The 262097-nt window shown below is 37.0% G+C and overlaps 6 protein-coding genes and 1 long non-coding RNA gene across 24 annotated transcripts; 3 read left to right on the top strand and 4 right to left on the bottom strand.

The window, feature by feature from the left end:
- Positions 1-3273: 3273 nt before the first annotated feature.
- Positions 3274-4665, bottom strand: LOC311088873. Its single transcript, XR_014607571.1, has 2 exons — positions 4341-4665; positions 3274-3425 (listed from the first exon to the last, which is right to left on the bottom strand). It is a non-coding gene; the product is annotated as an uncharacterized lncRNA (long non-coding RNA).
- A 56801-nt stretch (positions 4666-61466) lies between these two features.
- On the top strand, positions 61467-68606 carry gtpbp8 (GTP binding protein 8). The gene is made up of 6 exons (XM_084122835.1): positions 61467-62374; positions 62906-63004; positions 63090-63220; positions 63782-63881; positions 64660-64778; positions 68161-68606. The coding sequence occupies exons 1-6, from the start codon at positions 62051-62053 to the stop codon at positions 68246-68248; spliced, it is 861 nt and encodes a 286-aa protein (XP_083978961.1). The 5' UTR covers positions 61467-62050; the 3' UTR covers positions 68249-68606.
- A 127-nt stretch (positions 68607-68733) lies between these two features.
- slc10a2 (solute carrier family 10 member 2) lies at positions 68734-73574 on the top strand. Of its 3 annotated transcripts, none has more exons than XM_084122833.1 (7): positions 68734-70506; positions 70618-71180; positions 71709-71827; positions 71913-72001; positions 72086-72261; positions 72415-72572; positions 72701-73574. In XM_084122833.1, the coding sequence occupies exons 2-7, from the start codon at positions 70789-70791 to the stop codon at positions 72871-72873; spliced, it is 1107 nt and encodes a 368-aa protein (XP_083978959.1). In that variant the 5' UTR covers positions 68734-70506; positions 70618-70788; the 3' UTR covers positions 72874-73574. The 3 variants fall into 3 exon arrangements, with proteins under 3 accessions (XP_083978959.1, XP_083978960.1, XP_083978958.1); XM_084122834.1 differs by having other exon boundaries at positions 70814-71180; XM_084122832.1 differs by having other exon boundaries at positions 68734-71180.
- Positions 73575-74311: 737 nt separating this feature from the next.
- Positions 74312-77462, top strand: LOC311088700 (uncharacterized protein). The gene has a single exon (XM_084122956.1). It carries the CDS (start codon positions 74428-74430, stop codon positions 77260-77262), a length of 2835 nt encoding a protein of 944 aa, XP_083979082.1. The 5' UTR covers positions 74312-74427; the 3' UTR covers positions 77263-77462.
- A 1344-nt stretch (positions 77463-78806) lies between these two features.
- On the bottom strand, positions 78807-85688 carry rmp64 (ribonuclease MRP subunit p64). The gene is made up of 14 exons (XM_084121335.1): positions 85553-85688; positions 85178-85414; positions 84981-85032; positions 84537-84745; positions 83922-84074; positions 82552-82666; positions 82123-82277; positions 81928-82016; positions 81439-81567; positions 81256-81333; positions 80099-80463; positions 79927-79991; positions 79452-79684; positions 78807-79358 (listed from the first exon to the last, which is right to left on the bottom strand). The coding sequence occupies exons 1-14, from the start codon at positions 85565-85567 to the stop codon at positions 78974-78976; spliced, it is 2280 nt and encodes a 759-aa protein (XP_083977461.1). The 5' UTR covers positions 85568-85688; the 3' UTR covers positions 78807-78973.
- Positions 85689-86157: 469 nt separating this feature from the next.
- poglut2 (protein O-glucosyltransferase 2) lies at positions 86158-95249 on the bottom strand. Of its 5 annotated transcripts, none has more exons than XR_014607605.1 (11): positions 94842-95249; positions 93071-93276; positions 92799-93004; positions 92584-92661; positions 91792-91964; positions 91162-91399; positions 90848-91057; positions 90624-90664; positions 90175-90264; positions 87918-88022; positions 86158-86330 (listed from the first exon to the last, which is right to left on the bottom strand). XR_014607605.1 is itself a non-coding variant. In XM_084123417.1 (11 exons), the coding sequence occupies exons 3-11, from the start codon at positions 93150-93152 to the stop codon at positions 86313-86315; spliced, it is 1200 nt and encodes a 399-aa protein (XP_083979543.1). In that variant the 5' UTR covers positions 93153-93276; positions 94842-94964; positions 95163-95238; the 3' UTR covers positions 86158-86312. The 5 variants fall into 5 exon arrangements, 3 of the variants coding, with proteins under 3 accessions (XP_083979543.1, XP_083979541.1, XP_083979542.1); XM_084123417.1 differs by lacking the exon at positions 90624-90664 and having other exon boundaries at positions 94842-94964; positions 95163-95238; XM_084123415.1 differs by lacking the exon at positions 90624-90664.
- Positions 95250-98401: 3152 nt separating this feature from the next.
- stxbp5l (syntaxin binding protein 5L) lies at positions 98402-243216 on the bottom strand. Of its 12 annotated transcripts, XM_084123105.1 has the most exons (30): positions 242381-243216; positions 223202-223299; positions 186789-186870; positions 181063-181163; positions 172881-173015; positions 157341-157404; positions 155809-155892; positions 153704-153827; positions 152426-152501; positions 150445-150602; positions 142158-142230; positions 140939-141086; positions 140763-140830; positions 138707-138747; positions 136792-137009; positions 136312-136478; positions 136012-136137; positions 133237-133388; positions 130457-130525; positions 129275-129340; positions 121812-121916; positions 117984-118037; positions 114719-114901; positions 107643-107741; positions 105232-105471; positions 103980-104343; positions 102725-102890; positions 101294-101405; positions 100980-101200; positions 98402-100878 (listed from the first exon to the last, which is right to left on the bottom strand). In XM_084123105.1, exons 1-30 carry the CDS (start codon positions 242546-242548, stop codon positions 100837-100839), a joined length of 3804 nt encoding a protein of 1267 aa, XP_083979231.1. In that variant the 5' UTR covers positions 242549-243216; the 3' UTR covers positions 98402-100836. The 12 variants fall into 12 exon arrangements, with proteins under 12 accessions (XP_083979231.1, XP_083979236.1, XP_083979235.1 ...); XM_084123110.1 differs by lacking the exon at positions 130457-130525; XM_084123109.1 differs by lacking the exon at positions 117984-118037.
- Positions 243217-262097: the final 18881 nt, after the last annotated feature.

Consider the following 262097-nt stretch of genomic DNA (forward strand, 5'->3'; position numbering starts at 1 on the left):
CTGTGTATCGTAACACATGGAATGAAAATGGTGCTTTATTTGCAAATGTTTTGTGCAATATTCCAATTTTACACACAAGTTAAATTCGCAGCTTTAGATATAAACATAGCTTATTTATTTTCTATTATTTCTTTTCTAGTGTAAAGATTGTCTTCACTAAATGAGAATGAAAGTTCAAGATTAGAGATACACCCAGAGGCTCATGCTCATCTCCGAGTCACTCCACTGAGATTCAGAGCTCTCTCTTTCTCACCTTCTCAGTGTGAGCTCACAAATGCACTGCGTCGCTCTTCGATTACAGGTCTGCTGTCATCTTTCTTGCTGCTGTGTCGGGAATACCATGTATTTAGATGCCACTGTCAGACAAGCATATGCGAAAAAAGCAGCAGTTTAATCTACCCCACAAGTGACTGTCAGCAACATCATTCAAATTTTGTGAAATGTTATGAGATGGTACAGCGGTTTTGGGAATTGGAAGTGTTGATTGGTGTACTGAAAGGAAACACAGCAATGTGGCTGTTTTCACACCTGAGAGCTTGCGAGGAATAGAAAACAGTTCGAAATTCATCCACTGGTGTGACTTTGTACATTTCTTTGAGTCAGCTGAATTTATTTCTGACAACGTGACCAAAATTACCAACTATAAGTGTAGAGGGAAAAACTAGGAGACAGGAAAGGTTGAAGCAGAGTTTTAAAAGCCCAGAGCAAATATACTTCAAAGGTTACTGAGATTGTGTCAAGTGGGACATTTGACAACACATTTTTCATCAACATCATTTGTTGTTTCTTTGTTGGATCTTTTCAGGTAGCCTACAAACAATATTCCTGTCAAACAAATATAACCCAAACCCCAGGGTGCAAATTATTGTGGGGGTTGGGGGTGGGCTGACCCTCGAAATCTGAAACTAATTATAGCATTTCTTTTACATATAATTATATGTACACACATTTTACCGATGTTTTCAAATGCTAAGAGTCAGAGTGCACTAATAAGAAGTTTGCGTTTAAATGCAACAGTAACCATAGTAAAACCAAGTTATAACAGACATTTACACCATGAGTGTAATCCACATAAATTGCCAAACCTAAAGGCTTGTTCACACCAACACAAATGTTCTAGATGAAAATCCGGTACGATTTTCTCATGCGATTAGTCTGTTTATAGCAATGTGGCTGGCTTAATGAAAATGCAAATGCACTCTCTCACAGTGGGTGGCGCTTATAGAAAAGCAGGAATACCCTGGTTATTCCGGTACACAAAACGTTAGTTACCTAAAACTAAAACCATAAAAAACATTTTCATTACTTAAAATAAACGATAAATGGAAAAAATATATTAAAAAAATTCCCGTAAAAAAACTGTAATATTCCGGCAGCTGGGGTGCCAGAAATTACAGAAATTTACATGACATTTACATGTTTTTCATGTAATTTTACACAGGAAATGTACATTTGCAGTCTATTTCTGTAATTTGACAGGGTTTTTTTTACCACATTTCAAAAATACATGAAAAATCTGTAAAATAAAACAGTAAAATTCCGTAAAACTACAGTTTTTAATTACTTATATTATTTCCGCTAGCTGTTAAGGCAACATTTCTCATTTATTTAGTTTTACTTGATTTACTAAAAAAACTAAATCTGAATTAATAAAAGCTATAATAGCATCTCATTGATTCTAAAATTAGACTACTCTGACACCCCTCTTGTCAATGAGTGGAAATGAAGACAAAAACAGCTCTGTTTTTGTATTCACATGGTGTTTATCAGACAACACCAAATACAAGAATACAAGAAAGACAGTATTCTTCTTCTGCTATTCACTGTCATTTAGCTAAATAGTCTGTTCGTGAACATCTCCAAGTTATAGTTTTTTATAACAAAACAGCTCTGGGAATGTGACCAAAAGCTTGAATCGTATTGGTTCAGCAGTTTTCTTCGTAGTGCGATGGAAAAGACATTGGATACTGTGAATGTTCATGTCCGTCTTGGGCAGAATGTTTACCTCACCAAATTATTGCATTCATCTTGATGTGAACAGGCCTTAATAATTACATGGGCCTTTTATTTAAATGCGTTGAGACATTAAAAAATTAAAATAACTGACAAAAATTATGTTGTAAAGTCACCCTGAAAGTCAGTGAATAATTCACACACCTCCCAGTCCTAACCATTAAGTTCCTCTGATAACAGATGCTACATTGATAAGACCTAACCTTGTTGGGTTGATGTTGACCCAGAAGCATGTCCAATGTGACAAATTCATAGTAAGCCTAGAAATACATCCATGGGCAGGTACATATTGAAGAGAAACCCCAACCTTTATTTTGCATTTATCACCTCCACACATCCCTGTCAATGTCATCAAATGACCACAGCATTACACATTAAACCCCAATGGCACACCAAAAAAATAGCTCTTCAAAGGCTCTGCGCACATCATACTTGATAAATGAATCTATTTTGTCTTAATGGTGAATGGTGCACTAATGTTGGGAGTGCGTTTGGGTTATTACCCACAATTAGGACATAAAGGCATTTGAGCTTAAATGAGGTAGAAACTATTAAAGCAGAGACGACAGAGTGCTGTAGAGGACAAGTGAGCATTTAATGCAATCATGACGGCACAGCCTGTCTGGAACGAAACAGGTTCATAGAACAATGTCTAACCTCTTCATGACACACACACACCTCAAGAGAGGTATAAAAAACTATTACTTATTGCCACTCTTCCTGTGACATGTGGTAAATGTCTTTGCTCTGGCGCTGCATGGATGCCCGTTCAGTTACGCTTACAGTTATTGCTGGAGTCATTAGGCCCGGGGGAAAATAAACTGACTTCAAGCAAAGCACAGAGATAGTATCGCTCACCGATGGAGTTAAGCACTTGAAGGACAAACTGCTGTCTGGGGGCAAATATATTGAGCTGAATTTAAAGGTCCACACTGAGAAAAACAATAAGTAGAATTTACTCAATTTTAATAAGGCAAGTTTTTGCACGAATTTTTTTCAAGTAAATTTCACATTGATGGAAATTAAGTAAATCTACTTAACTAAGCCGAGTAAAATTCACAAAGTGAATAAGTACATATAACTTGGCCTGTTAAATTATATTGAGTAATTTTTACTTACAAATATGATATAATTAATATAATTAAGTAAAACCACTTGATATTTTAAATACATTTTACTTGTTTTATGCAGTGCTGGTAATTATTTTAAATTAAATTAAATGTTACTCTTATAATGTGACAAAATAATACTGTGACAATGTGCAGTTAAGAGTAATTTATTAAGAAATAAGCATATACAGAAACCTATAATGACAATAATAACAATTCAGTGTGTTCGGTCTCTCTCTTTGTCCCTCTCAACCGGTTTACAGCAACAGAGGCACAAAGGGCTGAATGCATTTGAGAAATATCCTGAAATTAAGAAAAGAGAGAGAGAAAAAAACAATAATCAGTAAACAGCAAATACTTTTAAATTAAAAGTTAATTAATTTGCATTCACATTATTCATTTCATTTAAACCAAATCATTAAAAACATCCTGCATGACCTTACTCTCATAGTCAATTTACACACATTAATGCTAACATGTGACACACAGCAGATATCAAGGCTACGAATTAGGCATTTGGGAGTACGAATTATTGTCATTTACAACGTGGGCACGATTTAGTAAAAGCACCATTTAATAGATAGTATGCACGATTTAGCAAATGAATGAGGAAATGAATTATATTGTGCACGATGAGGGAACGAGAACCTTCTCACTTAGGCCTATTGTTAATTTGTGGCCAATATTTGTCATCTATAAAGAAAATTGCACACAAAATAACAAATATTAAACAAAAAGATCATGATTTAAGTGACATATTCATGGTTTTTAGGCGTAATTACTGATAAATCGTGTAAAACGTAAAGTTTAAAACAAAAATATGGCTAACGTCTAAACTAACTCGTCATTATATTAACCCTCTTTGAGTCGGCAAAAGTGCCCGCGCGTTTTGCTCGATTTTTTTTCACATAGCAGCAAATTAGACTTATACTCCGTCATTTTTGGTCATAAAGATTACAGACTTAAGAAATATGAAAAAATAAACTGTTAAATGTCTACTTTTTCCACTTTCAATCGAAATAAAACATTGTGCTTTTGTAAAATAAACAGGGTGCTTTCCTCTGCCTCTCTCTGAACTTTTTTCTGGAGCACGTCTCTAAACTTAAGAACACTAAACTTTTCAAATGTATAGCATGAAGTGATGACAAGACAATCGTTGAATTAATCAAAAAATCATTATAAATCTGTAATATAATGCAGTTTTTTACTGTTGCTTACCTGTCGAGAGCCGTTGGAGTGGAGATTCGAAATCCCTCAATCATCGCGTGTGTTCTTCTTTCTGCGCATGCGCAGATTCCTTTCTTCAAGGACTAAATTTTACTTGATTTTTTAAAATTTGCTTCAAGTACTTAATTAATGTATGTAAATATGCCAGAGAGTCAGAAGTCAATTTCACTTGTCTGTTGGATGTCTAATATTTACAAGTAAAAAATGAGTATATAATTAGGATTTACTTAATATACTAAAGTTTTCATTTTTACAAAATTATTCTTAGCAAAAGATACATGATTTTTTCTGTTTTATTTACTTTGACATAAAATCATTTTTTACAGTGCAAGTCGGACAATTTGGCAAATGCTTCCTTAACTGCAGTCCACACTTAGTAGAGACCTGTATTTGATTTCATTTTGTTTAAAGAGAACCTCAAGAACACTCCACATCTACTAAACGCCCTCAAAAACAGTGAATCCCAACCAGCTGTTCATGTATCACAAGGGGGAAGAAAAAAAAAAAATAGGTAAATATGTAAATTAAAATAATTCAATATGATTAACCTCATGTATGTATATTCTGCATAAATTCTATTTCAAATCAAATCTTTTGAACTTTCTATTCATCGAAGAATCCTGAAAAAAAGTATTTTCCACAAAAATATTAAGAAGCTCAACTGTTTTCAACATTGATGATAATAAGACATGTTTCTCAAGCACCGAATCAGCATATTGACACTGAAGACTGTGTAATGGCTGCTGAAAATTCAGCTTTGCCATCACAGAAATACATTTTAAATACATTATATGAAATATTTTAAAATAGAAAACTATATTATTATATTATTGTAAAATATTGTTACAATGTAAAACATATATTTTCTATTTACAAAAACAAGCACATTTCTATAGAAACTATAGTTTGGTGTCAGTGAGGGATATTTGAGCACTGGCATGGCTATGGGGATACAAAAGAGGTTGGAAAACACTGCCCAAAAAGTTCGCCTGACATCTGACATCTACCTGATTCCTGGACAGTCCATGAAATACAGTCGATGTCTGAGGCAGAACAGGAAGAAGTAAAACATATCTGCCGACTCTTATGTGTGCTTTGACATTCTGTAACCAGATCGGCTGTTTGTACAGGACTAACGGCAGCCACGGGAATCAGGGGCCCTGAGATTTAATTGAGTGGGAATGTGTAGAGCGGGAGAAAAGTGGGAACAGAGTAAGAAATAGGAAAGGAGAAGAGAGAAAAAAACTGAGAACAAAATTTAAGCAGGAGATGTTTGAGTAGCAGAGGTCTATACAACTAGATAGAGTTAGTGGTATTTATTCAGTGTCCTGAAGAGGGATATTATGTTTTATGATAAACTATTATTCCAACCTTTGCTGGGATTAATCATGTTTTACAATATTCACCAGTTTATTATTTACACCAGTGATTTCAGGGTTCTGCATGTTTTTTATGACCAACAGTAACACTGGTTTCCCCCTTAGAATTATTACTATAATAAATACTGCAATATGATAATAACTGATGATGTTAAAAAAAAAGATTATTCATAACCATTTAAAGGTGCACTCAATAACTTTTTGCCAATGCAGAAACGAGGAAAAGGAAAAGGATGAAAAGTGTCTAAAAACAAAGATGTCATGTGATATTTTATTATCGGCTACTATTATGACTCTTGTGTTAGATATAAGTCATGTCTTTATTGTTTAAATTCTTGAAAATGAAGAAAAAAATATTGAATGCACATTTAAAGCTTTCAATACTGCCTCTGATGTTGACTTTTTGTCATATCTGACTGTCCAATCATCCTGTATATACAGTGGTTAAACTGGCTTTTGTAGGGAGGGGGCTAATGTCGCTAAGTTGGCAACACTGTGTATCTCCATTTCTCCAACTAGGGGTTTGGCCACGGGTCAAACAGAAAATACGCGCTGCGTTAATCGCCCGTTAAAAAAATTTGTGCCGTTAATATGATTTTGCGTTAACGCGTTATTAACACGCTAACTTTGACAGCACTAATAATAACACAATATATTATTACACTGTAATGAATGTATAAGTACACAATGTATTATTACACTGTAATAAAGCTATAATTACACAATGCATTATTACACTGAAATAAATGCATTTAAAACACTGTAATAAAGGTATACTTGCACAATGTATTATTACACTGTAATAAAGGTATACTAACACTGCAATAAAGGTATAATTACACATGTATTATTACATTGTAATAAAGGTATAATAACACAATGTATTATTGCACTGTAATAAAGGTATAATGACACATTTATTATTACATTGTAATAAAGGTATAATTTCACAATTATTACATTGTAATAAAGGTATAAAACACAATGTATTATTATACTGTAATAAAGGTATAATTACACATTTATTATTACATTGTAATAAAGGTATAATTACACAATGTATTATTACACTGTAGGGGAGAGCCGGGACAGTTGAAACACTTTTCAGATAAATGTCGTTTTCTAAGATAAGGTTACAGATAGATTTTTTATTTTTTTGTGATTAACATCTCACATATGTGTTCTCTTAGTATCATGTGTTATTCGGTACAAATATAGAATGATTTAAGTAAAATTTGACTTTGAACGGGAGTTGTGCTTTGTTTCAAACACAGGGGTGGGATGGATGAAACATAACAGTTTAAATGGCAACTATTCATCTAATGCTTATTTTTGTGAACAATATCTGACAAGTAACTTATGTACATATTGTTACAAACATATTTTGTAATTTATTTTAATTTAAAGGTTCATATTAACCATTTTTGTTCTGGCGCCCAATAAATAATCGGCGATAAGCCTATGCGCATTTTGTAATCTTTCTAATAGGCTATTTTGACGAAGATAAACAAATCCGTTTACAATTAATTTCCTTACATTTCTTCCTTGAGTCATATTGAGTGTTTGCTAGTTGAATAGCCTGTTATTATGAAGAAAACGAGGTCAACCAGAAGACCATAAATTAAATTTATTGAAGATTGAAGATTGGACAATTGATGATTATTACAGAGATAGCATGTGTTTTGTAATTGAAAATTAATTTGCATTAAAAGAAACACAAGTCTAGAAACAGTATATGAATCTATGAACAGTATAGGCTATGACCAGGTTTAACGTGCAGGACGCGGTGTCGGGACGGTTTAAACACTGTTTCAACCGTCCCGACAGCGCCTCCTGTCATTTAAACCTCTTTTGCCCTTAAACTAAAAAACTCTGATATTGCACACTTAAGGGTGTGTTGCAGTACTAATACACCTGCCGTATTATCATTACAATTGCACATGAAACAATAAATCCAACTTGTCAGTCAAAAAAAAGTACCGCAAGAAAGAATTCACTTACAGCACTCAAAAACAGCTTTGCGGCTTTAACTCCAAAACGGCACGACGTAAAGAAGAAATGTTTTCGCGGGTATGGTAGGCATTGCGTGCTTTACGTGCTGACGAAATTTGACGTACATGACGTGAGTGGTTTTCAAGGAAATCTCAGTGTTTCATCCGTCCCGCGTTTCAATCGTCCCGCCTCTCCCCTACTAAAGCTATAATAACTCAATGTATTATTATACTGTAATAAAGGTATAATTACACAATGTATTATTATACTGTAATAAAGGCATAATTACACATTTATTATTACATTGTAATAAATGTATAATAACACAATGTATTATTACATTGTAATAAAGGTATAATTACACAATGTATTATTACACTGTAATAAAGGTATAATAACTCAATATTTTATTACACTGTAATAAAGGTATAATAACTCAATGTATTATTACACTGTAATAAAGGTATAATAACTCAATGTTTTATTATACTGTAATAAATGTATAATAACACAATGTATTATTATACTTTATACTACAGGGCCGTTGAATGCTTGAATCTGATTGGTTGACGAACGTTCTAAGGTGTGCATTATTTTCAGGGAAACGCACAGCTAAAGTAGTTCCAGGCAGGTCTTGACCGCATTACAGTTCCATATCACTTCGCGTAGTCAACTGAAATAACGGAAAATAGGATACAATTCATAACAAGAAAAAACATTTAGCCCCATGCGCTTGATCTGCAATTTTCAATGTCTAGCTTCACAATCAATGGAAACATGCAGTTTAATTTTAATAAATAAAGTATATAGTGCTATAATATCAATAGAAAATTAAACTGAATATAGGCTAAATAAATGGATAGTCCTGCAGCACGGATTTTTATTGCAGATAATTTAACAAATAAATAATTATTGATTGGCCTACTTGTTAAAAGGGCTTTGTGTTTCATTTATTTGGCTAGTCTACTGTCATCTGTCAATAATAGAAACAAAAGAATGAACGAATTAATTAAAATGAATTGAATTAATAAATAAATAATAATATTGACGCACATGCTTTTCTGTCTCATTATTGCACATCTCGCTCTAATAACTGCATTAATAACTGCATAAAGCCGGGGACACACTTTAAGGCCGGTTATGAATGTTATTTGATTCTTATGACTGATCATGTCCAAACGCGTGTTCAGCGCATTCAGTCTGTGTTCAAAGTCGGTGTTTAAAATCTGCTGCGATGAAAACAGTCAGAGAATGTGTCAGCTAGTCGTGTGTCCCCAGCATTAGTCTGCTATCAGTGGCTCAAACCTCCGTTACTAACTCTAAAATGACGTTTTGGAATTAGCAACGGAGGCATGGGATTAGATGCGTAAGAAATTAGTCCTACATACAAGAGCGTTTTAATGACAAAAACTTTACAAACGTCTTGAAATACATAATCTGAACAATGTTTCGAGGTGTGGTAACTGTAGTATAAGCGGAATAATTGACTTCAGGCCGTTGAATTATTAGAAAAATAATGCACACCCGAGGTGAACGGCCACTCCGCTTCGCGTCGTGACCGCATTACCACCTCGGGTGTGCATTTTTTTCTAATAATTCAACGGCCTGACGTCAATTATTCCTTACGTAATAAATGTATAATAACACAATGTTTTATTACACTGTAATAAATGTATAATAACACAATGTTTTATTACACTGTAATAAATGTATAATAACACAATGTATTATTATACTGTAATAAATGTATAATTACACAATGTATTATTACACTGTAATAAATGTATAATAACACAATGTATTATTATACTGTAATAAATGTATAATTACACAATGTATTATTACACTGTAATAAATGTATAATAACACAATGTATTATTATACTGTAATAAATGTATAATTACACAATGTATTATTACACTGTAATAAAGGTATAATAACACAATGTATTATTATACTGTAATAAATGTATAATAACAATGTATTATTACACTGTAATAAAGGTATAAATACACATTTATTATTACATTGTAATAAAGGTATAATAACACAATTTATTATTATACTGTAATAAAGGTATAATAACTCAATGTATTATTATACTGTAATAAATGTATAATTACACAATGTATTATTACACTGTAATAAAGGTATAATAACACAATGTATTATTACACTGTAATAAAGGTATAATAAAACAATGTATTATTATACTGTAATAAATGTATAATAACAATGTATTATTACACTGTAATAAATGTATAAATACACATTTATTATTACATTGTAATAAAGGTGTAATAACACAATGTATTATTATACTGTAATAAAAATGATAATGACACAATGTTTTATTACACTGTAATAAATGTATAATAACACAATGTATTATTACACTGTCATAAATGTATAATAACACAATGTATTATTACACTGTAATAAATGTATAATAACACAATGTATTATTACACTGTAATAAAGGTATAATAACACAATGTATTATTATACTGTAATAAATGTATAATAACACAATGTATTATTACACTGTAATAAAGGCATAAATACACATTTATTATTACATTGTAATAAAGGTAACACAATGTATTATTACACTGTAATAAAGGTATAATAACACAATGTATTATTACACTGTAATAAATGTATAATAACACAATGTATTATTACATTGTAATAAATGTATAATAACACATTGTATTATTACACTGTAATAATGTATAATAACGCAATGTATTATTACACTGTAATAAATGTATAATAACACAATGTATTATTATACTGTAATAAATGTATAATAACACAATGTTTTATTACACTGTAATAAATGTATAATAACACAATGTATTATTACACTGTAATAAATGTATAATAACACAATGTATTATTACACTGTAATAAATGTATAATAACACAATGTATTATTACACTGTAATAAATGTATAATAACACAATGTATTATTACACTGTAATAAATGTATAATAACACAATGTATTATTACACTGTAATAAATGTATAATAACACAATGTATTATTATACTGTAATGTATAATAACACATTTATTATTACATTGTAATAAAGGTATAATGACACAATGTATTATTATACTGTAATGTAGAATAACACAATGTATTATTATACTGTAATAAAGGTATAAATACACATTTATTATTACATTGTAATAAAGCTATAATAACACAATGTATTATTATACTGTAATAAAAATGATAATAACAATGTTTTATTATACTGTAATAAAGGTATAAATACACATTTATTATTACATTGTAATAAAGGTATAATGACACAATGTATTATTATACTGTAATAAATGTATAATAACACAATGTATTATTACACTGTAATAAATGTATAATAACACATTTATTATTACATTGTAATAAAGCTATAATAACACAATGTATTATTATACTGTAATAAAAATGATAATAACACAATGTTTTATTATACTGTAATAAAGGTATAATAACTCAATGTATTATTATACTGTAATAAATGTATAATAACACAATGTTTTATTATACTGTAATAAATGTATAATAACACAATGTATTATTATACTGTAATAAATGTATAATAACACAATGTATTATTATACTGTAATAAATGTATAATAAATCAATGTATTATTATACTGTAATAAAAATGATAATAACAATGTTTTATTATACTGTAATAAAGGTATAAATACACATTTATTATTACATTGTAATAAAGGTATAATGACACAATGTATTATTATACTGTAATAAATGTATAATAACACAATGTATTATTACACTGTAATAAATGTATAATAACACATTTATTATTACATTGTAATAAAGCTATAATAACACAATGTATTATTATACTGTAATAAAAATGATAATAACACAATGTTTTATTATACTGTAATAAAGGTATAATAACTCAATGTATTATTATACTGTAATAAATGTATAATAACACAATGTTTTATTATACTGTAATAAATGTATAATAACACAATGTATTATTATACTGTAATAAATGTATAATAACACAATGTATTATTATACTGTAATAAATGTATAATAACACAATGTATTATTATACTGTAATAAATGTATAATAACACAATGTATTATTACACTGTAATAAAGGCATAAATACACATTTATTATTACATTGTAATAAAGGTAACACAATGTATTATTACACTGTAATAAAGGTATAATAACACAATGTATTATTACATTGTAATAAATGTATAATAACACAATGTATTATTACATTGTAATAAATGTATAATAACACATTGTATTATTACACTGTAATAATGTATAATAACACAATGTATTATTATACTGTAATAAATGTATAATAAATCAATGTATTATTATACTGTAATAAATGTATAATAACACAATGTATTATTACACTGTAATAAAGGTATAATAACACAATGTATTATTATACTGTAATAAATGTATAATACAATGTATTATTACACTGTAATAAAGGTATAATTACACAATGTATTATTACGTTGTAATAAATGTATAACACAATGTATTATTACACTGTAATAAAGGTATAATAACACAATGTATTATTATACTGTAATAAATGTATAATACAATGTATTATTACACTGTAATAAAGGTATAATTACACAATGTATTATTACTGTAATAAAGGTATAATTACACATTTATTATTACATTGTAATTAAGGTATAATTTCACAATGTATTATTACATTGTAATAAAGGTATAATAACACAATGTATTATTACACTGTAATAAAGGTATAATTACACAATGTATTATTACACTGTAATAAAGGTATAATTACACAATGTATTATTAAGGCCCTTGCACACTGAGTCCGAAATTATCGCATGCGTTTTTTCGCTTTCGTGATTCGGTGGCTCTGAATTGTCAAAACACCATTCAAAATGCTTGTTGTAAATAAAAAATGTGTTGTTTATGTGCCTAATGACTGTCATAGTCTCACAGACTGCTTATTTTTTAAACAGATCAGTAAAATTTTAGTGCTTCAGCCCTGACAGTTGTACCTAACACTGCATAGATAACGTTACGCATCACTGACAAGCCTACATTTACCGAAAAAAGTTTTTCATGACCATTAGCTGTAACATCAATATGTCAATGAACTAACGTATACATCAGTAAACACATAGCGTTGGTATCTCACTACTCTACCCTGCCAGTACACAGATAGATCAAAGTGACATTACCTTAACCAACCATTCAGAAACGTCCTGTTTTCCGACTCCAGTTCAAATTGATACGGTTGCACAGTGTCCTCAGAGACTCCCGCTGCCATTCTTCAAAATATACCCTCAACTGATGTCAAGGCAACACTCCACGTGTGTTGTTGTGGCAAAATGCCCCACAGAACAGAGGGGCGGGGTGAGCGAAGCTCATTATCATTTAAAGACACATGCACTTAAACGGCGTGCTGAAAACAGAGCTGTTTTTGACCAGGTAAAATTTGTATTTTCTTACAATACTAGTGAGAATTTGTAAATAAAGTATATTAAAATCCTTTAATTTAGACCCTAAAGAATCATATTAGCTTGTACAAAAATGGCATTATATGACCCCTTTAAACTGTAATGAAGGTATAATAACACAATGTATTTTTGCACTGTAATACATCTATAATTACACTGTAATAAAGGTATAATCACACATTTATTAAATTGTAATAAAGGTATAATTACACAATGTATTATTACTCTGTAATAAATGTATAATTACACTCTAATCAGAGGTTAAATTAGGCCAGGTCCACAGGTCCACAACACACCCTGCCGGAGCTCAGCTCCGTCTCGTTCAGCACCAAATATTTTTATTCCACTTGAATTATTTTTCATCTCCTGGCAACTACATGGCATATGATATTGAATAATTAGCAAGACTACACAGAGACACCCAGGCTACATGGAATTATCAGACGTCATAATGCATTAATCTCTGCGTTCTCTGGTTCAGCACCCCGCCCACAGTCATTAAGGGAAAACTGTCAAAATTCTAAGTGTAACAGCGACGTTACCAAGGAAACCCGCAAAGAGCTAGAGCGATCGAGTCGCTACCACTGAAGTCCTCTGTTTACAGTCTTGAATCTTTGATTTTTATTTATTTTTATTATTTTTTTTGCCATTTTCAAAAGTTTTTTGGGGGGCCGAATCAAATGTTTTATGGTCAAGATTCATCTCGTAGCTGGCTGCCTTGGTTTCAGACATAAAACTCTTTATATCAGCAGTTTAATGAAACGTCAATGGAGATATTTAACGGGGAAAACACTTCGGAAAAAAGAACCGTTAAAAAATGGACATCACTCTTGAAATCTAAGTTAGGTCAAATGAAAGCGAAGCTCGTTCTTCTTTGAAGTATGCATCTACTGGACAGATGGCGCCTCCCCATTGCTCCGGTAAGTGATAACAATAAAAGAAAACAATAAAGTCAAACAATAAAAATAGGTAAAAAAAAGTTTGAGCTGAAAGAATTGTTAGCTGTCTGTATGTTTAACCATTCAACTGAGCTAACGTTAATGTTAGCGAGCTCAGTAACATAAGCTATGTTAGTTGACATTGCTCAGGCCCAATTTAAACTCTGATTACAGTTCATACCTTTATTACAGAGTAATAATACATTGTGTAATTATACATTTATTAAAATGTAACAATAAATGTTTAATTATAACTTTATTACAGCGTGATAATACATTGTGTAATTATACCTTTATTACAGTCTAATAATAAAGTTATTACAGTGTAATAATAAATGTGTGATTATAACTTTATTACAGTGTAATTATGCATGTATTACAGTGTAATAATAAATGTGTGATTATAACTTTATTACAGTGTAATTATATATGTATTACAGTGTAATAATGCATTGTGTAATTATACCTTTATTACAATTTTATAATAAATGTCTAATTATACCTTTATTACAGTGTAATAATACATTGTGTAATTATACCTTTATTACAGTGTAATAATAAATGTGTAATTATACCTTTATTGCAATGTAATTATACCTTTATTGCAGTGTATATTGTTTAATACCTTTATTCCGTCCTTCGGATGAGATGTTAAACCGAGGTCCTGACTCTCTGTGGTCATTAAAAATCCCAGGATGTCCTTCGAAAAAGAGTAGGGGTGTAACCCCGGCATCCTGGCCAAATTTGTCCCTTGGCCTCTGTCCATCATGGCCTCCTAATCATCCCCATACAGTATACTGATTGGCTTTATCACTGTCTCCTCTCTACCAGTAAGCTGGTGTGTGGTGGGCGTTCTGGCGCAATATGGCTGCCGTCGCATCATCCAGGTGGATGCTGCACATTGGTGGTGGTTGAGGAGATTCCCCCTTCCATGTAAAGCACTTTGAGTACCTAGAAAAGCGCTATACAAATGTAACAAACGATTATTATTATTATTATTATTATTATGAGCTTTTTATAAATGAGCTTTCATTTGACCCAGATATCAATTTTGTCGCTATTACGCTTACAATTGTGACAGTTTTCCTTTGATGACTGTGGGCGGGGTGCTGAACCAGAGAACGCAGAGATTAATGCATTATGACGTCTGATAATTCCATGTAGCCTGGTTGTCTCTGTGTAGTCTTGCTAATTATGCAGTCTCATATGCCATGTATTTGCCAGGAGATGAAAAATAATTCAAGTGGAAAAACAATATTTGGTGCTGAAGGAGACGGAGCTGAGCTCCGGCAGGGTGTGTTGTGGACCTGACGAGGCGGAGCTGCGCTCCGGTGCGCTCCTGCCCAATTTAACCTCTGTGTATATATGGTCTGTGTAACATTATGTCTTTCTTTTAGCCCTGCTATATCAGATCAGCTCACGGTGAGCTTAGTCTTTGTCTTTGAACACTCATGACAGTTGACTGTGTATGTACATAGACAGGTTCAATTTAGACTGTCCCATCCACTTGTTCAGGCCAAGATTCGACCCTCACTTATCCGTGGATGGTGGCAGTCTCTCCCTTACTCCAAACACAGCATCGATTCAATCTCAAAGCATGCAATTAAGGCTACATCGGCGATATGGGCAAAGTGTCAGCCTCAATGAGGCCCAGTGCATGTCAACATGAGGGCCTTTTCAACTACCCTCTAATGTACCTTTCAAAAGAACTGTGAAATATAAAAGAAAGGCTAAGGGAGAAAAGGCAAAGAAAAAGACAGATAAATGAGCTCCTTGAGTGGAGGAGAGAGAAGGAGAGGCCAGTAGGCTGAGAAAAGATGGTGTTGCACATCAATTGAGAGCAAATTGTGCAGAAAGGAGGACAGAAATGCATTAATCTTTTTCCTATAGGCCTCCATGGGAGAGCTTTAGCCGGTTTGGGAAACACTTTCCAAGGTCTTTCTAGCTGATTCCAAGAATCATTATAGAGTTGGACTTAGAGAAGGTGCCTATTTCACACTTGATCTGACATTTCTTGAATGGTTTGTATTCAAGTGTAGATGTGCTTGGTGTGAATCATAATAGTCTGAATGGATTGTACTCTGTTTCTCATTATTTGAGATCATTAATGGGACATTGCAAGAAGTTTTGGCTTTCTCAGGTAGCCTACAAAGTTGGCCCACCACGTTTATAGTTGTTTTACTAAAACATTATTACTGATTTGTATACTAGTTATTGCAGAAGTGTTGTAGTTTAGATGGCCTTTGGCAGTTGGTTTATACACACTATAATATACATGATTTGTTACATGCATGCACTCCTTTTTAAAATAATAGTTGTAGGTGTTGTCTGGAGGGATCTTCATAATTCAGGCCTATATAGTTTAACTGGCAAGGGAGAAGATGACCAAGAGACTAATCTCTCCAAATGACACAACAATTGGTAGACAAGAGAGGTAAAGTGAAGATAGATAATGGTGAAAGTAAGGCAAAATGCAGATGATGACAGCCTAGGTTGCAGGTTTGAAACCTACTGAAGGAATAGTTGTTTACCCATTCTCATGTGATTCTAAAACCATACCGACCATACATAGGTTTATTATTATTATTATTATTATTTAAATGGTCAGCAAACATAACAACAACTATATATGTAATTTAAATATGTCAACAGAGGTTAAAGGTGCCCTAGAATGTGAAATTGAATTTATCTTGGCATAGTCAAATAACAAGAGTTCAGTACATGGACATGACATACAGTGAGTCTCAAACACCATAGTTTTCTCTTTCTTATTTAAATCTCGTTTTTGAAAAACACCCCTGAAAAACAGGCGAATCTCCACATAACACCAACTGTGACGCAACAGTTGGGATCATTAATATGTACGCCTCTAAAAATTTGCATATGCCAGCCCATGCTCAGTGCCAGGCGGAACTGCGCAGCCGAATCATCAGAAGTTCTGCAGGTGAAGAAACAAGCGAGGATCATAGGGAAAATGGCAGATCTATCTATAATCTATCTATAATCGGATACCGCTACAGTTTAATTCGAAGAAAGTTGCTCTGCCCATTTCACCACGGACTGTTTTTCTAACCTGGAACAATATCAAGCAGCCAGGCTTCTCTCGGCGTCTCAAACGGACGAAGGGGGCAATTTCAACTAACGTTATATTCCCGCAAGCGGTAAGAAGTGATTTTATTAACGATAATTTACACTGTGTTATCTAGATCCAGCGCGATATTTTTTTTTTTCCTCGAGAGACATCGTGGCTTGCAAACGAGCGAACGAAGCATGGCAGTTGCTCAGTTTGGATGTAACTACAAATGAACACAAAAATATTTTTTTAGCTCCTTCATCCGAGCCTCTGAAGAACCAGTGGGTTATGTGAATTTCTGATGTGTAATTGTTCAAGTTCAGACAGATAATCTTTCTCTCAAAGTCGTTCAACACTGTTTATGCATCAGTAAATCGCATTGCAGTGATAAGATCTTCATTCACGCGATCAACAGGCTGTCATCTGCTCAATGCTGGAATAGATCTAAATACTTAAAAAACTTCTCATGATTCGTTAATCCCGATAGCTGTAATAGTAAAAACGTATAATAGCTGTAATAGTAAAAGTTTTCCAGATAGGTCCACATGTAATGCCAGATATTTCATATGCAAGCATGTCAGCCAATCACAGCAGTGGGCAACAACACTGAAGTCTCACAGCAGACACGCCCCTTCAAACAGAGTGTTCAAACCAGGTGATGAAATCAGGCTAGGAAATATGCCTTTTATTTCTAAATTATAACAAATTTTGATCTAAAAAACATACTAACATTATAAGGGCACCCCAGGAAACATAATAAAATAATAAAATAATCCATTCTACGGCACCTTTAAGAGAAAAAAAGGCTACCAGTGGGAGAAACGGTAGAATAAAAATATTCTTCATAAATATTACATGCCGTTCAAGTCAATGCCAGTGCTACAGGGGCGAGTTGCATAAACATAGCCATTATGTTAAGACAGTGTCTTAAGTTCTAGTGTGACCCACAGTTAGTCAAGGGGCAGTCAGTCTTAGTTTTCAGAATCAAATTAGGCCAATCTACGTTTTTATGTAACTGATTTAAAAAAGCTATGTCTTAAAGAACAGTCGTAAAGAAAAAAATAATAATAATTATGTCTAACTTGTAAGACTTGTCTTAGCAGTTTATGCAACTGGCCCCAGGTGTTGGAACTCCAGAAGACATGATGGACGGTGATATTACAGACGCTTGTCTGTTTGGAATCAGAACCACTGAATTGAATGAAAAAATGAAAGCTTTGCCATTTTTGCATGAAATATCCTTTTAATGTTGCAGAAGTAGTGTCTGACAAAAAAAGAGTCTGCCTTACAAGTGAACAAAGGATAAAGATGAACAGCAGCTTATTGAACATCCTTGAGTGACTCATTCTCTTGTAGAATAGAAGGCAAAGAGATATGATTTGGACAGCAGAAAAGACATCTCTGTGGATAGCAGTAGTGAAAATATGTCTGCTATTGGCCATCAGAAATTCCCTGCTACAAAACTAACTCCTTTCCCATTTCATATTTATCCCTCTCTCTTTCTTGCTCTCCCACTCTCTGTTGGCAGCAGCACTGGCAGGAGTTATTACTGTGAGAAATGATGGGGCGGGTGCTGCCAGACCCTCTTGTTCACTCAGAAGTCATCTACGATTGCACACAAGCACCTTTTTGTGCCTGAGCACTCTCAGAACCACTCACATTCATGTTCAGCATCACGTGCATACACACACACATACCTGCTTAACACACATCTGCCAGGACAGCACATGGCCTCTCGACTTCTCATGGTCTCACTCTATTTCTCTTTCTCTCTCTGGACTGGGGTCTGCTCACCTGCAGGTGTCAGTGTGATTGCCTGCAGAGGGGAGGAAAAGCTTGACCTTTCCGCTCCCATTCTTTGTATGTCCCTCCTTGTGCTTTACTCTCTCCATCTCTCGCAGCACAGAGGAATGTAGAGGGAAACCGCCTGACAAAGGCGGAAAGCATTCAGCACGTCTCTAAATTATGATAAATTACCCCTCTCTGGCAAGAACACAGGATAAAAGAAAGAAAAAGTAAAAAGCAGCGACTTAAATCGACTCTGACAACTGTCTTTGCACGTGAATAAAAAATTGTGTTTTTACAGAGGTGTGCCAGGCCTTTTGGCAAATGATGACCCTTTCTTTCCTCTTCCCTTGTCTCCTTTCCATAAAAGGTTAGAAGAATGTGCAGCCTTTATTTAAAACGATAGTTGGCCATTTTGGCGAACTCATTGCTCTATTCTGAAATAAAGGCTTAGCGCTGACTAATCGACGTAAAGCACTTCCCTTTTCTCTGGTACTTAACCTGAATCACACGCTTCTTTAGAGCGTTTACTCTGAATGAGCAGAGATAGACAAATACTGTATGTCAGTGCAAAGAGTCCTTCTAAGAAAATGTCCTGTTCTTTAGTCCTGACAGGACTCTTGGTGAAAATGATTCAGCCTAATTTGGGGATCATTTTATCCTAATAAAATAATACATTTTCTTTTGAAATGCTGATTACAAAGTCATTTTACTTATCTTGTTTTAATGTGCAAGGCAAAAAGTTTGTAAGACATTTCTACTTTATGTTCTGAAGAGTGTAAATATTTTTGACTCTATGGCACTTTTAGAACAATGCCGTTTGTCAGAGATGTCAAATTTAGTCAATGGTGTGAGTTTGTGGATGGATTTTCTGTTTGTCTATGTGTCATTGTTTTGGAAACTTGTTTGGAAACAGCCATTATTTCATCCATTATGTGTGTTCATGCATTTTGATTTTTCTGTTATCACCTGCGTTTTGATTAAAGACTTTTATCAGCCCTTCCTTGTGTGTAGTGTGAATAGAACACACCAGGGGCCTCATTTATGACCGTTGCGTACGCACAAAGACAGGCCATGAAAGAGGCGTACGCCGCTTCCTACGCATAAGTTGTGATTTTTAAAAACTTGACGGGAAAATTTGCACACCTGCACGCAAACTCTGACACATGCGTACGAACGTTTTGGAGACGGAACAGTTTGGCGACACCGATGGTGAGCTGAAGTTAAATGTCTTATGGAGCTAAATCAATTAGAAATACTATTTGGTCGGTGGAAAAGATTGAGAAAAACTTTCTCTGTTATGTATTTTATACTATTTGATTTATTTATTCAAAAATGAGGCGAGGATAGACTACTAAATGATTTTTATCAATGTAATGTGACGGCACATCCATATCTCATATTTTCCTAATGTCTTGTACCGTTAAACGTGTTATCACGTGGATATGCAAAATAGGCAGATGAGGATATGCATAGTAAAACTAGGCGTTGTAATCCCCACATATGGTCGTTTTGGGGAGGAGACGGGGTGGAGACGCATGTACGCACAGTCTTCAGCTGACTGGGATTTATAAAGGGAATTTTGCGCAGGTTCTGGCGTACACACGGTTTTATAAGTTTGAATATTTTTTGGCGTACGCCATTTTTGGCTTTCAGGCAGAAGTACACTTTTAGTAAGGATCCTACGCAAAGTTTTATAAATGAGACCCCAGAACCCTGACAGTTACAGCCTTGGTGACAAGCGAGTATTTTTTCCTGTTATAAGTGAACCTCTGAATCATTAATTCAACTGATAAGTTACAAAACACAGGGTTGGCAGAAAAATTTGCACGTGTATTTTAATTATATGTTCAGAAAATTCGGTTGGTTTACAAAGAGTTTATGTTCTGACTCGAACAGCGATTCATTCAAAGAAGGAGCATATTTATTCAGTAGGTCCATCCAATCAAAATGCTATTTTACAGTCCCCACACAAATGTTATGCATCCGTGATATAGTCATTCTTCGAAGGCAGTTGCTAACATAAAATATTTGTTTAATTTCAAAATACATGTTTGGGTTTTTTTATGTAAAGAGAGCATCGTGCCATATTTACTGTATACAGCACATGTGTATGTGTAGGGGAGGACTGCTGTCAGCTGTGTCAAACTCCACATCTGGGGTCTTTTCGGGTTCATGCAGATGGTGCTTCTCTCTAGGCCACATTGGCCCTCAGGGCCCCTGCCAGAGTACAAGAGCGAAGGGTCGTCATCAAACCTGCTGCATCCCCCTCTGTTCTCTCCACCTCAGACAGATCCAGCTGTGATCAACGGGTAGAGCTCTGTCCCTCATCCATCTTGCTCTCACCTCCTTTCCTTCTGTTTTTATGGCTCTGTGTCTTACCCTATCCTCTCCCTGACACAGGAAACTTACTTCTTTCACTCATTCTTCTGTGGCTGAAGAAGGAAAATGTGTGACAGAGATCTGTTCTGTTTCAGTTTAACAATATCACACAAGGAAGAGTGCTGTTGTTAAATATCAGCATGTCTCAGATTTAACTGTAGACCAACCACATGATTGCAAGTGTGATTTTGCTTTTATAGTTCAAAAAACTGGATGTTAACATAAGGTACTTCACAAGGGGTGGATCTGTTATGCTTTGTAGTTGCGTAGCTGCCACTGGCACAGAAAATATTGTGCAGGTAGAGGAAAGAATGTAAGGCCACATTTACATTACATGGTTCAAGTGACCCAATTCCTATTTTTTTCTTTCCATGTGGCACAGATTGGATATGACCAACAAAGGTATATGCAGGGAAAAAAACACATCCGATATTCTCAGATCGGTTTCAGGCCTCATTCATATGTGGAAATATGGATATGAATCGGATACATGCATTTGCGTCTGCCATGTAAGGCCAAATGGCACACTTCACATTCACGTTCAGTCTTGTGGACTTACAATGGCTGCCGTGTGCGCCTGTCCGCTAAGTCCATGAGACCGTAGGGTGTCCCATTTGTCATTTTAGGTTGCTTGCGAGCGCCCCCTTTGCGGTCGATATGCACCCTTGATGATTGATGAGCGATTACAGCAGTGATCATTGCTACATTTACCCAGGCTGCAACAAGGGTTCTCCTCTTTATTCTCTGCCTTAAGAGACCAATGTGTTGCTGACCTTTAAAGATGGTGCGGAAAGCAAAAGCTTCTATTATAATTTTGTCTGAGTCTATTACAAATCACACAGTTTTTACTTCCTTTTCAGCCTAATCTTTTCCGGTTCAGTACGTTGACTACGTTAGCAAGGCTGTCAATTCGGTAACACTTTACTTGAAGGGGTGTTCATAAGACTGACATGACACCTTCATAATCATGACATGGCAGATGTCATAAATATGAAGGAGGTCTTATGCATGTTTATGACAACTGTCATTAAGTGTCATTCACTCAATTATGACATTTTTAATGCAAATATGACATTGTTTGAGATGTCTTTGTTATGACAACTTGACATAAACCAATACATCATAACCTGTCAGTGTCTTTGTCATGACAACTTGACATTACCAAGACAACATAAATTGTCATAAATATGTCATAAACATGACCTAGCAGATTAATTATCAAACGTAAAAAAACACTTAGCTTTATGGGTTAACATTTCATTAAACTGTCAGGTGGTTGGTTTTGACATTGGCTGTCATGAAGCCATTATAACTGTGTCATGAATGTTTTTCTTGACCTCAACTACAGTGGTACAAATTTAATTTGTCATTAAAATGTTATAATGGCTTCATGACAGCCAATGTCAAAACCAACCACATGACAGTTTAATGAAATGTTAACCCATAAAGGTAAGTGGTTTCTTAAGTTTGATAATTAATCTGCTATGTCATGTTTATGACATATTTATGACAGAGGTTGTGTTGTCTTAGTAAAGTCAAGTTGCCATAACAAAGACATCTCATACAATGTCATATTTGCATTAAAAATGTCATAACTGAGCGAATGACACTTAATGACATTTGTCATAAACATGCATAAGACCTCCTTCATATTCATGATTATGAAGGTGGGAGGACCTACATGATTATGAAGGTGTCATGTCAGTCTTATGCACACCCCTTCAAGTAAAGTGTTACCGTCAATTCTAAAAAGATTTTAGAGAAGGACATCATTGCAATGGACGAGACTGCAGTTTGGTTTGATATGGTGTCTACCTTGGGTTGTTTCGCCATGTGTATAGTGTAAAATTGGATATACCGTAATTCCTCAAATAAAAACTGGTAGTCAAATAAACGCCGGGCCTCTGATAGTGGCCGGGGGCGTGGTCAACACGGACAAATAAAGGCCGGTCTTAAATCAAGGTCGGGGAAAAATTGGTGTGGATAATCTCCTAAATGCCTTTCATATAATGTGCATTCAAGTTCACCGTAATGTACAGGTGCCAATAGATGGCAGTAGCTACACTGGATGTAACATGGGTCTCATTTAGTGCTAGTGACGAACTTTTCAACAACTTTATTGAAAACGAACTTGAGGAGCATGGCACCCAGATGAAAATTTTATTTAAAATTCAAACAAAGAGTTTTAAAGTATGCAGAGGAAAACTCGGGTGAAAAAGCTGCGAGACATTCCGACATTGACCCCAGGAGAATCCGATACTGGAAGAAACAGAAGGATGAGCTGACAAGATTAGCCAACAAGAGCAGAGCACGGCTAGCTGGAGGTGGGAGGAAAAAAGTTAGCCTGGAGCTAGAAACAAAGCTGCCTGACTGGATCTACTCCATGCAGGACAAACACAACCGAGTTTCAAGAAAAATAAAAAATAAAAATAAAAAATAAAGTGTTGGAGATCTACAACTCCGTGAGTGATGAAGGAGATTTGTTTGTGGCTAGCAGGGGTTGGCTACAAAGATTTCAACAGCGCAATGGTTTCTCACTTCGACGTCGCACCACCATGGCCCAGAAAGACCCAGATCTACTAACTGAGAAACTTGTTTCGTACGTTGACTACGTTAGCAAGGCTGTCAATTCTAAAAAGATTTTAGAGAAGGACATCATTGCAATGGACGAGACTGCAGTTTGGTTTGATATGGTGTCTCCCTCATGGTGACACATGAGGAGCAAAGAGTGTGGCTCTAAAAATCACAGGACACGAGAAAAGCCATCTTACCGTTGTCCTTGCTGGCAAGGCCGACGGCACCAAACTGAAGCCTTATATCATTTTTAAAGGGGCTATTCGTGAAGTGAAGGCGATGCAGCAGCAGATCTCCAGCGCAGTAATCGCCACTTCCATGAATGGCTGGATGAATGACGCTCTCACGGCTGAATGGCTGAAGTCTGTGGTGGGAAAATTCAACTTCACCCCGCGGCTGCTGGCGTGGGACTCATACCGCTGCCACATCAGTGCCGCCACCAAAGAGGTACTAAAATGTGGCTACAATATCACAACAGCGGTGATCCCGGGAGGCTGCACTAAATATATCCAAGCCCCCGATGTGATGTGGAACCAACCATTCAAGGTGAGCCTGCACGATGCCTACGATCAGTGGATGGCAGGGGATGCAGATAAGGAGCACACAGCCGGAGGTAACTTAAAAGCCGATGCCTGCTTTTGGACTGGGTGGTCGCCGCCTGGGACAAACTGGATGTGGATATGATCAAAAAGTCTTTCAAAGTTTGTGGCCTGTCTGTGAATACTTTCATTTCATTTTATTTATCAAGGTAAGCTGCGACGATGTTATTTTTAAGCAATTTTGTTCGGATTTTGCTTGCAGCTGAATGTTATCAGCAGTTGACTGTGCTGTCAGGAATGTCTTCTGACTTTAATGTTACGGTATCCGGAGTAGCGTTACTTCAGATTTGTTGTTGTTGTTTTTAGTATGTTTTGACACTGGATGCCATGATGTGACATAGGCTTACTACACACACGTGTAATTTAGCATACCGGTATGTGTAGCTCTGAGGAAACATTGATTTTTTTTTGTTATGTTCATGCTGGTTATAGCTACCGTCTGTAATGTTAATCAGATACTGGTGTGCTGCAAACCAGCAAAGTGTTTTACATAGCTACCGTATGCACTTATTGTAATCTACCAGCAATACCGTGGTACCTGTATTTGAAATAAACACCCGGTACATTTACAGGGTTCAAACTGACACAATGGTGGTGTTTGATTACCGTAATTCTGACCCAAATTGCTTTGTCGCCCTTCTGGCTGTTGTTGTATATGGTGATATTTTTGCAAATGTTTCTTAAAAAATGAATGATCTCTGTCCACTGGAACGCTATCGCTTTTAATTTAAAATGGTTTATTTAAAACAATCATTTATCAAACAGATGGAATTAGAAATAAAGGCCTGCCTCTAACAAAAGCCTGCTTCAAATAAAAGCCTGTTTCCTTCTGCAGTTCAGGTAAATAAAGGCCCCGGTTTTTATTTGACGAATTACGGTAGTCAACATTACGGAGTTGGGCATCAAGACATGCAGTATAAATGCAGCCTAAGAGCCTTAAAAATCAAGCATAAACTACTTCAAGAATTGAATGATTTAGATATTTGAACTATCTTTACAGTGCCCCTGCCCAGGTTATAATTTGGAATATCTCTGGATAGATCTCAAACATGCAGTGTGTGAGACAATCAAATAATATTTTATGAACTATAATACTGTAAAGAAACATAGCAAAAACAGAAAGCTGGCTACAAGAAGCCTTTGGAGACTGAGTTTTGCAAATATTTTCCATTTACTGACTTTTGCACACTATTTATTTATCCATCAATCCATCCATCCAAAATTGTCCTTCTTTAAAATTGACTGCCTGTTTCTTTGACCAGCAGGTTTATTAAAGCTGCAGTCCATAGCTTTTTTGGGTTAAAAATTATCCAAAATAATTTTTGAGCAAGTACATAACCAGCCAGTGTTCAAAACTATCTGCTTGCCGTAGCTCGATTCAAAATGGTAAGCTTGTAATAATGTTTTTAATTCCAGTGGTACTGGTGGATTTCCGCGGGAAATTCGAGCATGTCTTTGCATCATTACGTCACATCTGTACACATAAAGAAGGAGTCTTAGCTAGTAGGCTATATTGCGTGTGAGGTGGAGATTTATAGCCTTTTCTCACAGCACTTGATATAATTAAACATCAATTTGATGGCGGATCCAGAAAGGTTGAAACGACAATCACCAGTGACAACTGGAGATTCACCCGTTGTAAAACGCAAAATACTTCGAACTTTGGAGTGACTACAGAAATAAAGACACTGCAACCGGCCCATGCGAAAACAAGGACAAATATCAAAAGGGCATTAAATGTAGTCACGCAATGCTGATGTTGTTAACATTAACAATTTGAGAACAAAGTATAATTTGCACGGTTTGACGTGATATGATAAGCGATCGTTAGATTTAATCGGCACGATTTACTGCAATGCTTTTTTCCCCTTAGTTGGTCAGAACAAAAGTGTATGTTACTTACTTGTTTAGACGACATTTTCCGGTGAAAATTCTTGTTGTTCATATTTCCAAAAAGTAGGATCTGTGATTGCGAATGACAGTATCAACACCACCAGCGCGGTGATTGACAGCCGCACATTCTCCTCAAAACATTGGATTCATCCGCGCTGTGCCATGCCGAAGCACAACCCACGTAAAGTTGATCATTCCGCGAATAACTGCAATTGCAGATTTCGAACAGAGATGGCGACAAAGAGGAAAAACTGCAGACTGCAGCTTTAAGTAACCACTGGACTTTTACTAACTTCAAACGAACTAAATTAAGTTGAGCAGAAAGATATTTCTTAGACTTGATTTTCTAATGTACAGTATGTATTCAGTGGGGTAGGTGGTAGACTCCAGCTACATCAGTGCATGATTCAAGAGGTTTGGAATGAGAAAATGTCTTAACTCTCTATGACTGAGTCAGATTCATTCATGTCCACCTTCAACAGATGCACACACAATCTGTCTCTCCATCCCATAATTATATCTTCCTCACTGCTTTTATATGATTACATGCAGATATGTTATGTTTTGATTATATAATTCCATTATCAATCACTGTATAAATAGTGTTTTATTTGGATTTAGTTTTTATGTGTGTATGGGCAGAAATAATGAGGATGCATTATACTGAACGCTGTGCAGTACTTTTCGAAAATGTGAAAATGCGATACTTTGCTGCCTCCCATAATGTAGCTTACGAGTCTAGGGTGAGTCTAACATTTATTATCAAAACATCCAGAAAGAGCTATGGAAAGAAAGAAAATAAATATGTCAGTAAATGTTCATTAAATATGCAACATTTCAAATTTAAATTGCCTGTCATAAAGACTAGACAGGTAAAGAGAGAGAACACTGTAGCATTTCATGTAATTTAAATTAACATTAGTTTCTCATTCTCCTTCCATGTGACATCAATATTATAATAGACATATGAAAACATAAAAGTTCCAGCCCTTTTATTGTCAATTATTTCAACACTATTATCTTCTTATTTTTTTTTTTTTTTTTTTTTTTTTTTAAGCCTGCACTTTTGTGGTTGGCTTTGAAACATTTCCTCAAGCCATTGATGTGTGTCAATTGAATTTCCAGCATGTGTTGTTGGCGATCTGTTTTTGTGTCTATCAGTTCTGTTTTCCTCACAGATCTCTCACATACAGGACATGCTCAGCCTTGTCATTCTGTCAATAACAAATCCAACCAGGAGAGTTTCTATGGTAACCGCAGCATGACATGTGCGGGGCGATATAGTCGAGACACTGGATTCTGGAAAGAGTGGCAAAACTTGCCCACCATCAAAGGTCTGTTCACTCTATTTCTCTCTCTGAGAGCTTTGAGACCAGTTATTACTGACCCAAGACACACACACACACACACTAACACATCAACTATGTTCTTTGAAAGAGAAAATACAGAAGAATAGACAGAGTTTAACAGAGAGAAAGCAGGAGAGGGAAATTAAAGTTTTCATTAAGAAGGCATCCTTTAATATCCCGGTGCTTTCTTCATAATCCATGCCTTTCATCTGTTGAATGCATTTAAAGAGGGTTTATCTGCTCTTTGCATTAGCAATTAATTAGTAGAGAGGAACATCATACGACACAGAGCGAGAGAGAGCGAAAACCAGCAAAAAAGCTCTGCCGTCCTTTGTTTGCAGCTCAGCTGGGGTAACTCAGAGAGCTCTAAAGAACCTTTCAAATTTCCCTTCTCATCTCCCATACAGAGAGGATGGCATTACCCATCATTCTTAGTCTAGCACAGTCTCAGGGCAAAATATAAACATAAGACAGTTCTATGTTAAAGGAATATTTCATCCGAACATGAACATTCTGTACTTCCTGTTATTTGTGAATAAACTAAATGTGTATTTCATTCATGAATGAAATAAACAAATCAGGCATCTTGTTTGTGAAAGAGTATCTGCTGATCAAGTGGATGAAAGGGGTTACATTACCATTTAAAGGTTTTAAGACAGTAATCTTATTTCATTTATTTAGTTATTTGTTTGTTTATTTATTGGAAAGAAATGAATACACTGATTTAGCAGGGATGTATTAGATCGATCAAGAGTGACTGTAAGACATTTATAATATCAAACAATATTTCTATTTCAAATAAATGCTGTTCTTTTCATCAAAGGATCATGCAATTAAATCTATTAAGGTTTCCACTAAAATATTAAGCAGCAAAATAGTTTTTATCACTGATAATAAAAATATTTTTTTCTTGAGCAATAAATCAGCGTATTAGAAGGATTTCTGAAGGATCATACTGACGACTGGAGTAATGATGCTGAAAATTATTTTAAATTGTAATGATATTTCACGATATTACTTCGTGATATTATTAATTTTTTACTGTATTTTCAGTCAAATAAATGGAGCCTTTGTGAACATTAAAAACTTCTTTCAAAAACCATAACAAATCGTATAGACCCCAAAATTTGGATAGTAATGTCGACAGCTCGAATCAGACATTCTCATTCACAACAATGACAGAATGACTAATTAAAATATGGGTTTCACTTTATTTTGATGGTCCCTTTAACACATTCTGTTGACTATAAGTAACATTGTACCTACATGTCTAGGAGTATTAGTAGATTGGTAGGGTTAGAGTTAGGGTTAGAATAAGTTGGCATGTACTTGCAAAGTCAGTAGAATGTCTGCTGGAGGACCAACACAATAAAGAGTTAGCAGATATTAAGCAGACAGTCTACTCATACTCTAATGAGAGTTAGTTGACATGTAGTTGCAAAGATACTTACAGTCAACAGAATGTTCAAAAATACATTTGACTGCACTGATTACAGATGAAAACGTCAACCAAATGTCAAATATCTTTTATTTTTCTCATTGGCATACAATTTGAGATTTGAGCACCTCTGACTTTCATCATGAACAAGCATTGTGGTGTGTTAGCATAAAAGCAGCATTATACCTTCTCCAACAAAATTGCTAGTTTGGATGCAGTAATCTTGTTTGTCTTTACTTTCTGTGCAGCAGTTTCGTCTACGGAAGACATTACACTCAGCTTGTGCTAATGTATGGCATTAGCAGCATGTTTCTGGTGTGATCTGAGGGTATATGCAGGACAAAATCCTACCTCGCAACCTCTGACAGCACCATACATTATCATTTCTGTGCATAAAAAGTCCCAATGCTTTAAACAAAGTTAGTGTTGCCCCATCAATGTGTAATTCTTTTTTTATTGTTGTTGTTGTTGTTGGTGTATGCAATCATACACTATGGGAGTGGTGAAAAGCACATTTTTCTGAAGGTGTGCCTTTAAGCCTTGTTGTACCCTATGCTAGTGGATATTTGACATTGTATAATTTAAGCTAAATGCCAACGCTTACATGCAAATGCAAACAGGTAATGTTAAAGGGGTCTGTAGGATTGGCTTTCTTTGTATTATGTGAATTGGGATCCAGCCTCAGACTTTAGTATAGTGAAAGAGAGAGACAAAAAACAGAATGTGTGTTAATGTGCGCAGTCACCTGAGGCCTGACGGAGGACAGGTAATTTCAGGCTAGTGATTACAGCAGCCTGACTCTGATAAAGTGAGTGTTGTTTTACGCCAGCGCTATCACAGGGAGCCGTACCGCTGTCTCAGTCTAACAAAGCGAAGAAATTAGAGCCCCGAATCGGCCCCTACGCAAAATAACAACCACACAACAAGAGACCTGTAGTACAACACTGACCCAGGTTAGAATGTATAGACATGGGAATTGTTTACTAGGGAAAAACAACAGAAAAACAAGACAGCTAGAGACTCAAGCTGTAGAAAAACAATGAAGATAAATGCATGCTTGCTACCTCGGGTGGTTTGAGGGGGTTTCAGACTAACAAGTATGCACCAGGCATCATGGGTATTTAATGTTTCTTACCTTTTTTTAATTACTCCATGTTTTCCCCAATGTTTGGTCTCACTTCCTGATCTGGAAACAGATTTACTTTTGTCACATTCTACTGAGGGAAACTTTCATAGACTGAATTTTTGGGATGGGAGTCTATCCAGGGAAATAAACACTCCTTTAATAGCAAAAAACCTGTAGCTTACCTCCCGCTGCTGTTTCATTAACTTCAAGACTTAACTCTAAAAACAATGGTGTGTGTGTGTGTGTGTGTGTGTGTGTGTGTGTGTGTGTGTGTGTGTGTGTGTGTGTGTGTGTGTGTTTTAAAGACGCTGGGAGAGAAAGAGTGAAACAAGGAAGTTCAATTTGCATCTCTGATAAAAGTAAATAGCCAAGGGCATCCCTGGGTAGAGATTAAAACATCAAAACTAAACACCCTCGCTATCTAACTTCAGCATATTTCTGCTTCAAAACATGAAATTTTTTGCAACATTTATCCTGCCAATTTCTTTATTTTGTAGTGGAAAGACTGAGGCCAGTTGTGACTTAAGGAAGTTGTTACAAGGGTTATATACAGTATCAGTAACCATTACGCCTATGGAAAGTTCTCATAATAATAGAAATGTGTGTTTGTGTGTGCGTGCTGTGTGGTTTTATGTAAAATTGATGGTTAAATGTGTTAAATGTAAAATGCAGAATGTTTTCTGTTTCCTAGAAAGTAATGTTTGTACAGTACAAAAATCATTATGTCTATGGAGAGTCCTCATAAAACACAAAAACTCAATGTGTATGGGTGCTGTGTGTTTGAGAAATGAGGAAAGGGTGAGGGGTGAATATTTGTATATAACAACTATTCAAGTGGGGGTGTTTAAGAAAGGGGTGTTTTGCTGATGGACACGCAGGTGTGCATCCATTCCTATCCATGCATCCTAACACATCAGGCGGCCATCATGCTCTGATCGGCCCTCCAGGGGCCGATATATCAGACAAAACACAACATGGCTCTGGAAGAGTTCAGCATTCTAGAAACCTCTACTGTAGAGTAGTTTAGAGCAGAATGATGCTGCGATCAAAACATTTTATTTTAATGCTACTTATTAATAATCAGCATTCAGGTGGCTTATTTATATTTGAGCGGGTTTTGTCTAGTAGCATATACTAGATGGAGCACCAAAAAAGCGGGTTTTGTCTAGTAGCATATACTAGATGGAGCACCGAGACTGAAGTGTTGACAGTGGGTTGTGCATTGTTGACGAAAAGCGTGCAGCGCACCAAATCGCATTTGTAAAACAGGACCTACCACAGTCAAGACCGTAAGCGTTTAACCTGTCTCCCTAAGACATCTCTCCTGAAAGCCAACTCAGTTCACACCTGCATCTAATCACATGTGCAAGCACATATGCTCACAATCCCACAGTTCACTGCTGATTGGAGGGTGTGTAGCTGTCAAATTGTACGTCTGTGAAGCTCTCGGCACCTGCTGTGTTTGCCTGGGGTTCACTGGGACAAACTGAGATACAGAGAGCTTACATTAACATAAATAAACATAATGCAAGTACATTTACATTAATTGATCTCTTATGCCTGTGCTTCATTAGCCATCACAGCCATAGTTGTTTAAACTTGGAATTCTGTAAACAAGTTATAGGTTTGTTCTTCAGGATGTCATAATTTATGTCACAGGTATCTAGCACACTATTTAAACAACTGTGCAACATTACAACATGCACAATAATCAGCAACTTTAATTTCCTTTTGTTCTCGGGAAGTTTAGAGCTCTATAGTATTTACTTTAATTTATGGCCACAGATGCTTGTGGTTGATTTTAGAGATATTAATTAAAACTAAACATAGTTTTAGTATTTTATTTTCGATATATTTATTTTTATGAAATTTTATTTATTTAAAGTGCCCCTATTATTATGCTTTTTTGTTTTTCGAATATTACCTTTTATGCAGTGTGTAATATAGCTGTTTGTGAATGTAAAAGGTCTGCAAAGGTTTAAAGATCTAAGTGCACAACAAAAAAGTTATTGTCTCCTAAAAGAACGAATCGATTCTAAATTGCTGAAACGAGTCGTCAACAATTCCAGTCTCACTTCCTGTTATACCTATGTAACAATGTAACAAATTGACTTGATGCCAGGTTTTCATTGTCTGCCCGCAAACAACGTCTACTTTGACCCGGCCTCAAACACTGTAGTTGTAGCTGAGGCATGAAAGAGTTTGGTTTGTGTTGTTCACCACTTTGCATGCTCAAATTGATACGGAAAAACCGACGCCATCGCTACTGTTTGTATCACTGTGTATCAAGCGCTGAAACACAGCCTTCAGAACTGAAATTCAGATATTGTAATAGGCATTTCATTTCCAATGCACGCTGAAACCAATCACAACAGACTGGGCCATCTGACCAAACAGAGCAGAGTAGTCTCTCGGAAAGGGTTTAGAGAGATTAAATCTTAGAACAAACCATTTTCAGGCTTTTTAGAGAAATTAGGTGACGTACAATGCATATTATTGTACATGAATAAAAAATAAAACTTTTACCTTGGATCGATGTAAAGCTATTGTAGGAGACCTCCAAAACTAAATTAGGAACCTTTAAAATAGCATAATACGGGCATACAAAATGGAATTTTAATATAAACCATTTAACAGTTATCTGCCATAACATAAAAAAATAATAATTGGCTTATCGATACCGTCAGGAATTTAAAAATCAGTGCATCCCTAATTATAACAAACTGAATTTGGCTGTGGGGGTAAATGTGTCATTCAAAATGCATAATCACTAGCACCAGGACAATTAGTAATACTATTTGAAAATTCAGGATCAGATAACACTTTTCCAGGAGTAGGACATCAATCTGTCAAATAAACGTGTTCTTTGTTTCCATTTACAGCAAGTTTGACAGGACTTATCAAAACATTTCCACAATTAGCCCCAATTCTTTTCACAATAGCATAATGGAACAATGGTAAAAAAATCTCTCTCTCTCTGTCTTGTACTCCTTATTTTCCTCCGACTGTTTTCATAGTCAGTAAATTAATGGTTTTCTAGGTTGTCAGACTCTTATTAATTATAAACTGTACCAATGTGAAAATAAATGATCGTCCAGACTCAGTCGGAAGCCAAACTAACGTGCCAGCCCTCGAGACTAAGGCTCTGCCGATACTCTTTTGACTAATAATTGCTGTTATGGCAGTCTGATTTATTTACTTTCCTGTGTCAGAGAGACAAAATGACAAATAAATAATAAACACTGCGAGAGAAAGAGACATACAAGCACGCCACAGGATGGTGAGAAGGTACTAGAAATCCCTTGCGGCTTTGCGTTTGTGTTTTTGGCGGCTTTCAATGTACTGAAACCCAAAATGAAAACTGAAAGGTCTTCTTTCTTTCATGAGGAAAAAATAAGGTTAGAAAGGAGGGGGTGAAAAAAATGTGTTCAACACACAAAACAAGAGTGCATTTAATTTAGCTGTTAATTACTCTAATGGAGTCTTTTTGTTGGTTGCGGTGATGGCAGCATGTGGGGAAGAGAACGAATAGAAGGGAAGCAGAAGTTTCCATTGTGTCCCATGAGCACCAGGCTTAGAGAAGCAGGGCTGGTAATTAGTTTAGCCCTCTTCGTTTCACTTTGCACCAGGAGAGGGTCTTTAGTCGAGACAAAAGCACTGCCTTTACGTAGTTCTCATGCCACTGGTGGGGGAGGCTGCATTGAGTCTCTGCTGGTAAAAGCCAAGGTAGTAGCTATGGAATCAGTTCCAAAGCCTTTGAGATAGGTTAGGAGGCAAGAACTTACCACCACCCCTCATGACATGAAGGGGTTGATGAAAGAAATGACTGAATTAGATGCTTAAAGAGATGAGAAAGAGCACTGTTTTATGTGAACAATAGAAGAGAGTAAAGCCTTTCTAGAAATACTGAATGTAATTTATGTGGTGTGAATCTGATTATATGAGTGCCATCTTACTGCAGAGAGTATACTTGTTACCGACAGAGAAGATATGGCCACAGGGAAAATCAAAAATGGGAACAGAGAGAGAAAGGAATTCCTTTACATTACAGAGAATGGGTGCCTGAGGAAGTTTCTGATATGTATCTGATCATAGTGGGCAGAATGAGTTGCTAAGGCAAAAGGTCAGTGAGAATGTATTACTTTCTCAGGACTGAATGATTCCAGAAGACTTGTAATAACACGCTCAAATCATATGGACTACTGTACTTTTATATGCTTAAGTTTGCAATGCTCTCATTTTTTTCACAAATGAAAATATCATACAAATTTAAACAAGGGTGAAAATTACAGGATTTTTATTTTGAGCTAATATTCATATTGCTCCCGCATCAGTATCACTTTTCATTTAGGCTATCCGTTTATTTTGGGATATTGTAAGAGCATATTTTATATACACAAATATTTTGTTATATGAACAATGTAGCCCTACAACATTCAGGTTATTTTTACCTATTTTACAGTTTAGTTTTTGCATTAAAAAATTCAAAGCAGTTTTCAATAGGAACTTACCTGGTAATGGCTCCTTTTGTAACCATACAGTAGTAACCATACTAGAACAGCCGATGATACAGTAGTACTAACATTGATGACGCAATGATTAGGTAGGTAGGGATTTGACACTCAGAAGTCAATGAGCTGTCCCTCAAAATAAGCAGAACACATTCTCACACAGAGACACATTTTATTTGGTGAACTCCTTCTGAAAAGACCGTCTATCCACTTTGAGTAGCACTAACCATCTTTTTCTTTTCTTGTCTCTTAATCCATGTCAGAGTTCCTCACAGGTTTTCTTCTCAATCACCGCTTGTTCTTTATTGTGGTTCTTGAGAGGTGGTCGTTTACACCTCGCTGAGCAAGCTCAATGCCTTTCGCCCCCATGGCTGCCATTTTGTTCGACCCATAGACCTGTGTGAATGAACTCCCTTCTCCTCTTGCCCTGTGAAAGAGAGCACTAAATCTCTCTCGTCTAATCACGGTGCTGCAGCGCGGATGGATGAAACTGAGGCCGTCCTCGTCTTTGTTTGTGCCCCTGACCATCTTGATATGGCTGGCATTTTCTGGCACCGTTTAAAGCCCAGAGGCTTTTTAATTTGCTCTCTATTGACTCTCGCTTAATTGGGTTTGTTGGCGGCATCCAGGATTCGCTCCTAAGTTCAGAGATGTTAAACCCAAATTGTATTCGCAGACATACACAAAAGTACGTCGCCACCCCAACCAGGCAAAGCCTAAAAGCCCCCTGGGAGAAATGCTAACGGAAAGGAATGGGGAGGAATAGTGATAAAAAGAGATGGCGAAAGGGGGAAATTGAGGAGATGTGGGTCTTTGAGGAATTTAAAGCAATTAACTGACTCGCTCAGAAATTGATTTTATGTGTTGTGTTTTTGTGTGGCTTTTTTCTTGTCCTTGGATGCCTTTTGCTACTTTTGTATGTTTTCACATGCACATTTGTGGTTTTCGTGCAAATTAGGGCATCACAATTATGACTAAATTGTCAATTATTCTGTGATTTGTTGAAGAAACATTTATTTTTATTATCAATTAAATTGCTTAATATTTTTTGTGCAAACTGTGATATGTTTTTCATGATTCTTGAATGAATTAAATGAAGTTCAAAAGAACACCATTTATTTAAAATAGAAATAATTTGTAACATTATAAATGTCTTTACTGTCACTTTTGATTAATTTAATTCGTCCTTGCTGAATAAAAGTGTTCATTTCATTTTCTTTTCTTTTTATAGACTTTTGAATGGTAGTATAAATGCCTCTGATTTGCCACTGCAGTCATATGCAAAACAGAAAGGTCTGTGATTGTTTATAATGCTCAACTAGTTCAAAAAACACATCCACAGAGTTATGCAGTAATCAACACTTAGTTAACAGCAGCACAAAAAAAAAATAATTAATTGAATAAATAAGTGTAATCTTGATTTCTGATTATTTGTGCAGCTCTAGTGAACATTTGAATATGAAAGTCTGACAAAAATGACCCAAATTATTGGTAGTAGCAGTGTCAAATGAAGTACATATTCTCTTCCAATGCAGGAACGCAGATGTGAACGTCCCTCTGTCTGTGTGAACATGGATGAAAACGAAGCCACTCTACATGAGGACATTTTAAAGTGAAAATCTGAAAAGAAAAAGTCTTAATTCTCAAAATATCTTCCTCTGTCCTGCTATCAACACATTTGATTGAGCCAGTTTTGACATCTACACTAAAAGTGATACATTTATATGCCAAAAGCCCCACAAACATCCAAGGTCTAGAAGTGTTTCCTTCATCTCTGCGTATGTGTGAATGAGATGTCCTGCTCTTTATGCTGGCCTTAGCGACTGCAATAGCTCCTCTGCAGCATCGATTTCTCATACACGCACACACAGCCACACATAGTCCAGATAATTCTGCAAATCCGGCCAATGCAGGCGGTATATTGGGAATCTGATTAAATGGTGCTATGCGCATCAGTGCCGCTGTCTAAGCTACACGTTAAAAGTGCTCACAAAATGTGTGTCTTTCATGCTATGGTGCATCTGCCTGGATAACACTATTGGCTTCACATCAGCACAAGAGCAGGAGGAGAACAGTGGATTAGCTCACAAAGCAAGCCTTTTCTATTACTGTCCCTTTTTCCCCACAATCTATCTCTCTCACCCACCTATTTCATACACCCTTTTCTCTCTACAAAATGTTACACCTATTTTTCTGCTTGTTGCATTCCTCTTTTTTATCTAGTTCCCTGTTTCTTTCTCTCTCTGGCCCAGCAATTATGCCCTAAACTCGCCTCACCCAGGCGGTCAGGATGAAATTGATTTGCCATTATGTTCAAGTTTGGGTACCTCTGGCGGTCCTGCAGCATGGCTGTGGTGGTTGAGAGTAGTTAGCGTGAATATGCCCTAGGCTGTTTTCTCAGACTAAGCTAGCACCTTCTCAAATTTGGATGAGGAAATAACCAACAATACAAAAATAAAATGAAATATTATGTGATGTGAGATTAAAAAGCAGTGTTTCTTTTACCTGCCTTGAGCTCATGTTGACTTCCTCTGAAAAGTGGTTTATATATGATATTTTTTCATAATGTTTCAGTTTTGTACCGTCAGTTTCAACCCAGGCTCATTGGAAAAATGTGCCTATGGTGACATTTCTGCTAAATTATTTTATGTTGTGTCTTGCGATACTTTCAAATTGAAATGTCCAGTGAATGGTGCTAAAAGCATTTTATCTGAAACAGTTTGGATGCTATATGTATCACAGCAGTTCGGAAATGAAATGTCTGTCACCTTTCCGGTAACAGTTCGTAAAAGAAACATTATTCTTGGAACTTTTTAATAATCTAAAGAACCCTTTTTAAGTTATTTTATTTAGGTGGATTAATTCTTCTTTTTTTTTCAATTAACTCCTTGGAGAAAAACTCTCTTGCAGAGACCATAGAATTTCCTGTGAACCCTCCCACAAGTGATGATGTCATAAGTGAACATTTGTAGTAGGGTGTAATATTATTGCTGATGAAAACAGGCAGTGGTGCCATTTGGGGAAAATTTTCCTATTTGTCATGAATGAATGATCAAATAAATTTAAAATTTACCTATCTCAAAAATGTTTATATCATGCCAAACATATTGACGAAAAGCGGCAATCTGCTTATGCATTAAGTATATCTGGTTAGCTGATAGCGTGTTGCTAAATACTCAAGTTTGAGTCTAGTATTGTGCTTGAAACCTCCACCATGGACAGCAAGCTAAATCTGTTTAATTTCATTCCACTTAATGATTAACCTGCAAAACAAATATTGGATAAAATAGTAAATATTAGATCTTTAATTGATAATATTGCTATATAGAATTGAATATATTTAAAAGCAGCATTTATATCTCTACCATATTGGGAGTTTGTTTCAGAAACCATTAGAACGGAGCAATATTATCCAGTAATATGCTAGGAACTTCGCTCTTATTCCCAAAAGTTGTCTGTTGGACACCTTTTTTGCAATTTATTGATTGGCAGACAGTTGTAATTGGTCAAAAGTAAACAGTAAGACAGTACCAGAGGTCAGAGGTCCTATAGCTTGCAGCAGTGACAACACAGACATCTCAGAATGAATTCTGGTCTGATTACAGAAATGAAAAACAAACAGGCTGTACTGTAAATAGAGAAACTGAGGCACTGACATTTTGCCCTCTCTCAATCTCTCTCTTTCTGCCAGCTACTTTTACACAAACATGTACACTTGTATAACATAAAAAAACATATCATAAAAACCCATGTGTGTGTATGATTTTTCCATAAAAAAAAAAAAAAAAAGAGCAGGATATTTTGTTACTCTGTCCAGATTCTCTGGAGAAAGTTGACTGAATACCTTCAGGCCCAGTCAGAGAATAATCATGATGTTGCACCAGAGGGCACCACAAGTCAAAGGTCAAACTAATGGATATGACCTTCACTAGAAACGTATACAGCCAAAGGCTTCTGCCCACACAATCGGATAAGAGTCCTGTAATCTTTATCATTAACCATATATATGAATATTCAGTGTTTATCATAACAAATATATACTGTAAACTAACGGGCTATAGAGAAACATGTTCTTTTTGTCTGAAGCCAATGAGACAGTCATAGAAAGGCAATTCTGCAAGACCCTCTCAAACACATGCATACACACACCTGGTTTCCATCACTTTACCTGTCAGCCTCTTCAAGCTCAGCCTCAGGTCTTAGATAGTGATTTCAGGAACTCATTAACACTCTGGTGTGTTTGCGAACAAGAGTCTCTTTCCAATGTGAGATGTTGCTAGAGGCAAATAAAACAAGGTGAGATACTTAGTTGGAGTCACTGAACACTAAACTATGAGCATGACTGGGAAAATTATACCATGTAGAATTGCTTACTGATGTTTGCCATTTATCTAAAAATGAAGAATACATTTTCAGGCAGACAATAAACTTATAAAGATGGCAGCTGTGTCAAGCCCACATTGATTTAAAGAATACATTGTGGAAATATGTGATTAAACTTTTTTTCTTACATGGAACTGCACTCAAGATAATTCAGCAACACTCAATGTGTGTAGTTGTGCTCAGTGTTACTGGCTTTTTTTTATAATTATTATTATTTAAAAAAATTTTAAATACCTTTGAGGAACAGAACGTTATTACCTTTGGTTTTGTGTCTATATATAAGGGATAATGTACATCCATCCAGTTGTTCTCTCAAAATAAACCCCCGACAGGGTGAATGAGGACCCCGACACGAAGCGGAGGGGTCTTCCATCAGCCTGAAGGGGATTATTTTGAGAGAACAATCGACTGGATGTACATAATCCTGCTTATTACACGGCTACTTCCCACATAAGTAAATAATCAGACACGAAATATTGATCTTGATTATTGAGTTGAAATATTTTATTAGGTCTTTAAATGCAAATTTTCTGCGGAGAGAAGTAAGTTGCTTCCGGGGCAAGTTCAAACTAGATGTACATTTAAGAGATACGGTATACAGTCATACCGTATACCGTACGGTATACAGATTAAACTGTTTTAAAATCATACCTGTTTGTATTTTATAATCCAACAGTGTACAAAACAATAGTCACAAAATGGCAGCAGCTGCGTTTGTATAAAATAAGAGAGAGCCCATTATACTGGATGGCATAATTAAATAACTGTACACAAAATATTGATTCGACTGAGTTTTAATATTTTATTAGCTCACCAAACACAAAACGTCCACGAAGAAAAACCATTCCTAGCAAGCGTATAACCCTGCTGACTTCAGTAACCCGGATGAGCCTGTGTTATCTGTTTTCAGCGGTTGTTATCTTGGAATAACATACCGCTGGATGGCGCGATTGACCAATCAGAAGTACAAGTATTCCAGAGAGCCGTGTAATAAATATTATATATATACCAAAACATTACAAAATTTAGTTAGATTTGTGCTAAAAATGAGCAGAAACAATTTGCCAATGGATGAGAATAATAATGTTCATTCGAGAAGTATATACTAATACGAGTAAATAATAAAACAATTAATAATAAGTAAATAATAATACGATATTGCCAACTCTTTCCAAGGATTGCTTTGGCATTCATTGATCTGATGGACTGAGAGGTACTTTGAGTGAAATAATCTGCACAAATCTTCCTGACCACAATCATTACTTTATCCCTGTCTGACTGTATAGGGTCTGCAGCTCCAATCGCCCTAGTTTCCTCCACACAGGGTGCCAAGCCGCAATAGTATGAGATACCACCTAGAATACAAGCCTGCCTTTTCAGAGGGCACAAATCAATACACCCACAGTCTGGCCGATGAGAAAAGAAGTGAGAGGAAGGCAGAGGTGGATCGGTAAACCGGTTTTGTGCCTGTATCCGTTTCATTTCATTTGAGATGAGGTGCCAATTTTTCATCGCCCCATTAAATTTCTTCGATTTCCAAATGAGGAAGTCTCAAGATTTTTCCCCCACGGTCCCAAGTGATAACCAATGTAACGTGACGTAGGAAGTCGACACAGCTCAGTTGAGACCACTAATGGGGTTGGTTTGAGTCAAACCACGTTAAAGCCAACAAAAAAAACTCTGTCCCAGAGTGGTTTCGCTTGGCCATTTTGATTTTGGCGTTGGGCACTGCAGCGTTTACTTGAGTGACCACTTTTTCCAAGAACTCTAGAATGCTAAAAATAGCACAAAGAGCCACTTAAGGTCCAGTCGCAATTTTAGGGTTGCAATTTCATGCTGATGGCAGTGACTTTCTTTTATTTCAGAGTTATTACTCTTCAGAATCAATCTAATGAATGTTCTGTGCATTGATTGTTTCTGACGATGCGTTAAATGTCAGCCGATGTTTCCTTTGGGATCTGTGTAAAAAAATGATTAAGCACAAACACGCAAGCATATTTTTGGATGTTGTGAGCCAGCGAGGTGTCTCATGCTCACTGGGCCAGTTTTGAAGGACTTGGCTGGATTTCTCCTGGCGCTGTTATCTGTAGCTCTGTCCTTATTCTCCTTCACACAGTCAGGGTATCTAATGAGAGCCAAAACTTGGCCTCAGTCTTGTTTTAAAAGCACAAATATAACCTTATTAGTATTTTGAGGTATGCTGCCGTTGTTTCTCTCTGGAAATGTCTAGACTGTAAGAGCGTGTAATTGTGTGTCTCTCCGTACCCTATCTTATCCTGTCACATGCCAACACTCTCTGTATTAATCAGGGTGTATGTTTATGTAGAGTGATCTTGCGATTCGTTTTGACTAATGAGTCACAGATGCGAGCCCATTCAGTGTAGTTGGGTGATATTTGCAATAACAGCATGACCCACTGAAATACATCTTCCCATGAGGGGAGGTAACACTTTAGGATAATTTGGCTCTGTGCTTTTATAATGGCTGGGGTTAAAGCTAGGGTTAAAACACTAATGAAATAAGAAAGACAAATGACCTAAAGCCTCAAAGTTATTTTTGTCTTTTCTTCCTTATTTTGTCTCTTAAATGGACTGTCATGTCATTCCAGCTGGGGTGCGTTTCCCAAAAGCATCTTTAGCCAACTATGTTCGCAAGTTCCGTCGTTATCAGCATAGTTCAACGAGTCAGTGTTTCCCGAAAACATCGTTCTAACGAACATTCGCAAACAGCATCGCAAATTTGTGTGGTTGGAACGACAGCTCTCGACCTGTGGTTAGAAGCAGAGTTTCTAGTTTGCATGACGTGGACTTAATAAATCCTTATCTTGAGCAAAATAAGCAAGCTGACATTCAGTACAACCTGTGTCTTTTATTTAGAATACATACAAATGTCATTTACGTCTTTTAGTTTGTCAAGAGATTTAAAGCACCGTTTTTGAAGAGTGCACATGTGCGAACGTGCTCTACTATGTAAGAATGAGCCTATGACTGAATCTGAAAATAAAGCAAAATAACTGAGAAAAATGAGAAATAGTCCTCAGATGTCATGTCTGTAATTTATAGCAAAACATCTAGCGTTAATTCGATCTCAAACAGATTAATTACGTGTGTGACGTCATTAACCAATGTGGTTGAACGACCACTTTGCGACAATACAGTTTCAGGAAACAGTCGTGACTAGGTAGTTGATTTCTTCAACGATGCAACGTACTATGGTAGTTAAGCAGCGAGTTACGTCGTTGTTTGGGAAACGCACGCCGTATGATTTTCTTTCTGTTATTTGTTTGAATACGAAATAAACTATTCTGGAGAAATTTTCAGCTGTTTTTGTACATAAATGAAAGTCAGTGTGGTCCAAAACAACCCTAGTGGACCCCATTGACTTTCGGTGTATGGACTAAATAAAAACACTGACACACTTATCATAATATCTTCTTTTGTGTTTCACACAAAATTAAGGTTACCAAAGGTTTTTTTTTTTTTTTCAGGGGTGTCCAATCCTGCTCCTGGGGGGCCACTGTCCTTCAAGCTCCAACCCCAATTAAACACACCTGAACCAGCTAATAAAGATCTTACTAGGCATACTAGAAACTTCCAGACAGGTGTGTTGAGGCAAGTGTGTTGAGGCAAGAGATAAACTCTGCAGGACAGTGGCCCTCCAGGACCGAGTTTGGACACCCCTGCATTAGAAGAACCATTTTGGGGTGTAGAGCTCTTAAGAACAGTTCATGTATGAATGTTTCCCCAATCATTATTACATATTTGGGTCTTCAGCGACCCGGATCTATATCTAACACAGATGGATCTCTACCTGTCGTGATAATATAAATATCTTCTGAAATTAGAGTAACAATTCCAGAAGAATAAAATAAAGCAAATTTTGTTACCTTTTGGAGCTTGGAATGGTTCAGTTTGAGCAGATGTTTTATACCATCATCACTGTCCTCGTCAGAGCTAATTTCTTAGTACATTAAGCATCTGGCTCATATTCGCGATCTCAAACATATTCTCAAAACGTCAAAATCATTTTCAACATCTTCAAAATCAATACTTTGATCACTGAGAGCTTCTTCACCAGCTCCAACATCAAGTGACAGTGACACTAATTTTTGACTGCGTTCAGTGCTTGCTCTGCAGTAAATCTCTGAGCCATTTCAAGTTTTGCTGATGATACTTTCTATTCATTTGTTTTCTGCCTGTGGTAACAATGAGTGAAGCGTCACTTCATCATTTTGTATCAGACATTGTCACCTTGTGGAATAAAGGTGAATTACACTTATTCAGTCATCAAAGATTTAATTGTTGTGCGGAAAAAATATACTTGTATATGTTGTTACACACCTCGGGTCATAAGCGACCCTATACAATTTTTACAAAAAAATAATGGGAGACCAGGCATTCTTTTATATATATTTTTCTTGTTATATTGTTTATAATGAATTTATTGAGGAATACTAAGAAGGTTGATGTCTAACTTTAAAAATTGAATGAGGAGGAGGGTAGTGAATGACGTCCCGGGTCACTGATGACCTGAGGTATGCGTTTAAGGGTTAAAATAACCTTCTTTTTTTTTTTTCATGGTGTGAAGAGCATTTTATAATCTAAAGAACTTTTCTCCAGTTCGTGAGCTTAGAATTATAAGGTTCTATCTCCGTTTAGGGTAGTTCTGAGATATTGAGCATCAAAGTTTTTTACATCCCAGCTGGCAATGGAGAGATGGAACCTTTTTATTTGATTAATAACTACTAACAAAATATTTTTTTACAAAAATAACACCACATAGGCATTAATAAACACCTAATGGATCAGATTATGTCAAAAACTCAATTTCGACCAAAAGTGGAGATAGAACCTTAGAATTCTAAGCTCATGAGTATAAAGAACCTTCATTTGTGCACAGAAATAATAAATTACAGGTACAGGTTTATACAGGTTTGGAACAACATGAAGATGAGTAAATGATGACACTTTTTGTTTGACATGCTAGGACATTGATAGGACAATGCTTGAGGTAAATAGCCTCATAGGTGGATGTAAGAGATCAAAATTGTATTGCTCCTGCTAAAGAAATGAAAAGGACGCAAGGGAAATGAGCACTAACCTCCATCAGTTGTCATCTCTGACAAGCAGATTTAAATGAAGGCAATGCCAGAAGGAATCTTTATCCTCTCACTAGTGTTTCCCCTCCTTCATGTGGCCTTAAAGACAGCTGGCCAGGCACGGTCTCATTTCACGAGCGCTGTGGAGATAACTACCTGATGCGTGACGCGGAGAAGTCAGCTACTGACCGTGCAAGACAACCTGCGGCTCGGCTGGTTACCGACTGTCCGCCGGCCGCTCGCTGGCCAAAACGGATGGTTTGAGTTCTAGCCAAGCGCACAAGCTGTGAACAGGTCCTGCAGCCTCTTGCATTCAGACAATATTACAATTGTTACATAGCCATTTTTCCACTGCCCCACCATCTGTTTTCCTAATGGAGCTGTCCAGGGCTTGTCATTCACTCATGACTGAGCTTCCCCTAGAGCAAACCACTCACAACTCCAACCTTGGAGGGAAGGTAAACCTTTAAAGAACTATTTTTTCGTCAACCTCAATTTTGAATTGTGTGTTAACTGATTTTCTCATATGGCTTTCAATAGTGTCACTATATTGTGATAAAAGTAAACAGAGACAGATCTACAGGGAATGTGGGAAAACGTTTATAGACAAAGAAATATGTAACTCTCAGAAAATGTCATGAATAATATTAACAAAGGAGGGAGTGATGACACGCTCCGCCTTCATTATCATCACAATGACACTGGGTGGATCAAAAGTTCCCAGTTTCCCTGATGATGTCACAGACATCGGTCACATGGCAGAATGGAATCATAATGCAGCTTTTGAACCCTGGCCAGAATGATAGTAAAAGGAATATTCTGAATAAATGTTCAGATAAAGATGGGTTTAAACACAGTTTCTGGAATTGTTGTCATTTATCAGACCTAATTCTACCTCCATGATTATCATGTATTACTTAAACTATAAGGTTTGAGAATATAGACACACTTAAGGGTGGAGAGCTTGCAATCCCTTCAGCCATGATTATATTTACTATCACTGATTCATTCTTTTCAGTATATTGTTTTTTGTTTTGTTTATTTTATTTTCCAAGAAGATATGTTGGGGTTGCACAAAAGTAATACATAGTGCTGTTGGCATTGTGAAATTCCTATAATTGTGAATCCATACCTGGAATTTGTTTGCATCTTTCTGCTGCTTCTGCAGATGTAAAATCATTTCAACAGGATCCCTCTCTATTGCTACCCAATTGAGATCTGTGTCAGTTTTGCACCGGTATCTGGAAAGTTGACCATTTTAAAAACAAATACCTCCTTCTCTCTCTCTCTCTCTCTCTCTCTCTCTCTCTCTCTCAAGGAAATCATTTAATTTGAATTCATTCTTGGTATTTTCTTTTCCCAGAGAATAAGCTCCTTTCTCCCAAATAAGCTCATTATACTGTTTGGTGGGATGGACAGTGGTAGTATCATGTATATATATAAAAACTTCCACTACAAAGTAGGCTGATGTTTTTTTTATTTCATCTTTTAAAATTAGTTTTATAAAAGAAAGAGAACAAATTAAGAACAATTATCTGGGCATATTCTTCTAAGTATTTCATCTCATTAAGAATCTGTTTAAAATTGAACTGCTTCACCATATTTAGGGTTCCTCTTGAGATTAGATAGCTTTTGACAATTATTTGTATAGCCTTATACAATATAGGCTATAGCTCTGAGATTCATAATCTACTGGCTCCAGAAAGTATTTGACCACTTAAGTCAGTCTTATAAATGACATTCAGAAAGTGTCCATTAATTTTAAACAGTATATTTATTGTTTCAAATGAAATCTAGCAAACTTAATTTTATGAAATGTTTTGTCTGAATCTGTATTTCTTTAAAATAAATGCCATTAGCAACATTCATTGATGCTTTGTTGAAGTAATGAAATATTGTTTGCATACAACATTGTCTTGTGTTCCGTGTCCTGCCCTATACATCAGTTCATCTAGGGTTAGTATTAAAGTCGAAAGCAAAAGACTCAAGCACAATGATGAAAATGTCCAGCCCTGCTTTGATCCGTGTGTCAGTGCAATATGGTGATATAAGACCATTGGTTATTACTGCTGCTGTTGGATTAGCATACTTTATAACCTTTATGAAATGGGCCCAAAACCAGATTAAGTCAATAATGCAGCCTAAAAACCGATGAAAATCCTTCTCAGCATCAAGGGATATAGCTGTGAACGGAACACCCTCTGTGTGACTGAACCATGTACCCTTTGCAAATCCTGTTTAATCCATATGCTTAATGCTTGAAATAACTTTGCATAAATGTTTTCACGATAAAGTACTATTTTTATTAAGTGCCTTATTTTATTGAGCAAATTCATCAAGTGCCACTAGATAGTCCTTGGCATGTTAACTAAGGTTATTTGGCCTCTATGGGTGCTGTGGTGTGATATTTTAACACAGGTGGTGTTCAGCATCCAGAACCACTGTTTAATACAGTAATATAAAGATATCTGTATAAAACAAATTTGAAAATTGTTGATAAGATGATAGATAAGTATAGAGTTAATAAACTAATCTGATTATGAAAATGTGTAGTTTGAGAATGAATCTGCAAAAAAGTTTGAAACAAACCTGGAGGGTTAAAATTCAATGAGGAGAAGACTATGGTAATGAGCAGATGTATGCACCATATAATGGATTTTATTTCATCATTTCAAGATCTATGGAGTGCTGAGTTTTAACAACACCACCGGCCAGCATTTCTTAGTAAGTCTCTAGTGTTTCTTCCAAATAATCATTTCAGATCATGGGTCTCTAGTGGCCACAAAACCGCAACTTAATTTTCCGCTTCCAAATTTTACACTAGAAGAGAACAAGTCTGTCATGTCATTGTCTTGGCTAGCTGACCAAAAAAAAACATACAAATCGAGTTGGCTATGTTTTCAAAGGATTTGTTTTCTTCTTGAAAGCATAGGAGGCTTGAGAAGGGTTTAGCTCTTTCCACTGGCTTGAATTCTGAAGGCCTGCTTGAGAACTTTGCCAGCCATGTGAGTCAACTCCCCATTGGAGCTGCCAGGGAACCACCTAGCACCCTTGCTTCCAAGTCCTAAAAGCATGGCTTCAAAATCCAGATGTAGTACTGGAGAGTGTTTTATCTGGGCCAGGGTTCAAAGACCACAGCAGCCACACTTGGGGAAACCTGCAGTGACGTTTTTGGCAGATTTGCTGCAATATTGCCTCGGTTAATGTTAAATTTTATGACCTGGGTTTTTGGGATGAAGGACAGAGTTCATTTTATGATTTAGCATTCAAAAATGTTAATTTAGCGTTCAAAAGCGATTTGACCACTTACCCGAGGTGTCAGTTTGGAGTTTACTGCTTCAATCCCACACACAGAACCCTATCTATTCTCTTCCTGTAATTCCCAGTTGGCACGTCTGTTTTGGAAACAAAAGTGTTACTAATCCATTAAATATGTAATGTAAAAAATCTTTCTTTCACAGGATATGACTACAACAGTCTATACAGTAGGTCAAAATGTTGGAGACTATTATTGTTGTTGTTGGTTTGCAATCATCAAAATTAACACAAAGTCATATTTTACCTGGCTGAGTTACCTGAGAATATGCAGTCTTAACTGAATGTGATAAAATAAAAAGATGTTAAATAATGGCAAGAAATTAGTTTTAATGGTGAGTTGTCACCTCAACTGCACTTGAATCAACAATATACCACGCTTCCTTAATGTCACAAACAAATTACTCTTATGATAATCATAAAAATGTTTACTAGGAACCTTTGCCTACAGTACATTACAGCTTTGAACACTCTTGGCTTTCTCTTAACCAACTTCATGAGGAGCCACTTGGGAGGCTTTTCGTCTTGGATGGAGATTTCATGTCCTCTTGCACTTGTTGGCTGCTTTTCTTTCACTCCCTTGTAAAGCTTTTTCATTAAAAATAATAATAACAATGATTCAAATTTTAGCTTTGTGTAAAAAACCTAGCATACGTGCAATGTATTTAGCCACATAAAATAATTTCAAGCATTTAAGCTTAAGCCTTTAGAAAGGTCTTTAAGATCATGAGAAACACAGTCTAAAAAATGTTTAATTTTAAAATGTTGCTAATTTGAGATAGCTCTACTGGATTCATTTAGACAAGATTCATTGATGCAGAGGCACTGTACAAAGTGTGTGTGTGTGTGTGTGTGCGTGTGCGTGCGTGTGTGTGTGTCTGTGTGTGTGTGTTCTGGGTAATACTCTGTAAGATACACTATCCATCAGCTCTGCCTCATGTTCACTGTTCTCACATCAGCTGGGTCTCGCTCATGCCAGACTGATCTGAATTCAGAGCAAAGAACCAACTAATCTACCTCACCCTCTCTAAGTCTCCCGATTCCCTCTCTCTCTCTCTCTTATAAGAGCCCCACCACCCCTCCTCTCTTCTTTCTTCTCTTTCTCTCTCTCACTTCCATTCCTGTTAGTCTTCACTCTCTTGTGGCATCTGAAACCTCTAAACTCAAGAGATGGTTGTAGCTACACACAGCCCTTGGATCAGGGCAGATTTGCTCCGGTATGGCTGTGCCTCCCATGGGCTGGAATTCTGTTCTCTCACCCCCCCACCCCTCCTCAACCCCAAGAGCTAAGGAGGACAAAGTATAGGACAGACCCAGGTAAACCAGATCTGCCTAGATCTCTAGCACAGGCTATCCCACTTAACATCCACGTCATTTCCCCTGGGACGCAGTGTGGAACTCCCTCACAAGCATCTACCCTGACCTGATCTCCTTTCAGAGGCGCTCTGACTCCTCGACTCCAGAGAGGCAGTGTTTAATAGCCCTCTCATCCATTCCCATCAGTATTTCACCGCTCTCGCCACGATCTCATTAATCAAAACGCTGCCTCACATTTTCCATTCTCTTGAGACACTTTCACAGTGTATAAAGATTCTGCAGCAGCCAGCTGCAGTTTCTGGAATGTATCTATATTCATTTTTGATATATCGAACTCAAGCCGCAGTCACACTAGCCTTTCCGCTCCATTGTCTTCCATTCATAAGCCTTCAAAATGCTGTGTTTGGGAATGATGACCTGCAAATTCATATGATGAGATGTGTGACTTAGATTTGAACATTAAAATAACTACAAATCCTATGAAGTATTGTGAATGACATAATCAAATTAAATTGATAGAGAAATCTAAAAGCATTGATTTAAAGATTTAGATTTTATATGTAGGATGTTGATTATATGTACATACAGCATGTTTTGTTTATTGTAAAATAGGATTATTCATACAAATATGTAAGTACGTTGAAAGCTTGAGTCTGACTATATATGACTAATATGCTAAACAATTATGTCACAATGTTATGATTGGTATAGATATCTTTGAAAGAATCATGGGTAATGTAGTTTTTCCACCACTGTTAAACATGATTATTTACATAAAAAAGGTGAAATAATGTGAGCTGATGGCTTCAACAAAAGCACATGCCATGATTAACAACCTTGTAGCTCACAGCAGGTCTGCCTTTGTTTATAAAATAGTGTTGATTCCTATGGAGAAAATTCATAGGATTTTTACTTCTGGAACCCGACTATTGCACTCTAAACAGTAGTTAGTGCCAGTCCTCTAATATGATTGGTCGAGCTGCATTTTACAATGTTGCTAGTTCAACAATCCTGGGACGGTGTACTGTTTGTATTGCTCCGCATTTCTAGGCTTGTGGATTCCCAGACCAGTCTTTGTGAGGGTGATTGCCTACATGAAGAGTTTCTGTGGGGTCTTTTTTTTTTTTTTTTTTTTTTGGCAACACTTTAAATTAAGATTCAATGTGTTAACTTTAGTAAAATAACTAACAATGAACAAAACTTTTACAGCCTTTATTATCCAGGTAAATGTTTAATTGTTCTTTCTTGTGTGATATTTCTTAACTCAATAAGTGGCACACGAATCAGTGTTTAGATAGTAGCTGAATGCAAAAACTGTTTCTCACCAGCCGCCTTCTGCTCCAGATGTTTGGCGTTCACTCATCCATGACTTTTATACATGACTCTGACTTTACTGGACCTACACTGCACAAATATCAGATGCTCTTTGAATAACATCAAATTATATTCCCATGTTTCTCTCATCCAGTGCCGCCCACCGTGTCTTTCCTGGAAGACGGCCATTTCGTGAAATCCTTTCCATTCATTGTTTTAGGGAAATATGTTCTGTCTGTCCCCACGTTGGCCCTCTGACATTCAGACAGCGCCCTACTCTACAGTGAAAGGTTAGCTTAGTTCCACTCTCCCACACGTTCGGTGTATGGCATTCTCTCAAATTGGAAAAGCAAGGCCTTGTTCTGGGAGCATGCTGGGGTTAAGGAGGGATACAGAGACATGATTTAAGAGGCGGCTTTAGAGGCTCAAGTCTCCGAGGACCTCATGCAGCGCGGCCAAAACTCAGCTTGGGTGACTGTGGAAACTGTGCATCCCAGGAGATTCGTGGAACTCTACTGCCCCCTGCTGGGAGTGTCCTCATAGACACATCATAGGTGTGGTAATGTGAAGTGTTGGCTTGGGAAATGCCTTTGGTAATCTCCTGGGTTGACTTGAGGTGTGGGGGATGGAGATGTTTGGAGTGCTTATGAAGAGATCTACTGCCTCCTGCTGGATATGAAAATACAAGGTAATGGGAGCAGTCCATTTTTATATTCATTAGGCTTATACTATATTTATAGCACTGCTGTTTTGCTAATCACATGAATTTGCATAATTGTAAATCACTTACATAATTTATACAACCAATATCTCAGGAGGAAATTAATTTGACTTGCAGTCTGAATTAAAAGAGTAAGTTAGTCAGAAACAAAACTTAATAAACTAAGTTATTTCCTTGTAACTTCCGTTTAAAACATGTCTTGAAAACTTGAAAAATGGATGATCCTGATATTCTTGATGTTCCTTTTTCTCACTAAATAACATCATAATTTAAGTACTAATTTGAATTAGATTTGATGTTTATATTTTCAGTTTTCTGTTTGTAATAGTTGTTGTTTTTTACACAGGCAATTCAATATATATATATATATATATATATATATATATATATATATATATATATATAGGCTATATATATATATATATATATATTTATTTTTTTTATTTTTTTTTAAGCATTTTAAGCATTTTAAGTCTCTCTCATAAACCCCTAAGCAAAGAACTAATTCACACTATTGAGACATACATACCAAAACTTGCAGATGGAGGGTACACACAAATCATGAGACCTTGACTTGTTGTGCAGGGGGTATTATGAACAAAAAATTAGCCCTATCATAACTCAAGAGATGAATGACCCTCCTACACGCAGAGCAAACAAGAGAAATGGGGTGAGAATAGAAGACGACGGTGGGCAGATGGGTCGGGAAGTGAAAATGTGTGAGGAAAGGTGCTGATGGGGGGACGGCTTGCTCTGCACTGCCAGATCGCCTTAATCAATCAGAGCTCTTAACAAGACAGAGGCCACAGGGAGCATCCCATCATGTCTGGGACAGACGTGGAGACAAGAGGGACAGAATGAACACCCTAGGGTATATTCATGCACTGCTTTGGATGCTTTCTTGCAAGTGGGGAATCACAGGATCTCAAGGGAAAAGCATTAAGATGAAGGTTTACAAAACCAGAAACAAGTGGTTAAATCAGACAAGCACATAAACACTGGATATTGTTATTAACAATATAATTTTTCTATTAATATTAGAGATGTGCCAATATTAAAATTGTGGCCAATAAAGATAAACTGATAGCTATTTTCAATAAATGACAGATGTTAAATCCATAAAATTTTGTTTAAGTTAAAAATAAAACACTAAAAAATAATTATTATTATTATTATTTTTAAATAGCTTGGCCTACATGTGAATTTAAGCATCACAACATTATAGAGATTTTGTTGACATTTTGAGATTTGCTTAAAATTACATTTGTCAATGTTATTTAAAAAATTGTGCTTAGATTATGGCGAAGGTAATCTAAACTTAAAAAATAAATGAATGCACAATTAAATTTCATTAAAGTATCCTGATTTTTTTTAACAATGCTAATAATAAGACATGTTCTTGAGTGCCAACTCAGCAATGATTCAGCAAAGGATAATGTGACACTGAGGACTGGAGTAATGATGCTGCAAATTCAGCTTTGCATCAAAGGAATAAATAACATTTTAAAATAAATAAAAATATTAAAATACAAAACTGTTATTTTAAATTGTAGTGCTTCGTAATGTTAATGTTTTTACTGTATTTTTATTAAATTAAAATATTAAAATACAAAACCGTTATCTGAAACCATAGTACTTCATAATGTAAATGTTTTAACTGTATTATTGACACAGCTTTGGATCATAAAAGACTTTTCAAAAACACTGAAAAACCTTACCAACCCTAAACTAATATCAGTCTGTAACAGATATAACAGATAATTTTCAATATTCTTTGCCTCCTGTCATGTTTTTAGTTTTTTAAGTTTGTAAAGTTTGTAAAGTCGATAGAGACAACAAATAATTGCAAAGAATAATTTTCCAAGTGTTCCCACCACATTTTCCATCTGCCCCCATTCAATACTGAACAAATTGCTCCAAACTGGACCAAAAGTTGACATGTCGTATAACTAATAAACAGAAAAACTGTATATGTTTTTGTATGATTTTCAAAAGATTGCCTTAACACACATTTACTTACACTTTTGACTTCAGACTTTTACTCTCAGTTCAAGACACACAAAACACTTTTTCTTTTTTTTGGAGTCCAGATGACTTAGCCCACACACATGCCCTAATACCCCGTCCTCCACACAAAAGCCCCACGCTGACACCTGCAGCAGGGGTGAAACACCACATGTTCATGTGTCCATTGAACACATTGTTAGTATTCAGTGTGCTGTCAGGGCCCAGGGCAGCACAGTGGACAGCAGTTTGGGTTCACATCGCCTCATTTATCGTCACCTCCAAAATCTCTGAAAGTAGCCGGGCCCACTCAAAGTATTAGAAATAGAGATGGGTGTTGATGCGGCAGGGCTTTTGTCCTTCCGGGTGCCCTTGCCGTGTATGTTTGTGTGGGAAAACAATTGTAGGCCTGGCGTAGCTACTCCCTCAAACTCAGGACAAGTCTTGAGACTAAAACAAAGGACACATACACCAACCCCTTTCTGTCTCTCTCAACCTCCATCACTCACCGTGTGTGTGTGTGTGTGTGTGTGTGTGTGTGTGTGTGTGTGTGTGTGTGTGTGTGTGTGTGTGTGTGTGTGTGTGTGTGTGTGTGTGTGTGTGTGTGTGTGTTGTTAAAGCAGGGTGACTTTGGCTTCGGTACAGTCATTTGTGACTGCAGGGTGTTCTCTGACAGCAGTAATTACAGGTTCTCTATCAGACTGAGCTTTGACTTGGGCTCCTTCCAGTCCTCTCTCTCTCTCTCTCTCTCTCTCTCTCTCTCTCAACCTTTCCTTTAACAGCATCTCACATCTCTACAGCACGTCCTCTCACAGAATCAACAGACTAGTAATTAACAAATTATTAATCTCTATATTATAATGTTGTGATGCCTTACTTCACATTTAAAAAACGATTAACTTTATTTTTTAGTGTTTGATTTATTTAGACAAATAGTATAAACTGTACATATTTTAATATTGGTCATTTATCTGTGATTTATGGGCCAATAATCAGCTTATCAGTTATCAGTAATAAATTATATATTAAAATCATAGCAGATACTGATAAGCTGATTGTATATATTCCATCACTACTCCGGAGGTCTGAACTCCAGTTTCTCTGCAAATGTGTGTAGAAATGTGTATGAACCAGAAATCTCCTGCTGTGTCCTTTGGTGCAACTGTATATGACAGAGGCGGTTTATTTGTGATGTTCTTGCACTGGACTTTGTGAGGACTAGAACTCCAGACGAGGATAAACATTCTTTCAAACCCGTCCCTGAGGGATGCACGATATTGTAACTCAGAGGAGGCCAATTCGACCCTGACCTGGAAATGGATGGAAACTCACACCACAACAACCTGGATTGGCCTGAACTTCATTTCTGGAGGTACTGAAACATTTAGGGGCAATTCATACTTCAGCATGTGGTAGGCTATTTCCATGCAGAAACCATTCACAAACTACCTATACTGTCCAATTTAACCAAGATCTATGTGATGATATAGTGTTGCATCATGTTTATGCGCAAACATGACTTTTTTAATACAAATGAAAATCATTATATAATACTCCATATTCACAACTGTCAGCATTATATGCCTGATGCAATTAACACTGTGTTATTACCACCCACAGAAAGCTATAGATAGGATGTTTGTGCACATTTTCTAGTGATAATGGCAAATGATAGAGTGATTATAACCGGGCACATATCCAGGCACACAGTCAAGCGCACTTTCAGCATTTTGTGATGCCGTACAGTCCCAGATCGGTAGTCTGCAGTATTTTCCAAAGGCTACTTTTCAAAATCTGCTTGCAGAAGAATTGCCCTGTTCAAATTGCAATCAGCACTAATTTTGAGGAAACAGATCATTTCATCACAATACCATTACATCATTTATTTTGTAATGCCGTAGATGCAACAAAAAGCTATTGCATGTGTTAAGGATTGTTACCGGTACTTTTAATACCTTTAAAAGGTAACACTATGAATTTAACCTAAACTATTTACAATCCATTGTTACTTCTTAAGGACTTTACTTCTGCTTCAGTTGTTACTTCCAAAAAATAATGATTTGACACTTGTCCAAATAAATCACATACAAAGGTTAGAATTCTTGTCTTAGCTTCTAGTATGTATTAGTGGGACAGGCTTAGTGTTCCTGGGTACCACCAAATTTGTTTTCTCGAGCATTTCCTTCCTGCAGTTTATTTATCAAGTCACCTTCCTGCTTCAAGGTCATTCTTTCTGTCTCTCTCTACAGATCCTGGCACACATATCCCAATCGATATCCCAAACACTGAGCTTTAATACCCTCTAAACACCACCTGCCAAAATATGTATGCTACCATGTCTCAAAAAGACAATGAGGGAGAGAGTGATACACCTTCATTTTGTAGCTATTTTGCTGATGTTTTAAACGTACAGTATGGAATTTTTCTCCACTAGGGGTCGCTAACCTATTTACAATAACAAAGGCGTAGTTTGATGACGCAACACATGCTAAGAATTATGGATGTTGTCGTCAACGTCAAGCCGGCCGATCTAATAATGCTTTGCGACTGTGATATGAAGCAGTTCGGGATTGCTAAGAGACAGCTATCAGCTCCACACGCGACGCGAGCTCCCGCGGATATAAAAGGAATACGGACATTTCATTCTACCGAACTACACGCAGAATTACTACTCACAGGTCAGTTTATTAGACAAATTAAACTTGTGAGGTAACGCAGCGCTGTTTCACCTGGTCTAACATTACATTAGCACACTAAACTGCATTTGAATGTGTTGAAAAGTATGTGTTAGTTTGTCTGTATGAGACTAGCAGTAAGCTAGATCAACATGAGAATAACATACAGATCATATTCTAACATTTTATCATTGTTGAACTATATAACATTGATTAGTTTTATGTAAATGTGCTCACCTGTTTAATAAAGTACATGTAGAAGCGGTCGAAGTCTTGGACGTGGAGCTCTCGTTTATATACTGTCTATGGGAGCTCTAGGCATCTCGAAAACACCGCGCTGATATTGATTCTCGTTTTAGTTCTCCTTTTTTATCCAAAGTCTGCTTGCCATGGTCCGTAATGTTTGAACGAAACAACAACAGCGTGCAAATAGACATTGCGAACTCCACAGTTGTCTGTGTCTGTCGCTTTGGTTAATCAGAGGGCTCTGCTCATAGCTCTGGTTACCATGGCAGTACGAGCGGAAACCAGGGACAACGCGGATATGACGCCATTGACTGCGACAAAACGGAAATAAAGAAACGTGCCGTGTCTAAAAATTAAATAAAAATTTCTCCTGGTTTGAAAGTTGTTGGAAACAGTCGGGATAATGTAAGTACACAACTAAAAAAAATATATAACGTAGATATAGTGATTTTTGCTAATTTTAAAGCAAAAATGTTACATATTGTGCCTTTAAATTGTTCTATACTTTCTCTACCCTTTTCATTTCCTTTTTTTTCATTTACAGACACAGATCATAGAACAGAGGATACATTCAGTATAGCATTTTAGCATACTTGTCTTACTATTTCTGCAGTATAACATATAGGCCTGTAATATACAGCTTGTGAATTGCCTGTATTAACTAAAAGTACATAAAAAAACTAAATTTTTGATAATTGAAATAATAATGAAAATAAAATATTACATATTTACAAAAAAAGTAAAATATTGCCTTGTTAAATAACTTAAATAGGTTTAAGTTGAAGTACTAAAATGACTAACTCAAAACTAAAACTATAAAATAAAACTTAATTAAAACTATTTAGAAATATTTAAATAAAAACTAATAAAAATTACAAAAGCATTTGTAATAGAGCATTAAATATAAAATACAAGAGCATTTGTAATATACAAGAGCATATTACAAAAAAAATACGGAAAACATTTTAAATTTACTAAACTAAATGAAAAAAATAACTATACAGTATATATTATTTTTTTATTTTTTTAATAAAAATATAATTCAAAACATTTTACTAAAACTATACTAAAATTATTAACTATAAATGATGCTGTCACTAAAAGTCTAGTGTGACTAATGAAACAAAAGTAATCACTGCTGAAAAGCCTAAGCTGGTTTGCTGGTCTTAGTTGGTCTGGTCAGGCTGATCTATTGGTAGGCAGACTGGGCACCTTTCTGCTGGTCAGACTGGGAAACCATCTCAAACCAGTTAAAGCCTTGCTAATAAGCAAGCTAACATTAGCAAACTTTAGGCAGAATTACTTTTTTTATTTTTATTTTTTATAAAACTACATTTAAAAATAACATATTTGTGGTGCCTAGGATCATAAATAGACAGAATTTCCTGCATTAAACATACCTAGTGATGTCATGTGACCACATGACATACGGCTGTGTGAAAGTGTGAAATGTTTATAAATACATGTGTGTTGGCACAGTATTCATCCATTCTGAGCACTTCCAGACTGTGGTAAAAATCTGAACACCTTGTAATTATATCAGTAAGATGTTTCCCTCCAATATATTCCTCCATGTTCCCTCCCCTCTTATAAAACACACAAAGAGGATGCAGACACCGCCCAGGGTGTCCAGCTGGAGCAGAAGTTCTTTTGTGAGGTTGTGTTATAGGTGTGTTCATCGCGTTGACCGAGTCATTGTCTTGAGTGCCACTGTGTCATTTTTACTGCCAATGGGTGTCTGTGTGTCAGATATAAGTTACATTCCTTCAGTCTATTAAGCTCTTTGAACGATTGACCCTTCTGATTTGTGTGAAGTCATCTGAGATGAACTGCGTATGGATTCATTCTTAAGAGACGGAGCAGAAAAGAGGCGTTAAGGGTGGCAGACGTCCCTTTGTGTGTCGGTCACAATGCTGAAGTGAAAGGAGGCAGGATGCTTAACATGCAAATGAAACGAGAGAGAAGGAGAGGTCAGGGTGGACATCACTCAATGTCACATTAACAAGCGCTCGTCCCATGATGGGGTATTAAACGCTGAGTGTGAGAGTACGGCAGCTGCCTTTCGTTGGCACTTTTCTATTGCATTTAAAAGCAAAAAAAAAAAAAAAAGATCTCTGCCAATCTGGACTGATCCCAAAGAGATTCATTCAGAGAAAAAAAGAAGGATGGATGCACCTTATTCTATGTGTAATGATTATTCTATCTCATACATGACATCTGATCATCCATCAACTGTTTGACCTTGTGCATCTAAATGAACCATAACGATAACCAGAACCATAACTTCACTTCCCTATTTGTAAAATACTCCATCGCACAATGCTGTATTCTTAATTTTACCTGTATTGTCCAGTGTGATGAATGAACTGGAATATAAGCAGCAATTTAAAACATCTCTTTCTTGAATCATTGTCTGAATTGTGAATAGCAGCTGACATTACTTCCAGTACATTTGTCACAATGAAAACGAAAGGTCAAATCATTATGTTAAATCAGCCAGCCTTTATTTAATTCGTATTTTTTTCCAATATGGTGTTCGGGCGCCACTCACTGAATTACCTGTAACAATGAGGTCATGTGACAACATTATAGCTGTTTGAAACATTTATGGTTGCTGACTGCACTATTTCACATAGTAGCCTTTTTAAAGCAACAATTGGCAGTATATACTGCACTGTATTCAGTAAGCAGTATGCTAGTATTCCATTTTTAAAAAGTATTGGCTGTTCCGGGAATCTGTTTTTACTTCACTGGATCTCCATCTTAATATTTGCATCCATCTAATTCTTTCCAGCTTTCCATTTAGTACCATTATTCATTATTATGCTCAATTCCAAACTCTGACTATTTGTCATTTCTTCTCCTATTAGACTTCCCATCTAAAAATGTTCCCCATCTCTCTCTTCATCACTGTGTGTCTGTCCATTAGGTTTAATGTTAAAGCCAATGAGAGAGGAAATTTAATTTGTGCCTTCATAAGAAATGGCTAAGTTTAGGTCATCATTCTTTCTTCAATAAATAACTAAATAAATAAATACTGATTTAAAGGCCATTACAGCTCACATTCTTACCAAGGTATAAATTCCCAACAGTACCTATTCATTTTCTGGCTGTCATTTTCCGTTTTCTGGGCAGGGTGAGTTCTGGAGAAGTTGATAAATAAATAGACCTATGCTATTTGAATGTAATCATGCACTGCAGATGCATGCATAAACAACTGAGTTATACACAATATGACTCAAGATATTATATTATTAAGTTATATATGTTATATTATATATTAATATTATATGAATATTATTAAGAAGTATTTGTTTAAGATGTGTAACAGAATGCAAGAAGAAGAACTGAAATTTCAAAAAGTGCTGAGATTATATAGAGGAACTCTGATCCTGTTTTATATAATTGTTGGACATTACTGCCCCCTAATGGTCGGATGTATGTCACTACGGGTACTGGTTTGTCAGCTCTAAGAAATCTATATAGAATGAAAATACTATTTTTTATCAAATAAACGAATGTTGTTAAAACATTTGATTACCATTGCAGATTTTGGTACTCTAAGAATATGGTCATATATATATATATATATATATATATATATATATATATATATATATATATATATATATATATAAATATATAGCTATTAATAGGCCTATAACTTTTGAACTAACTTGTTTATCACATTGAATTGAATAGGATACTTTTGTACCATACTGGTTGATATAAATATACAAAGAGATAGAAAATATATTCCATTATTTCTTATCAACAATATGAAGTGCATTAGGCATTGTTTCCCAAACAGTGGTTCATGAAGGAAAAGCATATCTTAAAGGGGTCCTTGATTAAGATTTCACTTTTCTAACTTTAGTTTGTGTGTTGCTGTTTGAGCATAAACAACATCTGCAAAGTTACAACGCTCAAAGTTCAAAGCAAATGAAGATATTGTTTAAGGACTACAACAAACGACGGGTCGGTAGGGTCAAACATTCCTCCCGGGTTAGTGACATCACTAATCCTAAAATTTACATAAACCCTGCCCCTGGGAACACGCAATCCATGTTGAGAAGAGGAAGAGTTGTTGTTGCACATTTTTGAGTTTGGTCAAGCTGTCGCATCCGTCTTTTCACATGCAATACAGTACGCAACACAAATGCAATAGCATGTCACTCTGTAGGCATCTTACAACAGTTCCTACACCAGCGATTTTATAGATTATCATGATAGAATATGCTAATTGAAGATAGTTAACTCCACATCAGCAACATAAATTCATCAACTAACCATTCAGAAACGTCACGTGTTGTCACTTCTTCTGGAGTCTCTCCATCATTATCCGACTCCAGTTTAAACATAAAAGGCAAAACAGTTTCTGACATTTTAGTGCTTGTCTGCGTAATCGGTGCTGCTAACACACACACACACACACACACACACACACACACACAGACAGGAGCTCTTGAAGCTCCGCCCTCTGTGCCGGTGTTGCAGCAGCTCATTTGCATTAAAAGGACACACACACACAAAACAACGCGTTTTTACTGACCGTTTTTACTGGTTTTTAAAGGGACAATTTTAACATGCTGTAAAAAATGATATGTGGGGTATTTTGAGCTAAAACTTCACATACACACTCTAGGGACAACAGATACTTATTTTACATATTTTAAAAAGGGGGCATTATACCACCCCTTTAAATAAATCATAAAAAAAATCAAATAAAATAAATAATTTTAAAACAATAAAAATGCTATATTTGAAATGCAAACTCAGAATATTACACAAACCAGTATTAATTATTTTAAATGACACAAATATACTATATTTATTTAATCTCACTTTATTAACCAATGTCTTTGCCTTTGACGATGATCGAATTCAACCACATGAATAAGCAAAAATGACTTTAGATAAACATTACATTTGTGTTTAATTTTGTTGTTTTTATTGCTGAAGTAAGAGTGTTTAACTTCTCCCGCATCCTATTCTTCTGCAATCCAGAATATCTCATTTGTTTGAGCTGCGCCCTCTACTGTACAAGTGTGAATTTGCATTTCCTTCAGCTTGAGGAAATATAACTGTGTTTTCTCTTTATTTTACTTAATATTTATTTTCTGTAGGGTTTGCAGTTTTTACAACACAGTAACACAATTTTTGTCTAAATACAGTGTTAAGCCCAGATTTGTGTGATTTCTTTCTAGCGATATTAATTAAATAAACATCGAAATTAAATGGGGAAAAATATGCTTAAATTAAGCTTAGAGGTTTTGTAAAAAAAAAAAAAAAAAAAAAATATATATATATATATATATATATATATATATATATATGATATGATAGATATATATATTTCTTTCTCTTTTTTCTTTTCTTTTTCATGCACGCGTTCACTTTTCACCTTTTTACAGCATGCTTTTCACACGCAGTCTTTCAGGGTGGAACCTTTGTTCATTTGTTTGTTTCTTCCGGATTGGTTCTGATGTAGCACGCGCAAGTACACAAATACGACACATTTATCATCAATTCATTGTTTTTCACTCTGTACATAGCAGTTGACATAGACATATTCTTGAATTAATATAATAGCATTTCGAAATGTGTTTTTGAATGAGTTTTGGATTAGTTTTTTTATATTTTACAGCCTAGTGAATTTAAGATGTTATCGGGTTTGCAGTAAGATGTGAGTTTCACTGCTGTGTATAAGTTCTTGAAACTTTTTAAAAGGCAGCACGTGCATGGCATATGTCTATTTGTAAAAATGATTTAAATGCGGATAATATTTGTGAATTTGTGAATATCACATATACAGAGAATGACTGTATATATAAACACGTGGATGGATATGGACCATAATATACAATTTAGTAAATCTTAGTGGAAAGATTTAAATTTCAGAAAACATCAAGCAAGCCTTCTTCAACTCAAAGTACCAATGAATGTATATGACACACATTATAATACATGAAGCAGATGGCAGTGCATCCTAAAACTGACATCATCAAGCAATAATTGTCACACTGAGTGAAGTGATCATCTAACACAATGCTGAGGATAAAGGCACAGCCTCTACTGCAGACACACAGATCATGTTGGCCTTTGGTCCTTCAGAGAGGTCATCGGCAGGCCTCCATTAAACATGTGTGTCTGCTCTCTGAGAGGAGGCGTCAGGGTCTTCTGTACCCCTTCAGCGGTCTGGTGGAGCACCTGTCCTCACAGGACAATCAGGCAGAATTCAACATCTTCCATCCCAGCTTGGAGGAGCTCCGTCAGGCAGAGACACTGTTCACTCCCTCCTCTAAACATGTTATCGACTACTCAACCTCTGCGGTCCGGATGGACCATGTACCTATTCTTAAACAGCCAGAGGTGAGAGAAAATTTTCATTAATTGTCATCACTTGATCAAATGACAAAGTACTTGAATAAAAAAAAAAAAAGGGTTAGTTAAGTGCCAGAAAAAAAGTGATTGTTTGTTTGCAGATGACACTTTTACATAATTAATTTAATTTTAATAATCCAATACAATGAAATTCTGACTTTTTTTTTTAGAAGTGGCTATATAATATAGTATAATAACAGAACTATAATATACTTATTTTATATAAAAAAACACAATTTATTTTGTGATTCCAAAAGTTTCAAGAACTCTGTTCTTCAATAAAAACAATAATTATAGAAGGTAAAAAAAGAAAAGAAATATGATTTCTGTTTCATCTGCATTGAATGTTTTTCTTCCATTTTAATTAAGTTTGTTGTAATATATTAATATAATATTTGTAATAACAATTGTAATCATTTTAAGTCATCCTGCAGCCCCTTGCAAGTTCAGTAACCCTCTGTTTGCACGACATTTCAAACTGTGCATCATTTTTGCTCTGTGTGCTTGTGTGTATTACAGGTGTGTTTTATGGGCAGGAGTAATGTGGGGAAGTCATCTCTCATCCGTGCCTTGTTCTCTCTTGCACCAGAGGTAGATGTGCGAGTCTCTAAAACTCCGGTGAGTGTATATGTTATGAATGTTCTCCACCGTTCACTCCTTTGTGCTTCGAAGTTGCTTCTTCTCAATCTTTATTTTGACACAGGGTCACACCAAAAAGCTTAATTTCTTCACTGTGGGAAAGGCGTTTACTCTTGTAGACATGCCTGGGTATGGACACATGGCCCCTCGGGACTTTGTAGAGATGGTTGAACCATACCTTCAAGAGCGTCAAAAGTAGGTTGATGTTGTTTTAAGGATACTCCTTCTTGTGTGCTTGTGTTGAGTTTAATAAGTAGTAGATGATAAAATTCATGTCAGTTATGACATATATATATATATATATACTGTATATACATAAATACTGTAGATTTTATTTATCAATTAACTTCTATTAACTAAATTAAATAAATATTTGGTGTGACCACCCTTTGCTTTTAAAACAGCTTTTATCCTAGGTACACCTGCACATAGGTTTTCAGGTAGCTTTGCAGGAAGGTTTCTTCAAGCGTCTTGGAGACGTTACCACAGTTCTTCTGGATTTATTCGGTCTCAGTTTTTTTTCTGTTTCTTCATGTAATCCCAGACGGACTCGATGATGGTGAGGTCAGATCTCCTTGTGGAGAATACCAGCTGTTGTCAGACTCCTTGTGCATACAAAAATCTCACTGGATTATTACAATTAGTGGCAAAAGGAACACAATACAGCAACATATATAAATAACTGTCTTAAAACAATATATGGAAGTCTTAGTTATCCTTTTTTTTTTTTTTCCTTACTTATGTGTCTCTATCTAGTTTGGTGAGGACGTTCTTGCTGGTGGATGGAGGTGCAGGTCTGCAGAAGGCAGATTTAGTTGCTGTGGAGATGTGTGAGGAGTTCAATTTGCCTTTTGTGGTGAGTGTTTATCGCTCATGCTTTTACCATGACAGTGCAGCAGGGGTCGTTAGAGTACTATACACTTTTAGCAACATCTCAGCCTAGATCAGTGGTTCTCCTCCACCAGGGCCTCTGCAAACTTCCAAGGGGCCATCAAGATGGTTTAAAATAAACTAAAATTACCACATCTTTTCTTTTTCTTTTTTCTTAAAGAACCCAGGTTACCACTGTGTAGAAAACCCTGGATATATGAGGTAGCCTAATTTTTAAAGTGTGATTTCTAGACCTGGAAAAGTCTTTTTACACATTTTATGACTATGAATTTTCTATTATATTCTATTAATGCCAAGCTCTAATATTTTTATCGGGTAGAAATTGTGTAAAAAAATTTATTAAAAAAATTATAATCTTATTCAGAAAATCACAAACAACTGGAAAAGTTAAGTTAAGTGGGGCTTCCTAATAATGTTGACGAAAATGGGGTGCCATGGAGTCAGAAAGGTTGAGAATGACTGATCTACATTGATCAACTTATTCTAAGGCTTTGTTCAGATGGGAAGCAGTGTTCCCCCTCTTTTTTTGTAGTAAATAACAGAAAAAATGCTTTAAATAATTTTAATACACAAGCTCGATCCAAACAACATAAGTGATTTGATATCCATGCTGAGTGTCAGTCCTAAAGATTGGGTTAAAAATACTAATAAGAATTGATTATAGTGTGAACAAGTACAAAATACTTCTTCAGCTCAAAGGTTTATAAGGTTTTAACCAGTTTTCTCTCTGTGTCATGTTTTAGCTGGTTGTAACAAAAATAGACAGAACTCGACAGGGCGCTTTGTTGGGTCTTCTTCTACAGCTTCGGGACTTTATAAAAAATCAAACCAGCACATGTTTCCCACAACCATTTCTTGTGAGGTGAGATATATAGACACACATCATAATAATGCCAATCATTTTGCATCCAGAATGGTTTACACACATACAGGGTTCAACAATGAGACATTTTTTTATTTATTTTTTATTATATAGATATTATTTAAATCCATAAATTCATAAACACTTTTGTTGGAAGACTATCACAAGTCAGTTTTGACAAAACCTTGTTTATGTTCGCCAGCAAGATAACAATATATATGTCAAATCAGCAGATGTTGCGACAACAATGTAGAAAATATCACAGAAAACCAAACCCTGGACTGAAGTCTCAAATGCTGACCAAAGTCCATCCTTATTGTTGAGCCCTGAAAGAATATATATACAGTGGGCTCCACAAATATTAGCACCCTTGGTAAATATGAGCCGAACTGACTGTGAAAATCTGTTTTTGCAATTTCTCCTCTTGGTCTTTCATTTTTAATTAAACTCAAATAGTTGAAAAAAAATATTATCATAATTATTTTTCTCTGAAATACAGTATTCCACAATTATTGGCACCCCTTCATTTAATTACTTAATGTAACCTCCATTTGCCAAAATAACAGCTCTGAGACCATTCCTCCATACAGAATCTCTCCAGATCCTTCAGATTCAGAGGTCCAAAGATATATATATATATATATATATATATATATATACACACACATATATATATATATATATATATATACACACACATATATATATATATATATATATATATATATATATATATATATGACTAGGAATTTAGCCTGTGTGTCACTTCATATTTAGAGCCCAGTGAAACAGGATGTCATGACTTTTCTCTTAAGTGTTCCTGATAAGTAAGGTGGAATAAAAAATATGCCATGTAAATTGGAATGTACTTTAGTTAGATTTTTACTCATTAAAATGAGTAGGGGTGGCAATAATTTTGGCACACATATTTTGGAGAAAAACATATTTCATTTATTACACAAATAATTTTTTGTGAATATTTTGAATGGAAGACTAAGAGAAGAAATGGCAAAAACTAATTTTCACAGTCAGTTTTGCTCATTTTTACCAAGGGTGCCAATATTTGTGGAGCCCACTGTGTGTGTGTAAGTACTGTGCAAAAGTCTTAGGCACGTTTGTATTTTTATGAAAATACTAACGTGCCTAAGACTTTTGCACAGTGCTGTCATGTGAGAAAGAAAGTACACCCTCTTTAAATTTTTGGTTTTACGTATCAGGACATAATAAAAAATAATCTGGTCCTTAGCAGGTCTAAAATTTAGGTAAATACAACCTCAGATGAACAACAATACATTACATATTACACTGTGTCATTATTTATTTACCAAAAATAAAGCCAAACTGGAGAAGCCATGTGTGAAAAACTAAGTACACCCCATGATTTAATAGTTTGTAGAACCACCTGTACCAGCAGTAACTTGAAGTAAAAAAAATTCTGTTTTGACCTTATCAGTCTCTCACGTCATTATGGAGGAATTTTTCGCCACTCTTCTTTACAACGTTGCAGCTCATTGAGGTTTGCGGGCATTTGTTTATGCACAGCTTTCTAAATGTTGGGTTGAGATCTGGACTTTGACTCACCCTGGCCATTGTAACACCTTGATTGTCGGAAAGATGGCTTTACATTTGACTCTAGAATACTTTGGTATACCGAGGAGTTCATGGTCGACTCAATGACTAAAAGGTCATGTGGCTCAAAACAAGCTCAAATCATCAGCCTTCCACCAGCGTACTTGACAGTTGGGAAGAGGTGTTTGTGCTGATATGCTGTGTTTAGTTTTCGCCAAACATGACACTGTGCATTATGACCAAACATCTCCACTTTGGTCTCGTCTGACCAAATGACATTGTTCCAGAAGTCTTGAGGTTTGTTCAGATGGAACTTTGCAAACCTAAGCAGTGCTGCCATGTTCTTTTAGAGAGAAGAGACTTTCTCCTGGCAACCCTTCCAAACATGCCATATATGCCATCCAGTCTTTTTTCTAATTGTACTGTCATAAACTTTTAACATTTAACATGTTAACTGAGGCCTGTAGAGTCTGAGCTGTAGTTCCTGAGTTTTTTGCAGTTTCTATGAGCCGTGCACGGTCTGACTCTTGGGAAGATTGGCAACCGTCTTGATTGTTTTCCACTTGTGAATAATCTTCCTCACTGTAGAATGATGGAAATGGCATTATTACTCTTCCCAGATTCCATTATAACCAATCCCTTAGATCATTGCTAATGTCTTTCCTCTTTGGCATTGTTTTAACACACACCTGAATGCTCCAGACCAGCAAACTGTCAAAACTTCTGCTTTTATCTTTATATTCACCCTTGCTGATGATCAATTAATCAAAGGCATTTGATTAGCAGTGCTTGACTGCTACTTACCCTGTTAATTCCTATGGAAGCAGTAAGGGTGTCCTTAGTTTTTCACACATAGCTTCTCCATTTTGGCCTATTTTTTGTTTTTTATATAAATAAGGACATGCTGTAATATGTAATGTGTTGTTGTTCATCTGGGTTGTATTTACCTAATTTTAAGACCTGCCGAGATGATTCTTATTATTTCCTGATATGTAAAACCATAGAATGCAAAGAGGGTGCACTTACTTTTTCACATGACTATGCACACACTACCATCAGTTTGGGGTACTTTTTTTTAAATTAATACTTTTATTCAACTGGGACATATTAAATTTGTCAAAAGTGACAGACTTTACAATGCTAAAATGTTTTAATATTTTCAACATAATAAGGAATTTCACTTGAGCACCAAATCAGCATATTAGACTGATTTCTGAAGGATCATATGACACTGAAGACTGTAGTAATGGCTGTTGAGAATTCAACTTTGACATCAAAGTAATAAATTATATTATAGAAAAAAAAATCAAGTGTGATATTTCACTGTATTACTATTATACTTCTTTCAAAATCTTTCCAACCCCAAACTTTTGAATGGTAGTATATGTGTGTGAGTGTGTGATAATCTGCATTTATCGCCCACGTTAAGGTCATTTCCTAATCTATCAGCAAGTGTCATCTTGCTGATGCATGTTTGAGCAGTGATGAGTTTATAATGCACACTCATTCTTAATCACTTCTTTTGCTTTTATGTCAGTGTGCATCTGTCAGAGGTTCCCTTGATCGCCAGCAACTAGATAAATCTTGTTATACTGTATCTTCTGACCTGTAGTTTTATAAGAGCGAGGAATATGTTAATGTGGTCAGATGGTTATCAACCTGATGATAAGATAAGGCTAGGAGTTCTGGAAACAGTTGCATTGGCTTTGTTGTGTCAATACAGGAAGTCAGTTTTTCACCGATAAGGTGATAAGTAACATACATTGTAACATAACATACATTTCTATCCCCCCCTCCCTCCTATGACCTGCAGTTCAGTCCAGTTCTCTGGGATTTACCTGCTCAGGTGTTTCATAGCCCACGTAACAGGAAATGTACAGCTTACCACTAAACAGTTGTGATTGTACTGCACTGCCTCACCATGTCACATATCGCGGATGAATCTGAGGCCTGGCTGCAATGTTATCTGGGATGGTGTGAACTGTGAATTAAACCACTTTGATAATGATTAATGAATGATTAAATACTTGCTGAATCTATGTATTATTTTTAAATGCAAAGGCAGGAATCACATTGTTACTGGTTTCAGGATTCATGCAGCTCCTGTATAAACTCACTGAATGATCCAGGAATCTATGGTGTAATTTTACAACATGCATATTTGAGTCATATCATATTTGACTCATTCCTGTCTGTTGCTGTATATTCAACTAGAATATTTGTTCTTCCTAATAAAATGACAGTAAATGTTGCATTAAATCTGTTCAACTTTAAATTCTGCCCTTGCTTTCTGAGCTTAAACCAAAACTTATCAACATGATATGATGAAAAGCTCAAGTTTCAGATCAGTTGTTCTTCTAAAACTGTGGGCTTTTTGTAGAATTAATTAATTATGAACCTAAATCCCAGCAAATGGTTTAAACCCAGTGAATGGATGACAACTGGACTTCTTACTCATGAAATTGATCTTCCAGGCTTATTATAATCATTATGTGTTTTGGTCCTTGTTACACACTTTTTGGACATTACTTAGACTACGTCTACATCAATCCGGATAGATTTGAAAACTGAGTTTTCGTTTCAAAACGCTCTCCGTGCACACTAGCATTTTCAAGTGTTTTCCAAAAGTTTCTCATCCACACTGAAACGTCGGAAAACGTTAAATTCACCTTACAAGGCATGCGCAAACAAGTTATCACACAATTCTTCTGGTAGGGTTATTTTATTTAGCTAAATAACTCACCATTCACTGATGCGTCCGGGTAGCACTCACTTGTATGTTTGGTCTAAAACGTTTTGCTGCAGGACATCAAATACGAGTGAATTTTCTGTCATCTTTGCAGGACTGTGATATGAAGCAACTGTGTGATAGTGAATAGCACATAACAGGCACAATACACATGAATGTGTCAATATGTGTCACAGGACTAAACTTGCGTCATCGTTTTTTTAAATACCTCCGTTTTCATAAGTAACATACATTATAACATAACATACATTTCTATCCCCCCTATCCCTCCTATGACCTGCAGTTCAGTCCAGTTCTCTGGGATTCACACTACAACACGAAAACTGCGTTTTCAAATGTATTCACCTTGGAGAGCATTTTCAAAAAGCTTTGTTTTTGCTGCTAAATACGTTGTCTCAGTGTGGACGGAAGGCCAAAACTGAGAGAAAAAGATGTGTTTTCAAACAAAAACGTATTATTGTGGACAAGACCTTAATTTTGGTAACCAAGTCAGGTTAACATTCTTATTTGTATATTACAAAGTTATCGTCTTTGGACGAGTACAGCATTTGACAAGTGTACAACTTGTAATTGCATAGACACTTAAATCCATTAAATCTGCCAAATATTATAAACAATATTCAGGAAATATTTTTTCACACTTGTAGATTTAAAAATGTTACTCTGAAAACCCTCATTGTGATAGTAAGTCATGGTGATATCAGTCTCATAGTGTAATGAATGCTTATTGTAAACAAAAGCCATGCTAACCCTGGAACAGGGCTTCATAACCCAGAGTTAAAAGCTGCACTAAACTTTTTAAAATTATGAGTGGGAAATTATGCTTAACAATAACAACTGAAAGGGACCTTGAACAGAGAGTAAAAAGCATTAAGCTAATTTTTATGTTTTTATTTTTTTACATACCCTTAGAGAACAGTATGCACCAATTCCATCAATGAACTTTGCACTGAAGTGTCCTTACAGAAGGCATAGGGTTAAATCAGTTATATAAACATATACAGTTTCATTTTTTAAAGTTTAAGTGTGTGCCCAAAGGTATATGTGTGCGCATTTTGTATTGAAAGGAGAGTGAGTGAGTGAGGCACCATACATTTCTTTAGTCATATCTCTAATGTGTCCTTTAAAAAATAATACTACAGGCATTTTTTAATCCATGATCTTTGATGCACGTACACCATTGTTTGAGGTAGGCATTATGTCTTCTCTACAACAGCAGGGGTGGTGATGGTGCAGGGCTGTACCTGGAGAAAAACAATAAAATTTAAGTGCCACAATGTTATAAAATTGCAAGAGGGTGCAATTGCATTTATTGTGCCTAAACTTAACCTTGACAATGATATTCTTTTTTTCGTCCTCTCTCTTTTTTATGTGTTGGCATTTGGACACTGACCCCATAAAACATTTGCAGTAAGTTAATTATTTTTCAAAATTTTTTTCCTCTGAATTTTATATAACCCAGGCATATATTAAAGCTCTAAGGGACAAGTAAAAGTTCACTTTTTGTTACCCGGGATGCAGGAAAGAGGGAACTGAGGCTGAAAAGGTGTTTAAGAAAATGTCTAGAAACACTCTGGAATTTTAGCTCACTTTCTGCAAGAAGCTTCATCCCCGCAACCTCTCCATTGGAATCTATATGCCATTGACCCTATAGGATTCTACTTTTAATTCTTCACCACTTCATTCAAAATCATGTTTTTCAACATGTGCACACCAGAGCTCACATGCCCTGAAAATGCCACCATCTGCTCGGGCACATCCTGCCTGGTGCCGCGAGATCCGTTCAATGACATTCTCAACGTGGTGATGAGTACCACGCTTACCGTCATGCTTGCCTTGGTCATGTTTTCAATGGGCTGCACCGTCGAGGCAAGAAAGCTCTGGGTACACATCCGCAGGCCATGGGGCATTTTTATCGGTTTCCTGTGCCAGTTTGGCATCATGCCTTTCACAGCCTTTGTGCTTTCACTGATTTTCAACGTGCTTCCAGTCCAGGCTGTAGTTATCATAGTTATGGGCTGTTGCCCTGGAGGTTCCAGCTCCAATGTTTTCTGCTACTGGCTTGACGGAGACATGGACCTGAGGTGAGACTGTCAATCTGTTGACTTTTTCATTATCATTATTGTTATATTGCTTGTAACAGTGAAGACATTAGTTCCCAGAAATGAGCTGTGTAAACATAGGCTCTGTTTATTTTTTATTTTTTTAATGCAGCAGTGTCATTTGTAGGTTTGCTTTCATTGTTCACATAAAATGTCTACTAGGCTAAACTAGATATTTTGATATTTTAACCTTTTACTCAATTATATTTATAGATAAAATTATAGTTTCTAAAATTATTTAGAATTGTAGAATGATAGTATTTGATTTATTTTATAAACTGTTATTTTAGAATAAGGATGATGATATAATAAGTATAGTAATAAAATAATATTATATTATAGAACATGATTAAATATATTGTAGAAAATTCTTATTGTTCTGGATTTCCTTCACATTAGACCTAAAATGTTTAAACTGCACGAGGAACAACATATTCTAAGTTTGTGGACAGAAAGTCATTATTTATAGCACTACTGTATAACAAATACACTGATTTCTCCTGCCTATAGCATCAGCATGACGGCATGTTCTTCAATCCTGGCTCTGGGAATGATGCCTCTTTGTCTGTTCATCTACACCACAGTCTGGACTTCAGGCGATGCTATCCAGATCCCTTACGACAGCATCGGTAAAACGGCCTCAAATGACTTAAGATTTTCCATTTTATGTATTTGTTTGATCTTGTATCTTAATTGGACTTATGTTCTTTCCAGGGATCACGTTAGTGAGTTTGCTTGTGCCTGTCGGTCTTGGGATATACACAAAACATAGATGGCCCAATGCAGCCCAAAAGATCCTCAAGGTGTGTTTTTGTTTCTGCATTTAATGTTGTAAATTCTTATGCATGCCATGCTGCTTCACTTGTGTTATGTATTTGTATGTATAGGTGGGATCCGTGGTGGGAATCTTCCTAATCATCATCATTGCAGTCATCGGTGGTGTGCTGTATCAGTCCTCATGGACCATTTCTCCTTCGCTTTGGATCATCGGTACCATTTATCCATTTATCGGCTTTGGGTTGGGCTTTCTCCTGGCACGCTTTGTGGGACAACCTTGGCACAGGTAAAAATCTTTGTTTTCCCATAAAGCATTAGCTGGTTTGTTCGGAGCAGTTAGCACACATGTTCTAAGGCATCAATAAAAGTGGCATAATGTCTGACACAAGCACATGTGCTGTTTTCTCTGATGGTTTATTTCTCGTGAACATGATTGCAGGTGCCGCACCATCGCATTAGAAACCGGCATGCAGAACGCCCAGCTGGCAAGTACTATTACCCAGCTGTCCTTCACCCCTGCAGAGCTTGAGGTCATGTTCGCTTTCCCCTTAATCTACAGTATCTTCCAACTGGTTGTGGCTGGGTTTGCAGTGGGAAGTAAGATGAAACTCTTGTTCACTTTGCATTTAAGCATTACCAATATGAGAGGGGACTGTGGGGATAAGCATGTTATGATTTTGAAGAGTTGATAATTCCATATCATAAACCTCTGTATGTATTTTCAGTCCATTACTCAATGAAGCGCTGTAGGCAGAAGATATCGGCGGACGAGGATGGGGAAGGCACACATAGGACCGTTGAGGATCAGAATAAGCAGAATTACGCCTTGGAGAATGGTGGCTTTCACTGTGATGAGAATGGCAACTCTCAGGATAAGGACAAAGGTACAAAGTTGTGAGCTAAACATCTTTCTGCTAGCCTGACTGGTCAACGCTGATCTTCTGGAGACATGAACTGTAAACAAGCTATTCAAGAGAGTGAAGAGTTAAAGTCGACCCCAGTCAACACAACTGGATGCACTTTCCTACATTATATATATATATAAACCTTATATAAACCTTCAAAGATGTTTTTATAATGAGTCTATCCACAGGTCTGTGTATTTGGGTTTGTCTTTGGTCAGCAACATTCAGTTAATACATTGTAGAAATTCACTTACTTGTCTTGCCTTTAAAAAAATGCAAGTATTCCACCGGTGTAAAAAAGAAGATAAATGTTTAATAATTTAAGATAACATACAGTACATATATCCAGTACGTTGAATGTAAGCTAATTTTTTTAATGTTACTTTGTATACACATAATTGTAATAGACCTTTAAGAAATGTTTTGCTTTTTAGAATATTTATGTATGATACAGACTTTTTTTTTTTTTTTTACCATGTTCGAGTAATGGGACATTTCCACTTATATGGTAACAAAAGCAATGGGACTTTTCTTTCTTTTTTTCTTTTAAAAAAAAAAAAAGCATTTCATTGCTTTAATTGACTTTCAACATTTAAACATTTACTGCTTAACATATATCAAATGTTTTAGATGTTGTCGTTTCAAACAATATGTTTTACTTTTTAATATGTTTGTGATATTTATATGCAGAAGAAAACACCTTAAATAAATTAATATTTAAATGTGTTGTCAGATTTTTATCCTAGCAGACTTCAAGTTTTTATTATTCTGTAAAATTTTACAATTGCACTTAACCATAGCTTGATTATATTGGGTGTGTATTAAACCCCTTCATGAGGGTCATTGTTGTAAAATAGCCCTTAGTTGTTGTGAATTGCTCTGAAAATATTGCATCTGTCACAATGCACTTTCTCAGAAATAGCAGGAAATTTGATGAAATTCCTCAGCTGAATAATAATCAGTTTAGACTGAAGTCTTTCAGAAATATAAACTTAAAGGGATAATTCACCCAAAATGAAAATTCTGTTATCATTTTCTCCTTAATGTTGTTCCAAACCTGTATGACATTCTGGTCACACTTTATTTCGATGGTCCACTTTAGACATTATAACAATAAGTAACTTTGCAACTACATGCCAACTAACTCTCATTAGAGTGTTAGGATAGAGTTAGCAGAATAAGTTGACATAGTTGAAAAGTTACTTATAGTCAGTCAGACGAATGTCTGTTGGGACCATCAGCAGATTTTAAGCAGACGGTCTACTATAATGAGAGTTAGTTTATGAGAATAAAAAAAGTCCTACAGATTTGGAAGGACATGACTGATGATGACTGAATTTTTATTTTTTGGTGAACTGTCCCTTTAAGCTCTCATACATGTGTTAAAACCACAGAGAAATAAGGCAACTGACTAAATTCGGCCACATAAAAGGGAAGTTGATATCTTGTTCAAATGTTCTGACATGGTTAATTAACTCCAGTGAAAAAGAGAGACAACGCCTAGAAGAGAAGAATCATAAGCTATAAAGATCATTGAGGAATTGAAGATGGAGCTTCTGTTCTCATTTCTAATACTATTTCTGAAGACGCCTTGTGTTTCTTCTTGGCCTGCTGACAAATGTCTATTCTACAGTGATGTGGAAGAGTTTCCTAGTGCCACAACCTGTGCTGGAAAAACAAACACAGCCGACTGCCAACGTGTCGTTGACGTTAAAGAAGACCTGCTTGGACTTCCATCAAACTTACGGAACCTATGTGTTCAGATGGATCAAAACTATCACGGTGCCTTGGCTCCAGACTCATTCGCACGTTTTGTTTCACTGGATTACCTTGAAATTACTGGATGTTTTTCAGAGATTCCTCCGGAAGCCTTTAACGGTTTGACAAATGTAACTTCATTAAGTTTATATCACGCTTTAGAAGGCTGTTGTGATGTAGCTCTTGATTTCAGTCACCTTCCCTCACTTAATAGTTTGTATCTTAAAAAGTATGCATTATCATTATTGGCACCAAATGTTTTTGAAACAATTCCTCACTTGCAAAAATTATACATATACGAAGTGTGTTTGAAGAATATATCTGAGGTTCTGTGTCGACTGGCAAATGTAAAATCACTGAAGCTGTTTCATCTAATTCTAAATCAATCATTAAACAGACTTCAGTACCCAAACTGCTCAATTTTCAACACCTCTGACATATCTACTGTGTTAAATATTGAAGAGGTACGATTATATCTGGGGACATTAGAGTATATTGATGAGAGAGCTTTGGAAGTTTTGGGAAATCTGTTTGAATTTAGCTTTATTGCAAAAGCAGATTTCCTCAGAGATCTTTCTTTAATTGGAGTACATAAAATCAATACTTTGGGTGTCACAGTGGATGTAGGCCTACTTCACTTTGAAGACTTTTGTACAGCAGCAAAGTTATATTCGATTGAGTCTTTACAAATTCATTATGAGAGTATTATTAACTCGCTACCTACTACTAATATCACAGATGGCTGTGAAAATGTTAAGAACATTAAGATCAGAAATAATCTATTTACTGAGACTGTAAACCTCTTAGATGTATATTGGTTCTTTCAGATTTTCAGGAACCTCACTTCTGTTAAAATAATTAAGTTTTTGCTTAGACCAAATGATTTTTATTATCTTTGTACTACACTTCCACAGATGGTCAAACAGATTTCCCTTATGTTTCTAATAAAAAATGAGATAGATGGGATAATTTCCAACCAATTTAAGTGTTTTTCAGATCTTGGAACTCTAGATTTATCCATGAATAACATTAATTACATAAAAGATTTTGCTTTCATTGGATTGAACAATTTGAAAGAGCTAAATCTCTGTAGAAACAAGTTATCTTACATTTATCAACACACATTCAGTGGTTTATATGGACTAATGTTCTTAGATCTCCAAGGAAATCCTATAATTCATATCGAACCTAAATCATTTGGACATCATCTTATTAACCTTTGCACACTTCTGCTGGGAGATCTGAACTTCCCGCCAGGGATCAAGCTGAATTTATCTGATATATTTGGGATAATTCCATATAATTTGAGTAATATTTTAATTAGTTCAGGCCTGAGACCAATGCAACTTGTGATCGGGAGTAATACCACACTGGATCAGGCCCTAAACTTACACATCAAAGGCCAATATGTGACTGTTGAGGACTGCAGCAGTTTACTGTTGACATCTGTAGTCACACTTCAGATAGATGCAGCATATGTGAGCTGTGGAAATGAATTCATTGGGAAATATGTCCAATCGGTCGTCAGTCTGGAATTTAATTCAACGTTCTCAGACAATATTGGAGACTTGGCTGTAATCAATCAGCTTGTTCATTTAAAAACCTTACAACTGAAAAACATTGAATTTACTAAGCAGCCAAACGTGGCCGTGATGTTTCACAATCTGACGAAACTCCGGACGCTGATACTGACAAACTGCAGATTCTTCTTTCTGGATGGAAGTCTGACTAAAGATTTAAAGGCATTGACAGGTCTAGTGCTCATTCCAAAAGATAACATCAATATTCTTCAAAACTTTGTGGAACATCTCACTAGTTTGAAATACCTCCATGTTCTGGGATTGGGTCTGTACTGCAGTTGTGATAATGCGTGGCTGGTCTCATGGGTGAATGACAACAGGAAGGTGCAGGTTGCCATGTCCAAACCCACCATGAAAGAGCTGCAGTGTTTGACTGACAATGGAATTGACCAACTCAACTTTATTGGTTATGCTAAGGAGACCTGCTCATTTGAAATTGAATTTATGTTCTTTGCCTCCACCTCTGCCTTTTTGTGTATTTTTATTATTGTGACACTGTCATATAAGTTTGCAGGCCAATACATTGCGCCTTTCTATCACATTGCCAGTGGATGGTTCCGAGAGGCTTTGCGTGTGAATGGTAAACATCAGTACCGCTACGATGTTTTCGTGTCTTACAGTGGTAAGGATGAACACTGGGTCATGGAGGAACTTCTTCCGAACTTAGAGCGGCGCGGCCCTCCGTTTCTGCGTCTCTGTCTTCACGGTCGGGACTTTCAGTTGGGAGAAGACATTGTGGAAAACATCACAGACAGCATCTACGCAAGTCGCCAGACTCTTTGTCTCGTCAGTCGCAACTACCTCAGAAGCAACTGGTGTTCTTTGGAGATGCAGCTGGCCACCTACAGGCTCCAGGTAGAACACAGGGACATTCTGATCCTGGTCTTCCTAGAAATGATTCCGTCTCGCTTGCTATCCTCCCATCATAGATTGGCCCGGCTGGTAAAAACTAGAACCTATCTAGACTGGCCACAGGAACCGGAGATGCATGAGGCATTCTGGGATAGGTTATGGTGTAAACTCAGCTTTAATAAAGCCAACTAAAGAAAAAAAAGTTGCTAAAAAAATTGCAAAGTTATTCCACTGAAACTTTAATCAATAGTATGACTCATGGAAAAAATGTCTCTTAAAAAAAAAAAACTCACCTGGCAAGTGGATGAGAATTTATTTGAAATACACTTACATGTAATGACAATTTTGTATTTACTTTTTTATATGCTTAATAAACCTTGCGTAACATCAAACATGATTTCATCTTTTTTTTTTTTAAATAGCACACTTTAAATATACAGTACATAAACTGATGTTTGGAGTAACTACTGAAATATCCTTTTCTGATAAAAACCTCAGACTATTTCTGAATGTGCTGATCAGATGTGTTGCACTTAGGAGATATTTCGAGCCATGCGTTTGTACACATTAGTTTCAGTTCATGTATTACAGTTTTTGATAATCGCTTTGGTTCAATTTTCAAATTAGACTTTTTTTTTTCTCTCAAAACAATAAGTTCAGGTTTCTGAACAATTAGTTTCTTGTTCACATCAGATTTGAATTAAGCAAATTGCATGTGTTTTGGTACGTGTTCAAGTACAATTGTCTACAATTTGCACAATAACTAAATGCAGACATGTTATATTCCATAAATATTTATGACATGGAATGTTTGTAATGTTTGCTAAATTGGCAAATGGCCTGCCATTGTAATGAAATAGGAATCACAATCTTATCAGTCAACCAACCATGTTTGGACATTTGGAAAGTTTGAACAGCAGCAGCTACATCAGTGCTGTATAAATACATTCGTATTTTACAGTTCATTTGTTTTCAAGAAATGTGTTACATGTAAACAAAAATGTATTGGCATTGAAAGAGCAATATAAATATATGTAACTAAGATGATAGTATGTATTGGGTGTGTTAAGAGAAATACATAATATGGTTTGTTAAACTGAACAAGCAACTGAGAATTTTCAGTTTACATGCAACATTTCTGCAAAAATAAATTTACTGTAAATACAAATGTTCTTTTTTTTTTGGTCAACCATGTTTACTTTACCCAGTAAATTTTTACCTACTCTCTGAATCTGTATCAACACAGACAGAACTGACATTTTTACTTTATAGAAAGCAATTATAGTCATCTCTACATTATAGAGTCAACAAAACTTAGAGGTGCAGAAGGCCACACAGCAACTTTTTGGCATTGCACAAAGCAAAAATTAATCGTAATAATTAAAAAAAAGAGTAAAGATCAAGCGCTTAACTAGGTATACGCACGTTCATTCAAATAGCTTCTCCCCCACGGCATAAACGGATGTGACATTTTTGTGGGCGTCCCCTCCAATGCTGACCAAGTCTATTACCATTTAAATATAGAAAAATTGTATTTAGTACAACAACAACAAAAATACCGTTTTAAATTTATTTCCTTAGGGACTATTAAAGCTCCATGTATCCAATCATCAGATTATAAATAATTGACAAGATCCGATCACAAACTTCCTTACAGGTTTATTTTCTCATTTTGCTTCTCTGGATTTCCACATTCCATGCAATAGACTTTTGGAAAGAACATTTGTCAAACATAATCTCTGTAGAAAATTTTTATTGTGCAGAAAACAATTACAGAAAATCACATACAGTATAGGAAGCAATTTCTTTCAACTTTTTTTCACAGTGATCAGAGGTTAGTTTTTGTGCCTAGGTTTTAAAAATAATAAAACCATTCATGCATTCAACCAACATTATGAACAACTTAAAATCCAAAGAATTCAAAAATATCATCAATATCATTCTTTGGCATATTTGGTTTCCGCAAGACAGTCTGTGAGTCAATTTTTTCTGACTTGGCTCCAGGTGCCATATTGTTTCTTGACACTTCTTTTTTGGGGAATTGTTGTGGTTGGCTGCAGTTCCTCACTTGTTTCAATGACACAGACAAGTTTTTAACTGTTCTAGAGCACATCCTGGTAAATGCAGATCTAGATCTGATAGTTCTGTTGCGTGCCATGAAGGTTCTGAGGTGCCATCGAGTTCTCCAAAGTGCAGTGAAGGAACAGGAACGTTTTGGTGGGAGAGTCTTTGGAAGCATCAGTGCCTTGTGAAATTCTAACTTAAACTTCTTCAAACTCTTCTCCACCCTGAAAAACAAAAAAACAAACAAAAAAACAATTAGACACACCAGCTAAGAATGACTCATAAATACATATTTCATTTAAAGTATTTTTATGTACCTGACACCTTCAGCTTCCAGACTTTCCATCCTCAGACACTTAAGGTGCAAGAAGGCCAGGTGCTTACGCTCTCGATGAAACTTGCAGCTTCGGCACCAGTGCATCACTTCCTTCAGATGGGCAGCCATGTTTCTGAACGAGGACACTTTCTCCAGTGACTCCAAGAACTTCCTCTTCTGACAGAGTTCAATTTGGCTTGAGAAGTCCGATTTGAACAGTGGATCCACGGACATCTTTGGGAATAATGCATCAATATTAAAGGGATGGTTCGGAATAAAATCAACCTAGGGTCCTTTGCACCGTGACCTCGAGCCAAACACCCCCTAGGTTGGAAAGGACCCTAGGTTGATTTTACTCTGAACCATCCCTTTAACCTACGACTGCATTTCTATGAATATGTCAGCATATTATTGTTCTCAAAACTATACTTCAGTTTGATCTGTAATATGGCAACATACAAATCAAGATCAAATACCTGTTTGGTGGTTTTACAAGATTGTGGAAGCACAACCTTCATGTCCAGTCCATAGGGTGAGACATCTGAAGAATTACAACAAGCAAATATGATTACATAGTATATACATATACAGTAACATCAAAGTAGTATAAAATATGCAAAATCATCATTGGTAACAAAACCCAAAAACCTGGCTGTTGTTGTAAAACTGCAGCCCCCAGATCCAGACTAGAACCTTCATCAAGACCAGCAGAAAATATTGGCATCATCTCTCTCTCCTCTTCTCCATTATTCTCTTCTTGCCCTCTGTCCCCAAACAACCTGCAAAGGACTGATAATTTGGACTTTGGCCCTCGTGGGACCTTTAAAAGGTCTTTGGTGCCTTCTTCCATCAGTAGACCAGGGTGTGCAAGGCACAGGAACTCTTTCAGGTCCCCAGGCAGGGTGAAGCCGGTCAGGTAGGCCATGGGCTTGGACTGTGACACCTTCTGGAGGAGTTCAGTGGCTCTTTTGTACATGGGGACGAGGGCTCTCAGAATACCTCTGAAGAACACCCTAGAAAAAAAGTGATAAAATAAAAAAATAAAATAAAAAGCATTATACCATTACAGAATTATATTTGTTGTTCATTGTTCAGGAAAGGTTTAAAATATTCAGAACATTTTCTGAAACAATTCTTAACATTTTGGTTTTTCATTTCATGCTAGAAATACATGCTCACAAATACACCCAGTCACACACACACACAATTGTTTTTGTAATACAGTTAGTTATAAAACCTAACTCACATCATAACCCTAAATGTGTGGTGACTTTAGCAAAATTTCTGCTAAATATATAGGTAAAAAATGTCCATTGTCTATTGTCAATAATGTAGCAATGCAAACATCTTACACAGAAGTCAATTTTAAATATTGAATATGTTATTTAAATGAGAGTATGACAAGCAGTTATGGAGATTTCAGGATTCCCCAATTCAAGTAGATAGGACTTGGTCTTGAATGCCTGAAAAAGCTGCCCGGAGGCATTGCAAATATGGCCGCCGAGTGAACAGACTCTCTTTCAAGACTTTGATCTAGCTCACTTCTGGGTACATACACATTTGTCCATAAAACAAGGTAAAAAAGGTACAAAAAAGTAAAAATACAACATCAAATCAATTTCCTTGATTATGCTGAACACACTAAGGCACAATTATTCCAAATTTCAACAATCAAGTTTGCACAGAATATATGAAATGATGCTCCTTCCATAAAGTTTCCCCAATTTGGCATTTTCATACATCCCATATCATACATATGGGAATCCAACAGAGACATGGTCAATAATAACGGTACATAAGCTCACCAGAGGCGACTGAGCATGCTGAGCATCACCATATTCAGCACAATGAACTCGCGCAGCTGCAGGTGCTGTCGTGTCAGTCTGACTGGGGTGTGAAGGATCACAGTCATTCACAGTTCTTTGATCATACTTTTTATATATTTTCAAAGCAAAGTAAATGGTTGTGAATGTGAACATTTAGGATACATGAAAGCCTGGGTGCACCGCTCCAGCGTTCGGGCTGAAAGACTCGAGGCTCCAAGTAGTTTGAGACAGAGCCACTCCAACGTGGGCTGACTGGGAACATCACACTCGCCAACCTCTGCTCCAGCATCCCTGCGCAGAAACCAACCATAAACGGACAAAAAGTATTTTCTTTGAAGACAGACTTTGCTATTGTGATATATATACACAAGAGAAATGAACAAGAAATAAATGTAGGCCGGGACTTCATTTTGTCCATCTGGAATTGATTGGATGGTTGTGGTTTGCTATTAAACACATCATCAGAGAAGAGATGTCCTTGCAAGAGGGTGGGGGACTTATTTTGATAAGATTATGATAGAACAAAGTTTTTTTTTTTAAAAATAATGATGTGTGCACTGATAAATCATTTATAATAAACACTGCAATATTCCATACAAAAATAAGAATGGTTCATTCTGATTTCATGGTGCTTTAGCCTACACACCTTACCTCTGAAATTTGTTTGGACACAGTTCCTGCAGATCTTCCACTGCTGCTTGTAACTTCATCTCTTTTAAGCGGTTTACACATTGTTCAACCTGCAGATGGTGCATATTTCATATAAATTAAAAACAGGGATTTTATTATGGGCCTGGAATAATTATGCAATAACTTATGTAATACATTGAAGCACTGGGTTCCGACCTGTTTTAATGCTCGGAATGGCTTGTGTTGTCTGAAACCGTTGTTCAAAACGTAAAGTAGTTCGTAGAGCACACGGATTTCTGTCTGCAGAACTTCACTACATAACAGGGTCAACACTGCCTCACAGTCAGCCAGCAGACAGTTAATCAAGATATCTAGACAGAGAAACATCATTTTTTATAGAGTGGCATATTGCACACTTATTATACACGTTTTAAACACGTGAGTTAGAAAGTTACGAGTTAAATGCTTTATCACTGCCGACAAATATCACGTCACGGCGCACCGTTTCACATGAATCTAACGGATCCACGTGTTCAGGTCTGTCGCGGGAAAACACACTGTTCGCTTTATATTTCATTACATGCCGTGTATGTACTCTTCATAGTAAAGTGCAGTAAATTTATGGGTTCAAATATTAGAACATACCCGTTGAACCAGTAAAAGGGATTCGAATTGAAGAAACAGCACTTGGAAAAGGAATATTAATTTTATTCCAGGGTTCCTGCGCCATCTTTACTGTTGACGGCCGGAATGCCGGAAACTCGAGAAAGAACCAGCCAATCATAAGATTGTTCGTACGATTACGTCATAGTTCTTAAAGGTACATACACAGCATTCTTACGCTAGAAAAAGCTGGTTTGTTAAGGGTATGATGATATGCCCATCATTAATCAAACTGATACAGTATGTGGAAAAATTAGTTTGGTACAGTCCAAAAACAATAACAAATCTATTCGTTCTCTATTTCTAAAAGAGGTTGTCACCAAGTCTTGCTCTATTGCTTATTGGATTAAATTTGTTGGCCTTGATTGGGAAAGTGTTTGGTTATTACCTCATATGTTTGTTTTTTTTGTTACAAAGGTGAAAGAAATTTGGTTCAAGATAATACAAATTCTACCCTGTCAAATCTTTCCTTAGTAAGTTTCAGAAAGACATTGATGTGCAGCTATTTTTGCTCTTTGCACTTGGAAACAGTATCCCACATTTTCTGGCATCTATGTTTATTAAGGAAAAGTTAGGTCTACTCTTTAATTTTGATTTGCATTTTGAAAATGTAATTTTGTATGATAACAGTGTGAATAAGAAAGCTATTGTAATTAATCTGTTAATTTTATTAGTCAAATTTCACATTCAGAAGTTTAAAAAAATTCTCAGCAGTCCTTAAAGATTTTGAAAATTAGTTTTATAGTACTAGTACTTATGGAAAAGTTATTAAAACTGTTCATCTGTCTTCAAAATCTTTGAATGATACAAAGGTCTTGTATCTCTATGAATGTAAAACAGTGTTTTTTGCATGTAATTTTACTTTTGTGTGTGTGTATATTGTATTGTTTTGTTGTTTAAAGCATAATAATAATAATACAAATAATAAAAAGCATTTATATGCGAGGCGCACAACATAGAATTAGGGAATAATTCATCAATTATAAGAACATACTGTTTTTACAAAAGCTGTAAGAAGAAAAAAAAAAAACTGACAACATCATTTCAGATCTTTTTCCACTTTTAATGTAATATTGAAATCAACCAAATTCACCTAACAAATACAACATTTTAAGAATACTTAAAATAACCTAATTACACTGTGCACACCTCTCAAGTAATACCAGTTGGTGGTAATGGGGATTTGGTTGTGTTTCATAGGGGGGAAAAAACACTGTTAAATAAAAATAGCTGTTATTATTTATAATAAAACTTTACTCAAGCTTTTACTGTAATACTGCAATGTCTTCATATCCTATTATACTCCAACAGTAAGAATAATATTTATTTACTTATAAATGCACGTTTCATTTGTGTTGTAGTACCCATGCAATAATCTGTGGATTGACTTCCTCCAGTACTGATTCTTCTGTTCTGCCACGCACTTTGAGTCCATGGTTAGCATCTTTGACCCAGTGAATGACAGAAGGGGTTTTCATGCCGTGTCTAATCATTTCTAGAAGTCTCTGAAAAGCAAGCAAAGGATAAGCTTTGCATTTCATTCAAGAAATATAAATACGAAAGAATGTGATAGATTAGGTATAATCAAGGTTTAAAAATGTAACTCTAAAATGTATCTCTAAAATAAAAATTGTCATTTATTCACCCTCATATTTCAAACCTGTATGACATTCTTTATTCCGTGGAACACAAAGATATTTTGAAGAATGCTGAAAACCAAAAGGTATTAGGCCTACTGACCATTGACATTCATTGTGTGAAAAAAAAAAAAAAAAAAAAAAAAAACACATTTCTCAAACTTTCTTTTGTGCTCTATAGAAAAAGGTCCTACAGGTTTGGAACAAAGTGAGGGTGAGAAAATTATGAAAGATTTCTTATTTTTGGGTGAACTATTCCTTTTAAAGGTTCAACAGGAAGAACTTTAATTTAAGCCCCAGATCAATGGAAAACTTCTCATCCGTGTTCACCTTTTCACACAAGTTATCTGTAGTGCCGGAAACAAACAGCACAGAAGTTTTCGACAGCGCAAGCAGGCCTCTGCTCCGCTCAACATATGTTAGTGGTTTTCCTGGTAGATGCAGTGGGAATGACAAACACAGAACCCCCTGGACTGCAGCCTTCTGTCTCTGCATACGTTCACACACAGCAACAGCTGTACGAGCACCCATAGAGCGCCCTGGAAACAAACAGACAAAGATAATTTATTAGACATATAAGCAAATGTATTTCCGAGAAGTAAAGCCTCTAAAAACCAAAATGGAATCTGCAAATTTTTCAGTTCCTCCTTCAAAAATAGAACTTTTGCTCATTCAAACAAACAAATTCATCTCTCACAGAAAAGCTGGTATACTTTCTCAGGCTTGTCAAAAATACCATTAGAGAGTGTTTGAGAAAAAAAGAGTGAGTCCTACCTCCCAAGAAAATTCTGTTTGGTGCAAATCTCTCATGGCTCTTTAAGTAATTCTGGTAGATGGCACAATTGCAAGTATTATTTATGTAATAATACATTTGTATCGTTTTGTTTTATTATTAAAAACAATACAATAATAAATTGTGGTTGCAATATAAACATTTCATGTGCATATAATATTGAAAAATAAGTTCTTACCACAACGGTGAGATAAGCTCTGAATCTGTACATGAAGTTCACGGCCCTGCAGGTGAATCGCAGGCACAGAACTCCTGAACGTGCGAGAGCGTGCGCGAGGCTCTCCAGCTGTCTAGCGTGCATGTCTCCGCCCGCGCCGTGAGTCAACACCACAGCGGTGCATTCAGCGCTGAGGTCAGCAGGGACCGTGAACGCGCACTCCAGCTCTTTCTGCTCGAACGAGATGCTCACACTCTCCTGTAATATTCCGCGATTAAAATCTCTCAAAAAGTGTCAAAAACGAAGCTCTCATACATTCTTCGTAAAGCTTGGCATTACAAAATGCAACAAAACACTGTGAAGCACTCATTTTCCCATTTGTTTAATGCAAAATACCTCTGAAAACTCCATTTAGGGGTTAATGGTTGCGTCAAAGAGTATAGAAGTTCAATGTGAGTTCTTGCGTGGTTGAAGGAGGGGGGGCTCCAAAATTCCCGGGTAGAATTTTCTCACTCACACGTGGACGGGACAGACATGCGGATCATATGAATCACGCTGTTAACATCGCCACCTAAAGTAAAGGAGCAAGCATGCGCCTCAGGCATCCTAAGAATTCGGACACATGGAGCACACTTAAAATGTATGAATGTCATCGTTTTATTATTTTAAGGAAACACTTCACAAACAAAGCCTTTCAAAAAAGTAAGTTTGTTTGGTTCTTAGGTAATTAAGTCCAGGGCGTTTTGTCACATTTTTACTCAAACATTTCTTTAAGTCAGTTTCTATATAGGCATAAACCTTAAAGTCTTGTCTAAAAAAAATAAAGAACATTTCTTATTTATTCTAATTATTCTGTTATAATTAATTTTTCCGAATAAATAACAGGATTATTCTGGTCCAAACTTGGTGGAACATATGTCTCCATTGAGTATTGCATATCAAACTTTCTATACAAAAATGGTCCTAATATATAATTCATATAAACCAGACCAGCAAGAGTGTAGAAATAGAAAGATTTAATACAACAAGAGAAACATTCAGTTAAGACATTGCAGTCACAAGACACTTGATGCACCAAGTATGTGGCCTAAGAAACATGTTCTGGTCAAATCCATCTAAATTTGATGGCCGCTGTTACATGATGAAACAGGAGGTCTCACAGCTCATCTCTGACCTACAGTATACAAAAACAATTAGACATTTTTGACTAAAATTAGATCCATGACTAATGCATTGCAGACTTAAAGAATTCATATAAACATTTTATCAGAGTAATTTGCTGATCAGTCCAAGTCATAACAGTGTATTGCCCTCATAAATCCAGTTTGTCTGCTTTATGAAATGACAATAAACCCATCAGATACTTAATTAACTCTACTGGTACATCATTATACCATTTGGTGGTAAACTGTTGCTACCTAACAACTTTTATAGTTCCTGTCGTTTTTTTACAATAAATATTTTATTTTATTTTATAGTGCAGAAAATTCAGTATTAACAGTATGATTTAACTATATAAATAGTATAAAACAGAATAAACTGAAACTTTGTTAAAAAAATGCAAAAGTGCTTAATTTGAATACATGTCTCAATAAGGCTGCATTTTACTGCATGTCTTTTCCGATATGCTGACTATATCCGATTTTTTTGACGACCACCATACAACTTTTAAAAGTGACCCATATCCGATATCTGCATTTAAACAACACTTAGTGAAACAACCAAGGTAGACATTAGGGATGTTCATTTCGGGTTTTTTTTTTTTTCTTAAACGCCATCCGTTAACCGATCATTAACCGGTAACTGGCAAGATGTTAAATTAGAATTAAATTAAATTACAATGGATAAGTGTGAATCTGTGATCCATTAAAAACAACTAAATTTGTTGTCCAGGGGTTTAGTTTAACATGCGCAAATAGCAGCATAAACACAAAGTTGATTATGTTTTATGTTGATAATGGAATGCGAGTGAAGTACAAAGCCCATCATTTACACAATAAATAATAGTTTAGCATCCAAATATACAGTGAATATGGAAACATTTGGATTTGTGCCGAATGAGGTAGGCTACATCAGTTCTGTTTTAGTTTAGCCTTTTAATTTGTTTTGGCTTGACGTTTATATAGCTAGCCTACATTTATTTTTCATTCTTGTTCTGTTCTGAATATCCGTTGAATTTAAAAGATGTTGTTGTGGAGTGAGGGAAACTAAAATAGCCTAGTGTTTATGATTTCAATTTATTTACCTGTATACATTATTTCTGAATGTAATAGCCAAATAAAATGCGACTTGTACGCAACTTGAGTTGACGTCATTCGCCACCGTGGCTTTTTCTATATTATACGACTCACATTGACAGGGGAATATCCGATCTGTCCGCTTACATGGCAGGCGAAAATCCATGTATTTGATTCATATCAGATTTATTTCAACAAAATGAATGAGGCCTGAAACCGATCTGAGAATATCGGAATCCATGTGTTTTTTTCCTGCTTACACATTCAACGGTCATATCTGTGCCACATGAGAGGAAAAAAAAATAAAAAATCGGAATTGGGTCACTTGAACCATGTAATGTAAATGCGGCCAATGGAGTTTTGTTACCTAAGATACCTAAGAATAGACTATTGTGCAATGATGACTTTTTAGTATCAATCTCTACTATTATGTAAAATAGGTTCAATTACTAACAATGAATGTACACATTTTGGTGATTTCTTTTGTATCTTTGGTGATTTCTTGATTTCTTTGGTGAACAGACCTGTTTTCTAGCGCAGTAACATGGGAAAAGTTCATCCTTTGGCTGCTCCACCAGCTCCATGCCATCTCTAACCTTGGGCTCAGTGACCTGCAGTTCAGAGTACTTCTAAAAACAAAAACACAGAGCTAGATGAGTGCAGAATGTTCATTTGGTGTACACAATTTCAGCAGTAAAAATAGATCATTTATTTCTCAATATGCAAGTTCAGCTACACAATTTGTGATTAATCCACCCAGTCACACACCCTTTTTCATTGTCCTGTTGAAGCACTATTATTTTTATTCTTATTTTAAAATTTTAATTAACTGCAACATCATCACACTAAACAAGCATCTTTATCTGCAGTACGAATCACATAAAATTCAAGTAGCCGCTGTGGTCTTGACCTCCAACACTTCCACACCTCAAACGCACACGTTTATTGCTGAGAAGTGCTTTGAGGCCAGAACGTGTGTTTAAAGGTTAATGTTCGGGTCGATGGTTAGGGTAAACCATAAAGTGCTGAGGTTCATGGCCTCAGGGATACTTGTGCTCAATGACTACTGTGAGCACTCAGGAAACTTGGGACCAGCTAAAAATAATTATTTTAAAAAAATCTGATGGAAAAAAATGAAAATATTATATTTAGTGAGGTGAATGCCTTTACAGATATTTAGCTCTCAGTGTTAAAAAGGTTAAATAATAAAACATTTTATTTGTAATGCGCCTTTCTCAAACTCAAAGTGTACATGTCAACATGTACAGAAAAAAATAACAAATCAAACAATACATAATACACATCAAAAATACATATGTATTAAATTAAATATATGCACAACAAAATGACTGTTAAAAATAAATGATTAGATATAAATCATATACATTTAAAAATCTTAATGTCTTAATTATTAAAATATCAATGCTGTTATAATCATTTTTAATTGTGTCCTTTGTTTTGAGAATGTTGATATATACAGAGTAAAGAAACAAAACCACCAATTAGTGATTACTGATTTAGAATAAGATTTTTTAGAATAAATGTTGTTTTTGTGGTTAATTTACTAGATATCAAGTTTCAGAACAATTCACAATTAGGAAATAATGGGGAAAATATATCCAACACTGAATATGTATAAAGTAAATACCCACAGCAGACCTAGAAAGATTGAATCTTACAGAAACACGCTCATGAGTCTTTATTATATGATAAAGTAAAGTGCTTCTAGTCATATTACCATAGTCTTATCAACACATACAGTAAAATTACCGCTTAATGTGTGTGCCGAGCAGATGGCAAGACGTGCACTATCTGACCTTTGGCTTTCGAGTCCTTGAGAACATAAAACTTGGAAGAAGATTGAAGATCAAGAGAGGATAAGATATACACACTGATAAGTTCATAAAATCAAAATAATGTGAGCAGAAAAAAAGGAGTTAACCAAATTTAAATCAAATTTACAACTTTTCAAGACCTGAAGAAATGAAAATACTGTACGCACATAAAGAACAAACTTACCCATTCTCAAAATACATTGTATTATATGTAATATGTAAACAGAACTCTGAATGGCTGTTTGAAACATTTAAGTAGCCTACTGTTAAGAAACAAAGTAGTGCAGATACTTTGTTTACGGGGTTAGAGGGTAACAGCTGCATTTCTGCTGTTCCTCAAGCGCCATCTACTGTCAGAGAGTGAATGTACATTTTCTCGTACATAATTCTCATCCATGTTGGGCTTGCTTACATCAGATTGCGGATGCACACGCAATGTTGTAAATTTTAACCAGCTGATGGAAAAGTATTCTTAAAATCTAAATAATTAGAAATTCAACTTCATTCCCAAAGTACCTAATTTAAAAGCCTTGCGGCATACATTGCTTGGCTTCGTTGCTGTCATTAGCTGTTGGCAACCATCTCTGAAACGGGTCATCTTCGAGATATTGAGAGTTAAATGAGCACTTCTGGGAGATAAATTAGCACTAATTTTGCTTGAATTTGGCCGCTCTCTTCTCTCAAGCGACTAACCATCCCTTACTCATCCCTGGTGAAGCGTGCACTGTGATGTATTATGAAAAAAATACACTGTAAAGTTCCTTAAAATTTAATGCCTAGCAGAAAAATACATTATTAAGGCTTTTTAATGCCCCGTGGAAACCCTGCATACAACCATGAATCTGTAGTGTCAGCGAAACAACGACCTTTCCACTCTTGGTGTAGTCATTGCCACAACAGATACACCATAGCACTGAACTGAAGAAAGACAAAAAAAAAATATTACCTGGAAGAGTTTGAAGTAGTAACAGAATATACTGTCACCCATTAGATGGGTTCGTGCAAACTGCTGACCTGCCAGGGCAATTTTCTTCGCCTATAAGATTAAAAAAACAAAAAACAGAAAAGGTTGCAGGATTGTTTGTTCAGTTAACAATTGCTTCAATCAAGGGTTGACTGCAAACCCTTTCTCTCGCATCTAACAAGGCTGCATGTAAAACTTCAACATCTGTAATTCAAACAGTTCTGTATGTATGTGTCCATGTATAATATATGTATGTATACTATACTATAAATCTTAGAGCAACCTTCCAGCCATATGCTTATCCATCCATTATATTACATGAACTATATAATGCATATTATTAATTAAACTATTGAAAACTAGTGTCTTATCATATTGTTCATGCTATTTTTATAAAAACAATATGTGACTCAAGGCCATGCCTTTTTTACCATGGTCAAGAGGGGTTTAGGTTCTCTGCTGTGTCTCATACCTAAAAACAAGGTAAAATAACTGCAATGCATGACCTTGATTCGAGATTTTTCAACATTTATTTAAAATATTAATAATCCCAATATGGTAATACCAGATAAAAAAATTCTGTGCTCCCAAAATTTTTAATTCACATTATTTTGTGTTCAAATTAGGTGTTTGTGTGTGAATGGGGATGATGTACCTCCTCATCGTGGTCTCTAGCCCACTGGATCTTCTCCACTAGGTCACTGAGGTCAGCTTTAAAGGGGATGTAGTGCACCCACGGCTGGAGTTGCTTGTAAAAGTGCTCATAATAGATGGAGTCGTGTTTTAACACCACACTGTCACCTGCAAGCAGATAAGGTAATCTGTATGCTGCGACCGTCCCGTCCACATTTATCTGGTACTTATACTGTTAAGAGAAACATACACGTCACCTCAGTTAAAAAATAACACTACATGAAACATAAAAAAGCCCTATGCTGTGTGTATTGAAGTTATGTGCAATTCACGCACCTTAAAGAAGTCGAAAAATGACACATGTTTGACGAGGGGCCCATAAAGGCTCTCATCATGTTTGAAAAAGAAGAAGTTGGTTAAGGCGGCATCCAGCATGGCAGGATTCGCTCGTGCCAGTTTAACCAGCTCAAGACGCTCTTTCCTGCTGTCTCGCCCTCTCCAGAATGCTTTGCTCATCTTCTGCTCCCACCCTGGACCTGTGTGTCCCTGGACAGACATCATGTCCAGGCTCACTCTGCCACAAAACAAAAAGATCAAAGAACAAATATTTTATTTCCTAATGTTATGTAATGATTCGATGATTTTACTATACATAATACTGAACTTTTCTATTATTTTTTCCCCTCATCACATTTTTTGTTGTAAAATTTGTGTAAAGGTTAGAATAGATATTGCATCTTGTTTTCATGAACAGACACAAATTTTACTTAACATCAAATTAATTTACATCTTATAAAATAATTCACTCATTATCCACATCTGAGACCAATAGTGAAAATACTGCCTTACTGCATTTTTCTCATTTTTTCTATGTTAAACATTTTCCTAAAAGTCTTTGTACTCCATAAAAAGTTTTATGTCGTTCCATAAAAAGTTGAAAAAGATTTACAATTCAGTTTTCTTTACCTGCCCATAGTCTCCAATACAGACTCGGTGAGGTCATAAGTTGGCATGACGATGTCTTGTGTGTCATTGGAGCCACACCATGAAAAGATTGGGCTGGGCATCTCAGAGGCCCGTCTCTTTTCCAGGGGCCAGTCCCCCAGATTCACAAAAAACTCAATGTCTGGAAGCTTGACCTGGTCACACAAAAAAGCATTAAATTCACTTTTTATTTTTAATTTCAGACATTTAACTTATAACATACATAATATTCAAACGTTTTGGGTCTGTAAGAATTTTTGTTTTGTTTTACATTTTACAATTTAATTATACATTGTATACAATTATACAATTTTAAATAACTGTTTTATATTTTAGTAGAATACCATTTTTATTCTTTGGTGATAGATAGTTTAAAAGAACAGTGTTTATTTGATATATAATTCTATGGTAACATTATAAATGTCTTTACTCTCACTTTTAATCAGTTGAATGTGTCCATGCTGAATAAAAGTATTAACTTCTTTTTAAAAAATGTGTATATGTACCCCAAACCTTTGAATGGTACAGTAGGTAGTGAATGAAAATATAAGTACTGAATACTACATAAAAGTATTTTTCTTTGTAATATGTGCACAAATAAAAAAAAATTGTGCATGCCTCCCACCACTCTATGTTACAGTGCCATCTAATGGTTCTGAAGGTAAATGACTGAGAACATACTACATGACGCGTTTATAAATAACATTATTATTACTTCACATAATTTATGTGCATACATTTTTTTTAGTTGCAGTATACTGAGCTAATACTCACTTTACGCGTGAAGGACAGAAGGAAGGCATCCATGAAGATCCTGAATCCAACATGTTCTCCATGTGTTTTTATATAAACCTACAGTAACAAATCATACAAAGGCACATGACATTATGAGACATATTTCAAACTTTGGCATCTACTTGCTTCTTTATGTAGTTAAAGGCTACAGAAAGATTGTAATAAGCACATTGAATGTGTATATGTGTGTGTACCTGGTTGTTTTTGATGGTATAGTGGCACAGGCTATGTCTCTTCCCGAAGCGCTGAAGGATCTCATGGGCATTACGATCTGGATCCACACTGGGAAAGATGGATAAATCACTCTCTATCTGAGAGAATGAGGCCGAACAGTGCATGTTCTTCTCCCATAATGCACCACTGGGCTCTGGGCAGTCACATGATTCGTGATACACTGCACCTGGGTAGTGAGAAATAGGTTAGACATTGTTCATCTCTGTATCATGAAAGTAGACTTGATTCTTACCTCTAAGTACATAAGGTGATTTCCCCACCAGCTTGTCTTTCAACAGAATGTGAATGTGCAGATCTGTGTAACTGGCGTACATGCGGTACCGAACTAAAAAGGATCCGTCGTTCCGGTCTAAAATCTGGATCCAGATTCTGGCATAAGGGTCTGTTGGAGATGTAATTGTCACTTCGAATGTTTTCTCTCCAGGAGAAGTCGTGAAACTAAAGATAAGGACATTCAAAATGTCAAAGACATTATTATTTGAGCCATGACAGAATTAAACTGATGCCTTAAAATTAATTCTTAAACAAAATGCTTTCACCACCCTGGGTGAAAATCAAAGAAAGACCTGTCCTGGGAATTCACCAGGCATTTGCGGTACAGTCATAAAAGACTGACATAGACTAATCAATCACTGCGGATTTAGTCAAGCACTTACAACACACAATTGCCCTAGATTAAATAAGGGCTCTACAATGGTTCTTCGTATCACTTTAGGATCAGCAGATAAGCCTATTTTTATGCTTTATATATAGTACTTTTTAGTTGATGCTTCATTATAGGTTCTTTAGACCTGTGTATTAGTCTCTGGCTTCTTCAAGTACCATTTGCGTCTGTACAGCACACATCCTTAAAGGCTGTTTTCTCATGCACTGAGCCAGAAATTGTCACTTCAGTAGCATTTACAGTGCTAGTCAGAATTATTTGCCCCCTTGGTAAATATGATCAAAGATGGCTGTAAAAAATAAATCTGCATTGTTATTCCTTTTGATGTTTTATTAAATAAATTAGCAAAAATCTAACCTTTCATTGAAGTAAAAGAATTGAAAGTGGGGGGAAAATCACATTATGAAATAAATGTTTTTCCTCCAAAACACATTGGGAACAATTATTTGCCCCCTTTTATTAAATACTTTTTGCAACCTCCTTTTCCCAAGATTTTCTCTGAGTCTTCTCCTATAATTCTTGATGAGTTTGGAGAACACCTGACAAGAAATCAGAGACCATTCCTCCATGCAGAATCTCTCCAGATCCTTCAGATTCTAATAATTGTTCCCAATGTGTTTTGGAGAAAAACATTTATTTCATAATGTGATTTCCCCCCCCACTTTCAATTATTTTACTTCAATAAAAGGTTAGATTTTTTTATTTTTATAAAATATCAAAAGGATAAACAAAGCAGATTTATTTTTTACAGCCATCTTTGAATATATTTACCAAGGGGGCAAATAATTCTGACCAGCACTGTACATACACCAAACTTTCCCATCTAATTCTGAAAGGGTTTCACATAGAAGTCTGTTCATGTATCATTCGCCTGATTTATATAACATTTTATTTACTGAAAATGTATTTTTCTGGCTTTAAAAAAATATTTTCTGACTATCAAAAATCCATTCTGTTAAACTCTTTAGCTCCAATGTCAACTAAATGAAATCTTGAACATGGCTTTATCCATGTTCAAATATCTGTTCAGGAAATGCAAAATCCATGCATATTTAATTAGACAATCTCATCTCAATCTCATTTGGATATTTAAACAACATTTCAGAAAACTTGTAATACATTTGTCTTAAATGTCCTGTAACCAGCTTGGTAAGTGTGGTGGTGATATTCACATATTCCTTCTATTCACATGTAACGTTAGTGTCTTTCCTTGCATAAAAAATGGACGTGAAGTTAAGTCTCGACGGGTTTTGAACTTAAAACTTTAATTTTACTGTAGTCAGATATTAAACACTAAGCCACACCGCCCCATTATGGTCTTTCTGCAGGACTTACTCACTTTCGACCGGTGGTGTCCACTGTCTGTATGAAGAAGAACCGAGCAGGAAGGACAACGTTTGTCTCCAGTCCAGGACCCCAGATCAAAGTTTTGCTCGCGCTGGGCGTCGCTGCTGCCTTTGATCTCCGCGTCATGAAAACGATGCAAGGCATCAAGAGCAGCAAAAGTTTTCTCAACATGTTCATGGAGCGTGAGAGCACTTTCAGTAATGGATGCTTTGTGGATGCTAGTGCATCACCTCATCAGAATGACAACCCTCTTAAGAGCTCATAATAAAACATTGCTTAAAAACACTAATGATACATTTTACCACATACTCACATTCACCGAAATACCAGCGGTTCGATGTGCAAACTAACCCACAGACACCCTCGTCGTGAGAAAATCTCTGTAACAGACCCAGTGCGCTCATGTGATTGGTCGTTCGCACCTTGCGTACGCTAATGACGCAACTAACTGGAAGCTGATTGGCTGTGTAATAGGAAGAGGAAAGACGTTTGCGCTTTTGTAGGCTACACAGCGGATCCGTCAATCACAAATTATGATCTTATAACACGTACAAAAATGAACACGGTATTGTTACTACAGCAAACCTGTGGTAAATTAGTATTATCCATCACAGTCATAAAAAATAATTTTATTGAAGAGATTCCATCAACAATGACTTGTCACTCACTGCAATGGTAGGTCTACCATGGTAAATATTTAAAGGCATTACATTTTTTTTTTTTTTTTTTTTAAATTGCTTACACACAATTTCTGAAACTATGGCTCCATTTCTTGAAACTCTACACACAAAACCACAACACACACACACACATAACATGCAAAACATTAGACATGAGTTGCAAAAGCAAATACTTCATTCAAAACTATTTTAACTCTTCCAAAAATTGTGTTTTTGCGTAGTTACTCCACACACAAACATCAAATGATTAGCCACATACACACCAAAAATGTAAAACACTACTATCTTGTGCCTTTTGCCTGTTCAGTGTGCAGTGGAGTTACAGGAGTTTGTCACACGTACACGTATGAGCACAAATACACTGTATAAACAGTACTGATGAACTTTACACAGTTATGGAGCTGAACTGAATCAATACTGAACTGACTTGAGCTGAATAATGACACTATTGGCATGTTAGAACTGTTTTACAGCAGTATTAGAATTTGTTACTATGTGAAGTTGCTGCGAAACATATTGTATCTTGTATGGAGATTATATATATATATATATATATATATATATATATAATCTCCATACAAGATACAATATGTTTCGCAGCAACTTCACATAGTAACAAATTAGTAAGCTACAGTACTGTGAAAAGGGTCGTTACACCATATATTGATTTGAATTAGTTAATAGAAGTTAAATCATAAATAAATTCAATTTGTGATTTTATTTTTGAAAGCATTCTCACTTTACAGCATTTTAACACAAGTGCCAGTACTTTTCACAGTACTGTAGCTTTGCAGGAATGTTTCTTCAAGCATCTTGGAGACATTCCTGCAGTTCTTCTGGATTTAGTTTGTCTCAGTTTTTTCTGTTTCTTCATGTAATCACAGACGGACTCGATGATGGTGAGATCAGATCATCCTGGCTGTTGTCAGTTTCCTTGTGCATACACAAATCTCACTGGATTATTACAATTAATGGCAAAAAGAATGTTTCGAAATGTAAACTGATATTTCCTACTGACACACTACAGCAAAATATATATGTATATATATATAGTGAAATGTCACCATAGGCTGCCATTCAAATTCAATTGTTGATATCAACAATTGATTTCTTACTAGTTGAAATTCCAATTTCACATATCAGAAATAAAATTCTTACTAGTAAATTTTTTATTTTCAATATCAAGAATTCAATTGTCACTAGTTGAAAGGTCTATTCTTGATATCAACATTTGAATTGCTACTAGTAACAATGTTAATTTTTTATAGCAATAATTCGATTTTCATAATTCGAGACGTTGGTGTCCGTGCCGGAGATGGTGGTGTCCGTGGGATCTCTGAAGTTCCAAAGAAGTTGGTGTCCATTCCGGAGACGGTGGTGTCCGTGCCGGAGACGGTGGTGTCCATTCCGGTGACTTTGGTGTCCGTGCCGGAGACGTTGGTGTCCGTTCCGGAGACTTTGGTGTCCGTGCCGGAGACGGTGGTGTCCGTGCCGGTGGTGTCCATTCCGGAGACATTGGTGTCCATGCCAGAGACGGCAGTGTCCATTCCGGAGATGTTGGTGTCCGTGCCGGAGACGGTGGTGTCCGTGTCGGAGACGTCGGATACGTACCAGAGACGGTGGTGTCCGTGACGGAGACGGTGGTGTCCATTCCGGAGACATTGGTGTCCGTGCCGGAGACGGTGGGTGGTGTCCATTCCGGAGACATTGGTGTCCGTGCCGGAGATGGCGGTGTCCATTCTGGAGACTTTGGTGTCTGTGCCGGAGACGGTGGTGTCCATTCCGGAGACATTGGTGTCCGTGCCGGAGATGGTGGGTGGTGTCCATTCCGGAGACATTGGTGTCCATGCCAGAGACGGCAGTGTCCATTCCGGAGATGTTGGTGTTCGTGCTGGAGACGGTGGTGTCCGTGTCGGAGACGTCAGATACGTACCAGAGACGGTGGTGTCCGTGCCGGAGACATTGGTGTCCGTGCTGGAGACGGTGGTGTCCGTGCCGGAGACGGTGGTGTCCGTGCCGGAGACATTGGTGTCCGTGCCGGAGACGGTGGTGTCCTTTCCGGAGACGGTGGTGTCCGTGCCGGAGACTTTGGCATCTTCCAAAGATTTGAATTTTGCCGCATTTTTTCTCTATAATCTAGTAAATACACTAAGTTTAGTAATGCTAGCATGTTTGGAAGTATTTAAAACTAGGGTGTTACAACTAGTCCCGCGTCAGGTTGTGCCCCGCTCTCCCCTATCCCTGGGGGTACGTGAGGTGACAGAAGGGGCTACGCGAACAAAATGCTGAGTTTTGCGTTCATTTAATTCTACCCCAGCTTAAAATAACATTGAAACTGAGCATGTATTTCTAGCAGGTAAAATGCTGTAAATACATGACATCATGACAATCATTCAATTAATGTGGCATTTAATTGGCAGTGTTTCCCAAATGAAACAAAAGAGCTGTTAGTTTTGAAAGATGTGTGTAATGTAGAGAACTGTGTTTAGAGTTTTGCAAAAAGTTTGTTTTACAATAGCAAACTGAGTGTAAAGCACGTAATGTGCTTTTAGTTTTGCAGACTTGGTCTGAAAATTCGGTACATGAGTGAATGGTTTCACTGAGTGAGCCTCAAGTTCCACTTTTAGTGTCTAAGCAATTTGAAAACACTGTAAGATAGATAGACAGACACATTTTTACATGCCTATATTTATCTATTGATATATCTCATGTATGATATGTATTATGCATATTCAAAATATGCAGTCTTCTGTGAGCATAGAATACACATTTAGTTATTTTATGTAGACCCATTCTTGGTACTGCAGGCTTGATCTTGGTTGACAACTCAAGCCCATAATATAACAGAAACAAACCAGTCTTATGATGTTGTGTACATCAATAAATGTTTATTTCATTTTGATTTGCATCAACATTATTTCCATTTTATTTTCAATAACCTCTATAACACTACTAGAATATCGATAAGAACGAAAGGTGGCATTATCCATTTAAACAAGACCGACGTTGCTGCCTTCTCTGAAGGTATCAGAGGACCAGGTGTTGGGGTGGAGGAAACTACATTTAGACCTACAGAACTTCAGTCAGAATATCAGACACGGTACCATCCTTAAACAGGTACGACATTCACAGAGGAATATCCAAATCACATAATTTAGTTCAATGACCATGTCGCTCTCCTCCAGGTTGAACTGTACATTTTCATATAAAAACTGAGAACATACAAACAAAACACCCTGTCTGTGAGCGTCAGTTTTTACTTATTTCGACACTGAAGAGGAATCATTGGAGAATCAGTTGAAACAAATATAATGGTGAACATGAAATAAAACAGGTTTCTTCAGCAGAGACCATCTTTACATGATTTTGGCATCTTAAGAGTCTTGAGTGTCTTCTTGAGTCCAAATCTCCACACATGCAATGTCTTCCTTCTTTAATTGTGAGCTATTATTTGAACGTAAAAGTAGTATAAAGAAAAAGGTAATATTGCGTAAGAGCCCAAGTTTGTCTAACGGTTGACGATGTGTATTCTCATGAGCCTTGAGTTTGTATTTCAATGCACAACATTTACGTTACTGACTAGCAGCTTGTATATACAAAGCCAAATGGGCAGAGGCATGGACTATGGAAGATATGCTGAGATTGTTACAGTAAAGCACTAGAAGGTCAGAGGTCATCAGAGAACAATCATAGAAACACAACATGAGTCTCAAATACGATTCTGGAAGATTTTGCTTACATGTAACACTATAATTCACGCGCGAACCGCGGGGCGACTCACTCGGTTTGATCTTTCCAGACACATATTCAAAAAACATAGTAGCGCCCACTGATCAGTCTAAACACCATTTCAACAGTCGAGTGACAACCAGAAGACACAAGCTAACAATCGTCTGACACTACAGTAGTAAGGTAGAAAACATCGTTTTGACGTCATATTGAATGGGGAAAAAAGAAGAAAATGAACAAAAGTTGTCCCTTGTACTGGAATGTGAAGTAAATCTCTCCACGATGCATTCAAACTTTGGCAGAGAAAACAGGTCATTCACTCGTTGTCCTCAGCGAGGTAAAAAACAACGCACAATCTTTGTTACACATGCCCCGAGGCAACCAAAAAGGCTAGAAACGAAATAACAGGCCAGCTGAAATTGGTCTTTTAAAGTAAAACGAACATCATGACGAATTAGAAAACAAATCAAACCGTATTTATACTTTCACAGACACGCATGAAGAGCCAACCCTTCTGTCTGAGTTTGGCTGGCTTGTCTTATCTACATGTAAGAGCCCAGAATATCACAGACAAATTAATTCATCGCTAGTTTACAGTTAAAGATACTTCACCCATCTAGAATATGGCACGTTAAGTATTACATATGAGAAACACGCTCGAAAAGGACCTCACAGACACACACTCGTCACGTGGCGCCAAATACATTTTACTACTCGCACTTCTAAAACCATGTCACGTCATACGTCTCTAGGAGAGGGTGAAGTACCTTTTGGAGACGGATTAAAAAGTTGGTAGTGGTGCTTTTTGCGAGCTAGCAGCAAAGAAAACGGAAAAAGTTTGCGTTTGTGACTGAACGTCGTGGTTGTGGCCAACTGAGTCGAGTACGAGCAGTACTAGAGTGGATAAATTGGTGTCGTAGTATATGACAAGACAGTGGTAAATATTTTGAAAATATACATCGCTGAAAGAAACTGTATGGCGTTACCAAAAAAATTAAATATTTTGGCCTCATAGCAATGCAGGTATACATTTCTTGTTTATATATATTTGTTTGCTATTTCAAAAAATATAAAGTTTTTTGTCATAGTTTATATTATTGGCTTAGGTTATTAAATAAAAGTTTGTTATCTTTTATTTCCCTTTTGTTTTTTAAAGTAACATGCTGCTTTTTAATATGGCAGTTTTACGTTTTTATAGGTCATCCATTTTGTTTCATGCACTCTTGTTGATTTCGTAACTTTACGAGTATCTACACGGCGTGAGCCAATTTGCTTCTTGTGAGTGAGGAGACCCCGATCAAGCCCTGTACATAAATTAAGATGACGTCTGATTTACAACACGGTTATAGAACCCCACTTCCTCATAAACGGTAATGGTACAAGTCCATCGTATTGTAATCTGGCCTTCGCCTTTTTAACCAATCAGAGTAAGACAATCCTGTACACAGACAGAAGAGAAGCTGAACAGCCCTTAAGTCTCTCGGTCCATCCGTCTCGCTCGCTCCCTCTCTCTCTTTTAAAGAGTGAAAGTCCAAGTACCAGAGTAGTACACAAGAGTGCGCCCTCCTCGAGGACCCTCTAAAACTGATACCACTTCTTGTCTTTGCATTTCAGCATCATCTGTGGAGGGAAAAAAGGGAAAACAAAGAGTTTGAATAAGCACATGAGGATGTATTTGCATTTATATTTCTGTTTTCTCATTCTCTCGCTCTCCTGCATACCTCGTGAGCGTGTTTAGAGAAGGTTTCGGCGCTGGTCATCATCAGAGCAGTCCTCTCCTCCAGCTCCCCCAGCCTCTGTCCTCTCTCGTCCAGGGCGATACGAGCTCGGGCCAGTTCCCCCACCACCCCGCCCGCTGCTGCCTTCATGCCCTCCATTCCACCCTGTCCTGGGATGTGCTGTGCCAGGCTGCGGGACCCCTTACCCGCCGATGCCTCGCCAACTACAGAACAAGAGGGTCTGGATCTGTGAGAATTTGATTGCTCACACACACACACCCACTGATGATGTTGAAATGATACATAACTCCACTTACACAGCTCCTCTCTGTCGAAGGTTTGGGCGTTGCCGCCAAAAAAGCCCTTGAGAAAGCCACGGTTCTGTGCCTCAGGGGTCTCGATGGGTGTAAAGAGCTCCCCTAACATCTCCTGCAATTAATCAAGAATAGTAAATCAAAGTGTTGAATAAAGAAAAATCATATCAAATACAGCAACAAAAGCAATGGCAGCACAGTCAGTTAACAAACCCACCAGCAGATGTCAGTACAGTTACACATTTCACTATTTAAAATGGAAAGTTTTGACAAGAAAAACCCCTCTCTCTCTCTCTCTCTCTCTCTCTCTCTCTCTCTCTCTCGTGTGTTTGACAGAGACAGTTATAAAGAAACATTATGTGAAACATGTTTTATGCAATAATAAACAATTCAAACAGTAGAATGCAAAACTGTTTCAATTTCTAATTAAATTTGGGCTAAATAAATCATGTTTATAATAATATAGTAGGAAGGAGATCAATATCGCATTTGAAATGCAATTGCATTGCATTGTGGGATACATACACTAATGTTCAAAAAACTTAGGGTCAGTTATTATTATTATTATTATTATTTAAAGAAATAAATCAATTCATATTTTATTCAGCAAGGATGCATTTCATTTATCAAAAGTGACAGTAAAAAAACATTTACGTTACAAAATATGTATATTTCAAATGAATGCTGTTCTTTTGAACTTTCTATTCATCAATTCTATTCTATTCATCTTTTCTATTCTATTCTAATCTATTCTATTCATTCTATACATCCTGACAAAAATATATCCACTAAAATATTAAGCACCGCAACAGTTTTCAACATGCATAGGCCCAATTATAAGAAATGTTTCTTGAGCACTAAATCAGCATATTAGAATGATTTCTGAAGGATCATGTGACACTGTAGACGGGAGTATTGATGCAGAAAATTGCACCAAAGGAATGCATTACATTTAAAACTAAATATTAAAACAGTAAACCATTATTTTAAATGTGTACAATATTTCACAATATTAGTTTGTACTTTATGGTGAGCATAAGAGACTTCTTTCAAAAACATACAAATCCTACAGACCCCAAACTTTTTAACAGTAGTGTATATTGCAGTTCGAACATTCTATGCATACAGAAAATGTGCACATTGTACATACTGCAGAAATAGAAAGAATAGTATGGCATTATGCTATTTCCATCCTAACCAGACAGAGAGAGAACGACAGAGGGAGAGAAAGGACAGAATGACAACCTGTGTGGCAGAAATTACAGCCGAGATGCAGCAGGGCTCAGCTCAGCAGAGCTCAAAGCATCCATGACAAGCATGACATTTCACTTCAATAGCCACCATCAGTATGCACGCACACACACACACACACACACACACACACACACACACACACACACACACACACACACACACACACACAGGCACAGCCACCTGTAGGTTGTCACACATCTCCTGGCTGTAAGTGATTCTCTGTATCTCTGTGGGGGAGCACAGATACAGCGCCTGCCCTCCGTTGGTGAAGCAGAACGTTCTGGCAATGCGCATGTCCGTTAGCGGCAGGTAGTTGACATCTAGCAGAGGTCGTAAACTAGGAAGGCTGCAAAACATACACACATATAAGATAACAAACTTGGAAACTGCATTCCAATATCCTTTGTATCGGAAATGACAGTGAAAACTCGAATTTATAGTGAAGAATGAAGAAATTCATGCCTAAAATATCACATTGCACTGAAGGCAGGATTTAATATGAAGCCACCAAAAACACAGCGCAGCTGTTCTGTCTTGAGGTTTGAAGTTTATTGAAGGATTGAGCTGGTTTCTGTAAACTGGATTAAACTGAAAATCAATACCAAAAGGTTTTGAGCCGGAATGTTGCAGGCTAAATATGAATTAAGCTCTATTGACGGAAACTGTCAAATTCTGTGGATTAACACATAGGCCTACATTTTTACTCAACCCTCAGTTTGTGAAAAGAAGAAAATGTTCTGTTTACAATAATGTACTTACAATAGAAAGGCGTTCCGTAGAGTTTAAAAGCTCATATTTCTAGCTAATGCACTTATCTTAATTATTCTGTACAGAAATGAGTGGATGAACAAAAACAGTTTGCATTATCACTGTAATCTCTGTGGTTAGATTTTAGATGTAAACTGACCATACAGGATTTACATGGTCATAAAAGGGGTGGAAAAATGGACTATTTTAATTTTAAAATTAATTATATATTCCCCCTACTGCCCATGCCATGGATACAGTCAATAGAGCTTCCATTCAGTTTTAATAATTATATTAATAGTAATAATAATGATGTAAATTACAATAGGCCTTTAAACTTGTCCCTCAGTTTGTAAAAACAATAATACAATAATGGATATAATACAACCAACAATAATAATAATTTATTTTCTATATTTTTTTAATTAATTCTATTTTATTTTAATTTCCCCATAAGCAATAGAGCTTAATATCAATTCAATTTGAAAGATTCTGTCAATTACCATGGACAGACATGTTTAATCATTTCTGTTTTAGTGTCAATATTTGATCACCAATTAAGATATTAGAAATTTAAAATTGTAGCACTTTGCTTGAAGGACTAGATCCAGCAACCTTCTGGTTACCAGCCCTGAGCTCTACCAGCTACACCACAATTTCCAAATTTGAGACAAAAGTGAAAGCAAACCTCAAAGTCATGATGTGTCCGTTGGCACAGAAGCAGGCCAGACAAACGCTGTTACAAGCCGACACCACGTCGGCCCGCAGCACGAAGGATGACTCTGTGATGTTGTGTACATATAAACAGGCCTGGGTGGGCATCAGGAAGACCTTTGCCTGCCTCTCCGAACACACCACGGCTAAGTGACAGTCTCCACTGGCCTCTTGAGAAGACGAGGGTGAGAAGTTGACCAGTTTCCGCTTGCGGGGTCGATCTGAGTCACCTGGGGCTTGTTGGTCCCGCCACACCTCATAGGGACTGTGGATAAGAGCGCCCCCACAATCAAGGAAACTAAACCGCAGAATGGAGCCTTTCAGCATTAACACTGTGCCTGAGAGGGAAGAGAACAAAAACATGATAATATGGTGCATTAATGCACGGCCTCTTTTTCACTGGTGTTGGTTCCGAAAACATTTTTTCCATTCATTTTTCCCATAGGGATTTAAAAAGTCGTTGTTCAAGTCGTCATGAAATCGAAATTGACCCTATCTACTTTGTACTTTGTAAGCGCAAATTACTAGTCTTGTGGTGAGCAATTAATCCGTGCAAGTTAATAAACAGACAAAATTAGTTTGTAATGGTAATCTTTGATCAAAATCTATGAATCTATGATCTTCCGCTCTAGAATGGTGTTCCTTCTCTAATAATGTTAGTTTGATGGCTTGGGTTTCACTTATACTCACAACAAATAAGTCGGTTGCAACTTCCGGTTCATGGGGACTTTAAATGTTCATGGGGACTTTATGAGGTGAATCACAACATTTAAAAGTTTGCATTTATTCAAGGCAAAAAAGTATTTGAAAATTTGTGATATTTAAGTACTACTTTGAGAGCATAAGGAGACCAAATTGAATATGTCATTTGTGGTGCTTCATGGGAGTGGACATTCCCGGCAGAGCTCTTTTGGCACGATTTGCTCACGACAACCCTGTGATTGGTGGCATTTTCTGCACAGCATCAGGAATTCGATTAAACACGATTATTTTAAAAACAAGTAATGCAAACAGATGGCTTCAACAAAAACGTACCAGCGAATAACAACCTTGGAGCTCACAACAGGTCTTTCTTTAATTAAAGGTTTATAAGTTATCAAAAATCAAATTCCCTAAGGAGAAAATGAATGAAGTCTTTACTTTCGGAACCTGGCTGTTAAAAACTGTTTAGGAATGTTGCATTCAGAGGCATTCAAGAATCAGAGAAGGGAGAAATCAAGAGATACCAGTGGGGGCCACAGTAACGGGGTCTTCCTGACGTTCCTGCTCATCCATAGGGATGGACATTGGGATGATAAGCACCAGGCCCAGACTTGTGCCCACCCACAGGCATGGTGTGGGCAGGGAGTCTGATTTACGCCCATACGACTCCATAAACTGCAGGGTGGTTACGGCCTCTTTAGTTTCCCTGTCTATGCTGGAAACGCTAGAGCTCCGGGAACGGCTGAACGAGTTTTCTCGACTCTCTGAGAAAGGATGGAGAAGGGGAGAGAGAAAGAGAGGGTAGGAGAGAAGATAAATGTCAGGATAGAAGACAGACAGATGGATGAGTGGAAAAATTATAAAGAATAGTAGAGAGTGAAAAGTTAAAAGAAAAAGGGAAAAGATAGGAGAGAATCCTTATGCTGTGAAAGTGGAGTCACTTCACATGTGCGTTCACAATTACATTTAATCCAGATCAACCAGAAATTGAGTTATAAAGTGATACAGATGCACAGTTGCAAACACAACTTTTTCTTGTTTTTAAGATTTGTTATTGAAAAAGTATAACAATAAATAATGTACACACAGGACAGTGTGGCACATACATATCTATATTGAGTGAACACATTTTAAAATTCTAATTTTCACATAATCAGGCACGTCACAGATTTAATTTATATACACAGATAACACAGAACACACGCTCACAATTTAAAACCAATTCAACATCTTTACCATCTATTTGACCTTGAATTACTTCCAAGTTCTTATCCACTGTATATTCATATTGCCAGGCCCACACATAAAAGTGTTTCTGCTTGATTTACACTTCACTCAAGTATTTAAACTCTCATTATCTTAAACTGAAAAATGTCATGGAAAAAGATTTTTATTGCAATACAATGTATATCAGGGTAATATACGACTGGTTGTTTTAATATCATATATTGTCGTTGTTGTCATATCTTATGTGATATTCACTATCTTGACTTGATGTATTACGTCATGCATTACAATAAAACAGAAAATCTTATATTAGAATTTGCGTGGTGTGTTAAATTGAGAATCTTGTTTATCCTGTAGAAAAAAAAAACTGTATTGTGTTTACATAACATAAAAGCAAAAACATAAAATGCTGACAGACATTTGTCAATGTCAGAACATGGGTTTTTGTGTGTAGTGATGGAAGGCTCATTTGTGAACATGTTTGTAAGCTATAACAGAAAACGGCCAAAAGACTGTGGTATAAGCTATAAATTACAACATTTTAACATTACATTTATCGTATATCACAATGGCGTCTAAAACACAATATTACTCCATTTCTAAACTTCTGCTCCAGGGACATTCTTAGGAAATGGTGTTGTTTATTTGCTACATGTGTCCCTGTGACTTACAACTATATATGAGTAAATTAACATGGTACTTGAACATGTTACTGAATATTATTTAAAAGATTAATTTCTTGGATGGAAAATAAATAAATGAATAATGTTTACCATTGGACTATTCTTTTCTTTATACAGGACATTCCTCTTTGTTATGTTACATATACACTTATATTAGCCTCAACAGTTCAACTCTTGTGATAAGAAAAAATATATATAGTGATCAATTTAACAAAGCACAGTAAAACTGACTATAGATAATGTGGCATGAGTGATGATATTTGCTAGTTAAGCTAACCATATTCAGCATCAAACATTTTGAATGGTTGGCAAAAACATGCTTAAGGTTAGTAATAGTAAATGGATTAATAGAATAAGGTTTGAATGAATACATAAATGAACAAACAAACAAACTTGCACTGTTTCTTGAGAATGTCCCTTCAGTGTTATGGGGAAGGTCCACTTTCTCCCTTTTGTCTGACACATGCCAATGAAGCATCATGGTCATGATAGCACACCTTAATATGTTCTGCGTACACTAACTTATCCCTCCTTTCCATCACAGAAAGTAATTTAAGAATGACCTCACAACATTCACCTCTACATTGATGACAACATTAATGATTGATAATACTGACACGTCTGCAGAATCATAAGACCTCCTTAGACATTGACATACAGAAACAGTTTCCCTGATACAGGTTAAACCTCGCCTTGGACTGAACAGCACGGTTAACTGTTTGTCACACATAGTCCAGGACTAGATTTAATCCGTGTCTTGGAGATGTCACAGTGCGTGGGATGGACAGACAACTTCAAGCTGACAACACAGCAGTGTGAAACACAAAGCAGACATCATTATAATGTTCAGCTGCTAGAAGCTACAGTGCAAATCCAAACCTGAAGATGAAGAACTAGGTGAACATCATTGAACGTGACGAAAGAGGGGTTCTGACCAAGCGACTATGTGCCACAGGACGGGACGAAGTAAGACAGGACGCTACAGGGTGAGAGGTCCTTGTGACCCTCATTAAGCCCCTCCTTACCTCTCTCGCTCCAGGAGTAGGCGGTGATGTGATGCTCATCGTGAGAGTACATACTGACTCCGTGTAACTGCTGCAGCATGGCTCGTCGAGACGAATAACCTATCCATCGAACGCACATACGCACAACACCCCAACGGTCACAATCACAAACACGTAAATACAACCATACACGACCACCACATACAAAGTGACACGTACATACATACATACATATGTCAAGACGTATACCAAAACACAAAGACACGACCAGAACATTACAGCGTACAGAGAGTGACAGAGAAGGAGAGAAAGAGGAAGAGAAAACCGATAAACCAATATGCAAGAAAGAAAGAAAGAAAGAAAGAAAGAAAGAAAGAAAGAAAGAAAGACCTGACAGGTCGATTTTTTTCCCCCGAATGCCTGCCCACAACACTTTAGTAGATTCAATAGAAAACAACCTGAAAAAGCATCAGTAGAATGAAATCCTTTGGCCTTTGGCTGTGAGAGTTGTGTCAAGGTTAGGATGCTTATAGCTGTGTGTGTTTGTGATAAATCATAAAAGGGACAGTTCACTCAAAAATGAAAATTCTGTCATTTACTCACCCTCATGTCATTAGAAACTTTAACTAGCTTCACAATACTAATTTAGTGTATTAGTGATAAAGAAGACCGGATCATTTTGCTGACTTGGGACTTCGAATCTTGTTCAGCAAAATGAACTAATCTTAAATCTTAAAGTCATTTATTCTTTTGAGCAGAGTTATTAAAAATAATCAAAATGTTACATTTACAATAGCCAAAATTTCCCCAACACGTCTACTTAAGAATGATTAATTTATCACTCAACTGTGTCTTCTTGTCTGAGTCATTCATTCTTTTGTCATGTGGAAGCCAAATAGTCTGGAAGCTTTTTTGACTTTAGCTTTTCATCTTAAAGCAGGACCTAACATATCAGGGTCACAGTTAAATATGATAGTCACGCTTGTGATCCCATTTCCTGTACGTAGCCTATGCGTCTGTCATGTGACATAAGAATGAATGACTCAGACCAGAAGACTCAAGAGGTGAACTCATTTCTATTTCGTATACAGGAGACAAAGTGATCATTTCACCTCCTAAGTCATAAACGAAAGGATGGTACGTATGCATGGTCACAAAATGATGATGAATGAATCACTCTCTGAGACAACTTGATACGCCCAAGTCATATAAAAGAGTCATTAAAAATTGAAAGGACAGTTCATGTGCGACCCATCACTAACCGCTTGTTAAATCTGATATGTCACGTGTCACTGTTTTCGGGTCCAAGCGCTCTATCAGATGGTAAAAGCAAACAACAAACAGTGCTAATATGTACTCACGTTGTGCTGTAATGCAACTGAAAAATCATGATCCTATAACCAAAGACGGTGCACTTGTATTACTATGAATGGGAGAAAGTGGAATAAGTGCCAATCACCAACTGGTAAAGTCATTGTGTCACTGCAGCTATCATGATGCTGAGGTCGCTATAGAAACGGTCACATTGGCTGATCTTGCCTGAAAAATGCATTTGAGACAGTTGATTTATGAGACAGTTGTAATCAGATTTAATTGGTGATTTCAAAAATGAAATTTAATCGTAAGCTTGGTGAACAGCTTTGGAGAATTTGATGTTTCCCCATTCAAAGAGATGCACACTTGCATGACCGAAACAGCTGTGCGAGAAGCGTTTCAAAGAAGGACTCCGAGTAAAATGACTTGTCTTAAAGGGATCTCCATTCTGAAATATCTGATGGCCAGACAGTGATTGCTCTTTTATGAATCGTTAAAATATTGGTAATATAAAATATATATAATATATTAAATATATGCCGTGAGCGAGGAGTTTTAAAAGCTTTGCTTAAAAGTGTGATATAAATGGCTGTTGAGATAGTATTCTTATTTGAAATGAGTAGAAAACAGTATTCAGTAAACAGCATTCCTTACAATCATGACTTAAAGGGGCATTCCACCCATAGGAACATTGTTTTTTATTGAAAGTGGGTCATATATGTAGTCGAAATGTAAAATAAATTTTGAATTTGGTGCCTTCGTGACCGAGGAAAGACAAAAAATAACTTCAGGACGCATTTGTATGAAAGACAACAACTCCCACAATGCACCACATTGCACAGCTCCGCGAGCCACTCCCACTAATCCAGAACAGCGCATATCTGCATATAAGAGAAATCACTCTTCCGTCTACAAGGCTAGCTACCACCAGAGCTTGAAATTCATTTCACACAAAATGTCTAGTTAGTTGGCGAACTCATTAGTGCATTACTCCTCGTTTTTATTTCTTTCGAAAAGGTGAATTATTGCATGGTACCTGGATGTTCAGTCAGAACATATGCGGTGCGAAACTAGGATAGTTCACAACACAAACGGTCGTGTCCTCGTCTGATTCAGAGATTTCGTCCAGGCGAAATTGTCATCGTTGAAATTCTTTGCCGCAGACGGACTCTATCTCTGTGTTCGTAGTTGCATAGTGAGATCACCGGCGCCACCAGTCCGCCCTAACTCGAGCCAGTCTGGGCTCCTCGTCCGCGGCAGGCAGGTCTTCTGCCTCGGCTGCTCTTCGCTATAATGCGGCTTGTAAAGGTAGCCACAAACACCTGATTCAAGCATCAGACTTCCGAAATCCTCTTCCTCTATATCATATTGAGCACTCTCCTCCGCTATTGTCATAACTTTACATCTGTCTCCACAGCACCTGTTAGCTTAGCTTCAAACAAGATGGAGGATATTGCTTTCAGTTTCAGAGAGTAAAGTCCCACCCACTGATCTGTAATAGGTCTGTAGCGTGAGCGGGTCCCGCCCCTGGGAAAGATTGGAGAGATGAGGAACTAGTGCTTGTAGTCTCAACAGAAATCCCCCCCTCTTACACTTCCTCCGACAATGACGCAAAATGACGATTTTTGCGTCATTGTGGGAGGAAGTGTAAGAGGTAAATAACGGATTTCTCCCATCTCAGGGGAAAATGAGAGAGTGTTGCACGACCATTCAATAGTATGACTGGGTTTCTAACAATGCAAAGCTTAGTGCAAATGGGTGGAGTGTCCCTTTAAGCGGATAGCAAATAGATTTGTGGACATTTTTGTGGACATTTCTGGTCACTGTACGCTTTCGCAAAAAGCAGCATGAACATTCTTCATTATATCTTCTTTTATGTTTTATGGTTTGGAATGACATGAGGGTAATTAATGACAGAATTTCCATTTTTGTGTGAACCATCCCCTTAACACAGACCAAGACTGGACACTGATGTCAAACAGCATTCATTTCACAAACAATATATCTGAACGCAAATTGAACACAAAGCCACAAATCCAATCACACACTCTCGCACAGTGCACAATGGTCACAAACGAAATCACATATACGTTTTGTGGGAAGACATGCAAATTGACCTTTTCTACTGACAGCACCTGTATCTGCGGGGACTGTCAATATAATTAGTCGTATCCATCCTGTTAGCCCGTTAGTGTGAATATTTCATGATAGAGACGGGTGAGAAAAGATCTGCTCGCTCGCTCTCTCTCTCTGGGACTCTTTTGCTGAGGTCATTGACTGTCAGTCACTGCAGGGGAGCCAAATGACACACCTGTTATTAGAAACACCAATACTGCCCTCTTTCTGTGGGACAGGCAAACATTTCTGTAGATTTTTTTTCCCCCCTGATGGATACCTCTGTGATTGTCTATTCTGTTCCTCTGTGTTTTTGGCTTGTTTATGTATGCATAAATTTTGCAATGTCCTATAGTCAGGGTAGCACCATATTTCATTTCTAACGGGAATGTGAACAAGGCTGTGAGGGATAGAGGTACAATGTGTTCAATGGATTGTATTGTTGTTTAACAACATGCTGATTGTTCAGCTGACAAAACAGCTTTCAAACAGACTTTCAGTACACCAAATCTCCGTAAAGTTTTGAGTTGTGAAAATTAAATGTGATCTAGGACCATTATACAGCACATATCCCTCACAGCCTCGTTTTTCATCTGTGTAAAATTAAATTTCAATTCAATTCAATTCCAAACCCTGACTAAGGTCTTTTACTATGGCGTTCGTGAATGAATAAATGCTTTTAAACAAATATTTTAATTGAACAAATCAGTTAACTCAACATAAAATGATACACATAGTTCCTTTATGATGTAACCTGCAGAAAGTGCCCTTAAAAATCAGTGAATTAATATTTTTGGTAAATGGGATGTGAGTCAAGGTGTCACTGGGATAACTCAAAACTTCCAACCTCTTATTTATTGTGATAAATTTCTGAAACTGTCCTTATTTTCAAACATTTTGCTTACATCAAGTGTGTGTGTCTTTCCATCCTTAATGGCTGTTTATATGTGACTACGTATCCCAGATTCCCGCAGCTCTCTCTTCCTGTAGCGTGTCTCATTAGCACCGACCTGGCTCTCTTCGCTACTAATTGACCTTTAATTATCTCAGCGACCCCACTGCGGCACCGCATGCCTGTTACCGTAGCGATAGGGACGCACGCCACGAGTTGAGACCAAAGAAGCGGTAGGTAGTCCTCCAATGGACAATAACACTTCTCCAAGTGGGGAGAAAAAAAAAAAAGAAACGTGTCTATAACTGGACGGACACGGATTTATTTGAATTTCAAGACATTATTCAATTAGAAAAAAAAATCAAGCTGAGACAGTGCTTAAGGTTTCAGGGATGAATATTTCACTCGCAACACTTCAGAATGCCTAGGTGGAAATAAAAAAGAGAGGAAAAAAAGGTGATGGGAAGGCGTTTTGACTAGCTTGTGAGCAATCACATTATTTTTTTCTCAAAAATAAAATCAAATACAGATTATTAGGTTATAAAGGCAATAAAAGCGCACAGCGTGTCTTTCTGGGAAAGATCCAGACACTATGAAAACCTCATGAACCCTGTGACACTATTTGTAGGCTGCAGTTCGACTTGGGCTGGTTGTCCTGGTTGGCGTCCTTCATGTAAACAGGATTATGGACACAGATGAAGGCACAGGAGGAGACGCTGTCTATCACTGTGATTGGATTAGTGAATGACAGGAAGTCGGTGCCCAGTGAGGATATGATCTAAGTGATGCGTTAGCGCTCACACTAATATGAACAAGACATCTGCTATAGGGACATATATGACTGACAAGGACAAAGAATTGACATGAGATAAAGACACAGAGAAGTCAAGTTTGGCTTTGTGTAAGCCCATGATAACAGTTAAAGGGATAGTCTACCTAAAAATAAAAATAAATCGGTAACACTTTACAATAAGGTTCCTTTATTAAACATTAGTAAATGTATTAACTAACATGAACTAACAATGAGCAATACATTTACTACTGTTTTTGTTAATCTTTGTTAATGTTAGTTAATGAAAATAAAGCTGTTCATTGTTTGTTCATGTTAGTTCACAGTGCATTACCTAATGTTAACAAGATTTTAATAAAGTATTAGTAAATGTTGAAATTAACATTAACAAAGATGAACAAATGCTGTATAAGTGCAGTTCATTATTAGTTAATGTTAACTAATGTAGTTAACTAATGAACCTTATTGTAAAGTGTTACCAAAAAATCATACAGGGTTGGAATGACATTAGGGAGAGTAAATAATGAGTTTTCATTCTTGGTTGAACTATTCCCTGAAAGAGGTCATATCTCTCGCTCTCTCACACACACACACACACACACACACACACACACACACACACACACACACATACACACACTCTCTTTGTGGGGATAGAGAGGCGTAACAATTTATATAATGTACAAACCTCTACTCACACACTCCAACATTTAAACATGGCAGTGATAAGCACAAACATTTAGACTCTGATTATGTGTTTTGTAGAAATGTGTCGTGAAGCAACATAGTAGTGTTTGTAGAGTTGTTCATGCATTTCATTCTGGTAAAGTCCCCTCTAGTCGCAACATTTCATTTCACGCTAAGAAAGAAAGTCGAAGAAAAAGAAAGCCACAACCATGATCGTTTTGTAAACTCAAACCTAAGCTTGCACAGAGACTGCCTACATTAATTTTTTTAATTCACATCACCAACCCACCTGCCAAACGACCGTGCGTAGAGGTAGTAATTAAAAGCATTAAAAACAAAAAGTATAATTAGGCTCACAGCAGTGTCTGCCTCAGCCTCAATGTTTGAAGCACAAATACAGTCTCAAACATAAAAGGGACAGAGGATCCCCAAAGCTTGAAAAGCAGAGTCGTTTCTGTGAGTCACACTTTGAAAGGTTTGTGCTGTTTTTGTTTTACTTTTAAAATTACTTTTGAAAGGCTGATTAATAAAATACTTATTTCATCAACATAAATCCAATTCATCCTAATATTGACTTTAATCAGGATAAATTGGATTTAAATTTGAAGTTTATAACACAAACCAATTATGAGATCACAAAAACTTAAATTTCAGCAAAAATGCAGAATGGTAATTGGTGCATAATATATTCTTTTACCCCTTTTCCACCAACAAGGTCCAGCTTGAATACAAATAAACTGACATAAATTGTCATTCCAAATATATATGACTTCCTCCTTTCCCTGAAACACAAAAGGAGCCGCATTCACAATTCACTTTCATTGTATTAAACAAAGATGCAATGGAAGTGAATGGTGACTGAATGGACTGCCAGTATCAAAGATTCTGCCTAACATCCCCTTTTATGTTCCACAGAAGAAAGAATGGATTGGAAACCACACAAGGGTGAGTAAATGATGCCAGAATTTTTATTTTTTAGGGTATTATCCTATGTAGGATACTATGCTGAGAGAGGTCTTCAGATCCCACTCGGTGTAAAAGGGGTATGCTTCCTATATGGCATGATAGGGCTTTAGTAATCACCAATCTCTCCAACAGAGTGAAAAACAAAACAATGAACCCAAAGAAAAGGCAGTGAAATCAGAGCGTCAGAAAACACAGCAATAAAATCCCATACCCTCCTCCTTGTATCCCTTGATGAGTGTTAAACATGCAGAAGGGGGACAAGGCAGTGGAGGAATACATGAATAAAGGGTAGATGGATTAAAGGGATAAAGGAGTTGGAGAACAAGCACACACCTTCGGTGAGGGAGGACACAGGCAAAGAGACCTCCATGCATGCGGCAGACTGGGCCTTGCGGAAGGGCGGTCGGCCGGGCCCCCTGCGGGCAAGGCGTGGCCCTTCAGGGCCCCCCGGGACTCTGGCCCTCCCAGATGGACAGGGCTGGGAGGTGGGGCTAGTGCAATGTCCATTCACATGATCTGTAACAACGGGCATAGCATTAGCAAGAAACCCAACTGAGATTAGAGAGAGATGAGTGTTTGTGAGAGAGAATGGTGAAGAGGGCAGTGGGATGAAAACAATGCAGCTGCAAAGGAAAGCAGTAAGAGGAAGCGGTCACATAATAGCAGCTTTAAGCAGCCAAAAATCATTTCTATTTGAAAAGGAAAAAATCCAAAGGAAAGAAAGATGGGACAAGGAGAGTGGAAAGGGAAGGGAAAAGGAAAAGAAGAACAAGGAAAATGGAAAGGAAAGAGAAAAGGAACAGGAAATGGAAGGGAAAAGTCAAAAGGGAAAAGGCAATGGCTGTTGTTTAAGCATTCAAAGCGGCTTTCACATCCCTCCTCAGCTCAGACACTTGAAAGAATGAAGGTGGAGGACTTGATTTGACAGAAAAACAGAAGCTTCCATCTGCAATCTGTTTGTGCAGGAAGTTGAGGGAGGTCTAGCTGAGTTTGCAGAAACAGACCCAGATCCAAACTCCCCGAATCTAAAACAGCAGCACCTCCAACACACCTGGATCAAAGTCTTACTAGCATCTACCTGTAGCCAGAACCTCTGAGATGGATGTACCACAGTACCTTCTAGATTTTGACTGACTATTTTGACATTCTAGCTGTATATTTTCACTCTCCCTCCCTCTATTTTATAGCTATCAATCAATTTCATGCCAACACAGCCAACCAAATCCAGTCTGTCTGCTGTCATTTCATATCAGTGGGATTTCTACTCAGTCATTTTGATATCGCACAGCAGACTTGGCAACCAAAACTTTGACACTGACTCATGATGAAACAAAGCACTATTAAGAACACCATCTGCAGTAAATTTGTGAACCTTAAAGACTACATTTGTTATTTGTTATTTTCTTTTTCTTTTCTTTTTTTTATTCCTTTGTTGTAAAAGTTATACACTAACGTTCAACATTTTGGGGTCAGAAAGATTTGTAAAAAATAAATAAATACTTTTATTCAGCAAGGACGCATTCATTTGATAAAAAACAAATGACAGTAATTTATAATAGCCGCTTTTTACTTAACTACGCTCTTTACTTAACCGTTCCATTCCGTGCCGGTTTCATTTTCCACTGTGGGGCTGATAACGGCCGCTCTTTGGATTGTAATACAAATGTGTCAGTCATTGCCTTGGTAATGCAACGGTTTACTGATGATATGAGATGTAAATGGCAACCGCGTTATGGAGGACTATCAGATATTTCAATTTTATTATTAATTTGTGTTTCCGTCGCTTAAAAAGCGCGATTAGTCAACTACAGAGAAACTGCACGCATTCTACCAGCACGGTTAGCTAATCGTACTGAGAATTCAGGGCCAAGAACGGTTTGTAATCATGTCATGCCATACCAGGCTTAAGTGTAAACACAACTGAACCGTTCCTTAACTTTCTTAGAACCGTTCGGCCCGACTTTTTAACACTGTGTAAATGTTTCTTGAGCAGCAAATCAGCATATTAGAATGATTTCTGAAGGTGACTGAAGACTGGAGTAATGATGGTAAAAATTCAGCTTTGCCATCAGAGGAATACATTACATAGAAAGCAGTTAATTTAATTTAATTTTAATAAGAAAACAAATGCAGCTTTGGTGAGAGATCCCAAAGTTATGAACAGTACTTCTATGCTATTTTGTAGCAATTTTTGTTACATCATTAAACTCATGAAACTAACTAAAATCTTGATGGTAATGGTAATATCTATCAATTAATTTTCCTCCAAGACTGATTTTCTGTTGATGAAGTTTAGAGAACATCATCTTAGATCTCATGAGAGAGGCAGGATGAGAAAGCCCAAAACATGGAGCCTATCCGCAGACATCTTTACGTTTTCCCTGGCCTGCACTAGGGTCAGTGTTTCTAAATGGGCCCATGCCAATGAAAAAATCCAAATCAAGGGTTTAGGACAGTAAAACATATTGAGGAAGCCCCAGTGCATTCAAGGGGAGACAGTTCTACAGCACAAAACTACACAGAGCGAGTCCAACCTATACCTCTAGACATCCACTCACACTAACTCTCTATCTCAGCCTCACACACATACATTACACTCACACAGCACTTATAAATTGGCTTCTAATAAGCATTGATTTTTATGTCCTTTTTCTGTTTTTATGACCTAAACCTTCAAGATATTTTCAAATTACAAAATGACCCAAGACTCTACTGTGCTTTCAAAGTTCGACTATTTTTCAAGCACAAATCTAAACCTTCAAGGATTAGAAACAAGTGTAATTATTCATGGCACAGGCGGTCTATTTTCCATTGTAATGCTGCAAAGCTTGACCTGTTGAAGGAACACTTTCATTATTACACATTAGGTCATGTTTGGCACAAGAAATTGGAAAGGAAATTGTTCAGCCCTCAAAAAAAAAAGTGTGTTAGTCACAGCCTAGCATGAAACAAAAAGCCAGACAAGAGGAAAGAAAAGGGAAAAGAGAACAAGGATAGATACTCAGCGAAAGAGACAGAGTGAGACAATTCGAAGTATATCCATAAAAGGCTGAAGAATGATCCAAGTCACGATGACACAAGCTCGCTTGCAAAGAATGAGCTCATTACATTAGTGCATGTCGTTCAGAGGTAGAGGATGGTCCAATCACAAATGAGCAGGCTTTTATAGAGTTAGAGAATGGTCCAATAGGATTAGAGCATGTTCTGAGGTATAGAATGACCCAATTACAATGGAGCAAGGCCGTTTAGACGTAAATGATGAATCAGTCGCGAAAGAGCGAGATTTCAGAGTGATACTTTTCTCAACTTAAGAATGATTATGTTGAACAAACCACCTTTGTAAACACTTGCAAAATGTACATTGAGAAGCATTTTTTTTTAAAGGCCACACGCAGAAATGTGAGGGAAATTTTGCGCTACTTCATGAATTCAAATGAGAAGAAAGTGAAAGAATAGAAAAAATGCATTAAAAATGAACTTTTAAATGCAAAGACTAGGGTCTTCATCATGTCATTCTCAACAGGATGGAAACAGAGAAAGTTGATGAATCAAAGGCAAGAATAAAGAAAAAGAACTGCTCGCTTTCGGCCTACCGTACCAAGATCAGTCTTAAGATCTGTGGGTAGACTTAACTTTCTGCCTGGTCCCTTGACTGAAACAAAACAAAATAGGACAGGAAGGAGAAATTAATCCATTTAAGAAACCAAAACAAAAGGCAAAAGATGCAGAGGTCAAGAAAATAACGAGACCAGCTCAAATTAAAATTGAAAAAAGAAAAGAAAAAGAAAATCATTTAGTGTAACACATGCAGGTGTACACACTTCCCAGCAAGCAATTTTGCATTTAAAAGACGTCTAATAGCCGTCCAAACACAGCCCTGACATCTAGGCTAAAACAAGACAAAATTTGGGCCGTCAGTGAAAATGCAATAGTCGTCTAACCATAGCCCAAAAATAGACGCAAAGGCTACGCATAGAACATGTCAAAGAAATGAAACCAAACACCTTTTAATCACTGTTGACTTTGCTAACATGATGGAATACCATACATCTCTCAAGTTATTTTGACAAAAACAACATGTAACAAATTTAGTTTTTTGTTTGTTCAAGTTTTGGCTAGAAGTGGGTTGCTCATAGCCAGACTATATCGGGGCTATAGTTAACCGAGACTGTGAAATGACGGCTATTGTTTGCTGGGATGTGATGTTTCATTTGACAGTCATGCCCGATTGTATACTGCCACCAGACAAACAGATTCATCTGTACTTGTCTTTACATAAGCAAACGCACTCATGCAGAAAGCATCTAAGCACAAACACATAAAACAATAAATCATGATCCATTTTTTATTTCCATTTCCTCCCATTTTGATAGGGAAACCTCATGAATTGATTCAAATAATTGCAAAAAATGCAAGAATAGAATGTAGGATATATTGTACTGTATTGAACAGAAACCACAAAAACCACACAGAAACCATTCACATATGTGCATGCACACAATTGGCAAAACATAACACACACAAAGGTTCAAAATAAAGTGTAAAGAGATAAATAAAAGCAAGGTCAACATTTTGCAAGCATTTTGCACCGCAAAGGTTAGAGTGTACACTGAGCTGAATGTTAAGAACAATATACGTATGGCAAGATTACTGCTGAAATGGGATTTAACAGAAAATTTATAAAAAATATAGATTAAAGTACTAATTTAACGCTAAAACACACCGAGCAGAATACTTTCCAAGATTACTCTCCTCCTTAGCATCAGTTCAATTAAATGTTTTTAAAGTAGGGTGTGATTTTAGAATGTCATTTTCAGAATGGTGCTAATGCTTTTCCACTTATGGACTCCATGTAATGGTTTGATGAATGCAATTTGGTTTCCTTTTGACCAAGAAGGCCTATAATAATCTGGAGAAAGCCACCCATTAGCACTCCCATTGATCTTGGCTGGCGCAAGGCCCCCGTTTCACATTTTTAAAGGTAGGGTATGCAATTTCGGAGAGGCTAGCAACAGCAAGCTAGCTTTGAAAGCAAAGGATCCCACCCTTCCTTTAGAGTGCTCTCCAAAGCTACGCCTCCTCCAAAACAAATAAATGCACACAGCAGAGTCTGCAAATCGTCATGAGACGAGAGACGGCAAAAAAATTAAACGTAAACAACTTACAGAGCTCTTATTTGTACCACCTGACTGCTGCAGATTCATTTAGCCGTTCATAGTGACACAGAAATGCAAAAATTTGAGTCTGAGAACGTGAACAGCTCCGGGTACGTCACGGGTTGCCATCTCGTAATTACAGTTATGACATGGTGTGAACCCAGCATAAGCTCATTGTTTTGGTTTAGGAGGTTTTGGTTTACGATTTTCAGTATATCCAGAATATCCTAACACTAACCAGTATTTGGACTAAAAGCAACAAAATTGATTTCACTGGTCTTTGAAACACTGGATTAAACCTCAGATATCAGGAACACAAAAATAGTTAAATATAACAAGCTCTACTCAAAAGTATATAATTTCATAATAAATAGATGGAGCAGTATCATTCTCTCTCTCCCACTCTTATTCCAGGGATGTGGAAATGGATGAGATTTGAGAGTCAGACAAAGCGGAAATTGCTCCTGAAAATAGCAGTAATAAAAATTCCAGGATCAATAACCTGTGCCTTAGATGTAGAATCCTTCCCATTACTCTTAACACTGATAAGATCAGTCTGCACACATGTCCAGGTGTGTAAACATGAAAGACAGATCGAGATGAGGTGTGGACTACCTATGTTGATAGAAGTACATTAAATCCATTTTGCAAGCTTAATTATCTGTCTGTGTGCGTGTGTGTGTGTGTGTGTGTGTGTGTGTGTGTGTGTGTGTGTGTGTGTGTGTGTGTGTGTGTGTGTGTGTGTGTGTGTGTGTGTATAAAACCATCTGTCTGAATAAACCCATGTTGGACATCTTTGGTTATTGTTATCCGGCGGCACAGCTAAAATGGCAAACATAACAGCTGGCATCCATTGATTTCAACATCAGGCCTCAAGTGGCCACACAGTTTCATTGTTTTTCTTTCCATGGCACAATTTCAGGAGTCGTTTAGCTGCTCGTTAGAATGTTCAGAACACCATGGCTTCAATCCCGTCAACTCCTCTGTGAGCCTGACTCAAATGAACGGTAATTTGTGACTGTTTTTGGAATGATCACAAAAAATGTATTCTGCTATCCTCACTGCAATTTGCATGAATTACCGACTCCTTTGGTTTCAGCTCAGGTCATTTTCCACTAATTCATAGAGGCGGATATACATCAGGAGTAAAGATGCAGACGCCAGAATCTACAATGAATTCAAAGGAATTTCATTTCAGAAACATGCAATCGCATTTTTGAGCCTCAACGTTGTTTTTGCTTAAATAAAAAGGCTAATCTTGCATTTTACTCTCTTGTAAGCCTTTCATCAAAAATATATTCATTTACTTCTGTCTGGCAAAAGAATGTCACTAATTAGCATCGCCAGTTTGGTGACCAGGTAGTTGTTGTTTTAAATATTTTAAAATGAGTCAACACTAAAGGCCATTCACATGCAGCACATTTACAAAAGTGAACAAAAGCATTATTAACAGATGTAATTTTCATGCTTGTAGCCATTCTCCCTGCCATGCTCTCAAAGCTTTGCAGTCTGGCGCATTTGTGTAGCGTTTGCATCACATAAATCCATTTTACATTAGTTAAGTAACTGTTGTTTAGGCAAACAGTCTATAGTAGGCATACATAACATAAAGCTGCTAATGCTAGTCTTTCCAAAATTTCACCTAGGACAACTTTGCATCAAACCAACTATACGTTTAAATTGTAGGTATTTGCTATGCCTTCCATGACTTTTAGAAAACAGATTACAGATTAAACAATTACCTACATGCTGAGTAATAGTCATTAGGATATAAATTAATCAGTGAATGAATTCGATTTCAAGATAGTACTCGTAATGTCTACAAACACATTAGCATGTGGGATATCAAAAAACTAGCATGTTCTCAATAACACATATGAACAACTGAAGGCCTGTTGGGGTCTAAATAAAGCCAATAAAAAAAAATTCAAGGTTACTGGACATCAACGATCAACGCTCTGTCCGTGCTAGTCACAATATCACCCCTCTCGTAAACACACATAACGCGTACTACTTACTACCATGCCCCAATCACACACATGCCTACAATAGCCACACGTGAAGCACACTGACACATACACACATTCACACTCACACACACCTACATCTCAGGAGCACAGAACGTGGCACTACGAGCGTGAGGCTACTTCTACTGCAGCATGCAACCCCCAAACAAACACACCCACACACACGCAGATTCAAACGTTGAAGCACATGAGCCGCGGGCTTGGTGCGTGTGGGTGGTTTTAAGGGTCTGGACACATTCTTACCATTGTCCAACAGGTAAAAAACAGGACTGTAGTGGCAGGACCGGAGGTTGGACACAGGTTCCCCTGTGCCTCGAGGGTCATTATGGAGGGAAGGGGAGTAGGGTGCTGGAAATCAAAGATCACACAGTCATTGTCAAATTCTAGACTAAATCACATATAGCCAAACAGCTTGTTACTATAGGACATCAGGATTTATAATAGGAGGTTGTAGAGGGATGCTAAAACAGGAGAAAATCATACACAAAAATATTTAAAAAATCTGCTATTGTCACAACTCAAACACATTATGGATCCTCACCAAGGCCAAATCTGGTCTCAAATTCCTCTTTCTTTTTACAAAAAGTTAATGCCAAAAGCAGACAGTATTTTTCTAATGTCAAACGTTGTATCTAGAGTACTTCACAAACTTTCCAAAAACTTACAGCAACAGCAACAAAATTACAGTTCCAGAAGGACCACTATTGTCAAAGATGATTGACAATTAGCATACATTTTGGACTGTGGTATGGTTCTGTTCTGTGCAAGAACTCCAAGCCCATCCATAGCATGGGTAAGAGCAGGAAGAGCAACGTGATTTCGAATCTGTTAAGAGACTGATCCCATACAGAAATAAAAAAATTTGAAATATATTTTAAAGTGTCAAAAATATATGTGGCATATATTCCAAATACATTGAAATATATTTGCATTGTTGTTCACTTATATTTATCATTTTGAAATATATTCTGAAATATAACAAAAATATATGATGTTAAGTGTGAAATATATTTACATTTATAACATGTAATGTAAAATATATGACAAAATATATGGTCATAAAATGTTTAGCTTGCTAAAGAAGGGTCGAACATGTATTTTGATCATAGTAATTCCTCTACTTTTTCCCCTATACACAACAGTAGGCTACCATATTTCACTACTGTATTATGACAAATACTGTACTTACATTTAAATGACTGCAATGTAAAATGACAGATAGCTGCTTTCCTAGGACTATTAGGCCATATTAGGTGGCACGTACCTAACACTAAGTGCAATTATTAGATTTATTGTTGTTTTATTGACATCTTTCCTGAAGTCATTTAAATATTGAAAATATGCACAATATTTATGATGCAAGTATAACAGTGACACTCCAACAGTGAAGTGCACTTAAACAATAGATAGAATTCAGTGTCTAACACTGCATACACACACTATTAAATAACTGTATTCAATTCTGTAAAAATAGGGGAAAAAACATTCTGTGTGTTATTTCCTACATAAAATGGTCATTTTAGGCCAACATTTGTGTATGGGATATGATGAAAAAATTAGAGCTTTTTGTCTCTAATTTGAGAAATCTTATAGGCATTCCCTTGGTAGAATTTACTGAGGAGCACCAGATGTGTTTTCATTTGCAGATGTTTCAGCGCACACAGTGTCTTCATCAGTTGTAGAACGGTGGAGATTCCCCCTGCATTAAACCTCATAACACATGATAAATTCATAAGACCCACTGCAGGTGTCGACCTGACGTCATAAATCATGATTGCTGTGTGAATTGAGACCAAACTGCCTAGGGTAAAGATGAAAAAACAGTGTTGTGAGAGTCTGACAAGCGTAGCGCAGGCCTCCTGGTTATTCTACTTTTACATTAATGGCCTTCCTCAGTCCTTTCTTGAACCATTTGCCCTCCCTGTCCGAAAGCTTCACATTGCTCTCTTCTGATTCTTGCCTTTTAGAGATCTAAACCTCAGAAGTTTCCACAGTGTTTCACTCATCTGTGCTTTGGCATCAGCTTGTAAAATTTTTCAAATGTAGGTAAATTATTTTGTAATACAAACATACTAGCATACTAAAATCCGACACATCAGTGCTTCCTTAAACCAGTCCACACTTCAGTTTCCTGTCAGCTGTGTGCGAGAATCAACAACCAGTAGACAAAACAGAAAAGTAAAATGTGACGACATAGCTGAGGAAGAGTATAAAATACTGGTATCTAAAAACAGGGCTATGACAATGTGTGGAGTGACTCTCAAATCATACATTTTTCATGAATGGTTAGTAAATCATAATTTTTTAAGTGTTTTTTTTCCAGTCTATAAATTGCCACAGGAGGCAACATGTCATCACAAATGTAACATTAAAATGTGTGTTATGTAGCACAAACCAAATACTAATTTAGAATTTCACCTTTTTTATCCATCATTCAATAGCATTCAAGTTTTGGAGTCAGTAAGACTGTTTTGGAAGAAATTAAAGGTAGGGTAGGCAACTTCAGAGAGGCTAACAATAGCAAGCTATCTTTGAAAGCATAAGATCCCATCGTTCCTTCACAGTGCTCTCCAAAGCCACGTCTCCTCCAAAACACATGAACACGCACAGCCAGAGCAGAGTCTGCCAAGCGTCACGAGACGGCTTTAAATGACCACATATCTCAATGCACATAACATTACAATAATAATAAATGTAAATTTATTTGAACTAAAAAAAATATCTTTGCTGTTCACAGTCGATGGCTGACATTTCGGCTTATTAACCACCTGGCAAAGTGCCATAATCAAAAGGCCTCAGCACCCCACCTAAACCCTGCTGACAAAAACAACACCCACACAAACAACAACGACTAGTCGACTAGACAGAGAGATAACATCTATAAGCACTTCAAAATGGAGTGTGGCCAATTACTGGACCTGATGGAGAGCAGAGGAGACTAAAAACAGAGAGGAGATGTGGTTGAGGTCAGAGATGATATGAATAAGTGCAAATAAATAAGATGGGAGAAAAATGTGATATGGGTTAGTGAAAAATTGAATCAAAAGATAATATTAGGACATTACCTTTTACAGAAAAAGTAAATATATTAGCAGTTAAAGCAGAGGGTAATTTTATGTCAGCTGAGATGAAGTTTGCACAGGAAGTGCTAGTAATGGTAAAGGGTTTGTGCCCCTGAGCAAACACAGGAAAAACAGCAGCAGAAACATCTGTGCAATCTAGAGTTCATTTATTATTCATCTCTTCTGGCGTATTGCTACTTACAAAAAAAGCACACATCTAAAAGCTGAGACAAAAGTAATAACAAATAAAAATGGACAAATAACAGTGTCATCAAACATTTATTTGACACAGCCAATTCCCATCACCCTAAGGTTAAAAATCTTTCCCGACAATGTAGCACAACAAATAGTTTTGATATGCAAATAACAGCCTTTCGCCTGTAACCTCTAACTAGGCCAGTGTAAGGCACGATGTTAATAGAGGAACTGGATCCCTGAACCCTGCCTGTTTTCCAGACTTTCACGTTCAAATATCAGGCTTATGGACTTATGTTTCTTGTTCAGTAATAAAAAATAAAAATAAAAAAAAATAAATAAAAAAAATGTCTACATCTTTAAATGCCTTTCATATACAGATTTTGTTGTTTTGTCCTTCTGAGAGACTGTGAGACTATGACTTGTGAATGTGAGATGTGGAAAAAACATCATCAATTTTAATTATTATATTTTAAAAACTATGAACTACATAAAGATAAATACTAATTTATTCAATATTTAGTGTGTGGATTTGTGTAAAATTGTGACTGTTCCTTTGTGGTGTAATTTCCACCACAACAAATATTTCCCCCCAGATAATTTTATATATTTTTTGTGAAAAATTAGGGTACTTTTTTACTCTTTTATTAAGAGCTTGAGATGAAATATGAGATGTGTAATGTGTGAAGAAAACAGAAAAATCAAGATAAATATTTTTTATATATTATATTTAATATTATTTACATTATTCACTGTAAAAAATTATCGTGATTTTAACGGTAAAAGACAATAAAAAATGCTACAGTGAAAAACTGTTAATTGGTTAACAGAAAGTTTCCGTACTATATACGGTAAATAACTGTGATAGATCTAATGGTACATTTAATGTAATTTTACTGTACAGTTTTTGAAAGTGAAAAAGAACAACTCATTGTATAATTTACAGTGAAAAACCGTAAACTGACATTCCCACAATTCCCTGCATGACACTTCACATTTGATCTATTTTTGTTAAAATAACTATATTTCTTCATAGTTTTCTTAGTTTGTTCTAATCAGTTATGTACATTATGGTTTTATGTTACATTTAATGTTGTTAAATTAATGTTTATTGCATTTTTAAAATTTCATGTGTGTTACCATGATGGTGTTTAATGTTTTTTGTGAATGACACTGTGCAGCTTCTATTATATTAGTATTACATTTCTTGTGGAAGAGCTGCTTGTGATGAACTTTGATTGATCATGTGACTCTCATCACTGCTGTGATTGTTGGTTATCAGTGTATTAAAATGGTACAAAACAGATATTAATACTTCAATAGGACGTTAAATTCACATTATATCAGATAATGAATTACGGTTTATTACTGTAAATTTTAAGTTAAGTCTGTAAAACCAATAACGTTGCTACCGTATTTTTGACGGTAAAGTACTGGCAACCACAGCTGCCGTTTTTTTACCGTAAAAATCACGGTTTAATTTTTTAAAATCAGCTATAATTGTGTCAGATTATGCAAAAAGTGTAAAAAATTAAATGTATTAGGATACATAAAACGAAGAATATCTGGCATTTTATTATCTTTTTTTTAAATGTATTCAACGTATTTTTCCACCACTGAATGTTATTAAACACAATACTGTACATAATTAAAGATGTGGTGGAGAGAAAAAAATGTAAAAAATAATGCAATTCTACTGTGATTCTCAGTATTTTGGACATTGTTATAGTGACTATAGATAGTGTTTGTTTTCTAAAAGTTCACTATAGTGTTTGTTTGTGTCCATATTTAAACAATACCCATGCACATTTACATGCACCAAATACCAACATGAACGCAATGAAATCTACTCCCTCAAACACAATGTTCTTTTCCATCATATTCTCCCTCATCATCATCATTATTTATACATTCACTATTAGTCCTTCAAACACTCTTTTTATGCTTCAATGGCTGATGCCCAGAATCTCAGTCCAATTTTTGGGCAGAATTCCCCAGCCAATCGTAGAAAGCCATTTTTTGACTCCTGTCATAATAGCTGCTTCCACAAAAACACATCTGAATTACTCCGCAGCATGAAGCCAATGCAACAAATCCCACAGAAGAAAACACACAAATGATACAGTTCTGAAAGCCATTTTTTTTACCACAGAAAATTCTAGAGAAAAATTACTACAGCTTCACTACAGACTTGAGATCTTAAAAGGAACAGTTTATACAAACACGACAATACTGTCATGGCTGTATGAAAATGAGCACAGTGAACATTCCACAAAATGTCTTCTATTTTGGTTTCACAGAATAAATAAATTCATACAGGTTGAGGTTAGATTAAACAGTAACCTAATTTTCTCTTTTAGGTGAACTCCTTTAAATGCTTGATACATAGCCACATTTCAGAAGTAAACCTCATGTCTCCTCTCGATCTCTAAAATTACTAATGTCAAGCTACAGCCCTCAGCTCGCCTTCCCAAGTGACTTCCATCTTTCAGGCTGCCTGCTGAGCTGAGAACTGGGAAAACAAGCAGAGGCTTCAACTGCACTGAGACATGAGAGTGAACAGAGAGAGAGAAAAAAAACCCAGCACATTTTCTAACGCAATAAAATGTGCCTCTGATATTTCAAACAACACAAACTAAAAAAAAAAAAAAAAAAGACAATGCAATATTTCTTCTCCTGAGAAATCAAAGCTTTACTGAAATAATTCTTCTAAATTAAGAGCTCTATTTAGATCCTCAAGAAAAAGGACCGTTGTTGTCATCATGTTCAATCCATTGAGACGATGCAAACATTGAGTAAAGCTCTGTAAGCATTATCATATTCTCATAAAAATTCTGCACAGGTTATGACAGCTTTAAAGACGAGAAACAAAGACACTGGAAGTAAGAGAGTGGAGGAAAGAGCCTCCAGGGACTGAAGACCTGTGCTGTGGGGAAACTGAAATAAGGACAGAAAAGAAAAAAAAGAGGTTTGAAGATTTTTGTGAGCATTATTTTACCGTTTTTGTCAGTAAAGCTGAAATGTGTGATTTTTTAAATTGGAATTTCAAAAAAATTATGAAACAGGTCTTGAAACAGGTTGCTCAAACACTGTCATTGTTTTCAGTGGTGACTATCAGAGATAGACTGATGGTTATGTGTGGTTGTGGTGGCTGGCTATCAGAACTAGCAGTAGGGGTGATAGGGTGTTCGGCTGCAGCTGCATTTTATTGAACATACTGACATACAATACACTATGCACTTATACTGTGCAATATGTACTCTACCATCTAGTGTATGAATTTTATACGATTATTTGGTTATACAGCATCAGAGTGTGGTAGCCCTTCCCCTTTCGCTACATAAGGAAAGCTGAAACAGTACAGTGTCCAACATTCCGCCCTTCATTTTTCAGTTAAAGTGCATCGTTAGGGTATTTGAAGTGCACTTCTTGTTGGAATTGTGTGAGCACACTACTGGCATAGAATAATGCAAAAGTAATTTTCTCTGCATTGAAAATATAATTGCGGCTGCCAAAATGAATCTTTGTCCAGCCAAAGATTTATTTGATAATTTAATGTGATGATACCTGCCGCTTGTACTGGTACCTGCTGATAGCGGGCTGCTTTAAAACGCTCCTGTGAAGAGTTTCTATTTGCTAATTTGCATATCTGTTGAGCGTGTGAACGCAATGGCCAATCAGATGTTTAAGTTAGTCAGAATCCGCTCAACACCGTTCAAAATGGCATTTTGACAACTTTCATTATAACCAACAAAGTATAAACACAATGTTAATAAGAGATTCATTGCACAGTGCCGACAGCTTCATTGATTATAACGGGAGTTTCGCAAGAGTGCAGCTTTGTGTACCTCATGTTGTAACTGACAGCTTCAGTGATTACAATGGCAGTGATCTTTGCTCGATTTCTATATTTTTCATGCTGCTAACTACACATTGCAAAGCTATGACAACCATATTTAAATCCTCGACTGAATCCAGTTGACAGTGATAACCATAGCAAAGGACAGAACAAAACAATCTGATACTGTACGTCAAATGATCTGTGCATAAAGTCTTGGAGTGTAAATTCAATAAATAGACCAGTAACTTTTTCAGTGTGTTACTTTGTGTTACTCTAACTTTTTAAATCAGTCACTGAGTGACTTTTTATATATATAAAAATGTACTTTATCTTATGATCATTTATTTCAGATTTGTTGTCAGTACTGGGCTTGCAGTTCACATGGTTAGGGTACTTTGTACTGTGTGTGTGGATGGCCGTGTTCGTCCGCCACCACCGAAGACCATTTCTAATACAGTATTTGAGGTAGGTGTGGTCATGAGTGGGTTTGGTTATATTAAGCGGGTGTGACCAAACATGGGTGTGCCTCTCAAAGGTAGACATATGTGTGATTATTAAAAGTAGTGAGAATATCAGAGGTGGGTGTGGTCATGAGTGGGTGTGGTTACCTGAGGTGGGTGATTTGCTCCTCTCTAGGTCCAAAGACACCTGATTATCAGAAAGCTCCGTAAGGCCTGCCATGGAAGGACATGGAAGGCACGGTAAGAGGACGCAGATGATAATACCACTAGTTTCCATTATCACCAAACACATCTGCATGCATCAAACCACCAGGACAAACAATGTGGTCTGAGACACTATCATGATCCTGGAGCGATTCAAGGAAGATGTGTATACATCTTCATAACACACAGTTTTTAAACTATTTTAACTAGGTGTACATACTTTTTTTAGCCATGACGTGGTTGTTTAACTCTTGTCTGCTGTGAACATGAGCTGTTCAACCACATATATACAGGTATATTAACTCCAGAATCAAACATGTACACCAACACCACCAACAATTCCATGCATGTGTGTGTATGCAGGAGAGAGAAAGAAGAAACAAAATTGTATTGATGTTCCTCAAGGCACGATGGTAAATTATAAGGCCTGCACTGCATCAATATCAATCAGTTCATGAGAGTGTGTGCTAACTAAAGTTCTTCTGGAAAGTAGACACTTAACAGATCTCAATGACTTAAAAGAATGAATAATTAAATAGTATGGTCATATAGAGGAATGCAGTGAAAGCCTCATTTTCACAAACGTGATAATTCCATCGGCAGAGTCTGTTTTTTGGGCCATTCTGATCACCAGAAATATGTCAGATAAAAAAAGATTATACTATATACTTTAAATTCAAAGGTCACTTCCAATGTTTTTTTTTTTTTTAAAAAGCTTCTCTATTTTAGCAATGTTGACTTAAGTTAGTAGAATTAGTTGACTTTAGTATGAGTATGAAATTTGTTTTTAAAAATTCACGCAAAAATTTTGATTAAATGGAAATGGTTAAATGGTTCATTACACAAACCTTTGGCACAAATCAATAAAACACTTAGCAAGGAGACAATCAAAGATGGAAGATTTCAATGTATGCAAATTCAGGATATGTTATGATATTCTGTAACAATTCATTGAATTGCAGTAAATAATAATATATTGCACTGAATGTAATGCAGAACATTAATTTTACCTTTGGTAATCTTCATCAAAACAACACATTTTTGATAAATGACATCCCATTGTCTGTGGTTTGTCTCCTTGCTGTTGTGATGCCCCGCCGGCGCTTCACTGGAGACGTGACTTACTCTGGTAGGAAGTACGGATCCGTTTCTTTGAATCGGAATAAAAGTTAGACAGGCCGCGCATGCAAAAGTCTGCAACAGCGCCCCCATGCCCCAGCAACCGCCACCCACGAGAGGAGAGATGGAACAAGGGAGTAAAAGAGGAGGAGAGAAGAACAAAACAGGCTCAGAGTGACAAAACGCGTGTGACCACAATCTGAGCAAGACCCAGTGTATCGAGGGAGAGAATGAAGGCATAAAGCTTGGAAAATTGAGCCTAACCTTTTGTATTTTCTTTCTTCCAAAAAACAACAAAAAATAAGGCAAAAAAACAGCTAAACAGAAGGAAACAGCTTTTTGGGATTAGTAGCCACCTCAACTATGGCAATGAAATTGCTCAAACAAACAAACCAATAAAAATAACATAAGTACAAAATATGAACAAATAAAAATGGCTCCTCTCTCAACTGTGGCAATGATATTGCACAAACAAACAAACCAACAAAAATAACACAAGTACAACATATGAACAAATAAAAATGTCTCCACTCATCTGTGTCTATCTAAAAGTGTATGTGTGCAGGTGCGAATTAATTTTGCAGACAGATTCCGTCTAAAATGATTGTGAGTATCTGACAGCAGGCGGATCACCTGAGCTACACTGTCTTCACTCCTTCACAACATTGCATTTGTTGAATAGAAGGTAACCAACCATTTCAATTTTTACAGAGCCAACTGCGGCATCACTGATAAAGTGGAGTCCAAAAGTCTGAGACCTGACTGAAATTCTGGGATTCAAACAGAAAAAAAAATTAAATCAAAAATATTTTTTTGTGATAAACCATGAATAAGACTGCACTATTTTCTGTCACTAATCAAATAAGCATGTTTGTGACCATTTCTCAATCGGCCATGATTAATGTATTCACTAGAAACCAAATCAGCATTTTGGAATGATTTCTGAAGGATCATATGACACTTAAGACTGGAGTAATGGCCTTGAAATTATGTTTGCCATCACAGGAATAAATTACATTTTAAAATGTATTAAAATAGAAGTTATTTTAAATTGTAATATTATTTCACAACATTACTCTTTTGCTGTAGTTTTGATCAAATAAATTCAGCCTTGGTGAGTATAAGAGACTTTTCAAAAACACCCAAAAACTCATGAATGGTAGTGTATATAAAAGTACTATTAATACACAAAAGTAATATTACGTTTTAATGAGAGAAAATGACCATTTGTCCATTTGTTATACTGACAACATCATTTGCAATAGGGCTTTTCACACTGCGCTTAACCCCGGGTTATTGTTGTTCTAAACACCGCTTTTAATTTAGAAGCGGGGTTAGCACTGCTTTTTACCAGGGGTTATGAAACCCTGGTATGGAGCAGGGTTAGCACTGCTTTTGCGGTGTTAACTCCGCATTGCGGTGACAAACTTGTACAGTGTAAAACGATGCGATGTTAGAATGTTACAACTAGATGCTAGCAACCGACAACCAATCACGTGCCTCATATTCACATGCTTTTGGCAGTCACGGAAACACTACGCAATGTATATAAACATAATTTCTGCGTTTGATAGGATAAAAATGTCAAACGGCGATGGAAAACGCAACAATTGGATTGAAGAAGAGACCATTTAATTCTTACCTTTATAAAAATTAACTCTTGATATTACAGTCAGCAATGTGTAATATGAGGACCTGCAATGCTAGAGCCTTTATGTAAACAGGTCACATGCTGAATTTGTCCAGTCAGTGATACTGGCACCTTAAATATGCAAATAAGGACTTTAACAGTGTAAAACGTGAATAAAGATAACCCAGGATTCCCTTTACCCAGGGATTAGAATGACCCAGGATGAACTGTTTCAAGTGTGAAAAGCCCTAATGAAAACTGCATTGAAATGTTTAAAATAGAAACATTTTGACTTAGTCTCAGACATTTGGATTCTACCATATACGAAGGGAAAGACTAAAGAACATAATCAATGTTAGAATGAACACAGAGGGGGATTTCTGGCCCTTCAGATCATCAGATAGGAATACACACTGGCCATAGTGTGTGGGTGAGCGTTAAGACGTTCTCTGTCTTTTTCGAGAGCTTACATAAGGTACAGATCAAAATCATTCTTCGACCGCACCAAACAACCTTTCTGCCCACCTCTGCATCTCCATGTCGGCTCAAAGCCTCTCGGTTTCTAAAGATACAGCTGCCTGAACAAGAGGAGGGAGAGCGACCGCTTTGAAGTGAGGAGCCAGCATGACTGCCTCCCCACAGCTTCCTTTTGATGAAGCTCTATGAAAACAGATCTTCATCTCCAGCTTTCACTTATGACATCTTTCTCTGGATGGGACGTGTGAGTGTAAGTGTGTACGGTATGTGCGTGAGCAGTCGAGGTAGGAGGATAGAAGAGGGCAGGTGGAGCGAGATCTGTGCTGGATTAGTAACAGCGAGTCCATATGGCAGGTTACGCTGTGTTCTCTGTTAGGTGTTGTGCTCAGGCAAAGACCAACAGCAACAGAGACACAACAGATGACATGCAGAGAAGGCAACCATGAATGCAGTCTGTCCCATGCAGTTAAAGAGAGGGACTGTGTGTGTGTTTGTGTGTGAGAGACTGTTTTCAGGCAAGGACAGAAGTTAGATTTGCAAAGTTGGATTTTTGATGGCTGAAATGTTGAGCATGTTTGCAGATGCATGCCAGTGACATGTGTGTTCACAGCTGGTATTACAGAGAAACACAATGTATTTGAACATTTGCGGGCTTCTGAGACACATTGTGCATGTGTACCTGATGTGGACTGCCGGTTTTTGCGAGGAGAGCGTGTTAGTCGCTGGAAAGGGTCTGCGGATCCGTACAGCTCCAGGGTGTTCATACACAGCAGAATGGTTTTCTGCAGGTAGTCCACAACTGCCAAACCATTGCAGTTACCTACAGCCAACCTGTACAAACACACACTCTCACTGATCATACACAACTATGTTTCTTAGTAAAAGTGTCAGTTATACAAAAGCCCATTATAAAGTCAAGTTCAGTCATGACTAACAATACTTTTGCTATTGCAGTCATGATTAAATATAATACAATTACTGAATGTAACATTATGTCCGCTTTAACGCATCTGAGTCGGCCGCAATACTCGCCGTGAAATGGGCTGAGGGCGCAATATGGCTGTGTGCATTGGGTTTATAAAAAGTGCAAAAATTTGGGATTTCGTTAGAGCAGTTCGTTTAGTACGAGGCTGAATCCAGCTACTTATTTGTTTGTCATTTTATGAAGCGTGAGCCTATGATTCTATTCATACTCTCTCTCTCTCTCTCTCTATGTATATATACTATTTGTCACAATTATGAATATGGGACTACTATGTACAACAAGCAGAATAATTGGATGTGTGACGTTTGCGGTGTCAGTCAAGTCCGAAGCAAGGTGCACCCAAAGTAATGCGTTATGGCAACTACGTCTCAGACAGTCTGGCGACAGATAAAAAATAAACATTAAATAACTTTCAAGTGATTTGTCACGAAAGTGCGCATCAAATATGCTAAACCCAGAAGCTCGAACGTGTGTGACGCGCTAGCAAAGATCCCATTGGTTCTCGAGTGTCACATGCACATTTGAGCTTCTTTTCCTCTGGGGGTTGGCAAACGCTTTGAAGGTGCATACCGCCACCTACTGCAAGACACCTATGTGACAACTGAAGTAAAATAAAGGATCAGGCTTAGAAAAAAAAAAAAAAAGTTACTCGCCCCAATACCGATCCTTGAGATCGGCTCGGGACATCCCTATAATATACAAAAATTCTGTTCAAAATTATATAAGTTAATTCAGTATAAATTCGGAATATATTAAAAATTTAAATATACTAACTAAAAAGAAAAATATATACACAACTGTTCAAAAGTTTGGGGTCAGTACGATTATTTATTTATTTATTTTTCAAAAGAAATCAAAAGACATTTATATTGTTATAAATAATTATATTTCAAATAAATGCTGATTTATTTGAAATATGTTTTGAATTTTGTTTTGAATTTGTTTTGATGTTATGAATTTTCTTTCCATCAAAGAATCTTGAAAACATGTAAAATGCTATAAAACTTTAAAATATATTAAAATGGAAAGTTATTTAACCGTTAACATTTATTTAGTTATATAAATTGTAATAATTTTTCACAGTGATTTTTTTTCCATAGATTTTCACTGTATTTCACTAAAATATTAAAACCCTACATTTTAAAAAAAAATAAATAAATAAAACTCTTATTTTGTCTAGAATGCTAAACATCAAACATGTTCTACAAGGGTATATGCAACTTTATAAGATCAGTTGCAAGAGACTGATTATAAAATGTTCCATCAATCAAATCTCAAGACACTAAAAACTGAGTGTGCAGTGACAATTAGGCTATGTTTACATTTTAAAACGCACACCTTTTTCTAAGGTTACGCCTTGCATCCATACTACTCTGGAGTTTTCAACTCTCGAAAACCGAGACTGTTGGAAACGCTGCAAAGCCCATTTTAGTTTGAGAACTCCAGGGTTGGATTTCCGTGTAGACGGACCTAAACCGAGACTTTTGAAAACGAAGGTGTGGATGCCCACATTGGGTCTCCTGGATCATTGCATATCTTTCTCTGATTCGTCAAGCCCCTTTCATATGACCATTACACTAACGAAAGACAACAATAACATACCAGCCTCGACGACCATGTAAACAATAACATGGAGACGAAACTGCAAGCTTTGCTGACTTTGTTGTCCTTTTTAGCAGCCATTGTGCAGTTAAACTCTGCATTTTATACTGCAGATGCCTACATGCGCAAGAGGTAAGCTATCATTAGAGCAATCGGCAACAAATCCAAATCTCCAAATTTACACTTGTACACGCATGCCCAGTGTGCATGAACATTCATGTGACATGCGTTTTCGGTCGTGTAGTGCAGACAGAAATATTTTCTGAAACGCAGTGGAAACACCAGTACGGACGAGGATCATTTAGATTTTTAAATGCTGTGTTAAAACGAAAACGCACTAGTGTGGACATAGCTTTAATCTGCTGAATTCAAAGTCTTTCTGTCCATTGTAGCCAAACATCACCATGGAAACCTTTGCTCATAATTAAGGTTGCGACTGAATCAAAACAGGATGACAAAAAGTGAAATATTCGAAAGGAGGCCAAATTACAACTGAGAGTTTTCCCACTTTAATCAAAAACATCAAACACCCCATGAGCTGGGATATTAACATCTGGACACATGAGGCTGGAGTGTGCAGTGATGACAAAATCAATTACATTAAACATGGGAGGACTGATATGAGTCAGAGAAGACTCATATACCACACAATAATGCTTGATTACCATACTCATATGCCATGGTACATCAGTCCAAACAGGTAAAAAAAAAAAAATCTTGGTATTATTACCACTGTATATTTGAATACTAATTCTATGGTATTTATTTGAAAGGAACAGTAGAAGACAGAATATTAAATTAGAGGAAAAAGTGAAGATTATATTGGCTGAATAAAATGGATAACATAAAAGAAGAGGAGTCACTTACAGTCCATAGGCAGAGTTTAAATCCAGGCTGGTGATTTGTTGTGGCGGCTCGCCATCAATCCATAATAACTGAACCACCAGCTCCGCCTGGTATCCAGGAGGCATTCGGATCATACGATCTTTAACCCTGAGAGGTAAGTATTCCAATTTAGTTTAATGTGGAATAAAAAAATTTTGTTAAACTTTCATTAAACCTAATATGTTCTATATTGTATTGTCTAGTAAGTAAGCTAACAATGTCCCGTCAAGTCCTACATACAGTAGAAAAACATAAAACATTGTGATTTTTGTGTAGTCTAACTTGAGGCAAGGGATGCTGTCCCGTGCGCTGTCTGGCGTGTTGCTGCGGGGACTGGGGGGTTGTGGTTGGGGTGAGAGACCGCTGGGGTCTGAATAACATGGAGTGTTCTCTGTGTCCGACGGAGAGATGACGTCCTCCATCTCACACTGCAGCCGCACCTCTAAGGACTTCAATGGAGTATTCACACACAATATAAAGTTAATCCAATAGTATGCATTTAAAAAAGAAGATATTTTGAAGAATATTTTAACTGATTTTGTCCATTCAATAAAAGTCAATTGGGTCCAGAGTTGTTTTGGACCCAATTGGGTTTAATTATTTGGACAAAATCAGTTGAGATATTCTTTAACATATATTATTCTGTATACAGAAAGACCATACAGAAAGGTCTGAAACAGCATGAGGGTGAGTAAATGTTGACAGAATAAATTTTTTGGGGTGAACTATCCCTTTAAAAAAACAGAAGTTTTCTCAACTCACCGTGATGGTGGTGTTGGCGTCATGTTTGCTGAAGCGGTACAGGATGACGTGGGCACTGATGCCGACTACACAAAAGATACGGCTCTGCGGGCACCAGCTGATCATCTGAACGGCGTAGGGGTCTTCCTCAACAAGCTCGCCGCCACGTCCCACGTCTCCACTCTTAGGATTCTCAAATACCTTTGATGTCTTGAGCTTATACAACATCTGCAGTGTGACTGACAGAGATGGAGGTTATCACCTCATCAGATCGTATTACATAATGAATGTGATGCACAGGGTGTTAAAACGGAAATAATGCCTTAAAGGGATACTCCACTTTTTTTGGAAATAGGCTCATTTTACAACTCCCCCAGAGTTAAACAGTTGAGTTTTACCGTTTTCGAATCCATTCAGCCGATCTCCGGGTCTGGCGGTACCACTTTTAGCATAGCTTAGCATAAATCATTGAATCGGACAGGACCATTAGCATCTCTCTCAAAAAAATGACCAAAGAGTTTCGATATTTTTCCTATTTAAAACTTGACTCTTCTGTAGTTACATCGTGTACTAAGACCGACGGAAAATGTAAAGTTGCGATGTAACTACAGAAGAGTCAAGTTTTAAATAGGAAAAATATCGAAACTCTTTGGTCATTTTTTTGAGAGAGATGCTAATGGTCCTGTCCGATTCAATGATCTATGCTAAGCTATGCTAAAAGTGGTACCGCCAGACCCGGAGATTGGCTGAATGGATTCGAAAACGGTAAAACTCAACTGTTTAACTCTGGGGGAGTTGTAAAATTAGCCTATTTCCAAAAAAAGTGGAGTATCCCTTTAAATGAAAATATTCTGTGTTTAGTCCAAGTTAAGCTTAATCGACAGCACCTAATGGTGGCATGATTACCACAAAGAATAGTGTCTCTACTTTTAGAGGAAATTTTTTTTTTAAAAACGGTTTAAATCAAGACATTTAAGGCACATTCACACCATGGATGATAACTGTAATGATAACTATAATTATAAAGTTTTAATAATTGCTATAATTTTTTGAGAATAGAGAAGTCCACACCACACTTCAACAATAACAACACAGAGGAATAATATCTTTGGAATCACATTCAGAATATATTTTTTTCAGCTGATGACAGCCAATCAGAGCTTGTACATTTAAAGCAGAAGACGACATATCCGCAGCACGCCTTTATAACAAACAGAACGTTACTGTTCATTGGTGTGAATGCTAATAAAGTTATTTTTATACTTATCTTTATAGTTATCATTCTTGGTCTGAACAGGCCTTAACAAAGGAAGTGAATGGGGTCAATCTGTTAACAATAAAATAGACACATTTTTCAACAGTAGCCACAAGACGTAAACAGTATCTGTATTAAAAAATTACACATTAAACTTGTCTGTGTAAAATAATATTCAGCTTTGTTGCCTTGCAATAGAACACCACCCTCTAACCTTAGTTTAATTGTAAAATTATGATTTAAACAGCTTCATGGCTTAAATAGCAGACTAAAGTTAACACAATCATTAATGAAAGTTCTTTTATAAAATTATAAACGTATTATTTCTGTACAAATCCTCCAAAATTGTCCTCAATTGTGCATCACTGTAACCTCAATATATTTTTTTAATAGTAAACAAGGGATGATCAAGGGATGATGTGGTAATCAACATTATGCCAAAAATGCTGTCAAATGAGCTTAACTTGTATTGAACCCGGAATACTCTTTTAAGAAATGGCCATGGTTGTGAAACCATCACATATAGGTATGGTATTTGGATGTCCATTTTGGTCATATTGGGTTTGAATTGTAAAGAATGAAATGAAAAATGAGGAATCATATGGCAGAGGTAAGAAAGCATGAGACGGAACAGCATGAGGCTGAAGGGAGGGACAAGCTCTTCAAAGCGAAGACACTTACTCGCTGTGGCATCCCAAAACTTTATCGATCCGTCTGCATGTCTGCGGGGGACAGCAAAGAGGAAGGACAAAGAGTGATCGTATGAGCGAATGAGTGTATGTGTTAAACCGCTTAAGAGGAAGCAGGCAATGACAGCTATGGAAACAGGAGGGAAAAAGAGGCAGAGAGAACAACAGGCAGGGTCAATAGCTCTATTGAATTAAAGCGGAGAAGTGCGATACATTTACCAATGAGAGCCAAGCAGGAGGCACATTTAGACATCACTGACTTCAAGTGAAAAAAACGCAATCAATGCATGCTTCAGAAGTACAAAAACAAAATCAATCCAGAGTTTTCAAGCAAATAAAAATTCTATAAATGACCTCCATGTGTGGGTGGAAAGTTTCACTTTTTGAGACAGGGGTGTCAAACTATTTTGAAGAGTCACCTTGTGTGGGCCGATTTGTTCATTTGTTATACCTGCACAACAAACCTTCTGAAACTACTAAAGATAAAGATTATGCTTTCAAAAAAATAAAAAAATCAGCTGCAAGAAAAGGGAGCACATAGATTTTAAGAAGCCTTTAGATGACATAAACATGAAATCATAAAATCAGTTGACAGTTAACCCTATAGCAGTTAAAAAACAAAACTGTATGCGTTTAGCGGGAGAACATTGATTTGTGCTCCAGCCCTGCGTGACTCTGCTTTATGAGAAGCAGGATAACCATATGCATCCGCATTCACTACTATTCTTAATAGATATAACCAATTTAGATGGAAAGGATCTCAATCTGACTAGCTGAAGACGTTCCTGTAGCTATACCCATTAACAGACATGGCACTACATATGGCAATTTATGTTTTCAATAAAATACCTTAATCACCTGTTGAGTAATAAAAATGCCATCTCCACGTCACTTTTAAAACATTTCAAATTCCTTATAGTCCTCACCATCTCTGAAAAGCCAAGCAAAGCTAATGTTGATCCTTGTTTTATTGCGAGCTCTGTCACATTCTCTTTTTGCCAGCAGACTCTCCTCTTTTTTAAAAATGGGTGATTCCCCAGAGGTTTGAGATATAGCATGCCCCATGTCAACCATGGAGCAACATTTCACTATTTACGGATATGACGGGACACGAACAGGTGAGTAACATATGTATTGAATTTCCGATGAAAACCATCCCAGCAGGTCTAAAATCTAAACCTTATAATAGGCTTATCATAGTGAATCAGGGTAAGACAAAAACACGTTTTGGAAGAAGGACTGATGATGTATTGACTCGTTATTTACATTTTGTTAATTCTGGAAAAAGTTACATAATGTACCTTTAAATGCTACAAATTGCTGTCTATTTTTTTATTCCAATGCCTAAGTTTCAAATTTATGTAAAAAATGTTTTATCAGAAATGATTCTTTGGTAATTGAATTCATAAGACATGTCACATTGTAGATTTTTGCACAGATCGAGATAACATCTTAAAAAAAAAAAAAATTGGTCAAATAAAGACTAAATCATTACGGTTTCCAATAATTGTATGCAACAATATTTCAAAAGTAGCATATAAAGCATACTGCTCAAATACCTTCAGAAAGTTTAGCTGTAATGCTAAAACTGACATGTTTTGTTAAATCAATTTGTAATATACACTACCGTTCAAAAGTTTGTGGTCAATAAGGAGATCTTTTTAAGAAATATTTTTTTTTTCAGCACAAATATATAAAATTGATCAAAAGTGGAAGTAAAGATATTTACATTGTTGTATATATGTATATATTTCAAATTAATGCTATTCTTTTGAACTTTCTATTCATCCCACAATCCTGAAAAAAATAATAATTTGATCAAATAAATGCCACCTAGGTGAGCTAAAGAGACTTCTTTAAAAAACATTAAACATTTTACTGACCCCAAACTTAAACTGTAGCTTATTCTAAGGTGTAAGCATGCAATACCAGAAATAATCAATAAAATAATACTTAATATGATACATGATACTGACATTTAGCCTTGTTTCTGAGCTTTCAGCCACAGATGCATGTTGAAAACATAAAGCACACACAAATTCACTTACCCTGTAACGATAATCTCTGGATACGTCTGCGAACCGACCGTCCATGTGCCACCACTGACTGGCCACTCCTGAACACAAAAACAATAAAAAAATCAAATAAAAAATAGATGATGTTACAATGGAAATCGAGAAACTAAAAAAAAAACATTGTAAATTAGCTTAGAACTTTGACAAACCTTGTGACTGTAGCCGGTCTTTTTGTGTTTGGCTCCTATGGAGTAAAGCACGGGTATGATGTCGGGGGGACAGTCGGCAAAGTAAGCAGTGCACGTGACTGGAGACTCATGGACGTCCATGGGGTATGGGTTCTCAAAGATAGGAAAACTTAAGGAGGGAGAGATTTATAAATGAACAACGGGTATTTATTAAACAGAAGATTTCTCTGAAGTCTGATTGGAATATATCACATTAAAAATTTCATAAAATAGCCTATATCCATATACGCATCTGTGCCCGCACATTAACTGACTGACTTCTGTATTAATGTGCATTACGTTGCTACAGGCAAGCATAAACAGAATACATCAGGGTCTCCAACCTTAAGTGACAGCTACCTGAAGGGGATCAAATGATCTGCAGGGCTACAAATTTGAAATACATAAGAATGAGTGTTATCATGATAAAAGAAACTGAGGCTATTTATAGAAAGTGCCCTGTGGGCGACTCTATGTGGGCTACCAGGTACTGACTCCCACGAGTACTATATTGATGCCACTGAACTACATTTATGCAACTGAACTATATTACTCAAAAAAGAATAAAAAATTAAGAATATAGTATTATTAATATATTCTTATATATATATATATATATATATATATATATATATATATATATATATATATATATATATATATATATATAAAATAAAAAATATACATTTATTTATGGCTACTTTAATGGAATATATGGATGACTGTCTGGTTCTGATAAGGTTTGAATGCCGCAGTTTGTTTATTCCTGCACTGCGTCTTTGTGAAGAAATGGCCTTAAAGCAAAGAAAACATTTGATGTCAAACTGCCAAAGTCTCTAAAAGAGACAAACGGCCAGTCGGTGTGTGTCTGTGTGTGTGAGTGTCAGGCTGACCTTGGCTCTTGTTCTTAATAATGACTAATTTGATGGATGTTTATGAGTGACAACTCCATTATATTTACCCTTAACAGATAAACACACATCCACACAAACTCAGATTTAAACCCTTTTTCACAAACCATCTTTAAAATAACACACACACACACAATATTTATTGAGTGTTGAGCGATGTTGCCTCTGGTGGAAGTACTAGTGTGAGGTGTTGTTGGAGTACATCACATTGAGTTACATCATTCAGACACACACACATGGCAGGAAGTGTGTGAGTATGATAGTGGAAAGAGAAAGATGAGATTGCTCACTTGCTCTGGGTTAAATCGACCACAACGAAATCTTTCTCCAGCAGAACCACCACCGCATACGGCTCCTGGACCTCTGTCAACACAAACACATCTCAACAAATCACCATCTATGAATTCTAGACAATGACAGCACAAGAATATATTCAATACTCTAGATTTATGGATATTACTTAATTTATAGGAGAAGTAATGTAGTACAAGATTGGACCCCATTGACTTTCATTGAATTAAAAAGACAAAAAAACTGATATAAAAATATGTTTTAATTTTTTTATAAATTGTATTATAAATATTTATGTTCCACAGAAGTCAGTCATACAGGTTTTCATTATAAATGACAGAATATATTTTTTTGGGGGGTGAAATATCCCTGTAATATGATGATAGAACTTTAGGGAAACCATTTATAGTTTGATTCCCCCCTATAAATGTAACCTTTGTGGTGCTTTTAAAAACATTTGATTTTAATTGAGCATCCCCGCCAGCCTGATCAATGGCATGAGATCTGTTTTTACAAGCAATGGTAGATGGTTTGAGTGTTCAAGGAACCTGCTTTAAAATTCATTATTTTTGCAATTTTATTTATTCTGGTGGTGTAGAAATTACACACTTCAGCTTTAATCTTTGTGAGGGAAAACTGGTGACAGCAGTGGAATCCTAATGATACATGATTCTCATGTTCTCTTTTATAAAAACTGTAAAGGTCATGAAGATGTATAATGTACAATGTATAATGTACAATGTGTGTTGGTTAGAGTGAACGAACAAGCAGAGAGTAGCAGGGAGACAAGCAGGGAGAAAGGAAGATAAAAATGGGTAACAACTGAAATCACTTCACATTTGGTGGATGCTTGCTGTTTCTTTTCTGCTGTATTCTGGGTAACAAATTCTGTGCATGTGTGTACATGTACTTGACAGCCAAGAGAGAGAGACTGATATAGCGACTCTGTCTTTCCCCTTGACTGAACAGAGCCAAAGATGTCACTCCTCAAACCATTTAGAATCAATTCTTCTGTAGCATTTCACCTTACTGATGTCAGATTTGCAAACGAGTCATTCGTTTAAGCTGGTTGTTTCTAAAGATAATATGGAATCAATTTACAATGCATTTACACTACTGTTCAAAAGTGTCTCTTATACACACCAAGTATGTGAATAAAAAATTTAATAAAAACAGAAATATTATTACAATTTAAATAGCCTGTTGTCTATTTCAATATATTTTAAAATTAATTTTTAAAATGTATTCCTGTAATCACAAAGCTGAAATGTCAGCAGTCATTACTCCAGTATTGAGTGTCACATGATCCTTTAAAAATCCTTCTATTCAGATTTGGCGTTCAATAAACATTTCTTAATATTTTTGTGAAAACCGTGATACTTTTTTTAGGATTATTTGATGAATATGACATTCAAAAGAAAAGCATTTATTTGATAATTTTATTGATTTATTATAGACATATTTTTAAAACATTATAAATGTCTTTACTGTCACTTTTGATCAATTTAATGCATCCTTGCTAAATGAAAGTATTCATTTCTTTAATTTCTTTCAAAAAGATTCTTACTGACCCCACACTTTTAAACGGTAGTGTATAATGTTACAAAAGCTTTATATTTCAGATTAATTCTGTTCTTTTAAACTTTCTATTCATCAAATAATCCTGAAAACAAATTGTACCCAACTGTTTTCAACATTGATAATAATCATAAATGTTTCTTGAGCAGCAAATCAGCATATTAGAATGATTTCTGAGGGATCATGTGACACTGAAGACTGGAGTAATGATGCTGAAAATTCAGAAAAATATGTAATAATATTTCACAAATTTACTGTGAGCCTTTAATGCAGCCTTGGTGAGCAGAAGAGACTTCTTTCTAAAACATTAAAAAATCTTTACCAAACTAAAACTTTTGAACGGTAGTGTATTCATACACTAATAAAGATATATATAAAATTCATAATGCAGTTAGAGCGGGAATGAAGGCTTCGTCGGGACAGCATTCTTGCAATGCACGGAGAATAGCAATTACTCAACATTTTAAGATAAAGAGGCGCTCTTTTGGTTTTCAACTGCGCCGATAACTAATGTGCTCACTCACAGAATCAGACACTGCTGCTTTTTTATATAATTCATTCCCCGGTAAGAATTATGACCACTTGGTTCATTGGTCCGTTGGGTCGGATTCAGAGTTAATTTTCAATCGGACAGAGACCACCTCATTCAGGCGATCTCAAAGTGATTGTTTTGGTACAGATCCGAGCGCGATTGCCAAGTTCATATATGCATAAACGAACCGAACTAAAGGAGAAAATGCATCAGGTTTAGAAACAAATGTTTCAAACGAGCCAGGTGTAAAAACATAGTTTTCGTAGAAAACGAAAAATATTTAAGGTGATGACATCAAACTGGAACAAATGCAAAAAAAATTATGAAATACAACGTCTCGGTTATTTATGTAACTCTCGTTCCCTGAGTAGGGAACGGAGACGTTACGTAGGATGACGACGAATGGGGTTTCGCTTAGAAAGCCTCTCACCTTCGAGTATATAAAACGACCCAATGGCAATGAAATGCCATGGGTCTGCGGAATTTGCATAGCGTAAGTCCGCCCCCCTCTGGAGGTATATAAGGAAGTACGCTGGCAACATGCAGATATGTCTTAGCTGAGGAGCCGAGACTGAACTCAGGCGTTCCCAGCGGTACAGCAGAAGTGGCAGGGAGACGTAACATCTCCGTTCCCTACTCAGGGAACGAGGGTTACATACGTAACCGAGACGTTCCCTTTCGTGGTCACTCCGAGTTACGTCGGATGACGACGAATGGGGTCCCCAGTCTAATCACGCCACCTCGGCTGTCTACCAGTGCCCTGCGTAAGTCTGAGCTCCCTGTTGTGAGACTAGCATGGACGAGGGAGTCTTACTTAACACAGGAATACCAAGGTACACTGGGAAGCACATCTCAGCGGAAATATGCAATTATGCCCAGCCCGAAAAGGGGGGGGGGGACTTGGAATACACATATGACCCACAGGGGCTGCATATGGAGTATCACTGGGGTGTCCAGCCGCAGGTGGAATATTTCAACCCCAGGGGTGGCAAGGTGGCTTGCCGAGGGAAAGACACATGCTCAGAGAGGCTTACAGTGGAAATACACATGTGGGGGTCGCCCAGAGGGGGAACCATGCACATGGAGGCACCTAGTCAAGCGCGAAAGCTGCCGGTGGGATAACTCTGGCATTGACGTCGACAGTGCTGGAGGAGACTCAGGGCTTATCAGGCTCACCTGAGGAAAATATTGCACGTATCCCGTCCGTGGAGAGGAATGGCGAGCAAGCGAAGACACCTGAGCAGAATCTAGTACCGGCTAGTTGAAGCGAGTACATGAGAAGAAACTGGCTCCACTCGGAGATTATAGAATCTCGCGAATGTGTTGGGTGTCGCCCAGCCTGCAGCTCTACAAATGTCTGTTAGCGAGGCGCCATGCGCTAGAGCCCAAGAGGATGCCACACTCCGAGTAGAGTGGGCCGTCACACCAAGGGGGCATGGTCGACCTTGCTGCTGGTATGCCAAAGCAATGGCGTCCACTATCCAGTGGGACAACCTTTGCTTGGAGAGAGCCTTTCCCTTCAGCTTCCCACCATAACAGACAAAGAGCTGGTCTGAGGTCCTGAAACAGCGGGTTCTGTCTACGTAAGCACGGAGGGCGCGTACTGGACAGAGCAGTGCCAAGGCTGGGTCTGCCTCCTCCAAAGGCAGCGCTTGCAGGTTCACCACCTGCTCTCAAAAAGGTGTGGTGGGAACCTTGGGCACATATCCAGGCCGGGGTCTCAGGATCACGTGAGAGTTAGCCGGCCCGAATTCCAGGCACGCTTCGTCAACCGAAAATGCCTGCAGATCCCCTACCCTCTTGATGGAGGCCAATGCAACCAGGAACGCTGTCTTCATTGACAGGAACTTAAGCTCCACTGATTGCAGAGGCTCAAAGGGAGCACTCTGCAGGGCAGTTAGTACTGAGAGGTCCCAAGAGGGTACGAGAGGAGGACGAGGAGGATTCAGTCTCCTCGCTCCCCTCAGGAACCTGATGATCAGGTCGTGCTTTCCCAGAGACTTACCATCGACTGCGTCGTGATGTGCGGCAATAGCGGCAACATACACTTTCAGGGTGGAGGGAGACAGCCTTCGCTCCAACCCTTCTTGCAGGAAGGAAAGCACGACACTGATCAGGCATTTCGTGGGTTCTTGATGTTTAGAAGAACACCAGTTGACGAAGAGGTTCCACTTCAACGCATAGGCATGTCTCATGGACGATGCTCTAGCGGAAGTGATGGTAGCCACCACCGCTGGTGGTAGGGTACTCAAACCTGCCTCGTCCCGTCCAGGAGTCACATGTGGAAGTTCCAAAGATCGGGACGAGGGTGCCAAAGGGTGCCCCGTCCCTGAGAAAGGAGGTCCTTCCTCAGAGGAATTGGCCAGGGAGGTGCTGTCGCGAGGAGTACCAGTTCTGAGAATCAGGTCCGGTTGTGCAAACCAAATACGGGGCAACCAAAATGACCTGCTCCTCGTCCTCCCTGATCTTGCGCAAAGTCTGCGCAAGGAGGCTCACTGGGGGAAACGCATACTTGTGTAGACCCCGCGGCCAGCTGTGCGCCAGTGCACCAGCGGGGTCATACGAACCACAGACGTACCGTCGGTGGTGCAGCGAGGCGGAATGACCGGCCCAGGCGAGGGTGGCATAGCGGCCCTGTGCGGGGGCACGGTCATTAGTAGTGTTGTTTTTGGCGGCCTGTTTTAATTTTAGTTTTAGTCTAGTCTTTGTGTCAGGCTGTCATTTTAGTTTTTATTAGTTTTAGTCACATTCATACTCTTTTTAGTCTAGTCAAGTTTTAGTCGACGAAAACTGATGACATTTTAGTCTAGTTTTAGTCGACGAAAACTGATGACATTTTAGTCTAGTTTTAGTCAATGAAAATTGTATTTTAGTCTCTTTTTAGTAATGCGATTCTATTTAACCCAGTCAATATATAATTTCAAACAAGGCTATCTTATTATAGGCTATTTAGTAGGCCTATATTTAGGGCTGTGACGGTGGCAGGTTTTTTTTACCACCGCGGTATTATTATTAAAAAATAATATTAAATTTTAATATTCGGGGGGTTATTAAAAAAAAAAAAAAATCGTTTTATATTTCCACACAAAGACGCGATGCACTCTGCGCTTTGAGCGGGATGTGGGACACGAGCAGGAAAACACGAAGATATCGATCTCTTTATGATATCTTCGTGTTTTCTACTTGATGTAAATTGGTTTGAAGAGCGAATTTTATCCTCCACAAGGGCGAGATATTTAGGCTGTGTTTGAGATTGCGCTGCCAGAGAAAGTGAAACTAAAAATCACCCACACGTGTCAAACGCGCTTTACAACTAAACTCGCGCCCAATGTCTAATATAACAAGCACAAACTGTGTTAAAAAGAATTTGACATGCAAGTACAAATGTAGGCTATCTGTCCTACAGCGTTTTTCTACTTTACCACAGTAAAGAATACGAATATAATAGGCTTAATTAAAAGTGAACCAAGAAACGTTTATAATAGGCTACCTTTAGAAAATGGGTGAGACGTGACGTGAGTGAAGATTTGGGAAAAGAAACAAGAGATTCCATGCAGGGATGAGTCACGATTTTTGGATATTCGATTAGTTTATTTAATTATAAAATATCGAATAGGTTGTGCGATTATACTCTAAAATAAAATCTCCATGTTCTGGCGCTAATGCGGTGACGTGTTCATGTAACAAGAGACGCTGCCAATAACGCACATAACAGCCAGCAAAAGTAATGATTATGAATGTGTCAAATATATCAATGAGACATTTTAATAGAATAACTAATGGAGTAATATATGGTTAAATTCGCTGATAATCGGGTGACCAGATCGCAATCCAGAATTTAAAGCCGACAAAGCTATGGGTTCACGCACAACTCTCTCATTCGTCGTGACCTTACATTTCGTCTCGTCTCGTTTTGGTCAACGAAAATGAAGAGACATTTTAGCATAGTTTTTATTTTTTAAACCACATTTAGTCTCGTTTTTATTCGTCAACGATATTGCATTATACATGTATTTTAGTCATCGTCACATGACCATGCATTTACGTCTAGTCTCGTCTCGTTTTCGTCAGGTGATAACGGTTCGTTGACGACAATATTTCGTCATAATTTTCGTTGACGAAAGCAACACTAGTCATTAGCCGCGTCCTGCCAGAGGAGGCCAGGGGAGGACCAGCGTCCCACGGGGGCATGCTCTGGCAGGGGTCTGGCGACAGAGGGGGATGAGAGGAGCGTGGCCCGTGGGCGGCGCGTGCTGTCATCCACAGCCTCTTGGGGCTCAGAGAAAGAGCATCAGTTCTTTTTGAATGAGATTCTTCCCCAGCCCTCCACCGGGGGAAGGAGTGGTCCTGCTACCAGCTCCTGAAAGAACTGAGCCCTAACTCCAAGCTGCCCGTCTCAGGAGCGCTTCTTAGCCAGGTGTTAGCTGGCTAAGGGGCAGTGACAGGCGATGCCAGCCTCCAGCGACCTCCTCGTGCTCGGGCCGTTGAAGGCTCGAGGGGAGGAGCCGCATGGAGGCAGTGTCGGTGGGAAGCAGACTAAGGAGACCATATGGACGGATGACCGTCAGTGCAGAAGCCCCAGTCCGCATCTGGAGTGATCGAAGACTGTTGGGCGCAGTCCTCAACCACACCGCCGACCAAGCTGCCCGTCTCAAGAGTGCTGCTTAGACTGGCGTGGCAGTCTAAGGGGCGGAGACAGGCAGCGCCGCCCTCCTGCGACCTCCTCCTGCCCAGAGCCGGTGAAGGCCCGAGGGGAGCCGCATGGAGGTGGCCTTGGCGGGAAGCGGACTAAGGAGACCACACGGATGGATGACCATCAGTGCAGACGAACCTGAGTCCGCTTCTGGTGGCCGAAGCCACCCCGCTGAAGAGCCCAGCCTGGGACATGGGGGAGCTGAGAAAATGAATTCTCAGATCCCCTCACATCAACCTGGCTAAGCCCATGTCTGGACACCACCTGGCCCAGGATCACGCAGGTACCGATGTCGCCCGAGAGCGAGGTCAGTAGTGTGCGCGGCAGGCCGGGCATGGGAGGCATAGCGTCCCAGCAAGGGGGCGTGGTCGAGTTTCCGCATTCTGTCAGTGTTGGCCAGGGAAGGACTAGCGTTCCACTGCGGCCGGTTCTGACAGAACTCCTGAGTCAGCACTGCCTCGAAGGCGAAGGCGACACACAGCCCTGCATGCCTGTGTCACGATAGTGACAGAAAACATACAGCCCATGATCGCCACGCGATCGAGTGCAGCGAAGGCGGAGGACGCCCGCGGGCCACGACAAGTCACGGGGACCCTCGCGAGCCGGAGGCGTCCTGATGCACGTCCGGGAGAAAGGCACTGGGAGCGAGTGCTGTAGAGCAACACGCAACCAGTAACCAATCGTAAGCCTACAGCGCTCGGGGGGAGGGCGCCACTCCAACCGATGCTTTCAGCTGCCCGGGAAAGCATGGCCATCAGCTCTGGATCCGACTCGACTAACGTTGACACTCCCGAGGGAGGCAACGCAGTCGAATCCTCATTTCCAGAGGAATCAAGCCCGCCTTGTGATGCTGTGAGTGACATGACACCATCTGCTGGAGTCCCGAATGAAAACACTGGGTCCCCGAGGGGAACCAGGCACACACGGTGCCGCGTGCAGCTCTTTTAGAGAGAGGAAAAGCATACTTCCAGCGTACTTCCTTATATACCCCCAGAGGGGGGCGGACTTACGCTATGCAAATTCCGCAGACCCATGGCATTTCATTGCCATTGGGTCGTTTTATATACTCGAAGGTGAGAGGCTTTCTAAGCGAAACCCCATTCGTCATCATCCGACGTAACTCGGAGTGACCACGAAAGGGAACTAAAACTTAATAATAGCTAAAACAATACAATTAATAGTATTTAAATAAATACATATTTCAAAAAAAGAAAGATTTATAAAGTAGAAGAACAGGAACTCTACTGTGTGATGATACAAACTAATGTGTGAATCAGATGTTTGAACTGATTTATTAGAAACGGTCAAAATGAATCAATTGATTCACTTGAATCTCCTCTCCACTCTCTTTTAACAACAATGGAGTAGGTCTACAATGAGACAAAGAACAAAAACTTAAGTTTACTCAGTCCAATTAAATGTTCCCCCAAGAACAAGACAACTGATATGGAAGACAAGAGACTGAAGCGCTCAGCATACTCACCGTTGATATAGGGAGTGTCACAGAGCACCATGAAGTCCACTATTGGATAGTCCATCTCTAACACTGTGATGGCTTTGCCATGCATGATGGTTAGGGTGGGTCTCCGTCCTGCCTTATCATACGAAAGCCCTCCGGAAAAGACAACAAAGGCTTCACTACTGTAAGACAGAAAAATGTAAAAGTTTAAATGGAAAACCTAATTTTGTCTGTCTGAAATTATTTATTCATCATGTCAAGACCCATAGCTTCTATCTTATTGGAAGGAGACTTTCATGCCACACAAAACAACCTTGCTTTGACTTCGAAGGTCCTCTCAATACGTTGCATTGTTTCAATTTAAAGTCTTATTCACAACCCTGAAATATTCAGTCTCTATGCAAAATAGGAAGAAACAAAAGGGGAAAAACAACATTACAGCCAAACTAATTTAAAATATCATTAAAACTGAGGCGGCCACTTATGACCACTTCTTTGAACAGACGGGGAAAAAAACAAACAATCAAAGATGGAAGTTTCTTCAAATTATGTTTTGCATCTCCCGAGGAAAACAGGCTTTATAAAAACAGGCAGTAAACTTGAATTGTTTTGTGACAAGATAAAACAGCAGTAATGGTTCTTGAGTGGCACATCTATCGCAAGCAAATAGCAGGATTAAATGAATCCAAAACACTCAAGACTGCATTTCCCATAATTCATTAGCTGTGTTTTGTGTTGCATTCCATTTATCCTCGGAGAAGGGAAATTCCTGGTCTCCAGTAGGAACTTTTAACTGGAACGCCCCCCTCAAGCCAGAGTTGAGACTGGGAAACTCTGGGGAACCACAACAACCCCGACTTCAGAATCCAATATGACTGCTTAGCACAATCAAAACATATTGTTTTCCGACCTGTCTACTGTCACTCCAGGCCTTGACATCCCTCTTTCGAGGTAAATGGAATGAACCATTAGTCTCGGAGTGGAACCATCAGGGCCCAGGCTGTCAGAGAGGGTCTAAACTATTGTAAAAAATATATATATTTACAAACTTTTAAATGATAGTTTAAAAAGTAAAAACTTTTTTAATAAAAAGCCATCCATTCTAATGTTATTTCAATATTCATAAATAGACACTAAACATCTAAATCTTTTTGAGGAAATAAACCCTTCAAATCTGCCTATTCAGTTTGTTTTTTTGCGTAGACGCCCATTTTCTCCCTATTAGGATTTGTCCTCCAAATGCTTTCAGTTCTGTGATTGGTGGTCCAGCTATGAAATTACAGAGGGCCAAGCAATATCAAATAAATGAGAGACTAACTGACCAATCATAGCGTCCCTCTAAATGGGTGGGGCTTGTTATCACTAACTTTACGACAAGTTCCGCCTGCTGTGGGGAACACAGTTGGGGAAAAAAACACTGATAAAATAGCTAGCGCTATTCGCTATGGAAAATGCAAGTAATGTTATTGAGTAGGACATCATTGCTAATTAATTTTTTCCCCAAATCATACGCTTATTACGGTCTGTTCCAAACATTTAATCGGCAACGGCAAATGAGCCAGTCTAATGATACTATTTATTATCAACATTGCTTGTTTGTGGTGGTGGATTCCAAAATGCTACAATCGCTGTTCACATCTATGACGCAGAAGTGTCTGTCACTAATTTGCTTTGGTCTGAGTGCTGTCATGATACGGCTTACATTAAATTTGTTGGTTATGTGTCATATGTTTTTCAACCCGACCAGTTGTCACCATATTCTGCTAAACTGCACACACACCGATTGTGTGATGATGCAATTATTAAAATGAGGATTTGTATTTTATTACATTGTTTTATTTTGGTAATAACTCTCAAACTCACTGTGCTGATTGATTGTTGCATTTCTTATCAAAGGTAACTTGTGCAGTACTATAGAAGAGGACACGGTAAGCTATTGGTGATGGGGCCAAGACTCAAGAGTCACAGTTTGCTACTGGTGTGACTTTTTTGTGTGTTCTCTTACCTGTTTCTGGAGGTCTTGTATTCGACCTTGAGAATGGGTTTACATGACTCTTTTCTACCATCTCTCTGAGTCTTACCTGAAAAAAAAAACAACAGACAAAATGGTAAGTTTTAAATGCATCACATTTTCACCTAAACCTTTCTTACGTTTATGTCTAGAACTTTCTGATTAATAAAGCACTTTTCCCAGTGCGAGTGTGTTCATCTTTATATAACCACTGAGCTCAAGGCCAGGACCCCAAACATAGCAGCAAAGATTGAGAGTGAATCACTTATTTCCTGTCAAATCAAACTGCACACACAAATACACACTGCGAACCCACACACTGAATCATCCTCCATAATGAACACACCTGGTGAGGGGGTGTGTTTGCTGACTACGTCAGAGTCAGATTTCACTAATAGATGGTGAGTCATGGAAAATGGGTCTTTGTCCCTGTGGGTTTACTTAGCTATACTTTGGGATCAAAATGTGGCCCCAGAAGTGAACCAAGCCTGACAAAACCAAAACAAACTGGGGAAAAATTGAGGACATCCTTATTTGGGAAAAATATATATTTTTAATTTTATTTATTTTTATCTACAAATTCAAAAAGTCTTTTTTTAACTCTTTCCCCACCATTGATGGAATTTTCCATATATATATTGCATGTTCAGATATTCATACAACAAAATATTCTGGGGACCATGAAAGTTTTGTGAAAATGATTAAAAATGCTGGAGGTGGCTGGCGGGGAAAGAGTTAAAGGTTACTTTGGGTGTGGGTTAAGGTTAGTATGTTGTAAATATAAATGGCTTTATATAAATGCAGTAAAAGTCAAGTCAAGTCACCTTTATTTATATTGCGCTTTATACAATACAGATTGTTTCAGAGAGGCTTCACAGTAATTATATGGTCTATGTAAGTCTATGGTATGCCCTCATTAGGTATATAGTATATAAAGGTTGATACACAAGCAACATTTTTTTCTAACTAAAATATCACATATTACATTATAGCAAAAATGCAACTGAAACCGTAATTGTGAATTGTAATCATTTTAAACACCATAAAAATTATCATATGGTAATTGGAGGTCAATGCTTTTTTATTTGTCCAGGCCTTTTTACACGTTTCAGCCTTGTTTCAGTAAAAATTCATAGATATGCACCTATCCTTAAATTTAATGAAGCTCATTAAAAGGTTTAAATGTTTAAAATAAAGATTATTAATTATTATTTTAAATAAGATTATTAATAATATGTGGGGTAAAAAAACATGCTTTATGTGTGTACCCACCATGAGGGAAGGTGACTTGAAAAGGTTTGGCTGTGTTTCTCATATTCCACATGCTCAGACTGCCGTCCGAATGACTGCACATGAACTGCCGCCCCTCGTGATGCCAGCTTACAGAGTGAATGGCCTGACAGAGAGAATAGAGAAGCGAGCAGGATTGCATTAATAAACATTTAAAAGTATGCCCAGATTATAATACAACTCATTTATATAGGACGAAATAAGGACGAAAAGAAAAAGAATGTGATCACAAATGATAAAAAAGGAGGTTTAAAAATAAACCTCTAAGAACTGCATAGTATGTGTGTGTGTATATATATATATAAGTGGAACAAGTTATATAATAATGTGAACAATTCTTCTTGAGCACCAAATGATTAGAATGATTTTTGAAGGATCATGTAGAAGACTGGAGTAATGATGCTGAAAATTCAGCTTTGCATCACAGGAATAAATTACATTTTAAAACATGTTAGGATAGAAAACAGTTATTTCAAGTTATAATAATGTTTTACAATATTTTTTGATCAAATCAGTGAACATCAGTGAACATAAGAGACTTCTGTCAAAATCAATAAAAAAAAAATCTTACTGAGGGAAAAAGACAGAGAAGTAACAATAGAAAACAGTCAGAGAAGTGAAAAGAGGGAGAACGAAATGTGTGCATCCTCAATTTGGCTCCATAAATTAGAGAACTGAAGACATGACTAATAGTTCCTGCTTGTGAAAGTCTCTCTCTCTCTCTCTGACCTTCATCCATCTAAGAGTCAATAATCCGATATCAGTAATTACTCCACCATCAAAGCAGCCTGATCTCCACTCATCTACTCGCTAATGTCACACAGTAAATAATAAGTGAAATGATATTGGCGTCAGATTTATTTGATGTTAGTTGGGAGTGTGTATGAAAGGGGTTTAAAGTGTATGAGGGTGATGTTTAGTATACTTTAAATGAATGAGAGGGAAAGAGATTTTTGTACCTTTCCAAATCTAATCCATTTCCTTTCAACATTAACTAACGTGTCCTTTTGTTTCTTTTGTCTCATTCCCAGTAACTCGCTTCTTTCCTCACTCCCTCATTCAAAATGCTTTCTATTTAAAGTACATTTTTCAACACACGTGTGCATACCAGGCGGGCATCTAAAGCAGCAATTAGCAGACCCCTAGACATTTCCATTTACCCACTCTGACAAACGCTTGCCGAGCGACGGTGCCTGAGACTCCCTCCGCACAGGCAGCGCTGACAGATGATCAGAGGGTGCCGTCACCGAACTGAAACCCGCAGTAAAGGGCTGGAAGGAGAAAAGGGCGAGTTTTTGGAAGGTTTTATGCGTGCCGCTGTGAGCCAAGGGGCGCTGTGATTGAAACATGTTTTGGAAGGATGAATGCGAGCAGCTGGCTGCAGGAGGCAGTTCCTGTTTCAGAAGGAAGATAAAGTTGTGTGCCAAGCAGTGATTATGCTAAACACATCCACATGGCACAAGGCGGGAAATTAAATCAGAAAAGTGACTTGTGCTCAGTGTTGTTGTAAATCAGCAACAATGTGGGGGAAAAAAAACAGAGCAGATGAGCCAAGTGCTTCGTACCAAAAGTAAATTTACTTGGACAATGGAGAGCGAGAGAGACGTCATTTTTTTATTTATATAGCCTCGTTTTTTTTGTTCTTTCTCCAATTTATTTTTGTTTGTCTTGTTTTTGGCTGAGGGCTGGATAATAACAAGATGATAAACCGGAGCTTGTAGGTCACAGATGCGCACACACAGAGACTGAGACACAAAAAATAATATGAATGTAAAAATCAAACAGAGTATGTGTGTACTGTATGAACATACATAAACACTGTATGTACTGTAAAAACTTTATGAAATTATATAGAAAAACATTATTTATATATGGAGTTATTTCTTGTAGAGACCGTGATGTATGTTTTTCAGGATTCTTTGATGAATAGAAAGTTATATAAAATTTTTTTTTTAAATTGTAATATTATCATATGAAACTTCTTTCATAATCTTTTCTTACCAACCCCAAACATTTGAACAGTAGTGCACATATTATAATCTATTATTATGGAAGATTTATGCAAAAAATAAGTGATAAACACTCACCTCATCATAGTATATCCTGAAGTCAGCTCTTTTGACCCTCAGGTCCCACATTACTATTGTACCGCTCTCAAAACCTATCAACAACTGAGGGACAGAGAGAGAGAGAGAGAGAGAGAGAGAGAGAGAGAGAGAGAGAGAGAGAGAGAGAGAGAGAAGGAGTCTTTAAATCCCAAATGGATGGCAATAAATAGTGGAAATAGTGTGTTACAAATGTCAAGAGCTTTTTGGCTGGCTTGATTTCGAACAGAACTGACACACTGGTGATTGGGCATATTTATTATTTAGCTGGACATGAAGGAGCAAGCGCAGATCAAAACAGACCCTTGCTTGATACTGGGATCCTCTCGCTGTCACAAACATTGGCAGAATGTGTGTTGGACAAAAATACTGATTTTCAGAATTGTCTCCCTCTTAGTACATGAGTATGAATTTGAATGAAAGGAAAATAAATTATCACATTTTAACAGTTCTTCCTTTAATCCACATTCAGATTCAACTTTTGCATCCTATCAATCAGACATTGGACTGTCTCGACCTCTAATATTGTCTGTGCTACAGCATATTTTCTGCTTTGTATCCTTTTCCAAAACCTTATTGGTCCACCAAACTCGTCCGTATCAATTCCCACAATGCATTTGATCTTCTGTGACTACAGCAGCATGTAACTACAGCAATCTTCTCCGATTCTTTTCTTGGAAGATGACCTTGCAGTACCCACTCCAAAATGCCATACCTCCTCCTGGAGATGGCAGATCAGGATGGAAATGCTTTAAAGGAATAGTTCACCCAGAAATGAACATTTCATCACTCACCTCTATGTCGTTCTATCCCTGTATTATGTTCATCTTGTCTTATGTTCTTCTAGGAAGCACAAGAGATGTGAGGCAGAATGTCCAAGCTGTTCTTTTCCATACCTTGAAAAGTGGATGGTGAATTATACTGTAAAGCACCAAAAGACCTATGGCTTCAGTAGACTTAAAATATAATGCATTAGTCTCTTGTCCTTTGATTTTTGTCCTTTTTGGAGCTTGGAAATATAAATCATTATCCATTATCCACTGCTCAGACTTTCTGTCTAACATCTCCTATTTTGTTCCATTGAAGAAAGAAAGTCATACAGAGTCGAAAAACATGAGGGTGAGTATTTGATGATAAAATTGTCGTTTTTGCATGAACGTTCCTTTAAACAATTGTGAATTTGAGTGCATGTGAGAGATGCTTAGCATGCATCCTCAATACAAGATGTTAACACCAGTAGTTGGGGTGAACATCAGGTTGCATAACAAGTGTATGTGTGCGTGTGTGTGTATCCTGATGAGTGTTAATGAATCAGAACTGTGCCAACGCATGCAAAGTACCTTTTATAAAGAACTCCAGCAGTCATGCTAAAGAACACTAATGTATTTTTTTCATAATGGGAAGGCTTTGTGCTCACTAGTTCTTAGTTGTTTAAAAAGTTTTGAGCTCTTGATTCAATAGAAAAATGAGAGAGAGAGAGAGAGAGAGAGGGGGGGGGGGGATGTATTCCTCACCTTTCCCTCATCTTTTGGACTGTCACTCAGATGAACAACTGGACCTGGATGTGTCTTCGTTGATCTGAGAGGAAGAGAGAAAAAGAAAAACTCCTTCAAAAGCTAACAGGACCATGGAAATGACACATTCTCTGTGCTTGTGGCTTGTAGATCATGTCTGTTAGCTCTGAGGTCATCTATATGCTAGCATAATCATAAAGGTTGTCAAAATAAACTTACTACTAAAAATAAACACACTTGAAATGTACTGTACAGTCTTTCTCTTTCCTGTTACAACAGGAAATACATTAAGACACAAACACATTACATCTGTCATATCATTGATGGGGTCTTTTAGGAATAATATTACCAAAGTCAATTAACTAATGACCATATCTCTGGTTTTGCAGTAATCTCTTGCTTTTAGCCAGAGCATAAAATTTGTGGGCAGTTTTTCAAACATTAATTTGAACAGAAATGCATAGAAGAATAAGAATGAGAATACGAATATGAATAATAAGGAGAATTCGATTTTTGTCAAACTACAGAGAACTGGTAAATGCCAGAAAGTTCTGAAAGTGTTTTCAGCAAAATTGGACATATCAAGGTCTTCTTTTCAGCAGCATTTCACAGGCTCAGAGCGACAGGTCAGAAAATGTGCTCTGACAGCCTCCAGTGAAATGACTTCCCTGGTATTGTGTGAGGATGTGTCAAGTACAAGAGAAAAATATTAAAGTGACGGTCAGAGTCAGATGGACACAAAGGAGCTTTATACACACACAGACGTCATGCCCATTCACATCGGTCCCCAAATGCAGAATGCAACTAAAAAGTGGCCCTGGTCTTTCTGGCACAGAGCACCCAACCACACCTGGTCTGCAATACTCCACAGCACAAGTTTTAGCACCACTTACTAGCAAGCTAAATAAATGCTTTGAAAATTATTTTTTGGAGCTTATCATTAACATGTTGGCATACTTCTTTGAGCTACAATTTGCCTAATCTTTCCTGGTGTATATGGCACATAAAATTTGAAGAATTTTTACATATTTTAAATGAATTGTAATGCTTCTTTCAAACCTTCTTTTAAGTACATACCCAAAATAAAATGCTTGTTCATGAACCCTAGTGTTTTCTTGTCCAAGTAAGGAGAATTTAAGTTGTAAATAGTTAAAGAATATTTAATTTTATTATTTAAAAAAAATCATAATTATTTGCTAATAAGCCTAAAAATTGTTTATTTAGTTGTAACACTTTCCTTTATTACATCTTATCTTTAACTTAAAACTTAAGCTGCACGATTACTGCAGAAAAAAAGTTGCTTTTCTAAGGTGCTCAACTATTTGCACCTTTCGCACGCCACTTGCTTTATAGGCATACTGAAAATTCTGTCATCATCACCCTCATGTCACGCCAACACGCCACAGAGTTATTATAAAAATGTCAGAGCCGCTCTTTTTCATGGAACAAAAATATGTGATGGTCAGTGGTTGTCAAGTTCGAGTTGCAAGTGTGCTTGGATTATTAAAAAAGTTATATTAGGTTGGGATTTGAACTTTGGAATGCTAGATGAAAAGTGTACCATGAGACAAACATGTCTCACATATATACTGAACTTGAGACATATATATATATATATATATATATCACTGATTCTTGGGAATTTGGATAAAACATGTCCCACGAAGAAAAGTGCTAATTCTGTTGGAAATTAATAACATTTTCATGAATAAAAAGAATCAAGGTTATAATCAGGGGGTCCTTTGCACATATGAAAGGTTATTTTATAGGTTTATTTTTAATTTGTATTAATTTAATGATTATATGCTGGCCCATTGCCTACAAAATCAGTTGTCCTCGGATAGGAGATAATCATTTCAACTTGATTAAAAAAACAAAACGTAATAATTAAATTGAAAAATATCTTTACCACATGAAAGAGTACATAGTAAATATTGTTCAAACCTCACTGTTTGTAGTTTTTAATATATATTACAATTATTTTGTGGTTGCTCAAAATGTGTCCCACATATTCGTCACCACCGTCAGATATTTATAAAAAGCAATAAAATCAGGCAACTACAAGGTCAACTTAATTCCTGGGGACCCCATTTTCAAACCTTCAACTGTTCTGCATGCTTCAAGATCACTCAAGCTCCTGTAAGTTTGCTAATTTCTCTTAGACTTGTTCATATTTTTGGACACTGCTACTGTCACAACCATAACATGTCAACACCGTCTCTTTTGTATAAAAAACATTAGATTAGATTATGACATAAATGTATACTTTTTAAGAAGAGGTCTGAAGTAGATAGCAACAGAGGGAAAAAAAGATGGCTAATGTGAACAACTCATGCATATCATGTGAAAGAGTATATTTTGTCACCACCGTCATACGTCACCACCATCAGGTTTTCTGTCTGACGGTGGTGACGTACAATCTGACGGTGGTGACAAAAACCTCCAAATGGTCCTCAACGAAGGCTAGAATATAATTGTTGATCACAATAAATACCAATATGGCCTGTAATGTTTCATTAACCTGTTTTATATTTGTATTTATGTAATTCTCCCTATATTTCTTCCATACAGGCCTACACCGCATGCTACTATTAAGCAATATAGCACGAGTGAGAGTGAGGATGTTCGTGGATATCCATGAACATCCTCACGAACACGAGTTTCTCTAAAACGCCTTGGGAGATTGCTTATGGTAGAGAAATGAACATTAAATTCACGGGAAACAGCTCTGCTGGACATTCCTGCAGTCAGCATGCCAATTGCAGGCTCCCTCAAAACTTGCGACATTTGTTGGAATGTGCTGTGTGATGAAACTGCATTTTAGAATGGCCTTTTATTGTGGCCAGCCTAAGGCACACCTGTGCAATAATAATGCTGTCTAATCAGCATCATGATATGCCACACCTGTGAGGTAGATGGATTATCTCGGCAAAGGAGAAGTGCTCACTAACACAGATTTAGACAGATTTGTGAACAATATTTGAGAGAAATAGGCTTTTTGTGTACATAGAAAAAGTCTGAGATCTTTGAGTTCAGCTCATGAAAAATGGGGGCAAAAACAAAAGTGTTGCGTTTATAATTTTGTTCAGTGTAATTAGACCGGACCTAACTGCGGTATAACCATTGGTAACCTTCCCTCTCTCTCAATTCACTATTATGCCATGTTCATTTGGCTTACGTCATTTGGGATGCACATAGTGCACCTACTACCTACCTATATAGCACATACAATATCCCTTGTAGGCTATGCATCTCCCATGACTAAAGCCAAATGAAAATGGCATGACAACATTTAACCAAATCTAACATTCACTGTAATTTCCCCCCCAGGGTCAACTTTGACTTTAAGTATTTTAGGAAGTTATTGCTAGGTAGCAGCTATCTGTGGAGGAGAAGAAACAGGGAATATTAAAAGAAGCGGAGAGAGATAATACACAGTGAGGCAGAGTTAAAGCAGAACTCGGCAACTCTAGTAATTTCTTCGCTGATCTTCACTTTTGTTGTCGCGTGTTTTCTCAAAGAGCTCCCCCTACAGCTGTGGGCCGTATATTTCACAACACAGTCGTAAAAAAAACTCACTTGAGGCACCCTCCTCCCCCTTTCTACCACTGCTCATGTGCATATGTTATTATCGTAGCCGGCCGAGGTGGGTAATACATCATACACAGTATCATATGGCATGTGTTTATGTCGAATTGCTGTAAAGCAGTTCGTGTTTCTCGCTTCTCGTTCTCGCTTCTCACAAGACTTCCAATTTCTATCTTGCCGGGACGGTAGTCCCCAAGTTGCGAGGTTGGTTTTCCGCATGGGAACGCTGGGGGGAGCGGGGAAAGTCACCAATATCACCAGAACAGGTTGTTTAACCATCCAAATTATTTCTAGACAGTTTTATTAAGTTAAAAAAGTTGCCAAGTTCTCCTTTAAAGGCGGAATACCTCAGAACGGAAAGGCAAAGATGGAAGAAGAGGGTGGAGGAAGGGAAGCTAAAAAAATAGCAATGACTTGAATGAAAGGGAAAAGAGAAGTCAGAGAAAGGCTTGGAAACATAGACAAAAAGTATCAAGAGAACGTAAGAGAAAGGGCTCAGATCACCTAGAAACTCCCCCAAACAGTCCGGTGGATCAGGCCATACACGATCCAGCTCGGAGTAGGCAGGCTAAATGTTTATCACAGTGCTCAGGATTGTTATTTTTTGGACCAAATAGTTAAATAAAGTTGTTAAGCAAGAAGCCATTGACTTGAGTTGTATAAATTTTGGAATTGTATGTTGTAATGAGGCCACTGTCACCACCGTCAGATTAGTGTCACCACCCTCAGTTCTAAAGTCACCACCATCAGAGGGAGTTTTATTTGTTTTAAATGAATATGCTTACAATATGTTTCTTCAGTGCTGTTGAGTTATTAAAGTAAGGGTATCTTTTAATACAAAAAATATGTTTGTTAAATAAAAAAACATCACTTTTTCTATTTAGGCTTAAAGTAAACGTTGTATGATGTTAGATCTTTTAAAAGAGTACACGTGAAACAGTATAAAACATGAAAAAAAGTGAATATTTAACACTTAACAGCAAATATGTGTACTAAGAATGCCAGATAATGATTTAAAAACTCTAAATACATATTAGACCAAATAAATAAAAAATTATTTGCTTTTTATTGTGTCTGACGGTGTTGACAAAAACAAAGTAATAACTGGAAAAACGCCTATTTTATGAAAAAAATACAAAATGAGGAGGTTGCACCGATATATTGCTGAACAGCCAAGACCTTGGTCAATAATAATATATCTTCAGATTTTGTAATTTTACTAACTTTTTATTTTCAAAATTAAAACCTGTTTTAGCCAAATTCCCAAGAATCAATAATATATATATATATATACTGTGTGTGTGTGTGTGTGTGTGTGTGTGTGTGTGTGTGTGTGTGTGTGTGTGTGTGTGTATGTGTGTGTGTGTGTGTGTGTGTGTGTGTGTGTGTGTGTGTGTGTGTGTGTGTGTGTGTGTGTGTCTTTTCTCGCCTAGGGCACCAAGGCACACACAAGACAATAGATACACATCTCTGTCTGCCTCTGCTGCTGTAAATGTTATTGGACTAGTCATTACAGAGATGCTTGGCCAACAAAAACCAGAGTATCCCATAATGCTTCCAGCCATAAGTTTGTTGGCATAGCAGCAAAGAAACTCATTTAGTCAACTAATCATTCACTGTGGAAAAAAAAGAAGAAGAGTATATAAAAACCCTGTGTATTTCTGTACACTCACCAGTCTGTAAATAAATAAGCATGTTTTAAAAATGTATCTGCTTAAATGTTTCATCTGACTGTGTTAGTTTAAACATCAATATTAAGCACATACATGAACAATAAGCTAAAGACCAATACAACTATTTGACCTTCTCTTTCTCAGCTTGTAGCACTGTGTCATGTTAGTGGGCTTGCCCATGGAAACATTCATCACGTGCAGAATGCTGAGGATACTTTTGTCAACTCATCATTCTTGTATTAATGCTGCTAGTCTGCAAGAGTTGCCGAGAGCAAAATAAGGTAACAAGAGGACAAGTGGACGAGCTATTACATGACCTAAATTTTATGCCCAGTCCACTCTTGCAACATACACTCAGACCAAGATGGTTTATATAACTTTGCTATCGGATAGGATTCCCATTCATCTCAATGGCAGTTCCAAGCTCGTCACTAGAAATTATTTGTAGATGTTACGTCAAAGGCAGGAGACAGAAAAATGTCCAAGTCCAACATAAACCCAGCTTCCAAAAAGAAAATCTAATTTTCAAATCACGGATTTCAAAGGAAAAAGAGGCTTGTTTGCTCCCTTGATGTGGCATTAACTAGCAGGTGCTAAATGGACCATACAGAACTGAGCAATCATACTATAACCCTGTGGCTCATACATCCATAGGTTAAATGCACTAAAAAACGACCATGCTTGTCAACTTTTTCTAAGAAAAAAATTCAACTGTTTGCGCTCAAAGCAAAACAACGTCTGGCAAGATCTTTTGAAGTGCTACTTTCATGTCGAAAGCAAAAATGCTGCTGCGATTCTTCATTAATTATCTGACTTTGCAGCTCTTTTCAGAATAAAGATGAATGAAAATATTTTTTCAATTAAAGACCATGATTCCTAAGATTAAAATCAAGCAGTGAAGAGGAAGCATTCAGAAAATCATTTCATGGTCTTAGTGCAGGTGATTCTGTATACACAGCGCATCTAATCTACAAGACCGTTTTTCTGTGTCGTTATATCACATCGCCTCACAGCCACAGCACAAAAACACATACCTCCTCCAAAACCTCATCCACTCCAGTAGTCCTTTATCTTCAGCCTGCAGTCCCTTTGTCTACTGCATGTTTCTCACAAAGGCTGCTTCGATCCGCACCACTTCTCATAATCGACTGACCTTCTACTCCACCGGACCACGACCTGTCCATCATACTAACTCCATTTCTGCAACAACTCTTTTCTTGACTCTGGGATTAAGCAGTGCTATTATTTATTTTTCTTGTGAAGCCTCCTCTTCCTCATTCTTCATTTTATACCAGTAAGGTAAATACCAGTAAGGTAAATACAATAAAGATATATATATATATATATATATATATATATATATATATATATATATATATATATATATATATATAAATATATGTAAAAAATGTATTAATGTATATATAATTTATCTTACATAAAATAAAATGATTATATACTGTATGTATATTATAATATATATAAGAAATAATATAATACATTACAATTTCTCTACTTTAAACAATTAAGGTTTACGAATTAATCTTGATTAGGGCGAGAACAATGAACATATAATTTATGCTAAAAACAATAAAAGCAAAAAGAATATAACAGAGAAAAACAAAAAGCTTTTGTAAATTAAAATTTTGTAATTTTTTGTTATTTATTTAAATTTGTTATTTAAATTTTTGTTAACACAAAATTATGTGCAGAGAATACATACAAATACATAAAATGTCCAAACGAACCGATTCACTTGTGAAGTGAATCTGACTTCGGTGGTGTAGCCATTGCATTTACCAGTAGGGGCTAACTGGGCCAGGCTAACAGGTGAAATCTTGAACCATTAGGAAGTTGTGACCAAATTCAAGTAGTTTTGAGTCAGCCAGTGAGACATCGCCTAGAGAGAGGGGAGGGCGACCTTTGGAGAGTGTTTCGATTGCTTTCAGTGTCAAGAAATGATGAAATAGAGTGATTATATTACAGAAAGACAAAGGTAGAAAGGATAAAGGACAGATATGTCATCCCTAAACGAGTCTCTGTCTTGCTGGGCTTCAAATCTAATTTCAGTTTGATGGAATGTCCAGCACAGTCTTGAGTCTCTTTTCAGCTGTATTTACTTTGTCTCTGCTCTTTCCATGATGCCTGTTATTGTGATCTAACACACTGATATTCATCATGAGTGTGCCATAATGTACTCCTCTTCCTCTGTTCATCTCTATCTAGAAGAACACACAGCAGGCCATTTAACTTCCCTCTCTAATCGACTATAAGTAACTTTTCAACTACCAACCAACTAACATTAGCAGACTGTCTGCTTAATATCTGCTAAAACTTTATTTTGATGGTTCCCAAACAGGCATTTTACTGACTATAATGAACTCAGCAAGTAGGGCACAACCTAACGTGGGCTAGTTGTAACACACTTATTTGAAATACTTCCACACATGCTAGCATGACGCAACTTAGTGTATTTACTAGTTGCCATATCAACACTACATAGAGAAAACATTGCGGCAAAATTCAGATATCTTTGGGAGATATGACTGAACATTTATTTAACCATAGTAAAAAGTAAATTTATTACTTATGTTTATTTTTCATCTCTGTTTTTTGAGTTTATGTAAAATTAGACAAATCTGATATTATTTTAATCTCCAATCCGTTACAGTTGAGATAGTTCTTTAATGCTGATCTCACCAGCAGAAATCCCAGCTGCGCAGATTGGGAACATTGTAACATTGCGTTACAATGTGCCCCTATAAGAACTATGCTATTCTATTCTATACTTTAATTAATTCTATTGAGAAACCATGAGAAAAATGTGAATTAAGTTATTTAATTTTATGTTTTGAACTATGCTGCATAGCTGACTCAAAAACTCTAAAAATATTTTATATGTATATTTTTTGATTAGATCAGATAACATTTTAAGCTGTCATATGGTCCTGTTACAACGTGACCCACCCATGGGGCATGTTTTCACATTTCACTTCCATTCTTTCGGGGTATATCAAGAAAAAAGTATACACTGTATTAATGAAACAAAACCACATAATTGTACTAGACGTGTGAAATTAATGTGGGAAAAAAATTATACTCTGAACCCTAAGTAGGTTTGCACAAATTGAGAAAGTCAAAAAGTGTTCGGTTGTGCAACTTATGTCAACTTATTCAACCCTATATTCTAACAGTCTACTAATACTCTAATGAGAGTTAGTTGAAATGTAGTTGAAAAGTGCTACTGAAATTGTTGTTTAACTAATTTTGGTATGGTTTTAACTTGAAAACTCCTTAACCTAATTCATATTCATAAGCTTATGTTCATGAGCATTTTCCATTCTCTTACAATCAAGCACATCCTCACCTCGGAACCAAGCTTCTCTCTACCTGTCTAGGTCTCAAAGCAAGCAGACAGTCGCCATGTAAGACTGTCTGGCTGTGTGTGTGTGTGTGTGTGTGTGTGTGTGTGTGTGTGTGTGTGTGTGTGTGTGTGTGTGTGTGTGTGTGTGTGTGTGTGTGTGTGTGTGTGTGTGTGTGTGTGTGTGTGTGTGTAAAGTGGGCCATAGAGTCTAACAGTAAAAGAGCACAAGATATGTGTGTGTGAGTGAGTGTGTGTATGTTTACAAAGGACAGAAGAGTAAATTGAGAACAGGACCCATACAGAAAAAAAATATATTGAAATATATTTTAAAGCGTCAAAAATATATGTGGCATATATTCCAAGTACATTGAAATATATTTGCATTGTTGTTCACTTATATTTATCATTTTGAAATATATTCTGAAATATAACAAAAATATATGAAGTTAAGTGTGAAATATATTTACATTTATAACATGTAATGTAAATTATATGACAAAATATATGGTCATAAAATGTTTAGCTTGCTAAAGAAGGGTCGAAAATTTATTTTGATCATAGTAATTCCTCTACCTTTTCCCCTATACACAACAGTAGGCTACCATATTTCACTACTGTATTATGACAAATACTGTACTTACATTTAAATGACTGCAATGTAAAATGACAGATAGTTGCTTTCCTAGGACTATTAGGCCATATTAGGTGGCACGTACCTAACACTAAGTGCAATTATTAGATTTATTGTTGTGTTTTATTGACATCTTTCCTGAAGTCATTTGAATATTGAAAATATGCACAATATTTATGATGCAAGTATAACAATATATTAATATATACTATATAATATATACTATATATATATATACTATATAGTATATTGCAATATACTATATATATTTGCAATATATATAGTATATTGCAAAAGTTAAAACATATATGAACATATATGTTGTTAGTAAATATATTGACATATAAATATATTCACATATTTAACTAAAATATATTTTCAAAAAAAAAATATATATATTTACTGGGCCAATTTCGAATATTTGCATATATTCTGAAAATATATTTCAAATATATTTCTTTTGTGTATGGGGAGGTCCCTGCTTATCAGCTGAAAAACAAGCCTCTTCTCCCTCACAGTTATCTTCCCTCACTATCTGTGTGATCACATAATACGCAGATATGCACATGCAGCAACTCATGGCGAAGATCAGAATCACGGTCTAGAGCACGGTTGTCTTTTGCATCATATTTGGTCATTGTAAGACTGGAGAAACTGGAAGGACTGGAAGAGAGGGCTTTTTAAGGAAATTAACATTTGAACTCTCTTGCTATATTACCATCCCCATTCGAGACACGATCACACTTGAGTTGATCACCTTCCAATTTACACATCATTCCCTTCACCCATCCCTACCTGAATTCATCCAAAAATCTATATGGTTTAATATGAACAATTATCATACAGTATTATACATGTTTGGTATCATTTGAAACGTCTCAGTGCGACTGGTACAAAGGTCCCATTCCCACAGAAGTAAACCAAAAAGGTAATAAGGTGTGGAGAGTTTAAAGATATCTTGTTAATTGCTGTGGGTGTGCCCCCATGCATTTGCATTTGATGTTTTGTATTTGTTATCTTTGAACTGATTATGAAATTGGCATGATACATTTACCTGACATGATAAATTGTTACATTTGATTTTATTCCGACTGACTCCGAAATTGTTTTCCCAAGTAGATTAAACGGATTCGTATGTTACCGCAAGTTTTGCGTCAGATTAGTGACGACTAATATTTGGCACTAATTCAAGTGTACATGTTTTGCAAAGACAAGAAGTGAATTTCTGTTTAGGGCAGCAAAAATGCTGCTTGACCAACCTAAATATGAGTGTGTCTTACCTCTGTTTTAATTTAATGTTACTTTAGATAAGTGTACGTGGGGAAACCACGACATGGCCAATCCAAAGCTATTATAAGACAAGTAAAGTTGGTTGACTTATATCTGTAGTAGTAGCCATACCTCTACTGAAGTAAACGTTACTTTAATTTCAAGTGTATGCAATCACGGGGGCTATACCAAAGTATCTTTGATTGTGTAAGCGTGAATGTGACCTCAGGTATATACAGTAGCAATTACCTCTGTTTGGTGACCGAAGCTGACGAGCTTGTGATCGTGAGACCCACTTTAAACAAGGCGTGAGGACCTCTGAGCGACATAGCTTCCTAATATGAATGGGTAAAATATAAGTAAAGAGTTGAATAGAATAATCAAATGTATTGCTAAACTATTATATAATTGACCAATAACCAATTGGCAATCTAACCTAAATTCGAGGTCATGATAAAATGGAGTCAGATAAAAGCTTAAATGGAATTAAATTACTTTGCCACGCGGAAAGACAGTAACACGCAGAGACCTTCACCCGTTCTATCGGATGCCGCCTTTGGACCGATCTAGACGGGCTTACATCAAAATCCAAAAGCTCTCATTTATTGTTAACTCATCGTTTGAAAGCAAACGTGAGGAGCATGCTAACATTAGCTCACTAGCTGTGAGCGTGTTCGCTCTGTTTGAGTCCAACTTCAAAGGCTATGATAAGAGTCACTGAAGTGCTTTCAGTGCTTGCAATGGTTGCCGTGGCAATGGTGGCAGCAATCTCATTCAGGATAATAGCTTTTAATATTATGTTGAAGATCCGGAAATTGGCTGGTTGCAATTTGATGATTTGAAAAGCTTGAAAAGTCTGTCTGTCTGTCTGTCTGTCTGTCTGTCTGTCTGTCTATCTATCTATCTATCTATCTATCAATCTATCTATCTATCTGTCTGTCTGTCTGTCTATCTGTCTGCCTGTCTATCTATCTATCTATCCATCTATCTGTCTGTCTGTCTATCATCGATCTATCTATCTATCTATCTGTCTGTCTATATCTATTTGTAGGAAGATTAAATACATTAGTTAAATCATACTTCAAGAATCAAAATTCTTCTGTTATTATAGCTTCATGAGGGTTGACAAACCTAGTTAGCATCAAAATGCAGGGAAATTCTGGGAAATTAAAACCATTAAAAGCTTTAATAGGCTTGAGAGGCACTGACGCATCTCTGAAATATCCTGAGAACCATTAGAAGCGAAGTTATGTAAAAACCTCAGTCTTGTATAAAAAGATTTGAATATCATAACAGACAATCCACATTTTAGAACGTGCAGCATGACCTAGAACATGAAATTCTTCCATGGCATTTCCAAAGATGTTGAAAGTCTCAAACAGATTACTTGGAAATGTAGGCGTGACGTTAGCTTACTGCTGCGAGGCAGATCCGTGGAGTACTGATTATGTTTAGGATCAGGGTTCCCAGCATGCTCAGCAAGCCCTTCAGATATCTTCAGAACAGACACAGAGGTTTAAGATAAACTGTGCAGAATCAAGACAAGCGCACACCACATGCAGCGATGTTCCTTATGGTTTGAGGAGCTGCACATTTGAAGGGTGTCACACAAAAACAGATGAAAAACAGATCTGATGGAGCGAGCACTGCAGGCTGAAGGCAACTGATTTCAGTGTAGCATAGCGTGGAATTGTTGGAGGTTGTGAGGTTACAGGATCTAAGATAATCTCTCACACCCTATTGAATCCCTCTCCAGTTTTCATCTCCCTCACTTATTCATGTTTCAGACAAGAGGAAGAAAAACAAATCTTGTGCTTCTCTTCCATCCTTGTACTTGATTTCCTTCAGAGGACGCTTGCTGTCGGCGCACAGGGGTCGTGTATATATTTATTCATATTTATTTATTGAAATGAGCTGCACTTTGCCTCTTTAAAGGGGAATTCTCTCAATACCAGGAGTGTGTGTATGCATTCATCTTCACCTATTCTCAAACACCACTGGAAAAAAAGGCTGCTTTCTTGTTTAAAAACCGACAAGTTTATAGAACAAGCAAACACTGTCATGAAAGCCATGGCAGAGAGCACCGTGTACAAACAGCTGGGCAATCGACATGCATTCCACAAAACAATGATGTGTGTCATGACATGAGAAATACTGTGATTCTTATGTACAGAGATAAAGTAAATTTTAAGTTTTTCACTTAGCAGAGTACCAAAATGTACCATAGTAATACCATGTTTTTTGGTCATGTACCATGGTAACATCACAGTATTCATTGAAGGGTGCAGAAGAGCGGCAGCAATTTCCCAGCTCAAAAGTATTCTGCAATCAGTCCACTTCAACTCAAATCTGTACAACTTCAACTCAACTCTGTATTTTCAATTTCCTACTCCTCAAGGTTGCAGTGTATTAGTATAATGTTATTATTTCGTAAGTAGTTCTAAATTCTACATAGACTACACATGAGAGGAGAGGGAAATGTTAATAGAATTATATCAAAATTGATCAGACAAGGTGATTTAAAAGGGTCATTACATAGTTTTTGTTTTTGTTTTATTATGTTCCCTTAGGTGCAATTATAGTATTACTATAGTTTGGACACATTTTTTTTTTAAATTTGAGTGATTAATGACCTTTTCCCAACCTGTTTCTCATCCTCTGATTCAAACTGTTTTGAATCTGTTTTGGGGGTGTTTCCCCTTTAAGAGTTCAGTGTTAACGCCCACTGTTATGATTGGCTAACGTCACTGGCTAGTTTTAAGATGAAATACATTACTTACAGTTTGCGGCGTCGTTGTTGGGCCCAGAATAGTCGGCACGGCCTGATCTTTAAGCAAAAGTTTTCTGACAAAGCCCGCATCACTGCGATTTGTTCTCAAAATAGTCATCCTTGAAATGTAGAGAACACACGCTTAAATTAACCCTGCCGTGACTGGGACTTCCGCAAAAAATAAACTGCATCCATTTTTCCCTGACGTCTGGATCGTTCGGCAGTGTATTCAAACATTTTGTTTGTCCACAGCCAGGAACAGCACATCTGCGTGGCATCGCGATCTTCTTGTAAACAGACCCACTCGCTGCATGTTGACTGAACACCTGTGGGCGTGACAACGATGCGATGATGCGAAATGAGGTGTAGTTGTCTTGCGCTGGAGGTGGTCATATGCAAACGACTGGTACGTCACTTCGTACCGTGACGTCACTTCTTACCATGGATCCCCAACGAGCTGTAATTAGAGCTTGATTAAATAAATGCTTCATTTATAATGGGGAGGACGTCTTAAGCTATGAAACTTGCAGGAGGTTTTAATGGTACAAAGACCTCTTATATACCAAAAGATCAAAGCAAATTTGGTTTCTCATGTCATGACCCCTTTAAGAAAAAAGAAAAAAGAAAGAAAAAAAATGTATAACATTTTACTAATTTCACCATTCTCTTCTTCTGACTGCTGATAGTAAGAAAATAAACAATAAATAAATATTTTGGTTGTCTTTCATATATTTCACAAATTTCATGAATCATTTTGACTGCTAATAGTCTATTACAACTGTGTCATGCATTCTGGGATGATGATGACATGTTATGTTTGCGATGGAGCAGTGATCTTGGAGTGAGAGAAAACACCAACGCTTTAAAAAAAAACACTCCTTGCTCCAGGCAAAAACATGCAACACTGCTCCCCACACCCCTTCCACTCTGCACTCCTCACATACTCTGCACTGGAGAATCAATTACAGTAAAAAACGTATGAATATAGTATGTTGTTTTATAATAATTTTACCATAGTAACAAAGCCCTTTAATCATATTCACTATATATTTACAATACCTCATTGCTGAAAAAAACCCCCAGAATACTACAATATACTTGATACTATATAATACTATACTTTTTTTAACCACCGCTGCAGCGTATACCAATTAATATGATTAAACCATTTCTGTACAAAAGTATAAAAAAAACTTCAATAAAAGACCGAAAATTATGCATTTACCATCGAGCACCTTTAAATAGCCCTTCAGCATAATCAAACACAAGGATCAAGTTCTCTCATTTGAAAAATACAGATGTACTAGTGCACACTCGAGCCACTGAGCTACTTGAGGAGGTAAGAGGATTGTGGGTAAAGTATTTGTAGTGGGTCGCAAGTAGGCAATAGGAGATCTGCATGTCCTTCAGAAATGCATCCACGGTTACTACTAATGTTAATGTCTGTCAGCAGGGATGCCGCCAAGAGCCTCTTGTGTAGGAGGAGACTTGATTGACACTCACAAGCTATTTGCTTGTCAGATTATCACTCATGGCAGTGAGGTGTTGCTGTTGACTTGCACATTTATTCATGAAAAGAGCCGTAGATGTGTGCAAACCAACCGTTGTTTGTGTGTTTCAGTGTTAACTGTAGACAGAGAGATAAAACGGATCCTCTGGGGTTTCAAATGTTTAAACGTGAATACTTATTTATTCTTCAGCAGGGATGTGGTTTGTTGTCTATGTGGATTTTGTGACAGATCTGTTTAGGCTATACCCATCTTTGGATCTATGAAGAATGAAAATGATTTTGGTCCTCATTTCATTGTGACACTTACAAACAATAAATGTGAAGAAAAAATAAATAAATGTGTCACTTTACTTGAAGCACTTCTATGGTTCCTGGGAAAAGAACACTAAATAAATCCTGCATTATATCTTCTTTGGTGCTCCACAGGTTTGGAACGACATGAGGGATGTTAATGATGACAGAATTCTCATTTTTGGATGAATTATTCCTTTAGGAATATAGTTGTGCCAACCCTCTAATATTCATCCATGAAATTGCAGACTTACATTTATAATTGCATTTATAATTGTTTCATATTCCAGATGACTTATCATCACATCATCATCTTTAAAGGATACATGTATTATTTGATAGCGTGGGCGCTCTGGCATTCTATTGATTACCTCTTTATTAGTCATGTTAGCTGCATTGACTTTATATTAAAATAAAATAACTTTTATATGTACTTATACTCACAGTTCTATGGCCTTGTTCCACATGATGACATATCCAGACAAAATGAAGGATTCGATGTTCACTATGTGTGTATTTCCACGCTCTGTCCCCACATAAAGCCATTTACTTTGAAACGGAAGATGACAAAACGTGATCCTAAAAGAGAGATGGAAAAAGGAGGAATCATATTTGTGCAAGAGAGAATGAGAGATCACACAGGGTATGTCAGCATCATGTTAAAGTATGTTATTGATATCTCACTATGAAGAACCAGCAAGCCAATAATTACCATTCTAACTAATATTTATCACTGTTTTTATTCATGTGCACAACAATCACATTTTAGCCAATTACATTGCAGTCACAATTTTCAAAACCCCATGAGAGTGTAATGTGCATTATTGTACATATTCATTTCCAGAATATGGTTAGACAGTGAACCGTGCAAAAACTAAACAAGCCAAATTATATGTGCAAATTTAAAGTTCTGCTCAATCTCAAACATATTTCAACATGTCTTTGCTCATCTTTTGAGCCAAGGCTGAACTGTCAATTAAAATATGAAGCACAAAATGGCCTTGTGTGATTATTAAACTGGAAAAAGGTTTGTAAAATAAATATGATAATTTAATTATGTAATGAATTTGATTAATTTCTTTTTTTTAAACAGAGCCCAAATCTTGCAGCCCTATTCTGTGTCGTTCATGTTCAGAGGCAGTGATTCATAGCTCTCTGTGGCTCTGTTTCTTTAGCAGTTGGAAGTAACACTTGTCACACTTGTTCATAGTGTTGCCTGGTTTGGATCTGCTCTAAGGCTCATGCCAGTCAAACGTCAGCCCCTCTTGGGTACACTTGTGTGTATTTTGGGATGCAGCAATTAATTGGAACATGATTACCTCAAGACAAACTGGCGCTAATGAGACATGAATGAGATGAGAGGAGACACTGACTCTTAGACTGACTCTGTTTTCTCTATTCAGGCACACAACGTATATGACATAAAATGATTCCCCCGTGCTGGTGTGTTGTTTGTTTCCATAGTGTTCCACAGTCTCCAGTGTCATTAAAAGGTTAAAAGAATAGAATAAGATATTTGGATGATGCTCGCTACGTTAATTGCGAAATAATTACAAAATTAGGCAGCCTGTTAGAACTCTGATTTATCTCTGCTACTGTCACAACAGAAACTCTCCAGGGAATGCGTCTAATAACACGTCACATATTTATACACATGTAAACAGGGTTTAGCATTAAAACTGAGGTGTGCACTTATTATTAATGCTAAACATGACATTTTATGATTCAGCAGCTTATATGTGACTGTTCATATATTATAAAGATTATTCGTGGTTAACTGTGGCTCTCTAAGACTACGTCTAAATTAATCCAGATACATTTGAAAACGGTGTTTTCGTTTCAAAATGCTCTCCGTCCACACTAGCGTTTTGCAAAAGTTTCCCATTCACACTGATACGTCGGAAAACATTCAATTCACCTTAATGCGCATGCGTAAAACCTCATAAAAGCTCACTGATATGATCCAGATGGAACAGACATAATAAAGTTCTCATGCTATTCTTCTGGCATCATCTTTTTATTTTATTTGTGTCCAGGTTGCACTCAGTCTCCACTATAGGCTATGTTTGTTCTAAATTCTAAAACGCAACGTTTTGCCCCAGGAGAGCAATTGCAGGTACATTTTCTGTCATCTTTGCAGGACTACGATATGAACAGTGTGAAAGTGAATAGCACATAACAGGCACAATAGCATTATAAACATAGATATATATCGGTTCAATATGCATCACATGACTAGACATGCGTCATCGTTTTGAAATACCTCTGTTTTCACAGTCCACACTACAACGCGAAAACACCGTTTTCAAATTTATCCACTCTCCATAAATTTGGACCAAAACGGAGAGAAAAAGATGCGTTTTCAAAAGAAAACACATTAGTGTAGACAAGGCCTAACAACATGTCATATTCTGGCTCAACCATTGTTGTGAGTATGGAACGAGACTACCTGCTTGTCCAAACAAAATGGAAGACGGGGACAAGACTTAAGGTTTGCAAACATCATTACTTAAATGCAAATAAATGCGAATGGGAACTGTTGCAAGCCAGATTTAAATGTGTATCATCCACTTTTAGCTCCACAGTTGATCGTGACGCATGTGGCATCAAACTTCTTGATAATATGAAACGTCTGGTGAGTAATTATGAAAATGATCAATAAAACTATCACATATCCAAGGGTCTGTTTGAGACTTCACGCTGAAATCTATCCAGTGGCATCATCCATCATCCTTATAAGCAGGTTAACTAGAAAATAAAGACCAGCACACGATAATTCACTGCTGTCCACACTCATTACATCCCTCTCTGTTTTCCTCGCCTCATGGCCCTGGGGTCCTCAGCCAGTCGGGATGATTGGAAATGAAGGTTGCGAGATGCTGGACAGACAGTTAAACTTGTCAGGGTTAGCACCTGGCCATGCTAATGTGCGGCTACCCGTTTCTGATTGCAACGCATTGAAAGCCCAGATGAGAAAATTACTGTCATGGTGTTAAGGGCATTTAGTGAGCAACTGTTCCAAAATGCTCTTTTGCTGGTTCTGTGGGTAAGGTGAACACGTCTAATTGGACAAAATTAGAGTCATTCATATTTTTGTTCAGTTTCCTAGAAAAAGAGAAAGTGTACATTTTAAATGTGTAAACTGTTATTCAAATGTTTGGGGTCAGCATGAAATTAATAATCTAAAAGATTTCTATTTCAAATAAATACCCTTCTTTCGAACTTCCTAAAAACAAAGAATCCTGATGAAAATGTATTCTATAAAAATATTAAACAGCATAATGGTTTTCAACATTGATAATGATAATAAATGTTTCTTGAGCACCAAATCAGCATATTAGAATGATTTTGTGACGCTAACGACTGGAGTGATGATGCTAAAATGCAGCGATTAGACAACAACAAAAAAGACCCCCAAATATGTGAATGGTAGTGTACATCTGCATGAAACTAAGCTTTTGCGCTTGCATACTGTATGTTTTGGGCCAAACATGCCTCAAATGAATTGATCAGCTAAAACAGAATATCGTAGGACTACAAATGTATGTACTGTGATGAAAGTGCCTTGTTTTTTTGTAACAGACAAGCATGCTGGGTGTCTTGAATCAGTCTTATAGCCCCCCTGAGTCTGTCTCCTGACCCTGCTGAGCTGAAAATCTCTGTCATCTGACACAGCCGTGCACGAAAGTATGCACCCAACCGTGCACGCACACACACTCAGACAGGCACCTGCTGATCTGAGAAAACATTTCTCATTACATGTGAATTTGCATAATTTTAATAAAGCCAAATATAAAACACTTCAGGGTCAAAGCACATACATAAGAGAGAAAAAATCCTTGTCAATGTGTGTGAAACTGTCATGGAGGGAGAAACCATGACTTTATTTGTTTGTTCCAGACGGTCTGATGGGGTGATGAACACAATCATCAGTTATTACGGAGGGGAACAAAGCTCATTAGCCATACCCAGAGAAAACAGCACGTAAAAAAAAAACCTGTATCACATACCACCTCGTACTGCTATTCCTAAGCTTTTATGTTTTAGATGAGTATGAACTAGTGTATCCAAATCTTTGACAATAATTGTAATGCAATATTTCAGTTCTGTTGCACAATATGCTCTATGACACTCCTTGATCAGGCTTCTCAGTTTGATGCAGATCTAATGATTTTATCCCATGTGGCTGATGTGGTTTCTGAGTACTATAATCGATCATTAAAACTCCACAAGGTAAAAGATCAGTGTCAAAGACTACAACAGTCAATTGTACACTATCATTAAAATGTTGGGGTCAGTAAGATCTTTTAATGGTTTTGAAAGTAGTTTCTTATGTTCACCAAGGCTTCATTTATTTGATTCAAAATACAGTCAAAACAGGTATATTGTGAAATACTATTACAATGTAAAATAACTGCTTTCTATATAATAAAATAACTGTTCTCTGATTTCTGTGATGGCAAAGCTGAGTTTTCAGCTTCATTAATCCAGTCTTCAGTGTTACATGATCTTTCAGAAATCATTCTAATATGTTGATTTGGTGCTGGAGAACATTTCTTATTTTTATGAATGTTGAAAAGTTGTGCTGCTTAATATTTTTGTGGAAAACGTGATACGTTTATTTTCAGGATTCTTTGATGAATAAAAAGTTCACAAGCAAACCAATTATTTGAAATAGTAATCTTTTGTAACATTAAAGTCTTTACTGTCACCATCTATTTAATGCATACTTGCGGACTAAAAATATCAACTTCTTTAAAGGAAAAAAAACGTATTGACAGCTAATTTTTGCCATCTTTCCATTCAAAACAGCTCAAATAACCCATCAGACCACTCATGCATGTAAACCACGCATAAAATGTCCCTTCTACTTGGCAGATATCACTAAAATAAGAGTCTTGAGAAATCACCATCCCGTGTGACAGCCCAAGGCTCTGTAAACAACAAAAAAGCATCAGGGGAGCGACCTGAAAAATGCTGTCTACCTTTACGTGTTCAGATTTCGTCCCCTTGGAATTATAAGGTTCTATCTGACGTTTTTGTCAAAATTTAGTTATTCACATATTCTTATTCTGTGACCACTTCTTTACATTATGTGATGTTGTTTTTTAAGTTGTGTACATTTTGGAACTTTTTATTTAGAAAATAAAAAGGTTCTTTCTACACAGTCGAATGGAATGTAAAAACTTTAAAGCTCAATATCTCAAAACTGCACAGAACAACAACAACAAGATCACTTTAGCAGCATTTATACTGTAGGTATTCGTACATGAAGTGTGGTTTCATACAAGTCTGGATAGACAATGGAATGTAGCTATATTATTAATGTATTGATTCGGAACTATCATGTTCAGTGTTGGTTTTCTGTTTCATTTTGATGGACTCTTTTTGATGGACTCTAGTTTGTATATCAATATTTCTTGTGTTTCCTTTGTTCTAGTTACAAGTTTGTTTCTATAGGAACTGATTATGTTGTACACCTGTTTCTAGATTAGTTCTCATAATCCTGTGCACATATAGCCCTCAGTTTGTTCAGTTGTTTGTCTTGTGTTGCTAATTAGTAGTGGGAAGTTTGGATCATTTTACTGACTCGGATCTTTGAATCTCGTTCATCAAAATGAACAAATCTTTTTTCGAGTCATTTCGTTCATTTCAGCAGAATGTATTTAAAATGTTACATGTTAATAGCCAAATTCCCCAAACAAAACATATGTTGCTCGCATTTAGAATAAGAACAAATCTGCAATGCAAGAAAAAGGCCAAATTATGAGAAACAGAAATGATTAATTAATTTATCTGGGTCTTCAGGCTATGCTGTCTGTTAATTTACCTCACCTCCCGATCTGAGTTGTTCGTTTATCCCGTGACATCCTCATAAACTGAGCTATGCAGTCTGTAGTACTGGATAAAGAATTGATTAGTTCACGTTTCGAGTCTATCGACTTCGGGTTCAAGTTGTTCGTTCATCCCGTGACAGCCACATACGCTGAGCTATGTAGTCGGTATCTTTTGAGTCTTCGGGTTCGAGTCGTTCTCGACCCATCACTATTGCTAATGCTGTTGCGTGTTTATTCCTGCGATCTTCTTGTAATTTCTCTCGTCGATTATCTTTTTTGTATTTGATTATAATAAAGTGCTAAATTTAGATCCTTCCTCTCCTCGTTTATGCCTGAAATGCAGTGACAACAACAAAAATTAAAACACTTTTACATCAACTTCAGAGATAAGGTTTTTATAATGGACTGCTAAAATACTCACTGTATGTTCACAATGCACTAATTTACGTCAATCTGAATGAATCCAGTTCGAGTTTGGCTTCTGAAAATTCTGTTGATATGTACCCCATATGCTGTAATCCAATTCACACATTTACACGTATTCCAGACAAAACTTCAGAGTACGCACAGTGATCAGTCGTCGCATTCAGAACCGGAGAAAGCCATGTGATAATGTCACCGGAGCAACCGTGAGTATAAATGCCATTTCAAAGAAGAGCATTTTTAGCAAATATTTATTAAATATACAGTATTTTCCACTAACCAGTTTAAATGACATGAACAGTAAGATTCAAGCATTTATATGCTTATTTTATTCCTATTGATCAGATTATTTCAGGTCTACATCACCCCTTCCAATCCGATGGAAATTTCATTTGGATCAAACTCACTGCCTAATCTAAATAACCAAATGCCTTCAAATGTAAACATTAATTTTTTTTGTGAGGATAACTCAATATTCAATAAGCCAAAGGAAAAAACAAAACAAAATATAATAAAATGTAATAAATATTTCCTTCTCTCACACACACATACATGCAAACACATGCATGGTCATGCTGATTTCATTCAGAGGAAGGCATGTAGAATACAGCTGAAAACTAGCTGACAACATTGCTAGCTAAATGATACACACTGCCCCTGGCATCACAATGTAAACACATTAGAAAGCAGTTACATGTTGGCTAGATAGCAATATACAGTAGTCTGAAAAAATCATCATTCACTGGATGTTATGAAGATGAAAAAATCATTCACTGGATGTTATGAGGACGCTAATGCACATGTGAATGCAGAACTTAACAGAAATGTGGACAGACAACACATTGAATTTCCGTTTGGCATCGTCTGGACTTGTCACAGAGCATTTTGTCATTTAGCTGTTTTGCCTCAAGGATACTTGAGTCAAAAACAGTTATAATTTTCTTTTCTCATGACCGGTTTCCACCTTCTCTCTGACCTGACACTTAAACTGACCTTTTTTGCAGCTGTGTCTTTGTGATTTTAATATAAACAACCTATATGTATGTGAAATTCTACCAGCTCTATCCCGCACTCTCATACAAGCTGCAAGTTTACTGTCAGATCAAATATAGCCTCATTACATTGTGACGTTCACAAAACAAGTGCTAAAACGTGACACACAAACTGTTAAAATCCGACTGAAATGATCATGCTGCTATAAAGCTAAATCATCAGTATTCATCGATCATCGTCTGCTATCAAATGCATTTCAGCTGAGGGAAAATCAGTTATCTTTCTCTCTGGTTCAAATATTACAAAAAATATTTCTTCTTTTATTCTTTCTTTCTTCTTCCACAGCAATAAGCCACATTTGGACAAGGTCCTCTCACGTCAAGTGATTAGGTGGGAAGGGAACAAATATAAAAAATAAAGAAAAGCTGTTGATGACTTTCTCTTCAAATCACTCAAGGTCTTTCTGTTTGTACAGAATACGTCAGTATTTCTGTTATAACTTCCGGAAAGGTTTCTATACTTCTTTACAATTACAAAAAGCGGTAAAGCTGTAAAAAAAAAACTTAACATTTCATACCTTTGAATGAGAGTGACATTTATTAGAGCTCACCCTGACTCATTCAACAGGAAAATAGAGTAACAAAAGCCATATTAGTCATACCTAGTGGGGTCAGTCTCCATTGCGTGAATAGTGCACAGTTTGATATATATATATATATATATATATATATATATATATATATATATATATATATATACTGTATAAAATGAGTTATAAAATTATAAGGGGTGTTAACATTTTTTTAAATAAAAACCTATTTCAACATATTTCATTTTAAAATTATTTATTATGTATAATTATATATAAAAATTATAAAATATCGCAAATTAAAATAATATACAGTATTATGTATAAATAAATATTATACATAAAGGGAAAAAAAACAACTTTTGAACTCACAGTATAAGGTTAATGCTACATTTTATGACGGATGTGATATTTTTATTTAATAAATACTGTGTCCATTGCATTTTTAGAGAAGAAAATCTGCAATATACGCTCAGAAAACAGCCCTGAAGAGAGAAAACATGAGTTAGAACAGTTTAAAATATTGAGGCTTTGCTTCACACTGCAGCCTTGAGCTATCTCGGTTTACTCCATCACATATTCATTCTGACCAATGCTCTGCAGCCTTGGGAAGTCAGCAACTTCTCCTCAAGTTGAAATATTCAGATGGATTCTCACTTTCGATGTAAAATATAAGATCTTTGGGAAGTTCATTTTTGACTTGAAATTATGTGTGCTCGGTTAATAGGCCTGTTAATTCCTGAAAAATATATAAAAACTGAGTTATATTAGTAGCTATACTCACCGCTCTCTGTTGAATTTGAGAGAGTGTAGGATAGCCGGACGTCGCTGTCGTAAGTTCCAGAGATGCAGCGTGTCGTCCGCACAGGCTGTGACCAGCGCCCCCTATGGATACATAAGTGTGACAACAACACTCATTCCCTGCAATGAGGTGGCAAATGTACACCATTAAGAATATTATCTAACAATGGCAGTTAAATTCCTTCTTTTTAAGTTATAATCCATTGTATAATTTTGTGACTGGTGTTTTATTTCAGCTGATGATATCAACCATTTTGCTTCTTCATGTGCCAGAAAACACCCTAGGAGATCATTCAAATTCAGTTAAATAAAGCCAGTTTTCTATGTCTGACCTAAAAATCATGCATTGTATATACTATGTACCTAATAACAAACTTCTCAGACCTGTACTTGAATTGCTTTTATTCACTTTCTATGATGTAGAAAATGATGTGGCATATGATGCTTCTTCCAAGTCACAAATGAAATAGGAATTTACTCATATAGTTGCAGGGAAATGATAAACCTTAATTTATTTTGTCACATTGATATGTTTCAGTCTGTACAACTCTGCTGTTTTCCCATGCATTTCATGCATATTTCATGATATTAAAGTCATCCTTGGATAGAAACCGCAATAGTCTGAAAAGCCATGCTCTATGTATTACAGAGCTCAGGATGGTGTTCATGGTTAATGGAGGACAGAACGAGGAGAGAGAGCAAAAAGTGATGAAAGTGTCTAAAAGTGTGAGTGTGAAAGTCAGAATGACAAAAAGTCTTTCTGACCCGGTTTATCTGGAAGACCTATATAATTTTGAAGTCTGTATCGAATTTTCTATTCAAAGCCACGCACAATGTTCAGGAAGCAAATAATTCAGCTTGTAACCTGGAACAATGAGTGACATTTCAGGTTCTGGATGAGAACATGGCAGTATTAATCAGAACATGTTTTATCAAATCACTGCCAGTATATAAGTCTATAAGTTTATGTTCCTCATGATTGTGTAGTTTTGGTTCCATCTTTATTCTAATGTCTGTTTCTCTCAGTGCACTGAATCCTAGTTTAGTTCAGATGACTGACAACTGTGTTTCCATGGAGATGGCGTTTAGGTAAACACAGACTGCACCAGTGCACCAAAGGACAAAGGCAGAGAAAAACAGACATCAAGAGGAAACTTTAGTTGTGCTGTTTTGAAGTCAGTATGAATTCCCATTTTACTTATGTGAAGATTTCCAAGTATTCAACAAGAAAACAAAGTAGGTAGTGAATTGAATTCTTCAGGATTTGATTAGATGGTGAGTCAGTGTTACCAAAAATGAGTGTTTGCATCATAGATATATACGTAGATGCCATGTTCCACGCTATTAGCGTGTCGTCACTCACAGTAAGAATCAATGAGGCCACAACATTGTGCAGCTTCTCGTTGCGAAACCACCAAGATTTAAATTCCCGAAGAAATGGGATAACCTTTCACAGGTGAGTGTTGGTTTGTGTTTTGTCATGTATTAACTCAATATTACATGTTTTTACTAGTTTTAATGTTTTTACTTTTACTATGGTATCTTTTTAATGTTGTGTTAGCTGACGCCCGATCTTGTTGTATTGTGAAAGTTTAGCAAATTCATCTGCTGAAGTCTATTTCATATATAAATATTCATATAGTACTTAACTACGGTAGCATACAGTCAGTCAACTTGCTCTTGAATGTTCACGGACCGGCTTTGACCGTTCCAACATGGCGGACGGCTTGCGACCCACAGAAATAGCCACTAATGAGGCATCTATGTATATATATCTGTGGTTTCCATATCAATGAAGCCAGAACAAATGAGGGCCAGGGCTGTTATTGTTAACTGAAACTAAAACTGAAACTTATTACGATTGGTTTTCGCTAATTGAAATAATATATAAATATTAGATGAAAAAAATTTACTTAAAAAAACCTGAAAATTAGAGATGTTGCATTAGAAACTGAAGTTGAAGTACTAAATGATAAAAACTATAAATGAAATAAATAAAGTATTTAAATAAAATAAATTAAAGCTAAATATTTTTAATATTTTTTTTTAAACTAATAAAACGTCAAAAGCACATAACAAAAGGGCTCAAAATTAAACTAAAATGAAAATGAAACCTTAAAATATTAAAATAATTTAGGAATAGTAATAAATACTATAATAGTATATATATAACACTAAAATAACACTGATGAGAGTTCGTTAAAACAAAACATAAACAGCTATTTTGGCAGTTGGTTAATATTATGCAATATCCTGAATTGCCTAAGAGATGTCAGCTGGAAAGGAAAGAAGTTGTAAGACAAACCATTTTTCTTTGAATTAACATCCAATGATGGATCATATTCACAATAAGACCTGGAACATACATTAAAAGTTAATAGGGTTATTTTGATTGCGTGTTTACTATAAGAAAATTTAATTAGAGAGAGAAATGTGCTGTAATCTACTGAAAGTGAGAAGACGTGGGATTTATTGTATGAATGCAACCATCTAGTTAGCGAGAAACCATCCCTTGTAATGAATGTTATTTACAATGATAACTCAGTGTTGTTAATGAAATCAATATGAATGAAAGCTGAATCTCTAAAGTGTAATATCTGAGTAATGCACCTCAGGATAAAATGTCAAGAGTGTGCGTGCACAATATTTGTCCAATCAATTCCTACAGTCTCATGTCTCACTAAATGAGATGACTTTAAGTGCGTTATAATGTCTGTGTCTTATTGTGATCAATTCATCAGAGCATGTCATTCCAAATATTTTTTTTGATCAAAATGCATTTATGTTCTCTTAATCTGAAGCAACATTCCTTTTTAGCTGACATCACCAAGGCAAAGTAATGTTAACCAATAGCAAAATATCTATGTAGGTATCATATCAGAGTCATACTACTGCTTTAGGTACAGTAATACAGCCTTTATGAAATCTTGCCACTAGTTAATATCACACAATAATTTAATGTTGCTTAAAGGGATAGTTCACTTTGAAATTAATTTTTGATATGTTTTAGCTTACCTCAAGGGCTTCCAAGATGTAGGTGTCTTTGTTTCCGCAGTAGTTTCAATTTTGATATTTTTAGGTCAAACCGTTCTTGTCTGTCAGTCATATAATGCATGTCGATGGTCACTGGCTCAAAACACAAGCACAGAGTCCAAATTAAAACAATTCCCCATCGTCCAAATGAAACAATTCCCCATCATAAGTACACATTGATGGCCTAAGACACGAAACGAGCGGTTTGTGTGAGAAAACGAACAGTATTTATATCGTTGTTATCTCTTGAAAACAGCACACGTCCAAATGATCTGACGGCGCGGGCGGGTATAGATATATACACTAGATGTCGCCTTCGCTACTGCAGTTCATTGGAACGAAACCGTAGCCAAGGCGACATCTATGTATATATCTATACCCGCCCGCGCCGTCAGATCATTTGGACGTGTGCTGTTTTCAAGAGATAACAATGATATAAATACTGTTCGTTTTCTCACACAAACCGCTCGTTTCGTGTCTTAGGCCATCAATGTGTACTTATGATGGGGAATTGTTTCATTTGGACGTGGGGAATTGTTTTAATTTGGACTCTGTGCTTGTGTTTTGAGACAGTGACCATCGACCTGCATTATATGACTGACAGACAAGAACGGTTTGACCTAAAAATATCAAAATTGAAACTACTGCGGAAACAAAGACACCTACATCTTGGATGCCCTTGAGGTAAGCTAAAACATATCAAAAATTAATTTCAAAGTGAACTATCCCTTTAACATTAATTTAATAAATAATCAGCAAGTATAAAAATGGTCACCATAATTTTGCCAAGTAAGACATGTTCCTGAATCAACATGTTTTGTTGATCCTGGAAACAACATTCCTGTCCAATAATTGAGTCTTAATCCTAACCCCTAACCCTAACCCTACCCATAACTTATCGCTAAAATCAAAGGGAAATGATTGATGAATAACACTGACGTAGAAGCACTTAACCCTGGTTGTAAGCCTAAACTTGACATAAACTGTAAACTTGTCCTTCAAATCTGATGAGTTATTTGAAAAGTTATTTCAGGATAAACAGTGTTTCCCATACATTGATTTATCTGTGGCGGGCCGCCACAATATCAACATTGACCACCACAAATAGATTTCTGTACTTCCCATTCATTAACTAGACTGTGGCGACCGGAAAATATATAATATTTCTCATAATAACATAAAAGGTCTTTAATGTCGTGTTTTGCGCCATTGCTGTCAAACAAACTAAAATCGAAAGTGAGATAAGGCTTTGTGTCCTTATCAAAAGACTTGACTGTTTGCGCTGCGCAAAGAGAAGCGCGCACTTCGCTCACGCGATCAGAACATGATCAGTTCACAGTGAATGAATGTGGTGAACTCCATCTGTGCACGTGCTGAGTTTAGTGTGCATTTAAGATCGCAGTTACGCATTATTTCCACATTTGCATAGTTGACCATTACAGCATTTCACTAGATTTGTAATGAGACGAGTTTATAAACTTGTTTTCCGCCTAAATAAAAGCTCAACTGCAGTTTCAGCCAAAATAAAAGCTCACAGGTTTATCTCTTGCATGTATAGAAATAAGGACAAAACTAATTATGAAAGTTTAATTTATTTTTCAGTGCATTTGTTTTACAATATATGGCTATACAGCCATAGGAACAATATTATATTGTTATTAGTAGACTGAGACACTGAGACACTGCACTTTGTTCAATTTACTTATACAATGAATATTTGAATTTTGAACTCTCAAAGTGCACCAGATGTATGAATTTAGCTTCAAAATGTAAAAAAAAAATTATTCTGGGGGCATGCACCCGGACCCCCTAGAGAGACGAGGACCACCAACCACAATTTCACAAAAATCTTGTGGGAAACACTGAACAAAGATGTTGATCCAGTAACATGTTGCACTTGGGTGAAATCACGTTCACCGTCCTCAGTACCATCTCAGTTCTCATCTGAGTTCATCTCAGCAGGTAAGAAGCTAAAATATAAATGGTCTGATTCCTGGGGCAAAGATTTCATCATCTCCACAACTGACTGCCATCTCACATTCCGGTCAGGCTCCACTTTTCACCGACCAATGAATTCCCGACGGATCAAATCAAGCCCTAAATGTTTTTTTCTGTTGAATGTTCTTCTTCACTCTGAAAAACGTCTCATTACAAAAGTAAAATAGCTTGTGAATGCCACTTTCTACTGGCTTCAGAGATGTTTATATGGGCTGATAGGAAATTGAAAGAAGACAATAATAGGTAGAGATGAAAAAGTGGAGAGCGTTACTAAATTGCTGTAGTCCAAAATGGCCTCCGTGACAACTCTCGCACTTTTCTTCTGTTAACGCTCTAACTTCTTGTTATTCATGAGTTGATGTGGAGCGTGTGCGTAAGAGCGAGACAGAGAGGCTGAGAAACGTTCAGCACTTGACACGTCTGATGGGAAATAATGACTGACTGCATTAACACCACAGGGCAGAGAGGAAGAGAAGCTCTTGACCTAAGCGTATTCCTCTGCAGAGTTGAGCATGCATTTACACATGCGGTATTCACATACACACGCTGTCTATCCTAAAATACAAATTAAAACACACATATGCACTCTGCCCTCCTACGTGCTTTCTGCATATGCTGCGCACATGAAAATGGGCTGTAATATATGTGTGCCTGCATGTGTGTGTGGGTGTTCGGTACCTCATTGATGAGAAACTGCAGTTGGAGAACTGCTGCCCCACTCTCATGCTGACAATGACAGTCCACTCCCGGCCGTCCCAGACTGATGACATCACAGAGTTAAGGAAAAAAGGACAGTCATTTACAATTAAATTCTGATATTTGAAAGTTCGAAAAGCTTCGAAATTTGAAGGTTGTAAATGGTCATATGCACTTTCAACACTTTCCATACAGCAAGCTGGATTAGACAGATAGACAGCATAAAGTGTACAGAGCCGGACAGTAACTGAGTACATTTACTTGAGTACAGTACTTAAGTACAATTCAATACAGAGGGATCTGTACTTTACTCGAGTATCATTTTTGGGGATTACTCAAGTACATTTGAGAGGCAAATATTGTACTCTTTACTCCACTACATTTCTATCCATAACTGTGAGTACCCATTACTACTTCTAAAAAAAAATAAAAAAAAAGGAAAAAAGAAACATCTCGGAAACCCTCTCAAATGTGATTGGATTGTGCAGGCGCCACTGATTGGGACAGCCTATCAACAATCACCCTCAGCTTTCCGCCAAAGTCAACTCCATGGTCAGATTTAGATAAGAGACGAAACCATGGACGAAACAATGGATGAAGACGCAGCAGGTCCATCCCGGGAGCAATATTTTTTTTCCCAGGATGGTAGGGGAAGACTCATGAATATTCATTAGGGAAGTCATCCCTGATTGGTCTTAACCCCAGTGACGGGTAGGTTTAGGGGCGGGGTTATGGAGGTCATAAGACCCCCAGTGACGGGTAGGTTTAGGGGTGGGGTTAGGGGTAGGTCATCAGACCAATCAGGGATGACTTCCCTAATGAATATTCATGAGTCTTCCCCTACCATCCTGGGAAAAAAAATATCGCATCCCGGGAATGTGCCAAGCCGTGGCCCCACCTCGCCAGACTATTTCAATATTCTGAACAAGTTAATGATAGTTTTCACTTCAAGTGTTTGCTGTGTTTACCAATGTAAGCACTGTGGCAGTAGTAATGCAATATTTAGAAAATGTACTCTTGTACTCTTGATACTCAAGTACTTTTACTTAAGTAGACATCTGACTGTAGTACTTTTACTTGTACTTGAGTAAAATTTAGCAAGGGGTACACAGCTACATTACTCAAGTAATGTAGCTGTGTACTCTGTCCGCCTCTGAAAGTGTACAATATGCGGCTCAAGTATAAACTGTCTAAAGGTCTGTGCCAATATTTTTACCTACTTTTGTGTGTGTATTACTGAAAGAAAGAAAAAGAGAGAGACGGTGAATCTGTGGCAAGAGTAAATGGACTCATAAAGTGACATTAACAGATTAGACTCTAAAAGCAGCTCCTCACCCAGTTTTAAACAGATCTTCCTCTAGGAATGAGCTTAATGACTTATCTCAGCAGTCCACACACACACACATACACACACACACACACACACCCCAATTGAACAAGATGGTGGGAACAGAAAGTGCATGATTCCATTTTACTCTTATCTATAAATGTGTATGCACACAGATGTGTCCAATCACTTCAAAAGACAGTAAAATACAGATAATAACAAAGGAGGGAAATGCTTTCAAGACAGAAACAAGGTCAAACTCATTCAGTATAGTTCAGACCACACACAGAAGAGGTTTGTATAGCAAGAATGCATTAAGCTGATGAAAAGTGTGAGAAAAGACACCCATACAAAAGTTACAAAAGATTTTACTATAAGATTTCAAATAAAACTCTTTATATTTTAAAATAAATTCTGATCTTTTGAACTTTCTATTCATTAAAGAATCTTGAAAAAAAGATCCCAGTTTCCAAATTTATAATAATAAGCACCAATTCAGCATATTAGAATGATTTCTGAAGGACACTGAATACTGGAGTAATGACTGCTAAAAATTCAGCTTTGCCATCACAGGAATAAATTACATTTTTAAATATATTAAAATAGTACATTTTAAACTGTAATAAAATTTCACAATATTCCTGTTTTTACTGTAGTTTAATAAATGCAGCATTGGTGAGCATGAGAGAATTCTTAAAATCCAGAGACATGTCAATATACCCAAACATACAAAATGACTGACAGGCAGAGAGGTGCCTCCAGGGTTTTTTGGGTAACATGCGTGGGCCATGCTCAGATTTTTTTAGAGCCGTCACAGAGAAAGGTGTGATTTCTCAGGACATCTAATCTATTTCAGTGATATCTGCCAGGCAGCAGAGACATTTTATGCATGCTATACAGAAGCTTTAAACAACAGGAACTCAACAGAGCAATCAAACAGTCATAGACATAGACTTCCTATTGGCCTATATGATCACCCTCAGTTCAAACTTAAAGGAAGGAAAAAGACAGAACGTTGTAGAATAAACCCCTACAACCACTAATAAAACATCTAGGGATTTTACACAGACAGTGGTTAATGATGATGGACACTCAAGAAAGGACTGTTACAGCAAGTGTGTGAGTGTATGTATGTTTAAGGGAGATTGGTCATAGGTGTAATTGTTCTGCATGCTTGATTGACTCTTAACTGCGCTTAGTTAAATTGTGTTTACAAACATGAGCATTCAACCCACATGAACAGGAATTAATATGTTCAATAGTGCCTGGGATGGACACAGAGAGCACACACAAGAGACCATTGCACAAACTTCCCCAGATTAAACCACATGCTATATATATCGACTGCACTTAGGCTTGCTAATAAGATGAACATCAACTAACAGATAAACCACAGGCTTAATATAGCAACAGGGCCTCTGTAAAACGTTACTTTAGCAATTTTTTCCTGTGCACCAAAAAGTGTTTCTTAGCCTTATTTCTGAAGCCTTGGTTATCTTCCAGTATCACAATCTAACAGTAATCAAATAAAGAAATAAACTCGTATAGTACTGTCATTAATCCATATTGACCATATTGATGATCAAGCTACTTCTGCATTTCTACTTAAAGGGACAGTTCACCCAAAAAACAAACAAAACAAAAAAAATAATTTTGTCATCATTCCAAACTTGTATGATTGTCATTATTTCGTATCTACAGTAAAAAAATAAAATAAAAAAAATGTTATGTTCCCCATTTCCTAAAGTCATGGAATAGCTTTGTCCCCCCAAAAAATTACAAAATTAAGTGCCCCATAGCCCATTTCACACAGAGATTCCGGAAAATACACGGATAATGTGTCCCGGGATTCATCCCGGGATCGTTTGATTTTGGTTCATTCACACTGCCAGTGATTTTCCGGAATCTGTGAGTGCGTTCACACACATCCCGTAAAGGCAGGTGACGTCAGGATGTGATAACTCCTGTCAGATATCAGTTCTGCTGATAACTCCTCTTCATCATTTCTACACGAAGATGAGTCCATACTCCCCAGTAGCGCCGCTGGATTTGCCGAATGGCTCGTTCCCCATATGCTGTAGCATAGGTTGTAGAAAGGCCTGTGTGATGGCACATGCGTCATCACTACGACACCCCCCTTACGGCATTGGTCCTGGCTTTTGTTCACACAGGGCGCATTCCGGGACTGATCCCGGCAATGTTACTAGGTCCCCATCCGGGCATCGATCCCGGCATCAATCCCAGGACGTGTTTGCGTTCACACAGAAGGCACTCTAGCAATTTTACGGCAATTTCCCGGGATCAACGCGCTGTGTGAAAGGGGCTATGGTCATAATTCTCAAATCTCATTTGTGCATGTGGAGAAATTTGGAGTGTTTAAATCAGTTACTAGACACACAAGATCCAATGATATTTAGCAACATTGATGTCAAACTTGGCATGGCGCACCATATTTGAGTACACATGAAAAAGATATATACAAATGGAATTTGACTTGAATGAGAATGAGATTGAGCATTATCAATGAATGCGTTTTGTCATTTTCAAGATTGGCAGCCCCTGACTAACATTGACTTTTATTGTACACAAAATACCCAAAACATCCTAATAAACTTATTTTATGTACTAAAGAGGAAAGAAAGGCATACATGTTTGGAACGACATGAGGGTAAGTAAATGATGACAGAACTTTCTCTTTTGATTAACTACATTTATAGCTACATCCAAGGCTTTACAAGGTTCAAAATGACCACTGAGAGATGTTTTAGTGGTGAAGAGGGCACTAAATTGATGTCTCCATTGTGAAACAAGGCTAAACAGAAAGATATATGATCGATGGAGGAAGAAGAAAAGGATGGAGTGAGTTAAGAGATGTTGAATATAAAGACTGGTGACTCAGACCCTGAAAAGATGGGATGGAGGAGCAGAGGTAAAACCCAGAGTATCACTGAGTCGGGAGGTGAAAGAGAGAGATGAGTCAGAAAAAGACAGAGAGAGACTTCAACAGGTTTGACGTGGTGACTCAGATTGAGTAGGAGAGAGAGATTGAACGGAAGAGTTGAAATCTAATGGTGTCCGTGTCATAAAAGCCACAAACACGCACACAGGTAAGGTGATGTTGCATGACTCATTCTGGTGTATTTGGCTTTGTGCTATTTATGCACTCTCAAAACTATGGATTTCCTCTTAATTTGTCAACATTAATTTCTCCTTTTTATTTTCCTGAAATACATTTCAGTGTAAAATCAACAACATCTCTGCTTCATTAAAAATCCCATGAAATAAACAAGTTTTGTGGCTTTTACTCCTTGTCTATTTACATTGTGGTTAACTATATGTTACATAGACTATTAAAAATGTCATATATATATATATATATATATATATATACTGTATATATATAAGGCTGGAGCATATCCCAGTTTCTATATATTAAAATATCTTACCGACCCCAAACTTTGACAGAGCGGTTGAAGTTTTGAAGCGGTTATTTTTTCTTTTCTTATGGTTATTTTTTATACAATTATATTTTCCTTTATATAAAATTTTTTATTTTTTTTACACAATTACTGTTATACTCTCTCTCCAATGCACATACTGTCTATAGACTGACAAAGAAGATTTTCATTATAATTATCACACAACTGTGCTAAGGACCCATTCACAGTGATAAAAATGAGTTGTTGGATTCCCTACAGAGCTAAAGACTCCCTCCATTGATATAAAGAGAAAATGATGTTGATGAACAACATGACAATTTACCGAGCGTTCACAGCAAGAGAAATGAGTCAGTCAAAAGGGGTAGAATTATTGACAGAATAATTGCATGCAAGATGGTTTTGCAGAGAGGGAGAGAATCTGTCTAAACTATTCTCTCATGAAACCTTATGAAACTAAACAAAAAAATGTATTGCTAGAGAGAAGCAAAGCACATTTCATTTGGTTTCTTTCTCTCCTGCAAACAACTCTTTCCAATGCTGCTAATTAAAAAACACTGGCGTTAATGTAGCCATGCTAAATTACAGACCAAGCTGTTTTTAGTGGGTCTCCCCCAGTCAAATGTGTGAATATCTGTGAGTGTGTGTGAGACTGAGAGAGATTTTATGACAGTCACTGTGAGTCTGATTGCATCTGGTAATATTTCACTGGTGTTTGTGTGAAGGATGCAGTCAATCACTGCTCAAACAATCAATCAAAACACAAACAAAAACACTGCTAAATCTGAGAATTCATAATCATGTTCCTCACTTCATCGCTTTAGGAAATATGAAACATACCATGCACCACCTATAAAAAAGAAAAATGATCAATTTGACAATACAGTGAGCAAATTGAAACGCATCCAGCTTTATTTCTACTGAGAAAAGGGCTCCAGTATATAATCTCTCATGTGTCTCCTAAAGTGTTTCAGAAGAGATTTCAAAAATATCTCAAGCCGTGTTCATATGTTCAGTCTGCAATCAAAGGTTAGATATCTCAACATGAACTCAAACATTTCTTTATTAAAATGAAAATTATCCAAGACTAAATCATCTGAGCAATGCTATTCACTTTCATTTTATATCCCAAAACTCTCTATTCTTTCATGTCAACAATTGTCTCATTTATGTCTATTTTGTATCACTTCTAATGAATTTTAGCACAAATATCAGAGACAAATGTGATTTGAGAAGTCTCCTGAACAACGAAAGAGCAAAACTTTTCTATTGATTATTTTTATTAGCCCTAGGATTGATGTAGGATTATGTGAAGGGTTACAATCATCTTTAGATATATAAAATTATGAGCCCTGTGTGTGTGTGTGTGTGTGTGTGTGTGTGTGTGTGTGTGTGTGTGTGTGTGTGTGTGTGTGTGTGTGTGTGTGTGTGTGTGTGTGTGTGTGTGTGTGTGTGTGTGTGTGTGTGTGTCTGTGATATCTCAGCTCAGCACTAATATAGTCAGCATGGGGGAAGTGATTATTGTAAATTAACACACCATGATTGGGATATGCAAATTTTACTTCACTGACTTTTCACATACGGCTGTGTATGCATGTACACCTGCACGTCACGTCTTGTGTCTTTAATTAAAACTAACAAATCACCATGTTTTGTGTGTGTTTCCATGGCAATACCGTAGTATTCTTTATGAGGGCCTTAGTCTATCATGTAAATACCATGGTACATGAATATGGTATTCACTTACATTTACATTTATACGTTTATGCGTTTAACACTTATCTAAAGCGACTTATATCGCATTCACATTTGATCAGTTCATGCTTTCTTTGGGAACGGAACCCATGGCTTTGGCATTGTTAGCGACATTCCCACTGGAATATAGCTCACTCAACAGTGTTTGCTTGTCCAGTCTGACAACATCACTCAAAGATAAATCAATTCAAATAACGTACTGCAGTGTTTATGTTTTGTATTGATTATTGGTGGCAGGAAATGTAAAAAAAAGAAAAAATAATAATCAGGAGTGGCCCTGTATCTCAATGTGCAAACCTCCCCGCTATCATACCCAATATCCATGACACAGTGGCCGAACATACAGCATTTGCTGAAATTCTGAAATGTGCAAGACATGGAAACTATTGTCCCATAAGGCCACAGGTGCTGAGGAGTTATCAAATTCAAAATGAAAGCAGAAAAGGGGAAACAGAACTGTGAGCTAGGCATTTCTTTTCAAGTTTAAGGCCTGTTTCACACTGTATGTGTAAGCAGCGCATATTTTTTCAGCGCCCATTTGAACAGATTAGAGCATTCACCCTACACGGCGGGACGGTGCGGCAGTGCGTAGCAGGAGCAGAGCAGAAGTGGCAGTGCCGTGATCGTTTTGTCTATTTAGTCTATTTTTCCTGCCCTGCTCACACTGAATTAAAGCCACAGTGCAAGTGTTTTTGGTCAAAATACACCCGAGTTAACATGAAAAATAACAAATTTCACCATAACATCATATAAGTGAGGTGTTACGTGTTTCACAGTCACCATATGACATTCAGCGCAGTCAAAAAATAAATATAATACATGAAAACACACCATTGCCAGGAGTTTTTGCCCAAACTTCAAATGAAGTTGTATAAATGATTAAAACTAGAGGTTTATCTTACCTTTAAGATTACTTTTATAATGTAAACTACATATATACAGTCACGCTGCTTACACGTCTAGTGTGAAACAGGCATAAGTGTTGTAAGTTCAGAGAAAGTTGTTCCTCATCGTTTTATTAAAGGTCCCGTATTATGCCCCTTTTCACAAGATGTAAAATAAGTCTCTGATGTCCCCAGAGTGTGTATGTGAAGTTTTAGCTCAAAATACCCAACAGATAATTTTTTACAGCATGTTTAAATTGTCATTTTTTGGGGCTCAGAAAAACGCACTGTTTTAGTGTGTGCCCTTTAAATGCAAATAAGCTGCTGCTGGACGACCCAGGGGGCGGAGCTTCATGAGCTCGCGCTCAGTCTCTCAGGACAATTTCATCTCACGGAATGATGATAATATCAGAAACTCTCAGTAACGGTGTTCATTTCGAGTCGGACAATAATGCCAGAGTGCTGTATAGAGATGGAACAGGTATAGTTTAGTAGTTTAATTACGGTTATTATAACGTATTTGTCATCTGCTTGTATGTATCCAATATTAATAGCCTACAAGTCTGCTGTTTCGGATCAGGTCCGAATGATGATCAAACATATACTGATGAGTTTAATAAAGTTTATTGTACATCACACAAAAGATGAAGCGTCAGTTTTACTTCAGAAAATCACCGTAAGAGCTGAGTAAACAGTAAGTTATAAGAAGTGCGCAAGTACATAAATGAATTTCGGTAGAGTTGAGGGAGCATTTTCTTTAAAAACAAAATAATTCCACCTCGTCTTCAGCGGCTGCCTCAGATTTCGGGAGTAAATAGAGAGAGCTATGTGGATTAATACATCCAGCCACACAACACCTACAACGCTTGGGAGACATTCTCGTCAGTGCAGCAGCTGTGAACTCGATCAGGGCGGGTCTATGTTGAAACGGCAGTGTCTGTCAACACTCGTGGGCGGGGCCTGTGCTTAGTGACGTCACTAAAACAGCATTCTGAAAACAGGTCGTTGGGAGACAATGCTGATGATTTATGGGGATTAATAAAAAAGGAGTGAGTGGATTTTTATCACTATTGGCTGGTTGTGTACACACACTGCCAACACACATTTATGTCCAAACAGCATGCAAAAGTGAATTTTGCATAACAGGGGACCTTTAAACTTAACACTTTATAGGTCAATGCCAAGTAGTACACTGACATTTGAAAGTTTGGGGTCAGAAATATAGGAATATATATATATATATATATATATATATATATATATATATATATAAAATATATATAATAAATATATAATAATATATAATATATAATATAGCTAATATATAATAATTAGGAATATATAATAATATATATTATTTTTTTTATTTTTTTTAATGCCGTTCTTTCAAACTTTCTGTTCTTCCAAGAATCCTTAAAAATGTATCACTGTTTATATATAAAATATGAAGCAGCACAACTGCAGTCTGTTTTCAACATTGATAATGATAATAAATTTTCTTGAGCACCAAGTCAGCATATTGGAATGATTTCTGAAGGATCATGTGACACTGAAGACTGGGGTACTGGATGCTTTGCCATCACAGAAATTAATTTTTAAATACATTAAAATAGAAAACAGTTCAATTAAATTGTAATTAATTATATATCACAATATTACTGTTTTTACTGTACTTCTGATCAAATAAATGCAGCCTTGGTACTTGTTTCAAAAACAATAAAAAAATCTATATTGAAAAGTATTCTAAACCAACAAAAAGTATTTAATCAACAGAAGAATGAATCATATTCAGTACATACTATGAAAGTTATAAGTCAGAGACAGTGGAAAACTGAAAAAAGGTTACTGCAGCAGTAAGTATTTAAAAAGAGCAACAGCCATAAATATTCAAGATTTGTACATGTGCGAAACCCTCTAACATCAGCACATCAGAGTCTATTGACCTTGTATGTAAAACATTAATACTTATATGGATGTGGCCAGCCGACTTCCAGTAAATCCACTCTGATTAATTGATTGTGAATAAGCAATCTTTCTCATATCTTCTCCCCACTATACCGTGAATTATTCAGCGAGGGGTGATGTTTTTAACTCAAGGACATTCGGTTTGGCATCCAGACTCACAGGCTCAAGGGCAGAGTGAAAATGAGGGTGTGTGGGAAGCTGTCAGCCTGATTCTTTGAATGTTTTTCTCTTTAAATGTGAGCCTTTCATTGTGATTTGCCGGGTAAGAATAATTGTGTAGATGAGGATGTTGGCACCCTGGGCATGTTCCTCATGCCAGATCCCAAGTTAAAGCTCTTTTCAAAGAACTTTCAATGAAAGGGGCAAGAGCGGTTATAATGATCTCAGCTGAGGCATTCGGCTTACGAAATGTCAGCAGGTAACACTATTTTTCTGGACTGTGTCGTTTACTGCGCATTTCTGCCGATTCGAGTTGGCAGCATCGAGCTGGGGCTGGCGGCATCCTGGCTATCGCTTTTAATTATGATCCCTCATTAAGCTGCGCACATTCTGCCGAGCCAGAGGATCCAGGTGTTAATGCCCGCACCCAAACCTGCTCTGACGAATGACCTCATCCACCGCTGAAACCCCTCTGGCTGCGCCGCACACATCTGCCAGACGGTGCGCATGAGAATGCGAGGACGCTGTAAAGAGAGTGCGAATGGAGACACGTGACCCTGACGGAGCACAGCTTATGTAGGTCTTCAATAATATAGACAATAGGAGGACACAGGTGTGTGTTACAGAACGGAGGGAGCTGGCAGCCGGTTATTGATAGAAGATCCTCCAGCTGTTCCAGTATCAGTGGGAAAAAAAGCTCTGTCTCACCCAGATAGGACTGCTGACCCAGGGCGACACATTCGATTGGTCTGCTATTGCATTTTTGCAGGGTGACATTTTATGGTTCCTTTCACACCGAATGTCTGACAATTAGAATAAAGGGCGAGAGGCAATTTGCATACTGCGGCCCATGATGACTGCCAGTTATCGGAGATAGACATGCTCTTTTCTCTTTTTTTTGCCTTCTCTAATGCACATGACTGACAGACATAACAGGTCTATGGTGATTATGCATTACGTTTTTGGCCTGTTCTGTTATTTTGTGGATATTAATTTTAACTGTTACTAGTGGTGCCTGCAAGTCTCACTGTTATTGTGTCTATACTTTTAACATGCTTAATGTAACTCATCCTGTGCTACAGATATGAATAATACCGAAAAACAAGCAGTTTGTTCAGAAGAGGTGTACTAGAACTTTTTGCCTGGAAAATGGGCGAAAAAAGTCCCACGGAGTTACATTGAAGGAGGGACCCAAGCCATAAAGGGAGAACAAGAATATAATTATGTTTCCATCCAAATTATTACTACACCAACATTCAAAAGTTTGGGGTTAGTAATATCATTTTTTTTTAAATAAATTAATAGTCTTATTCAGCAAGGATGCATTAAATTGGTCAAAAGTGACAAAGACCTAAGAAAGAATATAAAAAGGTATGACAATTTACAGAAAAATATTAATATTATTACTGTTTTAACTGGAGCCTTGTTGGGGGAAAGATACTTCTGTTTTACAACCTTTGTGTGGTAGTGTACTTTACAGTACATACAATATTATTATATTTTATGCAAAAATTGGAATATTGTGAAAACAAGTTACAAATAAAGCAATGAACAAACAAAATCTTAATTTTTGGGAAAACAAAGATATAAGTTGAAGACACTGGGAATTGCAACATTTTAATAAATGAAATAATTTACTGGCTATTCAAAATGCACAGACAAATCTCTGGCAAATCTTGTACTTGACTCTTTCTTCTGTGAAATACAAAAGAAGATATGTTGTACCCCAGTGTTATTTTGTACCCCTTGACATTCATTGTTTGGACAACATTGTTTGTTTTGTTCAGAAAATGTTTTATGTTCCACAGAAGAGAGATATGAGGAATGAGAGAGATATTAAATGATGACAGAATTTTTTTTTTTGGGTGAGCTATCCCTTTAAAAAAAACACCTGTCAAACACCCTAGAACACCATAACAAGCACATAGCAACACCTTAGAAATCACCCAGAACATCCTAACAAGCACATAGCAACACCTTAGAAAACACCTAGAACATCCTAGCTTTATCCAGAACCCGAGTTTGCCAAATACAAAATGTTCCTGGATCAACATCTTTGTTGATCCTGGAATAACATTCCATTCAACCAATCAGATTTGAGGGTTTTGAAGTTTACAGTTTATATCAAGTCTAGGCTACAATCAGGGTTAAGTGTTCATTTCCCTTTTATTTTAGGGATAAGTTATCCGTATGGTTAGGTTTAGGGGTAGAGTTAGGGTTAGGACTCAATTTTCAGACAGGAATGTTGTTCCAGGATCAACAAAATATGTTGACCGAGGAATGCGTCCAACTTGGCAAAATCAGGACATGTTAGCATATTTCACTTTTTGCACCGATAAGCATAATTAATTCATCCATTCATTCATTCATTCATTTGTATCTGTGTACATCAGTTCTGTGCTCTAGCTCATCTTGTTCTATTTTTCCATATTACATCTCTTGTTTTGACCATCTTTTGTTTTCCAGCATGTTTCGTCCTGTACTGTCTTAATTACCCTCAGGGGCAGAATGTCTTGTTCCCGTGACAACGGACAGTACTGCAGCTGCATTGGGGTGACAAATTAAAGACCGAATCGATCACCATAATAACAGTAGAGATATAAAACCCCTTCTGTCTCTCACTCCTTCCCTTCTACTTCCCACTTCTACTTCCTTGCATTGTATCTGTCTCTTGTCTGCCCCAGGCCACATGTTTTAGGTAACCGGTGCTTGACAGGGCAGTAAATAGCAGTGTTTGTTCACCACGCTCAATTTAATGAGGACGAGATTAAATGAAGGCAGGATGATTGCGCTTAAGGGGACGAGCCAATGAAAGTCAAGCGATGAAGAGAGAAGGAGGAAATGGGGGGAGGGGTCAGGGTTCTCCAAGAATGATCAATAACCCTTGAGCAAATTATTATTGGCTTGTCAGCCTCAATACACTAGAGCATGTAAAAATAAAATAAAATAACAAAATTATGTTGCCCACTTTCCAAACATCTACAAAAGTCAATGAAAACATATACACTGGAGAATAACTGTCATTTGCAATGTAACTTTTCGGTGTATTTTTTCTTGTGGCACAATGTGACATCTGATAGTTTCTGATTGACTGAAATTTATGTTTAATAGACTGCACTGATCTCTTTCACTTTTCCCCCTATTCATTTTCTCCATAGACATTTAAAGAATTCTTCAATAAAAAGTTTAAAGTCCTGAACCAAAATAACTAGTTCTGACTTAAATCACACTACAACATTTGATTTGAAGATAAACAAGTGTATGAAAATGAGAAAAAAAGTCTAAAGTATACGTGTACCGTGTATAAATATACTGTATAAACAATATAAAACTATTGTCAAGAAGGATGAGTAGAACACATTTGAATGAATATAATAATAATAATAATAATGTTTACTCATATAGATTTAGACATATTCAAACAAAGTTGTTTGAGAGTTCAGGAAGAGTTCCTTTATGTTATTCCCAATGATTTATGGGATTGGGATGTCACTGTTGAGCTCTTTGGCCGTGATTCCAGTTTCTATGGTAAAAGCATTTGACAGCATTGACAACATGATTGATAACACCTTGCTTCAAGGTTACTGGAAATCTATTTTTTAAATACAATAGTGTCATTAATCTGATCAATTTAGTTCAAGTTTTGTGCATCCGATTTTGTCAGTGCAATAAATATTGACAATATTTCTGAATACGAGTACGACTACTTACTTCAATATAATATTACTAAATAAATCTGATAACCTTAATTATAAACGCCAAGCACGTAGCAACACCCTAGAACACTTTAGCTCAATTGACTGATAAGAATCACTCAATTTCTATGCATTCTTATTTGAATTAACTGCAATAATATAAATAATGTACATTTTAATAATGTCATTTATTCAAATATATGCAAACATATTGAAATTGTTTGAGAGTTTAGAAATATACACTGTGTTCTATATTATTATGCAAGTGACAGTAGGATTTCAGTACAATAAATATTCAGATTTTTGTTTTTCAAAGATAGTGTTTGTTTTATTTCTCATATCTTTTTAGACAACTGGCCTCAATCTCAGACAGGTTTGTTAAATAGTTTGCCAGGTCTACTTAGGTAAATGCAAACCCTACTTAAAGAGGTTCTTCCACATTATTAAGCAAGTCACAGTTCTCATGCAATATGGGGAGGAAGAAAGATATTTCTGAAGATGAAAAGCATGAAATGGTGCGATGTCTTGCAAAAGCCATGAACACAATTAATATGTTGTGAAAACTGAATAGAGATTATCAAACTGTCAAAAGATCTGTGAGTGATTTAAAGCACAAAAGAACCCGGTTAGATAAACAGCCCTATCTTAAACCCGGCGCAATGCAAGTGTTTTTTGCTAGTTTCAGTCCGACGCAGTTATCATTTTCACGTCCTGCGCCACGTTGTTTAAATAGCAAATGCATTTGCGCCCATTTGTGCGCCCATGGACGTGCTGGTCTGAAAACGAGGTGTGTTCTGGCGCATTGTTGGCACGTTGCTATTTTGAGGCAACAGAAATAGACTGCGCCATTGACCAACTGAAACCTGGTCTAAAGTCAATGGCGCCATTTATTTTTTTTTGTTATTTAAAGAGCGCGTTAGTAATGTGCGCCTATAGGCGGGTCCACAACACGCGTACACTAACATGCCAAATATTTTAAATAAAAGGATTACAATGTAAAATATTATTATTGTGTACATTAAGATATGGTGGAATCCGGCTTGTCCCGTAGATGGTCTGCTTGCACACTTTTACCTCGCGCACGAGCAGTTACGTTTGCGCTCTGGAGACGGCTTTGGTCTTTCCACTATCAAATTCCGTCATGTAATCTGCTATTCCGTCTCAAGAACCTCTCCATGCAGGCTGGCAGTTGTGTGTAAAGTTGTATTTCTGCCACCTCTTACCAAAGCTCATGAAGAGAAATGTTTAAAGTGGGTTTAGAAATAAATTTTTAAACAGTTTTATTGCCGTGGTGTTTTTTGCAGCATGGGGTAGTGTGTTGTCCTGATTGTCCTTTCCTTAAGAAGCATTTATCTGACTGAATTCTTCTGTGCTCTAAATTACTCACAAACCTTTTGATAGACCTTTTGCAAGACATTGCACCAATTAATGCTTTGCATCTTCAGGAAGATCCTTCTTCCTCCTCATATTGCATGAGAACTGTGACTTGGCAAACTATTTAACAAACCTGTCTGAGATTGATACCAGTTATCTAAAAAGATATGAGAAATAAAACAAACACTTTCTCTGAAAAATTAAAATCTGAATGTTTATCGCACTGAAATTCCATTGATATTTGATATGTTCTGGGGGTATACGATGGGGTTTGTTTAATAAACAAACCGAAATTGAATGCATTATTTAACGAATATCCTGACCTTGGCCGTTGGCCTGTGCACGGCTACTCGATGTGCGCATTCGAGAGACTCTATTAGCGCCGCAGTTCACACCGACTCACCCCGAAAAAGCACACAAGTTGTGATAAATCAAGATTAATTGTTGTGCTCATTTCACAATGGCTGGAGCCATTAGAAACAGAATTAGAAACATGTCACTTATTGCATCGCTCCAAGTAAGGACATTGTATCATACAGTGGGTGTTAAAAATCAATAAAAATAACAATATTTCCTGTAAGTTCCTTTTCATCTGTCCTTATTTGACTCTATTTTCTTTTCTCCTCTTATTTTAGCACTTATCTTGGCGTGAACACACCTGCGTGTCCCAGACACAGGCCTTCCGGATCACTGTCACTCCATTAGCATATAATGTCTAAACTATTTTCACTATCTCTCTGTCTCACTGTCTTACAGAGCTGATCATCCCCGAAGGTGATGGTTTTAGGGCATGCTTACTGTGTCACTCAGTTTGGGACAGAAAGAAAAAGGCTGCAATTAGCCTAGAGTGGGATGCCATCACTCCACCCTATAAAAAGGACAAAAGAAAACCAGAAAGGATGACAGGACGAGTGGGAGAAACAAAAGGGAAGTTTTGCCAAATTGCAAGCAATCAGATGAGTCCTACAGGGACAAGAGTGATTTGATAATGATCCTATTGGCACGACCACAGTATGGCACGCTGGGCTCATATGATGCGTGTAGATGAGGGTCAGCAGAACAGAGATGAAGCTGTGAACATAATTGAGTTTTTCACACTCCTTCTCAATTCACTCCTTATCTCTCACTGGTTTTCTCTTTGGGGCTAGTGCGAGAATCCTGCTCAAAATTAACAATTTGTTCCATCTGCTCTAAAAATCAATTACTTCCCCTGCAAGCCAGCAGAAAATGGTTTCTGGGATATCCAAGAAATGCCTAAAGGAAAGAGAGAAATATGTGTAAACTCTAAAGAGAGAGGGATTTAGAGTTTAGGGAGGGATAAAAAGAAAAAGAAGGGAAAGAGATTAAAAAGCATTTCATTAAGGAAGAGTTCAGCCAAAAATGAAAATCCTTTTTACTCACTCCAAACACTTATTTTAAAGTCATTAACTTCTTGTTCAAAGAGCTGTTGAATAAATACATCATTTACATTATACTACATTGTTTAGTTGTTGCTGCTGCTGTTTTTCAGTGACACGGCAGATCAGAATACTTTCTTTGAAATACGGTTGACTCAACAAATCTCCCACTAATTGGATCAGAATTCACCAGTTCAGTCACTGTTCCTACTGTTGTCTATTTGTACGCTAATAAACACACACAAAGGGGTCAGTGCACATCTGGAGATAGAGAGATGTAATGCGAGGAGACAGACAGACATGCCGTAAACTCAGTCACTGTGACAAGCCAAAGGACCAAGGAAAGGAAGCATCTAAAGAAAACAGATACGGTAACAAATGTAAAAGAATAATTTATGACTGCCAATAGAACTATCAATGCAGTTCATCTCATGATTTTGGATGCTGAAATGTAGAAGAATTACAACGACGACAACAATAATAATTTAATACAGTATAATTAATAATATTGAAATACAATGGTATTATATTATTAATATATTTTATTATTTTATTTATTAATAATAATATTTCTTACAATAATATTAGACCCTTTTTTAAAAAACAAATATGTATAATATGTATCAAATATTGTTGCTGCAGCAGTCAGTATAAATGGTGAATTTTTTAATGTATGTAATATAAAATAAAACTTGGCAGCTATAATTACAACATGAAAAGGTCTTAAAAAGAGAACAGAATAAGACAAGAATAAGAAAAAAAGACAAATTATGATAAAGAGAAAATTAAATATAAATGAAGTTCCATAGTTATCAACATCGCAAATCTAATAAAGTTTTTCATATTTTCATTTGTAAAAAAAAAAAAAAAAAGAATACACATTTATAATGCTATATATATTGTTATATTAGCTTGTCAGTAAATTACATTAAAAAAATGATGCTGCTGCGAGGGTGTTTCTAATACAACAGCTGAGGGAGTGAAAAAAGTGAGTTACAGACGAACAGAATAAGACAAAAAGAAAAGAAAGAGAAAAGAAAGAGAAAAGATGATGAAGAGAAAATGAAATATAAGAGTGTTCCTACTCTTCTGAAAGTAAAGTGGGCACTTCATTATGTTGTTTTCCAAATCTTGCTGAAAAATATGAATATGCATCTCTCTCTCTCTCTCTCTCTGATCTGACATTAACCTGAGGTTTTGGTGCATGTGCATGTGCTGTGCTCAGCTGAGCTGAACATTACGACACTGCAAATATTAATGTGAGGTCTGCTCATATGCATACTAATAACAATGCCAAACAATACATGAATATTCAACATATAACAACCCTCTTTTCAGAAATCACTTCATTTCCTTTGTAATGATGAATGGCATTTGACAACACATAATAACACAACAGAGCATTCATCTGCAAAATGAAAAACTTAATCTCACATGAAATTAGATATTATTGCTTTAACCCCACAGAGGCGATATCGGAGCAATCATCTGTGTCACTGCATTGTTTCTGTTATGTTAAATCACTAATGAATTACTTCTTCCTGTAAGACCTTTCTCCAGAGACTCCATCTTATTGTCTTTGCTGTTTTGTTAGATGTGTGGGACATGGAATGTGTATTTGTGCTAACATAACTACAGACTTTAACAACACTGAATGACAAACACAGGATGAGACACATTGTCACATTTTGACGAATACACAATAATAGTTGTGGGCAAGTCATTCATCATTGTTAAAGGAATGGTTCATAATTGAGAAATGTGTGTTTTGTCATCATTTACATTTACCCTCATGTCTTTCTAAACTCATACAACAGTCTTTCTTCCATAGTCAGTACATACTGTTCTAAGCATGGGTACCATGTCAAAATGTACTCAATTAAAAGTACAGTATCAAGGCAAAATATACTTAAAAAGTTTCTGTATTAATTGACCTTAAGTATTTCGAGTAAAAGAAAACATTTATCTTTGGAAATGGGATGATGAAATGATGAAACCGTAGAAATGTTCTAATTGATTTAACGTTAATGCAACCTGTAAAATCATCTTTTTTTCCTGACTTAATCGGGTTATGCACCACTTCAGGTAAAAATGACCAAAGTTGCAATTATTGAAACTGATATCACTGGCAGAAAAATGTGTTATATTGATAACTTGTTAAATAAATAAATGCATACGTAATATATAATTACGTTAACTTGATAAGTAAATGAAATTATTTAAAAATAAATGAATATTAATAATAATAACCAACATTATTTATTATTTTCTAATAATTCATTTTAACTTAAATAAATCATATTAATAATTGTTATTATTAACACATATTATGTGATAAATAATATAATGCTCAATTTTGATGATTATGGTGAAATATGTATCTTTTACTTCAGAGCTCTTAAAGAAATTGTAAGGATAATAAAAGGTTAACACTTTAGATTAGGGAACACATATTCAATATTAACTAGTAGTTTATTAGCATGCGTATTACAAGCATATTGGCTGTTTATTAGTACTTATCGTGCCTTTTCTGCATGACCATTCTAGATCCCTTAACCCTACCCCATTACTTATCAATAAGCAGTAATTAAGAGTTTATTGGGGGAACTACTAGTTAATAGTGAATATGTGTCCCCTAGTCTAAAGTGTTACCATAAAAAGCATTCTTTTTTTCCTTTTAGTACAAATACTCAAGTATTGTACTGTGCTGCATGAAAGTCATATAAGTAGTTTTTACAATTCGTGCACTATTTTGGTTACACTATTGCTTTAAAGTGTGTCCAACAGTGCTAATTATGTTCCTTTCACATGCCAACAGCAGGAGGTAAAGCAAGACCATTGAACTCAGCTGACAGATACAGTGTCTTCTCACACAGACAGTGAATCAGCATCACGGTCAGCAGCTCTGTGGCACTACCAGAGATGTTACGGGCCGCAAGACAATTGAATAAATCCAGCCTGAATGCTGCCGCTATGAGCTCAAATGCCAAGTACATTCCAATAGCCTTAAATCCCACACCTAGTTTACCGTACTCATGTAATCTCTCTGGGTCTGTGGATGACCCCACTATATTTCTCTAATACTGGGATTAGTCTAGTACAGCACGCTTCTCAATGAAATGCTTCTGAATATTTCTTGCACAGAGCTGTGCGTAAGGTTATGCAGAGGTCTGCTGTCCTTTTGCTCATAACTGTCCATCATTCGCACACAGTGCTCAAGGTCTTGTGTTTTATGTGGATAATTCCCTGCAGGAGGCAAACAGGCCCCTGCCTACATTTTCTGCTCCGAAGAATAAAGTGCAGCTAATACAGCATCCTACCAATCCTCTCTCTCTATCTCTGATTCTCTCTTTTTCACACATACTCACATTGATGGAGCTAGTTGGCAGGACCCTCCCCATTACCACTTCACTCATGGTACCACATCCTCTCTCTCTCTCTCTCTCTCTCTCTCTCTCTCTCTCTCTCTCTCTTTCTCTCTCAAGGAGATATTGATTTTGTAGCCCAAAGACTTTTACAGCATCGGGGGCATAGTAAGAGTTATCTATCTTCAATGCACAAGCAATCACACACCAATGAATGCATTACACAAATCTGCAGTTACACAAATTACACAAGGGTGTGTGTGTGTGGTTGTCCGATATACAGAACCTGTGCTTGTAAAAGCCTGTAAGCTCTGAAAAAGATATTACAGTATATCCAAAAACTAGTAAGATGCGCTAATATGCTATGCTAATGACAAGAAGGCTGTTCCAGGAAGCTCAGTGAAAAAATAATCAGTTGAGAATGAGTTGAGATGAATGTTGAATATAAATACATTTGTAGTACATTACCAAAAACAGAAAATTAAAATTTTTTGAAAGGCTCTTATGTTTACCAAATCTGCATTTATTTGATCAAAAATACAGAAAAACACTAATATTATGAAATATTATTACAATTTTAACTTTATTTCTATTTGAATATATATTTTTTAAATCTAATTTATTCCATGTGACTCCAGTCTTCAGTGTTGAAACCACCATTTCAAGCCATATCTGAGTAAATATATAGATATAAAGGCATATAATGCACATTGTGAAAAGGCTGAAACATTTTGAGATATAAATTTGCCCAGATCTATCTGTCAGTCTAAGCAACTGTCCCACAATCAAAAGTCTGTCAGGCAGACAGCAAACAGAGAGGTTGGGCCAATAGCTCTATACGGTTGTTTTCTCTGAACTGCTCTCAGAGGGCACATGCAGTATATCTAAGCTTTTACTCATCTGTGGCCATTTCCCTCTGTTTTCACTTCCACCCATTTACAGGATTGGCAAACACATTTTCATAATTTAGCCAATACATAAACACAAAAAAATCAGCCCATACAAATGTGTAGTTCTCTGTGGCATGCACACAAACACACACGCCTACACGCCCACACGCCCACACACACAAACACAAATGTGTCCGTAAATGCACGGGTTTTTGACAGCAAAAAGAGAGAGTGCAGCAATCATCATGTTGTTGCCACCGAAAACAACCCCAATTACCATCATCGGTGGTTTTGTCTGCAGCTGACATCACTGCTGGAATGATTTGAATCATAATATATACGTCAACATGTCAAAAGCTGAAGCGTTTTGGGTTCATTAAAGGTGCTCTAAGCGATGTTGGGTGACGTCACTTCTTGTTGACGTTCGAAGTATTGTCAGACAAAACGGAGGCTAGCTCGACCCTCCCCCCTCCTCATCCCGTCCCCTCCCCCGATGTAAATTTGGAACTTCGCGCATTCCTTCTCCTTTTCCCTTTTCTTTGCTATTTGTTCATCGGAACGTTGTCTCTTTGGTCGTGTGTCGGCCATATCAAAATTCAAGAGAATATAATTCTAACGTTAGTCGTTGTCGTTGTCTAGGACATCTCTCCTCTAGCTAACTTCCGTCTTCATGCTTCTCTCTCCTCCACTCCCCACACCCCCCTTCATGTGCACGTGCACTAACCCCCCAACCCCCACCCCCAAATCATTCTTGTCGGCTGGAACACTGTTTGTTATGTTTCGTGGTCCAGGCTGGCCGAGTTTGTTGCCATTTGTGGAGCCTGGGCTGTCTACAGAGACCGCGTTTTTTTACAGTGTGTTCAGGGGACAGGCAGCCAGCGGATAGTGAGGAGATGTTTGCTGTATGTGACAAAAAATGTTTCAGCCTAAAAAACGCGTGACATCGCTTAGAGCACCTTTAATGGAAATTCAAAATAATTTAAAGCTAATTCAGTGCTTTTGAACATATCGTACTCGGATGCTTTCATGTAGTCAGAATTTTTTCTATAAGACATCTTATCATGAACAAACTAAACAAACAAGACATCTCATTCGTGAACAAACTCAATGGACAAGGTATTTTTGTTTGTGAATGAACTGAACGAACAAGGCATCTAGTTCACGAAAAAAGGAATGGAAAATGCATCTAGTTTGTAATAGAATTAAAGGAACTGTGGGAACAAGATGTTCATGAACAGTTCATTCAGTTTGTTCGTCACAAATTAAATGAACTTAAGCTAAACTGGGCAGATGGCAAAATTTTGCATGGCATTCCCTCATCCTCAAAAACCATAAAGGAAAATGATAGAAACTACAGACGACATTAAATTAAGGATCACAACTCAACAAAGACAAATATGATGATGTCCAGTGTAAAATCAGGAGCTGGAAGCAAAACCAGTTGAGAACCACTGCAGTAAGCCAAAACACACACACACACACACACACACATACTAAAAGAGGATCTGGGATCTACTCTCTCGCTCTCTCTCTTTGTGGAACATGAGCTGGTCGGATGACAAGTGGTGAGTCACAATGTGGGCTGATGAATAATCTTGATTTAAACACACTCGTACGCCCACACTCCAACACACACGCATACACACGCTGACCTGTGTTCTAAATGTAAGAGATGTGTCTTATGTAAAGCTATCAGGAGATTGTGAAGCTACAGCTTCAAGGAATGTACTTCATTCACTTCGGTTCAAACAGAAAGAGGCGAAACAGTCAATACGGTCAGAAAAACACACCGCAACATTCAAGAATAGTGTTAATACAGAATATGATGATGGTGTGCACTACTGTTACTTACAGGTTAAGTGTGTAATTTTCTCTGACATTCCAATATTTATTTTACCTCAGCAATACAAGCAGAGACAACCAGGACCTATCAAAGTTGACTTCCAGAAGAGTGTAAACACTGTGGCTCTGTGGCATTTCAAAAGAATTTCTTAGATTGTTTGAGAGCTCTGACATGTCAACATCTGGCTTAACTAATAGGGTGAGTTTGGATCAAGACCGTCTGTTTTTTTGTGAACAACATGGTGAAACGTTCATTATTTTTTCCAAATGGCATGCATAAATTCTACGCTGTATGTTTAAACATCTGAATCATCACATTTTATAACAGCAGAAACAACATAATCTAATTGCAAACAAGTTAATAAAATAATCTACAAAATTAACAAATGTAACACATTAGAAAAGTATTTTTTATTAACTCAAAATAATGTAACTAAGACTAAATGTGGCAATAATTGTAAAAGTTAGTTTCTCTCTCTTTTTCTGTCTGTTTGTTTTCCTCAATCTCGCTTTGTCTGCTGGCTGCTAGTGAAACTTTGTGGAATGAAAGTCATGTCACAATTCCCAACAGAACACATCTATCAATCTTTCACAAGCACTCTTTCCACTCTAATCAGTTCAGGAATCAAAATCTAACATTATCTAAAAGGCCAAGCATATTTAAATGATGTCCCTCGTTCAAGGGCAATAACTAATTACAATGATGACGATAATAGAAGAACAGAGAACTGATTGCAAAAAAAAATGAAATGGGGAAAAAGGACAATGGATAATAGCCCAGTGCTAGAGTTTTTTTTTTTCTTTTTTTTCGCAGCAACCCTCATTTTAGATAAAATAACCACCTGCTGCTCTGCTGCTATGGGAATGGAAAATGCATATGACAGAAATCAGCATTTTCTTTCAGGTAAAAGCATATGTGTTTGTGTATGCGTGCATTCTGTATGTGCGCTATATGGTTCTCGAATATGATTCAAAGTAATTGTGATAGAACACGACGAAAATGAACATTTAGTCATTTCCTAAACCTCTTGTTCGAGATCTGAATGACTTACTTTCTTTCAGGAAACATAAAACTGTTAATTTCCATACAACAAAAGCAGACAGTTACAACGTAATATGTACAACGCCGAGGCCATTTGTAGTAAAATGAATGTTTAAATGCTACAGTCATATAATCTAGGTCTGTTAGTCCATTGAATTATTGCTTTAAAAATACTGATTGCTGTCTCACTTATTTTGGGGTTAACTATACCTTTAATGCAGCATTCCTGATATACAGGGAGATTAAATGTTCACACACAGACAGTCCAGGGGCCCATCAAATCAGTCCTGCTCATTCATCCATCCATCTCTTTCTCTTTATTCCATCTCCCTCCTCTCTATTTGTATCTCTCAAATATTCTAGTTATCCTTTTTTCTCAAATATTTTTCAAAAGTTTAGTGCTGGAGAACACAAATCATTCTTCTTGGTCTTAATAACATTCTGTACACACGTCTTCTCTTTCTCTTGCTCTATCTATTCCTGCATTCATCTGGAACACCTGAAAGGCAATCAGGGAGGCCTTGACTTCTGAGGATATCGATTGAGCACAGGCCCACGTGTGTCTGTGTGAGATTTGATCTGTGTCCCTGAATCTCATGGGGCCATATTTGTATCTGTGTGGACAGAATGTTTCGCATGTTCACCCTCATTAACCCCCATCATTTACTTTTTCTGACTTACATCATAAAAGTTTCATAATAGAGGTTCATACGACTCTTACACTATATACAAAGGTATACCAACCATATAGGGTTTTACAGTTTAACCGCACCTTATGAGAACCTTTTGAAGCTTTATTGAGCTTTTTATGCTGTAGTTCTTCAGTAAACCATCTATGTGCTGGTGCTTGAAACCAATACATTGGACTTTACACTGGACCATTAAACCAATAATATACATCAAGAAAATTTTAAACTCCAAAGAACCATATAGTCCCCTCAAGAACTAGTGGATGACCAATATGAGTTTTTTTTCAATTGCCGATGCCGAAATCTTAGAGAGCAGGGTGGCCAAAAGAGTGGTGCAGGTATGACATCACTTTGAAGGCCAACCGGCAGTTAGCATCACACTGGTTTCCTCTACAAAAACCCAATAGGATTTCTCCATAGGTTTTTGGATTATCGCTAAAAAACAAGCTCTGTAATTAACAAAAGTATATGATACTTACACGTTTTGTCCATCAAGATCATTTTCACAGATGAACACAACTTTTATGAATTTCGCCAGAAGAAAAAAAGGTAGACTATAAACAAACAACACCACGGTGCCACCACTAAGCTTCCGACAACTCTTTCAGTTTTTATCTAAAAACATTTTCCCAGAAAGTTTGAGTTAGGGAAGTTTATAAGAGCACAACTTTAAGCATAAAGAGGCTGTAAAAGGGGACTGAACTTATCTGTTCGGCGTGATGACGTTTAATGTCTCCGACAGCCTCGTTAGCAACCGCCTTTTTCAAGACACATAACAGCTTAAAAAAACACTAATTGGGTAATACTGATGTATTTTATGTTGTAGCATAAACCTTGAAAGTATCTTGAGCTTGTGTTCACCACAGACCTTATTTCACCCATTTAACAAAAAACCCTTTTTAAAAAAAAACATTGACTTTGGGACGATGGAACCGGGCGTGCTAAAATGCTAACTCGCTTCCACGTTTCGGCCTACAAATGTACGTCATACCTGCATCACTCTATGGTTGATATAAAGTCAATATATTATCACTAATTTAATTTAAAGACCTGCACTTAAACATTGCTGCAATATTTACTAAATTAATTTGTAATTGTTATTTTGAAAATTTGTGAAAAATAATAAAGTCAGATTTATTTTTGTGTCAAAATAGCAGTCCAGCTTCCAACACTTATCAGCTGATGCAATAAATAAAAAAAGCCAAATATGCCAGTATATATAGGCTACTGGTCGGTCACTATTATAACCATATACCAGTGGTTGTCAACCTTTTTGACTCAAAGCCCCGAAAACTGTCCAAAACAATATTTGAAAGCCCCTATATAATATTATCATAACTACAGTACTGTGCAAAAGTCTTAGGCATGTTAATATCCCCCCACCCCCCCAAAAAATGGTTTTAAGTCAGTTATTTATATCTTTTGCTGTAGTGTGCCAGTAGGAAATATCAGTTTACATTTCCAAACATTATTTTTGCCATTAATTGCAATAATCCAGTGAGATTTGTGTATGCACAAGGAGTCTGACAACAGCCGGTATAATCTGATCTCACCATCATCGAGTCCGTCTGTGATTACATGAAGAAACAGAAAAAACTGAGACAAACTAAATCCAGAAGAACTGCGGGAACGTCTCCAAGATGCTTGAAGAAACCTTCCTGCAAAGCAAAGTGTACCTGGACAAAAGCCGTTTTAAACGCAAAGGGTCGTTACACCAAATATTGATTTGAATTCGTTAATAGAAGTTAAATCATAAATAAATTCAATTTATGATTTTATTTTTGAAAGAATTCTCACTTTACAGCATTTTAACACAAGTACCAGTACTTTTCACAGTACTGTAGCTTTGCTGATAGGTTTCTTCAAGCATCTTGGAGACGTTCCCGCAGTTCTTCTGGATTTAGTTTGTCTCAGTTTTTTCAGTTTCTTCATGTAATCACAGACGGACTCGATGATGGTGAGATCAGATCATCCTGGCAGTTATTTATATCTTTTGCTGTAGTGTGTCAGTAGGATATTTCCTACTGACACACTACAGAAAAAGATATAAATAACTGACATAAAACCTTTTTTTGCCTTTAAGTGGGGGGGGGGCATTAACATGCCTAAGACTTTTGCACAGTACTGTATACCTGTAATATATAAACTATAATAGTATAATAACAGAAACTGGGAGTGTAAATATAGGTTAATTAACCACAATTAAAACGGTTGTGTCAGTGATCAGTCATTTAAATTTTGATTAAATGTTTTTTAGCATTTAAATTAAGTTAGATTGTTTTAATACTAATATTCATTATTAACAACAATATATTAATCGATATATTTTCTTTTCATTTTAAGTTATCTTGAGGCCTCCTCTGAAGTTTTCTGAGGTACCCTGAATGAGAATCAATACAGTACAAAATATTTCTTGATCAGAAGATCTAGAAGTTCTCAGCTGAACCTAAGGTGCTACAATGAACCACTGAAGAAGCTTTTATTCTATTTGTAAGAGTGCAGGAATGTTAGCCACAGCGTGAATACACTTGAGAGTTGAGTGTGTGTGCATGTGCTCGTGTGCCAGTTAGTCAGTCAATCAGTTATTTTTTCCTCCACTTATTTGATCTGCTCTTCAACCTCTCCACCTCCATACTCATTAAGCCCATAGGCCTTTCTTTCAGTCACTCTAATTGCAATCATTTCTGCACAATGACCGAATAACACCATTTATCTCTCTTCTCCATCCTTGCTTCGACGCCAACCCACCCCCGTGCTCCCTCCATCCATATAATAATCAGCCAATCAACATCTGTCAAAACTTCACCACTCTGTCAAACTGAGACAGGTCAAGAAGGCAGTTCACATGCATTACATGCACATCAAGAGAAAAATTCAACATAGCACACACATACACACCCAGAAATGCGCATAAACATAAGCACACAACACATAATACACCGAAGCAATTTGTATGCTGGTTAACTGAAGCCTGAAAGGACAGAAGCCTCAAGGACACACAAACATAATCTAAATATTATTTTAATTAAGTAAAGAATGAAAGCCCTCAAACACACACGTTAATCACACATGATTGACCTTTTTTGTCCGCTGCTTTGAATATCTCTATAACCTTTTCCTATATTCACAACTAGAAGAAAAATGCCCACAACTATATACAAAAAAAAATGTGTGTGGGTCAGGATTTGCTTACATTGTGGGCCAAATGTTCCCAGATGGACAGTAAAAACTGAAATAACCTTCACTGTGTGGAAAAGCCAACGGTCCCTTGAGGAAACAACTTAATAAACATACTAAATGATGTTTTAATGAAAATGTAAAATTGCAGAAAGGTTTCTATTAAGGTCAGGGGTAGAAAATAGAAAAAACAACAGAAGTCAGTGTAAAGTACATATGCCATGTCAAAATTAAAATAAAAAAAAATCTGTGTGTACAGTAGGTGTGTGTATGTCTTGCATCTTGCTGCAGCCATAAAATGCTCATTAATTTAATTAGCGATGTTCACTATAACTCAGTTTAAATCAAATGTAATTAGGTTATCTGCAAGGATCCCTCGCTACAGTCTGAGTGTGTGTAATCGTGGGCATATGGCTTGGCAACGTTTTCCACAACACAGAGATTTGCTAACAGGATGAATATTAATGATGTCAGTGACATCACTGTAATATTTGCAAACTAAATTAAGATTGGTGTTCTCTTCCTTGCATCTTTTTAACCACCTATAGACCTTAGTGAAGGTAACATCATGTTTAATGTTTGACAGGAATGAAAACGAGGCTGTGAAGGGTAGAAGTACAATGTCCTCAATAGATTTTACTGTAGTTTAACAAAGTAATTGTTCAGCTGACAAAACATCTTAAAAAAAAAACTTTAAGTTGACTCTCGTGCACAGGTGACATAGAACTGCAAATACATATCAAGTGCCCCATTTGAGACAATGCCATTGTACGTTAGGGTTTCATTCATAAACATAAAGCCTAGTCCACAGATCAGCTTTTTCTGGCCAAGAATCTTTGTGACATTCAGGACCGAAACCGGTTACATACCATTCAAAAGTTTGTGGTTGGTCTCTTATGCTCACCAAGGCGACATTTGTTTGATCAAAATAGTCAAATACAGAAATATTGTGAAATATTATTACAACTTTTTATTTTAATATGCTATTCATAAGTTTAGACACCCATGCTAAAGTTGACTAAAAAGAGGAATAAACCTTTAAGGACACCAATTTTCTTTGTGAATGAATAATGTATCGTAAATAAATAAATGTTCTTCCTTAAAATACAGGGTGCATAAGTCTGGACACCCCTATGTTAAATTCCCATAGATGCAGGCAGATTTTTATTTTTAAAGGCCAGTTACTTCATGGATCCAGGATACTATGCATCCTGATAAAGTTCCCTTGGCCTTTGGAATTAAAATAGCCCCACATCATCACATAGCCTTCACCATACCTAGAGATTGGCATGGAGTACTTTCCATAAGATCATCTCTCAATGCAAATCAAACCAGCTATTAGGCTAACTGAAATAAAACCATGCCAATCTCTAGGTATGGTGAAGGCTATGTGAAGTAACTTTTTTTTTTTGAGAAAGCTAATTTTGTATACCATTTGCTAGCTTAATAAGGCATTTGATTAATAGGAAACAAAAAAATCCAATGTTAAAATCCAATGCATCAGAGTGTAACTGCAAAAAAAAAAAAAAACTGCATGAGAGAACTGGAGCAAAGATGTTATAAATATGAAGAGAGCCTGTAAAAAAGGGTGACATATTGTCAGCAGGAAAGATGGCAGCAGTGTGCTAACTATCAGCATCAGCGCTAAGATCTCAGCATTATTCACTGTCACTCTGACCACACGCACAAGGCATCTGTCATTGCCTTGGTGTTTGTGCATGTTTCTGTGACTCTGCGTTAGATGTGTTTGGATGAGCGTGTGAGTGCATGTGTGTGTTTCGCGCATCATTCCGACATTAACTGGACAGAGGCTGCGGTGAACTCTAAACGTGCCCTGACTGATAATGAAAACAGTTCCTGCTCTTTCACACCCTCGCTCTCCCCTCTCCAATAAAAATGGAACAGAAAAAGGGAAAAAAATGATGCAGAAGGTTACATGACTCCACCCGCCTGTGTTTTGCTATCTCACCTAAATTCATCATCACTCCCAATTCCTCTCTCTCTATTTCCACTAGTCTGCTTTGATGAGAATCGATAGCTTATCACAGAGGAGAATCCTATTACCTGTTCACACACATACAATCTTACAAACTCTCAGAGAAATGCACATCGAATTGAATTATTTTGTTTTTGAACATACGTATGTGCACACACACGGGTAGTGAATTCTATTACCAGTCTCCTATTGGACAGTAATCCTCTCTTCACTTCCTGCTACGATAAGGACTACATCACACAAAAAACATCTCACAGTGCACCGGTGTCACAGAGCAGATCCTAACAAAAACACAAAAGATGAATGACGCATACATTGTGCGTCAAAGGACGATGTTTGGAAGGAAGCCAACTGTCGCCCCTCAATGCACCTGTCCAATTTTATAACAATTGAAAAGAAGTTAGCATGCAATGCCAGTGAAATAGAACTGACCGCTACAGGGTTGCTGTTAGTGAACTCATGAGTCATGCAGATGATGCATGAACTAGAGATGTTAAATATGCTATTTTAAAGGGGTCCTTTTATACCCTTTTACAAAGTCTTGATTTTGTTTTTGGAGTGTACTAGAATATGTTTTCAGGCTTGATTGTTCAAAAACGCATAATTTACATTATTACAGCTCCTCTCTCCCCAGTCTGGTTGAACACGTCGTTTTCGATGAAGCCCCTCCTTCTGAAATATGAAATGTGCTGTGATTGGTTAGCTGGACCAGTGTGCAGCGCTTAGCACGTGTTCGAGAAATGTCACGCCCCTTCATAACCATATGCTCTACTCAGGTGTAAATATTAAAGATGGCGTCAATTTCAAACCATTTCGAGCCTGATTCAGACCCTGACAATGTTAACGAACAAGAGGATAGTGCTGAACGGATTTCAAGCACGGACTTTGCAAGCATGGATTTCACAGGACATTTCAGAGTGGTATGTTTTTTTTTTTGTAATTTCTTATAGATATGATGTTATCCACCATTTAAAGGTCCCGTTCTTCGTGATCCCATGTTTCAAACTTTAGTTAGTGTGTAATGTTGTTGTTAGAGTATAAATATCTGTAAAATTATAAAGTTTAAAGTTCAATGCCAAGCGAGATATTTTATTTAGCAGAAGTCGCCTACATCGAACGGCCCGTTTGGACTACATCCCTCTACTTCCTTCTTTAATGACGTCAGTAGAACAGTTTTTTGACTAACCTCCACCCACAGGAATGCTCCCTCAACTCTACCGGAATTCGTTTATGTACTTGCGCACTTCTTATAACTTACTGTGTTTACTCAGCTCTTACGGTGATTTTCTGAAGTAAAACTGACGCTTCATCTTTTGTGTGATGTACAATAAACTTTATTAAACTCATCAGTATATGTTTGATCATCATTCGGACCTGGTCCGAAACAGCAGACTTGTAGGCTATTAATAAATAATGGATACATACAAGCAGATGACAAATACGTTATAATAACCGTAATTAAACTACTAAACTATACCTGTTCCATCTCTATACAGCACTCTGACTCTGTAGGCATTATTGTCCGACTCGAAATGAACACCGTTACTGAGAGTTTCTGATATTATCATCATTCCGTGAGATGAGATTGTCCTGAGAGACTGAGCGCAAGCTCATGAAGCTCCGCCCCCTGGGTCGTCCAGCAGCAGCTTATTTGCATTTAAAGGGCACACACTAAAACAGTGCGTTTTTCTGAGCCCCAAAAAATGACAATTTAAACATGCTGTAAAAAATGATCTGTTGGGTATTTTGAGCTGAAACTTCACATACACACTCTGGGGACATCAGAGACTTATTTTACATCTTGTGAAAAGGGGCATAATACGGGACCTTTAATCAAATTTGTCAGAAAACTATGGTAATACAAACAGTAATGGATCACAAAATCATGAATCATTTTCCTAATGGGCAGAGAACAGCCTTACAAAAGCAAGAGCTTACAAAAGCTAAAGTAAACACTACATCAGTACTGTAATGTTAGTTAGCAGGTGAGCGGAGACAAAGCTTTGCCCTTCGTTTACATCTATCATAGCAACTACATAAAGCTTATAATTGGAACTGTTAATAGAAAACCCAACTACAAAAAAATGTAGTGATCCATAAACAACAGATTGTCCTGACAAAATGGGAATGGCTAAGTCTTTTAGGAGAAGCTTTTGTGCATATAGCCTGCAAAATGTGCAGCACACAGACAAACGTTGAGGTTATAATGTTCAGGAACAGTGTTAAAAATTAATTTTAACCTCTCTAAGTTTGTTAGCTTTAGGACAAACTTTTTTCCTGGGTGTAAAAAACAGCGACAACAACTCTTCCTTATCTCTAAAGCAGCCCAACATGGCCCCCTTTGTTGCGTGTTCCCGGGGTTTATGTAAATTTTAGGGTTTGTGTTGTCACCAACCCGGGAAGAAGCTTGTTGTAGTCCCTACCAGCCGTTTGTTGTAGTCCACAGCTACTCTGATATGAACAGAAACGATGGCATTGGTTTTACAGCATCAATTCGAGTCTGAGTCGATAATGAAACATTAGAAGAAATAGTTGATCAATTTGAACCACCAGCGCAAGCACGACTTGAGCAGGGCGTTTCTAAGTGGTCGACATTATTTGCGGGCAGCGAATGAAGAGCATAGGCAGGTTATGTGCAAATTTGTTACAAACCTACTTAGATTTCAGCAGGATCAAGACCCGAAATTACTGACAACTCGTTTCAGTCAGTTTAGAAAACAGTTCTTTCTTTTGGAAGACAATAACTTTATTTGTCATGCACTTTGATCTTTGAAATTTTGCAGACCTTTTACATTCACAAACAGATGTATATTATATCAACTATGTGCTAGCCGGCAAGCTTTTCTGGAGATCTTGGCTCCTTTTCAATACACACAAGTAGTAGTGTGGAATGCAAAAGCGTATGTCATTGTCGTGGTAACAAACAATGATGCTTGCCTGTGCTAGTATGTGAAACACCCTGCATCTGAGGTGATTATTATAACTACTGTATTTGGTGTTACATGTAAATGAAAGTTGTTGTTTTTTTTTAATAAGGAAACAGAAAGACATCTATTTATCGAAAATGACAATGGCATTTATTTCTCTATAAAATGTCTGGATTTGGATTTGAGAAACCAATTCAAAAAGAAGCGCAATAGAGCTCAGAAAAAGCGAGTATTATATTTTATGTCCATTTTTTTTTTTAAATGAATTTTACACAAATTTAATACATATAATTAGTATATACCAAAAATTAGATTTCAAATAAATGCTGTTTCACTTTCTATTCATCAAGGAATCCTAAGAAAAAATTATCACGGTTTCCACAACAATAAAGCACAACTGTTTTCAACATTGGTTAAAAAAAAGAGCATCCAATCAGTCTTGAGCATCCAATCAGCATATCAGAATGATTTCTCAATGATCATGTGACACTGAAGACTAGAGTAACGATGCTAAAAATTCAGCTTTGCCAACATTTCAATTATATTAAAATGGAAAACAGTCATTTTAAATTGTATTAATATACTACAATTTCACAATTTTACAGTTTTTACTGTATTTTTGAACAAATAAATGCAGCCTTGGTGAGCATTAGAGAACGACCCCAAACTTTTACACTTTTTACCATTTTGCATTTAAAAACCGTTTACAAACTCAATCCAGTTCTCAATTTTTCTAAATGGCATTGAAAATAAGCATGGTGTTTCTCCTACTCACAAACTAGTTAATCTAAAAATTAATATTGTGTACCATTTCATAATTGTGCCATTATTGAAGAATTTGGAAATAACTTGTTGCTGTTTGTCTAAAACAATGTTCAAACAAAACCTACACCACTGCATATACTTACAGACACACACAAGTAGCTAGCATAATCTGTTAAGACTGTTACATCAACGTGACGATTAATTCTGTCAGGATTTCTTACTGTAGTTCAGGGGTCACATTCACTTGCAAAGTAAATTTTTAATGTATTTTGTCAAAACAGAATCTTAATACGGGTTTTTCATCTGTGTTTGGTTCTGTAAAATTGCTTCTTTTCCACAAGTTCAGAATGACTTTACTGGATTGGTATGAGATAGATTATTTGTCTTCATTCATGGGGCTTATGCAGTTAGCTGACTGCAGTAAAGTGAATGCCACACCAATCTCAGCCCTGCATACTGCCATCCTGCCAAGATCTGCATCAAAACACACACACACACACACACACATCAATAAAACCTGTCAGTATAATGTGCTCCTTGCTTACATCAGCATGGTGCCTATTTTTATACACAGTACATATAATAGCGTATGTTTTACACCTGCCACGTCTTTCTTTCCTAAGCTATAAAGAGAGGTGCTATTTTAATATATTTACAAATCTTTCTAAAACGAGCACAAATGCAAACTCATCCATGCACACGTTGAGTATTCCCCTATAAAAATGATTTGCAGACAGTGTATGCAGTGAGTGCACAGAGAGGTTGATAATCAATAGTGCAGTGTGAATGTTTAACTTTGGCTGCTTTCAATCAATACAGAGCTCTGAACAAGAACTAAATATACAGTACCATTCTGCCCAGGAAAAGATAAAGAGAAAAAGTGAGGAATGAGAAAGGAAGATGAACGAAATGCAAACTTAATCGGAAACAAACACAATCAGTAAGCCGTAGTATATTATGATGTGTACAGGATGAAAGATTGTTATATATAGATATATATAGATATATTACTGACCCCAAACTTCTAAAAAGTAGTATAAGTATATTATATAGGTATCAAAGGTCCTTGCAGTGGATGTCATGCAACAGAATACAATGATGATCTAAAATCTGTGCACACAGTGACTTTACACAATAGTCCATGCCAAAACCTTCAGCTGACACAGAAATGGCTCCCAACAGAGTCAAAGCCCCTTCCTTTCATGTCTCATTAGCATGTGATACATGCGGATAAAAGGGCAGACAGAAATACACAAACAGTAGAAGAAAAAGTATCCGAAAAAAAGTAAGAGACAGATTGAGAGAGAGACAGGGAGAGTCATGCTTTTCACAGTTAAGTAACACAGTCCTATAGTTATCTACGGTAATGACAGGTCCATAATTAGCACAAAGCTAATTCACTATGATGCAAAAATGGCTCACTATCTCTCCTTCCCTCCCTCCTTTCATCTGTCTGCCACATAATTCCTGGGCATTTCTTCTCTCTACTTCCTGCTTAGTCTGACTCTCTGCACACAGACTTTGGTTTCTCAATATCACAAGCAAACCTCTGTGTTCAACCAAATAAATAGCATCATCATTAAAGGAGAACTCCGGTCAATTTTAACATTGAGCTCATTTTTTTGTAAATTTGGAGTGCTGTCAGTACAGAGAACAACGAAAAAATCGGTGTTGCCTACACCATGTTATCCTCTTTTTAAAATTTGCACCCTGTTGACTTCAATGGGGCAAGTTTTAAACCTGCTTTTAGCCTCTTAACATCCTTGATGTGTCATTACAAGTGCACAGCCAATGTGAGTGATTCCTTCAGAGTGAACACGGTGAATCTGACTGCAGTAGATGTGAAAGATATGAATAAAAATGAAGTTAATTCGGCCAGCGCTCATACCTGTATTTATTTCCTGTTTTCGGTCGAAGTCCACAGTAGTCGATTGTCGAGTTCACGCGCGTGATCATAGGTAACTAAGCAACAGTGGAGAACTCGACAATCGACTACTGTGGACTTCGACCGAAAACAGGAAATAAATACAGGTATGAGCGCTGGCCGAATTAACTTAATTTTTATTCATATCTTTCACATCTACTGCAGTCAGATTCACCGTGTTCACTCTGAAGGAATCATCTAACATGGCTGTGCACTTGTAATGACACATCAAGGATGTTAAGAGGCTAAAAGCAGGTTTAAAACTTGCCCCATTGAAGTCAACAGGGTGCAAATTTTAAAAAGAGGATAACATGGTGTAGGCAACACCGATTTTTGTCGTTGTTCTCTGTACTGACAGCACTCCAAATTTACAAAAAAATGAGCTCAATGTTATAACTGACCGGAGTTCTCCTTTAAGGACAAACTAAAACATTTTAAGTTGATTTTTTTGCAGGCAATGTTTCCAAATCATAAAACACTTCAGACACTTGAGCTGTACAAGTGCTAGGATCGGGTTAAAGGAACGTGATTAATTTATTCATAAATTTCACAAACCACACTTCTAAATTCTCTTCTAAATTGTGAGCTCTTTCTCTTTGGCGAAGTTACAATTCATTATATCTGTATTGAATAATTCCGACATGGAAACTGCAGAATTATGTGGAATGGATTTAAATGTGGAAAAATGTAGCAAAACTGAGTCTTAGTAGTTGTAGTTTAGTTCTCTAGGTACAAATTATACATTTAGTCCAGGTTCCCTAAGCATTCACACTGTAATTTTTAAGACCAAACCTAAAGATAAAAAAAAAGCATTTATTAATTTATTTTTTATGTTTTTGGTCTGTGCTTCGTTCATATTTCATTCGAACAGCACCAGAGTTTGTTTGGAAGTGGACTGAGACCCATCTTTTTGGCAGTCTGGTGCGCACCAGGGTTTGGATAGAAATGTTCACGCTTATTCAAGTGAACCGCACTAGCAGAGCAATCGCATCAGAGTTTGTTTTAATTGAAGCAAACACTAAGTGTGAACACGCCCTTAAAGTCTTATTAATTGATTAAAGCATCACCAGATTTGGCACAATATTTAAAGGAACATTGTCTGGGCTCTCAGTCAACATCTGTTTGGAGCAATTTACCCTTTTTTTTTTCTTTTTTTTTTAATGTGCTTCTGAAAGCGCACTGCTTTTTGCAAAGTAGTTGGCCCTTTTATATTGTTTACATGACGTAAATGCAAACAATGACCAAAGACGGGAAATTACCCAGCAAATCGAATCAGACATCTCTGAAAATAAAACATTACTGTAGGCTTACTGGTAAGGCAAGAACACTGATTTCACTCAATAATTCATTTTCTGTGGAGTTTTGCAGGCACAGAATCCACGCAGGCCTGTTCAATAATGCTGCCAAAGAATTATAGAACAAAAATACTAAGCTAATGCAGGTTTCTGTTAGTGGCCAATACTCATGTTTAGCCATTATTTATCCAACTATGTTGGAACTGGGTGTCTCTCTCTCTCTCTCTCTGTCTGTCTGTCTCTCTCAATTTTTCTGTCAGTCATTCTCAGTATTAATGCATTTGTGACATTGTGCGGCGATTCCTCTGGGAGTCACTCAAATGGTCTTACACCCTTCTATGCCATAGGGAGGTCTTTAAAGCAAGGAAACATGACAGCATTATACCTTACCTCAGAAAGTAGCTATCCCAAAGCCCAAAAGCCCTCCCAAAGTCTTGAAATTACACTGTGGAGGAAACAGCATTGGATCACTGAGGGAAAAAAAGGATACAGCCGTACTCCTCCGGAACGAGTGCCGATGGCAAGGATCTTCTGCACCGGGTCAAATGCCAGAGCTGTGGGCTGATAGGGAAATCCATGACGCACCGTCTACAGAGAAATGAAAACAAGAGCAAACATGAAAAAAGCGTTTGAAGAAAACATTGTGTGCTGCGTCAAGAACAAAGTACTGTACAGGCAACTTCAGTCATTCATTCCCACACAATAGTGACACAGCCTACGGCCTGCCTGAACCCCCTGTGACTCTTCTGAGAACAACTCACATGAGACAATTCTCGCTGCTCAATGTGCAGCCACCCGCTCTTTCCTCTCTCCTTCATAATATCTTCTGCCATATTTTTATTGGTTTGGCAGTACATTATACTGTTCAAAAGTTTGGGTTTGCTAAGATTGTGAAATGTTTTTAAAAGAAGAAGTCTCTAATGCTCCCCCAGGCTGCATTTACTGTATTAAAAATACAGGGGAAACAGTAATATTGTGAAATTATTGCAATTTAAAATGACTGTATTCAATTATAATATATTATAAATGTATTTTTTTTCTGTGATGGCAAAGCTGAATTTTCAACATCATTACTATAGTCTTCAGTGTCACATTATCCTTCAGAAATCATAAGCTTAAGAAAGGTTTCTTATTATTATCAATGTTGAAAACAGTTGTGCTGCTTAATATTTTTGTGAAATTCATCACTCCTTTAATACAATTGTCTTTATTAATAATATAATAAAATTCGATACATGTCAGTATGATTTACTGCAGTAAACAGGGGCGCAACTACCCAGTGTCAGAGGGGTATGCAGCAACAATTTTGGCAATTTTGTATGCGCTGTGTAAACAACATGATGGTTATTTTAGTTCAAGACTAAATGTGAACATGCATTTACTCATCTCACTTGCACGAAATCATTCAGTATTCCTCAACATAAATAAAAACAGTAAAATGCAATCTCAGAATTTTACGCAAAACTTTTATAATTAACTATATTAAATTACATAAATATACTTTATATATTTAATCTCACTTTATTAACCAATATCTTTGCTGCTGACCTTCAATGATCTAATTCAACCATACTAATAAGCAATTACTTTAGATTAGATTTAGAAATAAGAGTGTTGAACTTCCTTCTCCTGTCTCCTATTGTTCTTTAATCCAGTTTGTTTGAGCGGCGCCCTCTACTGTACAGGCGTAAATATGCATTTCCTTCATCCTGAGGCTTATTCATTTCACTTTTGGTGTGAAAGGCCCTTAACATTTGCCAAAAATATAACTTTTTTTGTTGTTATTAAAAAATAAATAAAAAACAGCAAGCCCAGCCCAGGTGAGAAAAAGTAACGCAAAAGTAATGTAACGCATTACTTTTCATAAAAAGTAACTGGGTAACGCAATTAATTACTTTTTGGGGGAGTAACGCAATATTGTAATGCATTACTTTTAAAAGTAACTTTCCCCAACACAAAAGTTGATAATATTCATGTATTATAAGGCGATGGAAGAAAACCTTATCCATCCCATTTTACTCTTAAATGTCAGATGTCAAAATGTCTTATCAAATGCAAACTGTTAATGGTGGAGGACATTGTATTGATAGCAACATGAAGTACAGGTCAAATTACTCAAGTCAATAAAATAACAAAACAAATGCAATCAAATACGCCCTGCTACTTAGTTTTCTGAAGAGCAAAATCACTTGGGATTTGAACCCAGGAACCTTTCAACCACATAATCGTACATCATGAATGATGACACCAGATCACTTGATTGAACCCCTGAATCCTATGCCATTTCATGCTGCCGTCAGACTGACAACACTCCACTTTCTATCTCATTTCCTCTTCCATGTCTACAATCTCAGCAAAGATCTCAGCATGCCTTTCTGGCACCTCGCTGACCACTCTAGCTCAACTTCATCGAAACCAATCTCCTCTAACCCCCAGTTAACGCTGTCCCACTCAGTCTCTCTTCATCCCAGCTGAAGGTCACACAACTGTCAACTCTTGATGTGCAATTATGATGGTATCCTTCATGACAAACTATCACATTCAAGGACAAAAATGCAACAACCACCTAAACCAGCCCTCCTACACCACCCAGATGTTTGTTTATGCTCTGTTTATAGAAAGAGTAACACTTTACAATAAGGTCTCATTTGTTAACATTAGTTAATGCATTAACTAACATGAAATTACAGAAAAAGCAGTACATTTGTTGCAGTATTTATTAATCTTTGTTAATGTTAGTTAATAAAAATACAGTCAGGTTAGTTAACCGTGCATTAACTAATGTTAACAAATACAACTTTTGATTTGAATAATGTTTTAGTAAATGTTGAAATTAACATTAACATTAATAAATGCTATAGAAGTATTGTTCATTGTCATTCAGCTTTATTATGTAAGTGTGCATTTAACATCTAGAATTTCTCACACATTACATCGTTACAAATCAAAAATGAGAGATGCTGTTATCTGCCATTAGCAAACAACTATCTGTAAGGACGGCCCCTTGTGGAGCATCACTGGGTTAAGTGCTTTGCTCAAGGACACAACAGTGACATGGGAACACAGTAAATCTACAGTTCAAGGGTTCACATTGTTTAATCTATTTGCTGATACTTCAGTGGTTAATCTCGTCAACAAAATTACTGGCAAAAATGCTTGTTATTACTAAAGAGTTTAGTTAAAAAAATATATGACAAGAAAAATCACTGCACAATATATTAAAAATGCACTAATAAGGTTTTTAAGAAGAACATTTGTGAAAGAATATGATTGTTTCAAATAATGCATTCAAATACAATAAATGTCAGGGATTGACCTGTTTGAGCTGCATCAGCTAATGTAACACCAGTAAAATGAAGCGCTTTTCTAGTGGATTAATGAACTCACCCAAACAAATTCAATACAAATGAGAGTAATCGGATATATGCAATATATAAACATTTACAATGTGCATTTGCAGAAAATGCACAAGTGATTGCACAAATTAACTGTGTAATTCATGTTGTGAATACGTTGTTTCCACAACAATACACTAAAACACAAATGATGAATAATTACATAATTATTATTCACATATAGATTATTAAAATAATTACAATAGTGTACTCGTCTTATTTCAGAAGATCAGGTTTTTATAACCAGGACATTTTTCACTTAAAAAAAAAAAAAAAAAAAAGTTGATATGTTTAAATCTGATTTATTTATGTTTGAATATTTCATATTCAGTTTACATATATATACACACACACACACATACACATGTCAGTAACTATGTAACTTTTCCTTATATTAGCTGCTTAAGTTTCTGGTCCACACACCTGTCCACTTGTTGCAGCTTGGATCACATCAATCTTTAAATAACCAACAAAAGTGCTTCAAAGTTCCTGAGCCTCTCACTAGCGAGTCACTTATGTGCCATTTTACAAAATGAACATTTGCCCTGTTATACTTGCAGCAAACTGCCTGCAATCACTGTATTCAGTTGAGCCGGTTAGGGGCCAACTTCAAATCATGCAGCTCTGGGTGTGTTTTATTTGGTGCACTGAACAGTACAGATTACAGAAGTTGTCCAGAATGTGTGCTCTGAAATGTAAGAGCAGGTGCTGTCCACAGCCATCGGTGCTGGAAGCGTGCAACGAGAGCTATACACAGCCTGCGGGTCTGTGCTAGTGCTCTGGCACTGTCCACCACAGATGGTGCTGAAATCCATCACACATGCGGCTCCAGAGCTGTGACGCAAATTGTGACACTGTCCAAAAAAATTAATTTTTAGAAACAATTCTGCAGATTAGTGCAGAATAGTTCCTGATTGGGAAACGAAGAGAAAGTGACAAGTCCATGAGGTAACTATCTCACTTTTAGCGCACTCTCGCTCACTCACTTCCCCCATTTGTTTGGCTCCCTCATAGAGGTACGTTCATCAATAATTCATCTGCATAGCTCTGGACTGATGCAAGCAAGTACTGGATGAATGAACAAGATGGAGTGATCACAAAGTGAGCGAAAGACAGGCAGAGAGAGAGAGAGAGAGAGAGAGACGGGATGGAGTGAGTGTGATGTTCCATCCGTGGCTATTAAGCAGTAATAAGGCTGTGATGAAAACCATTGTCATGTCCAAATTCTCTCGACTTGTGACTAAAGCTGCAGGTTTATGCAAACATCTGGAATCATTGCTCTGTGTCTGCATGGGCGTGGCTGCATTCGATGTTTCAAAGCGTATGTGCGTGTGAGTGTTGCTTTATCTTCTCTATTAATCAAACGAGTGCTAATGAATGCCTCGCCGTATAGATTTTCATTCAGTGCTCTGCTTTATTGCATTTAAGCATCCCCCTCCCATTCCCTTCTTAATTTCTGGGCTTCTGTCCTCTTGCTCTGTCTCTTGCTCTCTCTCATACTGATATTGGGTGTTGTCTCTGCCTTTTAGCTATTCAATTTCTCCACCCTAATTCTACTACTCCATACTGTTCCATCACTCTTAAAAATGGGTTTCATTTTAGGGTGAATTGTGACTTTAAGTGTTTGTGTATGGCAAACCCTTTCTCTCTCTCTCTCTCTCTCTCTCTCTCTCTCTCTCTCTCTCTCTCATACACTACCATTTAAAAGTTTAGGGTCAGTTAGATTTGTAATTCCATTTTTTTTAAAGAAATGAATACTTTCAATTAGCAAGCACTTTTGATACTTTTATGATCAAAAGTGACCGTAAAGATGATGGATATATCCATCAAAGAATCCTGAAAATAAATGATCACGGTTTCCACAAAAATAATAAGTAGCACAACTTTTTTTTAGCATTGATAAGTACCAATATTAGAATGATTTCTGAAGGATCATGTGACACTGAAGACTGGAGTAATGATGCTAATAATTCAGCTTTGCTATCACAGGAATATTTTTTTTTTTAAACTGTTATTTTAAATTGTAATAATATTTCACAATATCTCTGTTTTTACTGTATTTTTGATCAAATAAATGCAGCCTTTATGAGCAAAATCTTGACTTCTTTTCAAAATCTTGTCAACCCCAAATGGTACGGTATATCTCATTCGCTTCCTTAGTAGCCTCTACCCATGACTCAATTTCCTTCAGCCACAAACATACGAATGAAACAACACAATCTTGTTCATTCACACTTGCAGAATCAAAACGTGGTCACACCACACGTCTAGCTGTCACAACCCTGAAAAAAGTTGTGTTAATGCTGAGAATCAGGCCAGGACCGCATATGCTGTGTGTTTGAGCGTGCCGTGGCATGCTTTTGTGCCAACCAAGGAGCAAGCCTGAAATGAACCTCCCCACCCCCACTCTCCATTTCTCCAAGTCATTCATACGGGCTATATCAGCTTCTTCAAGCTGTGTGTATCTGCCCCTCTCTTTGTCTTGCAGTTTGCTAGATAATACAAAAATGAATTAAATACTTCCAGTAATGCTACTGGTATTCGTTCAACCCATACTTCTAATTGTAACTGATGTGAAGCCATGAATAAAATGGAAATCTCTACAGCTACATTAATACTGCCCCATGGTTTTTGAACTATGGCTTTTTGACTTCTTGTTCTGTGAATGTTTTAATAGGAATTACAGTAAGTGACAGATTGTGTTTAGGGGTTTTCTATATCAGCTCAAATTTGTAAAGAAGGGCAGAGTCAGTTCATAAGAACCATAAAATACTGCATCTGTGGCACACTATCAATTACTACACAGAATAGGCAAATTCTGTTCCACACATAAACAAATAGGAAATGTGTTTATAGTAAGTATACACTTATAATAGAAACACACTGTATTGACCATATAACACATTTAGGGCCAGATATACTACTCACGACGCGCAAACACAGATGAAGCCGTCAGATCATTTCCATAATGACCAACGCAATCTACCAAGATCAGCGCAAATTAGCGTCTGGTTTAAGACATGCTTTTAGTAAATCGCGTTGCGTGATTCATTTAAATACTTTCCTCCCATAAATTTTGTGTCTGAAAGGGAAACTCCTACAACTGCATATGAGATAATTTCAGCCGCAAAAATAGCCCTGTCTACGCCTTTTCAGCGCTAATTTTTCACTGCGTGTCTTTAGTAAATCCTGACAGTAGTTTTTTAATGGCAAAATACGATTTACGCTGGCACAAGCTGTTAGTAAATCTGGCCCATAAACATTTAAAGGGATAGTTCACCTAAAAATACAAATTCTGTAATTTACTCACCCAAAAATATATATTTTTTTCAGTCTTCTCGTTTAAATACAATGAAAGCCTATAAAGAACAAGTTCTGTCAAGCTCCAAAATGTACCATAAAGTTTTTTTTAAAAGTGCAGATAAAAGCTACAGCACAAATGTATATATATATATTATACATATATATGTATATATAGTATGTATACATACATGTATATATATATATATATATAGCATGACAGATGTGGTACACATACATTAGGTTGAAAACAGCCATTCCTTTAATGAGATACACAAACACACAAGCACACATTCACACAAACACACACATAAACCCGTCTCCCACAGCTGGAGTAGGGGCGGGTGGTCGGGGTTTGGCAGCTCTGCAGCCTTTAATCATGGGCTGGAGAAGAGCTTGACACACAAGGGGGCACTGACCTCCTGTCTGTCCCAGCAGGGCAATGTGACCTGTGACAGGAAGGAGACGAGGAGCCTCCCTGTATCCATGCATAAAGGCGGGGTGTGTGTGTGGCGGGGTATACAGGCCCCATACGAGCTGCAAAGAGAGTCATTTGCCATTAAATATACATAGTACAGAGAGAGGATGAAAAATACATCTACTGGCCCCAATCTTTAAAGCCTCATTCATATTTCATGGCCAGAAGATCTTTTTTTTCTCTTTTTCCCTCTTTTTCTCTCTTTCTTTCTCATTCTATATCTCTGGCCTTTAATTTTGGCTTTCGGTTTGTAGTCGACAACATGTTTAATTCTGCATGGGAAAGGCACAGGAAGGAGGAGAGCAACATGCAGTAAATAGATCTGTGTGGCACTGATGTTATAGAACTCTCCAGAACACTGAGCAAGGGTCTCTCGCTCTTCCTCTAGCTCTATCTATCTCTATCTAATTACATTTCAAACCACTCTTTCTCCATCGTTCCATATAAATATATAAATATTCCAACACATACACACAATGAACTCTCTTTCTCGTTTATTCACTCAGCCTTTTCTTTCAGAGGGGCGGGCGAGTCTAGACCCCAATCTAAAAATAGACCACACATCCAGCGCTCCCATGCTCCGCTCTGTGCCCAAGACTGCAGATCTCACTCTCACACTTGAACCGTGTCTTTCGCAAACACGTTATCGTTTTAGCAGAACAACAGGTCTTGTCATATGCTCTCCCAAATATTCTTGGATGGACTGTCGACATCAGTTCCATTCATATAATACCCTCTCCGCACACACACACTTATTTATTTATATGTACAACCCGACATTGATCTGTTTCTGCAATGCAATATAACACAGTGTAAGCAAAAGATGGTCTATATAAATGTCTGTTGAAATCATTAATGCAGCATGTATTAAAAATGTATTGAGGAAACTATTAATGCTGCCTTTCCGACACACAAACTTATATGTCAGAGCACAAACATGAAATATTAAGGAACAAATGAGTCAAAGCTGTGATGTAGTGGTTAGTGCACATGTGCGTCCACACATTAAGCCTGGGTGCTCATTCGGACAAAATGGGTTCGACAATCACTGATAATGAAAGTCTTGAAAAGACCAAATAGAATAGAATAGAATAGAATAGAATAGAATAGAGAATAGAATAGAATAGAATAGAATAGAATAGAATAGAATAGAATAGAATAGAATAGAATAGAATAGAATAGAATGTGACAAACAGTAAATAAAGTTCTCTCTTGCATCTTAATATGCTTGATTGATCTTAACATTACATTACTTGATTGAATGATTGGTTGATCATAGGATAGGCCTACATGTGGACCGTCCCCAGATAGTGTGATCATATATTGTAACACTAGACAAAGGATGCCAGGGAAAAAACTATGCGTGTTAATTGCAATAAAGAAAATTAATGTGTTAAACAGAAAATATTGAATGCCTTTCTGCACAATAAACTTCTGTGGTCATATGTAGCAAATCTCTCAGAGCTGCCTGATACATATGGTGGAGACACTCTGTTGCTGTTCCCTGATAAGCTCTATGCCTTTAATATCCCACAGATCATCCGTACATGCTTCAGGAAGAGAAGCTTCCAGATTGGCACTTTGTGACAGTATGACTCATACGCATGAAGCTAGAGCTACATCCTCTTAGTCCTTCATCCAGAAAAGAAACATCTAGACACTGAACTTTTGAGTAACTTTTGAACCTTTAAAGCCTGAGACATAGAATGATAGGTATGAGATGGTTGTATTCATACTTCAAATCTCAATTTCAAAATTGTGTTCACCTACAAACGACTATGGTTGTCAATTCTGTTGTTTCCTTAATTCGGTGATGTTCACACACAGTTCAGTTATTTACGGGAATGACAACCGCATTCTATAACCAAACTCACACCCGTAAATTTTCAGGACTCTCAACCACATTCTTGGAAAACATGTACTGTGTGAACGCAACTGAACAGCTAGTTGTCTGTCACGTCATATGAGAGAGCCACTCTGCGCTGCACAAACACGTGTCTACCGTGTGATGTGGGTTTTCATATGTGGTTTCAGAAATTTACTACGACCGAGATACTCTATAAGCTGTGTTTCATCTGAAGGTTTTAGATCCAGTCACTTTTCTCCACCGGAGCAGTTCCCATCAGTTTCGTATTCTACGCGCAACTCAAATTATCCGTTCTCCACTCAAAAAACGCTGTTGTCAGTTAATGAAGATTTGACGAATGAACTCGTGGATCCATTGGACTCTTGTGGTGTCAAAAGTGATAAGACTTTTCAGTTTTAGGGACATTGCCATCTTTGATATTACTTTGGTCACTGTTGCTATGGTTACTGATAAGAGAATACGGGCTTGACTCCCATTGCATTTTCAGACAGTATTTGAGACACTACGGTAAATTGCTGTGTGAACAGTTCATTTCGAGACTCACACCTTTGAGTAAAAAATTGTCAATCCCAAAAAATTACAGCGTGACATCTAGTAACACTAAAGTACTGCTGCACTTTGTAAATAATCATTTAGTAGGCACGTTTACTTAAAGCAACTTATTACAGGAAATTGATTATATTCAGTTATATAAAAAGATTTTAAAAAATGAAGTGTATAAAAATGTATAAATAAATATATAAAAAATAAAAGTGTACTTACCTTAAATAAAATAATAAAATAAAATGAATAATAATAATAATAAAAAAATTCTGAGAAACTTTGGTACTTCGCTTTGCAGAACATCTCATTTAAGTGTTATGCCACACTCCTCATTTGCAAGTCGCTTTGATTACAAGCATCTGCTAAATGAATAAATGTAAATGTAAATAACTCAAACTAATCTGATTCACTCACTACTAACTGCCTCAAATAAAATCCTTATCTTTCAAATACTCAGTCACATAACTCCCAAACTTCAGCAAATCCAGCTTTTTTTTCTTTTTTTTTATTCAAATTGACAATTTCAGAAAGCTCTTTTTGTGACATAAGCTTGTTCATGAATGTTTCGTGGGTAGTCCATCTGAGGCTGAGACTAGGTGTAGGATCCTGTGTTGTTTCATTCTGGGGTCTAAGGATCAATCCCTGGGATCACAGAGGATAGATTTATTGCTCAGAGGTTGCTCTATCAAAGATGTGTTATTTGGTGACTGGAGAAGTACAGTACTGAGGATTGCCCTCTTCAGCAAATCACTTAACCTCAGATTGCTCAAGCAGGACCATGCCTATAATAAGCCGACAGAAAGTTCCTTTGGTGAACAAAAAGCAACTTCAAAACCTAACAAAAACTCTTTTTTCTGACTGTAGAAAGCAAGTATGGAAACACACACATAAATATGAGGCACACACATACACTAAAAGCTTGGTGTGGTCTCAGCTTAAGTTCTGTCAAGAATAATAACCTTCCAAAGACAAAAATGAACTAGGAATGCAATCTGACTCATAATACATCCATAGGGCTAGAGCCTGTGAGAAAATACATCTGAATAAAAGAAAGAAAATAAAGAGACAATGAAAATAAAGAATGAGAAGAGGAAAAAACCCAGACAGATAGCATTCTCATAAGACAAAATCAATTACATATAGTGAATATATATATGTGAAATGAGGAAGATAACTACAAATAAGGAAAGAATAAAACAAACAAAGCAGGATTCTAACCATTCTCTATCAGAAATCTGGTTCAATCAGCCTGAAATGGTATTAAGCCTCAGATCCAACAAATAACCTTAAAACAATTGAGTGAAGGGGAGGAAGACAGAAAGAAGTGAGTGGTGGGAGGGAGGGAGATTGATACCAGATAAGAGAAATGAGGCTCTTTTATTGGGTCAATAAGTGTGTCATCGCCCCGGTGAAGCCACATGAGGGCAAACAGCCCACTTTAAAAGCAGTACTGTCACCAATCAATTACAAACCAGACCATCATCCTGCACTCACATAACAGAATATGACAGAAACAAAACGATCAGTCAAAAACCAGTCCAAAGTACCAAGAGACTGGAAACAAACACAGTACAACCTGAAGGTTAATTGAAAGTACTTGTCCTTTGAATGACAACAGGACTATTAATGCATCCATCTGCCCATCTTGTCTTTGTTAGAGCTGGTGTATGTGCATAATATGTCTCTAAACGTCACTTGAACGGAATGTGTGGGCGCAGCTTGTTTGAACCCTGCTGCTGTTTATGCTGCGGGCTTCAAGCTGCGCTAAGAGCGAGACTTAGAATGCAATTACTGAGCTTACAAGCCATTGTGTACTTGAGCGTGCATGTGCACGTGCCTAACTGGATTTCCGTCTACAAACATATAAGCTATCACTCGCCTTTCCAAAGAGGGAGATTGTTAAATGCTGAAGTCATTGGAAAGGGAAGCTATGGAAGGATGCCAATCACAAATGAACGCATCTGTCGGAGGTGATATCATCATTGACTTGAAACAAATATTGATGAATGTTGGCAGTGAGGCCAACATGGAGGTGAGACAACAACTTCTTAATTGAGCACTGGACGCCGTTTGAAGCAATCGCACAATTCTAGCCAGACATTACATTTGTCTCTTTCACTTTCACTGTCAATATACATGTTACGGTTATCAAGCCTGAGTAGAGTGACAAATAAAGCGCACAGTTGTCTATCAGAAGGCTGTTAGAAATCTGTTTACACCTCTGCATAGCTTTTTATCTCACACTTGCAACATAATTGCAACATAATTTCTTGCAAACTACAACTTTACATCTCAGAATGTGTCTTTATGGGGCAGTTTCCCGGACAGGGTTTAAATTAAGCCAGGAGTAGGCCTTAATCCCTGTCCAGGAAACCGCTCCTATATCTCGCAATGTGACTTATTTTTAACTTCCAGTTGTGACTTGTATCACAGCATGACAATTTCTTGTAATTTTGGCTTTATATCTGACTTAAAACAAATATTACATCACATTTAAAGTGACTATTATTAAACTGTGATGTAGCAACAGGCTTCCATAGAAATTCTAACAATTTAACAGCTTTTGAATTAAATACATCATGTAGGCCTATCATTTTATGTAATAGCGACTAGCAGTATTTTTTAAGTTCTTAAAATCGAAACAGATGCGTACGTGCACAAATACACAGAAACACAAAATCCTCTGAAAAAAAATGTGTTCTTCCATTTTCTTCTTTTGTGCGAGTCACTCAAGTACAACGAGAGAAAATGAAGGGGCATCAGAGAAGTGGAGTGGAAAAAGGTTTAGAGGATATAGATTGACTGAATAGGGCTATTCATTTATGGGTGATTACAAGCACAGAGCTGTTTGGAGTATTAACTACCTTAGCCCTGCTCAGTCACTGGAGAGATGACACGGAGTTTAAATGATGGAAAGAAATAACAATAAGGTTCAAACAAATGATACCATTAGAAATCAATCAAGTTGAGCAGATGTAAAAATAAAGAGAGATAAATAGAAAGAAGTAAGGGTGTCAGGCGCTGTGTAGGCTGTAGTAAATGCACGATCATAAAGGATATCAAATATCAAAGGAGTCTTTAATAGTAAATTCCAAAAGAATCACAGGGAAGAAGCTCAGGGAATAACCACGCATAACATAAACAATCCCGTACAATAAAATACGGGAGACTGAGGGCTTAAACACAAGTGAGAGTAATCAACTGAACAGAAACAGGTGTGTAGAATTAATTAACAATCAAGGAAACTAACTAGGGAACACAGGCAAACCAGAACAGGGAAAACAGAACCAAAACACAATGGTTGTGTCCAAAATACTCTCTTGAGTAGGTCCTTAATTTGAATAAGTAATTGCTTCACTTCTATATAGTATAAATGTGTGTATGTAATCTGTATGTACTACATTCGATCTACCAGCATCGGTTAAATCGCTTCACTGCCATTCATAAATCCTCTCCCGTGACCTCATGGGATAGTAAAGTGTCCATCATGTACATACTTCAGAATCTCACCAGAAGAAGTAGGTCATTGCCTACTCTTTTATGAGTATTGTGAATTCGGACATACTTCTTTTGCCACATACTGATTTTCGTCAACTAGGCCTATATAGTAGGAAAGTATGTGATTTCGAATGGAGCCAATAAAACTAAACCAAAACAGAACGTACATGTTACAAAGAGAGAGAGAGAGAGAGAGAGAGAGAGAGAGAGAGAGAGAGAGAGAGAGAGAGAGAGAAACAGTTCAAACAGCACTGACAGAAAACTCTATAAGAGTCACTAGCTGCACATCACTTCAACACACATCTTTAGATGTCATTCCTCTCAAAGACAGAGAGTGAGGACCGTTCTGGGTGCCCAGAACCTCTGAATTGAGAAAATATACTGTGAGGATCTTGGAGATACAATGGATGATGATTAAAAATGCATAATACTACTATTCAAAAGTTTGGGGTTGGTACGATTTTTTTTTTATGTTTTTGTAAGTCTCTTATCCTCACCAAGGCTGTATTTATTTGATAAAAAACAGTCAAATCTGTAACACTGTGAAATGTTATTACAACTAAAAACTGTTTTTAAATTTTAAAATGTAATTTATTTCCTGTGATGGCAAAGCTGAATTTTCAACAGCCATTATTCCAGTCTTCAGTGACACATGATCCTTCAGAAATCATTCTAATATGCTGATTTTGGTGCTCAATAAACATTTCTTATTAGCAATGTTGAAAAAGGTTGTGCTGCGTAATATATTTGTGGAAACTGATAGTTTGCAGGATTCTTTGTTTAATCATTCATACAATTAAATGTCTTGCTGAAAAAAGTATTAATTTATTTTTAACAGTACTATATTTCAGTAACTATATTTTGCTTTTCTAGAATATTTTAATATACATTTATAAACAGTATTTTTAATTTAAACAAAGAAAAAAATAGTAAATCCAAAAAGTCAATAAAACAAAAACAACAAAATCTTCTACTCTACCATTTGTTTGCCATTGGATGGACACAGCAATGTTTTAAAAGAGTTATACCCTTCAAGAAGTTTAGCACATTCCTATGATAGAAGAATTCACTCTGCTGAATCTATAAACAGTGTTGATGATGAAAAAATCAATCTACAATATAGAGACTGTACAATACAATTGATACTTGTTTCTCTTTGGTCGAGTGAGCACAGCTTTCCTGTTGAGAGATGAGGATACATGCAGACAGAGCGGGCTGCTCTGGAACACAAGCAGCGCTGCCACTGCAGTCTCAGAGCACTGAAGAAGAGGCCAACACTGTTGACAGAGCACTAACAGATTCAGACCACAGTATCTACCTTGTGATTTGTCATTTGCAAGTGCGGAAACTGATTGCTAATTGGCTTAAAAAACAAGTTCCATGCTGTTTTTTGGTTGTTTTTTTACCTTCCATTATGATGTTACATACACAATCACATTTTTGTATTATTTTTCCTCTATGCCTTTGACCCTATTATTACTGTGTGCATGCCAGATCCATCCTGGAGTATACAGAACAGACAGAGAGAGAGAGAGAGAGAGAGAGAGAGAGAGAGAGAGAGAGAGAGAGAGAGAGAGAGAGAGAGAGAGAGAGAGAGAGAGAGAGAGAGAGAGAGAGAGAGAGAGAGAGAGAGAGAGAGAGAGAGAGAGAGAGAGAGAGAGAGAGAGAGAGAGAGAGAGAGAGAGAGAGAGAGAGAGAGAGAGAGAGATCTACATTTTACCACACATGAAACATGACAGCCCGTGACGGGAGTTGTTGTCAAAGCTCATAATTCAGTTGAGTGATCATAACCAGAAATGGGTGTCACGGTGTGTTCTTGAGCACATGAGAGGGTGTTCGGCAGTCTATTTCAGATCTAAGTCTCCAGAGCACTGTCTCTGTCAACATCCCAAAGAACCCAACCCCTTTGACAGTCCATGAGGCATATACTTGTCTATAGAATAATAACTCGTACAATTCACCATTGCTTATGTCTGCTTGTATAGGCCTGATTTCATTTTCATTAAAGGGGTACCATGAAAATGTATCATGTAAATTTTAATTTTACTTTTGTTCAATGCGTGTTAACAAAAAATTTCAGACATTCGATACATAGGACGTAATTGTAAGCGATTTAAAGGGCACCTATTATGCAAAATTCACTTTTACATGGTGTTTGAGCATAAATATGTGTTGGCAGTGTGTGTATACAACCACCCTATAATGATTAAAATCCACAAAGTGCTTTTTTTTTTTTCAAATCCCCATAAATCTAAATCATAAGCACTGTCTCAAGCCGTTTGCAGATTCTGGGCAAAATGACGTCACTTTGCACAGGCCGCTCCCACGACTGTTGACGGACACTGCCGTTTTAGCATAGGCCCGCCCTGAATGAGCTGTACATAGTCCGCCATTGTTTCGACATTGGAGCAGCTGTAGCGACAACAATGTCTCTTAAGCAACTCAGGTATTTTGTTGTTGGATGTAAGAGTGAACATAACAGTCTTCATGTACTCCTGACATCAGAGCCACTGAAGACGCAGTGGATTTGTTTGTTTTTTTAGGGAATGCGTCCCCACATACCTAAATGCGTTTGTTTACGTGAATCATTTTACACCAGACTGATTCGTGAACAAGGGGCAATACAAAGGGACAATACAAAACACAGGCTTTGCTAAAACGTTGTTACTCAAGGATGGATCAATACAACTGTTCGTGATCCAGCTTAAAGTCTTCGGAGCGATACTGGTCAGAGCGCACACTTTATTAGGCTACAGTTCATTCATAGGAGTTGTTTTACAGATATAAAGTTTACCAGTTTATTAAGCAACCCCCGAAAAGGAATAAAGTCTGTATATATTTGTTTACTGTTGTAACAAGTGTTTTTGTGTAATTCGCTGTGTATGTTGTAGGTACAAAGGAGAGAGAGAGAGAGAGAGAGAGAGTTAATGGATAAGACTTTAATGCGCACTTCTTGTACTGTGATTTATTCAGCTCAAACAGTGATTTTCTGGAGTGAAAACGGATGCATAATTTTTTGCCATCATTCAGACGGGGTCCGCTACAACAGGCTTGTAGTGGATAAAAGCAAGGAGACAACATAAGTTATAACCATAATTAAACTAAACTATACCTTATCTATCTCCATGCAGCATATATTCTCTGGCTCTGTAGGCATTATAGTCCGACTCCGGTTCGAACTGAACACCGCTGACATTTCAGTGCATGAGATTATCCTGTTTGTTTGTCGCATGAGCTCTTCAAGTCCCACCCTCTTCTTGAAAGGGGGCCGGTGAGCAGCAGCTCATTTGCATTTAAAGGGATACACACAAAATGCACACGTGTTTTTGCTTATCCTCAAAAAGTGCCAATTTTAGCATGCTATAAAAAATTATATCTGGGGTATTTTGAGCTAAAACTTCACATAAACACTCTGGGGACATCAGAGACTTATTTTAAAATCTTGTAAAAAGGGGCATAATAGGTGCCATTTAACAGTGATTGGCTCATACAAGGAATTACAATAGTCCAGATTTACAGAAATAAAAGCATGAATAATCTTCTCCAAGTTACTAGATGACAGAAACGGTTTTACCTTTGCTAATAATCTCAGATAAAAGAAACAGGATTTAACCACAGAGTTGATCTGTTTATCAAATTTCAGACCGTCATCAAACTGCACCCCAAGATTCTTAACCACCGATTTGCAGAATGGAGCTAAATTAGAAAGATTTTGGGAATCAGAGGTCCCAAACTAGATTATTTCAGTTTTGCTTTAATTTAAATAAATCAAAAATTCCATAATTTAACATCATGTAAAAAGTTTAGTAATGACTCAATTGACCTCCTGTCCTGTTTTCATAGAGGTAGGTACACCTGAGTGTTGTCAGGTAAAATGGGTAAATTATCCATGCCTTTGAAAAATAGAACTTTGAAAAATAGAACTTAAATGTAACCTAAAATAACCTAAAGTAACCTAAAAGTTACATATAAAGTGAAAACAGAATTAGACCAAGAACAGAACCATGCGGAACACCACAAATCAATGAAGCAGATTTGGAGTAAAGTTGACCAATATTAACCATTCAAGACCCATACCCCGAATACCCACAGTCTTTTCTAGCACAACGATGGAACAAAATCATTGAAAACAATAGCCAGAGGAAATACTTTGCAAATACTTATCGACTTTTTTATCTGGAAAAATCAGATACTAGTAACACTTCTGTGGATATTTCTTATATAGCACATAGTGTCTCAACTGAAAAAAAGCACTCTCAAGCGCCCACAGCAAAGCATTTTCAGAAGAGTAGCCTACTGGCATTTTCAGCTGGCTAAAAATACTTTGGTGGACACACGGCCTTATGAAGTGTACTCTAGGATGGTGCAAACTGTTAGACTGTTAGTATAAACTTATAAACTGTTAATATAGTATAAACTGTTATAAACTGTTAGTATTCTGAAAATCTGACTGACCTCTCAACATTCATACAGCAGCAAAACACTCAACATCAAACTACGTGAACATGTTAACTATTTCTAAAAAACCTACGCAGAAATTTTAAAATATGCTTAAAAAATATTGTTATACATTCATGTTAGCTAACTCTCAATCCCTCTCTGAGCTATAGCTAACTTTATTTCTTTAACTTTATTTATTTATATCTTTATTTATATCTTGTTAATTTTCTTTCAGATCAATGTATTCATGATAGACCTACAGTTTAAGTGCATGTGCTTCACAGGGGCTTATTTATGAAACTCTTATATACATTTAGCTATTATTATTATTGAAATAGGCAGGTAATCTTAAATTACAACACAGGTATATATATTCAAAAGTTAGAAGAAAAAAAACGGCAGTGCATAGTATGACTCATGTTCTACCTCTGTGGGGAAATACATTCTGGCAATATCTGATTAATTACCTCATTTTATTTAGCTGGTGATTAATTCTAATACATCTAATCTGTTAAACTTCAATACATTATGTGAATCGGATGTAAGCGCCAACTAAAGGGATGAAAACGAAGAATTACTCGGGGACGTTGGATCATATAGCCCGAGTCTCTCACCGTAGGCTATATTCCCCGGGAAGAACATAGCAACACCGCGGTCCCATCACTATGGTAAAAACAAGGCGTGTGCCCGTCGGCAGTGAATAAATGTGCTGCGGTGGGAATATTTCACAAGCAGCTTTATAAAGTGTAATTTCTGCACGTGATACATTCCTGTACTTCCATTCAAACGGTACTACTATCGTTCGTTCATTCTTACCCATTTTCCGCTGTCTAATTTGCTATGTTGGAGAACACACGTCCATCCTACATCGCTCTACAAAAGATTATTTACTCCAAATTTCGAGCTCGAACCGAACCGATTCAAGTGGAGGCAGAATCGCTGCAGTCAGTTTCCACCATTCCGACCGGCTGCGTTAGGCCCTTAAAAAAATCTAAAAATAGCTTTAGGAAAAACCACAGCCTAAGCCCGGGGACTAAGGCAGGCTCCTTCACTTTTTATGTAAGCGAAGACACCTCGGTTGTGTCATTGATTTCCTATTACTTGACTTCTGAACATCTCACTTCTGAACATCTCACTCCTGAGCATCTCTTAGATAGATAGATAGATAGATAGATAGATAGATAGATAGATAGATAGAGCAAAAGTTCAGTAGGCCTACCTGAAAAATATATTTGAAAAATATATGTGAAAATCATACTGGTCTGAATACATGAGGGTGAGTAAATAATTACAGAATTTTCATTTTTTTCTCAACACATCAATATAGTCATGATGATGTGAAAGGTAATCTCACCACTGGCATGTTTGTTTTGAGCTGTTAACTGCTGTTTACAACTGAGACAACTGTTAAAGGGATAGTTCACCCAAAAATGACCCTCACCCTCAAGTTGTTCCAAACCTGTATGAGTTTATTTCTTCTGTTGAGCACAAAAGAAGATATTTTGAAGAATAGAAGAAAGAAACTCATACAGGTTTGGAACAACTTGAGAGTAAGTAAATGATGACAAAAAAAAAAAAAAAAAAAAAACATTTTTTGGATGAACTATCCCTTTAAGTGCTGGGAACTTAAAGGGACAGCTCGTCCAAAAATGAAAATTTTGTCATAATTTACTCATCAGCATGTTGTTCCAAACCTGTATAACTGTATACTCTCTGAGGAACACAAAATAATATAAAAGATGATTTGAAGAATGTTGGTAACCAAATCATTTTGGTTACCACTGACATCTATTGTATGAGCAAAAACACTGAGGCATTTATCAAAACATCTTCTTTTATGCTCCACTAAAGAAAGTCACACATGGTTGTGAGGTTGAGAAAATGACAACTGAATTTTAATTGTATGGGATGAACTATCCTTTTAAGGTCCGTGTCATTAGTATACAATCTGTGGTTTACTGTCTGTGCGCTATATCTTTGTGTATATTGTGTCTGCTGCTGGTGCACTGTAATTTCTATTGTGGCTCTATCAACAACAGTTCTCCCAACATCTGCATTGATTAGTACAGGCCTCTTTGCCAAAACTAGCTTCATATCTCTACTGCAATGACAGACAAGCCCTTTGCGACAATCTGGAGGGGCACCCACCTTACAGATCTGGAAGTGCTCGGACATCAGCGTTTCCTGGATCTCCAGCTCGCGCGGTGTTGGTGCCGCACTGGGGGTCCCAGCCGCACTGCCGCACGCGGGAGATCCGCCTGGATTCACAGGCGAAGAAGTGGTCAACCCGTCCAAAACCTTCCGGAACTTCTTCATCTTTATCCTTGTGTTTACACTTCAACGTTTCTCTTGGAAAATCACAAAACGTGCCGTCGAGACGCTTAAAACGGCATAGGAGATGATGCGGCTTCAGACGAATTCAGACTCCTCGTTTCTTCTTCCTTTCAGGATTTTATGTGCACCAAAAGTCGCAGAAGAACCTCATTTTCCAAAGCAAGGCTGATGATCACAAATAAAGTAGATGAATTGGGGGGAAAGGCGAAGAGAGGTTCAGTGCGCATTAAAGCCTGAACCAGGCTGGAGAACAACCAAGAAACTTCATGGCACTTACGCAGGACGGTATCGCATCCAACTAGCCAACATTCTCAGAAGCCATGCCAGAAACATATCAAAGTACAATCGACTTTGGTGAATTTATTATTATTATTATTTTCGAGACTCAATAGCGGTACACACCAAAACTCACGCTGAGCGTTTGTGGTTTGGGATCCCAGGCGCAGGGGAGACACGCTGCAGAGGAGCAGCGTATAGCGACGAGCCAACGTCGAAAATGGGTCACAAACTGCCGGGAAAAGAAAGGAAATTCACGGCCTCACAGGCTTTCTGTGAAATCCCCTTCTCTATTTCTTTCTTCTAAGTTATTTGGAAGGAGAGGAGGCAAGTACCCTCGACCCGAACCCTGAATATCTCCCGCAGTCGAGTGTGAGCTGCTGTCCAAGGTGCTGAATGATCGAGCGAAAGAAAGCCACACCCCTCTATGTTCTAATTGGACCATGTGCCACGGCCCTACTGTAATCCCCGCCTTTAAGCAGCAGCGATTGGACCATGTGCTTCAGAAACCACAAACAATAAAATAGTTATTTCATTTTTATTAAACTTTACTTAAACATTATTACTTTTAATGCAGCAAACTAAACTACAGAAGTTTTGAAATTCAAATGTACCGTCATTTTTCATGCCAATAAAGCACACTAAATTGAACTGAATTTTAGAAATTAAAAACACAGATGACCACAAATGTCCATACCATTATATTGGCCTCGAATTTGGCATCGGTATATCACAACGTCCTGCAGTTAATTTAAAATTTTAGAGGTGTAGTCTTTTATTGTTAAATGACTAGTCTAAAAACAACTGAAAAACATTAATATTCGCTAAAAAATACAGTATTGTACAGGAAAATTAAAAATGAAATGTTATACCAAACTAAGGGAGACACTTCACAAGCGGAGTTGTGGTTGCATTATTGTTCTCTCTCTTATGGCCACACACTATCCATCCTGTTCATAATTCCTTTGAGAGGCAGCGGTGGCCTCGAGGGGGCGCTGTGATGTGCATCTCGCAGATGCAGATTACATAAACGCTTACATCATCCCTCCCATCGGCACGGTTTATTCCATTCAGTCTTTTCCCCTGAAATCTGCTCATGTTGGAGATACCAGCTCCAGAGATTTTGATGCTCATGATGCTCCTGTGAATTGTATTCGGAATCTTATGATTAGATATATTAGAAAAGAAAAGAACAAATAGAAAAAAAGAAGCTATGATAGATCTAAACTTTTTTTTTTTTTATCTGCTTCATTTGTTGAGTGTGTTATGTAGACATCTGAATAGACTATAAATATATTCAATAGAACATGATATACTGAAGATTAAGACAAGCAGTCAACAGCTTTGCACAGCAGGCAATAGTGACGCCAAGATGCAAGACAAAATTTTGTTTGTTTGGTTAAAAGCATAACACTTAATATATACAAATTATTTTTCATTAATAATTTAAAATATGTCTTTATTTTATATATATTCTTTTCTTTTGGATATTACATAGTGTTCAAGTGTAGCTAGAAGGAAGCTGGTCACACCAAATATTGATTTATTTAGTGAAAAGAAGTTAAATGATAAATATATATATATATATTCTTTGTATTAAAAAAATACAGCATTTGTTCAAAAGTGCCTTAAAATTCACTGGTTCGTAAACACGCACACACACACACACACACACACACACGCAAGCAGGGGCGTAATTTGTGGGGGGGTTGGGGGGAGATAACCCCCCCAATATTTAAATCTATGCATTACAACCCCCCAATATTTATACCATGATCACATGAAAAGGAGGCATCAGGAGGCATACCCAAACTTCAACCCCCCCAATGTTCAAGCCAAATCTACGCCCTTGCACACACGCACATAAACACACGCACACACACACACACACACATTATATAATCTATTTGTAGGTGCCTTAAATATCATATTGTGTACTAAAGTGATTTCAGTGTATTTCAAGTGCCTCAAAACCACTGACAGTCTTTTGAGATCTTTGCAGGATATTTTGTAAGTTCCTCAGTGAACAGGGTGCCAACAGATACTTAGCTTTGGAATCAGAAACACTGTACACTCTTTCGCTCATCTCACCATAACTCAACAAGGAACGACAAGACTAGCTAAAGAGGGGATTTCGCAATTATCGTGATTATAGCGTACAAATGTTATGCTTTCTAGCATTTTATCTTGACATTTTCAGTTATCTATTGCTTTGACTGTTTATAGGTTATAAAATTATAGATCGGGCTCAAGCTTCCCCAATTAACAGGCTAGAAGCTCAGTAGGCTGCCACATGTAATTGCTTTTTAAAACCTCTTCATTAAATATACTTTTCATCATGAATGCCAAGGTCTCTTTATTGGCACATACACCAGACAAGATTTTCTATGATTGTCTAAAAGGATGGAATCAGAGTCTGAACTTTAATGTGAGAGAAACAAATAAAACATTTGTAGCCAAAACATTTATGGTCATTCTTCTAAATCGAATAAGGATTAAATCTTTCTGGTTTCTCGTGCTAATGCAGCTTGTCGCTTGACAAACATCCCCACATGGACAGTTTATCTAAGTTATATTATTATGTGGCCTATCGCGGCAAGCATGGTAGTGTTGCTAAAAGAACTCAGTAGGGGCCTTCTCCCTCTGCTGCTTGGTGGATGTATTACAGAAGAAATCCATTTGTTGAGAGGATTTGGGAGTGAGAAAAAAGCAAAATAATCCTCTTCATCACTCCCTCAGGGTAAGCAGCATCCAAGATAACGCAGCTGCCAAGACAACGGCACGGGGTGTGTGCTGCACTATGGGGCCGCTGCGTTAATCTTCCTGCTCGAACCTGCAGACGCGGATTAGGGAACATAAACACGTCAGATATCCCATAGTGCAATGCAGCTGGAGAGTTTTGACTTGGCATTACACTGATTAAAATATGATGTGGGAGAACATTAGCGAATAAAGAGAGGGATCATTTATTCACAAATTCAAAAGTATGTATGAAATAAAACTAAAACAGGGAAGGGTAAAGACTGCAAACTGCTAGAATAAATGTTATAGATTTGATCCCAGGTAGAAGTGACATATGGTATACTGAGATACTTGCAATAGCCATGCCCTTGAGAAAGGCACGTTACACCATATGCCTCCAGGGAGGACTGCACATAAAATTGTTGTATTGTAAGCTGTTCTAGATAAAACATTTATGCTAAATTGCAAGCAAGCAAAAAACAGTGTTTAGACTTTACTGAGCACCTAATTCAAAATGCGACAGTCTCTATTATGTGTTTGACAGTCCCATCAGCGCCCATCTTGGCAAAACCCTCTGGCAGATTATTTTCTATGTAGCTACACATACCATTAAAGCTCCTATTTATTTGACTGTGGAAAGACTATCGACTAAAACGTCATTTTGAGCATTACATTTTCTCCTATTCATATTTATACAAATGACCTGTCTCATATGTCTCATAATATCTTAAAGGGTTAGTTCACCGAGAAATGAGAATTCTGTCATCATTTACTTCCCCTCATGTCTTACCAAACCCGTAAATAATTTCGTACACAAATTAAGATTTTTTTTATGAAATCTGAGCAATTTCTGTCCCTCCATAGACAGCTATGCAAGTGACAATTTGACGCTTCAAAAAGTTCACAAAGAGATTGTAAAACTAATCCATGTGATTTGAGCGGTTTAGTCCAAATTTTCTGAAGAGACGCGATCAGATGAACAGATTGAATTTAGGCTTTTATTCTCATATAAACATTGAATTTGCTGTCATAGAATGCCCTGTTTGTTAGTTTGAATGATTCGGTTAAATAATTCCTCCTTAAATCACTTCAATGAACTACCAACCAGCCAACTAGCTACTTTCAAGTTGAGTAGCAGCACACTTGAAAAACTCAAGTACGTTTAATCTGTACTTAATTTTAATTAGTTAAATCACTGAGATCACTGACATACCAGCCCACTGCATGCCATGCTGATGCTCATTCATATTCACACTTGCTCAGACTGGGGACAAAACCAGGGGTGCTTTCACACAAAATGATCAGAACTGTCAGCAAGTCTTGTATTAAAACACCCTTGGAGATGTAAAAAAGCTTGTCACCCCAGCTTAACAAAGTGTTCTGAATTGTGCATCCCCACTAGGCTTTGAGAGAGAGAAACAAATGGAAAACAGCCAAAGCAAATCTAACACACGGAGTTCAAGTTTATGAGTGTGCGCAATATTGCTGGAGGTAAAGCAGGTGCTTTTCTCTTTCTCCATTCCAACATACTCTAACGTAGATCTTCAAATGAATAATTTAGCATTCACTAACCTGTGTTTCACACAATTAGAAATGCCACACTGTCCTGTCCTCAACAATTAGAATAAATGAGCCCCACAAGCACATCCACATGTGCCTTCCATGGTCATAAATCAACTCATGGCCTACCGGTAGGAAAATGATTATTAAAATATAATTGTCAGGTCTTAGAAAGCATGCATTGTGTAACTGTCCTTTACTGCTCGGCACCCGCAATAACCGTCCGCCCTGCCGCTTACGATCAAGACGTTCAAAAAGGCCAGTCACTCAAGATGACGCCGCAGTTTTTCAATTAGGGCAAAAATTTGACTTGGAAATTTTAATTACTCTCGCACGTTGTTGCTAATGTGAGCACGTACCACGTGACAGACAGGGTTTGAATACCGGTATTCCCTTGTGAGAATATCCTGAATTGATTTTCATCTGGTCAGTGTATGTACGCTCTCAGAAAATAAAGTATAATTGTACCTTTAGGGGTACAATGGCTTGTCACTGGGGCTGTACAGTACAACATTGTACCTTAACCTTTAAAAGAAACGGTACATATATGTACCTTTTAATGCTTTTTGACCCTCAAAAAGGTACATATATGTACCTTGAGGTCCAATAATAAGCCCTATGGGGTACGTTAGTGTAGATTGTACCTTGGGGGACAGAAATTTCTGACAGTGTAGGACAAAGTAAAGCCATGATGTTCAACACAAACTCTTTGTTTCAAATGCAAATAGAAAGTTATATCATTTTAATATCAAATTATCATTAATAAAATGAAGCAGAAGAAACCTACAATTAGAAATACTAAAACATTTCTTCCTCATTCTGTGACAGTTTAAGGTATATTCTATGAAAGTTCATTAAAAGAAAATGAATAAATTAAATAGTCTACAGATTTATTCCTCAGAACAGTAATACATTTTTGCTTCAAACCTTTTCATTTACCACCAGTTGACCTCAGATCAGGTCAGCTACTTTTGTTTGTCTGCACTATCGATCTAACCGCCTACATGCCTGCACCATTTTTGGATGAGGATTTTTTTTCCTCTGCCTTTGGTAAAAAAGGAGGGAAAAAAGAAAGTGAAAAAACAAAAATCAGAACACACACACACACACACACACACACACACAAAGAAAAGGATCCAACCATTCATTTCGGCCCCTTTCATCAAAAATGAGTGTGAACAGTCTGAACACTGATGATTGAATTAGCGACAATGGTCGCGGCGAGAGCCTTAGCAAAGGACTTCATTCCAGCCTCACCACCTTCATCTTCACTGAGCCTAATGCACTTCTTCCAACCCACGTCTGTCAAGAGGCCCCACTCCATCCTTTAACATGTGACCATTCACATATCATGCCATTAGCCTGTTCTTTCCTCTAATTTTCAAGACCCCGGTTAAGTCGTCCTATTTCCATCATATTTTCATTACACGGAGCATATATCAGTGAACATGTCCTGACAAGGAATCACTTTTAATGCAACTCCAGACAAGAGTCCAGAATAACTGGGCATGACAATCAATGGAAGAAAAAAAAAAATTATACTGATACACAAATTCAAACACAAATTTTAAAGTGTGGCTGAAGTGTCCAAATACTTTTTGGACACTACATGGCTATGATTATATTTAAATTAAGCTACAAACAGAAAATAAACAGGGAGAAAAATCATTCGGTGAATGTGAATATAGACTCAAGAATATGGATCACATAAATTCTGGTATACTGAGAAATTCAGCATCACCAGTGCTGAGCGAGTCTACATACTGCACAGTGGAAATGAGAGATGGCAGTGTCAGGGCCGCTTGTTTTTGGATGTCACTGTGACAGTCTCATTGGGGTGAAGGGGGTGCATATCCTCTCTTTCCGTCACAACAGAATTTGTGTCACTATCCCACTGTCAACAGGGTGAGTCACCACAGCCTAAGATACTTGCGTGTACACAGAATGTATCAGTGACTCAAAACAGCTGCCTTACCATTTTTTCTACATTCATGTATTTCATTTTGAAAGTTTGGGCAGCACACATCAAAGGGGTCATGCCTTTTAAAAAGTACCAAAAACAATCCATTTTCATTAACATGGAGTAAAGGTTTTAGATGGTAATGCCAAGATACTTTGATTTATAGCATATTATAGTAATGAAATATTGCCTTACACTCACCTAAAGGATTATTAGGAACACCATACTAATATTGTGTTTGACCCCCTTTCGCCTTCAGAACTGCCTTAATTCTACGTGGCATTGATTCAACAAGGTGCTGAAAGAATTCTTTAGAAATGTTGGCCCATATTGATAGGATAGCATCTTGCAGTTGATGGAGATTTGTGGGATGCACATCCAGGGCACGAAGCTCCCGTTCCACCACATCCCAAAGATGCTCTATTGGGTTGAGATCTGGTGACTGTGGGGGCCATTTTAGTACAGTGAACTCATTGTCATGTTCAAGAAACCAATTTGAAATGATTCAAGCTTTGTGACATGTTGCATTATCCTGCTGGAAGTAGCCATCAGAGGATGGGTACATGGTGGTCATAAAGGGATGGACATGGTCAGAAACAATGCTCAGGTAGGCCGTGGCATTTAAACGATGCCAATTGGCACTAACATCCCCCACACCATTACACCACCACCACCAGCCTGCACAGTGGTAACAAGGCATGATGGATCCATGTTCTCATTCTGTTTACGCCAAATTCTGACTCTACCATCTGAATGTCTCAACAGAAATCGAGACTCATCAGACCAGGCAACATTTTTCCAGTCTTCAACTGTCCAATTTTGGTGAGCTCGTGCAAATTGTAGCCTCTTTTTCCTATTTGTAGTGGAGATGAGTGGTACCCGGTGGGGTCTTCTGCTGTTGTAGCCCATCCGCCTCAAGGTTGTGCGTGTTGTGGCTTCACAAATGCTTTGCTGCATACCTCGGTTGTAACGAGTGGTTATTTCAGTCAAAGTTGCTCTTCTATCAGCTTGAATCAGTTGGCACATTCTCCTCTGACCTCTAGCATCAACAAGGCATTTTTGCCCACAGGACTGCCGCATACTGGATGTTTTTCCCTTTTCACACCATTCTTTGTAAACCCTAGAAATGGTTGTGCGTGAAAATCCCAGTAACTGAGCAGATTGTGAAATACTCAGACCGGCCCGTCTGGCACCAACAACCATGCCACGCTCAAAATTGCTTAAATCACCTTTCTTTCCCATTCTGACATTCAGTTTGGAGTTCAGGAGATTGTCTTGACCAGGACCACACCCCTAAATGCATTGAAGCAACTGCCATGTGATTGATTGATTAGATAATTGCATTAATGAGAAATTGAACAGGTGTTCCTAATAATCCTTTAGGTGAGTGTATTGTATGGTACTCCATAGGCTACCCAACACAAAGTTGGAAAACATATTTACTTAATGAAGGCTTTATATCGCTGGGAAATAGGAGGTGTTTGCATGTTTGTTTCAATTGATTGTAGGTAAATATCCACTTCATTGAGCGCTCTTTTTGTTCTTTGTTTTCTAAAAGGTTGCGTTACTGTTTTATGGAGTGACAACATCCAAAGATTTAGTAAGTTGCAGAATGAGAAATCGCGAGCTGGTTCAGATCAGCTCTGTTGAACCCATTTGACCAATTCAATAATAAAGAACCGACCCAAAAGAGTGACTTGAATCGGGCATCTCAAGTTCTGATGATGGCAGGAAATAAGGGACAGACAACATGATTGCTTAAATGTGAGAGAAAAATGTCAATCCCCTTTTCCAGAAAAGGATTTATCCGTAAATTAATGGGGTTTGTACAGAGAAATTGGCTTATTGGTAATTCTGAGTATTTGCGATCACATGCGAGTAGCAAGGAGTTGACAGTGAAACTTTATGAATGTTCATGTTTTTTTATTTTTTTATTTATTCACTTATGTTTTGCCTAAACTAAGCTAAATGCTTAGTAAATATATCAAAATATATGTTTTTATACGTAGGGTTTTTTTTTTTTTATGTTGATCTGGCATTAAATGCAACAAAGTGACTGAACATCATGGGTGGCATCCGAAATCGCATACTTCCCTACTAGTAAGTGAAAAACAGCATGTGAACATTCTGAATGTACTACTCTCAGATTACATTCATACACAAATTATAGAACACGCTTTTAAGTAATTATTTAAAACAAGTAGGCCTACCTACTTAAGAGAGTATGCGGTTTCGGACGCAGCCATTCATTTTCTGTGTGAGCAGGGCATTTCAGCCCACATTGTTTCAGCGTTATTTAGACAGTCAGCATTGTGACTGACATAACCAATAAAAACTTTAGAATTGGCTGTGCCGTGGGGTGGTTTGTCTGTCTTGGTTTGGTGGGGGGGAATTACACATTTGGCTACATGAACAGCAACAACCGTTGACAATGCAACAACATTAAACAAATTTGATGAAGGCAATGTCTAAACATTTATTTTGCTAAATTGCATGGCTTTGTGGTTAATAGACATGGACTGAAAACAACAAAAGTCCAATTAAGGCTGTAAGACCATTACGAAATAATGAGTTTGAGGCATTGGAATTTATTCAGAGGTTAGGTATGACCCAGTCAATGCAATCCACCCTCTTTCATATTTGAATCACAAACAGCACTGTGAGACCCAACTATACCTTTTACTAATTAGATCAAACTTTCAGTTGTCCATAGACAACAGCTGATTTAGTAAATCATCCCTCCAACGTTTTTGCCCAAAGTTCCATTAACATCAGTGCCCATCACAAGCCTTAATTGTCTTTTACGACAACTGATGAAGTTCCCATTTATCCAGCAAAGAGAAGTCTTCCAGGTCCAACCCATAGACAGGTATAGGGCACTTGTAATCGACTTAGAATTTACATAGGTCACAACAGTAATTGAGTAACAATGGTGCCAGAGACTTTGAGAGAAGGAACAGACTCCTCCCTTGAGGGACTTCTTTGATTTGCATATAAATGGGCGGGTAAACGCATGTCTGCCATTATCAGCCCGCCTGACTGGCTAGAGGAAAGGTTAATGAGTGCCTGCCCCTTTTCGATTAGCATGGCAGCATGTGTTCCATTTCAGTGCAAAAGACAAACGTGACAATAGGTTGAAAAGAAAACATTTCTCTCATTCAGAGGCAATAAATGATAAACAACTCAAAAGACAAAGCAGACAAAAATAATAGTAATTGTCTCCAAAAAGACCTTGTTAACATCAAAGTAGGCCTACCTGTGAAGCTGCATAGAGCAACCAAGACTGCTAATGATGATCAGGATTATGCTTCTTACTGTTTACATTTATGCATTGAACAGAAAGGCTAGGCCCAGCAAAGCAGGCATTTATTTCAGATTAAGCAGCTGTTTTCACAGGGAAATCATGTACCGATCTGTAATTCCAAAAGCTAGAAGGGCAAGTGGGAGGAAACGGCTTATTTTAGAGAAGCTATTCCAAGGCTGTAGGCTCTTTGTGTTACTGTCATTGGTGCCTATGACTCACAGCTTTATGAAGTCATTACACGGCCCTCAATGTACGAAATGTACTTTTGCTTTATGCAGAACGCATTGGCCACGTGGCAGTTTGTTTGGTCAGTGTATGAGTGCATTTATTTATTCAGCTTTCAGTGCTATGACAGCTGGTGCAGCTTAAGTAGCTCATCTGAGTAAAATTAGACTGACTCCTTAAGTTAACGTCAACTTGGGCTACTGCAACCAAACAGACACTTTACACTTGGCTGCGTCCGAAGACTTAGGCAGCTGACTTGTTGCCTTGCTGTCCTATCAGGCAATGACTTTGCAAGCAGAAAGGTTCTTTGCACATGAAGGTACCTCACAAAACTGATTTTGACAGACTTCTGAGGCAGCAAAATACAGAGAGATTTGGTGATAACTACGCAAATATTGAATTACTAAAATAGTAATTTCTTGCTTGACATCAAAAGTAATAAACGTTTGTCAAAAACATACATTTACACACAAACTGACCACCAGCCACAACTTTCAGATGCCATCTTTCTTTTTTACCTACTCTGTCACTGAATGGAAAGCACAGGATTGTGGAATATCAAAGGCAGCGAAGGATACATCTCTGCTGCCTTCAAAAATCGATCAGATAAAGGTATCTCAGGAGACGGGAAGTGAAGCTAATATTGGATTGGGACGTGCCTTCCCAGCTAACAGGGAACGTTCCCATAACTTTCACTAACGTTTTGTAAAACTTATGTAAATGTTAGTAAAAAAAATTCCTGAAATAATGTTTCTGGAACGTTCTTATAATGTTTATAGAGTTACTTAAAATACATTCTCGTAACGTTGAGAGAAAAACGTTCTTAGAGCAAAGTTTTTAGAACGTCCTTGTGATGTTATTTGTTCTTGGCTGATGTTCTGATAATGTTGAGTAAAAACGTTCTTAGAACAAAGAACGTCCTTGTGATGTTATTTGTATACTTGACTGATGTTCTCATTATGTTGAGTGAAAACGTTCTTATAACACTGTTCATGGAACGTCCTTGTGATGTTATTTGTACTTGACTGATGTTCTCATAATATTGAGAGAAAACGTTCTTAGAACAACATTCCCAGATAACAAAAATATGTTCTTAGAATGTTTTTCTAACATTCCCATTAAGTTATGAAAACGTTATCTCTGAATGTTTTCTGAAACATTTCAAGATGATAGAATGGAATGTTCCTGTAACGTTCACATTAACCAAGAAAAAAGGTTATTGATACATAAAAAAAACTGGACGTTTTCAATGTTTAAAAAACATTCAGAAATAATATTTTCCTAACCTAATGGGAATGTTAGCAAAACGTTCTGACAACTTATTTTTGTTAGCTGGATTGACGCCTTTTTTTAATGCATCCTCCGAAGGCTGCATTTTTAAGATTTCGGACGCACCCACTGTGAGCGGGGCTGAGATAATCACAACCAGCTGAGGACAATTAACTGTTTGAAGGTAGATGTGCCACCAGTACAGATGAGCTACAACTCCCACATGATTTCTCTGGTCTTTCTTTGTAGGAAGTGATTAGAGTGGGCTGCCCATATCTCTAGGGTCACATTATTACTTGCATTCATTCATGGGCTGCATCTTGGTTTCATTGACCTTGAGAATCCATAGCATATCCTTACTGTAAATGCACGTCTAGGGTAATTCTTCTTGGCTATTTTGGAATATAATTCTAGTGGCTAAAGTCTACACAGTAGGCTGTATGTTAAAGTTTTATAAAATACCACTGACAAAACACATAATTTGTATCCAATTACACGTTGCCATATAAACAAGTCAGTTTCTCAATATAAGTCAGTTAGTTAAAAGCTTTATGTGTTCATGTTGACTCATTAGTGAATCAAACTGGGTTTTTTTATTCAAGAAAATTAATAAGAGTCATTCTAATCAGACTACTGGTTGCTGTCTGTTTCATGCTGTAGATTCAGAAGAGGTGTTTCGGCGCTGCTAAGTAGTGCAGAAAACTGCAGAAAAAAGAGTATTACTGCACTCTGTCCACAACCATGTAAGAATGTGTGTAAGAAACCATCAACCCAGCAGCATTCAGGTTAACGGTAGTGCGTTGCTGAATGAATCTGTGTTTTAAATAAATCATTTTTTTGAATGATTCATTAAGTCACTCATAAAGATAGTCACTTACTTCGTGTCTGAATAAATTGCTGTTTTTGAATGAGTCATTTGAAAGAATGATTAAGTGATTCGCTTCATAAATGAATGAATGAAGGAGGCATTTATATAGCGCTTTCATATGTACTACTGTACACCCAAAGTGCTTTACAATCATATCAGGGGATCTCTCCTCATCCACCACCAGTGTGCAGCATCCACTTGGATGATGCGACGGCAGTCACAGTACAAAGACGGCAGTGCGCTCAACACACACCAGCTATAGGTGGAGAGGAGAGGGTGATAGAGCCAATTCAATAGAAGGGGAATTATTAGGAGGCCATGATTGGTAAGGGCCAATGGATGGAATTTGGCCAGGACACCGGGGTTACACCCCTACTCTTTACGAGAACTGCCATTAAATGTTTAATGACCACAGAGAGTCAGGACCTCGGTTTAACGTCTTATCCAAAGGACGGACAGTCACTTGCTACAACCTACAGATGTAACCTGCAAGTAGTATTCTACATTAGTCTGACCTCACAACCTTGTTTAATTCAGTGTGTGGTCAGTCATCATCTCAGAAATAAATATGGCTTGTAATTATCTGAGAAGATTTTAAAAAACGGTTCTTGAAGTAGGATACAGTATTTCATGCAGTCTGCTCTGGTTGTAAAGCCTACTGCAGATCTTGGTATTAGGCCATCTGGGTGTTCTATGGATACATACAATCTGCATTAAGTGCAAGAAAAAGAAAGAAAAAAAGAGTATGAATATTATGGTTGTGAGCTTTTCTCATGTATCTAGTGTACTTTGTCTATGCCTCATTCTTCCCATCATAAATCAGTATAGGTGATGATGATTTATCAGCATATGACTGTCTGAACACCTCTGTGAATGCAAACAGATTCACAAGCGAAATCTCTTTAGACACACTGAAGGGGATGAAAGGAGACAAGCATGCACAGCTTTTCCATTCAAACACACCGAGAGCACATCATCCCAGTGGCATAGCTTTGCAAGGTGCCATTTTCATTCCAAACTCTGTACCCGCATGATATGAATATGATAGGCAGCGTACAGATCGTAATACTCCTATCATCATACAACACGACGTTATTATCTTTGTCCATGTCATTATTAACATTATCATCATTTACATAATCATGATAATTATAAATGGCTTCTGTCTCAGTGAGGGAGATGTTATGAGAAGATTATAAGAGATGAAGGAAAATGAGGACATCTGTTATTATTATATCCTTTGGTACATTTGATTTCTGAATTGAATTACAAGGAGAGAAATCAACATGACAGTGGAACGGAGCTACACCAGATCCACATGCCCTCCCTCTTTCAATTTTGTTTTTTCTCACTCTTAAGTCTAGAGGGAAGGATTGTGTGTATTACACAGTGTGAATTACGATTACTATTACAGTGCATGTAGTATTGACACACATGCACACAGAAAAACACACTTTCACTCTTTAGGCTTCATCAAACCTGATGCTCTAGATGTAACATCGCCATTGAGCTCATCACTGATTTCAGTCCTTCATTTAAATGTAGTCTGGATTTTAAATGAAATGTTTTGAAAAATGTATTTTCAATATTTTTATATAATATTTGTTATTAAATAAATATTTATTTTTATATAATAAAAAATGTTTTTATGTTAATATTGTATAAAATCAAATGCGGCCTATCCACCCTGACTAAGTTCTATGTTTCTGTTCATTTTTGTGCATTTTGTATTATTTTAGGGTTGTTTTAAGGTTTGGACTATATACGGCACTGTTTTATATAGAAACACATTTTAGTTCTGAATGTCTGTAAAAGCTTAATCTTATTTGACCCCTCCTTCCACATCTTGACTGATTGATTGAAAAGAGAGATGTTGGGAGTGTAGCTCCTCTGATTGTGATGCATCTTTATGTTATTAAATTTTGACTCGCTCCTCACACTAAGCTATTCACAAGACTTGGAATGTAGCACACAGGTCATATAGACTTTTTTTCTTTTTTGGTCTTTTGCAGCTTAATAGACACCGTTTGCTATCCATTTTTGTTGCATGGAAAAGACGAGCCTTAACATTCTGCAATATGGAAGAAAAAAAAGCATACAGGTTTGGACATGTGGGTGAGTAAATTATGAAGAAATTGTTATTTAAGAAATCATTCCTTGCTCACCATGCCCTTCCTTCTCTTATAGATGTTTGTCCTTTCATGCATCATTTAGTTGATATGGGATAGTGTCAAAGGCAAGATTCAAGGGTTGATGTGAGACCAAACAATCTCATGCCAGAAAGCTGCTACTTGAAACTAGAAACTATAATTTCCTGAGAGAGTGATAAAAGACATTTTTAGTATTTTGCTTTTTTTTTTATTCTCCCTATACTGAAATGCCACATAGCAAAACTCTGCTTTGTCAGTTTTTATCCCTTTAGGCGTGCGTCTCTGTTGAACGCATTGAAATCCATTACCCATAAGTGACGTTTATCTTTTTCTCCCTCTCTGAGTGGATGTGCTTTTACTGGATTTTAGCATATATAAAACATGATAATCTCATTACACTGTCACACATTAAATCCAACCGAAATATTCCCATGCTTCATGTGAAAAGAGAAGCCAAAAGTATATTGCTTAACATCATCTAAAAGCTAATCAATCTGATAAATGTCACTTTTAACTGTCCTGTTTTTTTCCTAAGAAATGGCACCTGTGATCCAAGTTGGCCCAAATTAAAATTGAAAAAACCCACGTCTCTTCCTCACACAGAACTTACAAATGGCTTCAGGAGACTTGAAATATAAATATTTGTAATTATAATTCAAAATGTATGTTACTGTTATGTTGGTTTCTGATGTTTTGGAGCTTGACAGGCCCAGACCTCATTCAGTTTTGTTATATTGAAATTAATTCACAGTTACTGATCCATGGGAAAAGATGTGAGTAAGTAAGGGATAATGTAGAGCGAGGCGGTTGTTATAGCGAATTCAACCCCGACAGGCTGATCAGGACACCGACGCGAAGCGGAGAGGTGTTGAATCAGCCTGAAGGGGTTGTATTCGCTATAACAACCGCCTCGCTCTACATTATCCTACTTATTACATGGCTACCCACCAAATAAATCAATAATTGGACAAAAAATATTGATTTAAAAAGGAGTTTATTGATTTAAAAACGATTGTATTGCTTCCGCTAAAGAAAATAGTCCATTCCGTCTCTACGGTTAGAATCCTGCGTCCATAGCAACGCTTTGTTTTTCATGGCAACAGTGTGTTATACTTCGCAGCGGTGTTATGAAGAAATAACAGACCGCATTCTACATTAGAATTCAACCAAGCCATGTAATAAATGATGATAACATTTTTGAATAAACTGTCCCTTTAAGAATTGTATGATCTGAATTGAGCCAACAATATATAGGCCTATCTGATTCTATTTCTATATTTTATCATTTAAAATACGAACATTTTGGGGAAGATCAAGTCATATGCAGCGTTGCATTACTCATGGTTTCATCGTAACCCTGGTGCCTGCATCAGCATTTAGCATTTTAGAGGTCATGGGTAAATAGACAATAATCCTGAACAGTCTTTCTGTATGGCTAACCTCTAACAAGAAGAGGTGTGGCTTGAGGAACAAATAAATCACATTAACCACAGCGCCACCTTCAATTGCCCAACCATAAATCAGGGGGGGTCACATATGCACATGCCACCAGCTGTGCATGTCTGCATGCATGTGCATATGTTTTATATGTGATTTAATGCTGGAGGTTCATAACTGAAATTGCAATACAAGGACATGCGCCTGCTGCAGATCAACTTCTTTCATTTCATTTATGACGTGGATGCCTAATAAGGTTCCTTATTTAGTGGTCCCCTGCCCTGATGTGTGAAGGTCTGACTAATTATTATATTGATCAGTGGGAGGCACATTCAATTGCTTGAACAATGAATCGATTGATTGAATAATTGATTCAGAGAGACAACACCATATAGGTGTTGGACAGACAAGTATAGATTATCTAAACAGCCAGATACGTCTAAACGATCTAAACGAGATTTAATTTAGGGATTTATGATGCTTCAATCAGACTAGAGCTTGTTGAATGCATTCCTCTGGAACTTAAGAGCGTAAGGAGACTGTATGTAATTATATTTTCAAATGTCTAAATAAATTAAAATAATTACAGTATTTGACATTGAGTATATAGCCTACTGAGGATGAAAGGGTGTAATCAACTAATTACTTTCAAGCATTTCATTTAATTTATTCTCATTATTTTTCTTCTTGCTCCCACTGGTAATCTCATAAAGATTTTTAAAAGAATTTACATGAAATGTTAGCAGGCCTATTAGATATTGTAATGGAACCTGCAGCACTCATAAATAAACCCATAATATGGCCAGACGTATCACTCAGAACTCACTGTTCTGTACATCCCAAATATCCTTCTCTTTTACTCCTTCTGTCTTTCAGACACAGCAAGTACGAGCTGACAGGAGGTATCAAAATGATTAGTATTGCTCAGCCTCTGGCAGATGCTGCTTTCAGAGAGATTCGGTGGCGAGATCGGCTTTGACATCAAAAGCGTGAGTCTAGCGCTTCCTCTCGACATGAGCACCGTTCCACTGACTCACATAATTGCACACTGACATCAATTAGACCTTAATGAGGGCGCCCAGATTAGATCCAAACAGAGAAAATATGAAATGTGACCTTTCATGGACTGATAACACGTTTGTGTTTTGCTGGAAGAAATAGATTGGACACCAGCCAAATTTGGGTTTTGTGGCAATAATATTTACAGCATAGAAAATTAGAGGCAATGTGGACTCTTTCAGCTAAAACGTTGTCAGCAGCTGTCAGGGTACAACCTTAGCGACAATTCTCATAATGCAATGAACTAATATCTTTTTCTTGACTATCTGATTGGACCACCAAGAGTTTGAATCAGAAAAATATGACAATAACGTAGCACACTACTATCTGAAATGTTTCTGTATCTTCGTATACCCCATACAATTTTACATGCTATTGTAATATAAACTACTAGAAGGTAAGATACAGTGTATACTGCATAATATGCTAGTATTCCATTCTGAACATAGCCTGAGTTCTAATTGATCAAACTAAGTAGCCTAATTGATAGACAGCTTCCTGTTCAGAGGGCGTTTTGTTCCCTCATCAGGATCCAATAGCAGGAACTGCATGTTTATTATAGAAACACTTCCCCCAGAGCAGAATACAGCTCCCATGAGGCCACACAATGATGTCACTGCTCAGAGTTATTGTTTCAGAAAACCAGTTTGGAATTAGTTCAGTCAACCCCAGATGGGGTAGTTTATGTGTTTTCATATTGAACACAGAACTGTAGCGGGTTGTGTTCATGCCGTAAGTTGCAATGGTTACCAGCATACTCTTAAAATTTCACTTTTCAAAAAAAGCTAATGTAAATTTAGGTTTGCAGTTTGCAAATAATTACACTTCTCACCCATAACCTCCAGAAAGACTGTCCCTTTAATAAAATTGTACTGCAAGCTGCTTTGGATGTTCTTGCCGAATGCCAGAATATCCACAATTCAGTCTGTCCTAAAATTACCTAGAACATTAAGTGTACATGCATATTTAAATTATGGAGCCAATTTTGCAATTACTTTTTAGCTACTTAAGATGACTTTTAGTGGATGTAAATAAGATCTGTTCAACCTCACACAGGTATATGTCATCACATTAACTATGAAAATGATTCTCTAACATTTCACAATCATAAAATATAACTATTGAAGTCAACTTTTTTGTAGTTGTTTTGCTTGAAATGTGTATTTGTTTTCTCTTTTTTTAAAATAAATGTCCCTTTAATGCTTGGTTATGTTGTTAATGCAGTGACATTCAGATATTTTTACGAATGGCTTTTTTTTGGGCCACTGCACGCCTCAAAACCAGACATGATCCAATTGAGAGGGAGTTAAATTCAAAGAGAGGCGATCCTGAGTGTGTTTGAGTGTATGAAACAGGGGATGATATTGCAGAAACTTCTTCCCTCAGGCTGTGTAAATCACCACACACAGTGTGTTGCTGGCCGGCAGGTGTGTCACCAAGGAGAGACTGCATGTTGTGACACTCTAAAAGGCACAGACTCCTGGGAGAAAGCAATAATGCAATAACACACACACACAAACACACGGTTTCGCTATCGTTGTGGGGACTCTCCGTATAGTCGTAATGGTTTTTAAACTTTACAAACTGTATATTCTATCCCCTAACCCTAAACCTACCAATCACAGAAAACGTAAAAAAAATAGTAGCCTATGTTTGTTAATCCATTTCCCTCAAGGGGACCGCTGGCGGGTCAATGTAGGTGATTTCAGGTTTTACTATCCTTGTGGGGAATGTATAAACCTATTTGCATTTCCTGAAATAAAAGATCAGTGCTTACAAGCTGGTGGAAAAGTTAGTTTTTGTTTTAATAATAGCTGTGGTTTTAGGTATAGTTATGAACCTACATAAACAGATACAGGAAGAGAGAAATGAAAAGACAGGAAGAGAGAAAAATTGACCAAATTACAATTCACTGTGAAAATAAAAGTCAAAAAGAGAAATAGTCACAATTCAGTGCACATATCACTGTTCGTAACAATATTATTGTTTTTTTCTGTAAAAATGCAGCCTGTTTGAGCATAAGCAACTTCTTTCAAAAATAATCTAACCAAACCACAAACTTTTGAAAGGTAGCGTACGTATCTCAACTATGCCCTTGTTTATATTGTAATTAAGTAAATAAGGTGGACATAAATATTTGAAACATGTTTGTGGGGATATAATTATGTTGTTGCAGTCCTCAACACCCCCGTTTCCAACTCACCCACAGCTTTCCATGTAAGAAACATTAATTAGTGTGTTTGGAAGTAAACAGAAAGAGAGGTAAACAATACACCGTAACTAATGACGGAGTGGCCGTGAGTTAAAGAGCAACATGTTCAGATTGGACACAGCAGAAGCAGCCGCAGGAGACAGCTAATGGCTTTTAAATGACTGACAGATGACAGTGTGTGCGCTTCCCTAATTGAATAGAGAAGGCCATCAGATCCGAAAATAACCTTCATGAATTCATCTCTCCTTTGTGTTCTTCATTAAAAAAGATGTGAAGGACGAAAGAGTGATAAATCGGGACTAATCTGCAAAGCAACCAATAAAGAAATATTGACCCATGAAAAACTGCTTAGATCTACACACTTCCTATGACTCTTCAACAAAAAGATGGTAAGCATGCAGCGAATGGTGGGTGTTCTTGATTTTCTCATTTCACTTGCAGCACAGTAATATAAAATGTACACTTCTGT

The sequence above is a fragment of the Abramis brama genome (genome assembly GCF_963993115.1).
Source record: "Abramis brama genome assembly, chromosome: 8".
In the NCBI taxonomy this organism is placed as follows: domain Eukaryota; kingdom Metazoa; phylum Chordata; class Actinopteri; order Cypriniformes; family Leuciscidae; genus Abramis; species Abramis brama.

What these genes read in the sequence shown, in the direction of transcription:
- gtpbp8 (XM_084122835.1), top strand. Translation starts at nt 62,051, where the DNA reads ATGCTGAGGATAAAGGCACAGCCTCTACTGCAGACACACAGATCATGT. An exon ending in TGCGAGTCTCTAAAACTCCG is followed by an intron (nt 63,005 to 63,089) that starts GTGAGTGTATAT and finishes ATTTTGACACAG; the next exon opens with GGTCACACCAAAAAGCTTAA. An exon ending in CCACAACCATTTCTTGTGAG is followed by an intron (nt 64,779 to 68,160) that starts GTGAGATATATA and finishes TATGACCTGCAG; the next exon opens with TTCAGTCCAGTTCTCTGGGA.
- slc10a2 (XM_084122832.1), top strand. Translation starts at nt 70,789, where the DNA reads ATGTTTTTCAACATGTGCACACCAGAGCTCACATGCCCTGAAAATGCC. An exon ending in GACGGAGACATGGACCTGAG is followed by an intron (nt 71,181 to 71,708) that starts GTGAGACTGTCA and finishes TCCTGCCTATAG; the next exon opens with CATCAGCATGACGGCATGTT. An exon ending in CAGCCCAAAAGATCCTCAAG is followed by an intron (nt 72,002 to 72,085) that starts GTGTGTTTTTGT and finishes TTGTATGTATAG; the next exon opens with GTGGGATCCGTGGTGGGAAT.
- LOC311088700 (XM_084122956.1), top strand. Translation starts at nt 74,428, where the DNA reads ATGGAGCTTCTGTTCTCATTTCTAATACTATTTCTGAAGACGCCTTGT.
- rmp64 (XM_084121335.1), bottom strand. An exon ending in CGGTGCACCCAGGCTTTCAT is followed by an intron (nt 81,334 to 81,438) that starts GTATCCTAAATG and finishes CACCCCAGTCAG; the next exon opens with ACTGACACGACAGCACCTGC. An exon ending in CTGGAAGCTGAAGGTGTCAG is followed by an intron (nt 79,359 to 79,451) that starts GTACATAAAAAT and finishes TTTGTTTTTCAG; the next exon opens with GGTGGAGAAGAGTTTGAAGA.
- poglut2 (XM_084123415.1), bottom strand. Translation starts at nt 95,026, where the DNA reads ATGAACATGTTGAGAAAACTTTTGCTGCTCTTGATGCCTTGCATCGTT. An exon ending in CATTTTTCGACTTCTTTAAG is followed by an intron (nt 91,058 to 91,161) that starts GTGCGTGAATTG and finishes TTCTCTTAACAG; the next exon opens with TATAAGTACCAGATAAATGT. An exon ending in CTAGAGACCACGATGAGGAG is followed by an intron (nt 90,265 to 90,847) that starts GTACATCATCCC and finishes TTAATCTTATAG; the next exon opens with GCGAAGAAAATTGCCCTGGC.
- stxbp5l (XM_084123105.1), bottom strand. Translation starts at nt 242,548, where the DNA reads ATGAAGAAGTTCCGGAAGGTTTTGGACGGGTTGACCACTTCTTCGCCT. An exon ending in TCAAGTCACCTTCCCTCATG is followed by an intron (nt 152,502 to 153,703) that starts GTGGGTACACAC and finishes TTTTTTTTTCAG; the next exon opens with GTAAGACTCAGAGAGATGGT. An exon ending in GATCCGTACTTCCTACCAGA is followed by an intron (nt 129,341 to 130,456) that starts GTAAGTCACGTC and finishes CTTCCATGGCAG; the next exon opens with GCCTTACGGAGCTTTCTGAT.